The 272500-nt window shown below is 46.7% G+C and overlaps 4 protein-coding genes and 1 long non-coding RNA gene across 6 annotated transcripts in view; 3 read left to right on the top strand and 2 right to left on the bottom strand.

Annotated features, from left to right (window-relative positions):
• The first annotated feature begins 7319 nt into the window (after positions 1-7319).
• Positions 7320-29071, top strand: LOC119450123 (serine hydrolase-like protein). 2 transcript variants are annotated; one of them, XM_037713489.2, is made up of 3 exons: positions 7337-7454; positions 22406-22570; positions 24919-29071. In XM_037713489.2, the coding sequence occupies exons 2-3, from the start codon at positions 22408-22410 to the stop codon at positions 25665-25667; spliced, it is 912 nt and encodes a 303-aa protein (XP_037569417.1). In that variant the 5' UTR covers positions 7337-7454; positions 22406-22407; the 3' UTR covers positions 25668-29071. The 2 variants fall into 2 exon arrangements, with proteins under 2 accessions (XP_037569418.1, XP_037569417.1); XM_037713490.2 differs by lacking the exons at positions 22406-22570; positions 24919-29071 and adding an exon at positions 8615-11758 and having other exon boundaries at positions 7320-7454.
• Positions 29072-29219: 148 nt separating this feature from the next.
• Positions 29220-42266, bottom strand: LOC119448146 (uncharacterized). Its single transcript, XM_049666800.1, has 6 exons — positions 42113-42266; positions 34248-34348; positions 32362-32421; positions 32221-32295; positions 30805-30858; positions 29220-29706 (listed from the first exon to the last, which is right to left on the bottom strand). The coding sequence occupies exons 2-6, from the start codon at positions 34275-34277 to the stop codon at positions 29623-29625; spliced, it is 303 nt and encodes a 100-aa protein (XP_049522757.1). The 5' UTR covers positions 34278-34348; positions 42113-42266; the 3' UTR covers positions 29220-29622.
• A 7001-nt stretch (positions 42267-49267) lies between these two features.
• LOC119448145 (histone H3.1) lies at positions 49268-51284 on the top strand. Its single transcript, XM_037711609.2, has 2 exons — positions 49268-49469; positions 50884-51284. Exons 1-2 carry the CDS (start codon positions 49337-49339, stop codon positions 51159-51161), a joined length of 411 nt encoding a protein of 136 aa, XP_037567537.1. The 5' UTR covers positions 49268-49336; the 3' UTR covers positions 51162-51284.
• Positions 51285-95831: 44547 nt separating this feature from the next.
• Positions 95832-219580, top strand: LOC119448636 (peroxidase-like). Its single transcript, XM_049665645.1, is given in 18 exon segments — positions 95832-96426; positions 171577-171765; positions 174877-174965; positions 177789-177891; positions 179864-179894; positions 179896-180021; positions 180023-180083; positions 184325-184495; positions 185593-185760; positions 187637-187738; positions 191176-191298; positions 193223-193464; positions 196547-196679; positions 197727-197854; positions 200069-200271; positions 214323-214492; positions 216362-216470; positions 217166-219580. Coding segments are annotated over 18 exon segments (2301 nt in total). The 5' UTR covers positions 95832-96367; the 3' UTR covers positions 217260-219580.
• A 49843-nt stretch (positions 219581-269423) lies between these two features.
• Positions 269424-272500, bottom strand: part of LOC125945181 (uncharacterized) — an 11662-nt gene continuing 8585 nt past the window's right edge. Inside the window, exons 2-3 of the long non-coding RNA XR_007466678.1 lie at positions 271245-271442; positions 269424-269507 (exon numbers count right to left, since the gene is read on the bottom strand). This is a non-coding gene — a long non-coding RNA (uncharacterized LOC125945181). The remainder of the gene's footprint in view (positions 269508-271244; positions 271443-272500) is intronic.

Genomic DNA, 272500 nt, shown 5'->3' with positions numbered 1-272500 from the left:
GAGGAGGTTGCAGCACAATGATGGAATTGCAAGCCACTAACTCACGCACTATCAATGGTGCCAAAAACGCACGCACTATCAATTCAGAGTGCGGTACAAATTCATGATGCACGATTCCATGGCAGTAAAAAAAATACAAAAGAAAAACAAAATCAACACAACTTAATTTTTTTTTGGCATTGTTCTTCCATGCTCTTTTTTGGCCTTGACTCATCTTTTCTTTTCCACTCCTTGGTTTGCGACTTCAGCTCGATGTCGTATTCTTAAATCAAGGTTTCGTCACCGGTGACGACCCTTTGAAAGAACTCAACGTAAACGCCTTTTCGTCGCAATTTTCGCTCAGGAGTCAGCATTCTCGGCACCACATTGGCTCAAATCTTTTCTATTTCCAAAATTTCTGTCAAAATCCGGTGAACGGGCGACTTTTCCGAACTAGGTGCTTCTTATATCATTCTTACAGTCATAATGCGGTCATTAAACACAAAAGAAGGCACACGATCGATGTTTTCACCTTCGCTGTAGGTGGAGGGACGTACCGACCTTGCATCGTACTCGGGGTCTTCATTGCCTTCCCGAGTGCACTGGACTAATATAAAAACAGTTCTTTCCTTCAGGACATCCTTTCCATAGGCCTTTTGCAACGTTTACTAAATTTCTGCGCAATTTTGCCACATTTCACAATAAATTTTATATTGATCCTTTGTTCCGTGTGTGATTCGAACTCCTTTTCAACAAACACTAGATATGGTTTGCACAAAAAGTGCACGCATGAAATTCTGCCTCGTCATACAGCAGTCCGGCTCGTACTACATGTCAACCGGGTCTTTCGAGTGGAGAGAGCGAGTGCGCGAGTGGCACCGCTACACACTCTCCCACTTTCTTGCTGATTCACTGCGTGAAGTTTTCCGACAGACCTCGTAAAGAGATGTCGGTGACACACGACATGCAATCTCTCCGCTAGTATATAGACACACATGCATTAGTGAGACTGATGAAACGGCTTGTCAGAAATACGGTTAACGTTAATTTAGGCTCTACTCAAACGGCTCGTATAGAGATTTAACGAAGGCCACTGCAATTGCTCAGGCCGCCGCCATGCGGCAACAGTTCTCTCCAAGCCTGTAATGCCCTAATTCTCTTCCATCTTACGCGCACATATACACGCAGTGGCCGGCTCATTGCCCATTTGATTTAGACGGCTTGAACAAGAACTGGCAATCGCGAAAAAGGCTCTTTAATGTAAAGAAAAAGGAAAAAAAAAAGACAGAGTACGGCAAAGGTAGTCTCGAGACCAAGCGAACACTGACAGAGAACAAAGCGGGAAAAAAAATTAAATAAAAATAAGCTTCGGGAGAACGAGAACGCGAGCAGAAAAAGGGGAGGGAAAAAACTCATTCGTATCGTACTCGCGCTCCATAATTAAATTAAGCCCGAAAATTAATGGCGGTCATTTCTTCTCCGGGAGGTGCCTCGTTACACGATACTGCCGAGTGGCGGCGCTGGCAGCTCAGAAGCCGTGGTACTCGGCAGAGCGGCTCCGACAGGGAGCCAGGGGAGCAGCGGTGGCTATCATCTGTGCGTGTGTGTATATGTGTGTGATATATATATATATATATATATATATATATTATATAAATAGGGAACTGTATACTGCAGCTTCTCTGAAATGATATTTCCTATGTGTGCGTATATTTATTGCTTTTTTTTTTGTTTATCGTGTTCGTCAAACGTGTGATGAGTGAACATCCAGTCGCTGCTAAAAATCGCGTCTCGAGAGGCGGGCGCCAGTGTCCGTGAGTTTCTATTTTTTTTTCCAAGCTGTGTTTAAGCGTGGCTGGAAACGTGCTGAAGTTCCTTCGGCACTTCCGCAATAGCGGCGTGGAAGCGGCGTCGCCTCGCGCTGCCCCTTCCTTCGCCCCGCACACCTGACAGCCCTCATCTGTAAACGGGTGACTAATAACGCGGTGTCCGCGCACACTTCCTAAATTATTCTAGTTTCTGGCGATATTAGCCCCGTGTTTCGCCCGATGGAGGGCGCCGCGCCGAAAACCTACGGAAGCAGTGGGGAACACAGACGGACGTACAAAGGTCTGGAGGAGCAATGATATATATAGCTGTGAGAGCAATGCCCAGTAGGTTGGGAACGATTCGGGAACGAGGCGACTAAAGTTGCCGAAGAAAGCTATATATAATAAAGGAAAGAAAGTTAGCACCCTTAACGCGCCCACGAGCGAACGGCGCGCCAGGAGGGATGGTGCCAACATCCCGTGCTCATGACGAACAGTCCCACAAGGGCTCCCCGTCTCAGACGTGAGCGCTATCTCAATGTAGCGGTAGTTCTCTTTTTAGTGCGCGAGAGAAATGAGCCAATAGGATAATGAGTGAACCCGTGTGGGTCTTCGCCTTCCGCTTGCCACCGCGCTTGCTAGTAGCGAGTACACGAGTACACCGCCTCCAGCTGACTTCACCAGTTTCTCTTCTTGTTAGCAGAGGAAAAGAGTGCGAATATAGAGATGACCAACGCAGCCAACACCATTTCCCCTTCCTTTTCCCACTCTTTCTTGTGGTGTTTCTTCTACTACTACTATATTCGTTCTCGGCTTCCTGTAAACATTGCATGATACCTGTCTGCTGGTAAGGTAAGCGAACGTTACTTTTTTTTATCACAAATAAATGTCTCTCTCTTCTACATTACGCTAACTGATCATGTCTTCCATGATCACGTGAACTCTTTTCTAATCTTGTAGACCATGCTTTGATTGCAGAGGTCGTGAGCGTGAAAGCTGCAGAAGTATGCTTTGGGTCTGCTGCTACTCCTCCCGCAAAAGTAAATCAAAAGTCACAATTGACCATTTTTCTTTCGTTCTCTACTTCCTGTATATACGTCACACTTGACATTACGCAAACTCCTCATGACCTCGCAGATCACGTTAGCGCTGCTAATCTCGGAGGTCATAGTTTGACTGCGGAGGGCGTGACCGCGAACGCTGTAGAAGTGCTCGTTTGGACTGTTACACTTCCAAAACTACTTACTTTGCCCAAAGTAAGTAGTTTTGGGCAAGTTCAGGTTCATTTTCTGCATATATTTTTTCCGGTTCGGTTCAGGTTCAGCTCCGGAGCGAAACGACGCTCGGCGCCGACACTAGATTTTCTGGAATATTACGTAAGACATTTATTATACTACCCCCCGAGGCGCGCGCGTGCAGGCGTACTTTGATTTATTGTCGAAGACCAAAGTTCCCGGGTGCGTTGACAACGCATTTAATTCCATTTACCAGCGCCAGCAAGCCCCTTGTACCTGCGTCCACCTAATGCGTTGAGGTTGAAGGGCCATTGAAGGAGTAATAACGTAATGCAACGACACAAGCCTGTGTGACAGGCGTTGCCCTACGGAGGTTCTTGTGTACAGCCTGGACCCGAGCCCTAGCAATGCACTCATGCAGGTTTCGTTATTTCTATGACCTGAAACTTGGACTCTGTTACGTGTTTTACAGCGAAGCTGTTAGCGCGGTCAGAAGCGTTCGAAAACATTATTTAAAATAGTAATTATTAATAAATAGAAAACATTATTGAATAGTAAAAAAGTAATTTAAAATAAAAAATAAAGTAAGAAAACAAAATAGATCATTCACGAAGTTTATATTTTAATAATATATTGAAAGTGTTGAAAGTGATGTGCACGTAAATTTTGAAGCCTCTGGGTTAATTAGGTGCTGATTTAAAAATGCTAAAACTTCGTTTTTGGCCTGCCTAAAGGTGGTGTATGAAATGCTTAAAAAATTTACCAAGGACGGCAGATTTTATACTTCGACAAAAGAAGGGCCATGCTATTGGTGTCGTGTATTAAAATTTTGAAGTGCGTAGTACAATTATATGTGTTGAAAATAATTAGTGAACACTCGCTTTCCCACAATTTTCATGCGCTAGGACTGATGTTTGTTTTTCCCTTCATCTCGGAGAACTGTGCCAGGTAGGTTGTTTATGTTTTGTTGTATTATGAATCATGTTGTGCATCATGTATAATAAGTGTTAAATGTGCGTATACGTTAATCGCAGTCGTTGTCGAAGATAACTTGTTCAAGAGTTCCAGAGCGTCATACTGCCGTTATCCACAATATTTCCCAGAAGCATATAAGAGAACTATGTATATCGTACATAGTGTATACAGTTCTGCGCACATTAGGCAGCTAAAGGTAACCAAGGTTTTAAAACCGATGGAGTGCTCTAGTGGGCTGAAACGAACTCAGTGATGTTCAGGACTACGAGACCTAGTCTGCGGTATTTTTTTCGTTTTGCAAAGCCAATTAATTAGTATAACCGAATTGCCTAATCTTTAAATATTGGCTTCATCAATAAACTGCCAATATGAAAGTTTTGTAGATCACATTTAAGAAAACACCGCCCAAGCACTATGTACAGATGGTTATAACCAGCGAAGCTGAAACGTACGGCCCCGGTGTTTAGCAGTGAGTTAATCCCGACGCTGTATTGAAACGTTTCTCAATTATTGGTTACATGTTTGTGTTTCTAGTGGAACGCAAACGCCAATGGCGGGCGGATGCTGCTAACGACGACGCCGAGCTAACTCGAGATATCGAATGCATGCGACAACGGCGAGCCGAGGAAGCGGCGTTGCGGGGAGAGCAGCGTCAACGTGGCAATGGCGTGAACGCGTCCGCTAACGACGTCACTAACGGCGCTGCCAATGGAGCGCGCGCTTGGATGCGACGTAGAGAACGACTTAACTGACAGCGCAGCCAATGGAGACGTTCAGGGAGAAACATGGGACGAATGGTTTTTCGTTTCGCCTAGCCATATACAGCTTTCGCTGACTGAAGTGTTTGCAACTAAGGACCATTGATGGAGCGTCTTGTTCTTGCCGTTAAAGAAAGCCCGCGAAATACAAGAACAACCACGCGATAGCGCCTAGAGAGCCTACATGCAACGCTCCTAATAGCGCCACTATTTCAGCGCCCCCAGACGACCAATCAGGAAACGACATTGTTTGCATGCCATTTTTTGGACACTCACTCGCTTGCCACGTCGCGATCGGGAGCGCAGAGCGAGCGGCGTTGATGAAGCTGTGTCGCGCTTCGACGTGACGTAGCATAAACATATCATTCGTTCCACTTCCGTAATGAAGCCCAAAAAGGACAAGGATACAAGAAAAAAAGAAAAGAAAGCTCGATCTTGAGTCAATGACTTGTCCGCAGAACTGCTTATTCGGGAAGGAAAATGTCATTGCCATGTTCTCATATTCGTTCGCGATCACATCTTACTAGCGAGAGTTGCTGGCACGTATCTTGCGGCCACCGGAAACGCCAAGCCCGTCCCGGACAGCCGTGCAGAGACAAGCGGATTTCGTTACTTGATCGGTCGTCTGGGAGCGCTGATCATGTGGCGCTATCACGTAATTGTTTTTGTATTTCGTGGGCTTTCTTCAAAGGCAATTACAACAATCTTCACCAATGGTAGCTAGTTGCAAACACTTCAGTCAGCCATTTTTAAATGTGATCTGCAACTTTCGCATTGGCGCTTTCTTGGGGAAGCCAATATTAAAAAAAAGTGAGGTAATGAGTTATACTTATTAACTGACTTCGCAAAACGAAAAAAAAAAAAAGCCAGCACCGCTGACTACGTGGCGCGATTCTCAAATACCTATCCTCGAATACGTACCTGATCTTGAGTGACTTTGCTTGAAACTGTTTTGCTGAGGACATTGCTTTATTTTATATGCGGTTTATAGGCCACCTAACGTCTCGCATGATTATTTAACTAGGTTAGAACTTCATATGTCAAAATACAGAAAGTACAAAATATTATTGGTTGGAGACTTCAAATTACCTGGCGTTGACTGGGAAAGACTGCAGCCGTGTTCACTGTAGAACAAAGACGTAGATCTTGTCTTCGACATGATGTTTACGCACGACTTGTGTCAAGAGGTCGGTGAACCTACACGCGTATCACTTACCAATAGTTCAATCTTAGATCTGGTATTTGTTCCTCATGACTTATCCATGAATACTCTGTATCAGTCGAGCGAGGACTTTCAGATCATTACCTTGTCAGCGTTTTAATACGCATAAACCCTCTTTCCAATCCAAAAAAGTGTGAAGCACGTTGTATCCTTGGCTTCACACATGCCGATGACGCATCAGTGATTGATCATCTTGAAACTTGCATTGTTGAATTCGAAGGCAATGACGCCTGCGCACTCTGGGATCAGTTAAAAAAATGTTGCATTATTGCCTAAATAATTTTATACCTAAAAGTACAAGAAAAATTCGGAAGCAGACGCCTTGGATTACTCGCAATATCATCCATCTCAAACGCCGACTAAAAAGGCTTAAAAAAAAAAAAATCAGCGCGTACACAGACGCACCATCGATCAACTCAGAGATAGCCTCGCGCTTGCTGTTCGCCAACCAACAGATGATTACTTCAAAACAACGTTGCCAAATTTCATAAAAAACAATCCTAGTAAATTCTGGTGCCACATTAGCGAATCAAAAGCACCTATATCTGAAATAACAGTGGACAATACAACCATTAACAATCAGACTTCTATAGACGAACTGTTTCCTACCAGTTAGGTAATTCTTTATTACCTCTAAAGCTATTCATTGTTCCTCAAAATCACCTAGTTTAGACAATAATATATCAAGTTTAATCGTGTCAAATGCCTTTTTTTTTAAATCGATAAGGAAAACTGTGGTGTATAATCTATTTTCCATATTATTTAGTATTCTATCTTTTGTAGGGGCAGTGCCTGTTCTATGGATTTGTGCTTTAGGAACCCATACTGTGCTTCGGTAATTATATTGTTCTTTCTAAAGAAACAATCAAGCCTTGTATATATATAGCTCATGCGAAAACTTTAGAAAGCACCAGTAGGACAGACATGGGCCGGTCGTTTGATAGTTCGTACTTAAGGCCACCTTTATAAATCAAACAGATAAGCCATTTTTAAGTTCCAGGGAAATGCACCATTTTGTAGCATGCAATTAAGCATATGCGAAAGTGTGAATGAAAGGTTTTGAGGGCTGCGAGTTTCATTTACCCTAGTCAAAAAAAAAAAAAAAAAAAGAGTGAGTTAAGTTGGAAGTGTCATGTTGCTACGTAGATACCATGCAAACAATTTACACAGTTCAGGGCATCGTGTTGACTTTATCTTACGTTACAGTGAAGCGAAATCACGGAGAGTAAATGTGCTTTCTTCAAAACAGCGCGGGAAAAGTAGTCACGAACGCGCCCTTCGTTTGGTCCAAAAATTACTCAATAGATGGCGCCTCTCCCACAGTGTTCAAGGTTAGCACAATCCCGATTGCAGTCTGCGCACATTGGGCAGGAAAAACTCGAAGGCCGGGAACGTTCCGAAGGCCAGAGGAAACTTCAATTTGTCGGCCACAGCGTCCCTTCCTGCTGCGTTCTAGAAGTCAGTCTGAAAACGCCCAGTAAGTACGATACCTCGGTTCCACGTTTTTGTTATGTGAACGACAGCGGTGGTTCTGGGGATCGTGGTTGCGCGATGAATGAAATGATGGCTGAGCGGTTCACCGCGTGCGTCCCGTTATTAGTTTTTGCGATTCATACATGTGTTACTTCAGCTGTGTCAGCGACCAACCCTGTACTTTGCATGTCACCGTCTTTCCGAGCCACTTAGAGGTGTGGAAGTGATCCCAATGGTCCAAAAATGGGTTATACATGGGCAATACGTTCGCAATGCTTTCGTGACTGGGAGGCGTGGGCCACCTGGTGTTGGAAGCATTGGACGGATCGTATCAGACTACGCTGTCTGTTCATAGATGGCGGTGCGGAGTCCGCATCGCTACGTGGCGGCAATTTCAACTCGAGTGGCTACAGTTGAATAGTTTTGCTTATTGCACACAATCGGAAATGGTCAGACTAATAGGACGTTGAAGTGGGGATGATTGAATTATGTGCCTGCTAAGCGTGTATTTAACTAGGGTGTGCGACAAGTGCGTACCGCCGTTATAATTAGTGAAAATAATGCCGGGCAGCGTGTGCACTTGGCGGTACTTAGTGTTTTTTCCGATGTAATATCAGCTACTCGTAGCTCATTATGAATGTGATCTAAAGCTCTATAAAATGTACTGCTACGCCCCTGTTGTAACAAATCAAATTCTAGACCCTGTCTTGTGTAGAAACACTTCGGGTAAAGAAAAAGAAAATTGTGGGAGCGGGGAGGTGTTCTTACGTTTAGAGAGTTTGGACGGAATTGCCAATTTCAAAGCCGATTGAGTGAGCTACCGGCTAGTAATGCATAAATAAACGACAGGGTTCCCCTCCGATGCGTGTTTATCCATAAATTTGCCTGAGTTATACCGAGAGGAAGCCGTGCTTATAGCTTGCTTCCAGAGCCTCGAGCATTTCGAATAAGAAAGCGTCAGTTACCCTATTGAGCGGCTCGGGGATCTTGTGGAAGCAACGCATTCTTACGTTAAGCACGCGCCATCCAAAACGCGGCAGTAAGTATAGTACATAAACGGTGCAGCAATCAATTACTTAATTCGGATTTGTACGAATTTGACCTCATTGTAAGTAAAATTCCAAAATTATAGTAAAACTACAGAATGCGATGCTTCCATTGCAGGTCTCCTGCAGAACCCCTCCGTTGGAGCCGTTGTGAAAAGCTGATGGGGAAGTGAATAACTACTATAGAAACAGATACGGAAGTTGAGGACATGGATCCTGTCGAGCTACGCATAGAGGTGCCCTTTGGTTCGCTGGCCGCGAAAGCATGGGGTCCCGCTGACGGCAAACCCGTCCTGGCTTTGCACGGATGGCTAGATAGCGCTGCCACATTCGACACGTTGTGTCCCCTTTTGGATTCCTCCTTGAGGGTCGTCGCGCTCGACTTTGCGGGCCATGGTGACTCATCGCACAGACCTCCAGGTTGCCACTACAACGTCTTCGAATACGTCATCGACGTCCGCCGCGCCGTGGACTACCTGGGGTGGCATCGTTTCTGCATCGTGGGACACAGCATGGGTGGCGCGGTTGCCCTGACGTTCGCTGGCATCTTCCCGGATCGCGTCTTGTCGGTGCTTGCTCTAGACATCGTCATACCGACGCAGATCGTCGACTCGTACCTCACTTCGGTGCTCACGCATGGCATCAACAAGTTTCTAAAGCTCGAACTGCTGACAAAGAATCCATCTCCTGTGTACAGCATGGACGACTTATTAGAACGGCTCGAAAGCGCCAATCCTGGACAGCTCACTGAGAGATCCAAGAAAATTCTACTAAGCCGAGGCGCGCGAGCAGTTGAATGCGGACTTGTGCTGAAGAGGGACATACGAGCTAAAACCACCAGGACGTTCGTCCTGCCGCTAGAGACGCAAAAGGCCGTCGTGGCTCGGTACAAAGGCGACATGCTAATCTTCCGCGTCACTGACGGTCCTTCGCTTCAGCAACTCAAGGATTTAGAAGCGGATTTTATAATGTCATACAAGAAACACTGTAAAAGGTTTGAGTACATAGAATTGGAAGGCGGCCACTACGTTCATCTGAACCATCCTGAGCTTCTGGCGCCTGCAATTAACCGCTTCCTTTGCCATTCGGCAGTCCGGAAGGCACACCTGTAAAAAAAAAAAAAAAAAAAGAAAAAAAAAAGCAGCTTTCACTTTTTTTGTCGAGTTATTGTAGGCGGTGTTTCATGCATCTATTCACGCTTGGACATTAGTGGCAGCGTCGTGTGTGGCGTCACGTGGTAGACATGCGACGTATTCTATTTGGTTATCAGCTGTCATGTATGCTCAGCCGCACCGTCGAAACAACATGGGGTACAGTGCAATGTTTACTTTGGCCTTTATCCATCGAAAACTTGAGGGTTCCATAGACTTGGTAGTTGACTGGGCAGTATACATGGTCAAGTATTACACTGTCTTGGAAGGAGATTGTAGTCGAGGTTGTTTATTCTTTACATAATGATCTGTCAGGATGGTCTGTTTTTGATATTACAAGCTCTGCTATACGAACTATATAATTATACGAACTCTGCTTTTATGTCATGCATACAGTACATACATCGCAGCGAAATATTGTGTGCCGGCGATGACGGGCTACTGAAATGAGGTGTCAGTAATTCACATTGACTGAAATACTGTCATATCACTTCCAGTGGTTATACTGAAAGGCATGTTGTGCTCATAGCGACCTCTGCGAGCGCAGAGTTCATACGAGCAATGTAGTCACGAAACGAATTAAGTTTGTGCACGCAAAAGTGACAGCGTCATGAATATTTCTGCTATCTCATGACCAAACTACTCAGTATGATCATGGGAAGGTATGCTCACTCTTATGGTCACATTTAGCGGACATTCTTCGTGATGTAAGGGTCTGCGCCGGATGTCGTGTTTGAGAGTTGGGTCTCTACGCCTGCCTTTGTATTCGACTGCAGAAGCAGCTTATTACGTCTGCCCGTAGTGCAACGCATATGTCCTGCAATAGGAGCATTACTGTGCATTGATGTTTTTCGTCACAAAAATTGTATTATTCGATCAGTGTCACACGTACCTGAAAAGATTTATATTTCTCGTATTATTTTCGCGGCAAAGTGTGCGTCGGTGACATTTCTTTCGGAGAGTGATGCGCGTTATTAATCTATGCGCAATATTAAGCTGCATTTCGAGATGCGGAACATAGTGAATGTAACTACGTTACGAGAGTTCCGTCCAGAGGAAGTAGTTATTGAAAGCTGCCACGTAACGAAATCGCGAGCATCTAAAATGTCGTTCAACTTGCAACAAACTTTTCTTGTTTCTTTTTCAATGGAAACGAGATGTTAGCAGATCAGACAGCTAGGTATTTAAAAGCAGAGGCCTTAAGGATAAATCTATCTATGTTTCAAGTGTAGCACAAATACTGATGTTCGTCTTGTCTGTGATATGGTGAACTGCTGCTAAGCTAATACAATTGTCTTCCTGCGCTGCTGTGGCAAATTGCCTCAGTAGCGGTTACGATACGGCGTGTAGTCTAAAGGGTAACTTAAACACCTTTTCCTAAAGCGGAGCAACACGTTGGAGCGATGCATTTCGAAGAGTATATTGTGGAAGAAATTATGCATCTATTACCGAGGGGTAGGGTTATAATATGTACGGGATATATGGATGACCTCCACAGTGGATGCATTGCGGAAGGTTTTCGGTAAAAACGTTAAGAAGTCGATGAACGTACGCAGGAATGAGTAACACGTTTTTGGGGTCTTTGTGTAACTGTGCCTTGTCGACAGCTCAGTTGAGGGTCTAGGCGCAGGAGTGCATTTTTTTGCTTGTCTGTAGTGCTGTAGATTTAAAACATCTGTATTTGGTACATGATGGGTTGTGCCTGGGCGAGCACAACCCAAGCAAGTCTCGGGCGAGCAGATTCGCTCTATCGCTACCCATTACTCCTGCGTGGCCTGGAATCTACACTATGTTCATGAAGTAGCGTAGTTGCTTGTGGACATGTGTTTTTATGAGGACAGGTAAAGTAAAGTGCAGGCGTTTCCGGCAAGCGTGCTTAGAATCAGTAAAGATAATCCTTGTCGAATGTCACACCTGGGACCGTTCATAAGACGTTGATGAGTATCTGTCGAAGTGAGCTACTGGCAAAGATGCCCGAGAGTGACAAGAGATAGCACACTTGACGGACGGGGCGCGTTAGCAGCCTCTTCCCCATTTCATAGTAATCTGTGGCAGTTATGGAAAGACATGCGTACATGTGTGCATGTGTTTGTGTGCGCGCAGTAATTGATGCCGGGGGGGGGGGGGGGGGGGTGTCAGGGGGGGAATGCTCGCGATATGGCTGGCGTCTGTTGGCTGCTGGCTATATATTGGTATAGCTGGCTGGCTGTCTAGAGGGTGGACACACGCACAAAAAGAAACTGCGTTTGCAGAGGTGTGCTGACATGTGCACAGGCACAGCTTCGTGCCCATGTATGCCCTTAGATTGTATTTACATACTAAGCTCAACGAGTCTCCATTTCTGCACGGTTGCTGGGGTCATTAACCCACTTGAACTTGGTTACATAATCGATCGTAGATAAAGTATTGCTACGCCTCTTCGCTTTTGCTACGTTTCTTTTTGCGCCTCGCTGGTTTTCTTGCGCCAATTGAGTGTCGTATTGCGGTAATAACTGATCACGTAATCTACCGGTGAGGATGGTTATGGTGCTTCTCTGTAACCTTGCTGAGAAAACGGCAATAAATGAATATTTTGTTTGCACTCATGCGTTTGTTACTTTGTCGCTGTCACCAGGTAAATAACATTCTGGTTCTGTGGCTCTGTACTGGAGGTCTCTGTCCTCAAATTTAGTCCTCGCGGGCACCGCCTTAGTTCGTGCAAGAAAAGATTACGTGTGCTTCACCTGCATGAAGGGCTTATTGTCGACCATTCATCTAGTTCCCAGCTTGTGCGCGATGTAAACGTGTACAAGTGGGAGGAACTATTTTAATCCAGGCGAAGTTGTTATAAGCATTGCACTTCAGCGTTATCGTGACTCGCAATAGCTCGAAATGATGGCGTTTCTTAGTGCTTAAATTATCCACGGATGATCCTTTAAAAGGCGGAGTTTCAGCGCCAGTCCAGGCTTCACGTTGCGTATTTCCGTTTTTATTTTAATGCGGAACATTCTTTGCCTCATTCTAGACACTTTGCGGTAGGCGTGTGCGAATATTAGAAACTTTCGAATAGCGAATCGAATAGTGTCCTAGTCGATTCGGTCTTCTAATCGAATCGTCACTATTCGTAAGTGCGACAAATTTTTCGAATGCTTTTCGAATATTTCAAAACGTCAACTGCGTCCAATTAAACACAAAGTTGGAGCAAAATTATGGCAAATTTTGAACCCCGCGGTCATGCTATGGACATAAAACATGTTAACTTGCGTGCTGGAGCAGTCTACGTCGCTTAGGTAGCCATACTTTACAGGCTACACAGTGATAATTCGCACTCTCGGAGGAGTCCTGTACATGTGAAGAAACCACTTGTTTCCTCCTAATGCTCAATTTGTGCTTTTAGTAAACAACGCTTCACAGCGTACTGTGTAATGACAGAAACATTAAACTTTAAGAATACTAGGACGTGAGCATCGTTTTATATTAGTTGTGGTAACGGCTGATCATTATTTGAAAACTATTCGATGCGCGTCTGGCACTATTCGATTCGTATTCGATTCGGTCTCAAAAATCACTTTGCGGTTGATAGGTAGGTTCCTGTCTTGCCTCGTTTTAATAAAAAGAAAATAATGTGCGACCATTGGTGGAATAGAACCTCTGCCATCGAGCACGGCAGCCCGGTGCTCTAACCATTAGGTCACGGTCGCTATTTTTTTTCCTTCGTTGCCTGTCGCATGCACACTTCCCTCTTTCCAAAGCTAGTCATTTCTTTGAAGCATTTAATGTGGCGCGTGCGTCCTGTGCCATTTTATCGTCTTCTTTACTTGTATGGACTATAGCTATTTATGCATGGACCAAAAAAAGATCTCTATGTCAAGTAGTTACAACACACATTAGAGGTAATGTGATAAAACTTATAGGCCGTCTGTTTGACATGTTCTAGGCCTCCTAGTGTACAATCATTGCATTCTACCGGTGCTAACATATGGGGCAGAAACTTGAAGTTTAACGAAAAAGCTCGAGAACAAGTTAAAGACAGCACAAAGAGCGATGGAACGAAAAATGTTAGGCCTAACGTTAAGAGACGGGAAGAGAGTGGTGTGAATCGGAGAGCAAACAGGGATAACCGATATTCTAGTTGACATTAAGCGGGAAAAATGGAGCTGGGCAGGTCATGTAATGCGTAGGATGGATAACCGGTGGATCATTATATAGAGTTACAGAATGGATACCAAGAGAAGGGAAGCGCAGTCGAGGACGGCAGAAAACTAGGTGGGGTGATGAAGTTAGGAAATTTGCAGGCGCAAGTTGGAATCAGCTAGCGCAAGACAGGGGTAATTAGAGATCACGAGGAGATGCCTTCGTCCTGCAGTGGACATAAATATAGGCTGATGATGATGAGACCTCCTAGATGTTTATGGCAAAAACGCACATGCCTGTAACGCATAGCAGATGTCGGTCTTCGAATTAGACATTATGACCCAATTCATACGTCCCAGACACCTTTGTGGTTTACTGGGTATGCAGTAATGATGTCATGTTTTGCGGCTCAAGTGTGTGATTGGATTGAATTGAATTAAGTTTATTTGCAACAATGTTGCGGGAGATCAGAAATAAAAGCTGATCGAACAGCTTGAGAAGGCCTTGCCATCCTACACACACGTCGGCATATGATAACGGTAGTTGCAAATTCTGTGGTGTCTCTTTAACGACGTACTCTAGCTATTTAGTATGGCTATGATAACATAGTGAAGCGACGTCGCAAAGCAATAATGTATACGGATGCAGTGTATACGGATGTAGCAGGTGTAGCATCATGCACTGCATGCTTCGCATTAAGCCGGTACCAACACGAGTTAGGCCGCATGCATTGAAACTTTGTTTCATCGCTGTAAATATGTGATATTGAACTTTTGATTGAGAGAAATGTGAATATTTCATGTACGCAGTGTTTAAGGCAAGTCTGCAAAGGACAATGCTTGGCATTGTGCGAGGCTCTCAATTTTCTGTGTAGCATGGAGGACGGCTAGAATGTTGTATACGTTACTTTGGAGAATTGAGGCACTTATACTATAAAATTCGGATGTGTGTGTCTTCGCTCTTAGGGTCTTTACCTGTGCAGTTGCTCTTAGTCTACAAATGACAAAATTCAGGGCGTGGAATGGTACTGCTACAAAGTCGCACGCGGTACAAGCGGCGGCAACAATTGTTTGAGTTGACGTAAAGCACTGCAAAGGTTAACACAATTTCTCGCTTCCCTTCTCAATATTATTTCGTCTTCTCTGGACAGACAAATGATGAATGGGATAAAACCACGCCATATTATGAGGTTTAAAAAAATGAATGAATGAATGAATGAACCTTTATTTGAAGCAGTGACTTGGCAGTCGAGGTGGGAGGGTCCCTTATTCCAGGAACCCTCTGGCTTGAAAGAGCGTAAGATTGGGCGAGTTGGTATTCCATGTCTTGCACTTAATAGCGCATAAAAAGGGACGAGGCACAGATGGACGACGCGGACACAGCGCTAACTTCCAACAATCTTTTATTCTACGAAGCACTTCACACATATATAGTTAACAGATAGCAGCGCACGCAATCGCATAAGTACTGGTTCTTTAACACATGACGGCAACGTGGCATGTGTAATGAAGATGAGATCTGGCTTGGATCTTCCTCCGGGCCCGGGCGACGAGTTCGCGCTGGTCGACCAGGTCCGGCTTGGAGATCGCAGCCTCCCACGTCTCAGCGAGGAGGGTTGGGTCTGCGTCTGCTGCTATTTTTTGTGTCGTCGTGATGCTTGCTCGGGTGTGCTTGCATTGCAGTAGGAGGTGCGCCAGGGTGTCTGGCATGTTGCAGTGTGGACAGGTGTAGCTGTATAGCGTCGGGTGCAAATGATGCAGTAAGCTTCCGTGGGTGAAGGTATTGCTCTGGAGTCGCCTGTAGTCGGTGCCTTCGTTTCTCGTTAGTTTTGGATGTGGTGGAGGGTATACCCTGCGTCCAACCCGATAGTGGTGCAGTAGTGCTTGATAAGTTAGCGGTATTGTTTCCGTTTCCTCCGCTGATTTGAGTGGGTGGGACATGTCGAGAATCTCGTGCGGGGAGGCCCGGTTGACGCTTGCGCGGGCCGCGGTGTGTGCCGCTTCATTCCCCTCGAGTCCCTCGTGTCCCGGAAGCCACATGATGCAGGTGTAGGGGGGAGGAGTGTCGCCATGTTTCAGTATGTTTATCGCTTTGATGGAGATCCTGCCCTTCATGTAGTTGCGTTCCGCTGTTTGAGAGTCGGTGAAGACCACTATGGCATCCTCGCTTGTATGGGTGGCGAGTGCTATAGCGGCCGCCTCTGCTGTGTCCGCGCGTTTGGCGAGAATTGTCGCCAACGCCAGTGTCGTCCCCTGTAGTCTGTGACGCTGATGGCGAAGGCGTTTCGGCCCGGATACTTGGCTGCGTCCACGTAGCGCGCCTGCGGGTCGTTACGGTGTTTGTGTCTGATCGCGTTTACCCTGGCGAGCCGTCTGCCTCGATGGTGTTCTGGATGCATGTTCCGAGGGATCTGATGAACTTGTAGACAATCTCGGAGCTTCGACATGATCTTTTCCTTACGTTCGTCATCGAGTTCTAGGTTGGTTGCGTATCCTGTGCGTCGGAGGACTGCTTTGGCCTGTGGTTGTCAACTTGAGTCTCTCGATCTGGTTGATGAGGTGCGCTTCCGCGAGTTCTTCTCAGGAGTTGTGAACTGCCATGCGAATCACTCGGTCAGTGGAGGCGGTTGCTGGCAGTCCTAGGGCGAGCTTCGTGGCCTTTCGTATTAGAAGGTTTAGCTTTTGTTTCTCGGCTGCCTTCAGGTTGAGGTAAGGAGTTCCGTATGTAATGCGGCTGTAAAGGAGGGCTTGTACCATTCGCAAGGTGTCGTGCTCTTTCAGGCCATTGTGGCGATTTGCCACCCGTCGTATCAGATGAGTCAGCTGTGCCACGGTGTTCTGTAGCCTAGGGAGTGTGGCGGAGCCGGACCCGTCCTTGTGTATTTTGAGTCCGAGGATTCGAAGTGAGTCGACCTTCGGTATCGGGACTCCCTGAAGAAATACTTGTGGGTCCAGTGCGTCATGGCTTGGGAGCGGGCCCCGGGTGCGTGCCCCGAGTACTCATAGCTCGGGTTTATCCGGGGCACAGTAGAGGCCGCAGGTGTTCAGGTACCGTTCGATGATGTTGACCGCCTCCTCAAGACGGTCCTCCTGTTCGCCACAGTCCACAGTGTGATATTATCTGCATATAGAGCATGAAATATCCCTGGGACGGTGTCTAGGAGGCGGGGAAGTTTGAGGAGGGCCACGTTGAAGAGGAGTGGCGAGACTACCGAACCCTGCGGCGTACCCCTGTTAGGTAGGTGAAATGTTTTGCTCCGGAGATTGGCAATCCCCACCATGGCCGTACGGTTGGTGAGGAAAGCGCGCATGTAGGAGTATGTTTTGGCACCGCAGCCGATATCTTCTAGTTTACGGAGAATGGCTCCATGACTCACGTTATCGAAGGCGCCCTTTACATCTGGAGCTAGAATGGATGACTTCCTGTGTTTGCTCAAATGGTCAAGAATATCTTCCCTTAGCTGGAAGAGGACGTCCTGCGTGGAGAGCATCTGGCGGAAGCCGAACATGGTGTGCGGATAGCGATCGTTGTCCTCGAGATGTGTGGCGAGCCGCTCGTTGACCATGTGTTCAAACAGTTTCCCGGCGCAGGACGTAAGGGAGACGGGACAAAGATTTGCGATGGAGACAGGTTTGTTCGGCTTGGGTACCATGGTTGCCTCGGAGTGTTTCCAGGCTGTTGGTAGCTCGACCTTAATCCAGCAGTCGTTATAGTATACCGAAGGAGAGCCGCCAACGCCCGAGGGGGTAGCTGTCGAAGGTGCTTGTTGGTGACTCTGTCTTTGCCCGGGCCCGTATTGCGTGTTAACCTAGAGAGGGCCGCCTGTAACTCTGCCTGTGTGAAAGGCCGGTCTAGCTCTTCGTTCGGCGTTCCTTGGTACTCCCTGGCGGTGGAAAGGTTGATAGCAGTGGTTTGCGGGTTAGCTGAGCCGTGTAGCTTCGTCTGAAGTTCTTGGAGAAGCTCTGTGCCGTCATAGTTGTGGATTAGTCGGTGAATTGTATGTCTTTGTTGGGTTTTGGTGTGGGTGTCGTCGACCAGGGCTCGAAGTATATGCCAAGTCTTCTTTGTGCTGAGCGTCCCTTGAAGTTGGTCGCAGAAGGATCGCCAGTTCTGGCTCGCTAGCTGTTCAGCGTACTCCTGTGCCTGCGTGCTTAATAGGGCAATTCGGCGCTTGAGCTTGCGGTTGAGCTTTTGCCGTCGCCATGGTTTGAGAAGCGATCGCCGAGCCTCCCATAAGTGCAATAGGTGATTATCGACCGCTGGATTGTCCTCGTCTAGATGAATCGTCCTAGTGTGGCCATCATCCGCACCCACGATACCGTTTAGCCAAGCTTCAATGTCTTCAATGTCCGAAACGTCATCAAGCTCATTGCTATACGCGTTCCAGTCAGTGAGTGCGCCTTTCCTGTCTTGGGCGCGGGTCAGATTGTTCAACCTCGATTTGAATTATATGGTGATCGCTCCCTAGCGTGTCCGGGAGTCGGGTCCACGTGGCCTTTCGCACGTCTCGAGTGAACGTGAGATCAGGATAGGTGACACGCTGTTGCCCACTCGGGTGGGTTGGAGCAGGTCATTCCATAGCGTAAGGCCGTGGTGCTGTACGGCGTCGTGATCCCGTGCCCCTTTCTTGGTGGTGTTGGGGTAGCCCCAGGCCGCGTGTTGGGCGTTAAAGTCCCCTTACAACAAACCGGTTGCCGTTAACGCTCTTGCGAATGTCCCGGACGAAGTGGTCGTAGTGGAGTAGCTGCTTTCGCGGCGGGCTGTAGAGGTTGGCCAGGTGTAGGCTCTGTTGATTCTTGCGAGTCGGCAACACCTCCACTATGTTGTGTTCGATTTCAGTGTCTTCAATTTCGTGAGGCTGTGCTGTTAGTGTCTTCTTGACAAGAATTGCGGTGCGGTCAGTGTGTGCCAGTGTTGTAGCCGGGGAGCTTTATTTTCTTGGTGTTGGTTTCCTGTAACGCGATTATATCAGGATTGTTTGTTTTGAGATATTCTTGCAGTTTGGCCGAGCGGGGTCTATAGGATCTGCAATTCCAGTGCGAATGCGGAGGGTGGGAAGCGACTCGGTATGTCTACGTTTGGGAGCCGCCGTGTTGGTGGTTGTCCTCCACCTGGAGTAGGTGGTTTGGTGCTGTCGAGCTAGAATCCTCTGCGGATTCCACTCGCACTGTCTTTCGTCCTTTGCGTTTGGTTCCTAACTGCTCCGCCAGATGTTCATCAGTCACGAAATTCTTGTAAGCATAGGTCATGAAGTTGTGTTGTTGTGCCATGCAGCCATCCAATTTGACGTCGAGTGTGGTGACCGTACGGGTTAGTGGCTCTACCTTTTCCATGATTTTAGTTATCACTGTCTGTATGGTTCTGTCTGCTGATGCGAGAAGTTTCGTAGTGAGGGTTTCCTCGAAGACTTGAAGGCGTCGTTCAACAAGCTCGAGAATCTTCGCTTCATGTGCTTGCAGCTGTTCGTCTACCCGCTTCATTATTCTGGCTTCTACCTGTTTTAGTATGCTTTCTTCTACTCTCTTCGCTACTCTGTCCTCGAGTTCTGGCGTGTTGCACTCGGCTACCGGTTGTTGGTGTATCGTCCTCTGTAGATCCTGTACTTTATGTTCGAGAGTCCGTATAGTCGCTGTCTCGCCCGAACTGCTCGTGTTGCGTGAGGAATTAGAGGCGCTGCTTCCGTTCGCCACGGCGACGTAAGTGATTCGCCTAACGGAGCGAGGCCGTGACCGAGAGCGGAATGTAGAGCGCGATCTTAGGATAGAGCGAGAGCGTCTCCGACCAGGTCTTTGTTGAGGCGAGGGCCCCTGTGAGCTGTCCGAAGTGGTAACCAGCGCGGGGAAGTCTTCTGTGCTTGAGCTCCAGTGATTCTCTCGGGTGCGAGCGTTGTCAAGCTGCTGTCTACTTACTTGGTAGGGGGGCGGGTTGTTACGGAGTTTCTTCTTGCATTCCTTATCTGCCGTTTCGTGGTCTCCGCCGCAAATCTTGCACTTTGGGTGACAGTCATGTTCTTCCGTGACCCCATCGCGCCCGCATATGTAGCAGAAGTTGGCTCTCGGCTGAGGACAGATATCCTGTCGGTGTCCGATGGCGCCGCAGGTTCTGCAGTATTGGACCGATTTTTGATAGGGCTTGCATCTGTAGTCACCGCTCTGGTACGTTACGTAATAAGGGACGTGCTGTCCGTCGAAGGTGATAACCTCGTCTGTTGAAGATCCCAGCATGCGCGCGCCGAGAGCCGTGTATATTCAGTCCACTCGAAGGCTGGCAACAATCTCCGCGGGACTTTTACCCGGTTCGAGGCCGTATATCACTCCGCGCCACACATCGTCTGGGTGTCGAATGCGGGGATTTACTTGATAGACGGTTCCGCCGAGTTGTGTGGTGTTGATATGACGCAGTTGGAAGCTCGTTCCGTACTTGCCGTGCTCGCGATGATCACATTCTCTAGTTTCTGCACTTGTACACGCGGACATTATCGTAGAAGTCTTGCTGGACCAAATCACTGGATCTTCCGATGGCATGTGTCATTGAGATGAGTGTATGCTTCGAGAGGTCAAGTCTGCCTGAGGGCGGAAGACGATTTTGAAGTCGTCAGTAGGAAGGGTCGCATCCTCAGAATGCGTTGACGCTGTGGCAGTGGTTGTTGTGCTTGAGGTTTGGGGTCTGGTTTCAGGACTTCTATAGCTCTTTCCTCGGTGGAGTTATTGTCTTCTTTGGCTGATCTGCCTTTACGACCAACTTGTATCCACTCGATGTGGGCTTTACCCGTCGTTTTGCCTCTATTCGAGTCGTATGTCCACTGTGGTATGGTATCAGAGTTAGCCGCGGTCAACTCCATTCGCGCCGTTGTCGGCTCTTCTTGTAAAGCGTTTGCCATCTGTGTTTCCAGGAAAGCGTGGGCGCTTCGCCTCAGATGTTGGTTCTGCGTGATTCACTCCGACTGCGCGTGCACCGCGGGCCTGCAGGCGCGAGCCGATGGTCTCCCGCTCGTGCCACGGTCACAGAATGTTCACAACGCACGGTCAGAATGTTCAGGGTTCGATTATTCGAGTAAAGGTCTACTCACTGCGTCGTGGCTGGTGTCAAACGATCCCTTGCAACTTTAGGAATCCGAGGTTACCAAATTCGCTGAGTGTCCAAGCAATGTTCCACACAAAATAGCGAGAAAAACAGGAGCCCATAGTGAGGTATGACTGTGCTCCTCGGCCCCCTGGCGGTCTTAAAAAAAAGAAGAAAAAAGAAGAAAGCGCATCCCCATAAGCTTTTGGGTGAGCACCGGGTCTCGAGACAGTCTCAGGTAGAGGTTTTGAAATATGTTCGCAAATGGGCGTTCCAGTAGATTTGTGAGCATGCACTTTATTGTAGGTAAGTGATATTGTAGGTAAGCGACTTAGAAATTGAGTCCTGTGTCTACGAAGTTATCGCAACTGCTATCAAGAAAATTGAGAAGAGGTTTTCGCTGATGGTTTCGCTATAACTACTGCACAACAAAAGTTTACGTCTCTCGTAATCTGTGAAGTAGTTTCAGAAGTTTACGCGAAGCGTGGGCATGGGGGGGGGGGGGAGGGGGGGGGCGAGGTGATATAAATATCAGGATTGGAGTCTCTGCTAGTATGGGCTCCGAACTTACGCTGCATGCCAAAACACTGTGTTTCGAATGTTATAGTGCAAGTGTAATTTTCCTTGTGCAGGCGGCCTGCCCGGAATGCTTGCTTCAAAGTTAATAGTGCTAGTGCAGTCTATGTACTGTTCATGACTGGTGCGTAGTTATATATATAATGGCGTGTCTGCGCCTAGAGAATATAATGGGGCTGGCTCAATAGGCTACTCTGTAGATATCATGACGCGATGGTCTTAGTTGCAAGTCTCAAGTAATAAATACTAATTAATTCTTACCTGCCATATTGCATTGAACCTTGCAGTCCTTTCCTGCAGTTTTCATGACTTTAACCACGTGACTAAGGTGCATTTGACTGTTGATAATAAGATCAATAAGCTGACGACCTGAGCTTTTCCAGCTCATGTAGGAAGCTGTGCCCGTTACTATAGTAATGAGGTTCAACTCAATTTAAGTATGTTGTATTTGCGCATGTGAACGAGCTGATGTGACTTCACTTTTTTAACTTATCCATGCTGCCAAATTACTTTTTATAGAACTACTTATCGTACCACGTGACTTGTGTCGTACAAGCCGGCACCCAGAAACTCTTGGAAGACACTTCCGTCATCACCCTGTATAGCTTTCAACCACCGGGGGCGCTACGGAAGCCGCGCTACACAATCTTGTCCCTTATCACGTGCTTTTTCTCGTGGAAAATTTTTAGTAAGGTGGAGGGCTCACTTTGGCACAAGCAGTAAACGGAGGGTGATGCTACATTATAACTGTTTACCCACGCTACAGAAATCATTGCTTGTGTTCGGTTTCTGCACCCCAGAGCACCGTCACTTAGCGCACGAGCTCGTGACTCCCTCTGATTCGCACTTGATTGGATGCACGTGTGTGAACTGGTAATACAGCGTCAACCTCCGTCTTCATTGTAGGGTGCCTGTATGTCACGAAATCGCTGCAGCGTATGGCATATTGTAAATTGAAAGACCGTTTATGTTTGATTCATCGCACCCCCGCACGTCTCCGCTCGCAGGCATGCCTACCGAGTGCACGGAAACCAAGTTCACCATCCCGTATGGCAGCCTGGCTGCCAAATCGTGGGGTGACCAGGCGCGGGCCACCACCCGCGTCCTGGCACTGCACGGCTGGAGAAACAACGGCGGCACCTTCGACACCCTTATTCCGCTTCTCGCACCAGGTTTACCGTCTTTTCTTGTGCTCTTAATAGCTTTTGTCAAACGCGAAATCTGCTTATTAGCGGTAGGAACCTTTCTTTTTTTTTTCTTTTTTAGCGAACTTCCCGCACAGCCTATCGGGGCACCGTTCAGCACTGTTCATTGACTAAGCGAAGCCGGATCTAAGGCCCTCAACCTGCCGACTTCGAGATCGGCTAATTACTAAGCTGTCAAGGCGCCGATGTGCGCTGGGACAAGCTACTACCTTTAGAAATGCTCGCGCAGGTCGCGGCGCTTATTCGTACGTATGTGAAAGAACTAGCGTCCCGACAGCGCAAACGTAATGCTATAAGTGCAGTTGACCATAAATTTACCACTAAATTAAATAAATATATATACGGGAAGCAATATATAGGGCCTGCGAAGACATACAGGAGAGTATAGAAAATTAAACTGTATGTGATGGCGGTGAGGAGGCGGTTTAGCTGTTCACCTGCATTTGATGCCTCTCTCTGCTTTTGATGGAAGGGTAGAGGTAAGCAGATGACGTGTTAAGCATTTCGTGCTTAGCTACCTCCCATCTAGAGGTTTGATGGTATTCTGCTTTTCCTTGCTGCATGTGGCATTTTTGGCGAGTAGAGTTTTGAACGTGAAGTAAAGGGGCTAACCAAAGGCGGAGGAGGTAGTGTCACAGGCACATCACGGTGCGTTACGCCACTGATTTAAATGGTTCGGCGCTGTGCCTTTACTCGCACTGATAGCATGGCATCTCGAATTTCGCATAGCCTCTGTATGTAATGCAACAGCCTTAGCTTGTATAGCTTGTAAGGAAATTCACTAATCTGATTGGCTCTACGCGTATTTTTTTTTCTCTTCCAAGTAAAGGCTGAGGTGAGAAAAGGTTTATTGCGATGGTGGTTTGTATTTGCTGTTCATTTCTAGTTGGTGTTGTTGTCGAATTTACTGGGCTTAGAAATGCTCATGTGTGGGCCCCTGGCTTATTGTGAGTTAGGTGCAGCACAGACAACTGCTGGACAGGTTTAATGGTGCGAACGATGTGTCTTTTTGCGTAATAGCTCACAGAGGAAAAACAAAAACAAAAACAAAACCAGAACAAAAAACATTTGCAGCGCACACATACTTTGGAGATGATTGGCAACGTTAGTGCGATTAGAAATCTTTCTTATTATGGGTGTGTAATCGGTGATGGTAATGTTTTATATGTTATGATGGTTATTATGATTATCGTATTCCCATGCCATATTCCCATGCCATCCATGAATAACGAAACCTTATGGGCACAGCATCAGACACATCAAATGGCAATCTCGCTGCTAACCACACTGCCACGACACAGTATATCTTGCAATTACTGCACCCCAGTTGAAACTCTGTAGCTAAGCCCACTATCCTTAGTATTCTGGCTGCAGCTTCGATTTGTTGCAACGACTATCCATCAAGCGGCCGCGCTCGACGCATAGGTGTCTGTTGCCGATGGGGCACTGCCACTTTAATGTATTTAGGGCTAAATACCACCTGGTGTCGCCTTGGCACATCTATATATGGAGGATTTTTCAAGAATTGGTACATACCAATATTACATAGGCAGTGAGGAAGTTGTCTGTTTGGGCTCATGCCCAGTGACCAAGGCTGTCTACAAAGCCAGACAGCAGCCAGCAGCAAGCTGTCTATTTGAGCCCATACCCCAAGCTCCATGTTTTCTGCTCGGCAAGACAACAGCCAGCAGATACCTAGTGGTCAAAACCAGTAGACAGCTTGGGTCACTGGGTGTGTAAAAGAGGTTAGATACATACCGCAAGCTGGGTGAAGGTTCCCAAATGCCAATCGCATTAATAACAAAAACAAGGAGAGAGACTGATCTTGTTTCAGAATGCTGCGCCGTATATCAACGGTAAGAAGTACTGCAGAAGGCTGCATGCCGGAAATTTTGGTGAGATGCGGGAGAGGGTGCAGGTCCAAGGAAAGTGGAGCAAGTAAAGGTATTCCTTCATTTCGCACTTTTAAACCAAACGACCTGAATGTAAAAAAAAAAAAAAAAAAAAAAAAAACGGTTCAAGCGAAGTCTAACGCTGAAACCTTGTTAAAACAAAAGTTTAAACTACTCGTTGGACTAGGAAAACTTCCAAATATTTCCACGCAGTTCTTGCATTGATTAACGCGAAAGGTGGAAAAGGCTTCGCTGCTGCACACGCAGGTGACGTCCTAGCTATGAAGACCCGCCATAATGTCTAATCTTGCCACCTTGCTTGCGGATTTGTGAAGTATACGTTGATCATTTAAATGCACGTGCCGTACTGAAGCAACGTTGCGTTCGGCGAATCCTTTCTTTTTATGCATCTTCTCTCTCCAGAGATGTTTATCGTCGCTCTGGACCTGAGCGGTCACGGCCTGTCGTCGCACAAGCCTGCCGGCTGCAGCTACAGCTACCACGAGTACGTCATGGACGTGTGCCGCGTCGTGCAACAGCTCAAGTGGGAGCGCTTCTGCATCATGGGTCACAGCTTCGGCTGCACCGTGGGCATGATGTACGCGAGCTTCTTCCCGGACCGCGTCCAGTGCGTCGTCGCGCTGGACTTGTACGCGCCGCTGCATGTGCCGCGCGAACGCCTCACCCAGGACACCAGCAAGCTGATTAGCAGCTTCATTCACCTGGAAACCAAGCTGAACCAGCCGCCGGCTTACACCGAGGACGAGTTGCTTAAGAGGCTCGACGAAGCCACGCTGCACACTCTCAATAAGGACACTATGCGAATCCTAATGGCCAGGGACGTCGCTCGTGCCACCGGCCCCGACCAGGAAGGCAAGCTCGTCTTGCGCACGGACCAGAGGACCAAGGTCATCAGCACGGTGCTGCTGGACGCGGATTTCCAGTACACGCTCATGGAGAAGATCCGCTGTGATCTGCTGATGATAACGGCGTCCGAGATCGACGAGCGCATTATGCGCCAGAGCATGGACCGATTCTTCGCCCTTTACAAGCGCTGCTGCCCCCGCTTCAAGCACGTTGAGGTCGAGGGAAACCACTACGTACACCTCAACCATCCCGAGAGAGTGGCCCCGCTGATAAACGAATTTTTGGCGGATGTAAAGTCGGTGTAAGAAACTGTAAGGGATGGAGATATTTCAAAAATGTTTATTTTGAGACGGACAAATATTTCACGGGAGAGTTTTACAAAATTTATAATGACGTAGCTTGCTTGACCTGTTTGCGCGTGTTGGATCAGAATGATAAACCGGCAGAGATAGGGACGTGGCATAGAAGTAGCATAAAAATTAGCGCAAGTGCGAGGACAAAATTTGAGAATTAGTGAAGGCACACTTTCAAAGGAATGAACGTGTGAAGTTAATTAAAAAAACATCCTTCTGAAAAAAAAAAAGAAGTGCGCGCTTGAGTAGTGTGCTTTCAATATTCTTGTTACCTCTCTCGCAAAACTACTTCAGTATGCGCTCTTCTGCTTTATGTCCCTTATGGCGACGTTGTCCTATTTAAAGCTCTACTTAGCCATTGAAGCTTACTGAAAAGAACGGTGGCGGTATCTGACAGTACTTTTTTCCGCATTGTTTGTGGTGCGAGGGTTGTTGCGAAGTCCGATGGTCCGAGCGGCCACGAAGCGTCCATGGATGGTGCGGTGCCAGGTACCGGGAGAAAGGAGAGGCCCAGAGCCACGTCGAAGAGATGGGAAAAGAGTTTAATATACAAATTTACATGATCTGGTTTTCGTGTCCGACACATCACAGCACTCAAGCTCTCCTTTTTATCCCTTCCGTTTCCCTCTTTCACTTGACGAGGGAATGCACTTTATTTCTTCTTAGCCAATGAACACCTCCAACCAGTTCGTCATATCCCGCCCATGATGTGTCCCCGTACCACCGGGCTCCGCCTCCTATCTTGCCTGGTCGCCCCGCACACAGGCAATGGTTCACACCTTGGGAACCAAATGCTGATGTGGCCCCCACGGGAATGCTAGACACTGGCGCCTTGCAAGAGTCGCCTCTCCGTAGCGGTCAATTCGCGGAAGCCACCATTTCCAGGGAGGGCGCTGGCTGTTGTCTCGAAAGAGGCTCCAGGCTGGCGCGTCACAGTCGGCGCCGGGCCTTGTCGTAGTTCGGGCGGCGCTGGTAATTCACGGAAACGCAGCAAGAGCGACGTTGCCGTTTAGCGACGCATGGGGCCAATGACTCCTTGCAGCCTGGGGACTAATTGTTCATCCATCAGTCCCAGGTGACACTCCCCGGCCGCGAGAACCGACAAGCGTGAAGAGCACTTGATAGCTTACCGTCTGTCGATGAGGCCTCCTTTGTCCCGAAGGACCGCCAGACACAACAGGGTGTGCGCGATAGAATGTACAGAAGTGAACAAAATATTTCATTTGATAGTTGGAAGATTATGAGCTATGCATACATTCAGGGAAATTGATCTGGAAACACAAGGTCATTCATCAAATAGATCCTTGCCGTTGTTTCCCTTTTCCCTTATGAAGTATGTTATGAAAAATTAAGCTTATTTCTTTTGCATTGGCTCAAGTTTCTTCCTAATACAGCATAGTTATGTTGCACTATTCACCTCTGCAAATGCTTCGGGTCAACCAAGCCAACGGCCAAACAGTCGTTTCTTAGGTTCCTTCTGCTTGCATCTCATGAGATTCAGAAGTGACAGGATCCTTCATGAGGTGCTGAGTTGATACTTTCTTGCCGTCCAGCTGATGTTGTCTAGGCTTCTAAAGATTTACATTATATCTTTGTGAACGTCGTTCTAAGGGCTACCGCCATTTCAAAATTATGCGCTACCTCTGCTTTTATTCTAAGAGCACGCTGTTAAACAGTGCCATCGCGAGAAGTGTTTTACTAATAGGACACATTAAAACTCTACAGGAAATTCTACAGGAAATTATGAACTTAAGCCGGCTGTGTAAATTTTCTTTTGTTGTTTATACGCTTACGGCTCCAGAAAACTGCAGTGTAGCCTATTAACAAGCCGAATCTACATTGTGTACATTAGGCTACTGAGGAATGTCGCACAATGATAATATTGCGAGGATGGCGTTTCTGTACCGATCCAAGCAGTATCCTAAAATTTAAAGGTGTCTCAACAATTGCTATTGCTTAGCTTTGCTTCTTTACATTTTTGTAACCATGGATTTACATTTTCATATCTTTGTCGCTACAGCCGTATCACGCACAATATTTTCGCTCACACTCTTGAGCAAAGAATGTCGACGTGCTTTTACCTATATAGCCGGGCCACTACCCACTCGTGTTTGAGTCACGTTCCCACTGTTCGACGCACATCATAGCATTTTAGGAGTTAGAAATTGCACTCACTGCGCACTTTTTCTGTTGATTTTAGCATTTATTGTTATCCCTTAAGCGTTGCGATAATGTAGCTTGTGCGTTTCACACAGAAACATGGCTATATTTAACATGTGAATGTTTTCTTGAGCATTCTCATTTGTAATAATACTGTGTGAATATACGTGTGTGTAAGTTATTGGAAAGCACTTCAGAATTTGTATAGCAGCCTGTAAGTCACACTTTAGGTGCACATCCTTGTCTTGGGCATTTATACTTGGAAGCGAAACCGGAGTCGAATTTGCCGATCGTTCATTTCTTCACGTTCCTGAAGTGGGATGTTGAAATGCGTGCAATGGAGTCATGATTCTAAGGTTTCTGTGTCCAATAGTTGAGGCATTGTGTTTATTTATTGGAACACACCATACAAAATAACCGCGCCTTTGAAGCCAACATATCCGCAAAACGAGGATATGACTGAAAATACTCTTCAAATCAGTTTAATAACGCACCTGCCGACATGCTAGCGCTAGTGTTGTGAACTCATGTTTTTACAACGTGTGTACGTCTGGTGGACATTACAGGAAGGTGTCTTGTCTTGGGCTTTTTTTTTTATGGGACTGCATAACGCACAGTCACATTTAGCTGCTGCCTGCCGTAGGGTTTTGCTATTGCTTCTCATTTTATGCATATCGAATTGCACGTGTGTTAGCGCGCATAAATGTTTTTTTTTTTCTTGTGCTGACGCCAGGCATACTATGCAAGCAGGGCGTCATCGTTCGCTGCATTGTTATAAGGGTGTTATAATGCAGCCATTTAGCGGTGTGCTTCCCTATGGCTAAATAAAGCATAACTGCCCTTGCAACTTTTTCCCAATTCCCTTCACAGGGTAGTACGTACATGCTGGAGAAATGGTGGAGTTGTTTTACTGCATGAATGGATGAGCTGAAGAATGGCCGTAGGCATAAATGAGTAAATGCTTTTACATGTGCTAATAGAATGTGGGTGGGTCAAAGGTACGGAAGGCTGTGATTCTCCCCGGAGAGCTCGCACTCGGTGAAATGAAAATGCTATTTTCACCAAGGTGTTTGCACTTCTGTGTGAATAGTCGTTCGAACATGTTGGAGTGATATTTTGCGCTGTGTTTTATGTGGATCATTGTTACAGTTGCAAAGGTGTGTGTTTGTTTAATAAACTTTTGTTTGTCACTGCTATTATCTCAGTGTGATTAATTGCGTACGGTGCTCGTTAACTTTAGGCGATAGCCGGTAAACTCGAGGTAACTCAAAGCATTATATGGCATTTGGCGTCCTCAAGCGGTGTTTTCTGTTCCAGCTTTATTGTTAGCTAAATCCTTGAGGTAAAGGGTTGTGGCAGCTTCACGCCGGAGTCGCTGCGTCTCGCCACCGTGTTGGGCAAGAAGTACTAAAATAAGGTTGTCGGGCTCAGAGTGAGCAATAAAGCAAGAACGTGCATAAGAACCAAGATAGGTGAGTCGTCAAATTTTATTGCGCCATTATTGCGCAAGCAGTGAAGGTTCCACAATAAAACAAAAACGGACGCTGATGTCAGCTCCTTTTCAGTATATGTTTTAAAAATGCAGTGAAAAATTAAGGCTTCAGTCCCATCTGGTACGCATAACTTGACCAGAATAGTTTCCATCCATTCGTCCTGATCAGAGCAGCCTTCTGCTTGCATAAGTTAACCTATCCATCCGTTCTTGGTTGATTTAGATCAAGAAGTCTTGTGGCTGGCTGGATCCTTCTTATGCTTTTACAAAGTCCCCAAACCATGCCAGCATTCCGAGAAAGTAGTCTTCGTCTTTTGGCATGTTCTTCGGCTGGCATTTCTACGAGGAATGAGAAAATAAATGTTGACCAAGTTAAGCACATCGTCAAAGGAGTAATAGTATAGTAGTGAGATGACGTTTGCTCTCAGTAACACTTCAGCTATAAGCGTACATGCAGATGATGCCACCGTTACAATCTGACAATAATTTCTCAACACGGGAAACGTCAATCCACATGTCAGGTTTCCAGAAAGGTCGCTCTCTGTCGGGACTCGAAATATTTGCTACAAAAAACCTCAATAGCAGCACCCTATAACAAATACAGAGTTCCAGAAATTCCTTCCTTTGCCGTAATTTCAAACATACCATGTTAAATATCTGGTAGTTGGATCCCGTCTCGGGTCATATGCGCATTCAAGTTTGTGGCTATCACTGTGCGTAAGCGAATTGTAGTTCCTGTAATGTCTTTTTTTTTTTCAACCAGCGTTGACACGCTGCTTGACTATGGGCATACAAGTACGTTCCTTTTGCATATATTTACCAAAATAAAACGGGTGCAATTACCAATCAAATAAAACGGGTGCAATTAGCACAGCGTTGCCTTTTTACCTATACCGTTTGTACCTCGCATGCGCTGGGTTTGTGGCACGGTAACGCTGACAGCAACCTTATACCGGTACCTCTGTGCAAAAGTACTATATTAAGGAATATATGTAGCTGTCTAAAATTGTTAAAAGCTGCTATGAGGAATTAAATCACATTTGTCACATTTGATGAAGCTGTGCAATAAGCGTCACTGGCAGTGATGATATCCTTTAGCATGACTGTCGCTTTCCTGTAGGTTATTTCAGAAGCATCTACAAAACAACACTTGTGTGTTTGCGCGCGACAGGTTTAGCATGCGCTCGCATGCGTGTGCAATATAAATAAAAAATTCTTTATTTCTGAAGTGTCAGTGTAAGATGGTAGATAAACGGTCTCATCGAGACGGGATGGTAGCAAGAAACCGCATTGCACTACACCTCTTGGCGAAATTAAGTAGAGGAAACAGGTTACGTCTCGCCATCTTTCAGCCTTGTATCGAAAATCGCGAGTTTCTGGCTAAGCGATTACGTGAAATTTCACAATCCGAACGCCGTCTATAGATTACAAGCTTACCTGCACTTGGTCGATAATAGTGCTGATATTCACTTGGTAGTTTGTGGCCATACTCTGTAAGGTAACGGGGTGCGTATCAGGCTCGTATCAGGTTGGCGTAGGCGTCCCTTGTAAGCGAGCGAACGAGCACAGCGAAGGATGAAAGAGCAAACGCGGAGCGCAGTGGATGATGAGAGCGACAGCGAAGAGAGGGCGAGGAGGAAAGTGGAGGAGGGTATAGCGAAATGCGTGAGAAGAAAAACGTAGTGCCGCGCAAGACGGGCTCTGCGGCGGCGATGGCTACGAGATGGTGCCAGAGTAGCGCGCGTCGTCTGTTCACCGATGACGCCAATGATACCATATATGGAAACAAAGCGCTGCATGAGCGGAGGTCTGCCTGCGGCGGCTGCTGTGAATCGCGCTGCCTCTCGCTATCTCCCTATTAGCGAGGCAGGCGCACCATATTTCTCTCCGTTTGCAATGTGCCGCACGATACAGATTGTCCTCGCCAGCCTATATATCGCGAAATGAAAACACGTAAGAGCTGCGTTCAAATTTCGCATTAGAGAGTATCGTAATCGTCGGTAAATTTTTTTTGTCAGTGCTATTGTCTGAATGTAATTAATTGCGTACGATGCGTATATAGCAATAACTGTAGAAGAATAGTGATCACATTCCATAATAACAGAATATCCTCTAGAAAAATGGCAATAACGTGTTAAAAATGGCATGGTACATGGCCGAAGTTACACAAGATATCAACGTTATCTCGCGATTTGAGCAGACTGACGTTTAGCTACTTTTTCGGATGCTATCAACATCTACGTTGCCTTAACGAAGGGCTGACACACTTACAGCCTATAAACTGTTACCACGCAGTAGCAACGAAGATGTATATTGTTCGCTTCCGTGCTGCAATGACTCCAAATACATGCAGTCTTCGCCATGCTGTACTCCAGCGCGCAGTTTTGTGTGTCATTCTTGGGGCCTGTTTTTCTTTTTGTGGAATCGCAATGTGAAGGAGCTGGCTTCGGGACGGCAGTTGCTCTTTCTGCATAATGCCGTGCTGTATAGCAAATCTATTTTAAACCCCTTCATGCCGCATTCTTTTAGACAGTTTTTCTGGCTCATTAGTTCGTGGCTTTTGTGTGGACGAAGCAAGCTTCTCAGATAAGCTCTCCCATTATTCGACATGGTGAAATGTGACGCCAGCAACGAACGTCGATGTGAATATGCGGAAAGATATGAGTGTTTTTTTCACTTTCATTACTTCTTGGCACTCTTCGATGCTGTTGATGAACTCTTAACCCTCGTCAGCGTCGACATACAGTAAGCAATATGCAACCGCATCTAGTATCAGCCCCGCTCTAAATGGTAGTAAAATTACTTTGAGAGTCGCACTGCGGGGTCATATAGAAGGAAGGCGGTAAGACTTACTTTAGACGCCGTCTCCATGCCTTGAAGAAGCTTTTTGATACAGTTCGGAAACGCAGTGTAAAATTCGTCGCTTTTCTAGATGAGAAAAGCACGTTTGAATTACCTGTGAGCACTCTCAGGCATGTTTTGACTCATCCTTACTTTGAGGTCGTCCACATAGGCGTAGCAGACGCGGATGACGATGCACACTCTTTTTATTTCCTGCAAGGTAGCGTTTACAACTATATAAGGCTACGCCTCAGATGTCCCAGTGAACCTCCGAGTCATAGAGAAGGATGTTAGTTTGTAAATAAAACATGGCCATAAAACAAACGAATTACTAAGAGCCAACCATTTCGATGAAGTCGTAAGAGTGTCACCTTTTCAAACTAACAGACATCGGGAATTGTTTAGTTTTCTGGCCGCGCTGACTGCTTCTAGCATACACAGGAAGGTTCATACACATTAAGTAGAAACAAAGACAGTAACAGTAATGGTTACATACATGAAAGCGCCTGTTGCTTTACGCAATTTCATTACCTATGACGCACCCAGCACCGCAGTGGCAGTGTGAGTGTCTTGCGAATGAAATAGTATTTGAACTGGACTCTAGCTGGCGAATGGTGTCGAAGGTGCAAAAAAAGAAAAAAAAAAGAAAATTGATAGTGCCATCTCACTGAGTATTGTAAATACGTGACAACTAAAGTACATAGCACCATCCCTCAAGCTGTATCTATAGCATTGTCATCTGAGTTAGGTAAGGGATTATGAAGATCTGCACGTGAAATAGAGAAATAGAAAGGAAAGGCAGGGAGGCCAACGAGCAAGTGACTGTTTCGCAAGGACATATCGTATCTGAATGAAGGACAATGGCTAAAATGCACTACGCTTAACGATTTCGCCTAACCCGAGACTAGACTTTTACCGAAGTCTAGCAAAATACAAGAGTTCTGTCAGCGGATCAATGTGTGCTTAAGTTTGTCATTCTAACGATGAACGGGGCTATCTTGTGCTATAGCGTATAGACGTGCTTTGCAAATGATGTAATGACTTACACGAAGACGAAAACGCGCACTACTATGCAGTATAAGCTCTGACGCTTCCTGTGCAGTGGTTCATGTTTTCGTCTTCGTGTTTTATTTTTATGGTCGTTCGCAACGCACGTCTAAGATACTTACCTTTGTGTTTGGTTGCCCGGTTAGGCAAAACTGAATGACGAAAGTTTCTGAGTTAGGCACGATGTGCCACCTCTAAAATCGCTGTTGCGTATCGTCTTGCGTTTGTGTCCTGCTGAACACTGTGTGTAGTATACGACCGTAGCGCATACGCGTTCAGTATTTCGTTAAGTTTATAGCGTTTAGGAAATGGTCCTAACCCGGTAACCCGGTGCGGTGGCTCAGTGAATATATGGCGTTCTGCTGGTGAGCACGAGGTCGTGGGTTAGATTCCTGGTCGCGGCGGCCGCATGGGGTCGGAACGCAACAACAATCGTGTACCGAGATTTACGAGCGCGGTAAACAGACCCGGGCGATCAAAATTAGTCATGAAGCCTTCACTAAGGCATCCTTCTCAGTCCAGTGTGCCAGCCTGCGAGATGATAAACCCTACGATTTATTTTGGAGTGGTCTTGGATCTATCCACAGCAGTTCTACCTCAATCTCATCACACTAACTCATTCATAAAAAATAAAAAAATGACAAAAATAAGCGGCCTTCAGATATGTTTTCTTCTGCAAGCAAAACCTGCTTGGCAGGAAGCAACCAACATAAGATACACAAAACACGAAGGTCTATGATAATAACGCTTATAAGAGCGGCAGGCACATGTTACGCGCTCTACTTGACACATTTATACTTAACGAACACTAGGACAGTATAGTGTGTGCATAGAGAATTCATAATGTGCTTAGACGTTCTCCATAAATGTAATTGCTTCTAGAAGTGTCCTATATCTTCTCTGCGCTCTGTTTAAACGGCCTTGTGTTACGGAATCTTGCAATATTATAGCATGCTTCAAAGCATTTCTGCCGCGCGTCGTGTTTTTGTCACCTTAACGATGGTCGGATCGACTCCAAGCATCTTGAGCTGCTCTCTGCAAGACGCAAACAGGTCTGCGGCGAATTTCGCTGATTTCGCTAGTTGAATTGGATCTAAAAAAGATGGGAGAAGACAGTCAACTTGCACGCCGTTCCTTCGATCTTCAAATAGTTTTTCTTCTTAAACGAACAGTTCTCACCGTGCTCCTAATGACTAATGGGAATGTAATGAATTTGTTGTATAAAATTTCTTAAAGAAGTGCTCTGCATAATTTTATCGGGTGCTCGACGATTGCCTTAACACGATGAAAGAAATGATTCGTTTAACTGGATAGATGCAAATATTTTACTTTATCACACACATTTCCGGACGAATGCCATAAAAGCCAAGGACGATCATGTTTGTACTTTGAACATAAATAAGCGACATGAAGCAGTAAACGATATTTCACGCTGTGTCAAGACGCTGTTTCAAGACGCGAAGGATGCCAGTTCGGGCCGAATGGACCCACTTACGAAAATTTCTAGGCCCTAGAGCGCGCGGTCTCGACTGCTGTTTTGCCCCCTGGTGGGCTTTCTGTGGCACTTCGGGTGTCTGAAAGCTCTGGGCGTGAGGATTGCAGTGCATCTCCATTATAGGTGATTAAATGCCCCAAGGGTCCCACTTGAGTAACACTAAACAGGCCCGAGTCGCATATTCAGTGGCATATAGAAATGTGCGAAAATGAATGACACTATAGTATAGGAAGCCCTATAAAATAAACGCGCCGGCTCACAAAGGTTTACCGAATACGAAAGCTGCGAAAAGTTGGGGTTCAAATATATGACTTAAGCATGCTGCTTCAAAACAGGGGGACCGTGCGTCTACAAGTATAGAGCATATTTCTTAGCCCCTCGCGCACGCACTGCCAAGCATTTCAGCTTTCTAGTGGGGTTCGGATTTCAGAAACGCTTTGAGGGAGCGTGTTTGCAGCGGCCTTCGATCCTATGTAGCTCCAACGTTTCCTTCCGTGCGTACTTACTCAGCTTTTTTCCACACCAGTTCATAACTTGGGTCGCCTTAGAGCACTCACACTCGTGCAGGCAGAGCAACGCCGCTAGGAATATCAGGGAAAATGGAGGCATGCTGCGAGAGAACCCTAGAGTGGCAGGGAGCCACAGTGTTCGTTCATCTAAGCTGGAACTGCGAGGCAACAGCATGTGAGCGCAGACGAAAGAAGGGAGCAGCGTTCTGCATCGTACATTTGCAGTAATATACCTGGGCTGAAGCGTACTGGCCACTAGTGTTTGTTCGCGCGACAGGTGACGATGTCCTTGAGCAGTATGTCGCGCCATGAAGATTCATTAATTCTAGCGCGTATCGTTGCAGACAGAGGAACGGAATGAAGGGCTCCATGCGCAGCGTTCCATGCGCAGCCATGTGGGAGAGGCCCAGCTGCGCACACGCCGTAATTTCTTTTCCGAAACGTCATCGCTCATACAAGCGTGCATTGGCCTCGACGCATGTCCAACTCTTCACAGGAACATCATATATCAGTTGCCTTTGTTAGTACATACTTACAGTGGATGAATCGAAATGGTATATAATATTGCCTTCAGAGGAAGAAAAGAAGATCAAAGGATTGAAGCACAAACTGAGTGTGCAGGCGAGAAGGGGCGATTCGCGACGTACTTGCAGCTTTCAGTTTTCCACAGGCCAGCCAAAATAATCATGGTGGAAAACTTTAGGTAGCAGATTCATATAAGAATAGACTTTGTATAATGATAGCAGAAATATAAAGATGCAACCTGTGGTGGTCACACCCAAGTTTGCGTGCCGTTGCAATTGTAGTGCTTGGGAGTAGCGTTTGAAAGTTGGCGCTACTCAAGAACTTTCAGTTCTGCTAAAGGCATGCCAAAGTTTTTTTGTGCAACACTTTAATTTGCAACACAATAACATTGTTTTATTTCTTGGTGAACTCGGAGAAGCAACTTGATCATTTTGTTTGCTCTCCTATCGTCTCCTAATTCATTCTTTATGCCTATCGGACAGCTACTGACGTCGTATAAACTAGCCTTTCTTCGCAGCGAATAATTAGCGCACTAGACTGTGCCATAGCCACTGCATTAATGTCAGTCGTTCATTAAGTGCTCGCAGGAATGTCCGATGGCTACACTGCGCCAGTAGTTTCTTTCTCGAAAGCACCGCCAAGCTACCGAGACGCAGCCCTGGGCTGTCTTCTCCTGTCTATCAAAGCGTTATACTGACGGAAACTGGATTGTCACCGAGAGTATGTCGGGGGCACATATGAAGTCCCCTTAATTGCATCTGTCAACCAGCCCTCGGGTCCATCACAAATCCTTGCGCGTTATTTTGTGGCTTAGCGTTGTTCCGTTTACTTTCCAAAGCTACCCTGCGGCGATTGTGGTGAACAAACAGCGCCGACACTGGGAGAAACGTTTTCGTGCTGCAAGTGTTTCTCATGTCACACTTCAAGCAGGTGGTGTATTTATCCTGTGTATAGGTAGTATAGGCACCGGGTACTGACCAGATGGCGTTCCGGCTATTTCAGCTTAGAAGATCTGCTGACACCAGCCACTCGGGCTACGACAGAAAAGAGACGCCATTCTGAACAGCAACAGACGCGCGCCCGTTTCATGGCTTGCTTGAAGCTGATAAGTGAGCTTGGTTATCACGGCAACGATCCACAACAATGTTCGAACGTATGCGGCATGCACAGTTGTAACATATACGGATATATACAGTATATATAATTTGCGCAATGTGGAAACGCTTGTCTCGATATCAACGCTGGTTAGAGAGCATCGTGAAGGCGTAAGCTTTTTTGAAAGGTATGATTCCTCCGCTCGCTATAGGCTATGCGATCTGCGCTGCTGTTAGCATGGAAAGCTTGTGCGGCCGGTGCCTATAGTGGCCCCTTGATCGGTGGTCGGATAGTCGTGCGTGCAAAGAAAGGCTTCGCTAAATGCACGCGCGCCGTTCGCAGAAACCAGAAAACAGTTATTTATGCGCGCCCTATCGGTTGAGGCCCAGCGGCAAACACGGCCTGGCGAGCCACGAAGGCAAGAGTGTTGCTGCGACAACGGCTATAGCTGCGGAATTTGATATACAGCGTTGAGACGCCTTTCGAGACGCTGCCACGAGCCGAGCGCATAAGGTATCAGCCGAGGCAGACGGCGATCCGAATCGCGATCCTCATTCAGGCCAGTCGCTTAAACGTCCCCGTGATCTCGCCGTTATAAGACCTACCAGGAAATGTGGCCGTCTTTTGTGGGAATAGTGTGGACGGCAGGCGGACACTTCGCAATCGAAGTGATTAACTGCGTTCCTTCCACGTGGAACCGCTAGGTTTATAAAATAAACGAAGTAAGGTTCAATACGGAACAGCGATGGCGCTTTTTGTCGCTCTTATGAGTTTGGCCTTCTTTATGTGCATGTTGAGGGATGGGTGGCGAAAGCGCCCAGATAAGTGCGGTCAAATCTCGGTAGTCCATCGCAGAATACACCGTGGGCTGCATAAGAAAATATCGGGAAAACGCGAAAATATACACCGACCAAAAGAACTGAAAATTAATGACGTTTTGGCGACCCCATACGGGAGCCTTGTTCATAATAAAACCTATAACAGACATACAGCGCATTTAAGTACGTTTCGGTATGTGAGGCAAGCAGCGAGTATGCACCGTCGCAAGTGCCCCGTTAATGCTATTCAGCGTGTTCGCCGTAGTCTGTATGTGCGAGGATTCTAGATGCAGGCGTGACGCAAGCTTCTTCTTTTTCTTGGCCAGAATACGTGCGCTTGCCCAGTCAATATTGTGGCCTCTAGATTCCACATGTTCAGCAAGGGCACTCGAGGCTACGTGTCGTTTCCTGACATCATACTCATGCTGTTTTACACGTTTCTTTAAGTCACCTGTCTCGCCGATATACTGCAATCACACTCATCTCAGGTTATGAAGTACACCACACCGGAGAAATTTTCCTGTGGCAACTTGTCTTTTACGTTTACTAAAACGTTTCTTAGTTTGCGTGTTGGCACATGCGCAATTATGACGTCGTACCTGCGCATGATACGAGCGATGGTCTCATTTCATATGCGATGTCATTCCATATGCCATGGGCATATGGAATGACATCCATATGCCATATGCATATGGAATGACATCCAACGTCGTCTCCGTTCTACGTCGGAGACGACGTAGAACGCCTTCTTGCTGGGAGCGGCACTTTTTTCCGTACTGAGGACCGAGAAGGCGGAGAGTAGCCACAGGTTCTTAAACTTCACAGATGCTCTCAACATCACGCGTGCTTTCCTCCTGTCTTGTGCAAATGGCTTTTGCTCGAACAGACCTTTCGTGTGAATGCGTATGTACCGAGTTAAAATGCCGGTGCCGGCCTGTATGTGTGGGCTTCCTGTAGACGTTGAAAGACAGGTCAAAGTTACCACGCGTGACAAGAACATCAAGAAACGGTAGACAACCGCTTGCTTCTTGCTCGACAGTAAACTGAGCCGTCTTTTCTATGCTCTTAATACGATCAGTGAAGGCCGGTGAAAGCACCTTGTGAATTATGCAGAAGCAATTCTCTACATATCTGAGAAAAAATATTTGGAGAAGGGGTAAAAGATGCTAACGCCCGACGTTCGACATCCTCCGTGACAAGATTCGCAGCAGGAACGGAGATAGATGCATCCATAGCCGTACCATGCGTTTGAAGATAAAAATTCTGTTTGAAGACAAAGTATAGGCTCGACAAACAGAACCTAAGGAGACGGAACAGGTCTGGAACATCAAATGGAGGCCTGTCGGGCAGGAACCCGTCAGATTCTAGGGCAGTGGTGCAAACCTTTACAGCCACTGCCACTGGAACGCTTGTGACTAGTGATTTAACATCAAATCAGACCATGTCGTCATCACTAGCAGGAACAACGTATCGTACCATACTACTTCTACAGTGTTTGCGTGTCTACAATGATTGTCTTTGTCTTTATTAGTTCTTATGCCTTGTACTGTTTCCATACTCACTGATGTGACGCACCATCATCCGTTAAACTAAATTCCTACAAAACACTAATAAGACCAGTGTTAGAATGTGCAGACATAATATGGGACCCGCTTCAAAAATATTTAACTGACCAAATCGATAATATCCAGAAATTAGCAGCACGCTTCATCTACTCGGACTACTCACGATACAGTAGAGCAACTAGTCTAGTAAAAAGAGCAAGTCTTCAACCACCAAGAAACCGCTGAATAATTTCTAAACTTAAATGTGTATACCTTCTCTATCATGGGCATTATAAAATTCCTTGTTCCCGCTACTTACAAGACTCTTTTAAGCACTCGAACAGAACTAACCACTGTAATACCATCCGCCAAACTTTTGGGAGAGTAAATTGCCATAAATACTCGTTATTCCCGCAGGCAATACTTTATTGGCACAAATTACCGGGCACTGTAGTGATTTGCACGACACTTGACTCATTTGTGAAGAAACACAGAGACAATGACATTTTCTGACATGTAGTAGTTCACATTCCCGACCACTTGAGTGTTTTTTTTTCTCTCTCTTTTTTATTTTTTTCTATCTCGTTTCTTTGTAATATAAATACTACTTCTACAGTGTTTGCGTGTCTACAATGATTGGTTTTGTCTTTGTGAGTTTTTATGCTTTGTACTGTTTTCATACTCACTGATGTACCCACTCCTGCTTGGGCCCGGCAAGGGCCTGCAGTATCTGTAAATAAAATAAAGAATAAACTCGCCAGAATTGCGTACCTGGGTGCCGCTTTTTCCTACGAGTGGTGAAATAATCCGGTGTAGGAATTTCGTGTTTTTCCAATATGTATTTTCCCTGCCAGATGGGTTACTGTGAAACTGGATTTCATAAGAAAATATCCTGCAAAGCCTTGGATGGCTATTTTTATAACTAAAGAGGAGCTACGTTGAGACGACCAACACTGCCAGTTTTATTGCCCGTATCATTCGGCATGCCTACGTCGCAATGAGGTATTTAATTGATAATGTTTCGGTTGCACAGAGCACAAGGTCGAAACTCTTTCGTATTTGTCTTTTAGGTTCTTTCCCCTCTTTAACTTGTGGCGTGCAATATCAGTGATGACGACTAGCCACAATAAACAGGAGTATATTTGTGCTGAACAGAAGGTAACTTTCTGTTACAGCTTTCTGTTGCTCAATACGTGCTACATAAATGTGTTTTTGCGAGCGTGAAAGAAGCCCGGGAATACACACAAACTGGCTGTTCGAGGCACTTTGCGTGTTTTCGCGGGCTTCATTCGCGGTCGGAAAAACGCATTTATGTGGCACGTATTGCGCAACAGAAAGCTGTATCGGGATTTTTTCATGTCGCTCTACCATTTTCTCATTGACACTTTTCATCTAATTACAATATTTGATACGTTGAATAATTAATTAAGACTAATTATGTAATTAGGCGGAATGCAAGAAATTATCTGAGCATCTTCAAGCGACAGCAAACAACATTAACTTGGTTCTGTCTAGCTACGTGGCATTTACATATTTTTAAAGTTTGGCTCAATTTAAGTGAAACACCGCACCGCGTAGGTACGCGGAGCCAATGGTTGCAATCATGGCTTCTTTCTGATATTCATTTTGTATTGTATCTATCCCTTGTATCTCTGCTAATGTGCGTAGTTCCATTATCCCGTGCTCTAAGCAGATATTATCAGGTATGCTAAATGAATGAATGAATTAATTAATCAATCAATCATTCAATGAATGGTACTATATGTGACATGCCAGCGCTGCTGCTTATCGGTTTGGCTGTCTGTACGTTTCTTTTCATTTTTTTCTTTATGTCTTAACTCTGTTTTGGTGCGGCAGCTGTTCCACTACTTGTTTTGGGAACTGATCGCAGAAACTCTTCCTCAACTGCTTCGTGTATCTATTTATTTTTCGTTGAGTGCTTTTCTTTTATTATAACACGTTGGTGCAGAAAGCTATGCGGCGCTTCTAGGAGGCGCCAACGACCCCTTATATACATTTAGCAATGATGTAATAAAAAGAGCCGTGACGGGATGTTGATCACCCAAACTTCCTATCAGTGTCACTCCTGCGCACAGACCGATTTTGTTTTTTACCGTGGTAGCTCAGAGGAAGAACTTAAAAAAAATCAAGAAAAAAATACACCTGGATATCGACGTCAATGGAGGCAAAGTTGAGCCAAAGTTGTCTTTCAACTGTTTCCGGCATTTAAGGCCATTGTTGTATCGCCAAATTTTATGGCGGCTTAAGACTTGCGGACATCTGACACGTTCTTGTATGACCGATAAACCGACTGCACTTACGTTCAAACTGCATTCAAGAAACGTGAATTTGAGGCGAAGAGCGTGACAAATTGTGCGGCGTAATCTAGGTTGGCCGCTCGATGTGGCGGAACGGGAAAGGGTTGCTATCGATTGCTCGTCAAGGACCAGGCTTCATGGCTGGTTAACCTTATTATATCGTAAGACGCCCACTTGCTGTCACATAAGTTAGGCATGTAAGTTTTATAATGAGTGAATAAATGTAAATTGTGCATTTGGTTTCGTAATTTCGGTACCCTAGTGCCTATACACCCCCTGCAACGCACAAGACGTTTCGCGTACCGGTCGCACTGCGGCGGCGTACCTGGTACAGCCTACCCGTTCTTCTGGTTTCAAACGTCTTTGGGACTGTGCAAATTGGTCATTTTTATCAGCAGACTGTAGCAGTATAAATTATACATAGCTATTGCCTCGTCGTGTTTAACAAGCCATAATTGCTTCGAAATTTTGCGATATAAAGCCTAAGAAATAACACGCCAAGAAAGTCTGAGCCCACAAGCACGAATGTTTGACAAATCGGCGTACTACTCACCGTTCCTATGAAAGCTGAACAATCGCAGCTCCAAAGTTCCCTCTTGTGTTGTATTTGACGAAAGCAGCAGCAAACCACATTCCTTTCGTAAAAATTATCTTGAGTTCCTTAAGCGCCAGTTTAGTCGATAAGAAACATGTTGCGCTGAACCCATCTCACGCTCACTGTCGACGGTAATGCGTTTAGCATTGAATTGAAAGTGGCGTAGCATATATATAACCCCACTTTCACGTGGGGAAACGTTCACCAGAGAAACATGGCGTTGCCTCAAAGAAAGATGAAAGAAAAACATAAATAGACGTGCCAACAGCTGGTTCTGTCTAGAAACCTCGCTGTGCACTGCAATATGTGCTCCTGCGCACATAATTGGGAAAGAACCCGTGTGTCGACAGCTCTAATGAAAGAAAGAAAGAAACAAAGAAAGAAAGAAAGAACGCAACTAAGGTGATTTTGGAGGCTCTGAGGATAGGGGAAGGGGTTGGCACATGCATAAGCGCACCTTTTCTCTTGCTCACGGCGCCCGAGATAGACCTGGCAAGAACCGTCACTTAAACACCTGGCGATAGTTTATCATTAACTGCATCCGCTGTTATGCCAATGTGTCCTTCCACGTCTGAGCTATTCACATCATCTTGTACACTTGTTAATCTTGGTATCTGCACATGCTCAATTGTCTACGTCCCGTATAAGGGCAACGTTTCATCGACAATAAACCAGTTGGTATATAGGTTGCGCTATCTCGTCCCGTCTGGTGTGTCTTTCGTGTTATTTACTGAGATTAGTGTCACTCAGCGCAGTTCAAAATGAATTAGTCAAGCGTGCTTGAAGCTGAGCTTGAAGCAGCTCGGTGTGTACCAAGTTGTTACTACATTGAAGGTTTTAACGCGATAGCGTTAAGAGGAAGCTTTAGCTCGGGTGCTCCTATCTAAATACACGTAAAAGGAGAATTAATTTTTCTCGGCAACCACTGCACCAAATTTGACGAAGTTTGTTTCATTTAAAAGAAAAATCTAATATCTGGTGCCTGTTGGTTTCGAATTTCTGATTTAGGTTGTGTATTAAAAATTGGCAACAATCGCAAATTTTTTGTAAATGAAAGTGTCAAGTTTACAACTCTGTAACCCAGCAACGAAAAATTATTATTACGATAGCAATTATATGGACACTTCAACTGGATTTCTGCCGTCGGCGTCGCCGTCGTCGTCGCCGTCGCCGTGAGGTTCCCTATAGATAATATCTTCGCCGCGCGCCGTATACGCCCGAGCGGAAGCTTGCGGGGACGCCCGCTATCACGGAGAGCGAACGCACTCAATCTCCCACGCGCAAGCAAGGAAGCGGGAAGACAGCGCCGGAGGGAGCGGGGGGGGGGGGGGAGGGGGGAGGCGCACTTCTACTCTGCCAACAACCGCGTTCGTCTCGCCCGCACCGTCTCTTATCTCCCCACGGCTCTGACCTTTATGCGCCGTGCATTCGCCGCTCAGTTTCCGTTGAAGCGATAGACCGCACGTACCTTCGCCGCTGCGGCGTATATATGCGCTTGCTGCCAGCGTTTTGACAGTCGTTGTCTCCAGTCATTCAGTGTGATCTATTCACGTTTGTTTGTGCGCGCTCACACCACGCTTGTTCATTCAGTTAGTAATAGTCGGGCCACATTTTCCAACGCACGCTACACATGCAATGCTGCCCGGATCGGCAGTGCAGAGCTACAGGTGTGTCCCTTCGCACGCGCTGCCCACGGGAAGCGCTTCTCATCAACACCACCGTTTCACACGCGCCTTCTCGTGGTCATCGAGTCTCTCTTCATGTCGGTCTACTTACGCCGCAGCACACCTGCTTACTTAATCAGCTCATGTTTACTACAATTCATATTGCTACCAAAGCCGCTCACCTTACTTCGTGTGACATTGCTGGGTTGCTATCGCATTCATTGCTTCGCCCTTAGGGCTAAACTGTGACCTTTTTTCACAATTCTGTGCATAGCATCTAATAGTACATCTTAAATGGAGAGAGGGAGAAGAAAGCGGGAAGGCAGGGAGGTTAACCAGATGGGAAGATCCAGTTTGCTACCCTACGCTGGGGAGAGAGGGGAGAGGAGGTAAAGTGACAGCAAAGTAGAGATAAAGAAAGAAAGGAGCACACACACAAAATCACAGTCGGTCACTGTCACCGCATACCGTCACCGCACAGCAAAGTAGCACATCCAGCACTATAACCATCTGTTCAGGCTACAGACGCTTGCCCAAGTCTGTTGCCCTTAAAAACTGTAACAGTGCCTTTGTCGCCATCCGCTGCGATGGGTTGTGCTGTCGGCATTCTAAAATAAGTTCCTCGGTTAGAGGTCTTTGGTCAAAGCGTGCTACCGCGATTGCGAGCGATCGTCTCTGTAAATTGTAGCGAGGACAGTCACAGAGAAGGTGTTGAAGATTTTCCTCGGTACCACATTCATCACATGAGGCGTCGTTGGCCCATCCGTTTCGGAATGAAAAATACTTAGTAAAGGCTACCCCTAACCATATTCGACAAAGCAGGGTTGCTTCGCGACGGCAGAGTCCAGCTGGGACGCAAAGGCTTAGAGAAGATTCTAAGTTGTGCCGCCGGTTGCTTTGAAAACTTCCTGCGTTCCACAGGGAAAACGTGACACCACGGGTGAGCATTCGAAGTTTTCTAGCGGCATCTGTCCTTGATAACGGTATCGACTCTTTGTCGCCTTGAAGAGCCGACCGACCAGCGTTATCGGCGTGTTCGTTCCCTATGACGCCGCAGTGACTAGGAAGCCACTGAAATGTCACGTGGTGTCTTTTCTCAGCCAAGGAATGGTTTTGTTTTCTAATCTCGAATACCAGTTGTTCGTGTGGTCCACGCCGCAGGGCTAATAGCAAAGACTGCTGTGCTGCCTTCGAGTCACTGAATATTGACCATCTTCGAGGTTCTTGGCTGACAAGACGAAGTGCAGCGCGAAGAGCTACAAGTTCCGCAGCCGTCGATGTCGTTGAGTGACACGTCTTCAAACTGATGGTGGTGGTGGCTTTCGCTGGGAAAACCATGGCTCCAGAGGAACACTGGAGAGTTGCCGATCCATCAGTACAAATACGTACGTGGTCGGCGTACGTACCTCTCGTGCAAAAGCACCAGAGTTAGTTGTTTACGAGCAGGTGATGACAGGTCAGATTTTTTCCCGATTCGTGGTACGGTGCGGTGCACTGCGGGTTGAGCCAAACACCATGGAGAAATCGATGGCTTAGTTGCGAGGGTTAAGCCTGATGGAAGGCAGGTGTAATAATCCGAAATCGTAGTACAAAATGATGCATGTGGCCTTTCTGATGGTAGTGTTGCCAGATGATGGGAAAGCGCACGGGCAAAGTTCCTAATGCGCACTCTCAAGACCTTCACCGCAATCTGTGTTTGTATGGGTTGGTCCCGAGCGGACAAAGTTGACGTACTATACATGAATCTAAAAAATTTAGTAAAATGAAAATACAGCTTTTACAGAACCCTTGTGCACAACGTAACGAATGCACGTAAGATATAAATTGATATACCAAATTTCTCCGCTTCGAATGATCTAATGGAGGCGGTTTACAGAACCGCGACAGCTGTTCCTGATGCAGAACTATTAATTTGTAAACTTCGTGCTTTTATTTTTTTTCGAACTTTCGATTTGTAGAAAATTCTTAAAAAAAAACAAAAAAAAAACTTCTGGCCCTCAATCGAAATTCCGCTTTGAACAATCACTAGAATTTAACTTTGTCTCCAAAATACAAGACATTCATCAAAATCGGTCCAGGGGCTATCTCAGAAAAGCGTATCTGCGTTTTACATGTATTGAATACGCCACATCGTAGTTGGGACTTAGCTAAAGTTTCCTCTTAAGGACCCCTGTGTCGCAGAAAATCCGGTGTCGGCGTCCGGCGTTGGTGTCACATGAGCGAAAGGTTACGTATATAGTTAGTTATATGCATATACCACGTCTTGCTATCTGACATGCGGTATATGCGGGTTGTATTTCCGCAACATTATATCACGAAAGTTGCCCATACCTTGTCTTACATTCTTGACAAATTATTCCTCGGAATTTTGCGAATGGCAGCCCACCATCAAATTTGATGAAACAAAACACCGACAGCCCATGCCTTTTATGTTAAATCTTCTCAGACTGAAATATTAAAAGCGCGAAACAATAACAGAAACCTGAAAATTGTGCACATTTCTTGGCGCGGCTGTGCACTACCTCCGGGATCGGTCCACGCGAGAGACCGCGTTTGTACCCGAATGCTCGCCGTCGTCCACAGCCTTCGCCGCTAGCATTTCCCGGTAAACATTACGGTTACATAAGCTGTTGTTGCCGGGAAGTGTGACAAACAGTAAGAGATCTTTGAATGTGATCGCGTTCCGTTCTTAAAGGCGAAGCTTAAGTGTCCTCCAAATTTTTGAAACATGTTTACTCCATTTAGCGCTAGCATTAAACTTAAGTAATTGTCCAAGCATACTCTGAACTGGTCGTATGGCTGATGTGTTAAACAAAATCCTGCCAAGCGTTTTCTCTATGTGCCTATATTATGCTAACAGTTTGTACATGATAAATGTGCTCACTTGCCGTCGTGAACGTTCCCGCAGGCCAAATCGCTTGCTGCCAGTTGGAACTTGTTGCTGGGTGGATGTGACTCAGCCGTTGACGCTTGGTTAAGCTGTACTATAGGCTAGACTCAGGTATCAGCCGACAGCCGCTCTTGTTCTAGGCCGATTTCAGAGTATAGAGGGCTTTAGGGACATTAGAGGCATCTACACGTAAAATTTATCCAATAGCCGACGAGCAGCGCTTCGATACATCAATAGACATGTTTGTGAGTTGACTGCTGTGGCTTCGGCCAGGCAACTTCTGCCACATATATAGTATTGGCGCGCCGACCACGAACCTCTGTCAGGCTTTCGTGGCCTCAAGCGGTTGCTCTTCTCTCCGAAAGGAAAGGAAGATGATGAGTACAGAACAAATGCAGTATGAAGAGACCCTAGAATCGGAAACATGTTACTGGTTTTTGCTTCAAGCAACACACCCTTTTACCCGGACGTCTTGGCGTCGACACACATATTCCGGCGCGCGCTGTCTTCAACGAACTCATATCACTTAAAATGAACAGACATCTGCTTGCGTGGTTTGCTTGGTTTGGCACTTGTCGGTAGTGGTAGATGCCAGCGGATCGCGGTTGGCAAATGGATCCGTCTTTATGGCTGGCCAGCGCCTTCGGGGAATTCATTAAGCTGTCAGACAAGCTGAACATTTCATACAACTCCCGGCTTAGCGTAGGCATCTTCAAAGCGGTGCCTCAGAAAAATAGGTGAAATGAAATGACAATGCGTTTATTTGACAATACATGAATACATGATTGTTCTGGTCAAGCGGCGAAGCGTGACAACATGAGTCACATGACTCATGTCCCTAGCACCATGTGCCATTTGTACACAGGTAGAGGAGACTTAACCGGAAAATATACAGTAAAAGCATTGTACGGAGTAAGTTTAAACGGAAAAGACGCTTTCCTTATCGCCGCTGCTTCCTTTACGTTCGTTAAAAAATAAACAGGAGTATTCATCTTTCACCGAACTACATGAATCAATAACAGAGAAAGTTAATTGGCTTAGAAACGACTCTATATAGAGAGAGAGAGAATAAACTTTAATAAAAAGAGCACGCGAGCGTAGGTAGCTCCTCCGCTCTGCAGTGGGTGGTCCCCTCAGTCCAGGAGTCCAGCGGCCTTAGCTGCCCTTCTCGCTCGATTGACCAGGTTGAGCTGGTCCGTCGAGTCGGAGCTGGACAGCGCTGCCTCCCATTACCGTGTGGTGGGGTGTGTTATGGGTGTTAGCTGTGGTGTGTTTGCGCAAGCCCATACCATGTGGTAAAGTGTTGCACATTGATCACAGTGTGGACATTTATGGGAATACAGCCCAGGGTGTATGGCGTGGTAAAGACTCAAATGTGGACATGTGTTTGTTTGGAGTTTCCGCCATATTACGGCTTCCTCTCGCGTCAGAGCATTATGAGGTGGGGGTAGTGTTCGTGAAAGGCGATAGTGTTGTAGGATGTGAGTGTCGGTTAATGGTATGGGCTCTGGTTGGAACTGCTCGGCGCGGTCATCTCGCGGCTCCCGGTGTGCATGCGCTCGGGCGTAGGCGTGTGCCTGCTGATTGCCGCGTAAGGACTCATGCCCCGGAGTCCACACGATTATATAAATGGTTCTAGATTGATGAAATCTGGCGAAGATTATTATTGCAATACCAACTTTTAATCGGTGCGGGAGTTACCATTCTGCCACTAGTAAATACGCGCTGGTCCTTGAATTCTTTAAATAACTTTGCGCTCAGCAGTATAACCGGGTAACCAGAAATTCACCAAGGCGTATCTCTAGCAAGTTCCCGCCCACAGTGTTTTAAATGATATAGAGTACACGCCAGCTGTAATGTGAGTTACTTAATCACCAGAATTATCCGGTAGCATGTTTCGGAAAGATACAATTATGCAAGAACACGCAGTGTCTTGGCTAAACTTCTTATGAGGTTGCCTGTGGTCTTCGAATAGTGAGGACATGCTGAAAACCCATGACCTTTCAATAGAATGCTTAATAAACGTTTGTTCATCATCGTAATCATAATCAACAGCGTACTCCAGCGGTGCTTAGGGTGATGATGATATTTCTTTCTTTCAGGCTGCCTGTCTTTGCACGTGAAAAAATTATTGCACGTGAAAAAATTATTGAAAAAACTTTAACGTACACCCAATGCACAATACACGGACGTTTTTGCAATTTGCCCCCATCGAAATAAAGCCGCCGCGCCGTTGCCAGGATTTGATCCCGCGACCTCGTACTTGGCAGCGCAACGCCAAGCCACTAAGCAACCAGGGCTGGCGATTGTCACGTGGTACCAACGTATCTCATAATGCAGACGTACTGTTATCTAAGGGGTGTAGGTCGGTGCCAACACTAGAATAAAGCTCATAACATCGATATACCAGCGATGCTATCACATGACTGACTTCGTCGTGCTTTCTGACGTGGCGTATCTTTGCTGATACACGAAACGAAACCGATGTGCGCTCGCATAAACCGGAGGCAATCATAGCAGTGCGCATGCTCGAAAAATGCTATAAACGGGCGACACCGGGCTCCCTCGCTTCACTTCGTCCTGGGAACAGCAACTGTTCGCACAGCTCGTCTCGGCGCTTGTACCATCATGGCCCGCACCAAGCAGACTGCCCGCAAATCAACCGGTGGGAAGGCACCACGGAAGCAAATAGCGGTAAAAGCCATGCGGAAGTCTGCACCACCTTCTGGTGGCGTCAAGAAGCCTCATCGTTACAGGCCTGGTAAATGTTTCTGCATTCACGTAACCTTTCTTTTTTCTCTCTTATTGTGGCACATAAATCTTCTGCGCCAAACCCTATATTCACTTCCTCTAGTGAATTAAGTATTTAGTGCATCATCATAGACTTGCCGCTTATGTGCTCCTATTCAGGGCGTTAGTGGGCGAACATGGCGACTCGTCTTTGCCAGGATGTGCAGTCGAAGTCAGTTACCTTTGTTGAAACATTGGCTCCAGTCTGAAGCATAATTCATTTGCCCGATGTTGGTCATTGCATATTTCTTTGCCCCCTATGCCTAGTTCGCAATTTTTCTTACCAACAATTCTTTATTGCACTTGCATAATCGACAATCCCGTGTGTGTGTGTGTGTGTGTGTGTGCATCATTCTCTTGAATTTGCATTGCCTTGGGATGCGTCGCTTGAGTGTACTCTTGTGCAGTAGCCTACTTTCATCCTTCTCAGTTCTGCTAATCCTTAGCCTCGTTCTGTGCCTTGTTCCTATCACCTCCCCTTCGGTGCTTTCCATGTAAACGGCTTGATAGTTTCTGTGTGGCAGTCTTGTTGGCTTCTGTGCATACACTCCGGCGGCCACAGCACACACTATGGTCGTGCACGGCAGTTATTAGACAGTTTTAGTTTAGCGTAGTTACCGGAATAGCGGGATCGAAGTGCGCATGCGCAGAACGCTAACCAACCCATACCGTTTACCGTGCGCACGCTATTTCTCAGAGTTAACGTTAGCGTGGTGTACGTAGTGTACGTAAAACATGGCGGCGGTCCCGGTCGCCCGCTTCGAACTGAATTTGGCGTTGTTTTTGTAGAATTCACTTCGTTCGTAGCAAATGACTGCGTAAACGGCTTTTGCTTAGTCTCATGACGCTTCGCCGAGAGAGTGTTATGGCTAATCTTGAGGAATTTTCGAGATCGCTTCTCGTTTCGAACGCGCCTAAGCCTAACGAGAGAAATTTTTTCTGAAATGCGAGCGCCATCTGTCGCTAAACTCGGAAGATAGGCGCGACGACGGCATATGGCCTCTGAGATGGGAGGATTTCGGAGGCTATGGTAGACAGCTTGTACTGCTTGTCTGTTTCGTTGCAGATCGACGTACATGTGAAGTATACAACGCGCTCCTGGCTTCCATTGCGCTGCCTATCGCACTTTCCGGACGCACACACACATAGAATTAGGTGCCCTGTGTATGCGAAATTCAAAGCGTAATGGAATAGCGTCCCGCACGTAAACTACGCTATCACGCTATACTAAAACTCTCTTTTTGCAAAGTTCGTTTGCGGAACGGTAACGCTATTTCCCGCAACCCCGCTATTACGCTAACGCTAAACTAAAACTGTCTATTGTTCCGATGGCAGTGTTCTCCTTCATCCTGTCGCTTAGCTCTCAAACTTCATTTTTCTTGCAGGCACCGTCGCCCTTAGGGAGATCCGGCGCTACCAGAAGTCCACGGAAATGCTCATTCGCAAGCTCCCTTTCCAGAGGCTCGCCCGCGAACTCGCCCAGGATTGTCACGTTGACCTTCGTTTCCAGAGTTCGGCTTTACTTGCCATGCAGGAAGCCTGCGAAGCCTACATCGTCGGGCTCTTCGAAGACTCAAACTTGTGCGCCATTCATGCCAAGCGCGTCACAATTATGCCCAAGGACGTTCAGCTTGCTCGACGTATCCGCGGCGAACGTGCCTAGTCCTTCTGTCCATCGCCTGCAGCTCGCCACGAGCTTTGTAAATATATTCGCGCTCCACATTCATCGCATCCCGCCCATCGAATGTTTTTAACTTCATGACCAATAAAGTCGCCTTCCCACGAATCTGCTTTATCCTTTCGTGTCTCTCGAACCTACTTGCGCCATCGCCACGTTACGCCTAATTTTCCACCACATCGGCTGCAACAACCTGGCAGATCGAGGCCCACCCCTGTAACGTTCACGTTCTTACACTATAACACAGCTTTCAGTTTTTTCTTCAGCTGTTGCAAGCAACATTATTCGTTGAATAAGCTTGTTTCATTCTAGAATCTCGCGACGACTTCGTTCGTATAGTTTGCTCGAGCGTATTCGCGTCGGCTCTATGTAACCGCGTAATGTGCGGCAAACCCGTGATGCTTCGTGTCGTTGTTCCTCCAGATTTTCCGGACCGTTTGGCTTGCTGTATTAAAGGCGCCGTCTGCTTGTTCCTGATATCATCAGCCTGTTATGTCCGCTGCAGGACTAATTATGTCTCTGCGATCTCCATTTACCCGTCTTGCCCTAGCTGATTCCAGCTTGAGCCTGTAAATTCCACAATTTCATCACCATACCTACTTCCTAATAGCATCTAACGTTCAAGAGACGCGCCAGGTTAACGCTTCTGAACTCTATAGGACATTCGAAACACCCAGGAAGATCCGCTGAATCGAGAAAGTTCGCATAAAGTGCGCAGTTCAATTTCTTTGTGAGTAACGTCGGTATGCGTGGCGCATGCTCAGGATCCTCTCTGAAAAAAAAAGAAAGATTGCACAAAATTCGTACGATGACTATCTGCGCTGATGTGAAGCATTTCTGAATACTATATATGAGCTCCACTGAAGCGTAAGTGAGCGGCGCTACGAAAGCACACCTGCACATATTTAGAGAAACCACGACGAGACGCTGCGTCACTGCAACTACATTTCATATTTTTACGAGCGATTCATGAACATGGTTTGTAAGAAAGTAACCTAATGGTCACGACTCTCGATACGTAATTTGCTTTTCTAAGGTAGTTAAAGCACATGACTGCTTTCTTTGTATAGTCAGTAGTGCAGTTAATCTTATTGTTGTTACTGGAAGTTATCAGAAGGTCAGCTATTAGAATAATGTTGTTCATTAAGCCCTTAATTTTGACAAATCTCTTCACGAGTGTTCAGAAAGCACGCGCTTCGGCGGCGATTACACATTGGACCTCAACCCTTTTCGACGGCCCATTCGTTCACTCGTTGCTGCCAGTCAGGGAACGCAGTGTTACCACGAGGTGTCGACACGGCGGCGGGAAAACACGTGTCTGCTTCGCGCTTGGATGACCCAGCGGGCCGCGCGCTTAGCCGGGAATTTCTCGCTCAAGGACGCTTCGTGGCATAAAGGAATCGGCCGCGGACCAAACGTAAGGGCGGAAGAGAAAAGCGGGCGACGGCTTGTTTGCTATCACACCTAACGTCAGTTGCGCAAAGATGATCCGCCGCCTTGTTTGAAGTGAATCAAAAGCGGACACTTGACGGACGACAGCGCGTTCGCCGAGCCCCGCAGCGCGAGCGAGTGAACTGGGCGTCACAGGCGATGCGAAGCTGTGCGACCATCGGTGCGAGCACGTATACCTGGCACAAAACGACGCTCGCTAGGGCCATGCGTAGGCACGTGGAGGAGAGGCCGGGACGTCGTTTGCATTCTTTAAATCGAGGGCTCATATACAAACCCCGGCGACCGTATGCGAGTACCCTGCTGTCATAGGTGTGCTGAGCGACGCACGTGCACTGTTGGAATATAGGCCTTTCGTCATTTAGTTCATTTTTTCTTCGTGCCCCCATGAAGAGGGTGTGGCTCGCTGTAATTCCATCAGACGCTACAGAATAAAAGTGCCGTACGATCTCAGTGACCGATAAGTTGTTCCTGAAAACTAAAAGAAAAAAAAATGGAGAGGCGACCCCCTCATATGCGCTCCCAGAAGCCCGTAAAGTTATACAAAACGCTGAAAAGTAGGTCATGTAAGAGTGGCGGATATCGGCGTGCCTCCTTTAAACGTCGTCTTTCCTTATTGACAGTTGTCGATCACGTTGATGGTGCTCAATGTCGAAACACCAGGGGCTGTTACCAAGGTAAATTTACATACTGAAATTTAGTTTTTCTTTTAATTTTCGCGCTCAGCATTGCATATGGCAGACTGCAGGTACAAGGTGTATGTTAGATCGCACCACTGTACTGCGAATTTGGTTCTGAAAGAAAATAATCTTGAATGAATTCTGGGGTTTCACGTGCCAGAACCACGATTTGATTATGAGGCACGCCGTAGTGGGGGACTCAAGATGAATTTTTACCACAAGGGCATCTTTAACGTGCCCGCAATGCACAGGGCACGGACATTTTTGCATTTTGCCCCATCGAAATGCGGCCGCCGCGGCCGGGATTGGATCACGTGACCTCGTGCATAGCAAGCTTGATCAATTGTACACATTTTTTTTTTGTAAACGTGCAGTTTGATTAGCTATGTTCGATAGCGCTGAGATCCGTCTAGCGCGGAGTGAATTATAACAGGGAAGAAAGGAGCCTCGTGTGTAAATTGTTTCAGAAATGAAAGAGCACAGGTGGCTGTGGGTGTGCTCATGTGAAACAAATGAAAAAAAAAAAAAAACGATGAACAGCACTTTTCACCAAACTTATTCCCCGAAGCCTGGGCTGTGAAGGTTTCGGTGTTATCATTACTCCTGTTATTCATAAAGTACGTTGCTGAACTTACTTTGTTTGTATTGTTCACCTTCTCATGTTAACTATTATCACATTTATTACAAGGCACATCTTATCAGGACTCTAAATAGGTTGGTCAGAGGCAAAGAACAAAAAAAAAGTGTCCAAGAATTCAAATACACAAGTATCGGTCAGTATTACGAACATGCCGCGAGTCGGGGTAAATTTGTTTGCGCCAGTCTGTTTTAAGTATGTGACCGAACAGTGCGCATTCTCTCCAGTTAAATCACGAAGTACTGCATTGGCCGACGGGCGGAATACTATAAGACAGAAATGAAGACGCTAACTGGCGTAGCACTGTTACGGTGATAGTTGTCCACTTGATGTGGAATTTCAAGAACACGAGAAATTGCATCTTTGCTTGGCAAGCACGTTTGCTTTTAGAGAGATTGTAGAATTGCCCTAGGTTTAGGGCTAACTGACAGGAAGGGTCAAGGGGAACAACAGCGAAATATGTGGGGGCAAGGGACGGGACTCCTTCATTGGCGCCCATTCCTTGCGGGACGGCGCTGGCGGTTACGACGCGGCCTGGAATTAACAGTCCGCGACTCACCGGCTCTGACGAGGAAGCTCCTCGTATACAGGCCCTGCTTCTTGGCAATAGTCTTGATTGGGTGAATAACTTTGTCTTGATGATCGTTTAGTGCGCCTTCGTATTCTGTAATAATTGCGAGAGGGTTAGCGATAATAAATATTTGTACCATATAAATGGTTGAACTTGTTGCGCAAACCCACATGGTATGCATGTTGTCTGAGTAAGCCCGGAAGTGGTGGCATTTTGTATGTGGTTTTGTATGTGACATCGAGTTTTTCCTACAATTACGAGAGGGAACTCTGCCGCTACGAACGTTCAGTCACCATGGGGATGGTGGGGTCGTACGTGGATTTGTCTGATCTTCGTGCTTGGGGCTTCAGACGTTGTTGCATCCGGGATTCGCTTATTTCGCTTTATCTAGGACTAAATTGGACTCAATTTCAAAGCAATTTATACTTTTTTTATTGCAGAAGTTAAGAAGACTCTGCAAGCGCACATAATCGGTGCTGATTGCACAGTTCCGCTTGTCCATGCGTCCATGGCGTAATGGTTGAAATATCGGTCTTCTGTGCTAGAGGTCCTGTGTTCGAATGCTGCCATCGGACGATTTTATTAATGCTTGTTTGATAATTTATAACGCAGTAAATTCTTAAAAATTATCACTTTGCAATGTCACGAAGCCATATAAAGCCAGAAGGACGAAGTTTACGCAAATCCATTAACTACCCATCATTTCCATGCTGGCCGAACTGCACTGCTTGCAGCTTCCATAGACACTAGTACCACCTACAGTTCGCTCTAGTAATTGTATGAAACTCTATGGTATGTGAGGTTGTATATGGTATATAATATATACAGAGTGTGAAACTCTATGGTATATATCGAACCACGCGCCATAAGGTGGCGACGTCCCAAGCCCATTTTGCGGGAGCTGCAGTTAGGTTGCTGTACTGTTCAGCCCAATACTTCAGGCGGGCTTTACGTTCTTCTTTGTGCTGTGCTTTGGGTAGTCGCAGTATGGGTGGCGTTTGCAAGGTGAAAGAAGGAGGGGGAGTGGACGGGGGCTTTCGGGCTGCCTTCTGGGCTATATGATTCCCTTCGACTCCGGAATGATCGGGAGTCCACTCAAAGTAATGCTACGGCGGACGAGATGGCGTTGCATAGCGGCCAAAAGCTTGCTTGATTCCTGACTTATACGGAACTTACAATACCAAATGAAAAACTCGGTAAAGTAAAGTGATATAGTTTGATGACCATAGCGAAGTCACCACCGCTGTTCAGGATTGATAATTTATTGTGCTTCACAATATTACAACGAACTGATGGCGTCTTCTGTAACTTCATACATAGTCTACACCTGGTTGTGGCCTACGTATACGCCTTCCTCGTATCAAGAATATAGAAGACGTTGTCCGCTGATCGCAGTCATTGTAACACATCGAATGTATTTGTGGAGCATCTGCTCACAAGAGTGCCGGAAATTCGAGAGGCAGCGAGTGACCTTGCACAGCCGTTTGGACCCGACAGATGTATCTTTTCCGTTGTCAAGATTCTTGGTCCGTGGTCGCGCTCCAATAGGCAAAGACAGGCGTTCCCTGTACTTAAGGACTTCCTTGTGAATAGCGACCTTATGCAGTCTCTCGAGTGGCACCATGTATTGTGCACGTTCAGAATTTGCCGTTCTGTATGATCCTGTGAACTTGAACCATATTTTATTTCATTTTATTTTGTATGTGGTGTCTTTGACTCACATGGACTAATGCTAGTGACACGCTCTTATTCTGGACTGCCAAGGTGTGAAGAAACTGTTTTAACGGCTGTGGCTTGGTGTCGCGTTTAGCAAGCCATATTAATCTCTCATCGGAATTTCTCATTTCACCTTTAGCGCTAGTCGCAAAGTGACGATTCAGGCCGAACTGACACTTTGCCCTCGCATGAAGCGGGATCTCTTTTCGCATACCTGCACGTCCCTGTAGCCATGCAAGCACAAATGCAATTGGTCTGAGATATAGTATGTGAAAACAACCAACATTAATTGTGCGTACCTAGCACCCACATGCCTTAGTGATAGCCAAGACATTGGCGGAGCTTCGTCAAAATATGTTCCATTTATTTCTGAAGCGTCCCACGTCCATGTAATCTGAATCTGACACGAGAAAGTGCTGCTGAAATCGTCAGAAATGCATGAGAATAGAAAACCGCCGCTCAATACGCTGTTTTTTTATTTCGAGTGAATCTCGATCGTACTGAATCTTCCTTCGAGACCATGCGAAACACACCATGCGAAACAAGTCCTGTTTCGTGTGCCGGTTTGCACACGAAACAGGACTTGAGAGCTTCGCGCACTGCACCATGTGTATACGAACTTGATCACGCACTTCGCATGTCATACGTGCGATTCATTGGGCGTTTGCCATTCTGCACGACGCAAATTTCCGCCCAATAGAATTACGCCACGCATATCCGTTTCCTCCGTTCTTGTTTCTATGTCTTTTTGTTTCTCGTTTGCTTGCTCCGCTGCCGGCCGACGGCGACAGAACAAGACACGCGAGCAAGGCTAGCCAGAATTGATCCGCTCCGACATTCCCCGTAGGTCGGAGCGTGCGCTTTAGGCAGTACGCTGCCAATTGCAGTACCGGCGGCTCGTGCTACAGCAAGGAACAGGGTCCGTGTAGTGCACAGCGGAGCGCGCGCCCGTATGCGCCCCCCCTTGAATGTCCGGTCACTGTCGGTCGGTCGGCCGAGGGTGACCGAAAACAGGAAAAACACGTAAAACGGCCGCACGCGGCGCCGCTTTCGGTGTATCCTTTTACTTCTCTCGTACTATTTAGGAGAAGGTGGCGGTGAGCGAGGGACGTGGAAGGGCGTGATAAAACGGCGACCGAGCGGGGGTTTCCTTCGAATAACGCTCCACACAAAGGGCCCAATGGCCCGTGCGATGAAATTGCTCGGTGCCGCTGCTGCAGCAGCGCGAGCTTTTTCCGAGACCGCGCAACGCTACCGCGTCCTTCGAACGCCATCGCAGCAGCAGCCAACAGCCTCGAAATGACCCAGCAGAGCGACGGTGGCTTGGCAGCATAAGCAGAGGCGAACTTTAGATATGTTTGAGTATTTTCCCCCGTACTAAGGACCGGTATGGGTCGGCCGGACGGTGCGATTGCGACAATATCGCTCGAATGGCATCGGAGGTAGAAGCAGGGAGAAAGGACAGTAAGCGACGTTTGTCGGCGAAGCCTCGCGATGAACGCGGCGGCCCCTGCCACCTGTGCTAAGAATTGATCGTAGATAGGCTAATACTGTCCGCTTTATACGGCAAACGCTTGAGTATTTTAGATTGCTCTTTGAAAATTCACACAGCAGACACTATAGGTATGCAAGCGGGAGACTGCGAATCCGCTGGGCGGCCATTTCTTTCGAAATTGACTCTGGAGGCGCTGGGTATCAAGGGCGACCGCATCCGACGTTGCAGAATAAAGCGTCTCTCGCTACAGGGGTAATTATTCTCCAGAGACTTTTCAGGATAGGCTGCTGATGTTTAGCAGCACGATCAAAACCTTGAAGGCTGTCCGGATACGCTGTCTTAGAAGTACTAACGCAATACACATCGAGACAACGCTGATTGCAAAAGGGGGAAGGGACTAGAGAATTCGTATTAGATGGTATAAAAACCTAATCAGGACAGTGTATTGGGGGGGTGACTTCATGTTCCCAAGCTAAACTGCTACAAGCTCACATTAGTTTATTTCTTGCTACAGTGTAGTTTGAAGGAACCTCACCCTTCAATGCGATTCTTAATGGTCTAAGAGGTTCTGCTATTAGCGTTTTCAGAACGCAATGAGTATTTTCCCTTGCTCTCTACTCACTTACAGTGACTTCCATTTCCTCGATCATTTACACTTGGAGTGTACCTGTAAATTCCGAGATTTTTTTTTTCAGCAAAACTGCAGTGGCATTGTTGCAATAAACCAATCAATCTCGACTCTTTTGACATAAGCTTAATTTAGTGACATAGGGGCACTGTATTGTCGCTCGCCTCAAGAGGTGCTTGACGGTTGAAAAAACATCGTTTATATTACACACTGAAAAGTATTGCTCATTAATAGGTTACTGGTTCTTCTCTTTTAATGGTTCTTCCTACATATTTTCTTAGCATCACGGAGAGACAGAGAGAAAACTAAAGGGAATTAAAGCCAGGGAGGCTAGCAAGTGTAAGGGTAACCGGTACCGGCTGGCTACCCTGGGCTGGGGAAAGGGTGTAGCCATGGCAACCCGGAGAGGAGGAGGAGACCGCGTGCATGCTTAAGGGAATAAAAAGTTATAGACGAAACAATGAAAAAAGTAAAGTTAGCATTACTGAGAGTGCGTGACATGGTGCATGAGCACAACCAAAATTGAGGGAGACATGAGTTAGAGAACGAAAGGCAAAGCGTTTCGCCAATGGATCACACATTAAGACGACGGCCGCAGCGGTGAACGGTAGGATGCGCCAGGCTTCGTTTGGCTGGTTCGCCGTTGCTGTAGGGCTCCCTGCCCGTAGCAAGCAACGAAAAAGAAAGCGCTTAAAAGCTCGAGCGAGTCGTGCGAGTTACTTGGTCTTACCCGACTGGTAGCGAATGCTAAGGAGCGACAGCAACACTGTGCCTCGAACCAGCGACTATTCAGATGGAATGCACAAGAGCATTCCGGAGTGTCTCTTTTACCGCTCCGCTCTCTCTAGGCCAACACCTATCGGTGCATAATATGCAAAGCCGTCATAGATAAGTCCTCAAGGCCTGAAATGACACCTTGATTTAAGCGGTGTTAATTATTCGTCTTAGAGGTTAGTAAACTGACTCTCGCCATGACCTTGCCTCGGCAGCTGCCGGTCGGTGGGAAATGCGCTTAAGGAATGAGATACATATTAATGCAGCTGTTAAATAGGCCTTTCTTATCAAGCCAATGTTCTCGAGATTTCCATAGTTTTCTTCGCCACATTCATAATGGCGAGCATCCAAAAACTCTCTTGTTATCTATTGAAGCTCATTAAAGATGCACTAATTCATTTGGGTCTCATTAAAGCACGAGGAGTGCGGATTAATAGCGTAAATTTTACTTTCACAGTGGCAGCCATTGTATATGGCAAGTTCGTGAGCCGACCGTGCCCGCGTGCATGTATGTATGAAGCATGTATGTTGACAATGGTAAAAAAAAATAAAGTTAATGACTACATGACGCTAAGCCAGGGCACAGCCCGACGCAGACGCCTAACGCACCTATAGCTGCATGGACGTGGTTACCAGTGCATGCTGTCAGGTTGAGCACGTGAATAAACTGCGCAGCGGTGATGATTATAGTGCCTAACAGCCAGCTAGGGAAAAAAAATACATCTGTATATACTGTAACTGACGAAGCTTAAATAACTGCTTCAACGTTTTATTGACATGAAAATGAAAGGATAGATTTAGTCACCTATGATGTTGACGGCTAAACTCTCTTTCACGCAATAGTAATAATAATAAGAAAAATATTGTAAAATAAGAAATAACGTCTGAGGTTCTAAAGATATAGAGATGATTTAGATAAGGGAGCAAATTAAGTCCGCGCATAATTGTACACACAAAAAACAACAAACGAGGTCGAGCTGCACTGCGCACTATATACTGTGTCCCGACACATGAGTTGTAATAAGTTCCGAACGCGTACACGAGGCCGCGATGAGGTCCAGGCATGCTCCATAAAGTGAGAAAGAGAGATACTGCTCATGGGGCTGCTGCAGCGTGATGGTTTTTTAAATTTATTTTCGTCTTAAGGGCCCGAAGGCAATACATAAGAGCACGTGGTAACTATATAATGAAAACATATTAAATTACAAACGTAATACAAATATAGACCCACGCTTTGACGGGAAAGGCAGGGTGTAATACACAGAAGATCGGGTGAACGTTAATCAAAAACATAAAACAGAACACAACAAGAAACAATCTGAATATTTAGAATACTAAAACAAAGTGTAGTTTTAATATATACATCTCTATTTAGTGGTGAAAAGCAGGCGATTGCAAGTTCCGTGCCATGTCTGAGTTTCAAGGTACAGTTTATTAGTTTTAGGCGACATTTCGGGCGATCCGTGTATATGTCACAATACTGTCGGTGTAGGGTGTTCGAAAGTGGGATCGCGTCAGGAAGTAATGAACTGAGCATGGCAGAAAGGTGGCCTTTGAAATACCTTTCTGATACGGCCAATCATCTGCGGAAGCCCGTGAGGTGGACTAAGTTTCATGAATAGGAAGACTATCACCCAATCGAGTGTAGCAGGGCACTACAAAGAAAACCTAATACCGGTTTCTCAGAAAGTAAGATTTGCACTTGAAGAAAAGTTCGTCCTATATCTGGGGATCAAACCGGGGACCAACGCCTTTCCGGGGTGGTCGCTCTATGATCTGAGGCAAGCCTTTAGCGAAGCCAAATTAATCGACAACCCGAAGCAGAGGGGCACAGAATATAGCAAAGCAAGTCCGCGGAACTTCGCGGGGGTGTAATTGGATACTATGAATGTGCGAACCAAATGCGTATTCCTGCTTTAGCAAGGATTCGTACGCGATAGACGACGGACCTGTGCTTAATCTGGTCAAGATGTACGGTGCGGGCGCACACGAAGGCAATTGCTGGAATATCCGTACAAGTCACTTCGAGAGAAGAAAATGAAGCAACGATCGTATTCCTGTATCTACGTACAATCTATTCAGTAATCAAAGCACACAACCTGGTATACAGCTGATATTTACCACAGCTTGCGTAAAGTAAAATAAGGAAGCTCGATCTTCTTCACAAACTTGAGGCCACGCCTTTCTGCGGCAATGTTTGCATCCGAGACTTCCGCCATTCCAGGCGCTTCTTTGTATCCTTGTGCACATAGGTGACGACTTTCTCCGGCGCGTGCGAGTCAACCATTGTACGCGCTTTACCCGCACTGACAGTTTCACGAGCCGGAACAATCATTTACTTCCTCGTGCGCAGCGTAACCCTCGTGCTACGCCCGGCCTTTCATACGCCCCGCTTTCACGTGCTTACACGGGATGACACAGAAGTCATCCTACAGCGTGAGTTCAAAGCGCCGCACACACCTGGCGACAGCACGTGTGGAATCCGCTACAACTCAGAGCCGAGCGCCTGGCGGGCGGCGGTCGCAGCTGAAGAATTTATAACCCGGAGCTGTCCGAAGAAAGAGGTGCGTAGGAGCCGTGCGATGTTTCCTAGGGACATTCGAATTCGGCGCGTTATATTTGCGCGCACGCGCGAATTCAGGAATTATAAAGGTCGGTCCGAAGTATACAGTCAGAGTGGCACGTAGGAGACCGACTTTTGGGAGCCGTCAGGTCGACCCACCTCCTGTGATGGATGGGCGGCGAATCTACGGAGTGACTCGCACATATACGCGGGCACTCTCTTCAAGCGCGTCACGTAGTGCAGTTGCGTAGTTCAGAACGAGGTTACGGTGAATAATAATAGTAATAAAAAATAATCCAACTTAGTTGCTCCGTAGTACACGTGGAGAAACGTATTTTCGTTTACTTTAGTTTTTTTTTTTTCGCCCTACCCGCTTAAACACCACGTTTTGCACGAAACATCCCGGAACGGAGCGAGCGGTCTCGTTTATGGCATTTAGACCAATTTATACCACCTGCTGCAGCGTTTTCCTTGTAGAAAACGCCGAACCTTCCCTGTTTCACTCGAGGGCAATGTCGCTGTCGTGAGTGCGTCTAAATGTAGGCGTTCTCTGCACTTACGCGAAATTTATAACCACTGTTCGCTAAATATGCGACAGCAAACGTGCGCATGCTGGTGCCTAGACTGTTTATCGTGTCTCGCCTCTCCCGTCTTATTTCGTCGCCCCACATGCGGTGTATTAGCACTGCACGTATACGTCGCTGGTTTTGAAAACTGGGAGCGGCATCGCGCGTATTTAATCAAAATCAACGATGCACCCCAGTTTTCTCGACCTCCGTATACAAGAGCGTCACGCTTCCAATGCATTAGCATTAGGAATGTAAAAGTGAAAAAACAAACAAACAAACAAACTGTATGTTGGGAAATGTGGGAAGCCGGTCATGGGGTAGAGGTAGAGAGAGGATAGGAGAACTTAAACGAGGGTGTATATATATATATATATATATATATATATATATATATGAAGAGGTGTTTTTTCGAAATGAGTGAAATTCACTTAAACAGAATTTCAGAAAAACACAAAAAATTGTTATCGGACCAAATGCAGTCGTATCCAAGCAATTATATTACATGTTTTAGACGTCTGCTAGAGATACGTCAGAGCAACAAGTAATAAATAATTGTGCAGCATATTTGACCGATATTAGGACGTAAAGTAGGGATTTGACTCTTTTCGATATGAAGCCCTCGATTTGAAGTGGGTTTGGCCCGTAGACTTTCTTCCAAACGGCTGTCAAAAAAAAAACAAACAAAAAAAAAAACGGTCCGATATGATATCAGTAGAAAATTCATTAGAAAATTGGCAATTATGGACACTGCTTTGCCTCATGAACACTAAGAATAATATTTGGAGATATCAAATACGTATGCTTCAAAACATAGGAAGCCCCCTTTGCAATCTCTCACAGGATTTTTTTTTTTCTTGTGCAGCAATGGAGGCAGTATCACAATAAGGAATACAACTTGCAATGACACTGCCATATTGAATCGATCACAGTGTGTGGAAAGCGTTCTCCTATTGGGTAAGTGGATACGGCTCATTTTGATCCGTGCATCAGCAGGATCTGACTAATTTTTTTGATCCCAAGCACGGTATTTGCAAATTTCCTTGTGATACTTCTTCTATAAGAATTGCTGCCTAGTATTTCTTGTCATTAGAGCTCTATTTCACATAGTTTCGGTTTGCATCTGGTTCATTTCGAAAATAGCAGCTCCTCATATATATTGACACGTGTACGTATTTACCTTTCACCGGGGATCGCTTTTCACCGGCTAACAAATGTTGAACGTTATCGCTAGGCACAGGACGCCCCTGCATGTATCGGAAGTTTCTCGAACGTTATCGATGCTTCTATCCGTTGTCTTGTCACCGACGCTTATGTAATCTGATTTTATGAGCGACGCGTATTGTCTAGTACTTTCTGGAAGACACGCGGGCACCAGGGATTAATCTGGAACCTTCGATGACTCGTGTATAAAAGCCGACGCGTTTCGCCGCTGATCAGATTTCGACGATCGCCGACTGTGTTCGCCGCTATCGTTGGGCTACTAAAGCGCCTATATATAAAAAGTAGCGCCATTCTTAGATCTTGCCGCCACCGCGCTCATCCCGGCCTTTCCTCCTCGCCACCTCCTGTCGCCCCAGCCTCCTCCGCTCCCCCATTGGCCAATCCGTGTCACGTGGAAGCACGCGTTGCGCTTTTGTATATTTTTTTCGTTCCAGCGCGCTCCGACCGCCATTCTCGAGCCTGTGCGACGAAAGTGCTGTACGCACAAACAAATCAAACGTGTTAGGGACAAGAACTTCGTTGAGATGGCATGCTGCTGCGCCTTCATTTGCCGCAACCAACAAGGCAATGGGCAAACGGCTTTTTTTCATTACAACCTGGTGAGCGAAAACGCTTGCTGCACACTTGGTATTTGCGCCGTCTCGCATCGTTGCGTTGCTACTTCCAAAACGGCATTATTAAGGCCAGTTACTGAGTGACGAAGCAAAATCGCGCCTCAAACACTTCTCAGCAGGGCGAGATCGAAGTTTTCCGCGGATTTCCTCTGGTCGCGCGTTAGCTGTCGTCTGCCACGGGAGGCCCGACGTATGCGGCGCCACCGTCGATATCGCGCCTCGATCGCGCTGACCGCGCCGAGCGCGACAGCGGAACGGAGGAGGAGGGTAGTGGATGGCGCTACTTTTTATACACTATAGGGGTTTTATGTGCTACGAGTACAACTTGCTTTTGTGGGCACAGGTTTGCCCAATAAAAAGTCCGTTTCGTCGTCCACAGTTTTGCGACTGTTTTCTTCACCGTCACTACTACGTGACAATATACACATATTGCAACTGACGGTGATAAGCTCCGGACCAGCGTCAGTTGCACTTCACTCCTGGAAGAGGCAGGACGTGTATCGAGTGCATGAGCTCGTGAACAACTCCTTGCCAATGTGGTGAACGTGGTTTAAATCATGTATACGGGACTTCAAAGAAGTGCGACGTAATGCTAACGCATTTCTCTCGCGATTACCGCTAAACCTCCGCTGACGTGTTTTTAAGCGACGACACGCGTCTGGAGGTCCAGCACGTCTGAAGTACGACAGTTATCGTAATTTCTCTATTGCGATATCAACTATACGGACACTACAGGCGCGTTGGCGCCGTCGGGGGCGTCTGCAGAAACGCGAAAGGCGCGCAGTGCGTTTGGCTGCAATAACGACGAAGCCCAGTGAAATCATTCTCACGCTCCTCTCAATTGGCTCTGTAGCAAAGCCAAGGCAGCGCTCTGCCTACCTATGCTGGCATGGCCATGGTGGTGGTGGTGGTTGTAGTGGTGGTAGTGGTGGTATGGGTGTGTTGTAGCTACAGGCCAGTTAAGCCTGGCGATTGAGGCTGGCAATTGCTCCGCCTGAGCGTCTCTTTAATTTTCACTGGGTATTCACCACCTGTCGAAAAGTTCAGTGTCTCTTACAAATGTCAGAAAAAATAATTCGGCAGAGACACTTAAGACTGCTTGCGTGTAGGAATGCGAAAACATATGCCGTTTGTAGATCTCGGAAGGTCATGAACGTGCTCATTTTTATACACTCATGACGTGGCGCCACCACCTCCCCATTGTCTGCGCCTTCACGTGCCCAATGATGCACGCACTAGGCCACAGTACTTGGGAGGAAGACCACCTGGTAACACCGAGTGCTGATGGCACCCTTCTTTTGTTGCATGATCAAGCGTCATTACCTTCTCTTGATCACTCTCTCTCTCTCTCTCTCTTTAGTCAGCAACGTGGCTGCGACGTGACGTATGCAGTCACGCACGCACTAGACACACATTTTGTAAGTCAGAACCGTGGAGCAGCCCTGGCTTCAGGGAAGCATGCTCATCTCGCACCCCGGAGGCCTGGGTTCCATCCTAGAGCACTGCACGGGCTCGGGCTTACCCGAAAGCCTGGGCCCGGCCCGGCCCGTGGGCCGGGCCAGGCTCGGACTTTTTGGTGGTGTGCATGTAACGTGCATCGAGTTATCCTCGCGCATCTCGACTCTGAAAAACATGTTTTTTTTGGTCTCGGTCCGGGTTCGGGCCAGTTTTGAGCCGGGCTCGGGCCGGGCTCGGGCCTAAGGTAAAGGGGTGGCGGGCCGGGCCGGGCGGGAAACGTAGATTATTTCCGGGCCCGGGTCTCGCCATAAAACTTTTGGTCGGGCTTGGGCGGGCAGCCTAACGTAAAAACGGGCCCGGGCCGGGCCCGGGCTGATAAAATCGGCCCGTGCAGTGCAATATTCCATCCCATCCAGACCGAATGTAACAAATTTTCTTTTCAAAACCATTAATTTATTATGTTTACAGGAACCTGCCTGAGGAATGTGACGTCAATCCGAGAATATCTTGACGTGTTTTTACTCTTTGCGGCGTCGGTCATTTTAAGGCGAAAGCCTTATATGGCCCATGAAGCGAAAAATCCGGCGAGCGTCCACTGTTAGCATCCGATGGCAAGAAAACTCGCGTGACCAAGTGATGACATCACGATCCCGGCGCAGGACCTGCTGCAGCTCACACTGGGAAATCCCACGGTGAAAAGTAACGGCGTCGGACGGACGTCGTGGCCCACACCCAAAAAATCGACCTGGCCCACTCACACAATTATATTAAGTGGAATAAAGTGGATTAAGATGGGTTAAACTGGACAAAGGTGTATTGAAATGGATTGAGGTAGGTAAAAAATAGAGCAAGGTGTAATAATGAGGAGCTTTAATTTAAGGTGATAACTTAGAAAAGTCCTAATGCTTTCGCATTCAAATCACGTAAGGATATTTAACTTTTACAGCGAAGCTGTCTATGGCTAGGATCCCGGGATTTATTTCCCGTACGTCGACAGAAAACTATCGTCATCAATGGTTCATACCCCCGGAAGCACTCATACCCTCCTTAAGCAAGCAAAAAAAATAAAACAAAAAAAACTTGGAGGACGCTTAAGCTTCGCCTTTAAGAGTAGAACGCGATAGCGTTATCGGGATCCGTTCGCATCGCATCGTTCGCATATGGCAAGTAGGCTTCATTCACTGCAACACCGAACGTGGCAAAGCCAGCTTACAAAGACCAAGCTTACACCGATCCCCTTAAAGTCGGCTTCACTTTTAAACTGGAAAGGCAGTTTTTCCAGGTGCAATATAAGTGGTCTTATATTAAAATATGAGGGCCTTAGCACCTTTTTTATTTTAATAATTGTTTGCTATTGCCCCGACGCGCGTAGGCCTGGTAGAAATGTTTGAGTTTCCTCGTAGCAGAATTAGGTTTTTTCGTACAATCAAGTTACAATCCGACGCCGATTGGTAAACAATCCGACGCCGAATCCGACGCCGAATGGTCAAGTCGTACTTTACCATTTTTCTGACGGATTTCACTGTGAGAAATTCAATTTTTGTTCACCAAAACCTTGCACCACGTGGAGGGCCTGCGTGGTCGATGTGGCTGGATGATTTTTCCGCCACCCGCGATCACACGCCGGTTGCCGACGCCGGAGTTTCTGTGAGACGTGGCAATAAACGCTATCGCGTTAAAATGCAATGGCTCATAGCTGCATAAGGCAGAGGCTACAAGTACTCAGCAAAGTGAAGGGAAGAGGGCAAACATTCTTTAGAATCACGCACTCAACATACCGAACAGCATACGTTTCAATAAAGAACAAGCTGAAAACAAGCATCCGAACCCCATAATTGACGATAAGGCGCTCGTGATAGCAATGCGAAGCACGTAGCGTTCCTCGCATACGTTTCCCGGTAAAGATCGCTGTTGCGCAAGCTGCCACAGCGACGCCTAGCTTTCGACGTGAGGTGTGACGTCCCTAGCGTTTCGTATATAAGATAACCAGCATATATAGTAACTGATTTCAGTGTTGTTGCAGCACTCCTATGGGCGGAGGCGTGCTGTCAAAATTGCCATTACTCACATTCCTACCAGCACTCTAAAATAGCACTACTACCATTATTGTAAAGCCATAAAGAATTGCACACCCTCCAGCAGTTGTAGTGGTGGTTTTTAGCGACTTATCTGGACAACCACTTTCACAGGGCCGGGAGAGCGAGTTTCTTGGTTCCATCTTTCGGTCACGTTGGAGGATTTTCGCGTATTGGGACATATTAAGATTTCGCATTAAAAAGGTGTGATACTTTCTTGCGGGCTATAGTAGATCCTGCCGGAAACGCGTGATAGCAGTGAAAGCCTTATTGCACTACTTCAAGTCGAAAGGTCTCGGCAACTGTTTGTTGACTCGATGCTTACCCTCAAATGTGCGCGAAACTTTTCTCTCTCTCCTCTCTTTTTTTTCATCCCTATATCCTCTTCCCCCAGTGCAGGGTAGTGAACCAGACGTGCGTCTGGCTAACCTCCCTGCCCTTCCTATCTTCTGTTTTTTTTTCTCTCTCTCTTCTGGAAACGTGCGCACAAGCACTGGCGTTCCTCCTAAGCAGCCGTGCACAAACCACGTCACGGTGCTTTGAGTCGTCCCGTATTCTCCTTTCCTTTTTCTCTTTTTTGTTTTTGCTCTTTCATTTTGTTTTGTAAGATCTTTTTCTAATCTTTTATTTGCCTTATGCCCTTTCCCCAGCACAGGGTAGCCAGCCCGTCTGAGAACTGTCTAACCTCCCTGTCTTTCCATCTACTCTATTCCTCCTCCTCCTCCTTGAGTCGTCTGAGTGAAATGGGCAGTAAATTTCCAGCTACGAACGCCGATGTTTTCCCTTCGGTCTCATTTCGTACATCAGTCTACGTGCGACGACTACGACGCCGCTGGAGCCGCCCCTCATCCCACCAGCGTTGTGAGGCGCCTGGTAGCTACCAGGGCTCTTTCAATTGCGCAGCAGAAGTTGTCTGGTGTGTTACATTGCGCCAAACATGTCGCCCCGAGTATTTTTCAGCACTCTCCGAAGAGCTTCAGCGGAACTCAGAACAGTGCTATCGCTTTCCATGTATCGTCCTATGAGCGAAACTGCCACTTTTTTCAATAATTACCTCGGTGTTTTGGATGACACCGCTAAAAATGAGTACAGCTAATCAATATGCGCAAAACACTTAATTTAGTAGCTTGATATATCATTATTTGCTGATGTGCTTCAGTAGTTCGCGTGTTCAAGCGTTAGAGTGAGATACAAAGGAGTAAAGAAGTAAAGGCAGGGAGCTAAACTAAGGTCCCGCCCGGTTGGCTACCCTGCACGTGGGGAAGGGAAAAAAGGAAGAAGGAGAGTCACTGCGTTTCTTTTCATCAGCCTACCTCTATAAGTATTAGCAGGCCGGAAAATTGGTATAGGTGTATGGCCACAACGTGTATTTCTGTTTTGTCAAGGGCCTAGACACACGAGAGATACGCGACTGCAACAGCGCTACTGGACAAGAACTAAGAAAAAGAAGACACCACATGGCACTATATAAGCATCGCGCCCTGCACGAAACAGCCCGGAACACAGCAAGCGGTCGCGTTTATGGCACTTATACAAATAATAACCAAGTAGACGATGGGCTCACTGGAATTTGGGGATTTGAAGTGTTCAACAGTGGGTGGACAGTAAATAATGGTGGACAGTAACCTAATGCCTCAACCTAGCGGGAGCCAAGTTTTCGATAAGAGTCCGTGCCTTCCTTAGGGCCCTGAGGAGGACAAGCCCCTCATGTCTAAACATTGGCTCCAGCGGCATTCTTTCATCTACCACTGTTAATCACTTCGTGTTCTAGAAATTGTTGTACTTGTTTTTTTCTTTCTTTTCTTTTTAAGTGGGAAGTGCAATAGCGTTGAGTAGCCTGCAGGGAAAACCAGGCCCTCTCGTTCCACCTATGGTCATCATCACATGTGTGCTTGGAATACTGGCTTCGACGGGGAAGATGCATGCTTGACGCGAATATTCCAAGCATGGAATACTCGCGTCGACGGCGAAGGTGCATATCAATGTCGTCGAAGACACCGTGGGTGCTCGTGGCATCTTAAGCGTGCGCAGGGTATAAAACTTAAAATTGGCTCAGCTGATGCATACTAAGAAAAGCGAAAGAAATGGTGAATGTATTGCCTTATATAAAATGCACCTAAAGCTTGAAACGTGACATACACTTTCCTGTACACTGTCATTCCGATTCACTGATGTCATGCAGGAATGGCAATTAGTTGGACACGGCTTGAAACGAATATGAATAAGTAGTCTGATAGAAGTACAATAGTAGTCTGACTTTGTCACCCTCTCCTAATGACCATGAAAACGCGAGGAGCTCTGAATATAGCAGCATTCCGTCTATTCGACCTTCAAGTGAGAAGCGATATGGGGTTGTGTCGCTCGAAATTGGAATCAAGAGGTACTCTAGTTAAAGTGAAATGTCTTATATATACGCTGTTCTTTTTGGAGCTCGCGCAGCGGGTGCTGTAGAAAGCGATCTCCACCTCGCGGAATCATGCTGCACCTCACAGAGTGACATTGCCGTTTGCACTTTGGTGTGCCCCTGTTCGACTGAGTCACCCTTTGGTGCTGATAACGCGGGAGACGTTTGCTCTGCCTTTATCGGATAAGAGAGACCTAGCATAAGATATGTCGGTCCCTACCGAGTGGGTTCCGAAATTGCATATCGGTCCCTGCGGACTCACTACTACGTTGGGGCACCTTACATTGACACTTACGTGTCGTGACCCCAGGGTAGTACAGACATACGCCCGACTTTGAAGGAGAGGCACACACCCACGTTACCGTGGCGCTTCTACCCACTAATTTGGTCTCAAGAAACTCCACTTGCAGCCGTGGGAAAAATGCGAGTGACATAAACAATAAATTATACCTCTTTGCGTGACGTTTTTCTTGCGGCAAAGCTAACTGAGCAGACGCTGTATTCCTGTATCTTCACAAATTGGTCATTTTCAAAAATTTTGGATCGACACCCTCTAACATTGCATAATGAAGGAATGTAAAGTGGAACCGAAGTAGGCCCCGGTGTCCTTGCTGGAGCGCAATTTCATTCGCACTTGTGTATGGAATCTAAGTGCGCTTTAGTCCATTTAGTATATGCTTCACGCTATGTAGCAAATACAGGTCACTCAGTGGAGATCATGATGATCAGCGTCCTTATGAACCTGGCGCCGCACACGAGGTGTGGGTCCCGTAGGAGGGTGGCTTAGAATCTCTAAAGTTCCATATCCATGTGTGCTTGGTGCCGTAGCTTATTCTCTGGTTCAATGCTGTTTTCGGGGACTCGGTTTTCAATGTGCACTTTCATGGAATGTCCCAAGAACACGGCACGAGAATGCACCGAGAAAACTAAAGAGATCTTACGTTTGATGATTAAAGAAGCTTCTAGGACATTTGAGGAATTGCGAGGAAATCTACCCAGTCTCATGGAAACCTTGCCCAAATTTCTCTCTTATACATGCAGCAGTGAAGCTCACCGTAAAGATGACCGTTCCTTCTATGATGCTTTGTGAAATTCTTGGCATGCCATATATGGATTCATACCGTCATGAGTTTACACGATGGAAATTGACCGGATCACCTAATGTGTAAGAACCAATCAATGCTAGCTTGCGAAATGCAGTTGCCATGGATAGTCATTAAAGCGGCACAGAAAGCAAACTCTAAAAAAAATTACGCCAGTTCCACGCTTGTGAAATCTGATGAAACAGCGGAGCTGTACAAGTGTGGGATGTAACCATATGGTTCCCATAAATGCGTGTTCTACAAGCGCGGGTGTATAGCGCAGTGGTTATGACGCTTGCCTTCAGACCGTGGGCCAAGAAAGTTCATTTTGTTTTATTTGTTTCTTTATTTCGCTCGCTATCTGTCTGTCTCTCTTTCTTTTTCTCTCTGCACCTCCTCTCGCCACTCTCCGACCACCTGTGGCTGGCACTGATCAACGCTTCACACGGTTCAACCTCGGCCTTAAACAGCTCCGTTGTTAAAAAAGCACTAAAAGACACCAGCTGGTTTTCACAGAACTAAAGTTCGAAAAGTGCACAGCGTCCCTAGCGGCCATTGGTGCTTTTCATCCACTTTCTTTCGCATCGCTGATTAAAGTATACAGCTCTCCTATCACTAACTCACGGAAGCGCACTTTAAGAGACAATTGGTGCTTTTCACCCACTTTCTTTCGCGTCGCTGATGAAAGTATACTGCTTTCCTAACACTGACTCCCCGAAGCGCACTCCACACTAAAGCCCGACCATAAAGCCCATAGGGAGGACGCACTTTTGGGGTAGCTAGGGCAATTTCTACCTAAGGTTTTCACAGCTACCTGCTTATAGAGAATAGCATTGCAAAAATGTACACGCTTAGCTTGTCTCGTGGGAGTGCCAGCAGCAGCCATGCACTGGCCAGGTGTCAAGAAACTCAATGGCGCACGCTTCGACAATGTCGTCGGTTTGCCTCGCTTTGTTGCGTTTCTGCCGCTCTCTCCTTCGTCTTTTCTGGCGGCGTTCTTTTGTCCCGGTCGCGCGGTCACCTGAATCGGATGGCTTCGAGGTGGCGAGCTCGCTCGCTGCCGCTTAGCGTCAGCAGACTATTGTGGATAGGTGGGCTAGTTGATATTGAATTATTAGAAAACTTAGAGCGCAAGAAGACACTGGATGAAGAAAAAGAAAACACACCACACGCGCTAAAGTGGATAGCGTTAGTGCTCTGTAGTATCAGTTTGAGCGCTCATACTTCAGTAGACTGTCGTCTACGAGGAATGTGGATCTTATCGAACGTTTACAACCGTTAAACGCACTTTTGTGGCTACGAGTGACACACTCGTCACACACAACATGCGATGCATGAAGAAGTATGCCGATTAGGACATAATTGAAACTTGTTGACTCGAGGAAATCAGACACACACGTGCTCATTATATATATGGAGATTCCTAAAGCGAGCTTCAAAAAAAAATAAAGAATTTTATGCCAACTGATTAGTGAAAAAACCCCATTTTACAGACGTCTTAGATGCCCAAGCGGAAAAAAAAATTTACCACCATCACCAGATTCATTATTTCATTAATTTCACGTCTTCTTCTTTCATTGCAACATTCACAGAAAACGATCAATAAAGAGAGGCGCACTCAAGCTTAGGCTGGCATAATGCACGTATTCATGTCACCCGCATACCTGTGTGCGTCAGTGCTTCTAATTCCATAGGCGTCGTGGTAACACGTGAAGCTGTCAAGGGCGCAGCCGTACCCGTCTTGAATGCCGTCACAAGCAACAAACTCTGAGAATTACGCAGTCGCAGGACGTGCCGTCTCCACAGCAATTAATGAGGCTGCAAAAAAGAAAAAGAGACAGCCGTATCTCGAGAGAGATTTTGTTCGGGGTAGCTTCGCCTTCTCGACTGTGAGGTATAGTAGTTCTAGGTGAAGAACGCAACTGTCGCTCATTCCGCGTCTTCTTCTAAAAAAGTTCGAACACCATGACAGCCTTTCCATTTTCACGAGGTTTGAACCCTGCCATGGCGGTTTACCTGCTCGCCCATGCAATCACCCCTCTGTTACCTCCAAAATAAATCCGTACAAGACGCTATTGTCAGGGTCTGCGTCTATAGCTCGCTCGCTGAACTCCCCGTAGAAACTTACCAAACGGTAACCTGTGCAATAGCTTAGCTCTTTAGCATGTACTGCTCTTAGGTACGCTTACGCGCTATCACCCGAGTTTGGTGTCTATATATCGACACTGATGAGCAAAGTTTTTATTTTTTTCGCAATGTAGTGGAGCGCATGATTTCCGCGGAATATTATCAAATTATTCAATTTTCTATTCCATGGACTTCGAACTATTTTTGTTTGCGTTGACCACAAATTGACCTGCATTTGACGCACACTAAATTAAAGAAGAGCATTTCATGAGTAATAATGGTTCGTAGTCACTGCACCGGTTCCAATACAAGGAGCAGTATTAAATATATGGAGAGAGAGAGAGAGAGTCGGACAACCTAATATGTTACGGTGATCCTACAAATTTCTGCGAGATTCACAGTGGCTTCAAGCGACGGCGCTAATGGCAAACAAATATAAAGATGTTTCGCAACTTATGTGGGTAACATTCTCAGTCCTAAATTAATTGGCTCTACAAGGCACGTTGAAGCCTAGGCTGGTAAAATGTAAGAATTTCTTTCACTCGATTCCAATCTTTTCTTATGATACACTGCTCACGACCGGCCGATGCTCGCGATAGCGGAAGTAGAGCGCCGCTTCGACCACTCATGGAATGCGTAAATAAAGGAAATGGAATGAAATCGTCATATACTCCGAACCTTGTTAGTTCCGTAAATACCTGCCGCGGTTGTCTTGTTTTCAGCGTTGTAGCGTTCAGTACATGCTTATTCTCTTAGGAACAGCTTCATCTCCTGGCTCTTCGAAAATTGCTGCATACTATTCCAGAATATTGAATTCGCTATTCTCGAAATAATATACCATTAAGAGAATTGAAATATTACAAAATTTTAAATTTTAAATAGCGGGAAGGTCGTTATTTCCAACCTATTGCTATTATCGCGTACTCACTGAATAGTACAAACGTCTCCTTACACATGTTTAATTAAAAAAAAAAAGAGAAACACCGTATAGTAACTGAAGATGAACCCCTCATGTTATGTAGTGCGAACTGCAGTTTATTTACCTCCACTGTACACTGCATGCAGCCACTAGTCTGAGCCACAAATGTTAAATTTTTGTTGTCATAAGGTATAAGAGCATGATTTGGATAATAAATAATGTACCATCATTGCAGATATTGTTTCTCTAGCAGACAACTCCCTTTTATTTTTAAGATCGAAAAATGGTTTCTCTCTTTCCAACAGTGTTTGTTAATATAAGTTGGAATTCAAGGTATAATCACATTTCTTTTTATCTCTAGCTGCCTTTTTTGCTGTTGATTATGAGGTTACAAATTAGATTAAGGCAAGAATTATGTGCTTCTTTTGATTTACATTTTCAAATATCTAAAAAGGGTCGCGCCAAGCGGTAAGCTGGATACTGAACGCAAACATAGCACATTCCTTCAGCATTCATATAGGAGTTTCCCCGGTTAAGCCGCAACTAAATCTTCCTCTCAAGTGACATGGACCCAACAGAGGCTGCATTTTCCATGTAGGCTTTTGTCTGTTGTCACATGATGTCTGGTCCATGGCAGGGCTCATTAACTGGCTCACTTTTATCTCCCTGTGGTCTCGAAATCATCTAGACCATCGCGCTTTTCTTACGTACTGCGGTTTCGTACTTAGTAAACCTAACACCCGCTCGCGTACTTTTTTCCCCCCCGATTCAAGTTGATAGCAAGTCCCGTCGTCCTATCTCATGGAGACTGCATGTATAGGTGTCATTTTCTTTTCTTCTCCCTTCGAGTCAAGCCCAATTGAGGGCATCTAGTCTAATTTTCGCAATCATCTAGCTTTCCTCGGGCACGAAGCCTCAGTGCGGCAGAAAAATGTTTGCAAGGCTGCTTCGTTTTTCAATGCATGCGCGGATGACGGCGAAAAGAGTGTGTAGCAACAACTGGCAGCCAAACGACGAAAGCTTCCAAATCTCCGTAATGCATTGAGCATAAACGAATGCAATGAGGCGAAACACACCCAGCCATCTCCGGAGCGTGGCTGTACCCTTTGCAACCGGTATACGACGCGTGAGTGTATGCGAAGGAAAAGTAAATACTCTTTTGTTTCTGCGTCGCCCAGCTGCAAAGAAACGACAAAGACGACGAGTCGGTGCGGCCTGCATTCATTCATCAGGCACGGCCACTGGTCGGTGGCTACCGCTGCAGTAGTTGAACTGAAGTGTGCATTAGTCGCGGCGTTCGTTTCTTCCGAGCCTAGAAAGGCAAGGCAGCTAAGCGGAATCGAAGGTTATTCGAAACAAAGAGGCTGTTCTGCTCTGTGAACCACGCAAGCGCTTCAGTATTGAAGCAGTCACGAATCTATCTCGTCGGCAGTTTTCGACTGCTGTAATCATAGCGAATGCTCTACAGTTTAGCTACACTTTTTCCATGCTTAGAAACCACTATAGGTTGGCAATAACTCTACACAAATCCGCGTTTTCTCTTATCTCAGTACGTTTCTTTTTTATTTATTTTTTTACCAAGGCGCAGTGTTCGGGTGTGTGCGCGGAAATTCCTTTGGCGACCTTGAAGGAAGATTGGCGCGAGACAAAAGGATTGCGTTGCGTGAAACGCGGAATGAGGGCGTGCCTGGTTCCAGCGGTGGCGTTTCCTTGATGAAACGGCTTAGGCATTGCCACGCGAATGCTAAAACAAACGTCTTGTCGCGTGTGAGCCCTCGGTGTCAGTCACTGTCGATGGCGTGAGAAAGGACTCGAAACGTGAGAAACGCAGTTGTCAGAAAGCACGCAGCAACGTGTGCATTTAGCCTTGCAAACGATAAATAGATCGTGGACATAGCGGGCGCAGTAAATGAACGTATGGTGAATTTTATCGCGCTTGCCAGTCGGCCAGAATATTCGTCAAGTAATGCCTGACCTTGGACAAAGAGCACTGCATGCCTAGAGCAGTGAAATCAATGCCCCGAACTTTATATGAGGCATAACTGACAACCTCTGAGATGATAAGTTCTTAAAGTGTTAATCCTGAGACTCGTTTTACAGGGGAAATGGTTGTTTCCAATGTTGCTTACTTTTTTGCGTAGAATAATTGATAATTGTGTATGACGTAACGCGTTCTAGTTGAATAGATTATAAAAGACTATAGCTACTCTGAAGAAAGAAAGGTCATCGAAATAAGGGGGAGGGCGATCGCATTAACTTTCGTCCCTTGTGCTAAACGTTTGTAAGTTACCAACTTCGGAAGAAAACATGGCGCTGTAAGCGTTTTAATATCTATAGGTCGAGCCAGTGAGTGCCAGACGTGCATATTTTCACCTTATGCTGTGTTATTTTTATCGGTTAAAAAAAAAACTTTACTGGCTAGTAGGCGCGAGGAATTAGTTGAGAGTGTATAACCACTTAATTGTTACATCAACGTTCTATTTCTCTCTTTCTTGAAAATACTGTCTACGTGTTTATACATCTACACATCAAAGTAGGAGTGTAATGCTAAAGAAATCAGTCGGCGCAGGAGCTGTACGGTTGCGCTGCGTTTGCTCGATCCGAAGCAGAAGCCGTGGTTCGCGTCTGTTTTCCTCCTCAATCTATAAGGCGGGTGATATATATATATATATATATATATATATATATATTAAATCCTGAAGAGTCTTTAACACGGGCCTTCTTCTTGGCATTGCGTTTTGTACATCGCCTTACACCTTACGTGTGCATTTTTCTAAAATATGCAAAGATGAAAAGGACAGCGTTGGTTAGAGATGCGTTCACAAAAATAAAAAATTTTCAGAGAGATGAGCTTTTGAAGCTGCAGGCGTGTAAATGAGAAATTAGTGAGACTGCGAGAGACACGCCCAAATCAATAAGAGATTGTCTAATCTGTGAGAAGTTGTCGTCACTGTGAGTATCGGCATAGTTAAGTGAGCTCGAGATGGTATGACAGCTAAGCGTTCCTGTGAGAGGTAGAGAATGCACTGGTGAGAACGCTTGACGTGAAGGGAGACATTAGGAAATAGGGAAAGATTAGACTATCGTCAATGTGAAAGAGGTATTGAAAGCCGGATAAGGTGAGCTCGCACGCAACATTTGAAAACTACAGGGTCACAGTATAAAGCGGAATAAAATTAATGCTAACGATAAAGATGCAATAGCAATCGACGAGGAGGGTGTATACTATCCACGAGCTAAACAAAAGGGCTGACGCAACAAAACTGCGGGCAAAATAACACCACAGCTTTTGTTCGAACAGGTTTGAAAACAAGCACGCGCGGCGGCGGGGGCTTTGGTGCGCGTTGCACATAGGAGCCGGCAAAAGGGCGGAGGAGCGCATCGCCCGCGACGTCGTCGTCGTCGTCGTGTACGCGGTACTAAGTGCTTCGGCCTTTCGTAAAAAGGAAAGTCCAAAACTAAAAGAAATCGACGTTAGGGAGAGGGAGCGAGAAAGTCAAGAGGCTCTAGTGAAAAGGACGCTGTCGAGAGAAGACGAAAAGTGGGGGAGGGCGATGCCGTTGAAGGCAGGTTGGGAGGAGACGGACGAAAGGCATCCGACGCTGCCGATGTTGCTCTTCACGCGGCTGAAGAGGAGGAAGAAGACACGCAATAAAATTCGGCGTCGCTCGCTCCTCCCCTCACTCTCTCAGCCTGACGGCAGCTGCGGGGCCATTCTGAGTCCGGCGTCAAAGAGGGCGCCCTTGATGGCAAGCGAGAGAGACGTCGTTGTAGGCATTCGCAGGGGCGACGTCGGTCACGAGGAGATCGGCACGGGGTTAATGGCTCTCGGCTGCCCCATCGCAGCAGACTCTTCCTCTCGGCACATCTCATCCATTCACCTGCGCTCTTTCGCACTCAAAAACGATGCAGTATTGTTGAAGGTATACACGTTGTTCTGAACGGATCAGCTACTGCCGCTGATCAATATAGTATTTGGCTTCAAATGTATTCGCACGAGTGTCTTGTATTAATCGTATGCGTAGGACCCGAGAGCTGTCGTATTGTGCAGTTCTGTGGCGGTCGAAGAGCTCACGGGACTCTCGGCGCTTTGCATCCTTTTCGTCTCGCTGTTGACGACAACGGAAGGCGTTGTCCTGATGCATGCTGGGCGGAGCAACGCACCGCGCTGGCTGTCTTGACTGTCTAACGTCAACTCTAGCTTCTACGGCGCTGCACGTATCTAGCCAGATAGAGCGCAGTGTAGAGGCACGCACGGCGACGCAAGCGGCCGGAAACTCCGGCCCACGCGTAGTAGTACACACATGCTCGGCCCTGCTTGCAGTCAGGAGCATCTGCTCGGGCTGCATTTGGCCGTCAGAAGTGTTTCGCAACCGGTGTGCAAACAGTCCGAGGCTTTGTTGTCCTCCTACGGAAGGTCCTTCATTCGGTTAGTGGGAAGCAGTTTAGTTGCGACAAGAAACTACATGCTCCGGAAGCCTTAAAGGAACGCTGAAGGCATGCGAAGGAGAGCGGACACGGCTGTGATCGACAGCGTCGCGGCTCGAGCAAAGTAGAGTTGCGAACACACCGAAATGCTTTTCTAGCCAGAACCTTTTCCAATGTCGGCGTCTCTTCATGGTAGTATACAGTGTTATTGTTTAAAATTTGATCCTGTTTAGTAAATACGGGCTCCGGCTTCCCATTCGCGCAATACCTTTTTACTCGAAGCATCGAAAAAAGAACAACGGTAATATAAATGATGTTGTACTCACACGTGTTTCGTAGATAATATCAATGTTGAGTAGTAGCATAAATAATTTATAATGTGAGCCATTTCGCCATGTTTCATTTCGCATACAGATACATTTAATTCCATTAGCGAACCATTATACCATTATCGACTTATGACCTCCCAGGATCAGCAACCGACCTCAAAACAGCGATGATTTAGTTTGAAATCTTTGCGATTTCCATGAGATGAGGGGAATCGATGCCGCACGTCATTCGTTGCTTACGAACGTTACGAGTTGCTCGGGAATCTGGTCAGATTAGGTGTGAGACTATAGCCATCGCTTCTACAGACGCCGCCATTTTTGTCAGTGTAAAGCTTTTGGTGCAACCTTAGAACAGCCCGCTTTGTCAGAAAAATACCTTACCCGACGCTAAGACCGAACACCGCACGCGTATCGCGATTTGCACAGTGGCGGGTGCGTCATTTCCGTGGACCCCAAAACGCTGAAGATACGCTTTTGAAACTCAGTGGTGACTTTGTGTTTATGGATTGGTGGTAAGCTCATGCCAGTGTAGATTCCCCCCCCCCCCCCCCCCCAAAAAAAAAGAAAAAAAAAAGAAATAAATACTCACCCTTTCAACGGCCCGAAGTTAGCGCTAATCATGCACTAAACCGACGAGAGGTGAGTCAAACCGACTTTTCATGTTCAGAAATATATCTCACAGAGAGCTGTGACATGCGCGTGCAGAGCCCCGGAAACAAGATGCCGCAACTTCCGTTCGCGTTCAGCCGTGTGCGTTCCTGGACCGCACTTCCACGTGCCAGACCGGCACATCGTAGCATTGCCATAGATGGACGCAGGGGAAACCGATCTCCACGGCCATCCCAGGTCGAGGGCTTCCGACTGCATCTCGGTCGGGACAACCGGCCATTGCCGCCGTTTCAGCGATGAGAGAAAGAAATGGGCGGGTGGTTGAACACACCTTTCTTTTAGGTCATCGCCGCAGAGCCGCTTGGTAGGCGGAAGGTCTAAGCGACCTTTCTATGCGGAGGCGAGGAAAGGATGGGGTCCGGGGGCGCGGACGCGGCTTGCTTTGCCAGGATGCCCGCCAGTTCATTTCTGTCCCCCTCTCGTTTCTCCGTGACCCCTCGGTTCATTCGTTCGCATTTGTTGCTTTATATTTGACTTTGCTTTCCGTTTTGCCAGTTGGCTGTCTCTTTTCGCAAAGAACAAACGATCCTTGCCATCCAGCGGTCAGAACGATGTACGGCTTTGCTGTGAACCCTGTATACAGTACACCGGAAGGATTTCTCTCTTCTGTTCGCCGTCTTTCCTGGACAGATGAACAGGCACGCGAGCGCCCTTAACAAAACGACCACCCACGGCGGGTCGTCCGTCCAGTGCGATTCTTTTTTGCGTGTAAAAGTGAAAACTGCGCTTGGCCGGCAAGTCTCGAAGCACCTGCCGGTACGGAAAGATGCATGCCGAGGCGAACAACTATAAAAACACGCCTTGTTTTGGTTTCTATTGCTTTTCATACTTTTTTTTTTCGTCTGCTTACGCTCCTAGACGTTACTGCAACCGCAGGCATTGCTTCCTCAGTTTGGATAAGTTGACGGCACTCGTTACGCAAGACGTGGCTGTAGAGGGTCCATTATTTGAGTTGGTTTGCTTTTTGTTTTTATTGATGACGCGCATTTCGTGTTCTTTTTATTGAATATAAAGATAATACTGACGGCTAGACCATTTCACCCATAATAGTGAGGATAATAAAAAGAAAAAATATTGTAAGATAGAACAAACGTCACAGATTTGCTAAATATAGAGTGGAGTTAGCTAAAGAAAGTAAATGAAGACAGACTAGAACATACAGGTACAAGGGCGAGGATTTGTTGCACCATAGGCTATACTGGGTTCCGACATTACGCACATACTGAGTTCCGACCACACACTCGAAGCTGCGATGCGGTCCAAGATGGACAAGCGTATAGGTGAACAAAATACACATATAGATCACACGTGCACAGACACAGCAGTTAAAAGCGGGATTCTTTGCATAAGACGCACAAAGATGATTATGACACACCTATTGGACAAAAAGTGCGCATAAATACTAATGGGCCAAGTGGGTTGGGCGCACATAACTATAACCTATGCGGCACCTTTAGTACACGTTCAACACGGCAGTTTCTGCAAATAAATGTTCAAGTAGGTTCATCCCTTTCTGTGGCGCTTTTTTGATAGCTAAGGGCTGAGAAATCTTGCAAGGTCGGTGGGTATCAATTCCATATAGTTATGTTTTTTTTTTCTAGCTACCGTTTATGCGTAGTGCGTCTGGAGGGATCGAAGAGTGGATGGCGAATGTCCTTATTGCCGTTGTCACAGGAGCAAGCCGGAACTGACGCCTGTTTTATACGGTACAGGAAAGATATTGTGTAAGCTGTTCCAAGGCGCACTCTATGAATTAGTGTCTCGGACCGTTTCACGACGTGCAGCACTGCGTCATCGCGCACTTTTCATTGACGCCACAGTCCCAATTGGTCTAGAACTTACGCTTACTCATAATCTACGAGATTTCATAACAAATGCACTATTCTACATAAAAGCTTTGCCAGAACATACGTTCCATAGCCTCCGCTCGCTTGTATTGGCGCAAATTATATGACCGAATGTACTTAAATAACACGTCCCTGGTTAGAAAGAGGGCTATGCCAGCTTCGTTATTATTGTTATTATTACTACTACTATTGTAGTCCCATTATTATTATTACTATTGGTGAGGTCGGGGATTGCAGCACCTTCTACCACATGTAGTATGACGATTTATTATAAGACACTAACGTCTCACACAATTGAGGTCGCACCGGTAGTACACGAACGCTGATCGCGCGCACACCGAAAGACGCAAGAGCCTTTCTTCGACCTCTGCTTCACTACACTATTGTTATTGCGATCAGGATATGAACTTCTCTTTTCCAGAAATCTGAGCATCCAAGCGCACAACCTAAAACAAACACAGCAAGCACTGGCTTGACTCGCTTCCTAACTTTCTTGCGGAAACAGCCCTGATTAATCGCGGGTAGTCGTATCATACCCAGAAAACACGCATATTATCCAAGTAGTGACCTGCACCGAACGACGTTATGATTGAATCATGACTATAGCTCGGCTACAGGTTCTTTTGTTTGCTTATGTTTCTGAACCATGATTTGTTGATAAAATTATATGACCTCCTCAGATTTTCCGAGCAACGCCGGTCGCACAAACACAGGACAATACCTTAGACTGTGGTACGCGGACGAAGTAGAATCAACCACACTTAAGAAAGTACACGAACACATTGCCGAGTTGTTCTTCAATTTCAATCGTTTCTTCTTTGTTTTATTTCTCAAATCGTTTGCGACGTGCGCTTCCTCGACTCAGTGCCACGGTAGCACGCGTTTGAACGTTATAGCGACTTTATTGATTCAACGCTGAACAAATCACGACCTGTCGCACAGTGTCCTGCCTCAAACAACACCCACGCCGTGATTGCCGGGGGAGCGTTTTACCTGACAGACATGTCTACACAAGGGCCTGCGCTCACTCCACGCAGCTGGCCCCAGCGCGTACCACACTTTATTCCTTCACGCTGCTGTTGTTTTTCCCTTGTGCAACTGGACTGCGGCGCGACGTGCACGACGCTGCAGGAAGTGTCGGGACCCAGCGCTATATCAGACCATGAAAGGAGCGTAATCAAAGTGACGTCCCCCCCGCACAACTTCCTCGATCGTGGCTTTCAGCTACTGCTCCGCTCCGTAGGCACTGACTGCCGCTTTTCTTTGTGGATGTCTATAGCTTCGAGCATGATGCGCGGCCACTGCCCCACTAAAAGCAGAGGCGTTTTATGGATACCTGGTGGCCTCTGTGCCGGCGTCTGAACTTCAACAGAGAGCCTTTCCTCTTCGAGGATGTTGCAGTGCTGTAGCGTCTGACAGGCATAAGTGAACGGGTTGAATTCAATTTGCTTCTTTGTGCGATGTGGCGTCATCGGGAAATAAACGCAGATCGTCTCATTCATATAACGGTCACAACGCGGTTGACCAGAGCTCGCGCTAAGCCTTGTTTTGAGGTTCCTACAGCAGCAATAACGCTTCAATGACCCGAATCGTGAGGACGACTGCTTCTTCTTGGTGTCTAAAAAAAAAAAATAAAAAAAAGGGGGGGGGGGGAGCTGACAGATGGAGTAGCACACGTGGTATAAAGGTTATAAACAGGAATAGCGCACCTTATCCTTGTTTATAACCTTCATACCACGTCTTCTCGGTGTCTGTGCTTCAAATATATCAAGTGCTGAAACACATGTACACGAGTTAAAGCCGCTTCGGTTACAGGCACAATGGCATTGTAGTTAGCTTTTGCTGCTGGAGTTCTTCAAGTCGAACGGACTCAGCGACCGCTTGCGACGCAGCGAGGACAGTTTCAATACCTCGGAGACTGCACTGCACACCGACACTTGACTTTCTCTCGTTCACTTTTCTCGCCTTTTACCTTCCTCGAGAGTGGTGTAGTGAACGGGGATCAGTTCAATTTAACCTCGATCTCTGCCTTTTACGTATGGTTTCCTTTCTCTCTCTCTCTTTCTGCCTTTTTCTACGAGAAGATCGTGTGTGAGTTAGGAGGCAGCTTTAGCTCGGGTGCTCCTATCTAAATACGTGAGAGAAGATAAATCGTCTTTCTCAGCAAACTCTGCACCGATTTGTTGCATGTAAAAGAAAAAGTTAAAATCTAGTTACTATAGGAAGCAACTTTTTTATTTTAGGCTCTCGTTGTGAAAGATCCCTGAAATTAGCAAAATTTCAGAAACCTCATCTCTCACGTTTACAACTCTGTAACTCAGCAATGAAAAACGATGTCACAATTCAAACTGCACCTAATAATACATCTAAACCGAACAAAAATAAATTACTTTACACCACTTTGAACTATACCGCTAATTTGTGAGTAGGATTGCAAGACCATCTTAAACATTGTAATAATTTTACACAAACTGATAATTTATTATCAAAATTTTCCACCAAACATGCTCTAACAGATGTAGTTTAAAGAACAGCGATATATGCGTTTAGTGCAAGGTTACCGATGTGTAAACTTCGTGCTTACATTTATTTATCCCCTCAATTTTAGAGAACTTTGTGAAAATTTCCAAGCTCTAAATAAAATTATGCTTTTTGAAGTCACTAGAATTTAACTTTCTTTCTCAAATACCACAAATTTTATTCAAATAGATCTAGTGGTTGTCTCATGAAAGCATTTCGGCGTTTTACATGTATTTGAATAGGGAAATCAGAGTTGGCCCCCAGCAAAGCTTCTTCCTAAAGATGTGATGCGAAATTGATTTAGCGAAGAAGCTACTTGATTACATCCTCGAAGGCTTTAGTAGACAGCCAACACTTTTGCTGCAATAAAATTAACAAATACCGATAATTGCGGACTTTCGGTAGGAGTAAGACATAAGCCCACATATTAGCGCTGCGAAAACACCATAGCCGTGCTACGATAGCGCCGATAAATAAGTGAGTTCGAGGAATAAATGAATTAGAGGCGTCAAGAGAGTGACCACACAGAAGGGTGAAATTGCACTTATGTAAATCACAAATCGTGTAATCAAGACTTAAGCCTAATCCTTCTTCATTGCCCTTTACATAGAACAAGAAATTCAACCCGCAATAAATAAACAATAATTGTATTAAAATTATTATCTTTGAATGCATCAAAATGATAGCGAACTAGCGTAGCACTCGTACGTATTTCAGTATTTGTTAACTTTTTTTTTATTTAAATGTAAGCTGGAAGAAATGGTAACCAAGAGGTTAAAGAATCGCCTGTGACAGCGCCATTCAGCCGGTTCAGGTGGGTTACATTAAATGGCGGACGTTATTTGCACGACTAATCGCAATCTCCAAATAGATATTTGAAGATTAACTAAGCGTTAAAATATAAACTTTAGGGTACATGTTGCAACTGCGGGCACCAAGCCGAGGAGTAGTGGTGTCATGTCTGATCTTAAGATACGCAGCGCTCTCGAGATAACAACGCTATATCTTCAGACCGGATGACGAATTACCAAATATCTGAGTCCGCGCCACTGTTACAATGGCTTAATGTGGAATAGCGGTGTTGACCTAGAAATTGTGAAAATGTCCATCTTGACAAAAGCGACAGCGTTTTTAGAGCTTACTCTCATTCTTAGCAACTTATTTTTTTTATTGTTCCACGCAGTGCATTACCTGTGCAAGTAAGTTGTAGAAAACTATTTCTGGTGTATTTCATTACGCACATTATGGCAGTTTATAAGCATTTCAAAATGTGCAAGATGCTCACTGAATTCCTTTAAAGTAATTTGCAATTTACTGCATTTCACGTTGTACCGCGAGGGAACGGTGGATTGACAGATGATGTTCGAAAGAGGAGATATGCCTCTGTGGACTGTGGAGACACAGACGAGTAAGGCGAGGCAAGAGGCTTGCGCCGAATGTGTAGGTAGATAGCAGAACAGTAGCGGTGTTGCGACATTAACCAGCGAAGCTGAAACGTGCGTCCCCGGTGTTTATCACTGGGTTAATCCCGAGGGTTCATTAAAGTATTTCTCAATTATGAGGTTACATCCACGTTCGGCTGCGACGGAGAGAACGACGTCACTGACGGTATGCCCGCAGTCCGCCGTTGTCGCTTGCGTTCGATGTCTCGAGTTTGCTCGGCGGCTTGGCAGCATTCGCCCGCCATTGCCGCTTGCGATTCTTCGAAATTAAATTGCTTCAAAATTAAATCTGTCCGTTACGGTAAGATCATGAAGGGCTCATACCCCCCTTAAGCAATGACTCATACTCCCATAAAAGCGGTCTCCGTATTACGACAACCGAAGATAAGTGAAATGCTACGCTGGAATGATAAGTGGCAACTCAGTCAGCTGTGGAAGAAGACGACGACGACCATCGTGGGAGCAGTGGCACGAGCGCGTGCCGAGCACGAGCACGAGCGAAACCCGAGGGGCGCCAACGAGCCAGCTGCGGAAAAAGACGACGACGTTCCAGCCAATGCTGATAATGATAGTTTTCTGTACACAGGCGATTTCGCCTAGCCATATACGAATTCGCCTAGCCATATAAAGCTTCGCTTTAAAAAAAGGTACAAGTGGATGCCGCCCGGACGCGTAGGGGAGTGGACCCCTCCCTATACACATAATGCGTGGGCAACTCGCGACACTGCGAAAATATATACAAGACAAACATGCGGCCTTACAGACGCCATATAAGTATCACACAATGAAGCTGACACGAGTACGCAGTAAATTATATATAGATACTTATAGAAGAAGTAAAGAAAGAGGGTCTGTGCTCACGAAGCCATTCTTGAGCTATAGATTAGTTCGCAAGAAGTATTACCAGCCAATCATAATAGCGAACATCATGCTTACGAAGGCAATGGACCAATGAGAAATAGGTATTAGGAATGAAAAGCTTGTTAATTCGGCCGGAAATTGTTACACTAGGTCGTCTCTTCTTGAGAAGCAGCGGGAACCTCCGGAAAGCTGGAAATTGCGAGTTCAGCCGTTTCATTTTTTTTTTTCTATTTACGCTTGTTTGAAGATACCTGAGTATACCTGATTGTCATGATGCTGAGGCCTATAGACGGGTGACTCGTCATCACCTTTCGCCTCCACACCATAAATATAAAGAATCCTGAGGCCTAATTCACAAAACTATTCGTTCGTAAGTAGTCTCGGCCAATCGCCGGCCACATTCGCTAATAACATATATGTCCAAAATGGCGATTTTCTACCGTCTGCCCTTGCGAGCAGTACCATTTTTTGTGAACAAGGGCGCTGCTTTGTATACTTGCCGCACATTGGCAGGCACGATTAGAAAAAAGACGAACGAAAATGACCAACGTGCGTTCATGGTGGAAAATACCAGTGTTTTGTGTTCAAAATCTAATTTGGCGTGCACGTTGCAGGCGACCACCTTTATTTGAAAATTCAATGCATTGGGGGCAATATATTGCTCATGTTTCACTTTCACTTTCACTTCTCCACATTCTATCTATTGAAAAGTGTGTGTGTTACACGTGTTCCGACCTGAAAGTTCCAACAACAGAAAACAAGGTGAAAAGACCGAAAGAAATGTTATACCAACAATGTGGCTGCTCCCATCATGCTGGATAGATCCCGTGCCTTTTTTTTTTTTTTCGTACCATCGGCACGTTTGAATTCAGCGTTCCTGAGCAAAACCTGCTTTGTTTCTCGGCACCCCTCGCATTGACGAACCGGACACGGAAAACTATCACGCGAGGCCGGTAAAACGCTCGACGACGATCAATCACGCTGCTGACTCCTGACACAGGCCGTCAAGTCTCGTTTCGCGTTCTTTCAATCTTGTATTCTTTTTTTTTTCTTTTCTACCCTTCCTCCTTGTTCTATGCCTCGTACGCTCGCGTGCTCAGGCACCTTGCCCCGCCCTGTCGTGTCCGGCGAGCCCGCATGGCGCCAAGGTTCTGCTCGCCGTGGGCGCGTGGTTCGCTCCAGGTGTTCGCCACGTTCCTCGCAAGCCCTCGCTATAGCCTATGCTAGCCACTGGCCGGCTATTCGCGTGCGGTCCTTTCCCCTCGCGCTCTTTAACGCCTGTATCCTCAATTCTCTCACCTGCCCTCTTCATTCCCCCCCCCCTCCTCTCTCTCTACTCGTCACCATCGGCGCGTTTGTAAAGCAAACCCTTTTGCTTGAGCACATATACGTCGCCGAACGCGAATCGCTGAATGCGCACGCGATCGACGCCAGTCACATCGACTCAAATGGTCTTCGATCAGAGCAAAGCAGGGGCCTGTTGGTCGGTGAAAGTGAGGACAACGGAGTGAAAGAGGCAGGTTGATTGACGCGAAGTGGGGGCGTCGGGAGTCAAATAGACCGTCGGCGGTGCCGTCGTCGCTGGTGTTGAGCACGCGGTGTACTATTGCCGCTCCTCTATATTTTCTCGCTTGCGTGCTCCTTGAAAGGCGGAGAAAGTGTAGGAACGAAAATGGATCGTTCGAAGTGCGCGCGCGTGCCCGTCAGTGTGAACGCGAACGACGAGCACGCGATTTCAGGGCAGCAACGGAAGCAGTAAGCAAGGCTAAGAAGAAAACAAGACTAATAACAATGAGACCTCGGTGTACATTGACGGTTGCTGTAAGGGTACTCAGTTCGGTAGACTTCTCATAGAATTTCCCAGAGCGTCGTTGCAGCTATCATACAGAAATATCGCATAGAGACCAGCCTGACATACGTAATAGACTGCCGATTGCACTGAAAAAATAAGTTATAAAAACTTCGGCAGCCCTTTCACCCCGTGAAGATGGTTAACCAGCGAAGCTGAAACGTGCCACCCCGGTGTTTACTACTGGATTAATCCCGAGGGTTCATTAAAGTATTTCTTAATTATGAGGTTACACACACGTTCGGTTGTGACGGACAGAACGATGTTACTGGCGGAATGCCCGCAGTCCGCCGTTGTCGCTTGCGCTCGATGTCTCGAGTTTGCTCGGCGGCGGGGTCAGCAGCATTCGCCCGCCATTGGTGCTTGCGATCCTTCGAAATTAAATTGCTTCAATATTAAATATGTCCGTTACGTCAGACAATAAATGGCTCATACCCACTTAAGCAATAGCTCATGCACCCGTAAACGCAGCCTCCCAATTACGACGACAGAAGAGAAGTGAAATTGAATGCTGGAATGATGAGCGGCAACGCAGCCAGCTGTGGAAGACGATGACGACGACGAACGCGGGAGCAGTGGCACGAGCACGAGTCAATGACCAAACTGCGGAAAAAGACGATGCTGCTGGAGCCAATGCTGATGATGATAGTCTTCTGTATACATGAACGATTTCGCCTCGCCTCTTTCTCTTCACAACCACAATCTCTATCTAGCCATATACGATTTCGCCTATACTCGCGGACAACTTTCTGGGGCAGTAAAGGGAAAGCTACGGAGGCAAAGCGCGCACAAGTGAAATCGCTTCTGAAGGGAGTCTCGTGTTTAAACCAGGTTAGTTTAGGCTGGGAAAGAGAAAACAGAAACACCTTATTAGGAACCGCTAAATAAGACAGAACACACCACTGAGTGTAAAAGCTTGCTTAATTTGCGGCTTTTCCCTTCCGCGTCTGAGCAAACGCGAAACCATCGAACGTGGAAGCTGCGTCGATTCAGCGTCTGTTCCGAGCAACCGAAAGCACTGTCTGTCAAACGCTGCCTGACTGCTAGGCGCGGTAACACATGTGCAGCAGCCACGCGCCTGTAGCTTTCCCTTCATTGCCACAGAAAGTTGTCCGCGAGTCAGTATAATACACATTTGATGGCGACACATAAACTCCGTCACTGTCGAAATACGTCACTTTCATCGCAGTCTGGCACAGTAATGGATCACGCACTTTTCATCATCATCATCACCATCACTATCATCACCATCATCACAGCTTAAGTTATTCCAAGTCAAATGCTTCTCGAGACTCCCTTCACTTGTACTCTCTTATGCACCACCGTGCCCACCTAGTGACTGCTAATTGCTGGCTACCATTAATCCATGCAATTATCTACCATTGTTGAACATGCTTGCATTATTCTAATATCTATTTTGCCGTATAAAGTCGTGGCTGTCTGTTTTTCGGATGATCGCTTATTCACATTTTCTTCGTTTTAATCTGCCCCAACACAGACTACTTCTTTACCTTTGTTTCTGCCGTGGTATCAGCAAGTGGGCTTTGTTCTCTTATTTACTATTATCTTTTTCTATACCCCTCACCGTTACGCTGGACATTGGAGTCGTCGACTTATTAATTGCTTCCAGAATGGACAATACATCCACGCTAAGTAGATAGACGCACTGTCCCACAGATACGCTCCAGCTCTGCTAGCAGTTGACCGCGCGAACACGGGCATTATCCATTAGTTTCCATTAGTTATTAGGAAAGTCTCGCAGCTGGGCGTGTCGCATCTCCGGAAATTAAGATGGCTGCTTGAATTTCCTATAGCCGCCGTGCGTCATCTTAGTATCAGTGTATAGCTGCTGTCTACCTGTTCAATTATGAAAAGCACGAAGGTTTTCTTCTTTTCTACGCGTTCCTGCGCGCAAAAAAGTTAATTGTTTATTGAGCAGGTCACCTATACGAGTTGCCCATACAGCACTTCAGTTGAAGGAACCTCTCTACAATTCACGGCGCCTTAAAGGCCTTAAGCATCAGCAAATCATAACTGCAAGATGCTTGCATAAATTACTTCTCACGCGGCGATGCAGGAGTGGCGCAGCCTCGAAAGCTGCTGACTGAATATCCGAGCAGAGATCGCACACGGGGGCGATTAATGACGTTTTGTCTAACTGCAGGTTACCCACGGGTTATCTCATTTAGACAAATTAGGGTTCAATTACCTGTCTATTCACTAATTAGTGGATAATGCAGAGAGGGCGTAAACCAAGCAGACACCGTGTCTGATGAGTGCCAGACATAATGTTTAACGGTTGAGGCGCGAACAGACAATGCGCTTGGGCGCCTCATTCATGACGACTGCACGTTCGCGGCGGCTTTGTTTTGCCTGTGTAGAGGATGCCTTCACGCGCGCCGCCTCCCTATAGTGCTTCCTCAATAAATCACGCTCGTCTGACCTTCGACTTCGCCGCCGAATGGCCCTGCGTGACGCTAGTCCTGCATGAGCATTTTCGCCGCTCTTCTGGTATGTAGCAACCGCCTTGCTATACGCGTGGGAGATTAACGAGCGTCTGCGTTCCTGTTTAACCACACTGCAGTGCGGAACACATTTGGAATGAGCCTGACAACATTTCGCCCATCACAGCCAGTGAAGTCTTACTTAGCCTATGCTGATCAAAGCGGAGCCATAGGCACGGTCGTCCTTACCTTTTTATCTCGACGAAGCTGAATTTCTGGAGGAACTCTACCTATGTTTCCTCCATAAAACTAAAAGAAAATAGAAGGGAGGGGGATGTTTTGTACTTCAGCAGTTCTGTACCTTTCGCTCTCGTCTTTACATTATCATTTCCGATATAAGCCTCTACTCGACTCCCTTCACCGAAAGAGGGTCACGAGAAGAGAACGTTTGACAGTGAATAAACAGCGCTTCAAGACGGGACACAACGGAAGAACCACACACACACACTGGCTGACTAACAAGTGGGTGCTTATTATCTTGCTGCGCCTTTTATACAGAGAACTAAGGCGGTACCAAAAAGAATATGAAAAGAAAACACACGATGGACAAGCCGAAAAGAAGGAAAAAAAAAACTTTGCGTCTTGTTACACTGCGATAGCAAGAAAATCGATTTCTTTCTTGGATAGCTTTAGATACTGGATGCTGACGCAATGAACACTAAAGTGGTTGATCTCAGTAGCCTGTAAAATTTCCCTGGTGCATTTATCAGGGGGTCTCTGCCCTGCTTCACATTGCGAAAACACCCGCCGTGGTTGCTTAGTTATGGCGTTGGGCTGCTAAACAGGAGGTCGCGGGATCAAATCCCGGTCATGGCGGCCGCGTTTCGATGGTGGCGAAATGCAAAAACAGCCGTTTACTTAGATTTAGGTGCACGTTAAAGAAACCAAGATGGCCCAAATTATACCGGAGTCCCCTACTGTGGCGTGCCTCATAATCAGATCGTGGTTGTGGCACGTCAAATCCCCCCAAGCATAGGCGTACATCCACACTGCCGACAATGCAAGGCAAGATTTACACAGATTCCAAGTTTTTTTCAATTAGTTGTTATGCCCTCTTAGCCTATCATTGATACATCTGCCAGACTGGCCGACATATCGTTTTCCACATATCAACGGCACCGAATACACTAATTCTTGCATATAATAAAAAAAGACGGTTTTTGTGTTTGGTCACACGCCCTCATTGCGGGTGCGTGTCGGAATGGACCTTAGGGCATAAGCCAATCAACTCGCGCGGCTCAGACTAAACTACGCTAAGGACTGCAGCCTGTCCGATTATTTTAAGATTGTGTGATACCTGGTGCAGGTTAGGCAGCACTTCTTTTTACCAGTTAAGCGTGCGCCGATGTAAACGGGAGCATCGGGTTGTTGCACTTAGCTCGTATGACCAGCAGACATGCCTTTGGCCCAAAAAGAAGTAAGTTTCACGTTAATAAATCTGATTGATTCATTTTAGAGCGTTTCAGTGGGTTAAAATCAGGGTCTTCAAGCACTGACGAAAAACAGAAAGTCATCTGTACATTCGAATGGTAGTCAACATGTTTACAATCTAAGACCACCAATTAATCATTGCGTTGTCAAGACGAAATGTCTTGACAACGCAAAGCCTAAGTGGCGCTTATAGGCTCTGCATAGGCTCCTGCATAGAATCACTCTTAAGTGACCTGTACTTAGCTTACTATGACAGAAAGCTGATCACTGCTCTTAGTGGTTCAGACGTTGTCAAGACCTCGCTATGACATCGACCATCGTTATGTAGATGATCATTTGGTGCTCTTAGATTGTAAACACGTTGACTACGATTCGAATGTGCAGATGACTCTTGCGGTTTTTCGTGAGTACTTGAAGCCCTTGATTTTAACCCATAAAACACTGGAAAATGAATCAATTAGATTTCTTGACTTGAAAGTTTTTTTTTCGGCTAAAGGCATGACTGCTGGTAATAAGAGCCAAGATGTAAAAAGCCGTTGCTCCCGTCTACATTGGTGCATACTATACTTGTAAAACGAAGTGTTGTGTCGTATTGTTTTCGGAATGCAATCGACACATCTGCACACACGGCACCGGACAGCTTCTTCAGGTAAGTCTATCGCCGTTTGCCTGCAGGATATCCTGAAGACGTACTAATTTCTGGGGCGATGCGTTTACTAAGGAGCGCAATGACGCAAGGCGAAACGTTCCAACGCAAGACTGCAGGCAAAGAAAAGTGGTTGTGCTGCCTGAACTAGCTGCACCAGGTATCACAAAATCTCAAGATAATCAGGCAGGCTGCGGGCCTTAGCGTGTTTTTTTCTGGTTCGCGCAAGTTGATTGGCTTATGCCCTAAGGTCAATTTCGACACGCGCCCACAGCGAGCGTGTGTGACCAAAAAAAAAAAACCGTCTTTTTTTAATATGTGCAAGAATTAGTGTATTCGGTGCCGTTGACATGTGGAAAACGATATGTCGGCCAGTCTGGAAGATGTATCAACGATAGGCTAAGAGGGCGTAACAATGTAAAAAAACTTGCAATCTGTGAAAATCTTGCCTTGTATTGTCGGCGGTGTGGACGTACGCCTATGTTTTCGCAATGTTCACTTATAGGGGGGGGGGGGGGGGGGTGGAAGGGGGTTTGACTTGCCAGAACCACGATCTGATTATGAGGCACGCCGCAGTAGGGGACTCCGGAATAATTTGGTCCATCTTGGGTTCTTTAACGCGCACCTAAATCTACGTGAACGGGTGTTTTCGCATTTCGCCGGCCCCTCGAAATGCGGCCGCCGGAGCCGGGATTTGATCCCGCGAACTCGGTGCTTAGCAACCCACAACCACGGCGACCAAGCAACTACGGCGGGTGTTCTCGCAATGTGAAGCAGTGCATAGACACACTGATAAATGCACCAGAGCAATTTTATAGGCTATTGCGATTAACCGTTTAAGTGTTGATTGCGTCAGCATCCAGTCTCTAAAGCTGTCCAACAAATAAATCGATTTTCTTGCTACTGCATTGTAACAAGAATGGGTTTGGGCGCAATGTTTTTTTTCCCCTTCTTTTCGGTTGTTCCTTGTGCGTTTTCTTTTCATGGTGTTGTTGGCACCGCCTTAGTTCTCTGTATTCAAGGCTCAGCAAGATAATAAAGATGCAGTTATCAGTCAGCGCAGTGTGTGTGTGGGTCTGCCCTTGTGTGGCATCTTGAAGCGCTGTTTTTTTTTTTGTGTGATAATAAACCAACTAGCCCCTCAGTCAACCTCTGCAAGAACTCTTGACGAGTTAGTAAATTTGCATGATTGTGAAAAAGCGCCGCAGCGACAAAACCAAGAAAGCAAGCTTCACAGAAAACACTCTACTTCCCACCCATTTTTATTATCGTTTTTGCGGCACTGTTTTCGAGCAAGCAGTAGAACGGGCCGATGTCCTTACTCCAGCGTAGCGTCAGTTCTTTAAGAAGGGTCTCTTATATGTTTATTTTTTAGCACCGCTACGGAAATGGAGCGTAGATATTCGTTATGATTCGTAATAACGTAGGTATTCGTAATAACGAATTCGCCATTTGGTCGTTTATATAGTCGCCCTTCTGCTGCTACATAGGAATGTAAAAAGCAGACAAAAGGCTGCGACAAAGAACTATAACCAGTGACAAAGAATGCGGCAAAATAAGGACATCCGAGCGCTGTCGATATAGCAAAGTGGAAACTTAACTTAGGTATAACGTGACTGTCATCGCTGCAGCTGAGATAGATATATTGCAGCGAGGTTAAAGTAAGTTCGACATTTCGGTGTGTCGGTATAGGAACCGATTTTCAATTAAGCGTAGGTTTGTGCTGCCTGCGCAGTTAATACTGCCTGCACACTAAAAATAGATGTATTGTCTCAAATAAAGAGAGATGAGATGTGGTGAAAGGCAGGGGTTTAAGCAGACTCAAGTTTAAGGGTTTGCTACACCGCACTTAGGTACAAGTGAGAGCTTGCGGTGTTGTCTTTTTTCGCCCATGTCTGTTGCGGTACTATAAATACTGTACTATACGTTGGACTATATGTTGTACTATATGTTGGACGCTTTCATAACTTGTGAAATATGTAAAACCTAGCTAGCCTAATCTCACAACTATCATTCTATCCCAGATGACCAAAGTGGAAAATAATGCCGGAATGAAGAACGACAACGATATCAGGGCAGCGAAGGGCACTTGCTCAGTTTCTTTTAAAATGTGTTCGAGTGTGCCAGCGGAGAAGGATAGTCTATGCAGATTTTTAGCAGCGGGATGCACTTTTACCGATATAGTAAGTTCTCTTATATTCTTAAAGAAAACTTGCGCGCTTGATTTTTAAAGCGCATAGAAAAATTTATGATTAGGAAAGATTGCGCCATTTCGACATTTACTTGCGTACAAAAGTTGTCCGAGTGTCTGCCAACATATAAATAGCTAAACAAGATCTGAAAACAGATAGCGACACAGCGATGGGGAAACGGCGCCTGTGTAGGCAGCTGTCAGTCTGCACCACTTTAGTGCCGCATATTATACATGATGTGTCTCGACACACGCGCTATGCAAGAATAGTAAAGCCGGTATACACTAGTTACCCTCAGGCCACAATGGGGCTGGCTGACATCACAAAAAAACGAGCAAGTGGGAGTGATGGAGGGTGCCTTCATTTTCAGACGCGTCTTTTGTTTGCTGTAGCATATCCCCATCATAATAGACCTCCGCACTTAAACTAGCTTCAAAACCGCAAGCACCTAGGCAAGAACTTACGTTAAACGCTGTTTGTACTCGTCATCTCCGTATCACAATGCGCTGACGTGAAGAAAACGAGGAAGCAGCCAACGGCCGAGATCGTCTTCTTCTTAACTAGGGGCATCTTTTGTCTACCAGTAACCCTAGCGTAACCATTAGCGTTCAGGCCGAGTTCGGTAAATGCGGACATCGATTCGTCCCAAAAGGGCTCCAAGGCTCCAGCGACTCTCTCTCTTCTCTCGCTCAGGGGCGCGCGCAACGTCATGCCACTCTTGTCTTCTCGGCTCAACCACCCAGGGCCCGGCCGAGACAGCCGTCAAACACGCCTCTCAGTTTTCTTGCCTTTTTTTCTTCTACTTTGCTCCCGAATCAAGAAAACAAGAACGAAGAAAACACTCGCGCGCGCTTCGAGAGAGGCCCCACCGCCGAACGAGAGTGTTGCACGAAAGGGGGGACGCGGTGGGGGGTTCGCGTTGGTAGGGGGGGTACCGGGCCTGGCGCGTCTTCTCCTCTCCTTTGTTTTGGGTCACGTGGTGGGGTCCGTTATAAAACGGTCAGCGACGACCAATCCTGTCGCTCGGAGCTTGTAAGGTTCGGTGACGTGCCCGTTTCGTGGCCCAAAAGGCGTCTGCGGTTTCGGTTTCATTCTTTCTCGCGTCCCCACCGCCGGCCGCCCGCCCGTAGGCGAAACCGAAAAGACACAAGACGGGGTTGGAGTTCAGTCGGACGACGACTGCCTACACGACGAGCACCTCTGCTGCCTTTGTGCGAATCATCTTCGGCGGCCGTGATCGGGAACTTCGCGGGATCGTGACACCGAGACCTGGAGAAAGGACCCCCACATTTAAACCCCTGTGCCCAGACGTCGACAGCAGCAGTCAGTATGAGGTGGTGCGAGTTTGACTGACCGCGAGTTGCTACCGAAAAAAAAAAGAAGAACGAAAGGAAGGTGGCTTACGACGCAGGCCTCCCGCGTTTTGGTATTGAGGCGAAGTGGTGGTGCTTTTCCGGCAAGGATTGCCTCGGCGACCACACTTCTGCAGCCATGGAGTGTTTTGTGACAATGACACGACGGATTTTTCTGCTGGGTTGCCTTCTAGCAGGGTGAGTCGTTTGTTCGCGCCATATGGTCGTTGTCCGTGTGCTTTTCCTTGTTTTATGCTTGCTTATACTATTACCATTGTTTAGAATCACTTGCGAGATTCTCCAACGTATCTGCACTGTCTTACTTATTACTTTCCTTTCTGGAGTGACGCGGTTTTTATTCGCACGCTCGATGCAACGTACAGGCCGTTGCACAGACAATGATGTGCGCGAGGTGTTTGAAACATCTGATAGATTGCAGTGTATACTTCACTTTCGTCTCCTTTGTCTTGACAAGGTTCTCTATATAGGCAAATTATAATCACTTCTCGGGGGATCTGTTTCCCATTTCGCCGCCAGTGTGATCTGTATCGCTCATGCCATATTTTTTTTTCGTCATCAAATCACGCTAAGCTTTCATTCGCTTGTTCTGCATTCTTCGATTTTCGTGGGGAGAACAGGCCATGCGGAGAAGCCTGCCTTTAGTTTCCGTAGAGGTTATCCTTCGTCACTCCCATGTTACTATAAGTGGTAGAGTTGGTCGGCAGCATAGCCCTGCTGAAGCCATGAATGGTGCTGGAAGATAAGCAATGTGCCTGAGGGCATATACCCACGCTTGCATTAGCCAAACTTTAATTGTCACTGATTGGTGCTGTCCTAACATATAGCGAATAATACAGTGCATTAGTATGCAGTTCTTTAATACTGCCACTCCCCGTGCACCCTTCGATTTCTTTTGTAGGTTCTTCTTTTTTTTTCAACTACATTCTTTTTTTCATAAGCTAAATGTAAGTGTCAAGCTAAGCGAATGTTCAGCAAGAAAATGTTAAGTTTGTGCTTCTCGAAATTGTTAGCTGCATACATTTCGTTTGATCATTCACTAATTCAAGAAAACTCACAGAATGACGTACACTTCGGTACGTAGGACAAATAGGGAGCCTCTGGTTCAAATGTTCGTAGCCATCCACGCGCGTAGTTTAAAGAACGTAAGTGCTTATCAGTGATCAGATTTTTTTTTCCTGGTTTATGCAAGCAATACTATACTGTGTCTTTGGGGGTTCTAAGAAATGAAGGCAAACGTATTAAAAGCTAACGTGTTGAAAGCTTAACTGACTTGCAGAATCAGCGGGGGATGTCGCCTCGGGTGAAATGCCGCGACGGCTTGCTCCTAAGACACTACTACATTCCCTGCAAGTTCTGAAGTGAAAAACACCGCAGCAATTATGGACGTTAAACAAAAGGTTCCCACGAACGTATCCGTCGTCAAACCGAAGCTTCGCTTGGGTGGAGCTGAAAACTGCACATAAAGCGGGCTGGTTGGCTACCATTCAAAACAGAAAAAAAAAAGAAACACATTTCCTTCCGACCGGTTAACACCACAGGTTGTTCGGCGTATTTGGAGCTGGTGGAACGGCGGTGTTGCAGAAAAAGTACTGTTTAGCGCCACTTTTCTTCCGAAGGAATGCGAAGTGCTGCGGTTTTTTCGCCTGTGCAACTAAAGAATTGCCAAGAAAACGGTCAGCAGGGGCAAAAGGGCACTCGGCATTTAAGTGTAACGATGTTTGCTCAAATGTGTTATGCGAGCGTTTATTTTTTCTTTTTTTTTCTTTATCACTTTATGAACGCTCTTCGTTTTATTAAGATATTGTACTTGAGCGCACGTTTATTTTGGAGCACAATGTTTGTGGGTTGTAAGGTTATATTCAGTTCGCATTATGCACTTCATGCTTTTGTATATGAAGTGTTTGGTCTTTTACACCCCCTTGCGTACAAGAGCTGGTACATTGTAAAGGACAATGATCCGGCCTATAGTACACATGCTGATGCATTTCTTTTGTAGTGCTCAATTTTCGAGATATCTTATAAAGTTACCTAAATTGAACCCCCCCCGGCAGAATACAACGTGCAATTCTAAGGGAAATTCATTACACTAGTCATTAAATCAACGTGTGCATTCAAAGAGAGTGCACCTGTTGGTTCTCGGATGGCGTGTGTCCACCCAAATTGGAGACTGCCGAATTGGAGACTGCCGAGCCAAGCTCTGCATAACCTAATTGGAAAGCCTCTGACGCTAAAGTACTCATATTTCTTACTTAATCTGCAATGGCGTATGGATCGTCGCTTCACTAGAACGTTAACTTCGAGTAAAGGAGGATTAGAGCGGATTTATTTGGAGGTACACCGCAGAAGAACAATCTTCCGGGTCCTTCGCATATAGTCAGTGAAACGAACAAAAGAAGCCAAGTCTTTTGCTGCGAGGGCAGTGCGTGTCGTGCTTGCGTCGTTTCTAAACCGTCAATCACGCGAGGTAGCCGGAAGGAGACAACGACCCGTTCGACAGCCAACGACCGCGCGGTTAGCGGGATCCACGCGATGTGCGCGCCTTGAAACGACCTTCCTACTGGTTGAGTCTGCTGTGATAGTCAGAGACAGCGCGAAACGGAACCGTGAACGGCGTGTTGTGTTCGGGAGAATCTTATCGTACAAAACTATTGAGTTTCCGTGAAGGGGCTTGCTGTGCCGAAGCGAAAACGCCAGGACGTTAACAGGACTATACTTTCACACCGTTGCGATTGATGACGTCTATTTAGCGTACTGAGGTTACGCCAGCCACCTCGATGCGGTTATTCTATTTGGGTGCGTGTTTTTAACTCTTTCTTTCTTTCTTTCTTTCTTTCTTTCTTTCTTTCTTTCTTTCTTTCTTTCTTTCTTTCTTTCTTTCTTTCTTTCTTTCTTTCCTTCTTTCTTTCTTTCTTTCTTTCTTTCTTTCTTTCTTGTGGTTTTTCGAAGTAAATCAGTTACCTTCGGGATTACTCCTAGCATTTTTTTTTTGTAAATTTTTGTATACATAGATACTCAGACATCAGCATGAAAACGAACAATGTCGACCTTGGCACTAAGCTTAAGAAAAGAAAAGAAAAGGAAGGAATGAGGAACCCAAACGAGCACTAAAATGGGGAGTAAGGAATCGATCTGTACAACGTGTTACCATAATGCAACACGTTGTGCTGGCAATGTTATTACGCTACGTTCCCGGATATACAGTAAAAATTAATGGCCCTACTTCAGTGCCAATAAGATTGTCGAATAGTTCAACTTAATATTGTTAGATGCACAAAATTTGATGACCCGTGTGACAGAAGCTGGTAGTTAAGCTTAGAAGTCGCAGGCAAAAAGTACTTCTTAAGTGCTGGAATGAAGCAAAAGTTAAAGAAACGTGTAGCTGTAAGATTCGAAACCCATCTTTTTTCATGGCGGAATGATCGGCGTGCTCACGAGCGAAAAAGGAAATACCTGAAGAGCAGGAGCGCATTGTGAAGCCCGATGTCTAACATTTATAACAGTCACAGTGTGCAGGGCCCATGGGTATTGTTTCTGAGTCTCAAGTTACATGAGCCTCCATTCCTCTACATAAACACGCCGCCCGCGAAATAGAAATGCGCCTAACGCAAGTGCGGCGGATCTAGCACCGTAACGACTGTTACGCACAGTAGCGGCCGAGCAGTTAACGTAGTTTCCTTATTTGTATAACGCAGTTGAGGGCCTTGCGTCGCGGAGAAATAAGGGGTGGCGAATACGCTGCTTACCTTCATGAATCAGACGCAGTTTTTTATTTTTTTTTTCTGTTCACGCCGCGTCTTACGGACATATCCCGTGAAGCACCGAGCGTGACCGGCGAAAGGAAAAGGAAAATCAGAAAGAAAATAACAAACGGGGAACACCAGAGACAACGTCCATTTTGCCCTCTTCTCGAGCTATTTTTCTTTCACTCTCTGATGTTACCTACTGGAGCGTGGAGCGAAGCAAATATTCAAGGCAAGTCCGGGAACGGTTTTGTTCTGCGATACTATTGAAAGCGCTTGCTGCAGGAACAGAGGAAGGAAACTGGCACAGTACAGAGAGCGTGTGCGTAGTCGGTTGGGTAGCAATTTGTCTTCGGTCGTAGTGAAGTATCACAATGTATGTAAAGAAGCTAGGGTGCTAACGCATGTGCAGTAGACCGCAGACCGCGCGACTTGCTGATTCGGTATGGTGCATATTATCATCGCTTGGCGTATAGCTGCCACAATAGGCGCCCAAGGAGACACCGGAGAAAGCAGGGTGGCTTAACGTTTTTCGCCTTTGGTGCGAGGCAGGTGTTGTAAAGATCCTGTTTCTGCAACGTCGACTGTGCCCGATGCTCCCTAATCAGTCAAGCGGCGTAGCACATAAGTATGCATTTAGTACGCCATGTCATAACATGCACACACTTGTATACTCAGGCGTCAAGGATGCGTGAGCTCGCTTCTCATAAGGCAATCGAGGACATGCGAGTTTTTTATGTAACTGAGTCATCCGTTCGGGATATTTACGAGAACGCAAAATGCATTTAATAAAAAGCCACGTAAGCAACAGGAAACGAAGCCAAGGAACTCTCATTTCGCTCAGATGTGAAACAAGAAGTTGCCCCGAATTGTCATAGGGTAATGTAGTGATATGTATTTCCACATTCGCGGGTCTTTGAATGGTATGCGTGGAATGGGTTCGCTATATCGATTTCTGACAGCCTATATGTGTTTGCGGAGCCGGACAACGGATAGCATGCTGCGAAACATTACGCATTTTGCATGACTGACTGAATTCAGATATACGGAGAAGTGTCAAGCTTGGTGTTTGAATATACGGCAACCCTTCAATCGTGCTGAACCGAGTTTACCCACGTAGCATCTGTGTACGTTCCTGTTTGCTTCCAACTCGTTACACTAGATGTTATACGACGGTATTGTGCATTCGCCAATCGATGGTGGAACGTTGTGCTTTGGAAACACGGATAGCACTGGCAAACTTATTGCAGTTTGTGAGGTCTACTGTTACTGCTTTCGTCAGCCAACCAGAACACCATGCATAGTAAATATACGTAAAATGACGAATGCATATAATTTCTCTATATCAGACAGTTGGTCAACATACCCGCTGTTCATTTTGTTTCTTTTTATACAACGTCGTTGTATTTATCCTTACCATTAGAGTCTTACATGAGCGGGTGTAAGCACAGAAGATAATTTTTGGACAGTTAGCGGCAAGAGTATAGTGCAACTGCTACTACGGTGATTAATAAACCTCAGCACAAGAGCTGTTCCATGACGTATGCATGCATGCATACATACATACATACATACATACATACATACATACATACATACATACATACATACATACATACATACATACATACATACATACATACATACGTACGTACATACATACATACATACATACATACATACATACATACATACATACATACATACATACATACATACATACATACGTGTGTGTGTGTGTACATACACAGGAAGAAAAGAAAAAGAAAGAGCGAATTAATGCCGAAGCAAGGCCGCGGGGTATGTTTGCGAACTTTAGAGAGAGAGAAGGAGAGAGAGAGGAAAATGAGTTGCTTCAACGAGCTTGCATTTCTGCGATACGGTTGATGATGTGTGGCAAACATCTACAACTTACGTTTTGCAATATCGAAAACGTGGTGCGGAACTGGTTCATGCACTGATGAAGACAGGGTGCGGGTGAACATGTTAGACATCCAATTGATTGTAGCCGACGAATAAAGGGAGTCTGGACGCGTTATTCACTGTGCAAGCTTGGTAAATAAAGAAAAGCACGTCTTTGTCCACGGTTGGAACCCAAGACAACGTGATTTACTAATGATATGAAAATGGCCGCCCCCTTACCGAGGCAGTCACTCTGCAAGGTAGGCTAACGAGAAGGCTATCAGATGACAGTGAAATAACGGAATAATAATTAATCCGAAGCGTTCGAAGCTTGAACAATGGTAACCAAATGAGCTTAACGGAAATACGTGAGGCAGTGGTGGGTTCATGACAGATAATAATGCGATCAATGTTCTATTGTGCTGCCGAGCAAGAGATCCTTATATTATCGCAGAATACAAAAGGGATCTTTTGTAGTAGTGAGCCGCAATCAGGTGCATGTCAACATTCCATTATTCCGCGTCCGTCCTGATGATTTCGGTGCCTCAATATGGAAACGGGCGTTTTCGGTTGTTGAAAACATTTTCACATATCATAGTCCCTCGCATGAGAATGCATTAACGTATACTATAGTGCAGGCGATGTGCAGCGACGTACAAGCAAATGTACGAACAAGAAGATACAGACAAGCAACAGTAATTATTCAGGGATAACATCAGCACGTTTACCGCAAGCAGTTTTATCATTGGAATTTACCGGAATATGACAACACGCGGCTGCACTCCCTTGACCCCCTATTTCATCTTCGACTGCCGTCTATCTCGATGTATCTCGATCTCGTGTAACTCGTGTATCTCGATGCGACGCAACTTTACTGTGTCGCTTGTGGTTGTGCATCGCTTTTACGAACACCTGTTGTTTTCATATCGGCATGATGAACAGTGTGTGTCTCGTGCAGCGTTTATAATTGCGACAAGACCACAGAACGTATGCTCAACTGCTGCCCTTCTTTTGACAGTGAAAAACAGGAATTGCGTGTCGCGTTAAGTAGACTGAACGACAAGGAATTGCACGCAAGGAATTCATTACTGTTCGGGATTCTGCAAAAGACCACTAAGCCTGAAAGAAACGCTACGCTGCTAGTGATAGGGTGCATGGTTGCATCATATTGTGGAAGGAAGGATAGCTGGTGCAGTTGCACATGCGGATTAGGTGAGCGCAAGTCACGGGGGATGAAATTAGGCAAATTCCGTGGTCACAATGTTATATCACGGGCCAGCTTCCTCTGGTGTGTTCCTATTACGCCATTCTAGACGACCAAATTTACACAACGGGCTCCCTCGCGCACTGTTCAAGTAGTTGAATGGTATGAATTATTTTGCAAAAGCTTAGTTTCTTGCTTTAACGCGACGACAACAACAAAGGTAAACCCAAATAGGCATTTCTCAGATTACATCTACCATAAAAACATTCCTTTTTCTGGCGAAACTACTTGATTTTGCGCCGTGACCCTATTATGTGGAGCACCGCTAAGGTTTATCGGCGCAACCTACGCGCGCAGCTCGCTGTATGCGCACGTTACGCGTTCGACCAATGTCCAATGTGTACGCAAGACGCGTACGACGGAATCTGCACGTTGCAGGTGAAGGGCGTACGAAGCGGAAGCGTATCGGACGACGCCCACCTGCCGACCAACGTAGAGGATGGAAGCCCCAGCACCATGAGAAAGAAGAAGAAAGATACCAGGCGCATCGAAGCATCACTGTTCGCATCGCCAAGCGAAAGCCTTCCTCTATCACCAGCATCTAACTTTACGAGGGCGTCCTTTAGACATTGTAGCGACCGCGAATGGAGGGATGTACCACACGTGCTTCGCATCCCTTTTCACGCTGATCACCCGCGCGTTGAGTGTGTCGTAAGGCTGCTGAGGTATATATACAGACTGTGGTTGAAGTGCGAGTCACGTTGGCCAGATGAAAGCGCAACATGGAAGCGGAGATTCCTTATCAAACATGCAAGCAAACACACACACACACACGCACACACACACACACACACACACACACACACACACACACCACACACACACACACACACACACACCACACACACCACACGCACACACACACACACACGCACACACACACACACACACACACACACACACACACACACACACACACACACACACACACACACACACACACACACACACACACACACACACACACACACACACACACACACACACACACACACACAAGCGCGCGCGCGCACGCACACACACACTTAGTCTAGGAAACGTGGATGCTGCAACTGAAAGTCTCGAATTAAAAGATAAAAATAAAGATGTAATGAAACTGCCTCAGCACTTTACAAAGACTCTGGATTCCTAGGCGTCAACGCGAAAGCCGCATTTCAGACGTGGCGTAACCTCCTCCTTCCCTTCCTGTTACGTTGAATACCCTGCATGCTGAGGCAAAACAAATATATACATACGAATAGCTTCGCAAACAGAGAATGAGTAATCTCGAGGAAAAAAAGGAAGGGCAAAATATTTTCATGCGCGCTTTTCCAGCCCATTTGTTGACACGCGAGGGGCCCTCCATAAAGGAGCTAGATGGCCCGAGAGGCAAAAGATACAAAGAGGAAGACGTCAACCTCACCAACATGCGCGGCAAGCAGCGCACAGGCGCCCATGCGAGCGAGTTTGCGAGCTGTCATCGTTGGCGAGACACGCGAGGCACGCGAGCCACGAATGCACAGCGGTCGTCCCACAAAAGGCGGTCGGGACGGGTGTCGGACCTATTTCCGTGCCGGGTTCGCCTGCGACGGTTCCTCGCAGAGAGCCGCAGAAATTTATTGGCGAGGAAAGGCGGCAGCAGCGGAAGAGCAGATTGAGAGCAGCCGCAGCGGGCGGATGAAATTTATCCGAACAAGTATTCAGAGAGGCATGGCGAGCGGCTTATAAACCGTCGTGGCCACGATGTTTGCGCAACATGCCGGAGGAGGACGCAAAAGTGCGCGCATGCAGACACGCGGCGCACAAATCCAAGCAATGAAGGTGAGAAATAAACAGGCAAGAAACGTCCAGTCACTGCACACATGTTCAACGAGCGATCGTTCTGCCGGCGCTGGAAGATTCGCCGGGGTGTCTCAGCAGCTATGACGTTTGCTGCTCAGCACGAAGCGGGTTCAGTCCTTGGTGACGGCGGTCGCACTCCTATGGAAGCTGAATTCAATAACATCCATTTGGTCATATTTAGATACCCGAATTCGGAACCCTCCTGTACGGAGGGTTGAGCAGAGTTCAAATTCCAAATAGCAAGTCGTGATTAGAGCTCATAGAGGCAGACCTTGTGCTGCACTAAGACACTTTCTTCTGAAGGCCTGCAGCAGGAAATGGTCAAAAAATGGTCCCGGAATAAGAAAGGGGGGGGGGGGGGGGGGAGAGGGCAGGGGGGATTATGGCTAGCGTGCGGCCTCCCAGCGCTCCAAGTTCAACGTGTAACGTGCACGTCAGCCTCTGCTAGGCGTAACACAAGAATACCTTTATCCGGTTCGTCATATACTATACATGGGTTCTGGAAATTATCTTGCCAGATTTTCCCATAAAGCAGAGCAAATTCTAATCATTTCCAAAGTATCGTCTAATGAGCTCGATGTAGGTATAGAGGTGGCGTCAAGGAAGTCTAATGAAAGCTGTCCGATACCATGGCTGTTCGGCTATTCTTGCATGGCATGGCAGCGCAAGAACTATTAGATGCCGGAATGCGCGTGGAAGTTGCGAAAGACATCACCGTCTAAAGGAAGTGCTTTGTTGTGTATGCTATGTGTTGCCTCAATGAAAATTTTGTGGGCTGTGTGCTAGAATGGCAACACACATGCTTAGCACGCATACCTTAAATGCCATTTACTCTCAACGTATGTGTAGTCGACTAATAATACTTATCATCCGAAATTCTTACGCTCTCAAATTTAGGTCGTCCTGCACTCTTCCTTCAGGGCTTGCGTGTGCGCATTTCGGCGGCAAAGGTGGTAAGCAAAATAATCAACACTGATTAGTGCAATAAGCTTGCGCGGAGCCTGAAAGGCTCTCTCATTTCACGTATAGCCGCGGCCTCTCGAGTGGCGCGGTTGTTTCGCAAGCGCCAATGGATCGAAAGCGGCTTTTCTGAGACGCCTAACAACGTCGTTCGATTGCATGCCGTCCCACTATTTGCTTTTCTCATTCTTTTCCACGCGTATCCATCCGTGCTATCTCCGAGCGTCACGGCACACTATATGCGCTGGCATTGATGCATCACCGGGAGCACTGCTATCTAAACATCCAGGTAAACTACCACCCCACGCAGACTTAAATCACTTCCGCCTATATGTACCTGGGGTACACGCTCACTTAATAGTTAGGACGAGCGAGGCGCGCATCTCGCAACGCGTCGGCGCGCGCACTCCAGGTCGCGTGCTAGATGCCGCAGAAGCGGGAGAGCTTAACGCAGGGCGCTGGGAATGAAAAGGTGGTTTGCAGCCGCGTACTTTCGACATCATTGTCAGCACAGATCTGCAGTCATCAAGGGGGGGAAGCGCACCTGCAATGCAGCTACACAGATGACGGCGGAGGCGCCCGCGTTTCTCTCGACACCGTCGTGTATACGCGAGTGCTGTGTGCGGCACCGGCAAACGAACCCGGAGATGGGGGAACGTGTCAGCAATTCCTGCACCGTACGTCATTCTGTTCCTCCTCGCCACTTCTCGTCCCCTATCTAGAGCCGCCCCAGGTATTCTGCGGGCGTATTGGAAGGGACGAAAAAGAAAACGGAAATCGGCCCCTAAAAAAGAAGCCGGGCTTGACGGCTGCCTGATCCTTCGAATCTGCAATTTCGAAATCGGCCGACCAAAACGAACACCTGACTATAGATCACGATTATTTCCGCAGGCACGCTGGGAGAAAGAGAGAGAGTGAGAGAGACAGGTAGACAGAAGAACAGATGACAGAAGGGCCAGCGCACCGCCTTGCGAGCGCAGAAAAATAACGAGAAAAAAAAGGGATAGATTTTCTGGGTTGTTTGCAGCGGCAGCGAGTAGAGCTTAGGCAAGCTCCAAAGCTATATAGCGCACTCGCAACTTACTTCTTTTTTGTACGCTTCCGATTCCGGCGAGCCTCACGCTGCTAGTTGGCGCACGCATGGCGGGGAAACAACGAATGTTGGTTAAACGAGTGAGGGCGACGTTTGGGGGTTTGTTTGGTCACCGACCGTGAGTGTCGTGGTATAAAAGCTGCTGACATCGTTCCGCTATGAGCGCGCCAGCGATCACACGTGCGGGACAAAACCCCGTTCGCCTATCGCTAACAACCTGTCATTTATTCGTCAGGTACACCGGACAGTTGTTTTGCTCTCTCTCGGTGTAAGTGGCTGACAGAAAAATGCTTTCTACCGCAAACAGCGCTCGCGAAAAATTCCAGATTTGATCCACATACGCCTGACTGTATATTACGTTTGTCTCTCTCTCTCTCTTTCTCTCCCCCCCCCCCCCCGCACACACACACACTTTGTTTACGCACGCGCTGGCGCCCTGGATGCAGTATTTCTTAGGATGAAACCTAGCTGACGGAGCAGAATAATCAATCGCATGAGACGCTCGATTAGTGACCTGGAGTTCATCCAATAGCCAACAAAATCTCATCTACATTTTTGAAACTTATGCTCTATACGTATGACAACATAGAAAGACTGTGTCGCTTTGCAATAACGACCAGGAATTGAGAACACGTGCGAGATGCTGATTTGATCAAATATATTTTGCTTTTCTTGTTAACAATTAGAACTGCTTGCTTAGGCACACAGTGAGACAACTTATCATTTATTGAAAATCAGTGTCAAAGTTGGGATAGAGCTAACCATACAAGGAAGTCGCACAGAAGGCCGTCACGATTACATCGCGCACTAGATGCCCAAGGGCCTCGTAGGCGAAGCGAGAAGCAGAATAAACATTGCTGACGTAGGGCAGTCAATTGCGTATATTCAATAATTGGGAAAATGCAGCACAAATAACAGCAGGGAACGGGCGATACAGCGCACGTTTCTTGTTTTCTGCGTCAGCGTTATTATTAGCGACGTCTTTCCCGATGGTAGACAGCGATAGAACAAAACCGAAGAAACGGAAAAGTAAGCCTTGATGCCCACAAATCATAAATGCGCATAGAAAGATACAAGGGAAATAACTGGTTTGCGCGTGTAGGATAGGATTAAGTGTCAATAGCAGCAATACCCACTTTGCTGAGGGGCATACTGCGCACTAAGAACGCAGGGAAAGCAGCAATAACAGCATGGCTCACATTTTGCGCCATTTCTGAGAGTTTTCACTACTCGCTGGAGTACGTTCACAAACTTATGCCCAAAGCGAAAGCACTGGACGCAAGAAATACGATAACTCCTTAAAAATTCACATTTAACGCGCAAGTTGGAGCATACGTGAATCGACACTTTTGTGAAGTGAATAAATGTTATACGGTCGCACGATTAAATGAGATGCATATAATTCTGTTTATTCTCATTTTATGCAGCTTGTAATCTCATGAAATGCTTTAGTTCATGCGCTGCTCAGGTCACAACTTTATTCTCTTAAACAATATCGGGCTTTAATATCACGCAGTTTTAATCGCAGGCAAGAATTCTTCACTTTATTGCAATAAAATATGGTTCAAGCAACATACTCCCTCAAAAAAAAAAGAGTGCATAGTTTTCTTATCGATAAATTTGATATAATTGAATTGCATATGATATATCATTTTTGATATGCAATTGCATATATCAGATTTTGTGGGTGCAGGTCCCCCTGCGTCAGCGGGAAAAACGATTAAGAGAAAGGCAAGGAGGTTAACCAGATTGCATCATTCGGTTTGGTGCCCGGCTTCGGGGGCCGGGAAAAAGGGAGGATAAAAGATGAAGAAAAAGGGTACAAGAACGTAAGGGAGAGCATACCACATGGGCGAAATCAAAATAGGTAGCGTTTATAGTCGTTTATCCAGGTTGTTGTCCGAAGGAAGCGCACGATCTTCTGTGCTGACAATCGGTGAGGCCACTTTCGGACTTTATGCGCACGAAATGATGTTAGCTTGTAGGGCATTTCTCTATTCAAGGGATGCCAGCACTGTACTCAGTGTATCCAGTACGTACATCGCACTTTGAGCAGATGTAGTGTGTTGGTTGCTTAAGAGTACACAGATCACGTCTCTTAATGACCGTAGCACGGTTCTGAGTTGTCTATCTGCCACTTTTACCTCGTCAGCAGGTGTAGCCCATGCGAGTAGGGGCAGCAGGCTGCGATTCCGTGACAATCTCTGCGTGCGATAGTGCAGGCTATTCTTCTGAACTGTTGGCCTTGTCAGCTTCGGTCTCTGATGTGCCTTAAACTTCAGATGCATGTGGCACTAGAGGGGTAGAAAGTATTGAGGATGTAGACGTCTCCTTCACAGTAGCCGTGATCTACCTGGAAGACCGTCGGTGGTGACATTGGCGACGCCGGACACTTGATGTGGCTTCTCTGTATGTCGAATTTTCCCAAACCATTTATTTCTTTCAGGATATCGGACCAGTTCTTAATCTAAGGACAGTCTTTGGAAGGGACGTCACGAGAGCCCTGGCAGTTCGAGCACTTGAATATTGTTGCATGCCAAGTGTCTTTTGTTTGGTTCTCCGCACACCGGGCACACAACATTGGTGTTCACTTGTCCAAGCTTTAGGCACTTGTGGCCCTGGGGCGCTATAACGTAAAATGATTCCAAACTGTTTTAATTTCAAATTCCTGACGTCAAATTTACGTAGCCACCTACGCAAGCATCGGGCGGTGACCCGCAGCGTTGTCTGAACAACCCAATCAAACACTCTCCTCGTTTATAGGCGGTCACCTTTGTTCGCTTTCAAAACGAATAACATTGCCTGCACTGAAAGGTGTTTGTTATCTAATTGGCAGACGAAGAGGCGAGGAGCACGCTCTAGTGGAGAGGGTTTTGATGGGGCCGAGCCAGCACAGTGAAAATAGATAACCGCATGAAGTGGGTGGTGCTGGTTCCTCCGATTGGTCCGCTTCGCGTTACTTAGCTTGCGGTGGCTGGTCGAAAATCGCGGCGGCGTGCAACGGAAGGATAAGAATGCCGCTAAAACGGATTCTCAGCAAGGAAGAGTTGGCATAGCGATGTCGTATACGTGCCGAAAGGGCTCGATAACGTTTTACTGCCACGCAAAAAGGTTTATCATGCGCAAATAAATACATGCTCACCGGCAGGTGCGAGTAGCGAGGGCCTGAGCGATCGGTGGGCAGCCATTCTATTCTATTCTATTCTATTCTATTCTATTCTATTCCTTTCGGAACGGGGCAGTCTGTGGCTATTCAGAAAAATTTTCAGTTTTGTTCGGCATATTAATGCATATTTTTTCGCGTACACGTCACTTTCACGTGGTGAGTTTTCGCGGTTTTATGAGGTCGCGTGACAGACAGGCGAAGTGGGCGTAGCCAGAAAACATTGGACCAATAGCAGAGTGGTGAAAAGGCGTCGAATCAGGAATGATTATTTTTCTTTTGTGAGATTCAATCATGCATAATCAGTGTGTACACGTTATATCAGATGGGGAGCTATCGCGGTTTTCGTGACGTCGCGTGACAGACAGGCGAAGTTGGGAGTGGCCCGAAAATTTTTTGACCAATCGTGGAGGCTGATTGCAGAAATGGGAATCAAAACAGTTTGGAATCATTTTACGTTATAGCGCCCCTGAAGTGATTTTGGAATAAATAAGCAAACTGTGTGCCGGAAGTGGCCGACCTTGATGTATGGGGGGGGGGGGGGGGGTAGAGTCACCCTTAAATGCAACCTTGACAAATCGCGTGTTCCCGAGGCGGCCAATGTGCACGCTGTCAACACCTGCGGTAGCCTGCTTTATAGGTAAATGGGAGGGCCACGTTTTGTATATCTATGCCAATATCATAGATGACGCCTGCTGCATAACGAGGACTGTATGACGACGATGACGTGACGAAGACGGCGTGACGATGACTATATGACGACGATGACGCATACCCTTTGGCACGATGATATACCCAGCGGCACATACCCACGGAAATTGACTATCTGCACTACTCACTACATGGTCGCCGGGTTCGGCCCAACACTGTGGGCAGCACCCACGGCGCAACACTGAGAAACTAAGAAAAGCTTAAAATGACGACGGACGGAGCTGTGTTTTGCCAGAAAAGCACTTCGGATGCAAGGGGAGGCGCACAAATATTCGGGAGAATGAATAGGTTCCGACATATTGGCCACTCATGTCAGATGAAAGGAAGCTGAATGCAGTTGATAGCTTCGAACCGCAGCCTCTCGGGATATGGTAACTAGCGTGGATAAATCTAAGCCACATGGTGGTACATCAAGGAACCTGCGCCTTTGCGTGACAAATTATGCAAGAAGTCCCAATGGGTCGACGAAGAATCAAACGCTGGGGCTGTTCCAGTCCAACTTGTTAATGCTTGACCAGCAAAGTTGATTAAAATAACCAAGCGCTATGCGCTTATTCTGTACCCATTATTCGGAGTGGACAAACTTTCAAACACGTCAACGCTTGCATGTTACTGTGAGGCCGCAGACGTTTACAGCTTAGTCCATCGGTATGCATACACGCATGCCACGCGCACGCACGTATGCGCAAACACACAAGCGCAAGCGCACAGTTACGCACGTGCATTCACAAGTACACATCACGTATACACACTAAGCCGTATGTCGTCATTTAGTACCACAAGGTATCGGTTATTCCTGCCCCTTCAGAGGAGGCGCTGTCGAAGTGAGAAACGAACTCGGCGGTGTGAAGTTTTCGATTTCGTTTTGGGGGCAAAGTGTCACCGAGGTCAAAGCAATGCATTTTCCGCTAGTTTGATCCAACGACCCGCCGTCTCTTCCTGTTATTATTCTTGATTGTACCTGTCAGAACGGTCCTGTCCCCGGAACTCTGAATTGCTAACGCATCTCGAGCGGCATTTCGATTTCACTTTTTTTACCTCTGCGCAGACCTTGTTTTCCAATTACTGCCACGGGGCTTCATTTCAGAAGAAAAAAGAAAAGAAAAAGGAGGTCAGCAATTTAAACAGTACGGCTCCGATGACATTAAACAAGCTTTAGCGAAACAGTGAAATGCAAAAAAGAAAGAAAAAAAAAACTGAAAAAAAAGAGAGAGTACCTGGGCGGAAAATTGACGTGGAATGCAAAAGCGGCTGCGAGCCACCGCTTCGCTGACGCCTGTCACAAGTCCGCGGTGGCCGAACTAAAGCATTCTGAGGGCGAGCCCAATGTGCCCGCGTGGCGGATCATGCCGCGCAACTTAACAAGCTGTCGCAAGGTTACAAGCACAAAAGCTTCGCAGACCTCGGCGCCAAGCAAATACCGTGAAAACAGTTTAGCCTTACAAGCTAAGAGTCTTAACTACGGACAATTTGCCAGCTATCAGACCGTAAGTTTCATTGCTCTAGCTTAAATTGCGCTGACACTTGCGGCTTGAGAAGCGATATGCGGGTGGCATGGAGGAGAGAATAAGATCTTATGTAACAAAGCAAATTAACGCGCGGGGGTAGGGAGGAAGTTGAAAGACGTCTCCACAAAAACCCTTAGCACTTCTCTGTTTCTGCCAGCGATCTATTGTTCTCTGAAAATTTTCATTCATGTTCCACAGTCGTAATTTGAGTACTAAATTTTGTAGCGGGCAGCTGACTGTACCAATTCCGCTGCACAAATATAATTCATGCCTCAATGCCCTTATGGTTCTTGCTTCTATATTTGTTATACCTATCACACCCTGCGGCGAGCTAACATAATTAGGAATTGGGGGCGTTAGAGTGAAGCTTGGCTGCTCGGCCGCCACGTGCTACCCTATTAGCTCTAATATCGAAAATAACCGTGGTGACGCAAACAGCGACACATATAAGGCACCATCTGCAGCCAATCACTAAGCTGAGCCAAGTTAAAGCCAAAAGAAGCAGACATGTATACCGACACGCGGTACATACTTGCTTTGATGAATATACAGCTCTTCTTCATTCAGCGAAGTGCTAGCTGCACCTGGACTTGGCCTTGAATATCTTTGCCGGAAATTCTCTACTCTGAGCACCAATTTCGAATTATTCGAATGGTGAGTCTCCGACGACTATGAAATCCGGCTTTGGGCGGATGTACCGCTATGAAAGGTGTATGCCTCTACGAAGGCACTACACCGCGGATAGGGCGGAACGCTATAGGGTTAAGCCGGCGCACCAGGCGTCGCACCTTGCGCTGCAAAGACGCCCACGCGGCTCATAATTCATTCTTCAGCTCTGCAATCAGGACATTGAAGCTGCAGCCGTGAGGGCACGGGCATTAACAGCCGAATAGGAATAAAAAAAGGAAAACGAAATCTCACGACGCCCGCTGTTAAAACGATGCCGAGGGTTTCTTATTTCGATTGCCGCTCGCAGCGGTTGCGCCTCAGGAAACCGCGGAATACGCCGTAACGATCGCCAATTGTCCCGACTAACAAGAAGTGACGCGCACCGCGCGCTCACAAGCAAAATCAAAGAAGCAGCAGATTACGAAGAGAAAAAAAATGACGATTCCCTTTTTCAAAAGTCCACAGCCACGGCGCTCTATGCAAACAAGCGCCGCGGCTATCCGCCCGTTCTGTTCCGCCGGGCAGACCTCGGCAATGCCGGTCCCTCGCTAAAGGCACGTTCGCTCTCCGTGTGCTTCGTCTAGCGGTGGCCACACGGGCGAAACTGCGGCGTCGGCGGCGCGAAGTGGCTGCATTATACGCGAACTCGCCCCCCCCCCCCCCCCCTCCCTATACCCCCTACAGCAGTTGACGCGACACGCCCCGTCTCACGACAACTCTCGTCGCGCGGCAAGCTCTCACGCACTTCTGACGCGCGTTCGGATCAGCCGAAGGAGAGAGAGCTAGTGCGAGAGTGCGTTAAAGAGAGATAGCGCATAGGAATTGAGCCGCCCGCGGAGTGTAACGAACGGTGCTTTATGCCGTTTGGATTGCGGGATCGCCGAAGGAAAGCCCCCAGACGGCCGCTCCGGGCGCAGGCATCCGCAACAAAGGCGAGCGAGCTTTCTGCCTACCGCCCTCGCACTTTCGAAGGCGAAGGAGAGGTCTGTCCGATCACGCGGAGCGGTCGGATGCGGCCTGGATTGCATCTCGCCGCCGTTACCGCGCTGACCGTGTCGATCACCGAGCGGACGTGTCGGCTGGTGGCGGCTGCAGGCGTCGCAGGCGACGACCGCTGCTTAGCCGCCAATTCTTTAGCCGCCTGCACGAGCGCGTGCGTGCGTGCGCTTCTTTACCGGCTGAGCTTCCTGTCAGTCTGAATCGGTATATCAGTCGGTGTCCTTAACGTGCTGGTTACCAACGGTAATTGAGGGCGAGCAGACGTTCTTTTTTTCTTTACGTAAGAACGTTAAATGAAAGCAAAAGAAAAAAGAAAGAAAGAAGGAAAGAAAGATAGAAAGAAAGATAGAAAGAAGTGTGGCTAAGATAAATGCGATCGCACAACAGTGTCGGGGAAGGAAGCATGCGATAAAAAGACAGCAGACCACACCGATTCCGTCGGCTCTGAACTGCAGCATTCTCTCACAGTGAAGCTCACCACCTCGTGTTTGCTTGCCTGCTTTATCGTCGATTATAATTGCGCTCATCAGCTACCGGGGACTGGACAAGGATCTAGCGGTTACTGAGCCGTTGGTTGGCGGAAGGGTTGTTGTCGTATAAAAATGTACTTATTTGAAGTTAGGTTCTGAAATATTTTGAACAAAATTTCGTATTTTAATTATAATGATAAATTATGCAATATTACAAAGAAAAGCGTGCATTGGATAAGTAAGTTGTGACTTTATCTGCTTTGCAATGAATGGAACTTCCTTTGTCTCATTGTAATGCTGCTGTGAAGTTCGAAATACATACATGAACAGGCAGAAATGGACTCTCACATTTCCCATGTCTGATGAGGCAAGATTTATGTAGTTGAAGTCTATACCTTTATATGGAACCGTTTTTTTCGCAGCTGTGTGGCGAAAGACCTTTGTTACATGCATACATACACCTATCACTCAGCCCTAACTCGCATGGTGGGCTTCGTCTGCGAAACGGGGAATGTAACACCTTGGTTGAGGCCAAAGGAAGAAGAGGAGGACGACGGATCTTTTGGGTGCGGAGCGCAGAACGAAACCGGTGCTGGACTGTTTTCCTAGACTCTCATCCATCATCTGTAAATAAACACGCCTCACCCGTAACAATATATATATATATATATATATATATATATATATATATATATATATATATATACATATATCTTTTTTAGGCCGGTTCAGCATTTTACGGTTTGACTACATTTGATTCAAACAATATATATTGTTGTATCATGTTTATTTCGACGACGATATATATATATATATATATATATATATATATTTAGGGTGGTTCAGCATTGTACGGTTTGACTACATTTGATTCAAACAACATATATTGTTGGATCATGTTTATTTCTGTTTACTTTGTTTGTTATTACGGTGAAGTTGCGTTGTGGTCGGTGTAATAAGTTTGGGAACTTGTGCGCAGTCAAATAATCTGTTTATATCATTCAGTAGGACAACGTCCAAGTACATACGTGCGTATGGGATGCGTGGCATTAGATATTACCTTTAAATATAACATTTACGTATACCATATCTTAAATTCAGTGTTTGTGCAAATCAAGGTTTAAGTTGTCGGGAATAAGGAAGTTTCTGTGTTAAAGACTTCGTTGCTTTGCAGGCCATAAGAGTCGTTTTGAAGGCCCCGCCTGGGAATTAATCAAATGTAAGCACAAAGCTTCTACAACAAGCTGATGTCCCCAGCCAAAATTTTTTCTCCTCTACATTTGCAATGCTGCTGCACGGGGAATTTGGCGCTTCAAGTCAGTTCAAGTCAATTTATTTCAACATTTCTTTTGTACAAAAACAGAAGAATGCTAAGAGAAGCACAAAAAGCTGCTAAGCTGCAGATTGATGGAGTGCTTGCCCCATTACTTGGCAGAAAAAAGAGACAGAAAAAGTACATTTTAGTGAAACAAAAAAATATTTGCAGATTTCAAATGGTCACGCAAAAAAGGAAAAAAAGGAAAGAAAACGCAAAGCGCATCATATGAAATACTAAAAAATCTGCAGCTACTGCTCTGTTATAGTGTGCCACTGTATAGAATATACCATGAGCCGTAGCCCACAAGACAGCAGCCTACAGAAAACGCAAAGCACATCACAAACTAATTAGAAACCTCATTAAAGCAATAACAGTGAGTGTCTACAAGGACACTTAAAAATAAGAAATATAAAAATAAACATGAATCATGTGTGCTGCTGTGTAAACTACTTGATGTTATCGTTGCGACATCGTGCAAGAAAGGGCAGAGAAGAATGTGCATGTATGCGGAACAAAGAAAGGCATTGGAAGGGCCGCTGCTGGGGATCCATTTAAAGAGACTGAAGAATGGATAATGAGAAATGTTGCGTGGCCTTATGCCTGGCGATTTACACTATAGATGGATGACGTTCAAGTGGAACGTATACATATAAAGCACGTTTAATGTGTACGCGAACGCGCAGTCGAAACTAAGTACACTGTTTGGGAAGCATTTTCATTTCTTCCCTATAGCGTGATGTAGTACACTGTGCGAAGGCTAGAGTGTCGACTTTGATTGCGCATTCTTATGCTGGTCACTAAAACATTGCATGTGGGACTATTCAGGTTTGGCTACTCCGCCATCTACCATTCTGACATGTTTTGGTAGCGGTTTATCATGACCTTCTACCGGAGGAAACGGAAGGAGTGTTGCTAGCTCCCGGTGAACTTAGCTTAGAAAAGCTGCCGGCAATCGCTTCTCCAGAGTGCCATCGTCTTATGAAGTGTGGTGGTGTCTGTAGCCCATCACAACAAATGGCAGGTATGTTTAAGTTCCACTCGCAACAACGGACTCAGCAGCAACACTTTGCTCCATGGCACGTGATTGTACATTGGCCTAACGGAACTCAACGAGTCTCGCGAACAGTCGCCCATATTCACTGGATCCTGACTTAAAGATCTAGATGCTGCCTGGGCTACCAAAGTGTAAAGAAATGCTGTTGTAGCGGCTGTGGCTTGGTGTGGCGTTTATCAATTATATTCGTTCATAATTGGATGGATTGACAGTGTTACCTCCAACGCTTCTGGCTGTGAAGAAACAACCTCCCATCTTCTGTAGTACGGAGAGACAGGTTGCCGTGTGCCGCGCTAGAAACAATGGACAGCCTGCCACTGTCAGAGCAAAATACGCTTGGACAGCGGTCACTACAGTCGCGTGCGCTAAAGGCAGCCAGAGCGCTATTGTTCGCTTACTGTGGTCTGCGGGCCTGCGGGGCATGCTGTCATGCCACCCCAGTTTTTTGTACCGATTTCCGTTTCGATACTCCTCCTTCTCCCTTCGTGTCTCATTAGGTCCCTTTCCCCTTTCCCCCGTGCAGGGTAGCAAACCGGACTTTTTCTGATCGACATCCTTACATTTCGCCTATTGCTCTCTACCTCTACTTGGAAGACTAACGGCGAGGACGGTGTTCATCTGGGACGCAACATGTTTCGTGCCATCCATTCCACTTCGCCCTGCTAGCTCGCACACACATCTCACCATTCACACTCCAGTTATGCACCGCGGAAACTATCGTATAATACGGCATCTAGGCATTTTGATGCGTAAAGCGGGGCCGAACTCCGGTAGCATGTTTCATTGTATCATGTTGCATATCCCACCGCTCACTGCTGTTTCGACTCTCGCAGATGGCGTACTGTAATAAGTCTGAAATGCTTTTAGCTCCCGTTGTCACCGACCTTCAAGTGACCTTGAGCCAAGCCAGAGCCATTACTCGGGCACTCAAACGAGAATATCCGTGCAAGATCATCCGGGCAACCAGTCAAAAGTTAAGAAAATGAGGTCTCTGGCCCCCAACACTTTGTACAGGATCGCATTAGATACGGTAGTTACGGCCCAAACAAGTTACAAAAAATGTTGCTTACGATTTCGTCCTAATGTTTGTTCACAATATCACTCAAACTGTTACTTCTGGTACTTTTATTTGTCATTTCCAATAGCGACGTTGAGAAGACACAATGAGGGCATCACACACTTGCTTCTCATCTTTTGGCGCTGAGACATGTTTGCTTGTGCTCTTTTGAACGCCAGCGGCCCGTGAGTCGTGAGCGATCCGCGACAAGAAGAAAAAATATTGACAGACGCTGAGCGCTGCACTGTTGAAAGAAGAAAAGCGGTTGAAGATGGTGGCACAACAGGCAGCACAAAACGCCATGTGGTAGCCATGCATTTCACGCTTACATCTACTCTCGATTACAGGAGAGCCAGCATTTATTTGTTTTGAAGTTGATAGTATCCCTCCCTAAGCGATGTCACCAAGACTGCTAACTCTTCCACAGTATCGTAATACTTGACAGTAGGCAAAAATCGAATGCATCCAGCCGTGAAAGATAGTCTAGATCTGCAGTTTACTAGAGGCAAACATGTTTACTTGCCTCTGGTACTGATGCACCAGCACAATGTTTTTTTTTATTTTTTTTTTCACGTTCAAGCTCGACCAACCAATTGCTCCTGTTCATCCTGTGCTACAGCGTTTTTGTAGGAATGTCAAATATATTGAAACAAGAGCTGCGAAAAAGGAAAGATGTTCGCACTCTCGAAAGCTCTGCGGTAATACAGCGTTTTGAAAGCTACGTGCTCTTTGTGTTGCGTGAAACGACAAACAGGTCACTGGTAGTTGAACTTATAAGCACTAAAGGAGCTGGAAACGCTTGAGGAAAGTGCATACACGTCACAGCGTTTTTCGCGTGACTTTCCACAAAACGCGATGCCATCAAGCATGAACCGATTCTTGCCGGATGTCAACATCAGTCAAGCGCTGTCGAGACTCGGATCGCACAACAAGGCGTGCATTGGCGCGCACGCTAGCTATTCGCATTCTTTGAAAAAAGAAAAAAAAAGTTAGAAAATACATTTGCATGCACAAAGTGCCGACATACAATAAAAAAAATAAGTAAGAGAAGCCAAGTGAACAGAGAATTAAGACACACTCGACAGTATTTCTTTTTATCCTCTCACTTTCCTTCTCTTGAAATGCACCCACAGCGTGTCTCTCGGCTTACTTCGCGCGCTCACTGCGTTTGACGCGTCGGCTTTTCGGTACGGCTCACTGCGCAGTCGCGTGAGAAAGCAGCTGTCTGTCAACGCAGCGGCCAGCGTGTTTACGCGCCATTTATATTTTTCTTCATCCCACCACCCCGCGCCGAGCATGCGAACTTCGGGCGCCTCATTGACGGCACGCGTCAATTTTATATGCATTTCCCCAATTACATCCCGCAGTGACGTTTCGCCACGCGCGCGGGCACGCTGACACCCAGCGTATCGGGTGGCAGCCGCATAGAAACATACGGCTGGACGAAGGCGCTGCAGCATGCGACGCACGAGCCGGTGCCAGTCTCCTTCACCTCAGGCTTCTGTCCGCAGGTCTGAGTAGCAGCGCTGTTCATTCCGAAATCCAGCAAGCAAGCGCACGGAAAGTCAGCCCAGCAGCTACGCGGAACGTCTTCTAAGATATAAAGAAGAAAGATATATACATATTAGAGAGAGGAAAAAAAGGAGACCTCGCCGGACATCTGACGCGCGCGTGATCGGCCACTGGCATGACGGAACGGAGCCTACAATTAAGCCCAAGTGAGCTGGCGATGCGTGCTTTAATTTTTGCATACCGTCGCCGCGTAACGGGACGCGCGCTCATTTGGAGCACCGTGTCGGCCCTATGCATGCAGCTGTGCTTCGCCGCGGATCCCGTCGCGCTGCCTCGTCCCTTTAGCGTCGTTCACGACCGATGCCTTGACGGGCGGGTGCTCTTAGCCGTCGTCGTCGGCATCGAGATATCCGCGAGCACAGACCCGCGTACAAGCTAAATATATACGCGGGCGCGCTAGCGAATCTGGACGAACGACGAGGAGACGCGCAAGGGGACAGCTACAGGCTTCATGTATGCGCGGCGCAGAGTTTGTTGGGCGCTCGGCGTGCGTAGGGCCGCTGACAGCATGCATGCGCAGCCGATGGCCAAAAGGGAACGCACGGTGTAGCGACGTCTACTATGGCCGGGCTCGATCGAAGCTATAGCTAGAGGAGTGTGTCGCACTCAGTGTGTCACTACAGCGAGAATACCCGAGGCCGCGCGAATCTCCTTCCTTTGCGTTTTCTTCCTCCCTCCTCCCGCAACTCCCCGCATATCTTGTTTGTCTATACAACTTAGACTCATCGGAAGAACCCGTGAACCGTTTCGGTACGTGAGTGAATCATCTTATATGATTCGTAGGCAGAGTCCGCATGCAATAGCGTTCTGTCGCTAGCGCTGTCGCGGTTGCAAACACTCCGAACGCACCCCCAATAAGTCGCCAGTCACTTCGACAATACAGACCACTTGCGGATGCCGTGTATCCCTTGCTGCTTTGGCGTTTCGATTTGAATATTCAGCTGTTTATCGACCGTGTCAAGTAGTTTGTTCTCGCTGATGGTGACGCTAGCGCGGCGCGTCAACATTCCGTTCATAACCGATGCACGTTTTGCCTTAATACACAGCATTATCGGCCTAATTTTCTTTCCTTTCTTGACGTGCGGGGGCAGGCCTTAGAACATAAACATTTATTACTTCATTACGGATGCTTTCCGGCTAACCTTTGACAAAACCATGAAAAAATCCCCTCCAACGTCGCTTTATAACTTTCCATCTAGACAATGCATTCCGCCTGCGAAGCTTGCCACTACGATTGACATCGGGGACCGAGGACTATTTAACTTTGTACTGGTATTTAAAACGCTGGCAGATTTGATTTCAACTCAACGTTGGCTAGTATCCTTTAGATTGATCCGTATTGTGGTAAGTTTTTAGCGTACGCCGTCCATGTATCGACGTATCGTTTTGGTCCGAATACAAAGCGAAAGAAAGAAGGAAGGAGGCAAAGAACGAGGAAATGAAGCAAAGGAAAGAAATACACAATTCGATGCATTGTTTAAATTCCCCCCTTCTTCATTTCTCGGCAGCTGGTGCAATTTTCTGCATCGTTAGGTACTGTCAAATTTTCTCGCTGAAGCCGGTCAGAGAAGATGTGGTCCGATTTTGAGCCAATCACGGGGGAACGGTTGATGCTTTATGGCTCTAGTAAGCGTATGTTCCAGGATGTATGTACAGGAACACGCGCCCCGAGTATAACCTGCGAATGCAAGTGGTACGGCTGCAGCAAGCGTTTGGCGCAGGTTTGTTGGACGATGATTATGCTACCGCAGTATACAGCCTATACTGCTACAGCAAGTGTCACGGACTGTCCTATACGCATAGTCGTTTCCATTAGGAGCCGCCACAAATGCACAAGAACTCACACGTTAACTTCCAACAAATCAGCTGAGGTGAAGGCAAAAGGGGGCACGCTGACGTCTTCTTAATATTGCGAGCGAGGCATAACTACACTTAATTTAATTTGCATGAAACTGCAACGACACAGGTGATGTTTCCCTTATCTATTATCTGTGGCCCGCAAGTGACTCGTCAAAAAAACAAAGAGTAGTTACAGTGTTTAACGTCCTGAAACTGCCCACAGGAGTATGATGGGACGTCGTAGAGTAATTTGCGGGTTAATTAGACCGCCTAGTTTTCTTTTTCTTTTTTAATGTTTTGTCAGGAAAGAACAGCATAGTTTTGACCACTAATGGGATTTCGCGCAACCGTATCGACACTACATATGTTACACCCGTGGGTTTGACTTCAAAACAAACGCTACGCACGTTTGTCCCTTTAATGAGCGGAAGTGTAGAAATGGCAGAAACAAAGAGGCCCCTAAAGTTGCGTTGCTCTGCAATGCATGGTTCCCCCCATTCCACGCCCACCCAATTCAAAAGGCGTTGCCTTTCGCGCCAGGTGCACACGAAACCCATTGCGTAAACTGAACATTTTCTTTTTCATCGATACACCCGCGCACAATGCGTTTTTCGTGACGCCGTTCATCATTTTCTTTGGCCCGTTTAACGATGCACCCAGTGGCCATGACACGTAACGCGAGCGTCTGCTTATTGTTCTTGAGTGAAGCGGGACGTCGTTTTGACAAAGGAGGCAAGTAACTATAAACAAAAGGGCGGCGGGAGCATCCGCGCTCTGCTAGCGCAAAATTCGATCAGCCCGTTCACTGGGGTCTTGCCCTCATGGAGCCTTCTTCCTACTTTGCGCGATTGCGGACAGACGCATCAGTGGATGCTCTGCAGTGTGCGGCACTAGGTCAAGTACACAGTTCACCGGCTTGCTCTTCTAAAGCGCAGGCTCCCGGCGTTGACGCTTCGCGATAGAAGACGCGTTCAAGACGACTTTGCTCAGTGAGAAACAGCGAAAATTTTGCGCGTGTGCTGGCGAACAACAAATAAATGAAAACGCGTGCATACATCACGATTTAGGAGCAGGCTTAAGAGCATGCACCTTTAGTATGGCCTGAAACACTTATGACCAAATAGTTAACTGGTGGGATTTCACGGCCAAAAGGAGTGTGAGGTCTGTGAGAGGGCGTCCAATGGGCGAGTTCGTGTTATCAGGATATTCTGATATTTTTTATACACCCACCTGACGATAATCTGGGACTCTTCAATATGCGCCTAAATATAAGCACACCTCTTGCGTTAAGCCATCAAGAGAATGAGGCTGTGAGAACATGGACACGTCCAACCCGTGGCGTCTCCATCAGCATCAAAACACCCCAGCCGCTGAACCATTGACTTTGACCACTTCGAGTTCTTGGACGTGTATAAACAAGAAGTTTATGCATTACGTCCCTTCATAGGAATGCGGCCGTCGCAGTCAGAAATTGCACCCGCGACCTCGTGTTCATTATCATAAAGCGGTCTCCACCAAGCCACCCCGGCGGGTAAAACCTGCGGTGTTGCGCACTTGGTGAAAATGTTACTTATGGAACCTAAAATTAGCTTTGACTTCCTTAATTGATGGTGAAATATTCATTCAGTGAATGACTCTTCAATGTCCTTTCTACAGCCGGAATATTTTACATGAATGTTCCCGCTCTAGCGGTATCATAAGAAGCCAACAAACAATGACACCAAGGACAACTTAAGGGAAATTACTTGTACTTATTAATTTAATTAAACGAATAATAAATTGATGGAAAATCAAAATGGATGAAAAAACAACTGGCCGCAGGTGGGGAACGATCCCACGTCTTCGTATTATGCGTGCGATGCTCTTACCGTTCAGCTACCACGGCGCCATTTTCCCATACACTTTCGGGGTATTTATGTTTTTTTACAACTAGAACTAACCCTGGGAGTGTTAGCCAGCGCCACTATTCACAAACCTAGGTGGCGGATGTGGAACATCCTTTCTGCCGCAGGTGTCACGAGTACGTGATCTTTATGGGTGAAGGCAACTGGAAACTGGGTGATCTTAAGTATACTCGACTTAGCGTGTTCGCCACACAACAATATTAAGAACATCGAAGTTAAATCTGATCGCGAGGTTGCAGGCTGACGCGAATCTTGAATGCAGAAGATAGGGGACAACTTCCATGAATAGCCTCACCTAGATCCTTCGGTGAGGAAATGTCTGCTCGCGAAGAAGTACCTTCCTGATCACGCGAAGAGAGTCATAAACACAAGTGGCATGAATAATTAATAACCTTGTGCTGTGAGATTATTTTTAATATGTAAAACACCGGTACGTCTTTCTCTTGAGCTTGCTACAACGTAGGCGAAATTCAAGAGAATTAATGCAAAGAGAGAGACGGAAAGAATGTGTAGAATTGAGAACAACGTGCCGACACTCACAACCCAACTTCAATCTGTCAGCAGCGGCGCTTGTTTGGCTGTGTTGAAAAACATGGGGATCGTGGCTGCTTGCCAAGTAAAGAAAACGACGAGCATGGAGGGTTCGTATTTAAGTTTAGTTTCTTTACCCCGTGGATTAATCAGTGCTGAAAAAAAAAAGATATATGCGGATACCACACACTGTGGGAATCCGTTTCGTGAAGCTTTACTTGATGTTTGCGAGAAACGCTGTTCTTGTTTAACGTCCATTTACTAGTATATAGAGCAGGCTAGCAAGCTGGACGCGTTTTCGTCGGAAAAAGATTATTCAGTTGCGCATTCTGCTTCACGTTGGCATGCCTCTTTCTGTTGCATACGTGCCTTCAAACGTCAATACATTATGTCTTTTCACTATAATAGCAGCAAAGTGTATGACAATTGATGAAGTGGTTGCCTTACAAAAGCAATTATGCCATTGACGTCAATTTGAGTACATAAATCTGAGTTTGTATACCGATCTGAGGTTCTCAAGGGATGCGCTAAGCTCGCCGGAGTGCACTTCGGAGAGGCAGGCAGTCGTTTGAGCTGACCTGCCAAGTTGCCATGTGCCGGGTGTGAGCATTAATTGCAAGCGGCGTGGCCCCGTTGCACGCTAATTATACGTTACGCAACGGTCGCGAAAGCTGCCCGGAATACGCAAATCTGTTGTGATTGAACGTCAGCTCTCATATTCTTTGCAATGCATGAACAGTTGCTTTGGACCTCGGCACGTCTAGGCTGTGAAAAGCGGCCCAACCCCTCAATTATCGCTGACCTAGGTGTGATTCTTAACCTTGAGATCAACACTATACCACTGTCAGCTATAGAAAAGACATGCTTACAGACATAACTTCATTCTGTGCTATGGGCATGTACTGATATGTACGTGTAAAAAAAAAGATATAATAAAGTGATTCGGTGAGTAGCGGCGGCAATTGCTCATGGACCACATAGTGGGTTTTCTACAGTGATGTATAACATAAGGAGAGGATGATTCAAACAGAAAGCGGGAAAAAAACGAGCAAAGGTGTACAAACGTGTGAAGAAAGCGGGCAATGTGACTGCCCAGTTAGCCTGAAAATTTTGTAAGCCTTAGTATGTGAAGCAGTGAATCTAAATCTGATTGTGTGCGTTGGTACGTACCAGGATGCTTCGACTTTTTCATCGAGAACTGTCCTCAAACTTATAAAGGGTGGTAGGGAATGCAGGTAGCACATTAAACTGGGGGTGCTCTCCGAATATATACGCAACAATCTTTTCAAAGTTTAAAATCAGGGCATGGAAAATTGCAATAGATGTGCATACAAGTAACTCAAAGCGTCGACAGTTCTTTACTGAAGGTATTCGGCCGAAAGGCAAAGTGGCATTTTGTAAATGAAGCTGCAGAAATGATTACGTTCGCACAAGCCGCACAAAACATACCGTCCAGCATGTATATTCCCATCACTGGAAACCTACAGGGAAAAAAGAGAAGCATCTTAGTAATTGTATCCAAAGAACCCCAGGTGGTCCAAATTTCCAGAGTCCCCCACTACGGCGTGCCTCATAATCAGATCGTGGTTTTGGCAGGTAAAACCCCATAATTTTTTTCCATAGAATGTGTAAATTGACTTCGCTGCTATTCTGGCTCATGTCTTACTTGTGCCACCAACTATGATCAGCGGTTCTCGAAATAGCTAGGGAATACATAGGCCATCATGGCGGGCACTCTGGTACCGGTACATTCGTGTGGCGATTGTTTATGATACGGCGATTACCTGAGCCGCCGCCAATGAGGTACACCGTGACCATTTCTGGCTGCGAGATTGCAAATGTGCACTGCCTCAGAGACAATACAGTCTTGAGATTCAAAGTACAAGGAAGTCGAAATGCCATTTCAGCTCCATTTTATACTAAGTAAAATTACTCATGCGCGTGGGAACTCCTTTATGGAATTCGGGGGCAACGCGAATCACTGTGAGTTGCGTAGTTACCGATGAGGTGACACAAGATGTCATGAATTTGTTGACGAAGGATATTGCTGTAATGGCCACTCAGCTTGAAGACATGTGTAGGGAAACTGAACTACCAATGTAGACTGTAATTCACTTAAAAGAGCGGAAGTGGTGGCGTGCCTTATTTGGGTACTCGTGGTATTTAAAGTTTTTTCATGCCAGGAAGGGAAAATTACAATCGATGCGCATGCAAGTAACACAAAGCGTCGACAGTTCTTTACTGAAGGTATTCGGCCGAAAGGCAAAGTGGCATTTTTAAGCGCAGGATGCAGTCGCGTGCAGGCATGCAGCAAGCAAGATAGTTTGAACGAATCCTGTTCGGCGTATAGTGTATCTGGCGACCTTGCGAACATCTGTTCTGCAACAGAAAGATTAATCAGTTGTTCAAACGTGAGAAAAAACAGTCGTCACTGAGAAATAACAGCCTCGAAAGTTTAAGACGCTCCCAGGGGGCTTGTATCTGAACTTGCCGTGGCGCAAAGTCATTATCTTATTAGTGTTCCCCAGCACAGGCCACGTGTATACCGTTGCAAGTACAAGAACACCACACTGAGCCAATCGGCGCGCCCCATCATTTCCCACCGACGAACATGGAACAGTGTGAAGTCGTACTTGGCGTCTGGTTTATCAAATCGAAAATGGGACTCCAGGAGCCACCTTCGTAGACGACACCGAGAACACGGCGCACTTTCTGTTACCGAATAACGAGACAACTGACGCCTATTCCATACGGGGTCGCTGCCTGACGAGTGAGCGTCACTAGGAATAGTTATGAAAAGAAGCCGCCTTGCCTCGTTTAAGAAGGTAAGAAAACGTTAGCGCCACCAGCATACGTGCACACATGTAGGATGACTTGACCTGGACATTCGAGCCATATATAGGTACTCAGCCTTTCCAGGACCTAGAAAGCAAATGTGTGTGCCTGTACCCATGGTCGCGGGCCGCGCTACGCCAACCATCCTTCCGTATATATATATCTTTTCTCTTCCCACAGCCACTATAGACGGTGCGAGTTCGGCGACGGCCGTTTCCCTACGCGCATATGCCTGCGTACGGGAAGCCCGCGATTGAGGTAGTGTGAGCGCGCCGCCTCTTCGGCGGACCCAACGAGCGGCTGCAGCCGGGCGCGCGCTTTGATAGACAAGCCAGGTCAGCTGGCGGGCGGAGGCAGACATTGATCTCGCGGGCTGCCTGTCGAGCGCCAAGGCCTCGCCACGAGGGAGCAGTTCGATTAGACGACGGCTCTGGGCAATCGCCTCTGGCCGCCGCTGCCGCACGAACAGAATAAAAACGTCAAGACAACGCGAGATAACGAAGGGAGTGAGAAAGCGCGGAAAAGGAATGCTCGCCACCTTACAGCATTGCGTCCTGGACGGCTCAGCCGAGGATGACGGCCAGAGAACAAATACCTTCGCTTCGGGGGTGTACCATGGGAAACGCTCTGCTCTGGCGGTGGGCAATCACCCTTCGGGAGCCAGTTTTTGGACTTGGCTCTCTTCCTCTTTCCTTTCTTTTTTTCTTTCTTTTTTTGCGGTGCTCGATGATCTGTTCTTGGCGCTTTGGTGCCTCGCGTCTGACGTCTGCAGGGGCCCCGGATACCACGTGAGCGCGGTAGCCCTACGGAGGCACGGAGTGCACCGCCCGTGAGCTTGCGGTGCGTGGCCTTGGATGTAGGCGGAGAATTGTCTTAGATGACGGCTGACGAGTGCAAGTGCGTGGAACGAATGAAAGGCGCCACCTCTGCACGCGTGCACCCGGACGAGAGAACGTTTTTCTTGTTATCTTTGTCCAGCGCGCTTGGCCTGCCCTCATGTAGATGAGGCGCGAAAATCGCCGTGAATGTGCTATATAAACCATGACACCTGCGATCTCCCTGGTCCGCCCCTCGCGTTAGAAATAGGAAGTGCAGGTCACTTTAATTATGCTCATATATTAGCTACGAAACGATTAGTCGCCGTCTTCTGTAGGGACGGTGGAGAAGCGCGAGTTCATATCGCAAGTTAGGTGTTTAGCAGTAAATAAGGGGTCAGCCGTGAAGCATTGTTCGATAATTGTTGTTTGTTTTGGGTAAACAAGTAGGATACTGAAAGGCACTGAATTTTGTGCGCCATCAATGCCGACCACTTAGTACGCATCTCCATCCCTTCATTTTCAAAATTTCCCAAATTCTTATCTATAGGAAATCGTGCAAATTCCTCAAGTTGATTTTTTTTCTCTTGCACCAGAGCTCGTATTCACAAAATGCTTAAAAATTATGGGGTTTTACGTGCCAAAACCACGATCTGATTATGAGGCACGCCATAGTGGGGTACTCCGGAAATTTTGACCACCTGGGGTTCTTTAACGTGTACCTAAATCTAAGTACACGGCTGTTTTCGTATTTCGCCCCCATCGAAATGCGGCCGCCGTGGCCGGGATTCAATGCCGCGACCTGGTGCTTAGCAGCCCAACACCATAGCCACTAAGCAACCACGGCGGGTCACAAAATTCTGCTACGCTAGTGTTCATAAGAGCAAATTCTAGCAAACCCTGACGCCGGATAGTGGCAAAGGCAGTCGGCCAATGGCAAGAATCACTTACAAAAAACAAAATGGAGGACGCTTAAGCTTCACCTTTAAGAGTAGAACGCGATAGCTTTATCGGGACCCGTTCGCATCGCATCGTTCGTATACGGCAAGTAGGCTTCATTCACTGCAACACTGAACGTGGGAAAGCCAGCTTACAAAGACCAAGCTTACACCGTTCCCTTCAAGTCGGCTTCACTTTTAAAGTGAAATGCATTGCTGTAAAGACGTTTTTCCAGGGGCAATATACGTGTTATTATATTAAAATGTGAAGGCCCTAGCACCTTTTTTATTATTTTATTAATTGTTGGCTATTGCGCCGACGCGCGCAAGTCTGGTAGAAATGCTGGAAAAGGGGTTTGTGTTTGAGTTTCCTCGTGGCAGAATTAGGTTTTCTCGTACATTCAAATTACAATCCGACGCTGATAGGTAAACAATCCGACGGCGAATCCGACGCCGAATGGTAAAGTCGTATTTTACTATTTTTGTGACGGATTTCACTGTGAGAAATTGAATTTCTGTTCACCAAAACCTTGCACCACGTGGAGGGCCTGCGCGGTCGATGTCGTTGGATTATTTTCTCGGAGAAACAACCACTGTCACACTCTAACACTGTCGCACTCTGTTCGCGCAGCTAATCAGACCGCTAAGCACGACTGTGTTGGAACGCGAGCGATTTGGCACTTGCGTTGCGTGCTGTAATTACCGATTCACAAGGGCGCACAAACGAGCAACACGACGAGGAAGAGCAGAAAGCGCGCATACCTGCCAGCAGACTAACCGGAAGTCGTAGGTTCTTGTTCAACCAACGGACATCGTTTCCGCAGTTGACAGCACCAGATTCCCCCTGCTGACATCGTGACGACCGCTGGGGATACCGGAAAGGCGAGGGGAGGAGAATGGCATTGTGTGTGTGTGTGTGTGTGTGTGTGTTTTTCTTTTGGGGCACTCCCGCAGCGCGTAGCGCTGCAGCGTTTGTCATCGTTGACCGTGACGGCATTCTGAACTCGATGAGCGTTTACTTGAAATGTTCAAAAATATCTGAGATGGTTTAGGGGCCCTTTAAAGACACGGAAGACCATCTTCGAAGTGTTATTGGACCAGCGCACGATGTGCGATCGGTGAGAGTCGTGCGACATCGTTCGGACAGCAGCAGGCAACGAACGGTACCATCCTCTGCCAATTAAGACTTCTTTACTTCTCCCCTCGGTGGCATCGGGTGCCACACCATAAGACGCACAACAAACCAAGGGGACTGCTGCGCACACCACACACTGTGAGTGAGTACCAGTAGCGCGAGTCGGACCACACCGGCCACCATTCGTCGGTCAGAAATCGAAAAACATCGAAACCCAGCAGAAGACCCAGCTCTGACGGAACGGTTCGGCATGGCTCATTCAAGGAGAGAGAACCGGCTTCCTCACTCTGAAAGAACCGCCGCTAACTTACTGAACCACGGCTCCCTCGGTCTTCAAAAGAGCGGCCCGCTCCTGAGCGCTCAGGAGCCCGGAGAAGAGCCGGGTCAGGAGCGAGCCGGATTTTGAAGAGCGAGGGAAAAGCGGCTGTCCTGAGCGCTGAGGAGCGAGCCGGATCTTTTGAAGAGCGAAGGGAGCTGGCGAAAAGAGCGGCTGGCTCCTGAGCGCTGAGGAGCGAGCCGGATCTTTTGAAGAGCGAGGGAGCCGTGTGAAAAGAGCGGCTGGCTCCTGAGCGCTCAGGAGCGAGCCGGATCTTTTGAAGCGCGAAGGAGCCGTGGCGAAAAGAGCAGCTGGCTCCTTGAGCGCTCAGGAGCGAGCCGGATCTTTTGAAGAGCGAGGGAGCCGTGTGAAAAGAGCGGCTGGCTCCTGAGCGCTCGAGGAGCGAGCCGGATCTTTTGAAGAGCGAGGGAGCCGTGGCGAAAAGAGCGGCTGGCTCCTGAGCGCTCAGGAGCTAGCCGGATCTTTTGAGCCGCTCTTTTGAAGAGCGAGGGAGCGGTAGTTCAGTAAGTGAGCGGCAGTTCTTTCGTTCTTCAGCCGAAGGCGAGGGGGTGAAGGCGACTCTTGCGAGGAAGGGCGGGACGGCAGTTGCTTTCTCGTACCGCTAATAGATGGCACGGAAGTCGCACCCAGCAGAAGACTCGGCTCTGACGAAACGCATCGGCACGGCTCTCTGAACGCGAGAGAACCGGCTCCCGTTCTCCAAAAGAACCGCCGCTCATTTTTACTGAACGACCGCTCACTCGCTCTTTAAAAAGAGCCGCTCACAAGATCCCGCTCGCTTCTGAGTGACCCATCTCTAATCTCTACCATTTCAGGCTGGGGAGCTTCAGACAATAGCGCTGAAGGGTCACACCAGAAAGGTCACACAGAAGGTGTTAACTGAATTTGTGGTTAGTCGTTTCGCCCAGGTTGACTTTGCTACCTCACAGAACGCGGTCACTGTGTGCAAACGCGTGATGTTGCTCACGCCTGACCATGTGGGCGCAGGCATAAAGAATGCTCCCGAGTTCGGCTCGCAATTTCCGAATGACAAAAAATTATGCATATGCAACGCCCATGCTGGAATCCATGTGAGGTGAAGCGTTCGTGAAAGCAGTAAATTAAATGCTATAAACTTGCCCATTTCATTCGTGCGTCGCTGACGCAAAGGAAACTGGCGGGCGCATGTGCTCTCATGTATCCGGGCTACACAATGCAACATATCTGGCATTGGCTTGTGTTTCTTGATTTCTTATTATTTATTTCAAATGCACCTGTCATTTCCTGGCCGATCACCCGTCGTGGGTATACGTACCATAGTATGGAAATCATCATCATAATCAACATGTGGCGACCATCTGAAATAGCTAGTTGGTGTTGGTACGAGAGCAGTGCACGTGCGATGTACCACCACCAGACGCGCATCTCCTTTTTTTTTCGCTTCTTTCATTTTTTTTTTACAGAGTGAGAAGGAATTTATTAGGTGAGAACCCCACCATGCAGGCGACCGACCGACCGACCCAGGTGTGGCATGGGTGAAGAACTCTTCGCTTTAAGATTTGTTTCCTTGTGTAACCAGATATTGAAATTTAAATTGTTTATTTGCTAACCTGCACATTTACAGATGGGGGGGGGGGGGGGGGGACTGTAGAAAAAAAGCTATCCTTCCACAGCTTGACGTGTCTACAATCCCTGTTTCTGCAGGGAGGCAGCATAACATATGTGCACATACATATACATACATATACATACATACTATACCTGTATATTATAGCTGTATATTATAAGCATAATTACACGCTCATGTCTACCGTACGACCCTTCCCCTCTCGTGTAATCAGACAGAGGCATAGTTACATCCTCGCGCCTAGTATACGGCCATTCCCTTGTCGACTTTGCAACAGCACTGACAAGACAATTGTTAGTTCTGAAGCGCTGTTGGTGCCTGCGGACGCTTCACGACATAATGCAAGCCCGTAGCCGCTTGGCAGGTGCTTTTTCCTTTATTTATGCGTATATCTACAGTCACAACCGCAGCCACACTCAGCAGGCACTCGCAGGCCACAATGTTGACGTACCAGGAGAGACGTCTAACCATGCGTTAAAGTATTTGATTTTAGCAAGATGCGGGCTGCAGTCATTCTAAACTATGAAGGATACAGAGAAAGAAGAGAGAAAAAGCTGTGAGGACAACCAGACGGGCACATTCGGTTTGCTATGTCGGACTTGGGGAACGGGATTACGAGACGAAGAGAGAGAAAGAATGTAGGAGAAAGAACTTTAATTGTAGTTGCGCGCACATGTGAAGGCGCGCACCAAGTATATATACTGTATAGCTGTGGACTGCTAAGTTCGTAATAAAGGACAGTGATGGATATACTGGTCCAGAGCTATCATCATTTATTGTTTTTTATTTGTCCAGATTGTTCACGACATTTTAATCGTAGAAACGGCCAGCTTTATGAGTGGCCCCCGAGGAACTGGACAGGAAGGCTTGAGATTAGGATGAATGCCATTTTTCCAACCTATTGTTCTGTTTAGTGGTACGCGCTAACTATGCGGTCACAGGCTTTCGTTCTTCGCGCGTGAGTGGCTCATTTGAATGAATTGAAATTATGGAGTTTTACGTGACAAAACCACCATCTTATTATGAGGCACGCCGTAGTGGGGGACTCCGGATTAATTTGGACCACCTGGCGTTCTTTAACGTACACCTAAATCTAAGTACACCGGTGTTTTCGGCATTTCACCCCCATCGAAATGCGGCCGCCGTGGCCGGGATTTGATACCGCGCGACCTCGTGCTTAGCAGCCCGACACCATAACCACAAAGCAACCACGGTGGGTTAGTGGCTCATTTGTGACCAAGTTCACGACGGGGTCAGCAGTGAGCAATTAAACCCCTGCTTGACCTTGTTCGTAGCGCAAGTGCGTGGCGACAGTCAGACAAGCGCAGCTGACCTGAGCCACCAGGTTATCTATCTCTCTCCCGTAACCATACTTCTTTTATATTATTTTTGTATCGATGCATCCTGCTCTCCATCTTCCACACAGTACGCTATGCTGCGCGTGTCGTCCCAACAATTTGTTTACCAAGATCCACAACGATCTTCCGGCACACTTCACGGATGTCGTGAACTTCCACCGGCTTGTTGTACCTTAACAGATCAGGCCTTACGAAAAACAAAAGGTTCGTGTGTCGAAAGGCCACCCTGGCGAATGACTGCAGTTGCTGAGAGCAAAATTTATTGCGCTCCACGCCGACACCGGAATGGACAGCCAGCTGATGCTTCTCTCGATAACGACAGCGACGCCGAGATGAATTGGTCACGCTGGCGATCTCGTGCCAGTCTAGTCGCATTTATCAAAGTGAAGAAACGTGGGGGAGCGGGGGGGGTGGAGGGGGGGGGGGGAGCAGTGCGCCTGCACAATAGTCATTGTGTTGAAAAATTGCCCTTAAAGTTACACATTGTCATTCATGGCTCTCAAAGCAGAAACCAGCCACCTGGCGCTCGTCACGGTGAAGCCCATCCAGCGTCGTTGCATAACGTCACATAATACAACAGACCTGCCCTAGAATCGAATATTTATAACAAGGAATGGGTTTAGGACACGCGTTTCAGTTGTGTGTTGGCGTTAAAGATAAAAACATTAAAGAAGTGCAGTCATACTCTAGGCGATCCCGAGGTGTCCCGAATTTTCGGCAACGTCCAAAATCAGTTCCGTCTTACATTTTGATGTCCTTCTGCCAAGGTCTTTCAACTTACCCTTCTTTGATGGCTTTTTTTTTTTTTTTTTTAAAGAAAGTGAAAGTATATACCAAATATCCGTGTGCGTGTTTTGGATCATACGCGTTCTCGCTTTCATGTACCGGCTTTCTGAATACTCTCCGTAATGCATTACTGCCTGCAGATCGTCCCCATTATCCTCCTGGTTCTCACATTCTTTTTTTTTCTAGAGAAACTACGCTCACGTAGTCAAGAGTTTCGGCAACTTGAAGAGGTCAAAACGAGCCGAGCGCTGTGCCGACAGGCGCGCACACATCGCCGCGACCGAGCTCATATGCGACGCGTTCGAAATGATGAAAAAAAGGAAACTTAAAAGAAAGAAAAAAAAAACAGGCTCGAAAGAAAGTAAGGTACGAGGAGCGAGAATGAAAAATGATATAAAGAACAGCGTGAAGGTAAGCGCCAACGACGATGGCGTTTGGAATGTAATTGTTCAGCGGGGTTATTAGAGTGAAGGGAGACCTTGTCCCAGAAAGGAACCTCGGGTGAAAGAGCGCCGACGAAAGAACGACCCAACGCCAGTAACGCCCCAACGAAGGGGGAAAAAAACGAAAAAAAAAAGCAGCTATGCGGTGGGGGTCGGTCCTCGCACTGGAACGGAGTCCGCTGCGGCGGCACCTACGCGCCTACGCGATCAAGCGCGAGCCGCTCTCCAACCTGTTGCCAAAGCTTGACCGCCGGTCGCGCTTGCCTCCACCCCAACTTTCTCTCTCCGCGCCGCACCCCTTCACACGGCTCTCTTTCACATGCACACGCACACAAACACACACACAGATAGCTCACATCCCGTAGCTTGTGCGCTGCCGTACCGTGCCTGCGCCCGGTTGTCCGTTCGCCACGGCGACACTCCAGTGGTCAGGCTTCCGTTCTTGTTTCTCCACGCTTCCACCTCCTCGACCATAGACCGCCTTCGCCGTTGCCCCTACCCCTGACGTGTCTCAGAGGTGTCCGCCTCTCTTCGTAGAGTCCTTTCACTGACGCTTTCTGTATCGCCTTGCGGCTTTTTTGTTCTTCTTTTGGTACGGAATTTTTGCTGTTGCCTTTGTAGTTCGCTACTTACAGTCGTTTCGGTATTTTCTGGGCTAAAAGCGACACGTGTAAGGGCCCGCTTTTCGCTTTTACCTTGCTTCTTTTGCAAATTTCCTGGCCGTTCGCTGCCGGCTCGCTCGTCGACCCGCCACCTGCTCTGAGCCAAGGATTTGAGGCCGTCAAGGGCCACGCGAGAGCGTTGTTGCGCGATTTGGCCCTAAGGGAGCCGGCAGACCGTGTCGAGCGAGTTTCATCTTGCGCCGAGCAGAGAGAAAGGCCGCTTTGAGAACTTTGTCGTGTGTCGCGTCCCGCGTTACGTACTGCGTCCGGAAACGGCTAAAGGAAACGGTAATAGATTATTGCGTCTTTCTAGCGATGGTGACGAACTGCCGCAGTCCGCCACATCCGAAGTGAAAAGCCAGGCGGTGCTACTCATTTCAAATTTATAGTCGGGTGAAAGTGTTTCATAATGATATTGCGCATGAGCGAAATTGTAGATAAATGCATGCTCTGTTGCTAACAGCGCAGTGGTGTCACCGGCAGTTTGAGTACGCTGAATTCAAAAGTTTGCTTAGACTTCTGTTTTGTTCTTATCTAAGTGGCCCAAAATTGGCAAACTCTAGAAGAGTGGTAGGTTATTATGGCGGTCAAAGCATTTTTTTTATCTAAAGAAATAAATAAGGGGATTTTATGCATTTCCAACACTTTTAAAGAAATAGGAAAAATTGAGAAATGAGAAATGCATGAAATGTCGATATTCCAACTAGCCCAGCTGTCCGCTTAAAATGAGAAGATGTTGGTACCAATAGGTAGCGCCAGCAAATAATTTTCACATGGGTGACAAGGAAGTGCATTACATAATTTACATCACACAATTTCACATATAGGTTTCACAAACACTACAGATACGGCACAGATGCATGAACTGTCTAAAGACACATGACATTTTATAAATCTCATAAACACTTTACAGATGCAGTACAGATACACACACTGTCATAAGAGATAGAATTGTGTGATCAAATGACACCATGCAAATCTGTTGCATCAAGGTCACAGTCATTTCGTTTGAACTCTGCAAAGTGATGTAACAGTGACCTCAGGCTATGTAGAGGAAAGGGAGAGACAGTCGCATGGCTGCACACATGTACATTACCTCTCTGAAAGTAAAATTCGAAAGGAATAACTGTCAAACACAGTCGTCTAAAACCATACTTGCACAGTAGTGAAATTGAAAACGGCCGTTTGAGAATAGCAAATTCCTGGATTAATTGATGCTTCTAGCTGCCTTTAAGTGCAACTTTAGTGCTCCATTTAGCACAAAATAACTTCTTTGCTTTCGTTGCTAAAGCTGGAGCAATCTGTGCATGAACGGCGCGTAAGAATCGGAGAATGGCCTTGCTCGTCGCTTTCCAGTGTAGATGTTTTCAAATCAAATAAATAATAAATCGGAGAATGTAAACCATTTAAACAAATAGCATGGTACATACAGCCGCATGGACTGGAACAAGGGCCCAACTCTAGGATTTCTACGATACAGTCTTCATATTTTGTCCAACATTTGCGAGACTAATTTCCGAGCACTACAGAACATACAAAGCCCATGTACTTCGAGCATGTTTTGGCCTCCCGCTATGTTCCTCGACTGTTACAGCGACTGTCATTAAACATGAGCACCCTTTGACCAGACATATCGCTGTTGAGACGCTCAGAGTTCACATTCGACAACTTTCATGACTATCATCACACCATTGAGCCTGTTTGCCAGTGCGGAGACCACAGGTTTGATGATGTGGTATTGTTACTACTCACCATGACTCAATACCACTTGGCTGCAAGCCCGCGAATCGCCCAACATCTGCATTTTGGTGTCTCCGACAACCTCAAATGTGCCTCCCGCAGTTACTGGGATCGTTAAGAAGGCAGACCTGTCACCGCTAGCACTGAAGAAGTTAAATTATGGGGTTTTACGATTATGAGGCAGGCCGTAGTGGGGGACTCTGGAAAATTTGGATCAACTGGGGTTCTTTAACGTGCACCTGAATATAAGTACACCGTTGTTTTCGCATTTCGCCCCCATCGATAATGCGGCTGCCGTGGCCGGGATTTGATTCCGCGACCTCGTGCTCAGCAACCCAACACCATAGTCACTATAAGCAACCACGGTGGGTCACTGAAGAAGTTGTCTCTGCTTCTCTGAAACAAGTCGTATTTTGAGCGCGTACACATTCACACGGGTGGTTCCACCAGTTAGCTATACCTGAGCAGAGGCTGTGCACGCGATTCTCTGTACAGTTTAAACGTTCTCACATTATCACGTGCACAGTAGCAGAACTCGCGGCTCTTCAAGGTTCCATCAATTACGTGCTCCACATTCACCTACTTGTTGGGCCATTCTCTGCTATTAGAAGGCAGACTACAAACTTTATGTTTGACCCTGTGTCATGGTTTACACGAGCAGCTATAGCGTACGAAATAAGGCACGCTCACCACCAAGCGCTAGATAACGGACACGGTATTCTACTTCAATTGTAACCGAGCCATTGCAGAATTGGTGGCAACTGGCAGCGCAGATGAAGTTGTGAGCTCGACTCATCAACAAGATCTGCGTGTGCCTATAAGCACTTGAGAAAGAATGCTTCGCTGAAACTTCAATTACTTGTTCACCACATCACACATAGACAATGGAATTAAATTGGCTTCACCAACTCCCGCTTGTATTCTCTCGACCCTTACTTGCGACTTCGCCTGCCAACCGAATCCTCCTGTCACGAACAACTTAACTGCATCGCACGCGGTTCGGCATTGCATTCACGAATTGCCTATTCTTTTCCTAATAGGAATCGCCAGCAGTGCCACGTGCAATTTTATGGTGGTGACCAGGATAGGCAGTGGCCCCTTTTGTGCCACTGCCCATCCTTCGAGGCTCAACTATGCTCTCTGCGAGCTAGTCTCAGCCACTTGGATGACAGACTGTCCTCTCACAGAGAAAAAAATCCTAGGACCTTGACCCAGAACGGTTGCCTGTAGAAGGCCACAAAAGCCCTATTGTGCTTCTTGAATGCTACTGGACTCTACGAACGCTTGTGACTGCCAGTGAACATTCCTGTGCAAGAATGTTCACACTCACTGCCTTTTTAATATTTTATTTCCCTTTTTCTCATCCTTTTTCCTTTTCCCTTGCCTAAGTGCATGCGTATAGAGTGACCAATCGGGCAGAGTTTTGGTTATTCCTACTGCCTTTCCTTCTTCGTCTCGCTGTCTTCATGAAGCACAACTGCACGGCGGATAGTGCATAACCACCTATTATGAGCGGGCAGAGGAGTTTCAGTCGAACAGCTTTTCACACTGTGAACCACGCAGCCGGATAAGCTGGATTGCTGGAAATTTCGCTTGCGGGAGCATGTGCTACTGTCATATTTACCTCAATTTTCAAGAGTTATATTTTTATTGAGCATTCCTTTGTCATCCGGCGGCTGGAGTCTTCTGGAGCATTAAGCTTAAGTTTGTCCTCCCCGAGCGCATTTGGCATAGCATTCCGAGTTCTAGGGCACAACTACAGCAGGTGATGAGTGTCCGCTTTATGCGCAAAAGCCGCACACTCGGGACACATTCTGTGGTTTTAGTTGTCGCCCCTGCTCTTTTTTACAGTACTGTACATTCACTTTGATTACGCGTTAGTGCAGCAGATTTACTCCATATGGGACTACAAGACTTCTCCAACTATGTAGAGCTACACATGAAGCAAGCAGTTACGTACGCCTAAATGCGCTTCTAGCTCTCACTAGTTAGTTTAGTCCATGAGGTACATGAATCCAGTTTAACTGGAAAACCCGTGTATTGTTCTTGTCGCTAGAAATACCATGCATGGCTGTGCTGAAATAAGCTTGAACAGAATACTTCGTTTTTTTAGCCGTCGTGCTACAGATCATTAGGCCATAAAGGCAGTTTTGGTCTCTGCGACGATTGCGATAAGATGTCACCAGGTTGGCGCAAACAAACTGAAAGCGCCAGCCCGACATAGTCACTTGTAACTTGTAACTATAGTACTTCAGCATCAGTGTATGGGTGCAGAAGCATCGCTAGTATGGCTAATTAGTGAGTTATCATGGAAATGAAAACATCAATGGTTTATGTAGAAGATGTAGTTGATATTGGGCTTCACTTGTTTCAATATTTTTTAAAGTATTCACCTGTATTATAAACACGATGTGTTAAAAGCACTGTGGAACCAGATTTGGAGAGGTCTATGCGAAATAAATTTTGCCATCGCCCCAGTGTCTGCTATAAGAAAGAACACTCTGCTTGAGGACGGCTTCGTGAATTCGAGCATTTCGTACCTGAATAGCGGTTTCGTTAAATTTCGGGTTCATATGGTGTCAAAAGCAAAGAAAGTGACTGGCGTGCCTGAAACGCCTTATTATATTTTTCACAGTGAGCAGCCGTCTCTGCCATATTCGGTGCCAATCCTGTCCTCTTTCCGTGTGTGCCCCGAAACCACCTCTCCATCTCTTACCCCTCGCGCGAGACCATCGCTTTCCTTACTGACGGCAAAGAGGGAATCGCGTATAGCGCTTGTACATCGCCTTATATGTCTGGGGCACAGCCAGTCATAAGCCGGCGACGAAGTGAAAAAATATTGACATCCGTTGGCTGTCTGTCGGGGCGTTTGCACGAGCCTTAAACTATAGCGGGTAAGTCATTTGTGAAGCTAAGAATTACTTGTTGCATTCCTGTAAGCGCCAGCCAGTCAGGGTAAACCCGAATCGGGGTCAGGATTATGAGCTAGCCCTAACTCACTGGGTGTAGTTCGCCTCCACCCAACCAACACATTGTTGCAGCAGCCGCATTGATACCTATGTGATGAGCCATCTCTAACCATTTTCATCTAGGCTTTCTGCTCTTTCTTTAAACGTAGACATACTTTTGAGGATGCAGCCTGAGAGCCGGGGTCAGTCACGCTCTTGTGCCCTATTCATGGCAAGTGAAGCAGTTCAGAGCATCGGGGTCATACGTGTTGAATTTAGACAAACAGCAATCACGTGCGCAAGAAAGCCAGCCACCTTTGAAGGCGAGGTTCGCACTACTTGAGTTACGAAAACTGCAGCATGACAACATCATCTGTCACTGTCTTGACTGAAATCGCCGTGTCATTACCGTAAATTGATACGCTAACGTCGCAAACAAAGCAAGCTCTCGTTTCACAGTCTTGTGGAATGCGGTGGCAGATGCTGTTGTCGCCCATGAGTTTTATTTTCATCAAAGAATTGAGTGCACTTCGGTTGGCGAGAATAGTGAGGACGCTTACCAGTATTAATTCTGATATCCTTAATGTTGCCTTTAACAAGGTCCTTCAGGGAAAAAATAATGACCTGGGCCAAATTCACAAAACTTTTCGTAAGTAAAAGCTCTTTGCCGTTGGCCGACATGTCCAACAGCTGGGTTGCCAAGAATTTTCACTTACGAACATATGTAGTGTTAGAGGATTTTGTGAATATGGGCCCCGTTTATTAGGGCGGTTCAATTGAACTATATTGATGTGCATCCGCCGGATTTGGAGTTCGCATTTCGGCATAACTTGTGAGCGGTGTAGTACATAAACACAAGCACTGCATGAGAATAAAGTTGTGATCTTTGTGTTGGAAAACATGTACATTGCGTGAGATTACACATCGCATAGGATGAAAATAAACGAAATTCTATACGGCTCGTCTGTAGTTGTAAAGCATTTAATTTGCCGTTTTACTAAAGCTTCGCGTCACGTAGATTCCATTGTGTGCGTTGTACGTGCTTTCCTTTTCTCGTTTTCGTTCCCGACGGCGTGGTGGTGTAAGTTGGCATGTATATACGTAAGACATACATACCAACATACAGCCTTGCCTCCAGGTTTGGTCAATGATCTCATAAGAATGACTCTATTTTAACACTAAATATACCCAGAAAGAAAAACTGTAAGCAGTGTAAATACACTCTAAAGCGTCCAAAAATGGTTCACGGCCGTTAACAGCGCAATTAAACATAACTAAGCGTCCAAATTAAGCAACAGAAATTGCCGCGGGTTGGCCCATGCGGTATTGCTCTCATTCCGAGATGACCATGCACCTTGGGACGGTCTCCTTGACACCTGAAGGTGGCGGTTTCGTGTCGTTGTTTTCAGGAGGCGTTAGGTGCCTATGGCCCGCGCTATGCTTTCGGGCGGGTGAGGTCGTGGGACAGGCTTCAAAAGAGAATAAAAGTACAACGCTGGCTGGTTGTTGTTGTTCAAAACCTTTATTGAAATGAAAAATGAATGAGTGAACGATGAAGTTATACTATAGCTCCGTCCGTCGCCGGTGGTGGGGTTCCTTAGTCTAGAAGCCCTGTGGCCGTGCCTGCCCGCTGTGCCATCCCCCCTCCGCAGCTCTATAGCTGGTCTAGCAGGTTTCAGCTGGACAGTGTTGGCTTCCACTGTTCTAAGGTGGAGTTAGGAATGGGTGTTAGCGCATGCCCATGCGATTTGATAGAGCCAGGCGTATTCGTCTCAATATGGAGATTTGTATACGGGTGCGGAGCGGGATGCATTGCGTGTTAGAGACTGAGGTAATGGCAGGTGTTCCTCTGCAGTCTTCATCAGGCCGCAGCCTCTTCGCGGGTGAATGTTTCATGTGGGAGTGGTAGTGTGGCGGTTTGCTTCGCCACTTCAACACATAGCGTCGGGAATTGGCTTGTTTCATGTAGGTCGTGTTTCGTATTTTATTTAATGTAGTAGCGGTGTGTGTAGTTGTGTAGCGTGGTATTTAATTACCTAGCATCATACATAGTGGCATAACATTGTATTAGTTGCATATTGTCGTATATAACGAACACAGGCTTCGCTAGTGCAAGTCATTAAGAAGTAATACGACCACAACCATAGCTTCTTTCCGCTTTACACTGCACTGCGGAAGACTTCGCTTACGTTCGTAATGCAGTACATCATTTAAAACCAGGAAAAACGAAATAGATACACCTCTGTTTAACGCATGTGAGAAAGTCAAACCTGCAGCGACAAGCGAAGGAGTAACGAAAAGCAAAAAACACTAAAGCGTCGTCATTTAGGAGCCAGCGAGAGCGGCCGGTACACGCAGCTAAACGGCCATTCTCCTGCATTCCCTTGCCATTTTCTTACCAGCGGCCAGCGAGTCGTGCACGATTCGTTCCGCTGGTTTGAGACGAAAACGCCGGCTCGTGTCGGGCCGGGGAGCACCGAGCGATTGCCCGACGTGAACTTGTACGCGAAGCGTTTTGCGACTTGAGTAGCCGCGCGTGATCCCCATTTGTGTAATCCGAGCACACGGCGGCCGGTAAAGAGGGGCCGTGCTTCTCCGCCGCACAAACTCCCTCCTCTTCCTCCTCTCTGCAGTCGCTATGTGTGTGTGTGTGTGTGTGTGTCGGTCGCTGGCTGGGCGGAAGGGACAGCGACGCAGTTGTCACTCTGCGCGGCGGCTTCTTGGTTTTGCGGAGGGCTGCATGAGCACCCCCGTTACGAAAGAGTTGGTGGCCCGTTCGAGTCGGCTGGCCCCCGCCGGCGCCGGCCTTCACTCACTCTGATTCTCGCTAGGCGAGGCCGTGATGCAGTGGTGGACATTGGAACCCTTTCTTTCCTTTTTTTTTTCTTCACTCACGATCCTTGCTCGCTTCTCGTGAGCGATGAGCGAAGGATGGAAAATGAGGTATCTTCTCGAATAGTTAAGGACCTGTTACGCGCTTCACAAAGACTCTTTGAGAGATAGAAAGATTATTTTGGGCTCGAAAACGTGCTTTGCTCATCGCGGTGCTTTGCGGTAAGGAAAGACAAACGCCTTGTATATAGGCCTCGTCACTGTTGTGGTATTCAAGCTTATCTGAAAATATGAAGACACGTTTGAACAAAAGGTGCTTAGGAGGCCTGAGATACTATGATGTTTCTGCAAGATAACATGTACGAAAGTGATAGAAGTAGTCACTCGCTATGTAGGTGAGTGTGTTTTTTAGATTACATTTAGATTACTGGTTCAAAGGCTAAGGTATGAAAAACGTATGGCACGTGGCCTGTTGCTGCATTCGATTATACAGCGATGCACTCAGCGCAATACGAACGATGTTTCGCGAATTCTTGGAGAATCCCTCGCGGCTTTCTTGCTGTGACCTCACTTAAGTCTCGCCGAAATCTCGCACGCGTGATAATCACAGAGAGCGAGACGTATTATCACTTCTAAACAGACGACAACATTAGAGATTACGTGAAGGAATTTCGTCATAAACCTGGTGTCTTATCACTTTAGTGGCAGGCGAATATGAACTTATTGGCACATGAATCGAATATGAATAGTAAGTGTAGAATATCTGATCGAATATCGAATAGTTGGAGGCACACGCATATATTTACAGCAGGAATATTTATTTCGGTACATTTAGATACCACGCCTGTACTGACTAGTGCAATATCGAGAGCTAACTATCAGGAACACAGGTTCAGGAGTAAATACAAGCTCACTCATTGTCATTAAAATAACTTCAAAAGGACAAACATTCCAAGAATTAATGGCTGCTGTATGATGCTTTCAAAAAGTGCCAAATAAATGGTTGGCGATAAAACGTCAGAACTTGTTAAAGAAAGAAAAAAGCTGCTGAATGACTTATGTGCCATAGACACACGTAAGAAGGCCCGCTGAAAGGAAAGCATCATTGCTTGTAGAGTAAAAGGTAATGACTATACATGAGCTACTGCTACATGACTGCACTGTCAAAAGCACTAAATTACATACTACAAGCAAAAATCACAGGTTGTCAAGTAGTCATCCGCTGCTATACAAAAAACAAAGCTTGCATTGCCCATTTCGTCTTAGCGCTGCTTGGAAAACTTTGGCGTTATTTCACTTCTGATAATCTGTGAAACTTTGTTTAGCAGAATGTTGAACAGTGAAGAGACTTTAACAGTTCGTTATTTTGGTTAGATTTGAATATTCAAAAATACCCAATAGTGATTGTTTTCGAATACGAATAGTTAGTGTGTAATATTTTAATCCTATTCGAAACTTTTATTATTCACCCACTCCTATATTTATAACGAGAACAGTTTCTTGTCTCCAGAAGGGTACCGAACTCGAAGTCCTGTCACACTGTGGAAAGTATACAACAACCGTTGTACCTGGGTACAAAGCCTTCTTTGGCGGGCGAAATGCGAAAACACCCGTGTACTTAGATTTAGGTGCATGTTAAAGAACCCCAGGTGGTCCAAATTTCCGGAATCCCCCACTACGGTGTGCCTCATAATCATATCGTGGTTCTGGCACGTAGAAACCCATAATTTTAAAGCCTTCTTTGGCGCTAGAAAAGACGTCAGGTTGTACACCGCAAATTTTTGTTTCATCATCAGAAATTTCGATATGCGTCCAAAATACATGAATAATCTTTCGTTACGACAAAATTTTCTTAAAATCTCTCTTTTATGACACGCATAATGATAGCATTAAAAATCACTGATAACTACGCCGACATTTAGTACTATATAACTTGCGTTTTGTTCTTTTGAAACACATGCGGTCAAGCGAAGTACTATATGCTACAACCTATGTAAAAACGGGTAGTATAATATAACGCAGCATAAAGTACCCAGAAGACGTCAATAAGCCGCTATACATGTCGTCGCTCTATTAAATCACTATCCACAACGTACAATCCACGCGATCGCCGGAACCGCACGCCGCATTTGATAATGGCACTTAGGGGGTGAAAATTGCTTTCTGTCACAGTAGCGGCTACGCGAGATTACATAAAATGAGGAGCAACCAATGTTACCTGCATGCTTAATAAATTGGCGTGTTGTTACTTAACATGTGGCGCAGAGGTCATAAATACTCGAAAGAGGTCATAAATAATGCATTGACAAGCCAACTGGGAGCGAACGGTAGGAAAGAAAGCGAACAGCGTTTATGCCGCACACGAAACGCTCTATCGTTTCTCCATGATTAATGACTCTGAGCAAATGACCGTAGTTGGGTCCTGACTTGACGACAAGCGTTCATTTACCCATGTTAACTGAAATTCGCATCGCTAATGGCATTCTTTACGTGGAATTCCTTGCACATGAAAGGTAATGTACAGATGGAATAAAATAACACGCTATTAAGGTGGCACGCGACGAACGCGATTGCCTACGTGATTTCTCGACCACCTCTGGAGTGATAGGAGTGGCACGTGGTTTATTCAAAGTGCGTAAATACAGACACAATGCGTCCTGATCGTCTGGTTGCAAGGTGCATTGTACAAGTTTTGAAGATCAATTCGTTGTCAACTAGGAATTCGTAAATTGTGAAAATACTTTTTTTTTGTTTTGTTGTTCCGAAGTAGATTCTTTACGCAACGCCAGTCAGGACACTTTATTTCTTCCGCGCATTTAACGTCGTCTATTTCGGGTCTGGAAATGAGTTTTTCTTTGTGCTCGATTCTTTTTAGCGATTTTACAGCATTGTCTGTGCAAGATGGCTAAATTGCACCTGTGCAGCTGGCTTATATGGACAGCCGGGCACGACTTGCATTATAAATCACAATTATCTACAAAATGCTGTATTATCGCTGTGCTTAACATATCTACATACTTAATTCTTTAATTATACTGAGTGCCAAGCGTAAGTATCTATCATCAACATGGGCCAAATTCATGAGGGACTTCGCAGGAGGTGTTTGCCATTGACCGGCCGAATTTGCTATAATGATGTGTTGACAGTGATGTGTGTGTGTGTGTGTGTGTGGTGTGTGTGTGTGTGTGTGTGTGTGTGTGTGTGTGTGGGTTGTGTGTTGTGTGTGTGTGTTGTGTGTTGTGTGTGTGTGTGTGTGTGGTGTGTTGTGTGTGTTGTGTGTGTGTGTGTGTGTGTGTGTGTGTGTGTGTGTGGTGGTGTGTGTGTGTGTGGTGTGTGTGTGTGTGTGTGTGTGTGTGTGTGTGTGTGTGTGTGTGGTGTGTGTGTTGTGTGTGTGTGTGTCTGTGTGTGTGGTGTTGGTGTGTGTGTGTGTGTGTGTGTGTGTGTGTGTGTGTGTGTGTGTGTGTGTGTGTGTGTGTGTGTGTGTGTGTGTGTGTGTGTGTGTGTGTGTGTGTGTGTGTGTGTGTGTGTGTGTGTGTGTGTGTGTGTGTGTGTGTGTGTGTGTGTGTGTGTGTGTGTGTGTGTGTGTGTGTGTGTGTGTGTGTGTGTGTGTGTGTGTGTGTGTGTGTGTGTGTGTGTGTGTGTGTGTGTGTGTGTGTGTGTGTGTGTGTGTGTGTGTGTGTGTGTGTGTGTGTGTGTGTGTGTGTGTGTGTGTGTGTGTGTGTGTGTGTGTGTGTGTGTGTGTGTGTGTGTGTGTGTGTGTGTGTGTGTGTGTGTGTGTGTGTGTGTGTGTGTGTGTGTGTGTGTGTGTGTGTGTGTGTGTGTGTGTGTGTGTGTGTGTGTGTGTGTGTGTGTGTGTGTGTGTGTGTGTGTGTGTGTGTGTGTGTGTGTGTGTGTGTGTGTGTGTGTGTGTGTGTGTGTGTGTGTGTGTGTGTGTGTGTGTGTGTGTGTGTGTGTGTGTGTGTGTGTGTGTGTGTGTGTGTGTGTGTGTGTTGTGTGGTGTGTGTGTGTGTGTGTGTGTGTGTGTGTGTGTGTGTGCCATTCGAATATGTCGAACATCACTGTTCACCGGTGCCTTCTCTACTAACAGCTCTAGCGTAGGAACGTTTTTGTGAATACGGGGCGCGATCCGTAACGTTGGCCAAGACGTTTTCAGTCTACAAAATGTTTCCAGCGCGATTGTGCTCATAATATGCATTGTTCATATCGCTATTCTAGCCATCTATTAGTGAATCATAAAAGAAAGAAAGAAGGAAAGAAGGAAAGAAAGAAAGAAAGAAAGAAAAAGAAAAAAAAAACTCGCAGCTGTTGTCGCTATTTAAAAGTAAATTTTGGAGGTGGAGTCGAAGTGAAATTGAAATAAGTGTGGAAAGCGAACTGGTACGCAACATTGAGAACGATCTGCCAACCTGCTGTACGCCTTGTGGGGAAGGTAATCAAGCTTCCTTAGAGCTTTTTGTGACTGCATACAGCGTTATGAATATCGTTACCTAAAACAGAAAGACAGCTCTTGAAACTGATATTGGAATCCGTCTCAGAGTAATAAATTCTGTCCGACACAGTACGACCACCTTTCTGGCACTGTTTTAGTTGCATTGGGAAGGTTTCGTTATTGATCCACTCCTATCATTCAGATTTGCCGCATTCGACATAAGAAATTAAAAGGAAATGAAAAAGAAAGACGAATGGGCCATGGCTTGGAACTGTATTGTCGGACATTGTTGCATCTGCTTGAAACTGACTGACACCTGTATGTGGAGCCGAAAAGTCGAGCTTTATTTACATCTTTGCGATTTATACTGCGCTGACTATAAGTGACGAAAGCCACGCTTCATGCCGTGTACCGTTATAGGTATCTTGGGCGCTCCACCGAAAGTCCTCAAAACAGCTCCAGGAACGCGTGTGGTGCACGAACGCAACACTTGGCAGTATTTTATATGTTGCGGTTTTACATTAATGCTCAAGAGCACCAACTTTTGGGCGAGTTGGTTTTGCGGTCGATAATAACACGGTCAAGCGCGCACAAACAAGGACAGAGGGAGGTGTAGACAACACAAGCGCTTGTGTTGTCTACACCTCCCTCTGTTCTTGTTTGTGCGCGCTTGATAGTGTTATGTTTTACATTAATGCCCCTTCCTCCATTCCTTACTGATTGTTTATTAATGCTTTCTTGCTGCATCGGCCTTGAAAAATGTCTGATACCTCTTTGTGCACCAGTGAACGGACACGGAGCATTCAGACTGAAAACGACAGCCGAAAAGGTAGTCCTTCGTGAGCAAAAAAAAAAATTAATTAAAAAAAATTAGTACAACGGGACGTAAACTGGTTCAGTAGTTCGCAGTTGTCCGTCTTTTTCAGTAAGTGCACGCGTGCAAAAACAAATGAAAGCGGAATGAGAAAATATGTGGCGGGGCGGGGGGAGAATGAGCTGCTCGAACAAATAAAGGACAAGAGCGCGCTCCAAACTAGAGCGAGTAAGTAAACGAAGTGAGCGTTTCCGTTCAAGTTGTCCGTGGTCTACCTGCCTTGCAAGCGGGTGTATATACTTGGAACTTCCAGCTCCTGGTGGGCTTCCACGCCAGGAACGCGTGGCACTCCGCCGTCTACGTACCGGCACGGCAGTCACGCCTTCGTTCAAAGCCTAATACATTGACAAGTCGCTTGACCCCACCAGTGGAACTTGCACCACGGGTGCGCCAGCCACAGCACACCACCTGCTATTGACATGTCCTGACCTATCTGCCTTGCTTGAAGAATCCGCCTTGCTGGGCTACAGAGCTCAGTCGTCACACTAAACGACTGTATCCTTCCAAGAGGGAGCCCTGAACACCGCAAAGCTATATATGACAGCTTGCTGATCTACCTTATAAGGAGCGAAGCAATTAACCTAATCTAGGCACCTCACCAGAAAAACAACTCAGGTTGCCTTTTAAATACATGTACATTTTAATTTTATTTTAATAAACGTCTTTCTCTCTCTCTCTCTCCCCTGTTTGGCGTCGTAGGGAGAGCTAACGAGATCACCTACCGTGGAGCGCGTCCGAACTACGCTTTACCGCGCATGCACTACACAGGGCGAACCGATTTGTGCGTGCTTCGCAGCACATCGCACAAAAGAATGAAACGGTTGGACCGCCAAAGCAGCCCTGCTGCTCTGTTATAAACAGCCCCGTGTATTGACGTGCCTTCAACCACCGCCTGAATGCAACGCCTCAAGCCGCAGCGCAGCAAAGGGTAGCTGCATTTCCATCGCAGCTCTTGACAGCAACTCCGTCACACCTGAGTTTATCGACGCACACCGTTAAGCGCGATGATTTTTTTACCGACGAGGCGCCTCCGAAGCGGCGTACGATAATGTCGGACGTCGCGCGCTACACACGAGCCTTCAAGCGAGCTGCGCTCCCCTCTCGGCAGGCCGCGGGACGTTATGTTATTGCGTCACATTGTTCTTCGTCAGCCTTTTCATCAGAACTTGTCGCTGTCATTTATTGCTCCTTCTTTTCTTATTTTTGCACATGCGAGCAGCACTTTCTTTTTTTTTTTTTGTTTCTGTGACAGGCGGTGCGTTGAGAATAAAAGACACGGCGCTAGTTACAATAACTATCAAAAGTAAGGGCTTAGGGAAAAAAATAATAATGACCAGTTGAGTATACACTTGATGTATCAAACGTTACTGGCGTTTATAAACTTCCGGGCGTCTCACCTCGTAACAAACTCTTAAACACGCCTAATTGCGGCCTTCCTAGAAGGTGGCAGCATCTTTAGCAGAACGGAAAGCCCAGTTGGACTGAACAACATAGGGTATTATTGACAGATTTTTTTGGCTGGTGGGTTATTGTGAAACTTGGTGGAATTTAATAATACGGATTATAGAGCTCAAAGCATCCCCGATACACCTTTGCTCTTTCTCTCTGTAACTATCAACATGTGGAACTATGAATTTCTAAAAATTCAGGGAAATTAATACGCTAGAACGTGCTGCGCAGCAGGCTTAGAAACGGCCGAAATATATTTATTGTTTTGTACAAGGTGAGAAAGACAGAAAGAACTTGCGAAAAATGAATTGGTCATTACTTGAGAAAAAAAAAGGCTTCTTTCTCTTGGAAATATAGCACATTCATGCTCATTAAACGTATCTTGACCACTTGAAGCACACTTACATTGTGACTGTGTGTTTTCTCACAACCCTTCTGCTCCTTCAGCCAACATATGGCCGCGTACGGCATGTCATTGGCACTCTGAAGTGTTCGCTTTGCAATCAACTGGAGCGCGGCCTCTTCAGGCATGCAGCCGTTGTTTGAGAAGGCGTAGGCCGACAGTCAGGGCTCGAGATTCGATGCTGCGGACACTCGACTGCCTCTACAGGGCATTTCTACGCAAGCACACTCAATCAGATGCAGCCGAGAAACGATGCAGGCGAGTGACAGATTGATAAGGCAACTTACGTTTAAGTTGTCTTTCATCATTAGCCCGATCGCCAAACGTTTTAGTTTTGTGGGCACTCAATCCATTTGGTTGGTACATTGCCTTCCCTTGAGTCGTGCACGGAAGCTCTACGCGCCGACACAGAGTTCACAGTCAATCGATCAGAGTAGACTACTGGAATCTTAGTGACCCTCACCTGCCGTAAAGAACGGAGGCAAAGCATAAACAAGGCTTGTGCTTCTGTTAGCTTAACGCCCCTTTCATCCAATGCCTGAGGGGTACTGAACATAGCGGCCCCATCAGTGCTCTAGCTCCTATATTTTCCTTCCTTAACCCACTTACCCTTGCGTAGGGCAGCAAGCCGGACCTGATCCAAAACGTGATCCGATACCTGACACTTGCACAAACCCTTCCCTGCTACAAGGCTTCTTATGCACAAGCGACCGTTTCAACCCCTGTGCTCCAAAGGCAACGGAGTTATACATACTAGCACACCGAGGGCACATCACAAAGTCTTTCAGCTCGTCGCGTCGTGTTTCATGCCACGTGCTGACCAGCGAAGGCTGTACGGTCCTCTCCCTGCAAGATGTATTCAAGGACAACTCCTCGTTTAGGTGGATCTCGTAACATACGGCTCTGACAGGTTAGGCACGCTTCTTCGCTGTGCTCTTTCTCGAAAACCCAAGGATACTGACCCCTACGGATCCATCGGCCGAGTACGGGAGCCTTGATTAGGCATATAAGAAAACGTTCGGAGGTCTCTTCGAATCGAGGGCCGCGAGTGTCACCCGTATACACGCCGCAGTAACCGCCGAGCCAAAGTTACGCGACCGCGGGCGTGACCAGTTCGTCTCCTGCCGTCGGCCACGAAGAGACCGTGGGCGACCAATGTCACCCGGGGCCATGATCGTACTTTCTTCAGGCACACCTCGCTAAAGCATTCGCGCGCCGCACCACGACAGGCGGGGAACCGCGCGACGCGCGTGGCCTGTTGGACGTCCTTTTCTCTCCTCGCCGCAGCACAGCGATGGCGGCGCGGTCTCCCGTGACGTGCAGGCGCAGGTTTCGCTTCCAAAGGCGAAACGAGTGCGAAGCGCCCCAGACACGGCCGTGCGGCACGTGGGGGAGCGTCGTTGTATATACGTGCGCCCAACGTTCGACCGGCCGGTCTGCAGGCAGTGAGGTGGGGGGGATCTCCTCCTTCGTTCGTCGTCTTTGACAATGGATCTGCATACGATTGCCGGTTGCCGATGCCGCCGCCGCTGTTCTCGTTCCAGCGCAGCCGACGCGACAACAGGGTCGGCGGGAGCCTGACTGAGGTGAAGCTAGTGGCGGGGGAAAAGGAGAACTGCAAAACAGCGCGGGGGTATGGTTGCAGCAACGGCCCTTTTTTCACGTGGAGGTTGACGTTCAAGGGGAGGACGTTCTTGCGAATCAGCGCAACAAGCCCAAAGGATGAGAGAATAAATGAAAGCTGTAAGGGGGCAAGAAAGAAAGAAAGAAAGAAAGAAAGAAAGAAAGAAAGAAGCGACGAAGCTGACGGAGAGCGGGGCAACTTGTAACGAGACACGCGGAGTCGCGTGAGACATTGGGAGAAGTAGAAACAACGACCGACTGTTGGTCGCAGACATCCGTGTTCGCGGTTCGGACACGCGTCATTGGACGCGCTGCTACCCTTCCTCCCCAGCCTACTCAATTTCGTGGGCGCCGTTCCGAGCACTCCCTTTTGTAGGTAGCACCATTCAAAAGGGAGACAGAGAAAAAGACAGAAAACAGAGAAAAGAGAAAAAAAAAAATGGTGTTCGTCCCGCTTGGAGTGGCGAACCGCCGCTGATGCCGGTTGAGCGCACGTAGCCCCCCCTTCCCCCTCAGCACTCTTGCCTCGCTACCGAGGCGCCGGTAGTGCGGCGCCGTCCCTCCGTCAGTCAATTGCGAGAGCCGCCTTCACTCTCGTTTTCCAGTTCTCGCTCGTTGTTAAAGTAGCGTGAAGTCGTCGCCAGTTCCTCGTACGTACTAGCGCTCCGTCTGGCTCTTCCAGGTGCGGCGTAAAGAAGCGCCGGTCGCGGGAAAAGGAACCTCAGGGTTTGCCTGCCAGGTCACCGCGTTCAATTACTTCTGGGTTCTGCTAATTACGCAGCGCGGTCTTCTATCTTTCTTTTAAGGCTGCATAGAACAGTGTAAATCCGCCTTTTTCATTTTCCTGTGCTGCCCTCTGCCGCACGCTACCGGAAACGTTTTGGTAGGGTGCCGGGGCTTTCGCCGGTTGATTTGGGAACCTGCGACCTTGTTGAGTGCGCATCGGTTGTGCATTTCGTGGACCGCGAATAATTATTAATGGCTTCTGCGGGACAGCATGTCGTTCCTGGAAGCCATGTAGCACTCACCAACTATATATATAGGGTGAGCAGGCGTGATAGCGCTGCTTTGTTTATAGTGTGGCCTATAAAGGTACTGTGAGTGCCCTCTGCCGGCGCGGCTGCTTTGGAGTTTGTTGTCGCTGACTCCTGCACTTGCACCTCGCTTTTCTTTCAATTCTTTTTGCACATTCTTTAGACATTTTGCATAAATAAGAAGTTTTCGAGCGCGCAGCATTCCGCGTCGGATTTAGCAAAGCGGTGCGTTGTTTACATCGACATCTACAGCCACAGATCGTTGTTAACGTCAAAAATTCGGAAAAGGTGCATCGCTGATATGAAAAAAAAAATGTCAAAACGTCGAATAAGACACACATACCTGCTCATATGAGCCGCGTTATTCCAACGTGAGACGAGTCAGTATGAGCGCCTGAGCTACTCAACGGCGACTGTGATTCAGTTACAAATATCGAGCTGTTAATTTATTACTGATTCTCGCTTTTCTTTAACTTCATCAAACTTAGTTTGCGCGTGTAATAAATCACTATTAGAGAAAAATGTGCTCACATAAGCGCTCATTTAAAGGCCGTGTTGTTCTCCCGCAAAAACGCGGATGCCATCGCTGACACCGTTGGTATATAACATGAGCGAGGCGGCTGTTTATGCTGCTGTACCGAATGTACCGTCTCTTGTTTCGCGTTTGACGCAGAGATAAACAGTACATCTCAGGAATTAAGAAATGCGTGAGCATACCAACACGTACAAACCGACCCATCTACGTTGCGAATACGAGCGGCGGCCTATAGGAACGGTGACCTACAGATGTTGGCACAGCCGTTGGGCACAGCGCTGTGTCGCCGCTTGCAGATTATTGTGTACGCGCCGTGCAAAGCTAAGAGTAGTTTATTTCAAATCGCTAAGGCCAGAACTGAACTATAAAAGCAGTTTCCTTCGTCCTAACTTGCTTACTTTATAGTACAGATCCCCCGGTAGCGGGTGCACGAACTCGACGGAGCCAGGCCTAACCTTCGATGAACAGGATCAACATTGGCTCAAACTTCATGTGCACGGCTTCAGAGGGTCGAAGCCTTGCGCATTTCAACCTTTCAACTTCGTCGGCATGTTTTGACTCACTTTGAGCGCGATTATTTATATATACCAACGAAGGCGTTGCGGCTATCGCGTTATCGGTTCGACGGCCTATCGCGCGGGTTTCGGTCGAACGATGGTAGGCACCGCGATTTTATCGGTGCCGTCGAAAAGAAAGCCCGTCGCAGTACCAAAGCCAGTCTTACGCTACGCACACTTTCAGTACTGCACTGACGTCGAGCTACCAGTGGAGTTTCAACGCGGTACACGGCACGAGTTGTCAGTAGCGCGCGTCCGAGCGCTTTTTTTTTTTTTTTTTCGAGGGACGTTTCCCCGAGATGGGGCCGCACGGCCGCGCGCGCGACCCTTCCAAAAAAACCATTCGCGACTAATCCGCCAAGGCAGGGCGCATGCGCCGTCGGGCCGTGAAAAAGGCGGAAGTGCACGTTTTCATGTTATTGGTGGTACCTCAGAAGTATAGTCGTCCAGTCGTCTTTGTTGGCATGGTATTCATTTCGCGCTAGTTTAAGCTAATGTCGGGTACATCTATATCGGCCCATGAAAGGTTAGAACTATTTCCGCACCAAAATATACTCAGCTTTTTTCCACTACAGAGAGATGAAAAGACAGGCTACATTATAGCAGGCTTTCCCAAGACAGAGTTAATTATTCAGCACTACCACATTCCCCATACAACGTGTCCACAGTAACACAATAAAAGAAAAGAAAACCGAAGGAATCCAACCGCAGAAATGATCAGCTGCTTCGTAAGTGAGTAGGGAAAGCTTAGAAAAAACATGCAAAACATAAAAAAAGCTAAGGGCCGTGCAATGACGTAAAAGTAATCTCACCCCAAGGCGTTCACGCACAGGATTGTTGACTTTAGCACCTTCACATCAATGAACTTTAACCTTTCTTTATTGCGCATGGCTACAGCATATGCCATGATGTATTGTTCGTATTTTTAAATAATCAAATATTGGTTAATAAAGCAAAAGGAACGGCCACACAGCATCGTAGCTGCTTCACCGGTCTGTGTGCATGGTATTCACGACATTTGCTTCTGAGAAATCTGAAAAGTTTTCGTTTTCAAAACGGTGAGACTCAATTAGAGGCCCTGGGCAGGAGTGGTCGAATATAGTCCTCAAATCAATCCGCTATGCTCGAAAACGAATGCTCGAGTCGCTCGCAAAGACTGCGAAAGTTCTTTTATAGTTACACTGGGCCACTGTGCACTGTCCAAGATATCGTTTTATCGTTTATCAAAGATTTGTAAACCTTTATTTGTCTTTTGTTTTCCACAGTACGTTAACAGATATATTTAGCACTGACAATACAACAACAATGACGCTTACATAAGGTGACCCTAACCAACATCCTCCCATAATACTGAATTCTGCCACACGTTCCGAGCGAGGGTGGCCAGCGCGCAAAGTCGGCGTTAACTATTCGCCGCACACGCGCTGGCTAATCTGCAAAGAAAACCATCGTCACGCGTGTTAGCCTAACCACGGCTGACGCAAGTGCGCGCCACGCGCCTCCCCCAGCAATCAGGAGCAGAGCTGCTCGCACGCAATCCCTCGTGGGCGGAAAGCGAGCGCATGTAATCGCACAAAAGGTGGGCGATTGAACGACGTTAAGAGGGCCTCTACCCAAGGACAGTGTAAAGCCCACACTTTTTTTTTTTTTTCGTTCCTGCCTTCAACGCACGGCGCCGGCCCTTCTCTATCACGACGGAGACGATTGTTCTTTCAATCGAGTCTGGTGTTTACCGTTAACATGTGCGGTGCGCCGACAAAGCGCTGCATACCCATGAAGTAAGACGCCGTCAGCCACGCAGTAATGAGTCATTGTTGAAGGCAGGCCTTGCCACGCGTGAGACATGATCAGGTGACCTGATACCAGTTCATCTATCGAGGGGTAAGACGAAAGTGTGATCAGTTCACACTTTTGATTAACGCGTGATTGTGTGCTATGGTATATTGTATCTAAAGCATTCACTGCATGAAAGAATGGGGGAAAAAAGTAAAGGAACTAGTATACTTCCCTCCCAACTCTCTGAACGTTTTTTTTTTTCTTTTTTTTTTTTTAGATAGTCTTTCGAGTGGGAAAAGGGGAAAGTGACAGGCTGTTTTGGCAGATGAAGACCACCAGGATGTGAGCATTGCGAGGTAAAAGAATAAGAGAATTAGCAAACAATGTAAGAGAAGAGAATTGCAGCTGCAGGGAGAAAAAGACAAAATCACGAATGCGTGGTTCACGCAACATACAGAATATTTGTGCTTCCGCACTGCTTTTCTTATTCGTAAGTTAAATGTAATTGTTTAGACGTTAATTGCACCCAGGTGGAGACAGCGGAAGAAAAACAAGATAGAAGATGTAATGTTTGCTACGGCCTAAATGGTGCAGCACATAGTCACCGAACTTTCGCTCGGTTTGTACATCATTATATTGGAACTTTCGAAATGGTATGAAGTTTACACAAACTGGCTTGACGTTGTTCTACGTTCTTTAATGAACGACTCTATGATTATACGTTTCTTTTATGAATGAAGATATCTAAATTCTCAACTTTTCTGGAAGTGTGATGTGCTATAAACACGTCTACGCTTTGTATCTTTCTGTTTCTCTTTGTTTCTATGAGGGAAGGGCGAGGGTTAACGTATGCACTATATGACTTCTAATTAAAATAAAGAAGAGATAAAGCAGGTCTGACGAGTACTTATGACCACAGAGGAGCCCACCGCTCACATGGGCGACTCACATGGGCGACGTCAAGAATGGGTGCCAGTTTGACTCAACAATCTGGAACGGCAATGCTTAGCGTTGCGCCGCTCACGACTGTGCTGCGATAATGGGGCCAGAAAATACAGTGTTTCTTGCCCTGAGCGCGTTTAACGTCGGTGTTTTGTTGTGTCACGAAAGAGAATACCGACTACAGGGCTGACCAGAGTATACTTCGCATAAGTGTTCGCATGGTATTTCTTATCTCTCCTCATCTTTTCCTCTCCTTTGCCTTATGCAGGTTGTCCAACCATGGCTCTGCCCTCGTTAAGCTCCCTTTCTTTAATTTATCCTTCACTCTCTCTCACGGTATTCTATTTTCTATTTGGGCGTTATTCGATCTATTAATGCACTAAGTTCCGTAAATTGTACTCATGATTGCATGGGTTTCGGGAATACAGTAGCAGCGAACACTGCGCTGTATCCTGTAGCAACCTATGATAGCGTTATTGGTATAATGGCATAGAGATATGGATCATTATTGCTAAGATAAAATAAGCGTTCTTATGCAAGCAGCCGTGACGAATGAACGGTTCCTTGCCGAACACAATCATCTTACGTTTATTGTTTTGCACTGCGCTGGGAAAATATTATGGTCGTGAAACATGACGTGAAGCAGCAATGTATTTCGTAGCGCACTTTGCGGGTGGATATATTTTAAGTGAAGCTAATCTTACGATTCCTAGCAGCACACAAAAGGAGGGACCTAACATAGAAGAGTGTTACGACGTTACTCGACTTAAGGAATATACAACGATGACGCAGTAGCGCACCCAGGATCTCTGCCAGGGGAGGGCTTGACAGTTTGCCAATACCATCTAAACAGCACTAATTTCGAGTTATTCACGGGAAATTGTCAAAAAATGCGCTTTTTGCGAGTGTGCAGACGATTGCGCGTATTACATCTTAGTTGCAGTACTCAAATGCGTAAGGAAAGAAAAGGGGTTAAACAAAAGGGGGGGTTAAGTCGGCCTCAGGGGGGGGGGGGGGGGTTACAACCCCCGAATCCCCCCCCCGTCGGTGCGCCACTGCGATGACGTATCAGTCATCGGGAGAAACGAGACCATTTGTACACAAACAAACAAACAAACAAACAAACAAACAAACAAACAAACAGCCAAACGCTATATTTTAGCGGATGCAAGGAAAAAAATTCGCGCGTAAAGCTGACGAAGCAAGTACACTATATGCAGACAAGTCATGTAGAAAGTCTAGGAAGCGCAACTAAGAAACAGTCAGCACGCTTGTGAATGTAGCGCGTTCCCCAAGTCACGCCGAGCATCCTTAGACAGTCGACGCTGGTGTATAGTACTCATCAGGCGGCGATGACCGACGCTGCTGTGAAGATGGTCGACAACAGGCTACAGGAAGAAGATGGGCGTGGTGTCTATTCCAGGTGGGAGCCTGGAGTGGCCTTGGGTCAGGAACTCGACTGCCCCGCAACTCTCCCACGTGCCCTCGCGCCTGCTTCGTCGTTTTTTTTTCTCGCAGCACTGTGAAACGGCGCTCTTCTTGCCACGTCTTCGTCGTCGTTACCGCACTTCTCAACTCCGCGCACATCATCACAGAAAGACACATCCGTGATGATGTTCTGCATCATGTCGCTTGTGTTACGCGCTGCTATTAGATGATTATGAGTAGACAAGTAGTCCGAATTTACACTCCAGTGAACTTAGGATACGCGCTAAATGAAAATGACGTCATCGTGACTGGACTCCAGTTCCGCATTGGCAACGTGCTTCCGGAAGTAATTAATTGAAGCAGGTAATTACTGGAAACTTGCTAAATAGCAAACTGAATGTCAGGTTTTGTTCGGAAATGAACGTAGGCTTTTTCATGGAATCCACCAGAGAAGGCGGAAATGAGGCATCCGTCAAAGCAATACTTCCTGCATGACATATATAGGAGGTATTGGTCAAAGGCGACTAATTAAAAAAAAAAGAAACACAGCAGACTTGGGTGGCTTTGCAGAATTACCACCCAATACCCAGCGCAGCGGCTTCTTTCGAGCAGTTGCATGTTGATTTAAACGACACGTATAGGCCGTTCAATGTTTACTCTTAAAAGTAAATTGGAGACCAACTGAAGCGAATGATGAGGCGCTATAGAAAAAAAGAAACTGTGGAGAACACGTATTCACATCTGGGATACTAATTCGCCCAGCTTGTATCAAAGCAAGACCATCCCACATTCCCACGAGAGTTCACTTAGTGCTCCATGCACAAATATATACACACATACACTAAATAATAATAAAAAGAGCACACGAAAATACAAAAAGAAATTGGAAGCATATATGGCAGTCGTCAAAAAAAGGCACTTTGCTGAAGGCAACCATTACGTCCTTTGGCATCCTAGCAGTGGCATAGGAATTCATTTTAGGCACAGCATGGGTGTGAACAACGAGAAACAAGTTCCCACTTGCTGTCCCAACCGTTCGCACATATCCATCACAAATACTATACTGAGCAGACCGCAGGTGCGATCGGCATCCTTCAACGCCTCAAGCCATCGGAAAGAAGGGTGGCCGCCAATCGCGAGCTGAATACCATTTACCATGCCGTACCGCTGGCGAAATAATTTCTTCCTCTGGCAGGGTAGCTGAAACGTTGCAGCGTTTTGTTTTTTGCGTGTCATTAGCAAGATGTCTGCCAGTGTTCGCCAGGCAGCTGTAGCTGGCCGGATAGCCGTGACAGTGAACATGTTTTTTTTCTTCTGCTTGTCCAGCGTGATTGTCATTTTTGCGCTCATTGCCCGCTGGTGCCGCACAGGGCGTTCTTATCTTATGGCTTACTCGCGAACTGTCACAGGGCGTGCCCGTTCTATTAGCACGTTCAGAAGTTCCTGGATTGGAACCAAGTTTTATCTCACGTTGAGTCGAATAAAGCGGGGCAAGAATTGTTGGCCCTTGGTGACCCTGAGACTGACAAGGCCCACGCGAAAAGTGACAGTAATGCATGCTCTCCCTGAAAGGCCGCGGGGATCAAGCCTGCTGGGAGCCAGCTTTCGCTGTCGCACAATCCGTAGCGCCCCGCCACACCCTAATTGCTGCTTTCTTGAGTTCCTGAAGGGTGATCGAATTTTCGCTCCTTCGGCTAAGGACAAACGTGCTGGTCAGAGACAAACTGAATCCGTGGACTGTCTGGCGAGCAGCTCTGACAATGTAATGTAGCCCGGAGTGACTCAAGCCGACGCGCCCAAGGCACGCCCTTACGCAGTTCTGAAGCGGGAATGTGCGCTTGAAGTGTATCAAGGTGTTAGCGTACCCTTTAATGGCAGCCAGCGAATTTGCGGACAGATGATCAGAGCGCTGTGAAAGAGCCTTCATCATTTTATTTGTCAACGACACCACGGATTCTTGCAGTGGCGCCAGAAAAGGGGTGAGAGGAGTGAAACGACGAGTCCTGCCAACAATGGCTCGCGATCTTCTTGGAAATGTGAGATCGAGAGTGACCTTAGCGTGCTCTGTAAGATTGCGGAACCAAGGAAGCTGTAGCTAATGGCAGTAGCGTACCCAGGATCTCTGCCAGGGGGGGGGGGGGGGGGGGGTTGACAGTTTGCCAATATATCTAAACCGCACTAATTTCGATTTCTTCACGGGAAATTGTCAAAAAAATGCGCTTTTTGCGAGTGTGCAGACGATTTCGCGTCTTATATCTTAGTTGCAGCACTCAAATGCGTAAGGAAAGAAAAGGGGTTAAACAAAAGGGGGGGTTAAGTCGGCCTCAGGGGGGGGGGGGGGTTACAACCCCCGAATCCCCCCCCCGTTGGTGCGCCACTGGCTAATGGCACTGGGAAGACGTGGAGCGCCGTTAGAGGCTTTTATGGACGCGCACATGTGTTCAGAGTGTAAAGAGTTGTCTACTCTAAAGGAAAAGAGCTCATTGTAATTCAAGACAATATAATTACAATAGCCGGACACAGATTCGCACGTGAAGATTCGCAAAAACGAATGGCCTTGAAGAATGCTAGTACTATCATTTGTAATAAAAGCCTGAATCCTCAAAACAAGTATTGCCTTTCATTTCATATGATTTAGATAAATGCGGTTTGCGCATTGCTGTTTCACAGACACCGATCGCGGCCACTGCAATGCTTGCACTTGTGAGTACCTACTGCGAATTGGATATTTGTTAGCGCGGGCTTAATCAGTCTACTTCGCTGAAAACATACTAAAACAAACTAGAAACTGTATCGGTGAAACGTTTTTTTTATGTATGTAAACTCACTGCTCTATATAATAAAGAAAAGAAAACAAGCAGGTCACGATGATGTGTTTGACGTGGCTATTGGTGGCACGTCCACAACACAGTTGTGGTTTCGCAAAATTCAGCGTCCTCCAAAACTAAAAAAATGGCACTAACGAAGCGGTCGACGACCCAGTTGCCGCACCTGCGACATACGTCGCATGTTCGAAATCGAGATCAAATTTGCACAATGCCATAATGGCTTATTGTGACTGATGGAAGTCTCCTGACTGAAACCATGTGAACCAGGCGTATTGGAACTAGTATAGTTATTCCGACTGCCAGTGGTATTTTACGGAGTTGTCACTGATTCAATGTAACTGATATACCTTTCCACAGAATGGCGTACTTTTTTTTTACTTTATGATGGCGGCAGAGCCAAATTAAAGCTCGTTCTTTTATGGAAACCCTGACCCATGTTTTATCACTCGTAGCAGTAAAGCATAAGCGCTGCAGTGAACACAAAGAACTGAAATTAGACTCAATGCTGATGCTGTACAGTAATTTATTACCGTAAAGGAGAAACTATCACACGTAGAACCTTTTAGAATGCAGAACTCATTGCATGCTGACTCCAATACACTTGCACATCAGGGAAGCTGAGTACAACATACACTGTTGTAACTTCTCATCCGATTACTCAGCGTGATATTTACTGAAAGCTGCTAACGTAGTAGCAGCTGACAGCTGTTTCCAAATTCTAATGTTTCTTTAACAAAAGGCGTAGTGTGGTCACTTAGTTGAGATAGATTTTATTAGCTTTTGAGTGGAATCTTTCCGTAATGCAAATACGGTGCAGGAGCATCACACACCCCTTCATGCATTAACATGCTCGCAATTAAAGGCTTCCAAACCAACGCCACCATAATTTACTTTCGCTTGCCATAAAATGCGTGAATAACGGTTAGCTGGAGACGAAAGTGGAGACGAAAGTTGCCAACATTACCAAAATCATCAAATTAATCAATTGTTGACAATGCTCACGACCACCTAGGCACACCATACATCACTGATGAAACCAATCATGTGTGCGCCAGGCAGTCTTGTCCACGTTCTTAGCCACTACCTTGCCAAGAACACTAAGCATAACATTTAGGGCAGACTTTTCTTTTTTTTTCTTTTTTTCACATCGTGTTTTTATCATCCGGCTTGAGGTGAGAGGGAAGTCCTAAGTAGCGTTACAATTCCAACCGTGCAGATGTCTTGACATACAGAAGACTACACCCGGATAAGTTTGTTCTTCTTGCATGAAGGGGCGTGTGATGCTCCTGCACCGGCGGATCGATTAGATCCTCAGTTCCTCGGTGCTTTGGTACTCCTTACAATATATATGACAGATCGGCTGAAAGGGGGTGTATGTTGTATGGCACCAATAGTTCAAGAACTCGTAATCATACCGTTAGTATATAGGGGTTCTTCAATTCGTTCATCGAGAGCCCTGAATAAAACTGAGCATAATTTTTACTAAAACTCATTCATAAATCATCAGCAAGACAGAGAGATAGAGATAAACGGGATGGGTTTGGCAGGGAGGTTAACCGGACAAGGTTCTGGTTCGCAAGCATCAGCTAGCGAATGACTGATTGCTAAAAACTTCAAGCATCAGCAAGATGTATTTAGCAATGAGGCAGTCGCTAGCTTAAAGCTCAGGTAACCTTTCTGCCCAAACACATTGCATGTCAAGCAGTACAACATTTCCAACATGTTAAAAAAAGAGAAAAACTAGGCAAAGTGATTTCTCAGCGCTTACGTCTAAACCATGCCATCATTTGACCCGATCGTGCAGACAGAGCTGCTTGTGAGAATCATTGTGGACCAATCCGCTTTTCAAACACGGATATTGTTAAGACCGTTCCTCCGCCATGCATTTCCACTATGACCAGCTGATCCGGACAGCTGAAATTTAACCTACTGCTGTTACGGGCACCTATTTTGGAACTGAGGCGGTACGGGTGATGTGATGTGTTACTGAAAAAAGAATTGCCCCTCGGGCAGATAATTTAGACGATTCTATAATAAACAGTTAATCCAATGAAGGAGTTACGTATAGGCTACCTATACGACATGACATGTGGCTTTGAACAGAGGGCACCATAAGCTAACGCGCGTGCGCACGCTTTTTCAGGCGTTTCTGCACAGGGATACTAGCGCAACTGCGTTTAAGCCGATAACCGCATTTCCGCCCGTTCTCCTTCACCGAAGACAAGCGACTCGGAAGATTGTCAGCATTGTTTCGGAACAGGTTTTTTGGCAGGAATGCGATCGAAGGGAGTGGTGTCGGCGGGTTCGATAATGCCTTTGTGATTTGGTCCCTACTTTGTTGCACTTTCTTTTTTTCGGCGCATTTTCGCACACTTCGATCAGCCAAGTGAAACTGAAGCTGTCGTGCTCAGCGGCGCCTGTAACTGCACATGCGGGGCTAGACAGTGAGCTGACCAGCAGCCTTGGTAGATACTTGCTTTGTGTCTTCATAAACAAAGGGAAAACAAAAGCTGTACAAAATACAGTGAAAACCGCTTCTCGCTGGTGGTCTTAGCGATAGGAAGTGGTGAGGAAGGACGCAGAAACAAGTCACGAATCTAGTGTGTGCGTTTGATGCTGAAGGAAGGGGGAGGAAAGAGAAGAAATCCAGGAATGACAAAATAATAAGCACTGAGACAGGATGAGGCTAGGCCGCACAACCGGCAATTTGCGCAAGCTTCTAGGTATCAATTCGACCGAAATGCCAAGAAAGTGTGCCGTTGCATATACTATCCGCAAACGTTAGACCTTGACAACAATTTGCGCGGTCAGCGTCAATGTTGCGTTTGCGAAAGTATCACGCGGAAGCTGCGCGTAGCACCTATAGCAGAAGACTGGTGGACTGATGCTTGTGACCGTAATACGGACTTGTTGAAAGCTTGGGAAGGATACGAAACCAAGTAAAAATTCAAACAGGTTTTCGCGCTAGCGCAGATGCGGTTCCTTTGCACAGGGGCCGTGGAAATGAAAGCGAAGGAGAATGAAATTGTAGGGAAAGTGTAGATGGATGGCGACGTTAATGTGATTAGCATTGAAGCAATGTACCGATACTGCGTAGCACCACTGCCGAAACGCGTCATCTAGTGGCACTGCATGCCAAGAATTCCTCGTGTGGCGCTTGTGTGTGAATGTTGTCACGTTGTTGTGACGCTGAAGAACGTAGTAGCAAAACTGTGGATCATGAAACTAACTTTTCTTATTGGGCGAACTTGTGTCCAAAAGAGCCAGCGGTGCTCGAAACACAACGACAGCGGCGAGCACAGTTGGCGACCATCGAAATCTGGTAGGCGGATCAAGCGCGTCGGCTTTTATACATAACTCGTCGAATGTTCCAGCGTAATCGTTGGTGGAGGCGTGCCTTCCAGGACGTACTACGCAATTCGTGTCGCGCATACAACCTCATTACATAAAGTTCGGCGAGTACATACTACACAACAGATAGAATCAACGACAGAATTATATTAGGTTCCAAACCATGCAGGCGCGTCTTGCGCTCAGTGATAACGTTGAGTTGTTAGCGGGTGAAATGCAGTCCCTGGAAAAAGGATGAGTACACGTTTCAATGTACTATATTCAGAGAAGATTGTCTTAATAGAGGGGTTTTTTTTCTTTTCCTTTTATTTGTGACAATACGGTTTTTATTTATATAAGAAGGGTATGAGGGCAGCGAAGGTGGCGTTCTTGCAGAAGAGTTCCTAGGTGAGGTGAACATACTTTGCCGCTAATAACGTGAGCTTCAGAAGACTAATGAACAAAAATTTATTAATTAGCATTTTTATTAGTGCCTTAGGGGCAGTTGTATAGGGCTAACTTGAAGGCTGCCACATTTTAATACACCATCATTTTCTAAGGATCTCGAAAATCGCACCTCATTTGAGATGTTTATCATCCAATTTTAACGGTTAATCCAGGCGATATCAAAACCGAGCGCCACGGGAGCGCAGGAAAGGTGGCCCCGATTTTACATCAGACCGGCACGCCCGGCGACGACAAACGCGAGGAAGATTTAAACTGAACTTCTGGGGGCAGTCTGATTAGAGTTACTGTATATGGTCCCCTTGGGGAGCAGAGTTGCGCATCTGATTGAACGCGCCGCTCGCGCCTCTATTCGCCAAATCTGGTCACATGCGCGAAAAGCATCCTTTTGAGGGGAAAGCCAACTTCACGGCTGCGCCTGCACCATAGAGTTTCTATGGCCTGCACTGCCGCCCGCCGCGCCACCATCGTCGGGAGCTACGGTGCGCTGCCAACCGCTGCGACACCTGGCCTTCGCGGAAGGAAGGAGCAAGCACAAGCTGAGCCACGCTGTGTCCGCCATTCAAGAGGAGTGGCTTTTCTGCTTAACACGAATGCGTCGGCGGGCAAGATGGCGGACCTATGCGCAACTCTGCTCCCGTAGGGAGCATATACAGAAACTCTACTACTGATAAGGCATGCTTTGCCTGGCAAGCACGTGCCTCTGTGTGTCGTGTCAGGATTTGCCGCGGCATGCTATCACTCAAACTTCTCCCCACACTTATTTACGGGGCATTGCCGTTTGACCCACAGCGGGGCGTGCTCGGTCTCGATACTGCCTGGATTTGGCCTTCAATTTCGATGTTGAGTATCTGAAATTACGTGAAATTTATGGATATCTAGAAAATTGGAATGGCATTAATTGTGACACCCTAAGAAGTTTTCCATGTAAGCAACTGCCCTCCAGTAAACAATAAAAGAAAGTTACTTTACCACATTTTTGTTCCTTAGTCTTTTCAGAGTGACTTAAGCAACGGCAAAGTATTTCTGCCTCGCGGTAGAGCTCGTATGCTCAGACATGGGTCTCACGGCCATAGCCTCTTTATATATATATATATATATATATATATATATATATATATATATATAATACATGTTGTCTAAAAAATAAAATAAAAAGTCACCCTGTATATATGACGTGGGTTTTGGACCGCCCACAATCGCAGAAGCTTTAAAGTATTATTTTTGTCCTTGAAGAACTTATCCAGTGACCCAAGTTGTTCGGATGGTTGGTTTTCAACCCTCTTCACTCAGCACAGCAGCCCGATACGCTACGCATTAGACCATGAACTATATACCCTGTGACCCAGGATGGTGTAATACTGTGAGATACACAGATTGGCAGCCCCAGAAAGTGGATGAAGTACGCAAATAATGCTAATTGCATTAAAAAAAAAAGGCTGTGAATTTGGCCCTGGATCTTTCCAAGCTCCAAGTAACCGTGGGCGGTACTTGTTCGCTCACGGTTGATCACAGTTCATGTAACCATCTTGTCCAGGCTGGCATTAGTGTCATATTACATTCATTTTCAGTAAAGTACATGTTTACATCATTCTCGTTGCCACCGGAATCCAGGTCAACACCTGGTTCTGCAGTGTGGGAGCTTAGAGAAGCCTATACAAGTGTTCAAGACTCTAGTCATCGGTACTCAGCAGTCGATGCAGCCGTTGTATTCAACGCCATAAATATATTGCCCACAGTAGTTTTAGGTCGCTTACCAACATAATTTAAATTTGTTCTACCGAAATATACCAAAGCTACTCCCTTGCGTATCTTCTCTCTTCTGGCGGTCTCCTTCACTCAGTGCACTTTTTTATTTATAGTTTTTCTGTGACCTCTTTTATTTTTGCAGGGGGCATCCGTTCTGGCGCTCCTGGTGCAGTCACCAGCAAACTAGTTCCTCTGTCCATTCTATGGTCATGTTATGTTTGCAAACCTGCTGACAATAGTAAAACGTGGATATTCGAAAATACTGGATATTAATTTATCGAGTCAAATGCGAAAACAAGAATAGTAGGGCTGCAATCCCTATTCCACATCTTAAATATTTGCGCACACCAAATGCAATATACGAGTATCTTGCCAGAGTAGCAACCAAGCAAGAATATTAACAATACGAAGTGCTTCAAGACTGCACTGCACTTCACTGCACTGCAAAAAAAAAAAAAAAAAAAAACGGCCCGAAAAAGGCAGGTGACTCGTCCACTCCCACTGTCAATTTTAAAACCTTCAGCAGAATTCTTCAGTGAAAAGGCCATGAACTTTCCTCTATCGCTTCATAGGCCTCGAAGTTCTCTCTCTTTAAATAACGACATTTCGCCTCCCCAATGACTCCAGATGAAGCTGCCTTAATGTAAGCGAATTCCGCGGATAATTGCTGTCTCTGTACTATGTTCACATAAAATTCTCGGACCATTCATCTTAGGCGTGCCTAGAAGAGAAGCTACGATGCTATGGGTCAGGAGAGAGCTTAATAGGTCAGCCGGAAAACTACTGGTGTGAAGGAAGTCAACACTGAAAAGCAGAATCCTAATTCCTTATGCGATGATAGAACAAATCAGAATGGGCACGTGGCATCAGCCAGCTTTTCGTAACGTTTGCATGTGAACTGGGAGTTGCCGAGTCTTACTTGACGTGAGAAAATCTTACTGTATTGCATACAGATAGGCGTTTCTTTTACGAGCGTCTATTCGTTCCTAAAAACATATGACGCATAGTGCCAATTGCAGCACATGTGGCACAGGAGAAACATTAAAGTACCGATTGTGTGACGGCCCATCATGCGAAGAACGGAGGCTTGACCTTCGGACCACTTTATGAAAATTACACGTCAGTCCTTTTGCATAAAAAAAGTACACGAGGTCGTGCCATCGTGCGCCTGCCATGTATGTACAAACCTACAAAAGCGCTACCGCTATTCCTGATATGCATCAGCCTATGTGACCGCTTGTGACGAACTGAACGATAAACGCTTCAGTGTGTGTGTGCGTGTGAGCTCCGAACGTTTTTTTTTTTGTCTCCTTCTACTCCTCTTTCAGTCCCATTTCACCCTTTCTAATTTAACGGTAGCCAACCGGGTCCAGTCTGGCTAACTTCGCTCCGATTTCCTTATCATTCCTGTGAAAATGGAAAGGCAGAGAGGCACTTATCAACATCGAAAACAGAAATATAGGTGAATGCAGCAGCGCAAAATGCAGTCCATCAACGACATGGAAGGCTTGATGTAATGGTTCAGCGGTAACCTGCTAGGTGGAGAGGTAATTAAGTGGAAAATGAGACATCCACCCGATAGCCACGATCGGGTGGATGTCTCATTTTCCATTTAATGACCTGGAAGGTTGTGGTATAGAAATTTGTCACCATGCGTCGATACGTGCCTCAGTGGTTTCAGGCCTACTACACAAACGCATTTTCCTAAGTTGATAAGCCTGCACTTCTAGAAGCGAAATTACAGCCCAAGAAATTACTTTTAATGCAGGCGTCAAAAAACTTGACAGCTTCTCGACGCCTGCAGCGACCTTATTTTCTAAGCACTTAGGAAAACGGAAGAGCTTGTTCAATGACGCAATCTGAAGAGTGTTCAACACATCACTCAAACATATAGCCGACATTTAAACGTCAGCAGTTGATGAGCATGCGGTAAGCAGAGCACCACGATTATCTTGCGCAGGTTAGCCGTAATGAAGACACCACGTGATAGGTCAATTGGCACCAAAATAAAGCTATAGGAGGACGACGGATGACCTCTGACAAGCAACACTTTTCATCTCAAGAACGAAACTATAACTTAAGCCTTGACATTTCCCAAACTTGATCAAAAGCTAAAACTAACATATTTTACGATTTAATTCTTTTTTAAAGTTCTTCCGAGAAGCTGTCGAACCCAGAGATGTGACGAAACTACTACTTAGCCCATTTTTCTGAATTATCTTTTTTTTTCTTATTTCACCCAACTTGAGATCAGGATATAAAATGAGGCCATGGAGGCCATGCTGCGCCCATGTGTGGTCTTTCTTTGTTATGTCGTTTAGCGCTCGTCTAAAATTTCCGCATATCGACGCGAGAAGAAAGCGGGTGACACAGGGATCGAAATTACTACGTACTGGCTTTTCTTCGCCAAAACGTTTCGACTGCGTGAAAATTTCGAGCCTTAATGAGTGGTTTTGCTTCTCGAAAACAGCCATGCATGGGAAAAAGAGATATTTTATATTTGCTAGATTTTCTTTTTCTTTTTTCGGCGACTTGGAATGTTACCCCTTGAGTCATGATGCCTGCATATGAACACGCCACTATATAGTCATTTCATTATTCTGGTCAGTGACGACAGGCAAAAAGAAAGAGTACGAACAAAATGCATAAAAGGAGCCGAATTGAAGTGAACTGGGGTCGAATTCTCGAATCTTTTGTTCGTAAGGGCTCATTTTTTTGCGATTGGCTGGTCGCCCTCGCAAATAATATGCCCCTCATAAGCATCGGCTGACATTTTCTCTTACAAACAATTGTAGCTTATGGGCTTTTCGTAAATACCAGCTGTGCTTTCTAAAAAAACAAAAAAAGAACGAAGACGTTGTCAAGCTACTGCGCATAAAAAAATATCAGGCACGCTTCTTTCAAAAGCGTTACCTCAACACATTACGAAATATCTGACGTGCTGCTTTCCATCTTGCAATGTATACCGTCAACTACTGTGAAAAAGTGTTTGTGTTTCTTCCATTATTGTAATGTCTTAGGCTAATCAATAACTTGCACATCTACTTTCAAATGAAGATTTCGCTCGTTTGCATGAAAACCTGGAGCATCAATTGAAAATTGAAAATTTTCAATACATGTCCTAGAAAATTTGACGTCACTAGAAAATTTGAAATCGGCTATTTGAAATTATGAGGATGGGCCAACCAATATTTGTACTTCTGCTTAGAAATTTCATTACGTGGAGTGGACTAGTATGTTTCCAACCAACCAATTGACCAAGGGCACCTGATGAATTGTGAGTGAAGAGATAAAAAGTATTTATCCAGGACGATGATGTGAAACACACGCAAATTGTGATTTTATATTCTTACGTCTCAGAGCGGATAGTAATCCTACAGAAGGGACGAACATAGGGACAAAAGACGCAGACAAGACGATGAATACAAATTCTCCTTGATGATGATTGTCTGTGTGATGCAGTGACGCTTACTTACTTTGGGGATTCGCGGTTCCTCTTAATCTGATTCAATCGCTTCGTTTTCTTATTCTTTCTTTTTGTGTTCGCCGGCAAAATCACGTGCGCCTTTCTTACTCACTCCGTGACGTAGTAAACGAAGACAGTTGATGGACCGCGCCTAGGTTGTACCCTTATTCGACTTGTCCAATTTCTTCTATGTATAGCGCACACAAAGAGTAGCCACAAAGAAAGAATGGCATACGTAAAAAAACAGCGTGCTGTGCAGCGCCCCCATAATTTAATTAAATAAATTATGGCGTTCTACGTGCCAAAACCCCGATCTGATTATGAGGCATGCCGTAGTGGGGGACTCCGGAAATTTCGACCACCTGGGGTTCTTTAACGTGCACCTAAATCTAAGTACACGGGTGTTTTCGCAATTCACCCCCATCGAAATGAGGCCGCCGTGGCCGGGATTCGATCCCGTGACCTCGTGCTCAGAAGCCCAACACCTGCTCAGCAGCCCAACACCTGCACAGCAGGCGTTCTTGTGTGTGCTGTACGCGGAAGATCATGCATCACTGACTCACTACAAAGCCACGACCCATGCAAGCTTTATCCGAGTTGGTTTGTGCTCTTTGCTCCTAACGTGATATGAACAAGCTAGCTTATAACGTCACATCCTCTTGTACGCCTGTTAATCAAGAGCGGGTCTGATGTATAAAAACAGGGCCACAGGGAAAACTGAGAAAAAAGTATTTGAATAAGCAAATCGTGCATGACGCGGAACATACTGGAGCTACAAGATGCGGTCACTTCACATTCCTTAAAAGCTTCGGCCTGCCATGTCTGAAACAACGATTTGGATGCCATTGTCAAATCCTTTGTGGAGCTTAACAGAATACAGAACGCACCTGAAACGCAACGGCACACTATTGTTTTGAGTAAACGGCGACCAACAAATGCATAGCCATCCACACGAGGTCAAAGACGAGTAAAATAGCAATGCAGTCGGAAAGGCTTCAAAACGCAGTGGAACATTAATTTAAATAGATGGCTATAGATCATCACCTACATGCAGATTATCTGTAGTGCACAAAAAGTATTTTCAGACAGCCCAAATAAGCATTCACGCGTAGATTGCACGCGAAATCAGCATACGTATACCCGGGATCTGGATGACATGTTTATCATTATGGACACCACTGCCGTGTCATTAGTTGCGACTACAACGCCTGGAACGAAGAAATGCTTTAAGGGTTAACGACTTGTAAGGTATGAGTCGCTGCGGGCTTTGTGTCTTCGGGTCGCGTACTGGCCTAATGGTCTGGCACCATGCATTCATTAGAGTGAGAAACACATCAGCGACATTATTGAGGTTGCCGCCGAGCCCGTACAACGTGTCTAGTAGCACATCTCGTGCAATAAACGATTGCAATGTACAAACACGAAGAAATAAATCTCCATGCATTCTTTAGCGTGTTCTGTACAACCATATTTTGATGATTTAGCAGCAGCCCCTTCGTTATAACCTCGTAGTCACTGCGGTCGTACCGCCTCTCCTGAGAGATTTTGTTACATGCAGGCGTTTGCGCTTACTATATGAACAGTGGTCTCGGTGGTCATTACGGGCATTGGTGACAGGGTCATGAGGTGCTGCGTTCCCAGCGGCGTTTATAAGCCTTAATTGCATTTCAACGCACTAGCATTGCACTTAATTGCACTAGCGTGAAAGTGACCCTAGCTTTTAGTAATTTAGATGCTAATCATACAACGCTGCTGTTTAGCAGCTGTGTTTTCTTGAACAGCACCGGAGAGTGGGCTTGGTTACTTCTCGCATTCTGTGCTCGTCGGAAATTCCCGCCTATTGACATTTCAATACACGTTAGCGAAACACAGGTGGGAAAAAGCGAAACAAATCCACCGCCCCCACGTGCTTGAACATGCTCCTAAAACTTCTATTTCAGCCGGAGTACCTGGGTCGTTCGTGACTTTTTATTTGTATGTATACTTACCGTAACCATAGTGAACATTTCCGGTAACACGCCGTCAGTCAGCTTTTCCTGCTCAGCAGTCGCCGCTCAGCTAAAATCGGAGGCTAAGTGAAATTTTAAGACTGAACTCTCGTGTAAGTGAAATGTTAGGACTGTTAGGACTCTCGGGTGAGCTCTTTTTTTTTTTTCTGCGCTTTTCAAAGGCGCCTTGCTCATTGTGTAGTGCAACTCCTTTGGTGTAACTGCACTGGTTTAAGCAACAGCAAATTTATCATTCTTCTGGCTGTTGTCATATATATATATATATATATATATATATATATATATATATATATATGCCTCTGTTTCAACGCAACTGTGTGGTCTCAACCTGGCATTCTCGACAATGTCCAATGTTGTTTCCCATCATTATGCTCCTTAAGGAATATGTATTCACGAGATCCTTGTATTTCTTTCTGACAGATTTCTCTTGCTCCGGTGTCCACACGAAGCTGCTGGCATCGACGTGTTTGGTGGTGACGGGAATTTCATCGGCGGCCATGTGACGTTGACGTCATCAGACTGCGCACTTCTACTACACAGGCACTACGTGCACGGCGTCGGACGGACGCCGGCGGTCCAGTTTAAGGATTTTTTCGAAGCTTTCAAGACGTGAGTAGCTCCGGTTGCTCGTCGCTCCTTACCCCTTTTATTCTTGCATATTTTGAAAGTTCTTCAAGTGTTCAAGACAGCAATGCTATGCAATGCGTGGGTTTTGTTGAAGGACCTCGTGACTGTTGTGCCGGTAAAGGAATATCAAGTATAGATCGGCCTCATCACAATTAGACGGAAAAGTGGCAGAAAAATAAGCATGGCCTTTTCCTATTCACTTTCGGCCAAGCGCGTTCGCTGGCCCTAATTCTAGTCTGAGTAAAACAATGTGAATAAACAGCGGGTACACCCAAGACTCGGAGAAACGCCGATACAGCAGCGCCTACGTCCCGTAAAGTGTTAAAAAATTAAATTATGGGGTTTTACGTGCCAAAACCACGATCTGATTATGAGGCACGCCTCCGGAAATTTAGACCACCTGGGGTTCTTTAACGTGCACCTAAATCTAAGTACACGGGTGTTTTCGATTTAGGTGCACGTTAAGTGTGTGCTTATTATGTTGTTCCACAGTTGTGCAATGCTGGTTTTGTGAAGGCTTTTACGGTGAAGAAGGCTACCAATTTATTGCGAACTATCTCTCACTTTACCGACAGTTACCACACAATAATGTAGGAGTATTTATCAGTTTTTCTGAGTGCTATAGTATATTAATGTGAATTGACATCAGAGCACATAGCATTATTTAAGAAGTGAACAACAGTATTCTAATAGAGTGCATCAAAAGTTCGCCGGGCTAATTTTGCGTTTGCCACGTAGCGAGCTCGCTGCCTTTTATCAAAGTTGGGAAAATGGCTAGTGAATTCACGCCATTGGAAATAGATAATGCTTCTGTTTCTAAGTACAGTCTTCTACAGTCATGCCTAGAGCATGAAAGTCATCCGCCAAGAAGAGAGTTGGTGCCATGTACTCAAACACCCAGTGCCTTGCTTTCGCATATTTTGCTGTTGGGCAATAGCTGCCAAACTTTCGTCAAATTGGGGACATTTGCTCCTTGCTCACGTCACCTTTACAGCAATGTTTAGTTCTTCACTGAGGGTTCCCAGCACGATGAGGAAGAATTCAGTCACATTGACTTAGAACCGCACTGTGAGATATTACGAAACGGCTAACTTCAAGAAAGGTCAAGAATTGAAGGTGCTCGTCTGGTTTGTGTCACGTTGCTGTTTGCGTCTTCATGAGTTGGTAATGTTTGACAGAGAGCATGGTTTAAAACCACTCTGAGGGATCAATTAACCACTAGAGACGCATCATTAGCATTCGTTAGCCGAAAATTGCCACACGAGCCGTATCATTCAATGCAGCTGGCGCTTACATTGCATACAAAGATGCATGTGCAGCGATGACCAACCATTTTGTGGCAGCGCGTGCGCTGAAGCAAAATGTGTTTTGTCAGCTGGCTCCGGTATATTTTGCAAATGTCATTCGGAGTTTAACTCGCGTGATTCACAGTGTGGGTACGGGAAGCGATACAGGGTAGCTAACTTCGATTAAATAAAGAAACGTCAAAGGCCACTTTCTCCATTTACGTGATATAAGCCGCCTACGTGAAGCGCGTTCGGCCGAAACCGACGGTCCAGCCAGTTCAGCAGTAGTTATCGTTCATTATTGTTTGTTATTTTACACTTCAAGCAGCAGACGTTTACAGAGTATGCACTGTTTGAGTACTGATAACTCTGACTTCCGATTACAGGGTTATATGTAGTAACAAATCACGAAAAACATCACCTAAGATTGCGCCTTGTCGTCCCCCTACAGACCCACGTGGGTGCTGAAAGCATCAATAAAAAGTACGCAGAAGTTCTCCCCCCCCCCCCCCCCCCCCGTTTCGTTGCAAGTCTGCAACGGTTAACAATCAAGACTTGGGTATTGCGTAATTTGTAGTCCGATGAAAGACCCATCAGGTGACCATTGTTTTCGACCTTGAAAGGTCCAAACAAAGGAAACAATGCCTGCATTCAATAATGCGTAAACATGTGGGTGTGAAAAACAACGGTGTGAGAAGCGAGGAGCAGTGGGTTTGTTGTATCCCCCTTACTAAAACCGTGTAACGGTTCCGGAAACCAGTACCAAGCAGGAAACGAACTTTTAAAGCCGTAGTCACGTAAGTATGGTTCAGGATAAGTCAGTTCATTGGCTATCCTGTTGTTGACTCTTGTGACACCGCTCACTTGTGAGCCTCTGATTGGTGCATGTATCTAACAAATATACATTGGAATCGCGAGTTTTTCAAACCGGCGGTAACCTTTCTTTATTTTCTCTAACAATAATCAGTGCATTAAAGGCAAACAACATTTTTGCTTCGAGCATACGAAAGTGACGAAAGCTTGCTGAAGGTAAGAAAAAAAACTCAGAGTGAGTACAAGACGTTCACATTTTTTTGCGTGCGAATCAAGGCAGCCTTCTAGATCAATCACATTGGTTGCACATTTCGGCTCTTGATCAATCAGTGTGGCCTTTGAAAGCTCGTCAATGTTGTGGAAAGAGGTGGAAACAGGCGTGACGAAAGGAACTTGTAGGCTGAGACATGAGTCACTAGGCGCTGCTGTTTTGACGCGCATTGAAAGGACCCGCACCGAAAATGTCCTGGCATCAAAGATGGACCCATAGTTGTATATGTAATGAGGCACTACTATCTCAGTGGTACCTCGTGCATAAGTCGGATAGTCACCAAAAGGGACTGATCGACAGCTCTACGCAATCGCTCTACGATGCAGCTCTACGAAATGAGCTTCTGATTGTCTCACAGCAATGCGCTGGCTTTTACACTGCCTCGCGCCTATACGTAGGGAAACAGAACACAAGGTTGAAAGTACTCTCTGGTAATGGCTGGAATTGGCCGAGTAGCGATTTGCAGCCGTCGTGCAAATAGCCTGCTAAGCGACTGATGTAGAGCACTGCAGGACACCATTAAGGATGACATTTTAAGAAGCAAAAGCAAACAAAGAACTTTTGGAAGTGCAACTCTGCAACTGACCGCTGCTCTAGCCGTTCACGTCCGTTTTTTTTTCTTTTCTTCTTTTTCTCTAATTATTTTCTTATTTTCCTTTGCTTAGGCAAAGAGAGTTTATTGCGGAACACGGCTTCGTACCCCAATGTTTTTTAACTTCGCAGGTCGTTCGTGAGCGCAGGTCCACACGAACAGGTCTGCATCAAGTACTCGGACATCAACAATGCGGTGCGAGAGGCCAAGTCAAGGCTAAGTGAGCGAGATCTCGTATTTTTTTTTCTTCCAAGCGAACGACGCCTTGACTTCAACGCTTATTCCCCACTTACTCCTTTTCTATTTTCTTTCCTTTTCTTTTCCTTTTCGTTCCTTCCTTGGCCCAAGCATGTTGCGCTGAACTTTACGTTTAGCACTTCTTTTCCGCAGTCGCCCGCCTTCCGGGGCTTTAACCTTTTGTGCGCGAGTGCGAGTCAATAACTCTTTAGGTCCTCAAGGAGTCTGACTCGATGTCAAGTTGACGTCAATGACGGGGTCGCACCGCAGAGCAAAGAAAAAAAAAAAGGTGCAAGTGCAGCGGTTGCCCGTGGTTTATTTTACACGGCTATTGTGTCTGTTCTATTGTGTCTCACGTGCTTAGAAAGTGACAGTTCAATTTACAAAAGGAACCGCACCTAAAGACAAACTCTAAATAGGCAACCTTGGGCTTAGCCTACATTTGCGAGCGCGAATGGCAGGCAGGCGTGCAAGACAGAATATGCGCAACAGAAGCTGTCTTCCCCCTGCGCATTCGTGTCAGAGGTAATGCGTTAGTTTTGTGGCGACTGCTGACGTCAGCCGCGATAGAAGGCAATCTCAGCAACGACGCGGCTAGAGGAGGAAGACGAGGATTGGTTTAGCCGTGGCTGAAGTGTGCTGGGTGGGGCTTCATAACTATGACTTGACCACAGTTTAGATCTTAAAGCTGACGCTGTCTCTTAGCACTAAAGTATGTTTGGTGTTTAGTAGATTTATAAGTTGGCAGTAGTGGGGCAAAATGTAATGAATTAAGAGCAAGAAGACCTCTTATCGCGCAGAAAAAACACCAAAGTTTCAAAGAAGGCTGGATAGAACAAATAACGACGAAATAAGTGCGAATAACGGTGCACATGTATATTGCTGCGAGAAGGATTTCGAGGCGAGGGATTGCAGAAAATTGAATTGAAACCTGGGATTCACAGTTGCTGCAGTCGGGAGCTTCGTGGGCTGCCAATATAGTGTCCTCCTCGTTTAGAGGCTGCAGCTCGAGACTACTAGGTAGCGCTCCAGTCTCTCATACTTTTTAACCGCATCAGTTATTAGGAACCTTCGGTTCCGCATGTACCTCGTATGTTCTTGGCCTGAGCTTACAGGTTTTTAGGAGGGGATCTTTTCAGAACTTACGTAAGAAAGATATGGCAGTTACGTGAGCTTGGTCGCTGCAGCACCATTACTTCATCAGACGGCCCCGAATTAAAGCCATAGGTATGACGAAGCCGCAATAATTTGTCTATATTTCTCAGACTCTTTCACGAACGTTATGGTACATACTTGACAAACTTCGATCCAGTATGTATACAAAGTAAAGTTATTTCGTAAAGTTATCATAACGAGCGAGTGCTTCGAAATATCGCACATCTAGGGTTTTTGCTGTTCGCTTTGTATCGCGAACAGGTGCACCGCGTGCTTTCGTGGAGGCGTGACGTTGGAGGGTGGAGTGCGAACGACATCGCCGTACTACGTGCCGAACCTGGAAGTGGCTTCTCAGAACACTCAATCTAAAGCAGCAACTAATTAGCACGTCCATTAGATTGAGGAGATGGCCACTCGTTCCCCCCTTCGACTGCGTAATGAGCTTAACGAGGGCGCTGTTTGTTCCGATGCACGAATTAGTCTAAAGAATATGTTAAAATTGAATTACCTGCAATAACGATGAATATGAAGCTTATAATTTAAAAAGCCCGTTTGCATAAATATTTGAATAATTATTGCTATTTTTCGAAGATGACGTGACATTTAACCACAAGGTCAAGGAATGCAACTGCAAAATTATTGTTCCCGCCGCTACGGCATTTATTCCCTTTTTAGATAACTTGCGCTCGAAGGTCGTGTATAGTGCATTTTCTTTTATCGGCAACAGCAACGCTACGGATGAAGGGCTGTTAGCTTCGCTTATACATTGAGGAGCGCTATTACAGAATACTTGTCTGTCTCTGGTATTGAGAGAAACGCACTGTACTCATGCCGCCCTTCCTTGCTGGATAATGTACGTCATTGTCTTGGCGGCAGTCGTTACAAAGAATGCTTTGTCAAAAAGAAAACATAAGAAAAGCACTCTCTGCGCGCAAGACGGTGATCTGTTCGAGCCAATTGCTATATTTAGTGGTCGTTCGCAGTTTTGTTACATTCGATTTGCTTTCTTTATCCTACAAGTTTCCGGGTGTTCCTGACCATTGTAGCGTTAAAAGGAACAGATGATTTGTCCTCGGAAGTGGGAAATAAAAATAAAAGCGTGGCCTTGCGAGTTAGACTATGTGCGCTAAATGACGTCACTTCCATTCCAGCCTGGCTGTTCTTGTTTTTACTTATCCACGTGTGCGTACAAGGAAAAAAGTGTGACTTGTTTCCTCTAGTAGGGGTTGCTAGGGGACCTAGTTATTGCATACGTAGTCTAACTCTGTAAATTCAATTTTATTCAAATAAAGTGAAGACAAGGACTTAATTTATTTGGCAGAAGAAGACGGTGGGAATAAATGAATGTAATATAAAGCATTGAGCATTGTGACACATGTAACAGAACAAATGAATCAAGCAGGCGAATACTGTGGTGCTTGTCACAATGTCAGTTCCCGATGATGCACCGCCTAAGTCGATACGTCTTGCCGAACACTTGATTTAAGTGGGCAAACAATTTGCTGCATTTTTAATAGTTGTACACGCACGGAACAAGTTAGAAATCTTTGTGTTAGGGAATATTATTTACATAATTCGAACAGCTGCGAGCGCTTGCGACAGCATAGGATGCGCTGGTATTAAATGTACAATTGTTTCTTATACTTTTCAGATTATATACACCCATATGCGGCTAATGACCCCCTGCCAGAGCCTAAGGACATTGCGCCTACAGCCGAACTTACACTGCTTGTCACCAAGATCTTGGCAACACAGTAAGTTACTTATTGCCATTAAAACATCGGAAACTGCAAACCGTATTACACTGCTGGAGCTCAGTTTTTTCCAGACTTGGTCTTTCGAAGACGAGGAAGCGTTTGCTCTGTACTCGTGTTCACGTGCAATACCTCACGGAGTCCTCTCAAATATACTGAGTTCAAGAAAGTAGCTGGGGTAAAGGTTATAAGCATCCTAATCTGCTTAATTGTCAGCCTATTTCGCACCCGCCGGGGTGGCTCAGTCAGCTAAGGCGTTGCGCTGCTGAGCACGTTGCGCTGCTGATCGCGGGATCGAGTCCCGGCCGTGGCGGCCGCATTTCGATGGAGGCGAAATGCAAAAACGCCCGTGTGCTTGCGTTGTAGTGCCGTCGAAAGAAGAAGAAGCCTATTTCGCAACACCTGGGGCGCTCTATGTAAAATGATTCCAAACTGCTTTGATTCCAAACTCCTGACGTCAAATTTACGTAACCACGGACGCAAGCATCGGGCGGTGACCCGCAGCGTTGTCTGAACCCAATCAAACACTCTCCTCCTTTATAGGAGGTCACCTTTGTTCGCTTGCAAAACCGATAACATTGTCTACACTCAGCGGTTTTTCTTATATAATTGGCTGACAAGAGGTGAGGAGCACGCTCTAGTGGAGAGGGTTTCGATGGAGCCGAGCCAGCGCAGTGAAAATAGATAACCGCATGACGAGGGTGGTGCCGGCTTCTCTGATTGGTCCGCTTCACTTTACTTAGCTTGCAAAAATTGAAAAAATTTCAGTTTTGTTCGGCATATTAATGCTTTTTTTTCGCGTACACGTCACTTTGACGTGGCGAGTTTTCGCGGTTTTGTGAGGTCACGTGACAGACAAGCGAAGTGGGCGTAGCCAGAAAACATTGGACCAATAGCAGAGGGCTAATGGTGAAAAGGCGTCGAATCAGGAATGATTATTTTTCTTTTGTGTGGTTTAATCATGCATAATCAGTGTGTACACGTTATATCAGATGGGGAGCTATCGCGGTTTTCGTGACGCCGCATGACAGACAGGCGAAGTTGGGAGTGGCCCGAAAATGTTTTGATCAATCGTGGAGGCTGATTGCAGAAATTGGAATCAAAACAGTTTGGAATCATTTTACGTTATAGCGCCCCTGCAACCATGTTTGCGTACATATGATAGCTCCGCAGCAGTGCCAGGGAATACAGAACAATTACCTCCGATTTCAGTCATTGATATCTGTAGTCAGTGAATATTGGTCGCATAGTGTGCCCGTCCAACAAAGTAACTTGGTTTCCCCACATAACATCTTTAATTACAAGAGCTTGTCATTCTTTTTCGCTTGTGTGGGTGTTTTCATTGACCCAATGGGTTTTACGTCCTGAAGCAACAGTAAGATTTAAGAAATGCCGTAGCCTCAAGGGCTCAGAATGATTTTAACCGTTTCAACGTTGAGTACACGAGCGTCATTGCATTACATCTTCACTGCAATGCAGCTGCTATGGCTGGGAATCGAACCTATGACCTTGTGCTCAGCAGACGAATGCCATAGCCACTGTGGCTGGTGTTTTCTTGCGCCTCGGCATCAGTAACCTTCAGCGCTTCATTGACGAATAATTACGGCAGTGGGCGTTTTTCAACAACTCAATGAATGCGTACTTAGCACAGATGCTGCGTGTTGCACCCTCTCAGAAAGAGTGCTCATGAGTTATGACTGCGTGCATCGTGCCACTAGGATACACGGCAAAGCTTTCATTAAAGTTTTACATCCATCCATCCATTGGTGATCATATGATAGTGTCGTCTTTCATACTTCTTTTGTCGTGCCTTTACGGTCGGTGTATTGTTTGCTAGGTTCTTCCCAAATTCTGTACCTAATTGCAAGCGCGCAGCGCTCAGATATTAGTCGGGATCCGGTATTTCTGTTGAAATGCAGCAAATAAACGAACATTACTGTCATTCAAAGAGTGTCTGCCGATGCTGCCGCAGGTTCCGCATGACACACGACGAGATTATGAACTGGCCTGCCACTGATCGACACGTCAAAAACGGAGCTCTACGACCTGTGCCCGGCCCACGTGAAGCCCGTGCCGTGCACTGTGGAGCGCTACCGAAGCATGGATGGACGCTGCAACAACATCAAACATCCCGTCCTGGGGAGTCACCAACACTCCCTTCGTGCGCTTTCTGCCGCCCCTTTACAGCGACGGTGAGCCAGCCACTCCCGCGACCTCCCTCTCAATCTTGTTCGAGACGCGTGTAAAGGAGACCACCCAAGCTGCAGATAACCGCTGTGGCTCCTCTGTGGCTTCCGACATTATACCACAACGCAAAATGTATAGACGTTAGCGGTTTGTCACGGCGTTTTATTGCGATAGCAATTATATGGACACTCCAAAGCAGATTTCTGCCGTCGGCGTCGCCGTCGCCGTCGCCGTGAGGTTCCGTATGACGTCAATGGAGATGAAATCGTCGCCGCGCGCCGAACGCTGTATGTGCGAGTGAAAGGGTGCGAGGGACGCGCGCTTTCACGGGGACTGAACCCACGGCGGAGAACGAACGCGCGTTCTGCGCCGTGCTCCCTTAAGGGCTACAGAAGTATAGGCGTCTCTTTCCTCCTTTACAATCAGCATTTTATGTAGAGCAAACGCGCCTTCTTCCGACGCGCGAAAAGCCGTGGGGGGTGGGGGGGGGGAGGGAAGGGAGGCGACGTTTAGCTGCGGCACCAAGTGCCTATTTATATAAAAACGTTGTGAGGCGAGAAGGTGGTAAAGACTTCCGACGCTATAGACGAGAGTGTCCCGTTCTGATGTGGTCGAAAACCTCCGAGCCCCAGAGGCTCCGGCAACAGACACCAACGCCGCACGCGTTTGTGCGAACGCGGGCAAAACGCCGACGGCGTCGACAACAGTTCTGCGTGTTGCCGGTACTGCTGCATGTCCAAGTTTATACAGCTGATAAAGCTACTATCATTACTCCGCATAGCTCTCTACAAATTTGCTACCGCAATTGATGCTTTGCCTTTCGGGTGAAACTGCGACAACATTTATTGAAACTATTTCCTTCGGTATACTGCTGGCATTTTTTTAAATTGTTAGATCGAACACAATTTTTGTAAAGAGTCTCCTGCAACAGATAACGTTGTTCGGCCTGTTGTTGTTCAAATGCAATTACTGTGACAAGTTCTCCTCCCCTCTTGATTATTGTCATCAGGGGTTGACCAGGCTTGAGTAATCCTGGCTCCCTATGAGTTGGGTCACGAGGCCCGCGTCAACAAGGTACGCAAATAGTGTATCTAGTATTCGCCTGGTCAGATGCACTTAGGCAATAGACGAAAATTACCTGCAATGAAAAATCGAAATGTCCTGGTACCAAAATAAAAAGATTCACAAATTAACAATGGAGAGTTTTAGAATAGGGGCCCCAAAACTTTGGGGCCCCAAAGAGCTTTGCGGGTGTTACCATTAGGACATGCAGGAGTGAAGAGTTTTAGAATAGGGCTTTGCGTTTGCGAATAGGATCTTGCGCTTGCAGCGCCACTACGGTGTCAAAGAGAAATTATTACAAATATTAAGATAAACTATACCATTTTATGATAAGAAGAGTAATTTTGACTTTCGCGCTTTTGCGTTTAATTAACATTTTAGAGGTTATTCTAATAACAGCAAGCGATTTGTAGCGCCTAATTTTGAGTAACCAACTTTACGTGCCTTCAGGAGCCAGCTAATCCATGTTAGGCCTACGAGCCATGAAATTGACAATCGAATTCGGAATCAACGGCGTCTAATGAATCAAGCTTCATTACACACGTTAGTTGAGAGAAAGCGATAAACGCAGTCACTTCTCCTAGCTTACGAACTTCACGCGTTACCACGAATCGAGCCTAGTTTGGTGCTCGGTGAGAGCCGTCGCTTCGATGGGCGCCGCCATGTTTGTTGACGCAAAGCTTTTGGGGCCGCTATTGGGGCTCCCGCTAAATCGGTGAAATAGCGTGCCCGACGCAAAACCCAAACGCAGTTCGCGTCTCGCGCATGCGCAGTGGCGTCGACGCTATTTCTTTGGGGCCCCAAAACGTTTGGGGCCCCTATTCTAAAAATCTCTATTTTTAGTTATTTATAATTGTCAAATTGAAGTCGAGCAGTGGCGAAGTAATGTTTTTTCAGCGAAGTTGCTAAGGGCTGACTCTTCGATGGTCGCGTCCGGCAATAGAAAAAAATTACTCCATCTCCCGCTAAAGGGAACCATGTGTGGATGCGAAGCAGCGGGGAGATGGTTAGCTTGAGCGGGAGATGGTTTCGTGGCAGCGGCCCGAGCGCTCATCGCGGCGCTGCACAGGAGAGAGAATGAGGCGCGCGCGCTCCGTCATTTTCATACCGCGGAACTACCGTGGCGCCCCCAGCGGAGTCTGCAGCTGTCGCACCACCTATCGTGCGCGCCGCTCCGAATTCCTAGAGAAGAGAAAGGGGGAGCATAGGAGAGGAGAGGGGGAGAGCACGCGCATGCGCTGTAGGGGTGTGGCACGCGGGCGCCGCTCCGTACAGGATTCCTAGAGGAGAGAAAGAGGGGGGAGCCTAGGAGAGGAGAGAGGGGGGAGGGGACACGCATGAACTGTACGGGCGTGGGAGGCGGGAGGGACGGACAGAGCCGCCGGCAAGAAATGGCATTTAAAAAACTCTCATTGGCCGTATGCTGTATGTGCGAGTGAAAGCACGCGAGGGCGAGGGACGCGCGCTTTCACGGGGAGCGAACGCACGGGGGAGAGCAAACGCGACTTCCCAGTGGAAGGGGAGTGGTGGGCGAGGAGGGCATCGAGGCACCCTGGACTGTGCGTGTGCGTGCCCGCTCTCCCACTGCGGCGCATGCGCGCAGCCCTGCCGGCCTCTGCCGCCGTCTCTCCCTGGGCTCTCGCACAGCGTTGCATGTAGGCTCTCTACTCGCGCCCGCCTCTCCCTTAACAGTGTCGACAACGGCGTTTAGCCGTTCGTCACGTAGCTCCCTCCCCTTCTTCCACTTTTCCTACTTTCTATCCCTCTTTCCCCGCCCCTCAGATGCTGAGCCGTGCTCCCTATAAGGGCTGCAGAAACATGCATCTTTTCCCTTTTCCTCAACCTCTACTCTTACGTAGCCAGCGTTTTGACAGCGGTTGTGTGTGTCACACAAACAACGCGCACAACTGTTGTCGACGGCGGCGGCGTTTTGCCCACGTTCGCTCCGAACGTGCGCGGCGTTGGTGACGTGTTTCTGAAGAATGTGCCAACGTTTGCCGTACACCCTTTAGAGGTGTACCGTAACGAGCATAAGACCATGGTCCTTATGGTCACTAAATAAATGAAAACCACCGGATAATATATATTGATCATTCTTTAATAGTTCAAATAATCAATCATCACATCTTCATAGTCATAATTGGAAATACAAAATTCCCACCATAGTACAGCTTCGCTGGTATTCCGTCTCCACCCCAGTGGAAGGGCTGAAATATTTTTATAGCGCTCCTAACTAGTACCACTTCCGAGATATCCAGCCGTATAAAGTGTGCTACTGAACACACCTGACATTCCAGCTAACAGTTTCTCAAAACCTGCGGCAAGTAGTTCGGGATTTTATTAGTCGCAATGCCAGTGCATTTTTTAGGATATTTTGTCGACGGATATCTCAAAAGAGGCGCTAGCCTTGTGATTTATTTGAAGCTCACGTGACTTCACTACTGGAAGTTTTCAATTTCGCAATTTGAATATGTGCCCTAACGTGGGTAATTGGAAAATTAATTAGATTGTTTAATTAGCGAGCTGGGCATTGCGATTTCTCGTACAAGTAACATCCGTCGATTCCGGTAATCAACTTGAACATGCTGAATTGTGCTATATGCGAATTGCAATTAAAAAAATCTTCCTCATATATTTTCTTCTTGTGTTTGTCAGTGACACCGTACGCAGTGAGCCATGGTTATCCCAGAGCTTTAAACAAATGGGTTGTACATAGCTCTACGATTAGAAAAAATCTGACAAATAAAAATAAGCACGACGCGCTTTTACGGCAATTGTTCAGGAAACACCACATACACAAGCTGAGCCACCTGTAGGATGTGAAATATGTGTATGAGAGTTCGCAGGATTTCAGATGCATTGAACCACTCATGTGCACGGTAGTGTACGCTCCACATTAGGTGAACCATTATGTGAAGGACCCACTGTTTAGCTGTATTAACCTATCCAGATTGCACAGTCTCGTCTAACAGAAAATATCTCAGGGAAATACCTCCCCCTGCAACCTCACAAGGGCGGAGGAAGTTTCTCTGAGAAGGATAGTGACTTTCTGAAAAAGTCTATAAACAACTTTTCTTATGAAGCGCCATGTTGTTATATCTCAGAAGGCACTCTGTAATGCCACGGCTTATATTCCAAATTTCTGATGCAAATGATTTAGCGTCCATGCTTATGCTTGGCGCAGGTGTACAGGGACCTCGCCAGGCGGCAGATGGTGGGCAACTGCCCAAGGCTCGCGCCATCAGCAGCTTCATCCACCGAGATTTCGACCATCCAAACAGGCAGCTATCGATCCTCGTCATGTCTTGGGGGCAGTTCATCGACCACGACCTCACACTTGCAGCGCCGCCACGAGGTGAGGGCTCGCAATCAGCGCGATCTTGTGATGGCAAAAAAGACGGGTCCGAAAAGATTTGGCTTTTTTTTTTTGCTTTGTTCGCATACAATGTACAAATGAGTGAAACGAAAACGTTTAAGTTTGTCTCGTATTTGACGCTGCTAAGGTTCCTTCGCAGCAATTTTGTTTCAGTTTTGAGTCAGGCGTCAGCGAAATCTTACTATCGTTCCAGCCGAGCTTTGTTACCGTAAAGTGCGACAAAGCTTGTCTTTGGGACGATATTTAAGGACATGGAAAATGTCAAGGCAGCAAGTGCTTCAAAAAGCAGTTGCTGCCCTGACTGAAGACAAGTCGCGTTGTCGAAACGTTGGCTTCACCGACATTCCTTGTTCTACCACAGTGAAACGCTAGATTTAGTGATGTAGATATTCTAGGGTATCTTGTGTTATTTCTGCTTTGACAATTACGGGCCAAAATACATTGGCTCATGCAGAAGCATTCGGCGGCAAGCACACAGCACTCAAGTTAGATAAAACACAGCCACACCAAATCATAGTAAACTGCATGCGCAAATCATCATTCCGATAGTGGATGAAGTTGAACGATGCGATGAAAATGTTTTCTTCCATACAAACAAATGCAGTGCCAAGTTTTCTTCAAATAGTCTTAGCGTGAAGCTCTATTACGCCTACATGAGTGTGTTCTGTGTTCCTGGTTTGTCTGATCTGTCAGTGGCGGATTTCATATTTAATGGCGCACCCCCTTTCAACTCTACTGAATAGTGCGGGAGAAGAGCTCGGGAGGTATATAAGGAAGAGGAGAATTCCAGGAACGGGTGAACAGAGGCCCTAAAATTAAGTTTCCTTTCGCTCTAGAACGGTTTGAGCCTCTCACTCTCCTTGTTTTTGTAAATAGCCTCTTCACAAAAGCAAGTGTTGGCTCCACACATCATACTGTCGGCTGCAACGTAATTTTCGGACAAAAGTGCCTTACGATACCCTCTGACATATTTCGTATACCCTACCCACTTATTCAGGCATGAAATTTACTGAGCAAAATAATTCACAAACAACTTTTCGCTAAAGTCTAATTTGTCTGATGTTTCTTCGATGCAGACGAGAGGGACCTGGACTTCGAGTGCTGCAACGTCCCAGAGAAGTACCAGCACCCGCTTTGTATGACCATCGAGGTGCCTCGAGATGACCCTTTCTATGGTCAGTACGGCAGAGACTGCATTGAGTTCAAGAGGTCCCTAGCTGGTCAACGTCCGGGTTGCGCTCTAGGTATGTGTGCTGCTACTTACATCTATAACAGCGCATGTGTTCCCAGAATGTGGTTTTAAATCCTGTGTCCCTCTCTCCTGAACTGTCGCCCCCCCCCCCGCCCCTCCAACTGTTGGCAACGTTTACAGGAGCACTGAAGTATAAATATTCTATATTTCTCATATGTTCTCGAAGTGTAACGCTAACTAGTAGGATATAGAGGTAGCTCAAGTGAAACTCATCACCGAGTTATTGTTTTGCGCCCTAATGCAACGCTATCATAATAATTACAGCATCACGTTGACAGTCTTAAAACGCGACTTAACCAGGATTATGAATTGGAGTAAATGGAGTGGTAGAAATTGCTCAACAAAGCTGAAATCATCCAATCACGAGGCAGAATAGCAAATGTATAACATCACCAAATACTCCACTGAAATAAGAAGACGATAAAACGAATGTACACAGGCGCAAGTTAACATGTTTCGCTAAGTCTCTTCCTCCTGTGAAATTTGGTTTTACATATGATACTTAAATTGTTATGCATGCTATGTCACAAGGTGCCAGACTAGTGATACTGAAATTTGTGAATCATGAACATTCGCTGCAAACATACTTCATGGTAAAATATGTACGAGCACTCTCATATATTTTATACAGCTGCACTGAGCTTATGTTCAAATCTGCGCTCTAGCCTGGCAAATAACTTAATTAAGCAAGTACGGGACATGAAGTAATACTTTCTTGTTCATTAGTGATTTTTAGTGCATTCGTGGTGCTAGTATAAAAAAGAACCTTCCAAAAACTTTTTGCTTGTACACCTTTCATGCCTACTTACCAATGCACAAAAACATGCTTTTTCGCACAACAACTGATGTGTACAGGAAAGCAAACTTGTCAGAGTGTTTGGAGCCTCAAGCGAGCGAAAAACAGTCTATTCCGCCCAACTTCTGCGCACCCCGAATGGTTTGAGTATATGCGGCAGCTTTGTATTTTTGCATTTGAGGGCGTGCTTTACTTCACATTTTTGTCCCGTATGATCATCTGGACGGAGTTATAAACTGGCAGCATACTATCGCTCTCGAAGCGGACCCACTCGCTATATCGGAAACACTGTGGACTTAGTCACCAATCAGATGGTGAGAGAGGTACAATCAGATTGCACGCCCAATAGACATAATGTAGTGAATTGTCAAATGTGCGCGACAACCACTGACTGCGCTAGAATATATAGGACGACGTATATATAGACAGAGGAAGAAGTTGAGTGGTCTGACTCAGCGATCGACCGCGCTCGCAGTTATCATTGTCACTTAAACGTTGCTTTGTTCCCTGGATATGACTTTCTAAAAAAAACTTGCATTTTTCCAATCCCATTCATCATTTCAATCTCTAATTACGCATCTACACCATAACCAACGCGTGAGAATATGTTGTAATAACAGCAGTGGCATCCATCCACAAAAACAAAAGTATGATAGCGGGCCCGAGTTTGGCAGTAAGTTAACTGGTCCCTGAGATACACACGATGCTTTTGATGCCACAGAGAGCTGGCGACGCTTTCCAGCAAACTAACCGTGTGTGAACGCGCATGCTTTATTAGCACTGGAAGACTGCTTCTTGCCATTTTCATATTTCTGTTCTCTTATTCAATTCAAGAGTTGCTTCAAACATAGTGTTCGTGTATCGCACGTTGATGGACCTTACGTACAGACGTGTTACGCTTAGTGCTTTTGTATCTCTTAATTCAAGTTTTTGTGGCGGTCACTGTATTTGTTACGGTGCCACAAATAGTCTAATCGCAAAAATGAGTTCACATGTTAGGCCTCACAGCCTGTAAGGCACCAATAAAATTAGATACTACTGCAGTTTAATAGTACCGTCTCTTTATTTATAGGTCCACGGTCTCACATCAACATCTTAACTCATTCCATCGATGCGAACTTCATATATGGATCAACAGACGCTCTTGCCAAGAAACTAAGATCCTTCCATCGAGGTGAGTTTCGACTTAAACATTCGAACTCTCTCTTGTAAATGTTGTCTTGCCCAACCAACTCTTTAATTCAATAGCTATGTGTATACGTGGGTGTCTCACTTTGTCCCGTTTTTATGCGCTGCAAGGTATTCAGCATTATGCGGGTCATTCAAGGACACTCGGCATTGTGAGTTATCATGGAAAACAGCTGAGAGGAAGGGAGAGACATATGGAGGCGAAAAATATTGGTCAGGAGGAGGAGGAGCAGCGCAGCGCCGGAGAGGAGGCGTGCGCAGGGGATTAATGTCAGCGTTACATAACAATACCGCCATGTTTATAAAAAAAGATGGGAGGAGGCGCGCTTAGGAAATTATGTCATCCAGAGCAGCGCACCAATCTGTCGCTTGGAAGGCGATGGCAGAAGAATGGGAAGCTCTTCGTCGTGCTAAGACAAAGGCTTCATTTAATGTCTTGTGAGCTCTGGATTATTGAATGATCGAACCCACCAAATGCTATTACTTTAAATCTGTCGGAATAATAATAGAAGTTCATGAATGGTCTTACTATCCGAAGTAAACTTTACCTGTGACAAACTTACGAGGGCTTTATCGCTTACAAACTAAAAGAAAACGCAGGGCTAGTTATTGCGTTCCAGTAATCAAACGTATATGTTTTCATGAACATTAAATGTTCTAAACGACGACACACTAGGATTTCTCCCTCTACCAGAAGAGATATTAGTGCTTCATAAGCAAAATGACCGTTAATAGAGCAGTATCGCGGGACGTGTTTCTTCACTGTATCATCAGGGCCGGTGTAATGTGTGGGTTCTTGGTGTCTCACAGGAGACCAACCACCGCGGGTTCGAGCTTAGCGAGCCACAGGGCTGCGTCAGCCGTCGCCTCCAGCACCGCTCGCGCGCGAGCTCAGAGGCCGCAAGGGGCTACCGAGCGACGCACGCAAAAACACAGTAAAGCCCTGAGTTGACGGAAACCATTTACTGAAACCGTCGGCACCAGCACTGCACAAACGCCCGCGCGGCGGGGAGCCAAAGGGGTCCCGCACCAGGGCGAAAATACAATAACAGGCGCCTATATAGCACGTCGCGGCGAGAGCACCGGCTCAAGCTGGGACACGCCGCTAGGGAAAGTCCCGGCGGCTATGCTACTTGCTCTGGCGATAACCAATGGGTCAACTCGCGAGAGCACGGGCAATATCCTTCGGCTTAGGCTTTCGGCAAGTGCGGCTCGGCGGGGTACGACCTCGCGCGAGCACTAATGGCACCGCTCGTCGGCTTAGCGTCGGAAAAAAAAAAAGGATCAGCGCAAAGTACGCGCTCCCCGCGCGGGCAAAGGCACCGTGCGCGAGCTCCAGTCCTAGTCACAAAGGTGTCGGCGGACGAGAGGAAAGCATGTACGTACCGTACGTGCGCTGGTCCCGGAGAGAAGACACAGCCACGCTCCGCCGCTAGCAGCCGAAACGCGGCCGCGTGACGTCAGCGCCCCGCCCTCACCACAAACCGCCGCGTGCGCAGCGCCACCGCGGGAACCGGTTAGGCGGCGCGGGCGGGGAATAAGGCGAGCGGGTAACTGAAAGCGAGGGATGGCAGAGCCCGCGCAATGGCGCCGGCGCCTCCCTCAATCCCCACAAATGTAAGGATTGCTTTCGCTTGATGCTATTCCTTTCTTGTCGTCAACCATTCACGACCCATCTGAGTACCGCTCGGACTATGTACGAACCGGAAACAGAAATAGCAGTAGAATGCAATCGTTACATAATCCTGGCTCAGGAAACGCTGAACAACTGAAAGGTTAGCGCTATTATTAAACATATAGTAAAGAATTTTGGGCGACTGTACGGAACTAATAAAATACCTCTGAGGGATGGACCGGCTAGTTTGTGGCTCCATAGAGGACTCTTGGCGGTACGTGTTGGGTTTTAATATTTTGAATAAGAGCACCAAAAGCACGCATGCGCTGCCTTATCGAAATGCAGGCGCGCATGTTCTGCTGGCAACGACATGCGGCGCCTTTGTTTTCTCGGCTGTGCCTCTGTTTGTGAACCTCAAATATAAAAACTGTATTAGAATAAGGAATGTCCGTCTGTGGTTTGGCAACATATACTAAATAAACCTAGCGCTGCCACCCTTTCTACCATAAGCTATGGCAGGTCAAGCATGCTTATTTTTGTGTGCTATTCGCCAACCGATCTGGAGCCAAACGGCTACTGCCAAGGATCGCACATGTCTGCCTTTTAGGGCTGTTCAACCACCCGAGGGATGTAGGACTGGGTACATAAATTTCGAAACGATGAAGATATTTGCCATGAGAAAACCAACCTTAGAGGTCATGATACACGGGATAGGACTTTTCGCTTCGCGTACTGGGGTATCCATAACACTCGTCGCTCGAAAGCTAGAGAGATGGATGTGGAAGTGCCCATCGCTATCCTTAAATCTGAAGTGCCAATATTTCACACGAACCTTGCAAAAGCGGCGTAAAAGCTGTATTAGGAGCTTAAGCGGCTACTTTTATATTGGCGCTTACCAGGTTTCGGCATTGCAGTCAGACAGGCGTGGTGCACAGATCACGCGGTGCCAGTCATGTCTGTCCAAGATATCAACTGCTGCTCGGCTCGAAAACGGGCTGAAATTTTATGCAAAGCCCGCACGCTCTTCCTTTCTACGAAGCCTTGTCACCAGCTAGGAAGGCCAGTCAAGGTCACACACAAGAATTCCTTCGTGTAAAACGCACTGCCTGCAACGTCACCAATTCCATCAATGTAAACCATAAAATGTAAACTCCCAATATTGCTACTGTAAGTGCACCGATAAAAAAAAAAATATGTAGGCGGGCCTGATGACGTAAACGTTGCACGATACCACGGCAGAGGTATGGGAGGAGACAGGGAAGAATGTTACTTGCGGACGACGCTAGTCGAGGCAGGCAAGGAGGGATAGTGTCTATGTTGGCAGTGAAGCCCGCCTCTTGGCAGCATAGCAATGTGATATTTCAATCTTTCCTATCTCCTGCAATAACGAACCATTCGAAAATTGTTACGGTAAAACGCCCATTAGACGTTGCCTTAAACTTTCAGTAGATAACCAAAACTTACATCGGGGCCTAGTGAGGGGCCTTATAAGATGATAAAATGTGTATTTAAAATTGACACTAATCCAGCTTTTACACTAAAAAAAGCAGTTCGCGAACCAATTTTGCGCCACATAGCTTCAAGCGAGGTGATAGATTCGTAAGGTCAATCATTCTTGAATGCTCTTGCGTGAAATGCCTAACTCAGCATGTTTGAGGCAACAGCCTTTTCTGTTTCAGAGGTATGCTCGCGTTGTTTTTATGTATATCAGTAAAGTAGGAAATACATGCAGAAAGAACAGTTCTCTTCCATTTCTGCGATTTTGCTTGTTTTGATGAAAACTATGTGCATTGATGTCTGCAATTAAGGACAACTGAGGGTCTGGGATCGATTCCGCGATCTGGGACTGAAGCCGATGCTGCCGCCGGAGTCCGAGAACCCAGAACGAGACTGCATCGCCCGCCCCCGGCATCTTTTCTGCTTTCTTGCTGGTAAGGCATCAGTTTCCTATACAGTTTCAGAGGTAATACTGGATGAAAAAGCACGTATCTTAGACCTAGTGACTGCTCTCAGTATCACTGGATGCTTTATCGAATCACATATTATACACCGGTAAGTCTACTACATAGCCGTGAGATTATCGCCCGGTACTACATTCATAAAGTCGTAATATCTGCCAGGCGTCTTCCAATCATGTCATACAGGGCCAAGAAAATTATTTGCGATACTGTAACTGTGCCTGCTTGTCCTATGCCAAATTTTCTTCTCACTGATTTTATGCTGCGTCCATATTTTACGGCTTCCTAAGTCTTTCCCACGTTATAATTTCGAATATCTCTTACTTTCTTCTTGTTGGTCAGTTTCGACAGTTCAACGAATTCTATCTGATCTACAATAAACCTCTTTATGTGGCTTTCATAGATTACCAAAGGCATTTGATTCAGTAGAGATACAAGCAGTCATAGAGGCATTGCGTAATTAAGAAACACAGGAGGTACACGTGAAAATCTTGGGAAATATCTAACAAAGATTCCACAGCTACATTGGTTTTCCACACGAAAAGTATAAAGTTACTTATCAAGAAAGGGGTCGGGCAAGGAGACACAATCTTTCCAATGCTATTCAGTGCACGCTTCGGAGTATTGAAGCTCTGAGACCGGGAAGGCTTAGGAGTGGGGATCAACGGCCAGTGTCTCAGCAACCTGCGATTTCCAGGTGACATGGTCCTATTCAGCAACAATGGGGACGAATTAGAAAAAATGATTGAGGACCTTAACCGAGAAAGTGTAAGAGAAGGGTTGAAGATTAATATGCAGGAAACAAAGATAATGTTGAACAGCCTGGCAAGGAAACAAGCATTAAGGATTGCCAGTCAGCCTCTAGAGTCTGTAAAGGAGTACGTTTATCTAGGTCAATTACTCAAAGGGGGCCCTGATCATGAGAAGTAAATTTGCAGATCAATAAAAATTGGTTGTAGTGCATACAGCAGGCATTGCCAAATCCTGATTGAGAGCTTACCACTGTCGTTGAAAACAAAAGTGTACAATCATTGCATTCTACCGGTGCAGAAAATGGATATGGGGCAGAAATTGGAGGTTAGCAAAGAAGTTCGAGAACAAGTTAAGGACCGCACAAAGAGTGATGGAACGAAAAATGTCTGGACTAACGTTAAGAGACAGGAAGAGAGCGGTGTGGATCAGAGAGCAAACGGGGATGGCCGATTTTCTAATCGACATTAAGAAAAAGAATGGAGCTGGGCAGGCCATGTAATGCATAGGATGAATAACCGGTGGACCATTAGAGTTACAGAAAGGGTACATGGTGAAGGAAAATGCAGTCGAGGACAGCAGAAAACTAGGTGGGGTGACGAAGTTAGGAAATTCGCAGGCGCAAGTTGGAATCAGCTAGCGCAAGACAGGGGTAATTGGATATCACAAAGAGAGAGGCCTTGGTCCTGCAGTGGACAAAATATAGGCTGATGAGGATCATAATGAACTGTGTCTGCTTATGTACTGTATAACACCGTCATACACATGAGCCTAATATTGTTCCTATGCAAGTAGCAACGAGCGAAATCTTTCCCTCAAAAGCCCATCTGCCTCTTTCCTGTTCCCCTGATAGTCAGGCCACATTTCGTGTAGCCTGGCTACGCAGCTATTATTGTCACGTATAACGTTTTAATGCGGTCGTTATTAAAACGCTCGTATGCGTAGTCCTAAAAGCCTGTCTTCGCTTCTTTACTTTAGGTGTAGCTTAAAAGCACAACGTGCTGTCCCGCTCCTTCGGTGTCCGGCTCCTAAATAACGTATAGATGTTGCGCAACACCATATGGTTCACCTTAGAAGCGGGTAGTGATAGTGGCTCACTCTCTGCGCTGTTGTTTCAAAGTGTTCTACTTCGTCTCCTCGATCGCAGGCGACGAGCGAGTCAACGAGCAGATCCACCTGACAGTGCTGCACACATTCTACCTGCGAGACCACAACCGGATGGCCGACGAGTTGGCACGTCTGAACCCGCACTGGGACGACGACCGAATCTACCACGAGACGCGGCACATCATGGCCGCCGCCGTCCAGTTCATCACCTACAACGAATTTCTTCCCATGGTCGTCGGCGAGGAACTTATGGTCCGATACAACCTCACGCTACTAAAGGAGGTGAGCTGCCCTGTGCTGGAATCCCAATGCAGCGGGGCGAGGTTCTTACATTGCGGAGGTTGGCGCTGAAATGTTTCAAAAGACAGGGATAACCTAAATGCATGTCAGTTTGGGGAAACTTCAGGCAGGCCGACGCTGACACACAGATTCTCGTTGCTCGATTTCATTCCTCAGGCAACAGGTTGACATGGTAACATTGTTGGGCGAGGGTCGCCCTCGGACCAACAACGAAAGGATAAGAGAGGGGGAGAAAAAGCGAGAGAGGATAGGCGGGGAGGTTAACCAGAGGCGAGTTTCCGGTTTGCTACCCTGCACTGGAGTGCTCGGAGGAGAATGACGTTGTGATGAGAATGTTATTCCAGCTTTAATCAAGGATCATGTTGAGCTGATGACCGCTTAGCAAGAGAGTTCTTTTTTTCTTTTTTTCGTTGCGGTAGAGGTGGAAAATAAATACCGCTACAACTTTACTTCAGGGTGTTTACTCTTTGAGGTGGAACGGAAATTGATTCCGTAATTTTGTGCTCCATATCTCCATCGTTTGTGCTCCAATATGTCCATCGTTTTTGGCAAAATTCAGCGCATGTGTTGGGAATACGAGTCTAGAATAAATTGGTTGATATAGGCGAAATTCTAGCAATAGCCCAATATGTATAGTTACCTTGTTTTGCAATACATTAGTCTTTGTAAATTATAACTAAGCTATTTTTATTCAATATGCACCCACCAACACTGCTATATTGTTACTGCGTTTTGATTTGGGCTTTCAAATTTTATTTTTTCGCATATTAACCTGCTGACATAAATTATATTTATGTTCCATATACTTCGTGCAGGTGATATTGTCACTAGATAGAGACGATTCACTGGCAGACACACTAGCCAAAAATGGGCATCAGAAGAACGGCAATGCCTTTGGGGAGAACTTGTGCCCGGGAGACAACGCAACATTCAGGTAGCAACGATAGAAGTGAGCACTGTCGGCGATCTTCATGAATGTAATTCACGAAGGCTGCTACTTATGCTTTCATCATCGTACATTCTAAAGCAGTCAGCGAATGTTGCGGTGGTTCGATGACGGCTTTTGCGACGCACGTAGTGCAATAGCATATGACCAGGATGGGCGAACCTCTCTCAAAGTGACGACTTTCACGAATGTGGTTCAGTGAGATATATGGAAATTGATGGTGGCGACATCCGTTAGGATAATAGCTACAGAAGAACGCTTCGGCAGGAACCATTCGTCGGTGTATATGTGTGAGTGAGTGAAATAACTTTATTTAGATCCAGAGAAGACGCAGGGGAGACCCCGTGTCACCTGGCTAGTCCCACGTAGGGACCGCCAAGCCGAGCTTGACGGCCCGATCGCGGGCACTCTGGATAGCCAGGGTTTGCTCGTTGAGTTCGGAGCTGCCCAAAAGCCCAGCCCACCTATCCTCGCTGAAGGCGGAGCCGATGGCTTCACACTCCTACAACACATGGTTAAATGTTGCCGTTAGTCCACAGGCAGGGCGGTCCGCACTGGGATACCTTTCAGGGTATGTTGCGTGAAGAACCGCAAGGTTAGGATACGCACGAGCTTGTAAATGTCGAAGGGTCACCGCCCGCGCCCTGCATAAGGCAGGGTGCGGGCGGGGGAATACCCGTCTTGACAGATAGTAATGCTTGGTGATCTCATTATACGTGAGCAATGGTTCCCCGCGGGCTAGGGTAACTGCGGAGGCGGCGTGGTCTGTGAGTCCTCACGCGGCCTCGTGCGCGCTCTCGTTAGGGTTAGAGGGAGAGCCCTCAGTCGACCCCATGTGAGCGGGAAACCAAATGAGAGATTACGGAGAGATACTTTTCAAGCTTTGGATAATGCGAAGGGCCTGAGGGGAGACCATCCTGGTTTGGTAGGCCTTAATGGCCGCCTTGGAATCACTATATATTGTCTTTCTGCGACTATCGAGCACAGCCAACGCGATTGCAACCTGTTCGGCTACCAAGGGCTTCGATGTGCGTACTGTAGCACAGGAGATGATCCTACAATTAGAGTTGACGATGGAGACGGCGAACGCCTCTTGTTGGACATATGCCGCGGCATCCACGAAGCTTGCCTCAGTGTGGTTGTTACGGACATGTTCCAGTAGAGCTCTACCCCTGGCCCGACGTCCGCCGACGTTGTGTGCAGGCTGCATATTGCGGGGAATGGGAGCGATGTGCAGTTGAAATCTGATGTCGCTGGGAATCCGTAAGGCGTCGGGGCACTGGTCGACAGGGTAGAGGCCCATCTCGTCAAGTATCTTGCGGCCCGCCGGGGTGCCGGATAGCCTGAGCAGCTGTGAACGCTCTTGTGCCTCTATTATTTCTTCGAGCATGTTGTGCACTCCGAGCTTTAACAGGTTTTCGGTGTGAGTGCTTACAGGTAAGCCGAGGGCGAGCTTGAAGACCTTTCTGATGAGGGAATTTAACTTGTTTCTCTCTGCAACATTCCAATTATATGCATGTGTATATGTGTGCCAGTGTATTTTCTGCCAGAGCAAGGCAGTACTGTGTGCCGAGACGCTCACTCACAGCTGTGCTCAGCAAGTTAGAAGGCCAACCTTTCTCGGAAGAGATAATCTTACAACAATGAAGGGACACGATATTTCAGCACGAGACCATGAAAGCACTATTCTGCTTTTTTGCGATCCTCCACACTTATTAAACGCCTGCAGTACTTCCTAATTATTTCCTTCCAGCTCCTTCTTTTTTCTTTCTAATCCCTTTTTCTCTAACCCAATGTAGGGCCGAAAAAACGGAAATTTGCATCTGGTTAACCTTCCAGCCTTTCCTCTTTCTCGATATCCTTCTCTTCACAAACGTTCTGGTACAGTGAGTTCGCCTCGCGCGAGAGCGAGACCATGATAGTTGTTATAGTTTGATAAAAAGATTGATGCAAAACACGTTTTATGGTCACTCTTGCGCAAACATGCTGCTGTAAACAAATTCCCCCGCTGTTGTCAAAAACGTATCTTGTCTTGACAGCGTGAAGGCAGCCGGTAGCACATCCCTTCTATAGTGCGAAACAGTGGTAAGTATACTGAAGTTTTTGTTCTCATTGCAGGGTTATTGGCATGGCTATGATCCCGATGTCAACTTGGCGCTCTCCAACTCCTTCCAATCAGCTGCGTTCAGGTTCGGACATACGTTCATCCAGGGTATGGTCAGGCGCTACAACAAGTACCACGAATTCATCGGTAAGGATTGTACGTGCTGTTTGTGCTTGTGCTTTGCTTGAGTGCTGGGTAAATGGCCAGCTGGAAATATCCCTTTCTTCACCTTGAGAAGCAAGCCAATACTCAATTTTCTGACGGCACATTTCAGTTTTTATTGTTTTCGCTCTTCGTTATTGACTTGTACGTCGTTGCGCTGTCGTAATAGCCGGTATCAGCAAATTGGTGCCTCGGATAGGAAAATGTGAAAGAAATGTGTCTTCATACAACAATAGTGCCCCCGCATTGTTATTGGTTCATTGGACCATTCTATTTTTCGGTGACTTCTAGTTTAATTCTTAATTTTCCAACGTGTGTCACCATGTCAGAGTAAGCGACAGAGCGTTTGAAGATCGCACATGTAAGCAAAACACGTGGAAGAAGCGGCAAACAAATTTTGAAACAATCAATGCTCTTCGTGACAAATAATTTGTACTGCTAGCAAACATCCGCATTGAGAGCCCAGACCAAACTAATGCTAAAGGCAATTCAGGGTGTAACGACCTCTTTTTTAAGAAGCGAACTGGAAGATAAAAGAAAACAACTAGTATTTTTATGTTCCCATTATTTTCCCTTTATTAAGGCAAAAATACTATGCGAAATATTGTCAAACCACTGAAACAGAGAGAGATAGAGAGAATGTGTGTGTGTGTGTGTGTGTGTGTGTGTGTGTGTGTGTGTGTGTGTGTGTGTGTGTGTGTGTGTGTGTGTGTGTGTGTGTGCGTGCGTGTGGTGTGTGCGTGTGTGCGCGCGTGCGTGTGTGTGTGTGTGTGTGTGTGTGTGTGTGTGTGTGTGTGTGTGTGTGTGTGTGTGTGTGCGTGTGTGTGTGTGTGTGTGTATGTGTGTGCTGTACAACAAGCTTAATTACTCAGCCGTTTCCAGTCATAGCAAGCACTGGAATGTTAACGTGTACCTAAACAGAACTGTAGAAAGCATTTTTTCCCAGTGCGTTCACAGCTTTTGTGAACGCTGCGCCATGGCCCTTTTTGTCAAAGCCGCAAAAAGCTAAGATGATACCTGATGGCTCTGCAGGAGAGGATTTTCTGCGCAACCTACTACGGCAGCCTTTCATCGTCTATCAGCCCGGCAAGCTCGACGAATTGGCCGGAGGTCTTATAAACACACCGGCCCAAACCTACGATCCATTCGTCACGCAAGAGGTATGTCTTCCTTATTCACGCCCTGACTGCTACATTTTTCATGTTGAGTGAGTGAGTGAAATAACTTTTATTACAGAAACAATTATCATACCGATGTCGCAAAGCAGTTGTGTATGTTGTGCTGAAGTACTGATGTAAGTTGTCCCGTTTTTGATGTCGTGAAGTGGGAAGGAACAAGATTTCGTGCGCAATTTATTTTTCACCTATTCAACAAAACTATTCTTACGATATAACTGCTCGTAAGAACAGATACTAGCGGATCGTGGTTTTAGATTTATAGTTAGTGAAGCCGGCCGGCCAAAGGCAAGGTGGAGGAGGAGGAGGAAGAGGAAAAGAAAGAAAGGAAGATAGGGAGTTTAACCAGACACGTGTCCGGTTTGCTACCCTATGCGGCAGAAGGAAGTTAACGGATGAAGAGAAAGAAAAGAGAGGGAGGAAAGAAGGCACTATGACAATGCGAAGAAGTGCAGTTGTCCCTCACATTCCGCCTACAATGGGTTACTGGGGCAAGTCGATTTCATGGCAAACAGCCCTTACGAACAAACATCTTTGCCAATTCGACCTCTGGCGCAGTAGCTGCATCACGAGTTGTGAACTGTTCGCCCGAACTCATCCATAAGTGTTTTCGTATCGTAATGGCTTTATTTTTTTGCAACCTGACACTTTTTCTTTCGCACGTTATGCGATAAAAATGCGAAGCACCAACATTTCTTCACGTAGATTTAAATAATACAAGGAACGCAATTCTATTTACAATTTACCTCGTATTTCTTTTTATTTGTTTTCTACGACGCATTATTCGCAATACAGTCATTAAACTATTATATTTAACCTTCTAAAGTTGCTACAGCCTTGTGCGGTGTGTTATTGACTATGAGGACATAGAGTGAACCCGCCCTTTCCGAAGCGCAGTCTTTGAATCGTAGGTAGAATACTGCGACAGAGAGCTGTGCATACTACAGGATGCCGTGGTGGCCGCCGTGCACTCGATTTGAGCATTCACTTTAGTATTTTCTGTGTTTTTAGTTTTTAGTAGTTCCTGCACAAGAAACTTTGTCTAATACTTCATATTTACTTGTGAAAGTGAAAAAAAAAATGGTTTCTTTGTATATACAAAGAACTCGATTTTCTGTTGCTTCATTAGCATTGACATGTGCTTCTCTCACTCTGTGCATATGTTTCTCGTTGAATCACCATAAGTCAGTCAAGGATTGTAATAGTCATGTGAAATGACTGTGCGCAGACCAAACAAAAATGTTATGTCATTTTGGCGTTGATGAGAGTCACAGTGAACGTTTGGCACGCTGTATTCGAGCAATCAATAGTTTTCACTCGTTGCTTTTAACGCAGCTCGTAATGCAAGCCGCGAGAGTGGACATTTAAGCACGTAAAGTGCCATGATTGTGATAAGAAAGCTCTGAAAAGAAGGCTGTACGATTTTCAACGACCTAGATCTTTCTGTGACAGTCCCCTGAAGGCTACTGACAAATGGTGAATAATGGTGCAACAATTGTATATATAGGTACAACCCACTGTCGTACAGAAACTTCAGCAAGGTGATGTAGTGAATGTTCACCTAAATCCAAGTACTGAATTCAACATGCCGGGTGTTGCGGAGGCCAAATTATCCGAATTAGGGCTCCTGAACCTCTCTGATGCCTGGGCTAGTCTACGCAATGTGCTACACGTATAATGTTTACTGTGGCAGCTCCTCCGCATTCAATTCCTTAATAACAGAGACTGATGAACAATAGAAAATGAAGATGACGAAAATGAAGATGGTCGTTGGTATTTACTGTCTTTTTAATGCTTTCATAATCTGACCCATTCTAGCAGCCACAAGCGGTAAATCAGCTTGGTAAAGAAATATGGCTGTAGATAGATAAATTTAGCTAGGGTTCAGTTGGAGAGGTTGGAAACCCGCGCCTCCTGCTACACCATTTCACTACTCTAGGAGCTAAGATCCTATGAGCCACAAACATTACTAAAAAATACTGATTAACATACAAATACGGCTCTTGTTATGACCGTTTCTCTAAGCAGTGCCAGAAGAGCCACGCAGACTGTATGGCACTAACCTGAAATCTCATTCTCCCTGTGTCGAGTACGAATGTAGCATTTCATTTGAACACAGTCCAGTCAGTCCACGCGAAGCGCACTTTGATGACTCACTCCTATTTACTTTGTCTGATTTCTATAATCCACTTGTTTCAGGTAACCAACCATCTCTTCCAAAACCCCGAGGAGCCGTTCGGCAAGGACCTTATTGCCATCAACCTACAGCGGGCCCGGGAGCACGGCGTGCCAGGGTACAACTCGTTCCGAGAGTGGTGCGGACTGCCACGTGCACATACGTTCGCCGACTTCGAGCCGTGGCTTAACAACGGCACGGCCTTCCGCTATTCGCAGATCTACAAGTAAGCGAAAGACGATAAACTTCCATTTATTTTTTACGCTGTCTTACCATTGATGTCTCGAGGAGGTTGGCTTACTACATAAAATTTAAGGAGCCTGGAGATTACCGCGGTCCATGAGCAAAGTGTGGCCGTCAAGCCTTTAGAAATCTGAACCTCGTTCTCGATACCTCAACAGCTGTAAAGCCAACATTTTCATTCATAGGCGGGATGTGAAGCAAGAACCCATACTCAGGTACTAGACTTTCGTGCGAGTTACAGGGGGGAAAAGTCGAAAAGAATATACGAGCATCGGCCACATGGGCGCGCAACCAATGCCTACTGCAAATTAAAGGTGCAGTAGGAATAAATAAACGGACGTAAACAGACAAAAACCCAAAGGATAGAAGACGTAAATAAAAGCAATGCGATATAGTTTACTATGTGCACCAGAACGTCTGCAACGAGAGAAAGAGCAGAATGGCACACACGGTTCATCAAATTGACCATGCCCGTTACAAGATAATGCTGTGCCTTAATAATAATTCAGGCTTCCGAACATGAAGTCTAATAACGAACCACTTGCAATTAGCAAAGCCCTACGCTCAGGCGTCACAACACAGTCTGCTGATTTTATATATTTATCTACAAGCGCAACCAGGCTCACCTGTTCACCAGCAAAAGAATGGCAGTGGAGGTGCCAAGATTTCCCACATTTCTGCAAGAGACATATTTGGCGCAGAAAGAGATGCTCAGGCGGAGAAATTGCCGGCAAGGTTTAGCAGGCTCGTTACCTGTCAAGGTTTAGCAGGCTCGTTACCCACAACCCTGCCTGTAGCAAGGTCACCACCACCACCATAGCACAACGCTAATAAATGTCTTGATTTCGATACTAGTTACAGAAAAGAACAACACGAAAGCTGCATAATAAGTAGTTCATATGACCTCAAACGAAGGCCACCCGCACCCATATGTTTATCGGTATGGTATGCGATCACGCTCCACATGGTTGCCCAAGTGTGGTTCTATTGCCGCGCATAGGCTTAATATCAGCTCTCTCGGTAGCCGGTACCGTCTAAGGTGCTGGTCGACAATGTCGTCAAGCACCAACTGATGACAAAACGCGCGCTCCCTTGGCATAGGATCCCTGTCGAGGGCACGCCGAGCTATATGAAAGCAGCCTTGAAAGAAAAATGCAGAAAGAAGCCGTGGCTACAGGCACGCCCAATATTATGAATGGAAACTTTACTACGTAACATCCGCACATGCAAGTTTCGCTGCCTATGACACTTTGACGTCGTATACTTTGATGTCGTGACACTTTTCATCGCTTCTTCTTAGCTTCTCCTCAGCTGATAAAACACGATGATGCCTCGCATCAAGCCAAGCGTCCATTTTGCAGGTTAAGGTGAGCGTATTCCGACAAAATCAAAATACACAAACGCGCGTACACTTTGATCTCGGAGACCAATAATAAATCATAGGTTGATGACGTCAGGTCCTCGAGCCCCTAACTATACGGCGTCTGTCATAGCCAAAGAAGCCGCGAGTTTACCCACACAGAGAGGCAGCCCTCCAGCAAATGCTACACGAGGATCAAAATGGTAAGAAAACCGAATGATCAAAATGGAGGCATCACCGTTTTGCAGTGGAATTGTCGGGGCTTCACTCGCAAGAGGGCGACGCTGCTGCAGTACACTGCCAAACAAGACACACCACCGGATGTAATAGCCTTACAGGAAACAGGGAAATCACCTAGAATCACCGGATATCACACTCGTGCGACAGCAGAAGCACGTACGGCTACACTTACGAGCAAACACCTCACTGCAATAGACCACACTTATGGGGACACGGTAATCGATCAGGTTTTCATAGAAAGAGTGCCACAGCGCAGGGGAAACACAAGTGTTTTTATACTTAATATATGCAGTTCGCTGAAGGAAACTCTGGGACCCCTAGACAACTAGGTACAGCAAGCGATGCAGTTATCTGGACAAAACAGCCTCCTCATATTAGGCGACTTCAACGCGGCGCACGAGGCGTGGGGGTACGTCAGACATACCAAAAAGGGGGCGACCTTTTATAACGTCATACAACACCACCGACTTACGATAGTGACGGATCCGACACATCCAACGAGAGTAAGGCAACGGCACGGCCCGTGACACCTGTCCCGATCTTGTGCTCGCTTCCAGACTTCGGAACGTCGAGTGAGAAAACACTAACGAGACGCTAGGGAGCGACCACTTCATACTCGACATCTCGGTACACGTGCAAAACTTCCCAACAAGAAAGATACGTTCCACCAAAATCACGGACTGGGAAAACTTCCGGAGCGAAAGAGAAACTCAAGAAGCCCAAGCGATAACCGATATAGAGGCCTGGGTTAGAGAACTGCAGGAATCGGTAGCCAAACACTCCAAGGAGGTTGCACTCACCACAGACAATCCGGCAGTGGATCTGCGCCTCTTACACATGTGGGAAGCGCGCCACACTTTGCTTAGAAGATGGCGAAGGCAGCGGCACAACCGTAAGCTAAAAATACGCATCGCGAAACGAACGGACGAGGCAGAACGCTACGCAGAGCAACTTGCACGACAGAACTGGGACCAGTTCTGTAACTCCCTCCAAGGAACGCTGGGCACTGCCAAGACGTGGAACATATTCAGACATCTCCTAGATCCGACCCAGAGCAAGAGAGAAAGCAAGCACATGATGAGCCGAGTACTACACAATTTCGGAGGCACAGACGGTCAGCTATTGTGTGCCTTACAAAGTAGATATATTGGCCAGCCGATACTCGGTGGAAAGCCAGTGGCTGACTACGCCGGACTGCAAAACAGCGAGTTCGACCGGGACATAACGCGTTCCGAGCTGACACGAGCGATCGCAAGACTCACTTGAAACACCACTCTTGGCAAGGACGGAATCATGTGCACCAACAAGTTGCTACGTAACCTGGACGATGCAACCGTGCTGGCAATACTGGAACTCTTAAAAGTGCACTGGCGCAGAGGGACCTTACCCCCGGAATTCAAGTATGCGGAGATTACGCTTATACCAAATCCAGGAAAAACGGCCTGCCTGGAGAACCTAAGACCCATTTCGCTTACGTCTTGCCTCGGTAAATTATTCGGCAACTGATGCCGAACACGTTGTTTGGTTTTCGGCCCAACTTTTCAACGCAAGACGTGCTTCTGCAGCTCAAAGAGGAAGTACTGACTGCAGCAACGCCATGCTGCCCAAAAGCAATCCTCGCACTTTGCCTAAAGGGAGCCTTTGACAACGTGGGGCACGAAGCCATACTAGCCAATTTCAGTGACGCGAATTGCGGCCGACGAACGTACAGCTACATGAGGGCTTTTCTCACAGATCGCACCGCCACAATAGGGCTGGGAAATGTGAAGTCACAGCGAATAGACACACCTAACAGAGGAGCGCTACAAGGAGCAGTGCTGTCGCCGACACTTTTCAATGTGGCCATGCTGAAACTACCAGCCCTACTCGAGAAAATACCGGGGATCCGACGTGCCTTGTACGCAGACAACATCACAATATGGGCGGTTGGAGGGTCCATAGGAGAACAACAAGAGGCATTACAGGAGGCAGTAGACGTCGTAGCAAGCTACGCGGAGACATGCAGACTGCAATGCGCGCCGGAGAATGTGGAGCTCCGCATAATTGAGAAGCGCTCACGAGGACGATCAACAGCCCGGCACCAACCATCCACCTGCGAATAGGTCCTACAGAAATTACCAAGGTAGACAGACTTCGGATCCTCGGCTTACATTTAGAATAGGAGGGGGGTGGAGGATACGCCATACAGAAGCTACAACACACAACCACGGAGATCTTGGGCATGATTCAACGAATTACCAGCAGGAAGAGGGGACTCAAGGAACAGGCTCTGATTGTGAGCCGCATTGCGTACTCGGCACCACATTTAAATTTCAGTAACACGGAGGTGGAGGCACTCGACCGGCTGATACGCAAGGCATATAAGCAAGCGCTCAGACTCCCACCCGGAACGGATACTTTTCGCCTCGAGGATTCAGGGGTGTAAAACAACGCACGGGAAATCATAGAGGCCTACATGGTAAGCCAGAAGGAAAAACTACTACGCGCAATAGCGGGACGCTGCGTCTTGGAGCGTCTTGGATATTCCGTACGGAAGACCAGCGCACTGACCAAAATCCCAACACGAATACAAGAAACAATGCACCTCTCACAGATTCCCAGGAACATGCACTCAAACTTCCACATCGGACGGAGACAAGCCCGAGCGCAGGCTCGGGCTTGTCTCCGCTCGCGAGAAAGTATGGAAACCACCCCAATGTCTTGTACGTAGATGCGGCCAGCACCGTAATAAGCACTGCATTCGTCACCAGCGTAGTCGACAATCACGGGACCGAAATAAATGCGTCGTCGGTTTCCAGAGTGAGTGCTGCGGAGGCAGAGGAACTAGCGATATATAGCGTTAGCCATCACGACGAGACCGCACTGGGATTGCGTCATAGTTCTGACGGACTCTCAGACGGCATGCAGAAATTATTGCAGGGCCAAAATTTCCAGGGCCGCACATCGCATTCTGAATGGAGCGCACCAGCTGCCACCATACATACAAATCGTGTGGACTCCGGGGCATGAGTCCTTACGCGGCAATCAGCAGGCACACGCCTACGCCCGAGCGCATGCATACCGGGAGCCGCGAGATGACCGCGCCGCGTAGTTCCAACCAGAGCCCATACCATTAACCTACACTCACATTCTACAACACTATCGCCTTTCACGAAGAACACTACTCGCACCGCATAATGCTCTGACGCGAGAGGAAGCCGTAATATGGCGAAAACTCCAAACACATATCCACGCCATACACCCCACGCTGTATTCCTATAAATGTCCACACTGCGATCAATGTGCAACGCTTTACCGCATAGTATGGGCTTGGGCAAACACACCACAGCTCACATCCATAACACACCCTACCACACGGCAATGGGAGGCAGTGCTGTCCAGCTCCGACTCGATGGACCAGCTCAACCTGGTCAACTGAGCGAGAAGGGCAGCTAAGGCCGCTGGACTCCTGGACTGAGGGCACCACGTATTACAGAGCGGAGGAGCTACCTGCGTTCGCGTGCTCTTTTGATTAAAGTTTCTTCTCTCTCTCTCTCATAGCCCAAGTGGTGCTTCATAGAAGTCAGGGCTAGTCAGTCAACATCATCACAATTAACAGCGCCAACTTTTTCATACGTTTACCAGCTTCATAAGAACACACGTTCAAGTGCGCCTCAGAATACTATATGTGCTCAGAAGCATTACGTGCTTCTTGTACACCGTGCAAGAAGCACATAATGGTTCAACATTCTAGCAGGTTTCGGATCAAATTGGTTCAAGTCGTCGACCTTGCTACAATGACGCACTTTGTTCGGAGACGTCACTTGCACATATAGTACTAGGAAAAGGTGGGGGTGGCGGCGACAGACACAGTTCTGTAAACATGCAAATGCGGCCTCGCAGTACGAAGCGAACTGTGGCTCAAGAGCAACAGTGCGTTAAAATTCTGGATGAATTTTGAATTTTGTAAAACTTCATCAGTGTATATTTAGGTCGACTGCAGGACGAAGGCCCAGCGATTTCTATTTACCCCTAACCTGCGCTAGCTGATTCTACGCGGTGCCTGCAAATTTCCTAATTTCATCACCACACCTAATGTACTGTCGTCCTCAACAGAGCTTCCTTTCCCCTAGCACCAACTTTGTATTTCTAACGGACAACTGATTATCTGCCCTACGAATTACGGGGCCAGCGCAGCAAAAAGTTTTCCTCTTAATGTCAACTACCGCTACCCCCGTTTGCCTAATGTTAGGCCTAATATTTTTCGTTCCATCCTTTGTGTGAGCGGTCCTTAACTTGTTCTGAAACTTCTTTGTTAACGTCCAAGTTTCTGCCCCATATGTTAGTATACTGGTAGAATGCAATGATTTTACCCTTCTCTTTTCAACGACAGCGGTGGAGCTCCCGGTTATGATTTGGTAATGCAAGCCGTATGCGCATCAACCCTTTTCGTTCTTCAGTAAATTTCTTTCTTATGATCAGGGTCCCCTGTGAGTAATTTACCTGGATAAAGGTATTCCTACACACATTATAGAGACCTGACTGCCGATCATAAATTTTTGTTCGCTTGACAGGTTATTCAACATTACCATTGCCTTCTGCACATAGACCTTCAACCTAATTTTACACTTTCTCGTTTAAGGTCCACGATAAATTGTTGCAATGAGTCCCCAGCGTTGCTGAACAGGACAATGTCGTCGGCAACCTGAATGTTGTTCTTGACATATTAGCCCTCGATTGTCACTCCTGATCCTTCCCATTATAACAGCTCGAACATTTCTTCTATACATGTAGTGAATATCATTGGAGAGATTGTGTCTCCTTGCCTGTCCACTTTCTTGATAACTATTTTTCCACTTTTCTTGCGGATCATTAAGACATTTGAAGCCGGGACTATCGCTGAGGCAGAGTCGAAGCGATTCTGGTGAGTTGCGGATGCGTACGCTGTGGTTGAACGTATAAGTTTGGCAGTACTACATAAATTAAATAATTTTTTCAACTGTCAGCCGAGTGCTGCCAACCCCACGGCTTTGATGTGAAGTTAGTTCAGTCCTTTAGTACAATCCATACGATATGCCCTTACACCGCTAATTACAAACAAATGTCGTAGCTTGGTCCAAACGCACTGAATGAAGTGATCGAATTGTGCGTCGCCGGGAGAGCACACAAGACAGCATAATTCGAGCGACGAAAATGCTGATCTTGCTGATATGACGCGTTTTATTGAACGTGCTTAGCGTCGCGCATGCTTCACCTTGTTCACTTCACGGTACACATCGATGCTTCTATGTCTGGATTTGAGTCTATGTTTCCGGGACATTCAGAGATAGATTCCAAGAACGAGACTGAACACACGAGTAACGCCTTGCTGCAAGCGCTCTTACAACAGCAGACCACGCAGTACAAGCAGCAGCAACGGATTCTCGAAGCAGTTTGCGGCTATCTAAAAGCCGAGACACCACACAGAGAAGAGATTAAGCATGATAGTTTCGATGGGGCGTCCAATTCACCCAACAAGTGGTTCATATTTTATGAATACGCATGTACGCAAAACCAGTGGACGTCATCGGACATAAACGTGTGTAAGATGCGCCGATTTTTATCGGGCAATGCCAGAAAAGGGTATGACATGCGAATCGCAAGCCAATGCTGTGATCCATGGCACAAATGGAAATATAGCTTTCTTTGCGCTTTTGAGCAAAATCCGATTCACATATGGGACGAGGAGATCGCTTTCAGGCACAGGAAAGGGACACTTCTGGATTATTTTTTCGAGAAGAGACGATTACTCTACATTGTCGACCCTAGTCTTCCGGGCCCTGCAATCCTGCCGTTGATAATTCAATGCATGATTAACGAATCGCACAGAGAGGTTCGTGTACAGTGTACAACATCCATGGATGACTTACTAGCTTGCCTTAAGTATGTGTCTTACGATTGTCTGATTGGTAGTCCCCTCAAAAGGCGTAATACGTTATGACTGAGCACTAGCGCACATGGCGAAACGGTAGAACATTTGAATACCGAGTCTGATCATTGTGAAAACATGGAAGATGTATACCTTTTGAAATGCAACCTTTCATATGTTAAAATGATGGCAAATGGAAAAAGTGTGGACTCCCTAGTAGATACTGGAGCATCCGTAAGCCTGGTAAATCAGGAACTTGTCCAAGCGAGCAAGGTGAATGAAGGAATAATAGTTAGTGTTCAAAGCTATGATGGAAAAACTAGAAGGTTGTAACACTGGACGGAAGTGGAAGTCGTATTTGGTGGGCATCTCCTGAAAGTAGAAGCCCTCCTCATGCAAGGTATTTCGTGTTTATTTTATCTAGACCTGATATGAAGCGATTGAAGATGAGTATTTCTTGGAGAGACGAAGTGACCATGGAGGGATCAGTTGAGCCTAATTTGCATGGAGTTACAAATTCACATCGAAGAGTTACTGAGGTACTGGCAAATATTCCTGAACTTATTTGTGTTGAGACGTACCCGCCAGCAGCAGATTCACTTGATGTACCTTTTAAGCTTCGTGACATCCCAGTAGTGCGTAAAAAGCAGTACAGTCTCTCCCATGAGAAAATTTTCTGGCTAAAGCCAAATCCAGCAAATTTTAAATGCCGGTATTATAAGGCCTTCAACTTCCACATTTGCGTCAACAATGACTATAGTACCGAAAGACGATGGCTCATTTCGCCTTTGCACAGACTGCTGGTAAATAAACGGGAAAACTCATTTGTTTGCTTTTCCCATGCCCCGAATATAAAATATCATCAATAAAACTGGAGGATCAAATTTTTTCTCTCGGGTTGACCTTTGTAAAGGATTCTGGCAGGTGCCACTACTAGAAGACCACAAAGAGTGCACTGCTTTTGTAACGCCTTTCGATGTGTAAGTGTACGACGGCTTACCATTCGGTTGGAAGAATTCTGGACCTTGGCTTCAGAAAATTATGAATGACATTCTCGATGAGTTCCTGGAAAAGTTTTGTAGCGTGTACATTGACGACATCATCGTATACTCACGTACAAGAGAATAACATGAAAAACACCTTTCGGGCGTGTTAGAAGTCCTCAGCAAGTCACATCTAAAAATTAAGAAGAGTGATTTTTTTCAAACGCATGTTGTCCTTCTGGGGAAATTTTCTGACGGTAAAACTAAAACAACGAAAGAAGAATCTGCACAAAGGATGAAGAAGCTCGTCAAGCCATACGACCTTCACTCACTCCTTGTTTTCCTTGGACTCGCCCGTCATTTCCGTAATAAGGATTACGCTGCAAAGACGTAATGCCTCACTAAGCTGACGCAAAAGGATGTGCCCTTTGGGCGGAGTGAAGAGTGCGAGAAGGCGTACCAGTACCTTGTTGAAGCTTTATGGTCAGATCCTGTACTTGTGCTACATGACTTGAACAAGCCTTTGGAACTGTGCATTGACGCTTCACAGCACGGTACAGGAGCCGTTCTATATCAACGAGACACTAAGGAGCAGCAAGGATGGCAACTCAAAGTGATTGGATATTATTCGTCCATTTTCTCAAAAGCTGAAGAACATTATACGACCACAGAAAAAGAGGCTAGCTGTTGTGATGGCAGTCCGATATTTTAGAAGCTACATAGAGGGTCGCCACTTTCAGCTTTTCATTGACGACCGAGCTTAACCTACCTGTTTGGATTTACCCAACCTAAGGGCAGGGTGGCACGTTGGGTCAGTGAAATACAACAGTTCACTTTCGATGTAAGCCATCGACCCGGTGATAAGCTCCCTGACGCAGATGCTCTTTCCCGGCTCCACATCACAGAAGTGAGCACGTCTGCTCATGGACACGTTTACAATTTGTAGGAAGGCACCGAAGACTTGACGTGCGGTAATGGCAAGTTCTGCATGTCAGGAAGCTTGGCGCCGAAGGTTTTGAAGCTGTACCATGACAGTCCAGAGTAAGGAGGGCACGATGGATTCTGGAAAAATTATTGGAAGACAAAAAAATCGATTTACACGGAAAATTATGAAAGAAGATGTAAACTACGTGTAACCCTGTCACAAGTGCCAGATTATCAAGGCCAAGTATCGTATAAGAGGGAATTAAATGGTCATAGCTAAGCATTCCCAAGTACTATTTGAAGTAATTAATCTAGATTTTGCCGAAATCATAAAGCGGGGCGAGAGAATCAGTAAGACTCCAGCATTCCTTGTTACCATAAATGGATGCACACGCATAGCAGCTGCAAAGCCAGGAAAGGAAGATGCCAGTTCTGTTCTGACGTTACTGGATCAAAATATGTTCAAGGACACCAAGGTGGTAGTGTCCGACAACGGGCCAGCTTTCCGCAGTAAGAAACTCCAGGAATGGGCCCGCGAAAGTGGAATTACCTTAAGATTTGCCGCACCCTACCACCCTGGAGGAAACGGCTTAGCTGAGAGGCTCATTCGGGACTTGAAGACATCGCAATATATCCTGACTTCCGTGGTGGATGGAAGTGTGCCTTGGAAGCGGCAGTCAGGCACCATAACCTTTCTCATACCGTGAGATTAGGATGCATGCCTAACTTTGCTGCATCAATCAAATCCACTTGGCTACCGGTGGACTACGACCTCGGAATCGCTGGAAAAGTAGAACTTTTCGAAAGCGAGAGGCTGTACATCACACGGTGAACACACTCGGCGAACTTTTTTCGGTGATGCTTCATGTGGAAAGCAATATATCGGGCAAACTGGGCGTCGCCTCAATGATCGGGCTCCGCGAACACTGAAATAACGTAAAAAATGGCACCAGTGCGTTCTGGGCGATTCATTGTCGCGACCATGGCTGCAAACCTATCGAGGACGATTGCACGATTGTGTCCCGTGGCAGGACGCAGCTCATCCGTGAAATAACTGAAGCGCAGATGATTGCAAAATTGGGTGATAAGTGTGTTAGTTTCCCTTCACTGGCTCTCACAGAAAAAGAACTAAGTTTCTTGGAGGCGGTATCACTTGACTCATAACTATGTTACACGAATGCGCAATCATTTTTTATTCATGTAAGCGCATGCGCAGTCTATACTGCTTCACATATATAAACCGATTCAGTGGCACAATAAATTTAGTTAAATGTTTGCGCTTGTGTGTGTTCTTCTTCTCTCACGTCGGTGTCTTTTTGTTGCGCAATGATACCTGAGTAAAGGATTACCAACTCGCCCGGAATGCTGCTCGCATAGTTGCGGCTGAGGAAGGCCCCCATAATTTCTTTAAACTGAGTGGTCTACACCCTAATGCAATTAATGACCATTTAAGTAGGTGCGTTGGGGATTAGAGAAAAAGTGAGATATGTCTTAGTCAACAGCCACAATCAGATCGAAAAATTTCGGCGTGGCCAATTCTGCGTAAAAAATATTTTGTGCAAGCAGTGCCCAGCCGTAACCTATGAATGAAGGTTTATATGCTTCTATCAAAAAGTAATAGAATATTGAATTCACTAAGCAGGTAAGTATAAGGCAGATCGGAACTCTTGAAATTTTGGTCATACCACATATTTCTACATATTTGGAATGATGTTTGTTTTAGAGTGCAGCGCAGTCCACCTTCCTTGTATCGGGAGAGAAATCATATCATCTCTGCTATGTACGTACTTGTCGTGTTGCTGCATCGGCTGCAGTGTTGCCTGGAACATTACTTTGTCCCAGTACCCACTGAAATGCTAGTTCGTGCTGCGTTTAGTTTGCCTTTGTGAGCTCTTGGAGGGTCTCATAAATTATAATAGCAATAATTGTTTTATTTTCGCGAGGTAAACCGATGTGAGTGCCAACTGTAAGTCGCTGAAAACTACCCATTTTTGCTCCTCTCGTACGGAAGTTATAAATGTTATCGCCCATAGGACTAAGAGTATTACGTAATTCATACACAGTCACCCAGTGGACAGGGGAACCAACCTTCGATAATCTTCAATTCCATCGAAACAAAGGCATCTGTTTTCAAAATCAGAGACGCACATTGCGGTCGTGTCCCGAATAAATGCATGGACCCGACCATGCGGTACATAACCTCTAAATTTAACACCCGGGTTTAGGCCTGGGGCTATGTTCCACATTATCGCCAGGGCAATGTGGCCCTAAAAAAATAAAAGAAATGAAGCGTTGTACGCTAATAAACATAACTGCCGACTTTTTCGCAATAGTGCCGCTTCTAGAGCGATCAAGATTGACAGAAAGAAATTATTTGGCACGCCATTCCCGTTGGCATTTTTAAACATTCAAGGAGTCGCGCGTCACCACAGCGCCACCTGCTGACGCATTTTCACACCAACCGCACGAACGGCCGCGGCGAAACTGGCACAACGACGTTACGTTTCCTGTGCCGTTAACAGAGGGCGCCGCGACATCGTTCGAGCGATGAGAGAAAACACCGACTTTCTGGAATGCGAACACCATATGGACAGGAAAAGCGTAGAGGCCATTTGAATTACGGGTGTTTAAGTTATTCAATGTTTTCGTGGGGATGCAGAGTATGCAGACAAAGATGACTGGGCCGCGCACTTGCTCTATATACTCAATACTGCGAGTGCGACAACACAAAAGCCGCAACACTAAAAGCTGTAAGCAGGACACGAAGTTTGCGTTTTGTCGCAAACATTTCGTCATTGTATCAGTCTTTCACCACAAACGTTTACTGCAGCGTCAGGGCTCGACTAATCGCTATAGCGCTTAAGCAAATAACACTTCCAGCATCTCATTAAAGCATGTTTCTCTCTCTAAACGGATAAACAATATTTATTATTATTATTATTATTATTATTATTATTATTATTATTATTATTATTATTATTATTATTATTATTATTATTATTATTATTATTATTATTGAATAATATAAATATAGTAAACAAGACAAAGATAAATAGTGAAACAGACTTTGCTAAACCAAGCAGTATTAGAACGTAGAGTCAGTTGCATGAGCTGTAAACGAAATCATTAACCAAGGTAGAACTACCGATATGTGGTGAATTGAACTGTGGTTTTTGTAACACCACTCATGAGCCCTTGAAGGGTTAACTAATTTACGATGAAACGTCCTTAACTAATCTTCCTAAGTAACCCTACTGATAAACTTGTTTGCAGAGAACGTCCCCAACCGAAAGTATCTCTTGAGGGAGTTATATGGTGTTGATGGGCACTAAAGAGTCTTGATCATTTCTGTCCACAATTCGATTCACAAGATAGGCGTGTGCCGCTGATGTGTCACTAACCAACTAAGCGATGCCTGAACAATTTGTTCTATCGCAATACGGTGTAGAGAACCTTTATGTTATACTTACATTTCTCCCCGTTTCGCACAAATGTTTGATTGCTTAATATGCTAGCTGGGGCAGCGTAGCTTTTCGCGAGCGAACGGCGCCAATTTGTTTCTACAATTCGTTTCGTCCAAGTGCAATGGTCACCACAAAGGAGAAGGAAACACTATGCGAAAGGTTTGGTCTGGATAATCAAGCTATGAGAGGCGCCAATTAGTGTGGGACTAAGGATTAATAACGACCACCTGTTCGACGTGCACGACTATTCTCGCATTCCTCCTCCATCGGAATGAAGCAGCCGCGGTAGAGATTCGAACCCGCGACATCGTGCTCAGCAGCAGAACCACTGCGGCGGGTATTGTAGTCTCAGTGAAGTTACTGTAGGGCAGGTTGAAGATTGGAGCTTCTGCTTACGATTGATTTGCTCTGTTTGCAATTTGTACTTCCTTCCTTTCACCTATCTCACGCCTGTGGTTTACCCTACCGTCACGATGACGCTGTTTGATCATCCCAGACAAAAGTGAACATATTGCAATCACAACGCATAACAAACCGACGATTGCAGGACAGAATCCTTGCAACTAGTCCAATCTTCAGTTCGTATAAGGTCAATATCCACCGTTACAAATGGTTCAGAGACAGTCCCTGGGGTCCGTTCTAGCGCGCCTTCACAATAAACCAATGTCAGTTGAAACGATTCTCACATGTCGTCGACAGAAGCATTGCAGCTGAAGGTGACGAAGGGACTACTTAGGTTTTTAAAAGAAACAGGCTTGGACAAGCGGCTGTGACAGTGATGTGACGTACCACGCAAGAGTGACGGACTGTGACTGACGATGTGTGTGCTGTGCTATGTGCTCTCTCTCTCTCTTCCCCATCTTTCATTCCCCCTCATCCCGCTCCCATGTGTAGGGTAGCAAACCGGTTGTGCTGAACTGGTTAACCTCCCTGCCTTTCCTTCTCAACTTTTTCCTTCCTTCCTTAGGTTAAAGCAAGAAAGAAAATTATGATGCGTGTTACGCTACTCTTGCATTCATGAAGACGGTGCTGGTGCAAACCAGCAAGGGCACGCGAAACTGTCACGATACGCCATGGTGGTGAAATTTTCCAGTTATAAAGGGCTAGTGTTTACAGCGTCCTTACAATATTCAGCATAAGTATACCTCTAAAAGAAACAAATCGCTCCATACGCAGGCACCCCGATGATGTGGATCTGTGGAGCGGTGGCATCTCCGAGAGGGTCTTGCCGGGAGCCATGATTGGTCCCACCTTCGCGTGCATCATCGCGAGGCAGTTCTCGAACCTGCGGAGAGGCGACCGCTTTTGGTTTGAAAACCCGGGCCTGCCGTCGTCTTTTACACCAGGTGAGTGACACCGACCGTTTCCAGGAAGAATAGATAAGGAGAGCTGCTACCTCTCACGAAATAAAGATTAGGGGTTTTAAGACACGCTCCTGCTCGTGAACGCGTGCACCAACTTCGTCAATCACGCATACAAGCGGTGACTCTTTGAGTATTCCTCGTACCATTGTTCCTGCAATCGTATAAAGTACATATAAAATAAAATACGAGATAGCCCTGTGGCCGGTTTTACGAAAGAGCGAGCTGGTGATCTCCGATAGTGGCGTGCGTAAATTGCAACAAGAAGGAAACATTATCTATAGTGTTCTGATGGCTCATATTGCTTGGCGTTCTTCAACTCGACATGACGTTGTGAGTTCGGTTCTGAGCAGAGAAAGCAGAGGCGCATGTTTAATGAGATTTCAGTGCATGCTAAAGAAAACTAGATGCTATAAATTAGTAGGGATTTCAAGCTTTTCGTGATACGTGATACGTTAGGCTCACTGCGCGTGCGCCACCTCACCATGGTATCCCATTTGGCATGCCGAGAATTCAACGTTTTCGCGTACCATCATCGCTGACCGCGCTACAGCGCAGTATTAAATTAATGGTGCCGTGAAGAATTAGACATTTAGAGCATTCCGCATCGCCAACACTAATGCTGCAGCGCCATCTGCTAGGTTGAAATCATATCACTTTTCCGGATCAGTACCGTCTCCCTACAGGCCTAGCAGCCACAAAAGAATCAGATGGTCTCAATAACTACTGACGCTAACTCTCTGTCTTCAGCCTGAGATAAGACTAAGTGATGGCTGATTCCACCATTTATTTCTTGCTGCCATGGCGGACAGCAAGTAGCAAGAGCGAATTAGTAGCGAAGCGGACGGCGTTCGGGAATCCGTCACTCACGTCAGCGTTCGACGTGAAAACGAGGCAATCGTAGCGGCAATGAGCAATCGTGGTCGGCACTTGCGAAAGAGGCGGAATACTAGTCCGTCTATCTGGCGCAGCTTGTTATCTCTTCTTCTGAAAAGAACACAGGTTTCCTAATAACCACATGTAAAATTTATTAGGCTAACAGCCAGCAGGTCTTTCTGTAAAGGTGTCAGCGAATCAGTCGTATTTTTGACACAGTCGCGAGAGTGCTCCTACAGAATTAACACTTTGCTTTGCCTGGTACGCGCTCGACACAGACCACACGGCTTTATTTGAAGCACCATGTTACACAACTCACCGGACGTTTGAACATAAGAGAGCAAACAAACTAACCCTTTCTGGTCTCATTCCCAATGCACTACAGCTGACTTGATGTTTCAAAGGGAAATTATCAAATGGTATGATGTTTACCATTATTTCTGAGCTCCTCAACTCGCGGAGTTTCGTTGCTTGCTTGCTTGCTTGCTTGCTTGCTTGCTTGCTTGCTTGCTTGCTTGCTTGCTTGCTTGCTTGCTTGCTTAATTCTTGAACCTTGGCGCTTACCTGCGACGGGGGATTGGCTATGAAGCCGGCGTTTAAACAGGCCAGGAAATAAAGAATGTATAAAAAGAAGGCATAGTAAGACAAGGTCGAAATTTCAGGCACCGTTCGTCTTTCTTCCTTTCTCTCTTTCTTTCTTGCTTTCTTTCCCACTTTTACTTTCGATAATTTTCTTTTGTTGATATTTCCCACTGCGCCACGACCTTCTATGCGAATCTATGACGATGCAGCTCAAGTGCAAATTTGTTCATATATACCTTTAGCCGGGGTGAATATACTAATAGCGTGTAGAAACATTATTTATATTGATGATGACAATACTCCACGAAAATATTAACTTGTTATAGGTGTTATAAAGCAGTATACATAGACCGAATGCTTCAGTGCACTGACTATTTCTTCTTTTCTTGCTTACAGAGCAACTCCACGAGATCCGCAAAGCCACGCAGTCCAAGATTATTTGCGAGAACGGCGATGATATCCCCACAATCCAGCTGTGGGTCATGAGGCTGCCGCATCCAATTTAGTAAGCTCCGATTTTTATTTGTTGCTGCTTTATCCGTGAAAGCGTTATATTAAATGAACAAGGCCCGTCAGCTGGATAGAGAGACAAATATAAAGCTAGAGTAAGCATGCCAATTCGTTGCTGCATTCAGTACGTTGCGGCAGAAGGCGTCAATACAATCAAACGTTACGGATGACCTGATTTTACATGACGAGACGAGAACCTAAACTTCATTTATCAGTTCTCAGCGTTATAAGCACAGGAAAATGTCCTCAATGCTTTTATCTCAATGCTTTTATCAAGCTTTGTGAACGTTTCTGGAATCAAACGAACTGTAATTCTAAAAATGAAGCTTGCTGTACGTGATTACTGGCGGCTTCGTGATAGAAAAAGTTTTCTAAACAATATAATGCTGCCGTCGTGACATTTCCGGTCAGTTTGCCATGTCTTGCTAGCTCAACATTTAACAAACGGTAAGTTATAAGCAGAGAAGCAGTGTTAAAGGTAGAGTTTGCGCAATTATTATTATTATTTTGGTCCCGTTACGCCTATTTTACAAAGAATGGAATAGGAGAAGTTTTTGTATTGAAGCTGATGGCACGCTGGCCTAATATAGGCAAGCGGGACGTGGACTACAAAGCACGCGCTGGCAAAACTGGCTAAAAACGAACATAAGAGCAAATGCCACAACATCTTGCGTCATACTCTCGTTCCAGCAATCCAAGGTTCCGATGCGAGGATATACCGGGCATCGATCTGCGTTACTGGCAAGAGGACCCTGTGCACGGTGGATTTTCGTTCAAGAAGTAGTGTCCCGGATGTGGTTGTGCCGATATTTCTTTCGTGTTTTTTTTTTGTGCCCGTTGGCCTTGAAGGGGCCCAGTGAAGTGCGTGTGACGCCGCCCATGGATACGTTGCCACCCGTTTGCTTTCTCCCCTGACGGATATACACTGAGAAGATGCCAAGTGTGACTCGCCTTCGTGATTGCCCTCTGCATGGTGCGCGCGAGCTGTCGTTGTTGAAGCTGCGTTGGCGACGAATGGATACAGCTACGACACACTCGTCGACGGGTTTAAAGCGGCCGCCTAGAAGTGACCAACGACTACTTCTGGATCTTCCACCTCCCAGGCTTTTTTTTTTTTTATTCTGGGCAGTTCCACTTGTGCTTTTACCGAATTTGCAGATTTATTTTTTGGTGCCGACGTTTTCTTCCCCAATCGTCTGGCAACATTGGAATGTGGTCTCCGGAAGCGCGGTTAAAGAAAGAAACAGCATCTGGCAACATTTAATACAACTAAAAGGTTCGTCGTAATTGCCCCCAAATTGATCCAGGGACGATCAGATTGGTACGTTGAGCAAAACGCTAACAATCTGCGCCGCACGTGTCGCTAATATCATGGTGTGCGGCCGTGTTACGGAAGCTTAGTTACTTTATTATGCCAAATAATGCTGGTGATGAATGATGCGCCATCTTATAGTAAGAGAGTAAATAGCTCTATCGGGTCAGAGTTTTTACTAACTGTATATAGTAATAAGACCACTGTGGTCATGTACAGCATGATTATCAAACTGCAAAAAAAAAAGCACGAATGACGCAGATAAACCCTGATGACGGATTGAGCACTGCTCCAATACTTAATCCATTAGAAATAAATTAGGACGGCAGTAAGCAGGCTCTAATAACGCAACGAGCCTAGATATGTATTTAGATTCAGTTTTGTACATTACCTCAGTTTACATAGCTGAACTGAAAGAATTTGCGCGCCAGAAGTTTAGAGGTGGCCAGAACACAGTTTCTTTTCTTTATCTATTTCTTTTCACTCAGAACGGGTACTAAAATGTTTAAATAACTCCAAAGGCCCCGTCGTAGTTCAGCAATTCCGCCGGGCGCTTTTTCTTCGTTTCACGCTGTTTCTATAGACAGTTGCTTTTCTCCTTATCAAATTGATGCACTCACGAACCTTCCCTCTCAGCCGGTGCTAACCGAGCTTGGATGAAACGTTCGTGGTAATACTATGACTGCTTCGGGGCCTAGGTAACACTATTTTGTGCCTCTAACACCTTCATTTTTCTTTCGGCGTCTTTTTAGGCTTGCTACTAACACAACATATCTCACAGAGATAAAACCAGATGTCATCATCAAACTCACGCCAGATCGTTCTATTAAACGGCTCTTCATGTATATTTAAGTTTTACTTTGTCACGCTTCGACAAGCTCGAGAATTCGCTTTGTTAATTAATGAGTTGTTCCGCATGCGCTGAATTCTCGGTGATGTCCTCATAGAATGGCATAAATGTTGCCTTTGAAGAAGAGGTTAAATTCCTCATTTTACTCATCAGAGTCAAATGCAGTACGCTGTGCTTTGGCGAGCATTGGCAATTTTCACTGAGCAAGAAAAGCTTGCTTCGTATGGTATGGTTACTTCTTCAGAGGTTGCAATGAAAGGAATGAGTCAGTGAGTGCGTTTATAGAGAGCTTGGGGCCAAGTTTCTGGAAACCTGTCTTCGTAATTCGTGTGCAAAAATAGCACAAAATAGAACGACAAAGATAATTAGCGTAGTAAACAGTCCGTACATCTACAAATGGACAGTGAGTAAGCCACCAAAATAGGTATGCTATGTAGGAATTTGAAAGCTTGCAACCAAAATCACCATTTAGTAACTACTTGATCTGGTGGCTGCCAATTGGATAATTTTTTTTGGTTGCCCTCACAGATATCGTTGATCTTTTGCGCATCAATGGCTTTGTAGGCGATCAATCCTTACGACAGACTGTGATCTGTGTGGAGTTTAAAGTCCGTCGTCTAGTGAACGCCAAAGTTGCGAGCACCGAGCTCTTAAAAGTTTGGTCGTCGGGAAGCGAGATGTGTTTTGCCAAATGCGACAGCGTCGGACGGTAACCGAGAAAATCGCGAAATGTTATCACGCGCACAGCGGTATACTTGTAGATCACTTTTGTAATAAATATTTTCCTACCTGTACAAGCAGCGAACCTTGCGGTTGATTCTGTTTTCGAGAAAGAACAAGACGTGCAGACATGAATCTGGGCACTTTGTTCTAAGGTTGTGCAATCATTTGTCTAAACATTCCAAGCGCATATGAGAGGCTTGGAACCAATACGAGCGTCGCTAACGATTGTCATATGAGCATAAAAAACGCTTAACCTTGCACTCGGCCGTGCAACGCTTGAAACAGCGAAGCTGGGCTATCGTAGCCCAGCATTTTTTGGAAGTGCGCGCGAATTTTAATCTTATCTCATGACGATGATAATTTCTTTTCGCGCGCCTCGGACTTACGACCGTCACTGCGCGTTGCATAGCGCAGCTTGCAACACCGACACCGTGTTCCAATGCTGGCACCGCGTTCCAGGAGACCCGCTCCGTGAATGCGTCTCTCTCTCTCTCTCGCTCTCATAGCGCGCAAGACCTCTTCACCTCGCAGGGCATGAGCGTACGAACGCACCAGCTGGGGACGAAGCCGACTACTCTCGAACGCAATCATATGGTTCGCATAAATGCGTAGTGTTTACGACGCTCGCTTTGGGACCGGGGGTACCCGCGCTCGAATCCCGCCGCGGTAACAAAGTTTCTTTTCTTTTCTTTCTTGAGACGCACCACAAATTACGGCTCGCTTAAACAGCTTCGCTGTTCAAATAAAAAAATGAGAAGCTTCAGAGAGTAATTTCTCACAGAAGCGATCAGAAACACGTGCTCAGTTGAAATCATCCCACTGCTTAGGCAAACTAATTAATCTTAGTGGCGTCATTAGGGAGCTCTAGGGAGCCTACATGCAACAACAACGGCGTTGCCTGTAGGCTCCCTAGGGAGCTCTAGGGCATGCGCACCCAAAGTTCGGGGACGCAAACCGACGGGCGTTTGAAAGAACGCACAAATGAATACAGAAAACGCAACAGCAATGCAAGAGAACGCAAGCAGAGCCGCGGGGCTTCGGGTACGGAAAGACGCTTGGGTAAGCTATTTCAAAAACTCCCAGTTCTTTCTGTAACCTTTATTCGTGGAGGAAGAAAAAAGTTGTCGCAGTTTCACCTGAAAGGCGAAACATCAATTGCGATAGCAAATTGGTAGAGAGCTAAACGGAGTAATGATATTAGCTTTATCAGCTGTATAAACTTGGACATGCAGCAGCACCGGCAACACGCAGAACTGTTGTCGACGCCGTCGGCGTTTTGCCCGCGTTCGCTCAAAATCCGTGCAGCGTTGGTGACTGTTGCCGGAGCCTCTGATATAAATAGGCACTTGGTGCCGCAGCTAAACGTCGCCTCCCTACCTTCCCCCCAAAAAGACTAGGAGAGACCATGAAATCAGGTAGCAAGCTTCGACAAGCCAAACTCTTCTTTCGGAACACAGGTGCGCGTTGACTCTCGAGAAATAGGCCCTCCGGGGCATTTTTTGTAGCGAGAGCTACACTGGCTGCATTCTCGCCGTTTTGATGTGGCCGGTGGCCGCACGCCTCGAGAGAGAGAGAGAGAGAGAGAAATCACCTTATTGTGTGATAAAAAAATACATCGACGTCCTCAGTCCAGGGCGTCGCTTGCGGCGTGCCTCAGCGCTAGGCTGATGAAGCGTCGTAAGTACGAAGCGGCCAGGCGAGTGGATTGAGGTGAGGATAGCGCCCAAAACGTGTTCAAGTCACTGGACGACAACCTCTTATCCTCCCGCCTCACTGACCATCGGGCCGTCTTTCTGGCAATTGAGAATCAACAAGATGAAGACTTTCAAAATAAATGTGTTACACTTTAAAAATGTGTAGTGTTTAATGTAACCATAACTTAACGAGAGGTAACAACCAAACCTAAACACTCAGACGCACGAAGCTAAACGCTAAAGATGTAACCGTAGGGAGAACCAAGCGAAACAGTAAGATTAACCGTACCTCTCGCTACGCACACCCAGGCATAACTGAGTCAAGCCACAGCCAATTTTTATGACTAGGGTTCAATACCGTCCCTATGACGTTTCGCCTTAGTCTTTTTCCTTCCTCCATGCTGTTTTTTTTTTTATCTAGCGGCAGTGAATGCAATGATAATCGAGGTAGTCCAGCTTCACAGCGTTGGCAACAGCCTACGAAACCAGCATTATAGAAGCTTCTGCATACTGCATATAATCTGCAAAATTTATTCTACAAGCCCGTAGCAACTTTTCAAAATTGTCGACCTTTGGAACTGGTTTACCAATTTCTGAAATTTATATCTCGTACGACACGAAGGGTAACAAGCGATTAGCTACGCCGGCTGCAAAGCATTCCTTTTCCCGTGGCCACTGGGAGAGCCAAGTTCCGCACGAAACGGCGCCCGCATTTCATTGGTCAAGTAACGAGTTTCCTGCGCAGCCCCACTTGTAGGCGATATCTCAATCCCACACAGAAAGACAGGCTACGTACTGGATGTTCTTGACAGCTTTCAAACAAAAGAAAAGAGTAACGTAAAAAATATAAAGATAAAGTAACAGAAGGACGAAGCCTTTCGGCGAACGACGGCTCATTGTTGTGCTATGATGTGGCGCGAAATACGCCCATGAAAGCGAGGAGGTGGAGAGGTGCATGTGTGTTGATGAAGGGAGGCTGCAGTCCCCGGTGGGCCGTTTGTATGCGAGAAAAAAAGCCAGCCGCGCCCCGCTGAACCACGAGTCATAAAGCGCATACATGATGAGGCCCACGAACGCGGTTAGCTGCAAGCCACGATGCGGTCCGAGCTCGGCCACAGAGGCGGTTCCGTTGTTAAATGAACCGCGAAGGGCTTCTGTCTACGCGATTCCCTCGACAACGCTGTAGCTGCGGGTAAAAAATGACGCACAATCGTGCTGCGAAAGCGCTCAAGCACGCACTCTCGGACGTGGCCTGTGGACATTGCCGTTATACGGTGCATCTTGGAACTTTATGATGTTTCGGTTTTCCGCTCGCGTTGAGTACGTAAGTTTGCAAATCGAGTGAGGTTTAAAGAGGAAAGAAATGGCTCGTTTATAAGCTGAAAGGTAAGTTGGCGTGCCGAAGTGACACATGACGTGGCCGTGTTGGGGGACATGTATCCTACGTTTGTTCATACATGTACAAAGACAGAAGTAAATTAAAGTGAATCAGAGCTATACTTACGAAAGAGAAAAAAACAACAACATATTTATACGAAATGGTCTGTGCTGCATTATGAATAGCAAACGAGCGCGGAAGACATGGATGATGAGAAAAGGCAGGATACATACAAGCATTTCACCATGCCTTTAGCGCTGGTTTACTATCCCCAATGTCGTAACAGCTAGCCCAGGCTCATATCTTAGCCGTATGCTACATTCCCTATAGACTTTGTCAGCTTACACAAAGCTAGGTTTCCTTGAAAACTGTCCGCCTGCGTTTGGTTTGTGGTCTGACGTGGCCATTTTAATACATTGCACAATTTTAGCGGTCAGCTTATCGCCATTATACATATGTATGCTGATAAGATCGTCTCTGTTACGTCATCGCCACTAAACGATCTTTTTTTTTTTTTTTTTTTTTTTACGAACGCTCTGTCCGCACTGACGACTGTCGACTGACGACTGACAGAGTCACTGCAAGGTCGATCGTCACTGTTTCACGTTACGGCTCAGAGTGCGATGAGTTTGTGTTATCAAGTTGAGGGCGTTGGCATGTGCAGCCAGCGACAAAAAGAAAAAGAAAATACCAAATACGGCCCTATAGTTTTGTTATAGTGCACGGTATAACATGACAAAGCGTATTCAACAAATAAATCCACTCTTTACATGCACTAGCGCCAGTAGATAGCATCAGAAAAGTTAACTTTTGAGGTCAGGTATTGTGCGGTGTTCAGGTGTGCCCCAGCATCATATCGGGGCAGCACGCAGCAGGGTGTATTTAATGCTATGGTAAGAGATAAGGTGAAAGTACGGAAGAGCGGACGCATTTCGCACAGACGTATAGCAAGGAGTTATGCCATACTAAGTGTAGAATAACTCGTGATGAGGAATTGTTCAGCGCGTCCGAAATACGTTCTCCAGAATATGCTATTCATTCGAAATGCGCGCTGAACACATGGCACTCTGTGGTACGTCGCGGTCACCATTCAGCGCAAAATATGTAGGCGCCAACGAAGGGACACTCGTACACGCGTGAAGTATACCAGAAAAGTGCTCCCAAAGGTCCTCGCTTGAAAGCCGCCAGAACAGGGAATTTATTCTGAACCGATAACTTACTGCAGCGGTTGCACGTTTGTTTGGCGTCAGCATGAAACATCATGTTAATTTGCCATTCGGTTAACCCATTCTGCAAATAATTACACGGCGTGAAAATAAATGTGGCTTTAATATACGGCTGTTTTTCTTATCTTTTTTTGTCATCATTTTAGATAAAATATGCCCAAAGAATTTTGTTTTTCTTTCGTCACGCAAGTACGCCCTGCGGCACAATTCTTATGTAAAATGCTTCTTTCCGGTATGAAATCCAGGAGCGACCGGTACAACGGACCATGTGTCCAACAACCCGGCTTACGGCACTCGATTACAACATAGTTCCGCCATTCGGCGTGTACTGAAAGAGCTATCCTTGAAATGCGACCCATGAGAAGGAAGTTTAGGTGTGATTCCGAAATGATCGAGTATACCGCTCTATAGCTTTGTCATTTACCATTACCTCGGTCATCATATAGCACCCACGTGCATATGCAAGCGCACGCAATGTAGAGTACCTATATCCGGCCATACGGCCACGACCCGTGCTAGACGTTGCTAAAGTGCTAGTTTCGGTGTACAGCCTTAACAGGTGCGTACGTAGAAGGTGCTAATGCACTTCCACGCTCACAGGCAAACGACGAAGATCTTTCTTCGATCTCGAAAAATTTAGCGCAGCTCTCTAGCGGGAAATGCGTTTCAAGCGTGGTGCGCGACAGACCGGCCGTCACCTTATCTCGCCAGCGAGTACAGGGCAAGACGTTGCGCAAAGCCGCCTTGTACGTTTTTTAAATACGCTGCTCGTAAAACTAAGTGCCACTTGCTTCCGGGGAAGAGTGGCACCGGCGGATACCTTCCGACACTTTTCGTGCGCAGTAAATCAGGAACACCAGCAAATTGTCGCAAGTAGCGTCAAGCCTTCTCCACAGTCTTCACCAAAGGAAAGGCGACAAGCTTCCCAGTTGAAGCACCAGCCTGGAAAAATATTTACTGCTCACAAAACCCACGTACACACGCAACCACACGCGCACGCTTGTACGATTCAGACAATGGTGCACGCACGCATGCATGCACGTACGCACACGGTACGCGCGCGCTCAATTATGGAAGGAGTTCTTGACGTTTATCTATTTGTGCGCGTTTCTAAATTCTGGAGAATATTTGCAAAAAAGAAAAAAAAAACGAGGCGGATCGGGGACTGGTAAGGCACCTCTTGCCGGAAGAGATACTACAGTATCTTACCACTTCTATGAGTACCTCTAGTATGGGGCTTGAAGGTAAACTCACAAGAAGATTTATAAACCTGGGCTGTTCTATGTGGTCTCGGTGTCATTCTAGGCGGCCATGACACGAGTCCGGTAACTCCGTCTCGCTACGGCATATCTCAAGGTACCTAAACCACCGTAAATAGTTACGTATTTCGTGCGTGTGTAACTGAGGAAGACCAAGCAGTATTGCTTTCACAGAGGCGAAGGGAGAATATGTGAGAAAAACGAAAGCATGTTGCCGTTGATGCACTCTTATTGGCTGCGGTGCTCTGTCAAGGATCTCAACGGCGGCCGCTTGTGAGGAGATCGACGTTTGCGAGGCTGTAAGATCGTTAGGAAGATTTGTCAGCTATTTCCTGCGATAAACTTGCAGGATATTATCTAGAAAGAGGAAGATATCACAGCTCTGTCTTCTTTTTTTTTAGCTCATAGCTGCAAGTTCTGCGTGTATACAAATGCTTGGCCAGTACTACAGACACAAGAAAGGGACAAACAAGGACAAGCGCTTGTCCTTGTTTGTCCCTTTCTTGTGTCTGTACTTGTCCTTGTTTGTCCCTTTCTTGTGTCTGTATTAGAGCACTGCACGGGCTCGGGCTTACCCGAAAGCTCGGGCCGGGTAGAGGAGTTTTTTCACGGGCTCGGGCCGGGCTCGGGCACGGCGTGTGCTTTTTGACCCGGGCCCGGGCCGGGCTCGGGTTTTTTGACGCGGGCCCGGGCCGGGCTCGGGCTTTCTGCGACTTATTCTCGGGCTTCTCAACTCTGAAAAACATGTATTTTTCGGTCTGGGGCCGGGTTCGGACCGGTTTCGAGTCGGGCTCGGGCCGGGCTCGGGCTTAAGGTAAAGGGGTGGCGGGCCGGGCCGGGCGGGTAACGTATATGATTTCCGGGCCCGGGCCCGGGCCGGGCTCGGGTCTCGCCATAAAAGTTTTGATCGGGCTCGGGCGGGCCGCCCAATGTAAAAACGGGCCCGGTAGGTTTTCATTCTTTCCTTGATAGAGTTGACTGCAACACTGCAACGTGCGAGATTTAGCTGAAAAACAAATGGAAGTGAAAAAGAACAGAACACTTTTAGTTTAAACTCAGTTGAACGCAAGTCGCCAACTTGAGTAGCAAACCCGGTGAACTGCTTCCTGAAAACTCGCAGAAATAAAACAGTGAGTCTAAACACAAAGAAAGAATGTTGAATTCACTATTTTCAATAGCTGAGTGTTATACAGGAAGGAAGCAACGGAATTTGAATGGACTTGTCGCCGAATATATTCAGATGTTATTAGAAAGGCGCCTAGATTAAGCTGCTATTAAAAATTGATTAAAAGGTCGATAAATGTGTCCCACGTACGCAGTCTATTCTGCCCGCACTGGACGTCCCGTCCTGCCTCACAGAGCAAAGTTCCAATAAGCACCACTCTTATTGTTTTGTCTCTCACTTGTATCTGCCATGGCGTAAGAGAAAGACTCGACTCCCGAGAAGTCAGAACCACTAGCAAGCCACCGATTATCGCGCTCACTGTGCCCAAAGGGAACCTATCACCACCGTCCTTCTAGCTGGATCTCCTTGAGAATGCGTTATATGCATGCACTGCACGAAAACAAAAAAAACACAACAAGAGAATCGACAAAAACACCAATCGGTCCTGGAGCGCAATTGCGCCGAAACTTTCCACGGCAGAAACAGATTGTCTCACGATACGACACCCAAGTGCGGCCAGCTTGCGAAGCATGCAGCAGTAGCAGCGACCATTCTGGTCGCCGTCGCTCTGGCTGTGTACGGCCGGACATTCTCAATCACCAGAACAATCAGGGCTACTTAGCGACCTTAACGCCGACGCCGTCTAAAGGTGCGAGGGAAATAGCCTTACATGCTTCCAGCGTTTTCTTTTGACATTCTTTTTCTGCTTTAAGCGATAGTTATGACAGGCGAGAAATACTTTCTACGGTTTTATTGCTCACGCTAAAAGTTCGCGCTGTAGCCTCGCGTGATCAATAGCATATGCAATCGTCGATCCGGGCGCTCGTTTTATTCCCGCAGTAATTAATTGAAACTGGGGTAGCTCTCTCCATCTGTACGAAAACGCGTTTATTATGGTTTGACCGCAGGAGGCGGGTTGAGGCTGACCTTCACACCAATTGCCTTTCTGTATATATTTTTTTGTTTTTTGTTTTGGCGGTGCTAGATGTGGTCCTGGATTTATCGTATACGTGCCGAAGTCATAAACACCCCTAATATAACTCTAATAGCCTTTCCATAGCACAAACACAGCGGCGACGTTATTTTATCGCATCTGTAATCTGCAAGGCATGACTGTCATATCGTCGACATTATACGTCGGTTGAAAATCGGGACCATGGAATCAACAGATATGTTTACGATTTCTCATGCATTTCTTTCTTCACACAGAAGACCTCTCTCCAAGGTGCCTTTGGCTCCTTAGTCTCCCCTTTAAGCTCATTGCTTCGTGGTGGCGCTATCATTTCTGTTGGCTCATGCGATGTTGATTTCACAATTGTCATATCTTTCCAGAGTACCTTGTTAAAAGTAGCAGTCATCATTACATAGTTGTTAAAGTCATCTTCATTTACTTTTATTCAAGTGACAGAAACGACCGCTTTTTTTACAGAGTTTTCTCCTTGTGTATTCTTTTTATCTTTCAGTCGCCGAATACTATGCAGGTTTTATTTACCATGCAATGGTGCATGGTACCAAATAATAATCATAGTCAAATTCACTCTATTTCAACATTCAGCCCTAAAAATTACAACAATGATGAGGAGTATAGGCGAAAAGTCACAGATGGCTTGACCCAGAGGCCTACATCCCGTTTAAAACACACAGGCAGAGAATGCAGCAAATGACAGCGGCCGGTTACAGTGTATACTCACAAATTAAGTTTCTGTAGAAGATACTTTGGGCACATACAGTATCTACAATACAAAATGTAATGGGGAAGAAAAGGTCGCCCAAGAAGACGAAAAGCATGAGTTAAACAACTCCGTGATAAATTTTCTTTTAACAAATTACAAATTGTTTAGTATACTTAATAACATGTATTTCATCATTTGTTGGCGCAAGGTGGTCCTTGAGAAGATAATTTTCCAGTTTCCTTTGGTGCATGTGTTATGCATATTTGTTCGTGTAGTTAAATTTGCAAGCTGTGGATAAATGAGTCTTTATGTTTAACGCCTACAATGTAACGGTCGATAAGAATGGATCTATATAAATAAAACAGGTAGCAATCTTAGGTCATCAAGAATAGGCTTATTGTGGGAGTCATGCGGGAGATTTACGATTATTTGCACTGCTTTCTTCTACAATCTATGAATTGTTGTTACATTGGCGATGATGGTAGTGCACCATATCAGGTGACAGTACAATAAAGTAGAAAATAAGATATAGTTATAAATTAGCAGGTGTATGTGTGACGGGAGAAGAAACCACAGCCTCGATATAACTCGATCCACTGTCCATGAAAATTTAGAACAGACCTCCTTAACATGCTCATTCCAATACATGCTTTCATAGAACTCGAAGACTCCTAACGACAGGCACAACTGCCAAGGGTAAGCCAAGGGTAAGGTTAATGTCAAGAAAAACACCGCCCAAGCACTCCGTACAGATGGTTAATCAGCGAAGCTGAAACGTGTGGCCCCGGTGTTTAGCAGTGGGTTAATCCCGACGCTGTATTGAAGCGTTTCTCAATTATTGCTTGCATGTTTGTGTTTCGAGTGAAACGCAAGCGCCAATGGCGGGCGGATGCTGCTAACCACGACGCCGAGCTAACTGGAGATATCGAACGCATGCGACAACGGCGAGCTGAGGAGCCGGCGTTGCGGGCAGACCAGGTACGACGCAGAGAACGACGTCACTAACGGCACTGCCAATGGCGCGCGCGGCCAGGTGCGACGTAGATAACGACGTAACTGACGGCGCAGCCAATGGAGACGTTTAGCGAAACATGGTAGGAACGGTTTTTCGTTTCGCCTAGCCATATACTGCTTTCGCTGTAAAACAGTTTTGTTTTTGGCGCGAAATATCACAGCTTTTGTTTTCGCAACGTTTATGGCCCGTGAGCTTGCTGAACTCCACCTATCTGGCTGCGCAAGTGCATCATTAGTTCGATTTATATGTGTCGGCAGGTGAGAATCTGAGAAAAATAAACTCGTATCATCAGCATATATGACAAATTTTGTATTTCTCACAATACAAACTAGGTCGTTGAAATATACGTTAAAGAGCAAAGGTCCGACAATGCTACCCTGACTAACGCCATTACTGAGTTTAAGAAATGAAGATTTAAAAATTTTTTAGTCACACTTGTTGCATGTGGTAACGTGGATAACTACTTAAAGTATAAAAATGTCCTCTAAAGCTATAATGACAAAATTTGTGAAGTGTGCTATGACTGATATAATCAAAGGAGGCTTTAGAATAATCAATAAGCACTCCAAGCACGGAAAGGCGACTATCAAAGGAGTCTAGAATAAGTTTCTTTCTTCAATAAAAGTGCACTCTCAGTGGAACGTTCTTTAGTGAAACCAAACTGGAATGGTGGAATAAGGTTATGCTTTGCCAAAAAAGAGGTCATTCACGTGTTTATTAGTTTTTCTATACCTTTAGAGAAGACAGGGAGAATCTATATTTGTCTGTAATTTGACATATTTCTGTCACCACCTATGCAGATAAGATGCACTTTGGCAACTTGTAAACGTTGAAGAAAATTTCCGGATAAGGAATCGGGGCAGCAGTTTAGATGCCTGTTAAGATTTTTCCTGTTTAACTTTGGTGCATACGCAGTGTTATTGCCGAATATATTTGCGAAATAATGGTCCTTGCTAGGCCGCAGAAGGTTTTTTCTTTTGCTTCGATTCTTCTTGAAAGCCGGAGGTTTACTGCATAATTTAACAGGAGAACAATGATGTCGATAACATGCTTGACTGGCTCTGCATGTAAGTTGTCCGTGCCACAACATTTACTAGATTTTAATGAAAGGAAACTGGAGCTAATTTCAGCCGTAGTTGTGGGAAAAAGAAACGTCGATTTAGCGTTATATGCAGGCAGAAAGTTTGTATAATTTTTGTCATGCGTGGTTCTTCCCACGAAAACAAAACAAAAAATGGTTAGAAGCGTTTGTCAGTTCTTCATCGACCAAAGTTTTTCCATTTACTGAAATTTCTGTTGGGCTGGCATCTGAATCGGGGCAGCAGTTTAGAAGCCTGTTAAGATTTTTCCTGTTGAGCTCTGGTGCATGCGCAGTGTCATTGCCGAATATATTTGCGAAATAATGGTCCTTGCTAGGGCGCAGAAGGTTGTTTCTTTTGCTTCGATTCTTCCTCGAAAGTCGCGAGGTCATGCGCGTTTGTAGTCTTCAGGAAACCGTTCAAATTAGACATTTTTCTTGCGGATAGCTTTTAAGCAGTCATTCGCCACCCACGGCCTTGCGTGGACGTTTTTTGCTTTTGTAAGAAAACATTCGTCGTATACTATTTTAAACTAGTCACTAAAAATGCTGCATACAGACAAATTCGCATCATCGCTGCGGAGAAGGCTTGGCCAACTTTGTTTTAACAACGCTCTAGCAAAATGGTCCACTATCATCTTGCTTATATCGCTAAATGTAAAACGATTTCTTTTAGAAGTCCTAAAATTATTTATTTTTAAATAAATCAATGTACATATCACCGCCTAGCATTAATTTGCAACTATTTTCATGAACCCATCCCAAAAATGTATCCAAGGACAAAAGAAAGGCGGAGACGTTCCCGGTAGGTGGCCGGTACACAGTACAGAAAATGCAGAAATCGCTTTTCACGGTCAATAGTTCATAATCATCGTTTATCTCAGAAAAAGCATGATTGTATTTTGCTTGTGATAGCATTACTAACTACTAACATGATACCACCGCCTCTTTTATTTTAACTGTTTAAGAAATGGGAAGTGTAGCTTGAAATTTTAATCGCTTCTTCTTCGTCTCGATACCGAAGTTTCAGTTATCAGATAGCGTGGAAGCAAAACTCAAGTTTATCAAAGTGTGCACTGAATTTGTCTTCCTTATTGCTGGAAGATTGGGCGTTAATATAAAGACAAGAAATACACTGTTTTTTTTTTTTCTATTTAACATAGATAAGTTGAGCACGCGGGTCGTTAAGGGCCCTCTTTCCATCGTGAAGTAATACGGAAAGAACTATCGTGCATGTAATTCGATCCATGCACAAGTCGTTTACAGAAGTGATATGAACCACAGCAGAGGTCTCAGTCTTTCGGGAAAATGTCCTCCCTCCCTCCCTTGGAGCACGCGAAACGCCAGTTCTTTTCCTTCTTCTTTGTGATTATCATATCTAGAATTTTTTTCAGCTGCGGGCAAAGCTGTTCATTTACGGAAATTGGAGATGTCTCCTGTCGGTCAATGTCAGCAGCGGACAAGTGAAATTTCCGTGCCTTGTTAAGAACAGCGTGATTTTTGGTACAAGAGCGAAACTGAACAGTGGGCTAGGCAGGTCTTTTCCGGGGAATGGACGCGATGGCACATGTCAACATCATTCGCCGTAATAGGTTCATGTATGACTTTCATATTTTTTTTTTTCAAGGATTTTCGACAGACTTTCATTCGGGACAAGAGCGATATTTTTTTTTCCTTCTATATGTTTGCCTCGAGAATACTGCTCGAGGACTGCTCGAGAATACTGTTCTTTTCATTTCCCGTAACTTGCGTCTTCAGTTCACCGAATTCATTTAAGAGCGTTTGATTTGTGATTTCAGTTGTGTGTTTTCTTTTTCAAGACGCATGCAATGCGAAATCATCTTTTCAAACATTTTGTTGAAAAACTCAAGAATGGTTGACAAATGTTGGTGCTCTTTACCCAGTTCCCTTTCTGGAACATGGCGCATGTCGCGTAGATGCTGCCAAATTCCATTGAATAACTCCGCTATGTCTGCGGGCGCCATGCTAGCACGCAGTATAAGCATACTCCGGCAGCAGCAGCAATTGCTAAACTTTTACATCACAAACTCACCATTTTGTTGCTGAAAATGTTTGTTTGAAGCAACATGCTTCAAGGGTGATGGGATGCAGACAGTATCATCAAATCGTATCTTCTTCTGAAATGACACAGGCAGCTCAATGAAAGAAAAGATGCTACATATTTTTAATTTTTTTTTTAGTTTGAATGCCCAGGGCCTATAAAGTGAGCTGTTGTCAGAAACTTATTCCTCATTAGAAAATGGTTAGACTGTACACCCCGAATAGACAGCTGTACAACTGCGCCTGAATGACAAACACAGTTGACCCTGTAGGCTACCTGAGATTTCAGAAATGCTGCCGGATTTAAAGACGTACAAACCGAAGGGACAATAAGAACAAGAATATTTGAGAGCCTTCGACTTTTGTTCACGCTGCATAACTACTCTGTACTGACATGTTTAATCTTGTTATTCATGTCTGCGTAGCATATTTCGTTCGTGCCACACATATGTCATGGAATGGAGGTTGTGTGGTAATTTAAACACGGGCACCTGATACACAATGTTAGTTAAAAAATTAAATTATGGGGATTTACGTGCCAAAACCACGATCTGATTATGAGGCACGCCGTAGTGGGGGACTGCGGAAATTTGGACCACGTGGGGTTCTTTAACGTGCATCTAAGTCTAAGTACACGGGTGCTTTCGCATTTCGGCCCCATCGAAATGCGGCCGCCGTGGCCGGGATTCAATCCCGTGACCTCGTGCTCATCAGCCCAACACCGTAGCCACTGAGCGCACTATGTTAGTTCCCCGTGCTATACAGGAAATGTTTCTGTAGACCTAACATTTTACTATTTATTTGTTTTACTTGCATTTCTGAAGCTTGTCTGCTTTCACATCACTGCGAGAATCAGGAAATCAGGAAATGCACACATTCGTGGCGACATTTCATTGCTAGAGTGTAAGTTGTCATTATCATCATCATCCACAACAACAACAACAACAACGACGACGACGACGACAACAACGACAACAACAACAACAACAAAAGTACATTCTCGGGCTAGTATTCTTCCGACGGTCTCCTTCCAAACAACTGCGACGCTAAGGCCGAACGAAATCGGCTCTGTCTTGACGACCACGAACGATCAAGATCAAAACAAAGGCGTCTGTATACGCGTGAACCGGCGTCAAAACTTTCGGGCGGCTTTTCGATTGGATCAGATGTCGTGTCCCCTTCCGCCCTCCTCAACGGTTCACTGACGTTCTGACGTTTCTATACGCCGACGAGTCATGCTTTGCAGTCGAACGAACGAACTTTCGCTCAAACAAACAGACAGACAAACAAACAAACAAATAGGTGAGGGAGGAGAAGGGAGAGAACCCCTTCAAATCCGGCACGCGTGAACGCGGAAGAGTGACCGACCGCCCGCGAAGGCGAAGTCATTCTCGCTGAAGTGGGGAGAGGACAGACAATACGGGACAAGGCACCACGCCCGTTGCGTGATCGCACGGCTGCCAGCATCATAACTCACGTCTCCGTCAGGCATTATCAGAATTCTGAGCGAGTTCTTCCTGCAGAGTCCGGTCGCCCTTACGCATTTTCTTCCAGCTCCGTCCTCCCTTTCTATCCGTCTCTCCTTTGTGACCTGCCTTTGGCGCACGATTGTTCTTGCGTAAGAGCCAGGCGTGTTCCCTCCGTGTTCATGCAGGGGAATAGAGAGAAAGAACGAGGTATATAGCTGAGGTTGTGAGAAGCCTGGGCGGATTAACGCGCGAAACGGCCCTGCTTTTTGCTCCAGTGGCGAAAACGGTGGCGCCAAGAAAGCCGTTAGACAATGACCGAGTATTCGGAAGGTGCGGTCGCGGCGTGCGGTTGCAAACAGAACAAGGGCGGCTCCAGTTTTCCAAAGCATAAAGTGCTCCAAATGAAATGCAGGCTTACCCGGATGCCGCATTTGGTCGCTTATATGTCTGTTAATAACGGTGACGCTGGTCGCATTCCAAGTAGCTTCCTGCTGGGAGGAGGCGTTTCATTGTGATTTCTAGTGTTAAGCAGTCTTTTACGTACTGCCCCTGTGAAAAATAGCATCGCCATGTGCGTAACTCCTTTCAGAGCTCTTGGAGTCGGAGTATAATGGTGGTTGGATCATGACGACGCGTCGCACTCATTGTTGTTGCATGAAAGGACAAGCGAGTTTCACCAGAAGTAGGTGACTAAGTCATTGTACTGAACACGAAGGGAGTCTTCATGAACATTCTTGCGTGAGACATATGCTAGCCCCACGTGGAGGACGGCCTCCGTGGAGGACGGTTTCAGTGGAAGGCATTACACAAGCTCTAGTTCGTTCAAGACAAACTGCAAAGCCTGTAATGAGCGACGCAATATATTCAGTCGTTTGCCTGTACAAAATCATTATCATGACTTATGCTCTCCTGGATGGAGTGAAGATTCAAGAAAGGCGCCATATTGCACAGGAGTGTTGCGAATGAATCCGCGAGCGATTTTGGTATCATGACAAAAAGCGATCTCATGACAAAAACTCAATTCACCCAGTACATTTACGGCTTCGCATATATCTAGGCATCAAGTTAGGAATAGTACCAACAAAATTGACAACAGGATAGTGAACTGCTTGAAATTGTATTTTGATAACAGTGTCAAAGAAAAAAAAAAGAACACATCAGTTCCTGTCCCCTTCATCGTCGTTTCTCAGCACTATACAAAGGGCCCATCCCAAGTTATAGCTAAACATGATCGAAATAGTTAAGATGTTTTGATTAAAGAAGCGATTATTTTTGACTCCACTACTTAGCTTTCTGGTTTCGATTGAAAATACAAGTAAAACGTGTCATACGTTCTCGTTCACTGCTCGTAAGCTTTATATAATAGAGTCCCTGCACAGCTTGCAGATTTTGTCCTCTTTGTTTTGACGCCAGCCAGTAATTGTATACACTGACCAGTCGTTGACTGCCAGCTGTAAGCGCCCGCCCACACTTGTTAACGATCTGGCCCTTACGCCTGTTGAGCCATTGTCCTCAAAGAGACACAAAAACTAGTAGTAACTGCCTTCCGACAAAACGTTTGTCGGCGCAGAGGTGCGCAGTTTCATGTATTTGTAATTCATAACTTGAAAATGAAACAAAACAGCTCGGCACCAAGTAATCCTCGGCAAATGAATAAAGGAGTCCGAGCGGACAAGAGCAACTACTGCACAACGACCTTTCCGCTGTGTTTTGAGCCCCGTGATACAACTAGTTACATAACCTCATGGTGGAGCAGGGAGTGATACATCGTGCCCTCCATGCCTTGAGCGTTAGCCACGAGAAACGCCCCCACCCTCTCCCGCAGGGCATGACAAAAGGAACGCGTAGGTACGTGCTTCGCCACGTGAGAGAAAAAGCCGCGGGGACACTAGATGACGGCGTCGGCTACACAGCAGGTCACCTCTGACCGCACAGCGACCCGTCGCCGTCTTGCTTTCTCCGCTGCCGTTGGATAGACATCGCTCCAATTGCGCGGGCGCCCGCGCAGCGCGTTAGTTGTCCCCACGCAGCAGACCAGAATGCGTAGGCTGCGCCGGGTGAGAGGCTTTGCTGGCTGCCCATTGTTGAGTGGCGCGTGAGAAGTGGCGGGCCCGACAGACACATTAACCCCACGCGGCCATGCAGGCAGAAGCACCTTGGCGAGGGTACAGTTTATTGGCAGCGCGACATCTCAGCGAGACCATCGTTGCGTGGACGATGGTTTCGAAGTGTACATGGATGCACCCTTAGCGATAATGAGTTAACCTGTGTCTTCACAGTATCATCAGTTTAATCTACTGTAACTACGTACGAACGAGACGACATAGTGTTCAGGCCACGGGTCTTCGACAGGCGAGGTTTCAAGACATTGTGTTTCCTGAAGGTCCTGGAAAAGAGTTCCACGTCTGTTGATTACCTATTTCCGAAGTGATCAAGGTTTGGTGAAAAACAGGTAAAATGTGTTCAGACGGAATAACTAATGGTCGAACACGTTAGACTTACGCCGCCTGCTGCAACACTACTACTACCACCACCACCTTGCGTTCAAAAGACGGTTTACGCATGTTCTCCAAGCGGGTTTGCAGTGACTCTTTACATGACCCAAGTACGAACTAGATGGCCCAAAGCTTGCTTTTGTGATAGTGAATCACGAGCTGTTGCTCGTAATGTCCTACTGGTGTCCTGCTCCCTGCACTCGCCATTGAATTTAGACCCGTCTCGCTGTCTTAGATGTGAAAGGCTCGCCAATTAAGCAGAGTTTTAGACTTAATCCAAGTGCTGGACTCATCAGAATGCTCGAGAAAGCTCTCAAGATAGATATAGAGTGGCATTTCTACAATTACATGGGGTATGAATACTATAGGCCATCATTACTCGAAAATTAGCGGCACCACGGGAATAAGAATAATGGAATTTGGTGTTGGAGAGGTTCTGCGCGATGAAAGAATACTTTGAAATTTTCTTTCATAATTTATATCGTGTTAAGACATCCTCTTCCCGAGTTTCTTGTTTTGTCTGACCTGCGCGAGGCAGTTGCTATATATTACTTCGTATACTCACTTTGCCCGAGCTCACTAATAATGCTATGGAAGACTATCCTATTATAGCAGTTTTCCTCATAAATCTAAAATCATTACTACCTGCAACGCAACACGCTGCGAATCAGTTCAGGAGGCAGCTCGCAATCTCAGAGGCTCCTTTAACTTTTTAGCACAGAATATTTGACAAGTGCTTAACACGTGAAATGAATAGAGCACTTCTGAAGAAATACTGCATCTAGCGATGTTCTGCTTGAACGTTCTATCTTAAGAGGCTTACCAAGAGTGACGCATGATATTTTGCTGCTGTGTCCCTAATAGCACAATACAACCTCACAAGTGGAATACTTTCACGCATACGTCGTTCCCAAGGACGCACTACGTCTGGAGCAGCAAATAGGTGAATCGAATTGAAACGGCTTCATTGCCTTTCCCTTCGAAAGTAAACTATGTGATTTATTGCCTTGATGTATCAGTGTCAGTGTTATTCATTGCCTTTCCCTTCGAAAGTAAACTCTGTGCTTTATTGCCTTGATGTATCAGTGTCAGTGTTACACAGCGGAATGCATTCAAATATACATGCCACTAGATACGAAGTGGTTCATTTGGAAAAGGAAAGGTTGGCGCTATCTTCTGCAGCCCTTGAGGGAGCACGGCTCAGCGCCAAATTGTACACCGGAACATCCGCGCACCCTTCTCACACTACACCCCCTCTCCTCGTGCAAACCAACAAACACACACAGAAAAACGAATGAAATGGAGAGGCAGGCCACACAAGTTCGAATAAAGTTATTACATTCTATAAATGTGTGTACAAGTGGTCATGCTTGCCTTAATCCCATGCCTTGATGCACATCTGCTGGCAGGGCACTAGGCCAGTCGCAATTTGGGGGCGTTTTTATTTTTCGTGTATTTAGTTTTCTTTCTTTTCTCTTAGAGACGGTAACAAAAAAATAAGCCGAGTAATCGCACTGCCTCACGGTTAACGGCAGTAAATATTGCACATAAGTAGAGGACAAGCCTTTGTCTCAAGAATAAAGCAGAAATGCTGCGTTGACGAGTTGTACGCTTGAAAATCAATCTAGCTCTATACTTGTCAATTTCGGGTAGCCGAACCCTTCTCAACTTTACGGAACACTGTCATTTTGTCATTCGTCCTTGTACTATATACAGTGCATGCTTCGCCACCCTTTCTGATTACAAAAGACAAAATAACTTAACGACGGTTTACCGATTATCTCCATCTGAAGCGGGTTCTACGACGCCACAGATTTAAAGTAGCTTTGTATACCTGTCGGCCACACCTGCGAAAGACACGTCGCGGCCAGCGTATCCCACCTAGTGGGTCTGCTATCAGCCTTGCCGTGCAGTCGCAAAGATAACGCCACTTGTTGGCGTCGTAATCAAATTAGGTCAGAAACTGAACAGCAAGGAAGCACAAAAAGATGACGCACCAACGCAAAGACTGTCGGCGTGCACAAACGTTGCTCAACCACTGTTGTTTTTTGCTAAGCTGCCATACGAGTTGTCACTTTGAAAGCGATATCACCCGCTCGGTCAGCTGTTACGCCCTAGAGACCGTACCAAGTCATGCAGTTGAGTTGGCGCGAAAAAAATTCCTCGCCGCCAGCGCAGCCTGTGATTTAACGACGGGTGATTAGTATTCGAAACGAGCTTGTGGTAGAGCATTCAATACACACGCAAAATGTCTGTCTTGCTCGACAGAGGCGGGCACTCGCCGAGTAGCAGTTATCTGAAACTTCGCAGGAAATGGTACGAGGAAGAAAAATAAAATAAAAATGCAATGTCGGCGCATTGACGATGGTAAGCTTCGTCCCGGTAGTAGAATCGCCTTCGGCCTGCAGACAACGTGACCTTGCGGACCCGTCGTATCCAGAAGAGGGCGTTGTCTTATTTCTTCTTTCGACGAATAAGAACGTCAAGATTGGACAAAATAGAAAAAGAAAGAGAGAAGCAATACGGCAACATAAGTATTCACTGTGAAAGAGTGCTTCTCTTACTGCACCCCTGTAGGTAGGCCACTCAAGCGTAGATACCTGAAGTGGCGCGCCGCCAGGAACTTTATTAAAAACTGTGTCGCGACACAAGCACAGGGGTAATAGGACGATGAGGGGGAATGGTGGCCAAGGGTGGGGGGAATTCCCTGCTGCCGCGTCATGAGCCATGAGCACTGGACAACACCAGGTTGTCTTCCCAAGAAATGGCCAATTCCAGTGCTGCTTAGCTTCAGCAATGGAACAAGAACGGCTGTATCGAGCACTGCATGGCCAATGAGGAGGAGAGGTGCGATTGGCCTTGTCCCTTCTGCCACCATATGCTAGAAGCAAATGGATGGCACCGTATGAAATCACCAGATTATAATAGAGAGGTAGACGAAAGAAAGGCAGGGGGGTTAACCAGAAAAGAAATCCCGTTTGCCACCCTGCACAGGGGAAGGGGGAATAACAGGTAGAGACATAAGATAGAAATAGACACCGAGTGTATAGGCACACGATCCAAACCGTTCACGATCCCAACACAGGATCCAATCAAAAACAACGAATTCTAAATCCATTAGTGCAGGTATATTTCATCTAAGAACTGCATTCATATGTCTCTTCGCCCTCTTCGGCGGTGGCTGAGGATGACGGCATTCCAAAATGAATTTCTGTGGCAATGATCTGTCATCACGAGACATCATCTTCAAAAAAACCTTCGCTTTGAAAACGACACTTATAGCAGTCATCACAAGTAGCATTGTCGGTAGTTCCAATAGTAAAGGCAAAAGAGCACGTAAATGCTCTTCCTAGTCATGCCCGGCGAAGGAGAGTAGCCTCGCGTCGGCATTTCAGGTGGGATGCTAGTCGGACCGAGGAGTCCAGGTGGTTGCGATCGGTGTTTTTCATACCTGCAACGAAAGTCAGAAGGATAAATAAAATATTTCTTGGATATCTTAGGTAAACCAGCAAATAGTATTTGAGGCATACTGGAAACATCATTAGAAACTTAGCAAAATACATCTGGTTCTAAATTACACATGTACCATTATGTATGACTATTGTGTGGGCTTCCAAAAGAAGCCGGCAGTATTGTTAAATAAAATAATAAGAAATAAGATTATCGGAGGTCGTGGGTTCGTCTACCACCGGCGAGAAGTTATCTTTTCGCCCACGTTCACTTATCCCTGTCCTCGTTATTTTCTACATTTCCATTTCAACCATAGCTATAATAACCCCGATTCCTCCCTTGGCTTCTTTCCTGTTTGCTTTATGTTGTCGTAAATCCATCTAATGTTTTTATGTCTTGTGTTCCGCAGTGGTAAATACCCATTCTGGAGGGCTGGCCATGAATGGGATCATGCCCAGTGGGCCAAGGATAAGTTAGAGAAAACATAAGAAATATAGGAAAATCAAAGAAGCCTTTGAATATCATGTGCTATTATATTAATAGCCCTGTGTTCTTAAAACATGCCTTGGAGCCAACAGTGTCTGTACAGTATTTATGTAGTGATGTATTGTCTGGTTACGTAGAAAAGAGATACGCTCACTAGTACTACTCCGCGCATCATGATTCCATACTATATAAACCTCGGGTGGTGAAAATTAACCCGGAGTCCCCCACTACGGCGTGTCTCATAATGAAATCATAGTTCTGGCACGTAACGCCCCAGATTCTATTTTTTTATTTAATAAAAACGCGTTCACCAATGCATAGATCCGTCAACATACTCTTAGTCATGCACGAAAGTCATGCGAGGTTTGCATAGGAAGCGTGCGAACACACGACCCTATTGCGACCGCAATTTCGCAGATATAAAATTATGGGCTTGGGCAGGCGCTCAAAAAAAAAAAAAGAAAAAGATCTGTGGACTACATTGTGTTGGCGAACGTTGCCTGAACAGGCTGTGGGCTACAATCACCTGGGGCGCACTTGGTACTCACAGAATGAAAATAATTTAATGCCTGAAGGACAACATAGAGAAAACATAAGAAATATAGGAAAATCAAAGAAGCCGTTGAATATCATGTGCTATTATATTAATAGCCCTGTGTTCTTAAAACATGCCTTGGAGCCAACAGTGTGTGTACAGTATTTATGTGGTGATGTATTGTCTGGTTACGTAGAAAAGAGATACGCTCACTAGTACTACTTCGCGCATCATGATTCCATACTATATAAACCTCGGGTGGTGAAAATTAACCCGGAGTCCCCCACTACGGCGTGTCTCATAATGAAATCATAGTTCTGGCACGTAACGCCCCAGTCTTAGTGCGCCTCTTCGATTGGAGCATATATCGATGCGGATGAAAAAGATACGAACTGTTCAGGAAGAATACTCTCCAACAATACCAGTTCAGATGAGCGTAAGACATTGGGATAAAAAAAAATGGCGTGGCGAAGGCTTTTCAGAGGCATTCGTTGCAAATGCAACGTTAATTGCTTTGCGTGTGTACTAACTGTGAAATGTGGCAAGTTTTGTCGCCGCAAGGATGGCTCGAGATAAAGAAGAGGGACGAAATTGATACAACCCTATAAAATGATGTACAGGCAAAGAAGAAATATTTAAGAAAAATAATGTCATGGGCGTAGACATTCAAGGAGCTAGCATGAGTTGAAGTAATTTACTGTCCGCAGCTGCTTCTTTTCTTCCTTTTTTTTTTTCCTGTTGTTCGCTTTGACAGGTAGGTCTTTCCAGCACTAAGGAGCCATTGAAATGTGAGGTTAGGCACAATTTTAGCAGCCACATAGGGCCTCAGCAGTCAGGGCGCACGAAAGTGAACAGTGACAGTGTCATCACCACCATATCTAGGCCCAAGCCCAGAATTAACCACAACCTCCCGCTATTGCATTTACTTGCACTCCCGGAAGTGGCAAACGTAAAGTTTGTGGTTAGTGCCGATCCATGCATATCAACGTACCCCTGCATTGCGTCACCGGGATATCGGCACTGGTACCACCGTTTGGTACTTTCTCCGCCAGCTGGGTCACTTGTCCAGGTAGCACCCACTGTGGCGTCATCGAAATCATTCGCGCCTGCAATGCCTAAAAGAAGAATACATGACTGGGTTTTTTTTTTTTACTGAATTTTTCTGCATCTATACTGTACCATTCACGGGCTTCGCTGATATTTCTTTGTTTAATAATCTGCACGACATACCAACTATATTACAAACACTTCAGCCGCTGTAGCTCTGTAATTATTTCTTTCTGCTGCTTAGCCCAATGTCACGGTTTCATTTCTAGACTACTGTGGCCGCATTACAATGGAAACGGCGACCGAGAATTCTTGTGTAGCGAGATCTGCGTGTAGTAAGTAAAGAATTCCAGGTGGTTAGAATTAGGCCGTAATTATTCACTACCACGTCTCTCCCAGAGAATGTGTTTCCTTGGGACAGCAAAAGCGGTGAGTGAGTGAGTGAGTGAGTGAGTGAGTGAGTGAGTGAGTGAGTGAGTGAGTGAGTGAGTGAGTGAGTGAGTGAGTGAGTGAGTGAGTGAGTGAGTGAGTGAGTGAGTGAGTGAGTGAGTGAGTGAGTGAGTGAGTGAGTGAGTGAGTGAGTGAGTGAGTGAGTGAGTGAGTGAGTGAGTGAGTGAGTGAGTGAGTGAGTGAGTGAGTGAGTGAGTGAGTGAGTGAGTGAGTGAGTGAGTGAGTGAGTGAGTGAGTGAGTGAGTGAGTGAGTGAGTGAGTGAGTGAGTGAGTGAGTGAGTGAGTAGACAGCCAGCCAGGGTCAGTCTATCTCTCGGCAATAGTTGCACACTGTGCCAAGCACTTGTGATGCTTGCGCATTAATTTGATGTTTTCGAGGGTGCACTTGTTAGTGTTGGTCAAGCGCGCAGCTGTGCTCTTAATGCGGGCGCCGTTTCAACATTCCCTCTACACCGAGTATCATGCGACGGCAGCAGCCAGACCAAACTCCCCATTTCTACTAGAGCCACCTCACATTTTTTTTCTTTTTTTTTTCTTAAGCAAAGTAGACTTAAACATATACAATGACGGGTGCGCTGACTACATAACAGAAATACGATCTCGAAAAAAAAAATCAGGATTGAGGTACACATGGTATAAACTTTGCTAGAATGACAGTACACCTACTCCATTCGTGTAAGCTATTCTAATGCTGGAGAATGTAACAGATGGCTACGTCGGCAACCTTCTACTGCCACCGGATTATTCACCTGCAGGTTCCGCATAGGTCGCGAAAGTCACAGGTGTTTCAACTACCCTCCGGCGCTAGCAAAACAAATATGCCGGCCATAGGCGCTACGGAAACAAGACGGGCTCAAGGACAATATTTTCCAAGTTTTCAAACTTTGCGTTGGAATGTTTCATCCAATAGAGGCACCTGCCATATTACCCCACTTACCTCCCTTTCTCCTGGGCGGCACAAAAAAATATTTCATTTTAGTGCCGCCTCAAGTGGATGGAATCGCGTCAGTGGAATAACAGAGATTATATGCAATGCGTCCTAAGTATTTCGCGCAGACAATTCCTCAATGCACACAACAAATTCCTGGTGTTCGGCTTGTTAAATTTTTGCACTTTCATCGCGGGCACATTATACGTAAGCTTAGCGGGGGTGTCATGCCAGTAATTTGTCCAGCAACGCAATGGAGCGTCGGTCGCGCTGCTTGCGTAAGATATAAATGAAACAATTTAAAGCCCCTGCGCTCAGCACCTCTATTTGCCGACATTCGCCTAAGATTAGAAGTAATTTATGGTGCAACACAGCACAAATGACTGCCTACGGCGCGGTCCATTAAAAAAACACCTGAATAAATAGGGCACTGCAGATTACAGCATCACGCTCACAGGCTCGGCGAAATGCCAGTGCAGTGTCCTTCGAATTCCTACACTACAAAAAGAAAGAAAAAGGGGGTAATATTTCCTGCCCGTTACAAACCGTCCATGAACATTGCAGAAAGAGAAAGAAAATATATACATTCAGGTCAAAGCGTGCAGGACTTATTTTACTTTCTTGCAAAATGTGTTAAAAAATGAGCGAGGAAAAAAAAAACTTTTTTTTTGTGCGTACAAGCAATAGAATAAAGAGTTATGATCAGGCCTATTGCAAGCGGATCTGCCAGAGACGGTCAGTTTTGCAATGCTGCCAAACAGAGCGTCCTTTTTGTTTCTACATAGGACAATGACCTTTCCTGTTAATTCCTTACTCAGAGAACGCCTATCACGTCACTTCAGTTCCAAAATAATTATAGATACGTCAGAATGTTGGTATGCTCAAATTCAAAATTACTTCTATTTATTCTTAACATGAACGAACTTTGTTCTTGCTTTCAATAAGCTATAGCGCTCTGCCAGTGCGCTTCCGTTATCCAACTTCAAGCAGTTGCAGGCAGTGCGAACACATCATAGGAGTCCTCGGAATGAGCGGAAAATTGGAAAAAAACAAATCTATGCATCCGTTCTGGAAAAAAAGAAAGGAAGAAAACGAAGTAGAAGAAGTACAAAAATACTGCTTCGAAAACCAGATGGGGCGCAGGCTAACCGGGAGCTCCCCTTCCAAAGGTTTTTCGCCACTAAGCTCGGTTAGTTGTGCAACGACGAATTGGTTAGCATATAGTCTGGCTAAGGAACACTCGCCAGAGAATAACGGTCGGTTGTTAACTGCAGATACGTCCGTGCATTCGAAATCTAATTAGCTAATGTCATCTGTGGCCTCCGGATCGCTGTTCGTACTATTCTACCCGTTGTAACCACAGGTACTTCCGCTAATAGCAACGTAGGTTTGAGCAGAATCAACAGTATTAGAAGCAGACTTCGTGGAGACACTGAACGGAGGCCACGGGAGTTAGCAACCCCCGGCAACGACAAGGCCTACGCAGCACGTCGAGAATGATAAAAAGAGCGGGAACGTAATTGATGCTGTCTCGCCGAAAGCCTTCGACTGTACGCGGTAAATTTCCACGAAGAGGTGCGGTAAGGGTGAACGCGCAGCTACACACAGCTGTGTGCAAATAAGGACTCATGGGCGGTGGCCTGTGCTCGTTACTGCGTTTCACAAGAAACGGTGACTGCTTTCGCGCAATTGCAGGAATGCGTCGCTTACGTAAAAGCTATTCGGGATAGGCCGGGTTCGTAACTGGCTGTTTCTTGTTATATTTGTAGAACACACTAGCATGGTGCCGAAGACGGCTACTGCTCCTAAACATCAGCGGCGCTCCACTACATACCGTCTAAAAAATATTACAGATAATTTATAAATAATCAATTTGCATTCAAATAAGCAAGGTTATAAATAGAAAAGGTTGTGTTGGACGCTCCGCATTAAAATTGACGGTACGCAAAATTCCAAGAAAGAAAAACTATGGTACCGTAACCTATACTGTACCTGAAGTTTCTATTTCGACCAAGTCCTCGCATGAATTAGAAAAATATGAACAAAAGGTATCTGTTTTTCTGCTCTTTATATATTTCCACCCCGAACCACATGGTCACGGAGACATTTTTTTCTGGGACAAAATTTATTAATTCATGCACTTTAATGATTCTGATATTTTTCTCTTTCTTTCGTAGTGACTGAAGCCCGCTATTGCGCAGGGCTGTGGTGCTGCGAAGTTATATGTATTGCTAAAACATTCACGTTTCGTTGTCCGGCTTTCCCGGCAAAGCATTCTTTTTCAAGGTGACGAGAAATCAAGGAAAGCGCAACACATTTTTTTATTTATATTTGCGTTCTCTTTAGTACACCTTGATGCTGAGGAGTGATGATCCTTTACATTTATTGTACTCGTCCTAACAAGAACAATAAAAATTCCCATTTTTTTAATACAGGGTAGCAACATTATGCTGCTCTTCATGCTTACTTTTAAGCATGGTAATAATAGACCAACATCCGCACACAGGAAAGAATTGACACCAGTAGTATCGCGCTAATGAGATATGCTTTATAGCACGCGATTTGAGACAGAAAGATAGGAATAATAAGGGAAAGGCAGGGATGTTAACCAGCCTGGAGTCCGATTGGCTACCAAGCATTGGGGAAGTTCTAATTTTTTTAATGAACTATGATGTCGACATTGCAATAAGAGTTCAAGTTTCTCGGAGAAAATCAAAATATAAAAAATTATGTTTTTCGTTGCTACAAGTGCGATCAGAATCGGGCCAATATATTTTGCTTCCCAAGTACTGACTAAGCAGCATTGGGCTCGGTCAGTACTTGGGAAGCAAAATATATCGGCCCGATTCTGATCGCACTTGCAGCAACGAAAAACATCGCGATCGCGGTGCGGCACACGGTGATTATTTCTGTTTTCTCAACTTGCACGTTTTGCATCGTTCGATCGGTTATCTCTCGCACTTAAAGGCACGGATGGGCGAGCGAAATAAGAGCATTCCCGTTGCAACACTTTCGTCATTGTCCGGTGCTTTTATTTCAAAACATGTGCTCGCGCGCCATTCCAGGTTTATTGTGTTCATTTGCGAACTTAAGGAGGATATCATCTAATGACTGTAAAAGTAAGAGATATAGGCGCTGGCATTTACTGCTTGGCCGGCATCACTTTCTTCCCTTGATGAGATGTTTCGAAACATTCCTTAACAGATGATCGCCGCTCCCGACGACGTTCACGAAGCCGCCGTAAAGTAATGCATGTAGGCACGTGCACAAGGGAACCGAACCGGGACGCTGCAAGCGCGCTGCCTATAGGGTGCGGTCTGGTGGTTGCATTAGCATTTAGCGGCGTGCGGGAGAAGAGGCTATATCTACGGCACTGTTTGCGATGAATAGCACAGCTATGCGCACCCTTTCACGCTCCGGCAGCGAACAAGGTGAAGGCGAAGCAAGAGACGCGTTTTTTTTTATTTACTTTTTTACTCTTCTTCATTTTTATATACGCGCCGATTCTAGTTCACGCCCCACAAAAACACCACCCTTGTTGCTTGACCACTTATGATTCGTGAGGCTAACGCCTGCATCTGACGTGTAACAGCGTATCCGCAACTCGTATTGTTCAGCGCGCGTAACGTACGTGTCCTGTTTGTCGACACGAACCTGAAGGTCATCCAGTCGGTAAGCACGTATAATCGCAGTGTTTGAACACTACCGATATCGTGGCAGTGATGCAAGCGTCTTGTTTGCATCATTGAGCATCATTGAGATTGGAGCAAGGTCTCTGCAACTCGTAGTCGCAATCTCTAGACGTTGTTCTCGGTTGTATTCTTCCTCTTCGTAGGAAATGACGTGCGCCACATGCAATCTCTTGGGGTGAAAATGCGTGATCACGAGAATATTACCGAAGATAAGCCTGTAGCGTTGTTCAGCCCAATTACACGCTATAGGGATATAGGCGCTATAGATGCGAGTAGAGCGCACACTACAGGTCATGCACAGTCTCGTTGGAAAGGTCTTCCTTGCATGGGAAACGTTTTTTCGTCGGGGGCCTTTAAGGACGTCGGGCTCAGCGCCTTAAATTTTAAAGAGCGAACACGCTTGCTGCCTATACTGCTATGCATAAGTGCATAAAGAGCGATGATAAACTTTTCAAATACCGTGTGCATGCTGAATGGTCTGCAAATATATTGTGGCGTTTTTTTTTTAAGTTTTTTTTTTTTCCATTGAAAAAACTGCCTTTCGCTTCCCATTTCCATTTGTGTGACAAGTGCCTCCGAAATTCACCTTAATTACTTTGCCATAGAAGTCGCTTCAGAACCCTTGGTATCGCGTGGTAGCACATATATGTCCACAGTGAACGAACAACCAGTTGTTACATTGTAAATTCATTCTGTTTTGCCAAACTTGTCCAACTTGCAGTCGTTCTACAACCAATTGTAGTTGGTTCAGCAAGGGTTCTGCTACAGAATCCCGCGAATAACCTTCCCACTTGCAGCGTGGATTAGGACCTTCTGACGAAAGAATGCTCTACAGGATATGTTACCGTAATCCACGGTATAACTAAACTTGATTAATATTGTCACGAGGAAAGCAGCATATATACAGGGTGTCCCAGCTATCACGCAGCACGATTTTAAAAAAGAGGAACGGCGCTACGCGAAGCAATACTAGTGCGTATTGTTTCCAGTACAGTGGAGTATCGGCCAGTAATTTTTTCGTTACTGAGATTTAATTAGCTAATTGTAAATAATTATCTAACTTGAGAGGCACTGTCCTAAATATCAAACTGTCAATGAGAAAATTGTAGAGGAACATGAAAAACTCCCGATACAGCTTTCTGTTGCTCAGTACGTGCTACATAAAAGTGTTTTTCCGAGCATGAAAGAAGCCTGCGAATACACGCAAAGTGCCTCGAGTGACCAGTCGCGCGGCCATATATATATATATATATATATATATGGATTGAATGGACTGAATATATGCATCTTATATATGAATATATGGACTGAATGCTCCTGCTTCTTATATCTGAAGACTTGCGACCGCATCTCTGTTGCCCACAGCATCGGAACGCTTCTGTTATAGTCCCAAAGACTCGCCACTCTGATTGAGAGACTCGAGTGACGATAGCACACCAGAGGATATTGTGCTGAGATCGCTCGCCCTTGCCTATACTGTGAATTACTACAGTCTCACCTCTGCTAGATATTGTGGACTGCGATATTTTGCAACAATGGAGCAAACAAAATTCGCACCTGTTTACAGCCAGCATCGGGGCGAGCAGCGGAGTCGCACTGAGGCACTGCCATATATATACGACATGCGCGATTCGGGGGACGAGTATGGCAACTGACGCGAAACATTCTGTGCCGTCATCGAACTCTCGCAGGACGTCTTGTCGATGACGACAACGGTCATCGTCAGCGTGACGGACGGACGGGGACGGACAAAGCTAACCCAAGTTCGTGCCCATAACAGCTGCCACATCAAAATAGAAGTACCAGTCGGTTACTGCCCCGCTCGGTCTGTCGCTGCTGTCCTTCGACTCACTCGACGCGTATACTCGCATATCGAAGCTAAACGAGTCGTCAACTAATCCGCGACGAAATTTGTAACGGTGTTCGTTTTCAAAAGAGCGCTACAGGGGCGGTGCCTTTACCGACCAACCACAACAATCGACAACACAGTAGAGTCACGGCCGATCCAAGGCATTTTTCACGCGTCAACGGCCTCTCGGGGTGGGCTCCTGGTGTCGTATCTCGTAAAGATTCCTTTCCTGCGTTTCTCTTCAACTTTTATCATCTGTAGCCCGGAGTGGCCGATTCCCGAGATAGTGAGCGCGTGAATTTGTGCGAGCCGACAAGTATGAAGGCAAAGATTGTTGAAAATAAGAAGGCATCTGTGCGAACTACGTCACCCTGATCGTATACAACGCCAGCCGCAGCTTCGACAAGGCTTAACAAGGCTTTTGTGAGAGGCGAAGTGCGGTGGTCCGGTCTTCATAGAATGCGATCGGCGCAGGCTTGCGCCACTCGCGCCACGCCGCATTTCGCGTTTTACGCACTCCGCGGGGCGCCTTATCATGAGATCGGCATTGGGGCCACCCTCGATCGCGGCTTCGTCCGTTCGGCGCGACTCGCCATTTGCGCCGTTTTCTCTCACAACTCGAGCGTGCGCGCTCGTGCGCGTGGCTCCGGGGCGTCCGAGAAGGGGACCTCGCCTCGGGCAACCCACGACCGGACCGCCGCCGCCACCGCTGTCCACCGGCATCGAAACGGGTGAGGACTCCTGCCGTGTGGCCGGCAAAACGGCCGGACGCCGGCAAAAAAGCAGCGGCTTAACCCCCCCTCCTCTCCCTCGCGCTCATTAGGAGCAAGGCCGTAAGGCCCGCTTTTTTTGCACGCGTTCCGAACTGCAGGACGACAATTACAGGCGCGCGCGCGCGCGCGCGCGCAGGTTACATACTGCACTGCGCGCTGCTTTATTAAGCTAGCAGAGGGCGAGGCGCGAGTGGCCACATTTGCATATACTGTAGGGAACGCGAGTGGAAGGAGGGCAGGGAGAGATAGAGAACAGAGCCGGCACGTGTACTGCCATAGATAGCATCTCCGCGAAGCACTGTATAGCCGCCTGCTCCCCGGCGAGGTGATAACAAGGTGAGCGGACATTTTCCGCGCTCGATCAGTCGTGTTTCGTGGGGAGATATAGTTAACTGGTGACAGCAGGCTTTCCTTTTTTTTTTAGTGACCTTATGTAGCAGGAAGTGATACGGGTCGCGAGCATTCGCGTCGTGGGAGGTATATGCCAGTGATCTAGGCTCAAGACAATTGATGCAAACTTCTTTTTTTTTTCCTTTTTTTAAGTTAGCATGTGTTCCTACGTATGCAGAGCAAGAAAACAAAGCAAAGGTAGGGAAATTAGCCGCCAAGACTCCATCCTTTCGGCCTGAAAGGTTCCCTTAATTGGCCTCGAGATCCACCACCGGGGAGGTCCGCACTGCCGTCGGCTTGACGTTCCACGTTCACGTAACAACGGCTCGCCGTCTCCCCCGCCATCGCAGCAAGCACGAAATGATTCTGAGTCAACAAACTGTGTTACAGCGTTAGTCTTTTCTTGTCGCCATTAATTAAGGCTTCCTTGTCTGTTTGCAGGTTTCTACGACGCTATAGTGGCAGGAGGAATTTGCCTGCGAACGTGTCCAACATGATGGCTTGCTGTTGTGTGCTGGCTGATGGCGTTAATTGGCCGTCCTAGAGCAACACAACAGCAAAAAGAGAGTCGTGTTGTTGACCTCTGGGTTAGCTATTACCACCTGGGACTCTTTAATGCGCCCGCGATGTGCGCTACGTGAGTGTTCTTGCATTCATTCCCCATAGGAATGTAATGGACCCTCTTAACCTAAGCGATCTCTCCCAGCCGGTAAACATTCCCTCCAACGCTGCACACGTAATCTTATTTCCCCGTGTTTCCACTCCCATACCTGTAACCTTAATACCATGGAGGAATGTTATTGAACAGGGTTTGGGCTTGGGTAGGCCCCGGCCACTGCGGGCACCTGTAAGTGGAAGGGCTTCTTGAAGGGTGAAGCCACCTGCCCCAAAAGTAAGACCCTGAAAGAAGACTTAGATGTATACCAACTATTTCGAATTTGCCCAGGCAAAAGCTATATCTTGCAGCCCTAGTTCCAGGGTTCTGCCCTCCTCAATGAACGACCTGCTCACTTCAGCACGTCGATTCAAGATGAGTTTCACAGCAGAACCTTACTGAAATTCTTTCATAAGGGGTCGCACTTATTTTTATTATGGTTCTTTCACCTATTTTTCATCTTTCTATTCCCTCCCCCTCTTCCGTTCTGCAGGCTGGCCAACCGGACGTCTTTCAGTTTAACTTCCCTACCCTCCTCTCTTCATATACTCTCTCGCTGTAACATTTTAAAGTATAGTTCCTCAAATTAAAGGCAAAGAAAAAAAATCAGCACGAACACTTTAGACTGCTTAAGTGTGGGAATGCCAAAGCATTATACCGTTTGTAGACCTTGGAACGTCACGAACGCGCTCATTTTATACACTCATGACATGGAGCCACTTCCTCCCCATTGGCTGCGCCGTCACGTGCCCAATGATGCACGCGCTAGGCCACACGTTTAGTCAGCCAGACAGCTGCGACGTGACGTGTGCAATGACGCATGCACTAGGCACATCTTTAGTGAGCCAGAACCGCGGAGTCGCCATCGCGTCGGCGAAGCGTACTCGTTTTGCACCTCGGAGGCCCGTGTTCAATCCCCACCCAGACCGAAATGTAACAAATTTTCTTTTCAAAGCCCTTAATTCACCAAACACGATGCACTGACGAATGCCCATGGTACGGGGACACGCCAACGCTACCGCACATAACGTGGATATGCGCAAACAGACCGACACATATAAACTCAGCACAACTAAAAACACAAGATTTTAACAGGCAGTGGGAGGCACGGCTTGCTGACGAGGATTAGGACAGCCAACTGGCTCTCCTGGACCAAGCCCAGCGAGCCGCTAGCGCCAGTGGAGCCCTGGACTAGGGGCCCCAACCACGGGGCCTCAAATTTTGTTTTATTCATTAAAGTTTCTCTCTCTCTCTCTCTCTCTTACAGGAACCTCCCTGAGAAATTTGACGTCAATCCGAGCATTATTATACGTGTCTTTAGTCTCTGATCCGTCTGCCAAATTTAGTACCATCTTTCGGTCACACCGGCTACGACGAATTTTCGCGTAATGGGGCATATAATTAAAAGGAAAAAAAAGCTCTCACTGCTGCTTCAAGGAAATTAATTGTCTTAAGCACTGACGATTAACGACCATTCCACATGGTATTAGCATATAGTCCACCTTCAACAAGAGCCGCAGGTTAATCGAACTGCGCTGATTCATTAACAGAGTATTGCGAGGGCAAACACTTGAGCTTGTTGGTATGCCATAATTTACTGCACATTGCATGCGGAAAGTACAGGATGAAGGCATGGGGTACGACACACCCCGCTGAGAGTCGTCCCTTCTGCTTTTGTCCTGCAGTTACCACGCTATGGAAAACACACAAAGTCTCCGCACCATTCACGATAGGATGATCGCGGGCTATGGGCAAGCAAACGGTTGCGTAAAAGCTTGCGGATGTCATCCGATCTACGTCCGCAATGTCAGCTAATCAAGAGCACGTGATGCAGACACTGCTTCCGCAGCGGCGGTACATGTGATGTGGCAGTGAGCCACATTAATAGCTGCGCATATCAAAAACTGAGCAAACAGAGATAAAATTAAGCATAGGCAGATGAAACACGGCAAACTGTCCACAGCGGTCTGTGACGTCAGCGTACATGCGTCGCAGTAGACACGCTTACGCGAAGATGCGCTACGGTATTTCCTCAGGGAAAGCGCCGTATGTTTGGTGACCGTCGAATGATACAAATGTCAACTTTTGTCAAGCACAGGCTCGGCTTCGAGCATGCGCTGACACCTGAAAACACCTTCCTTGCCCACGAATATTCAAGTAGGTTGGTGACAATGTCAAACCGTTTGGCTGACCCCGCCAAATGCTCTCTTGATATGCCCTCTGGATACGTGGCATAGGCCGTACACGTAACGGGGTTATCTTTGATAGATCAACATAGTTTAATAAATTTCGGGTGACTATCGTCATCGTCATCCTTTCTGACAGCCTGTATAGCTGTCATTGCGCCAGAACCCTTGCGATGGTGGTTAACAGCGTATCTTGAATACTCGTTCACATCACCGACATGCAAAGTGTTCCAAATCTCAGACAATAATACGTATGCTGCTTTGATGACACCTAATGAAATTGACTGGACGCGGGTCGGTATATTTCGCTGTTTATTTAATTGTTATTTGAGAATATCGTTCATTTATTCATTGATAAAAACGTTCTTGTCCACTAATCACGCTCTTACTTCGCAGGCACTTCTTGCACTGAAGTGGTTTTGGAATGAATGAGTAAGCTACATGTCTGAAAGGACTGACCTTGACAAATGCGGGTATTGAATCACCCTTAAAGGGGCGTTGAACCACCGCTGGGGCTTGGTGAAAAAATACATTCCGCGGATAGCATATGCTTGTGTGAACATCTCAGCCAAATATGGCACTCGTACGTGGTGCGTGGGGCTCACAAGCGGAGCGCGAAGTCACCCTTTTCTCAAACAACCTATTTTCAACTGAGGTCTTCTCCTCAACTGTGTCGGGACTGCCGGCGGCTGCTCCTTGACGTCAGCGGGCAGATTCCCACAGAGCGCTACCATTCAGCGAAGGTTGACATCAATCAAGAAGCTGGGTTTGGATCCGTACGCTTCTTCCTGCTGTTAGTGCGTGTCGATTGGTGCAGTTTACTAAACAGGTTGAAGTAGGCGAAAATCCGCATTTCGAATTTCGATAAGAATTACGTACTTTCTGAAGAAGCCGACTCTCGTCTGCTCACGCTCGGACGCCCCCGCTCACGTAGGAATGAAACTTTAGGCCGCAATGCTTATCGATGTAGTAGCTCTCATGTATCGTTAATTTTTATTACTTTTACCTCTCAACTAGCATCGAACCACTCGAAATTTGAAGTCAGACCACAGGTACGCTTGCCAGTGCGCGCTTACTCTTGGCCTCTCCTGACTAGACGTATTGGCAAACATCACTGCATAGTAACGTATTGATTGCGCGTCAAAATGCGCCATTGGGATGTGGCTACTATCCGTTGGTAAAGCTGGTGCAGGACGGAGCCGTTCCGCACCACGCAGCACGGTCAGACTGGAGTACATGAGCCCGAGCGCGCACTCCAGCCCAGCTCGCGGCGGCCGCGAGGTGCCGCGACGAGCTCATTTGCTGTAAAGCCTGTTCAGGGGCTTTAATTCGCTGAGCTCGCTGCGGCTCGTGGAGGACAACAGCGTGCTCTGATTGGTCTCGGTGGGAGACATGGCTCCAGGCACGAGGCGAGCCGGCCCCAACGCCAGAATCTGGTTGGAACAGGTCGTCTGCTTCCTGAGTTGCACACCATCGAGGTGCGTCGCCATCTCGCCATCATGGTCGAAGCTCGTAACGCTGAGAATCCTTTCAACGCAAGTCCAGAGGGTGGCAACCATCGCTTAAAGGGGCCCTGAAACACTTTTAACAGCTAAGCTGTTTAAGCCAGCCGTAAAACGTGCGCGTTTCACGAAAAGCCAGCCGCGCCGTAGCCATGGCAACCAGCGACGCCGCAGCTGCATGTCAATGCGTTGCCTAGCAACCACCTCGCGAAGCGTCGCGCGCTGTGCTCGGGAGAGAGAAAGAGAAAATGAGAGTGAGAGAGATAGAGAAACAAATTGTAGCACCACCAGGCAACGCGCAGAGGTGCTGCCGACACCCTCCGCGCTTCTCCGTTTCCCCGCATTAGCGCCGAACGCTCACGGTGTCCGTGACTGCAGGAGGCGTATCTGGCGGAGGCTCGGCCCAGCTCCCACCAGCTGCGCGCTACTGCGCATGCGCCGTGACGTCATCCCGGTGTTTCGTCTGCTGCGCGCCGCCCGTACACTCTGCATAGCTTTCGCCCCACTTCCCCTACGTGTGCTCGGACTGCAAGATCTTCGCGAGGCGTTCCACTATGTCACGGTCTACGAGGAAATGCTTATACACTTCGTATAACTTAGCATCGCTTGGCATTACTTCGTATAACTTAACATCCCTTCGTATAGCCATGACCAGCTAGGAACCGATCAGCTCCGCTGTGTCTTCTTTAGCCTTGCGCCACTAGTGCAAGCTACCCCGATTTTTTTAACATAGTGAGAAAACGCTATCGATCTGTCGTAGAGGCTGCTGTGAATAAGTGATCCAAATATTATTTCACTGCAAAACGCAGAGAATTTACAATTTCGTGTCAAGCACAGCTAAACATCGCTTGCCCTCGCTTTCGAAATGCCGTCACATCGAAAGCAGCTGGCCGACCAACGCTATTGGCTGGTTTCGTGATCGCGAGAGCATTCTCAGTAATGCATAATTTCTCATTTTAAGTTAAATAAATGAAAAATGCACACGTACGCTATCTCAAAAAGACAGAAAAATTATTTCACCTTTGCACTGCGCGCAGCTGCGTCCGCTGCACGTGGTCGGAGGTGACAGCGGCGTGTTGTGTTGCGTAGCGCCACGGGGTGCCACGACGAGCCCTTTTGCCGCCGTGACACTCACCTTTTGGACGGGGCTTTGCTCTCTTGGCTTCCCCGCTGTGTAGGTTCTAGCGCGCTCGCGGAGGAGAGAGAAAACCCGGTATCGGTGCGATAACTGCACTAATGGATGAAGGATTCGAAACATTTTTGCGGCATGAGATTCGCGGGACGACGCCCTTTAAAAGTAACGCCATTGCTTTAAATGGCGCGGATATATATAGTCCGCCGTTTTCAGCGTGTCTGGCAGCGGCCGGCGAAGTTGGATACGTCCTGCCGGTCATCGCCAGTATCGTTGAAAATTGGTCCGCTGTGTAGTTCAGGGGGCCAATTTGACTTCGTGCAAGACTGGAGCTCTTTGGCCATATCTGACCCTTGCACCATTAAAAACCACATATTATTACTTCGTGCAAGACAAAGTTCTGCAAGAGTTCAGGGTTTTCTTGCACTTGCTAATCAGGAAGTGCGGGCATCGTGTGAGCTCTCGGTAGCAGATGGCATGGCACCGGGCTAGTTGAATAATGGTGCGCGGACATAATAAATATCCCGTTTTGGGCGCAACAGTTCCCATAGTTGGCTTAAGATTGTGAGGTGCAAGTTCGATGCTTGAATGATTGGGAGGTCAGGTTAGTATAAGTCTTATGGAGCGTCAAATTGCTATTGATGTATTTGTTTACCTTAGAACGCCTTCTCTCACAAACAATAAAAAAAGAAAATACAGCATCCACGCCCGCCATTTCTTTCTTTTTTCTCACGAGGTAGTACCATCACGATAGCGATTATTGTGATAATGAATAGAATACCCTTCCTTTTACTTCGTGCACATTTGTCGAAAAAGTTCGCGACAGGCCTGAACTTAGTTGATGGGAGGTTCTGCCAAATTGCAGAAGCATGTCCGCACAGGAGCCAAACTTTAAGCACAGCTCACTTGAAAGCAAAACGTTTATCGAACCAAAAGGAGCAGCAGTCACTCAAGAAAGCAGCCGTATAACGATGAGGCGAGAACAGGAGACGCTACGACATGCCCCGCAGAACGCACGCGAAGTCACAAGAGGAGGCGCTACGGCACAATACGCAAAACGCGCGAAATGCGTCGAGGAGACAGCAAGGCTTGCACTTTTCTATTAATTTTAGAAATAAGCGTGTAGCACTCAGCTCTTGAACTTTCTAAACTAACGCTGCACTCTGCTACGCTCGGTACCACAACGGAACTAGTGCAGAAATTTCAGCCAAATCGAACAGACCTTGTATTGGCTGTATGGCGTCGAATTTCCGCCGGCGTAGCGTAACTGCGCCGCGCGTGGCGCGCAGTTACGATCGGCGGCTTTAGTCCAATGCTTTAGTTGATGTGCACGCTGCCGACGTACTCGCACGAGCGCACATAAAGGCGACGTTTCGTTCGATACTCAGACATTGTACGATCACCGTAGCGATAAGTGCGAAAGGAAGTGTGCTACTCGCGCCAATCGGCGCGAGAAAACACGGCCGCGCGTATCTATCTAGTACACTGTTGCACAGCTAAGAAATGATCCACCTCTCGAGACCTCCGTCAGCTCAACCGTAAGTTGAGGGATACCCTCCGAGTTTGGCGCATCGCTGACGCCAAAATCAGAAGTAGCGGCGTGTACGTGAACAACCAAAATCAAATTTTAACTGCACGCCCCGCTCCGCCGTAGCCTTCGCAGTGCAAGGCATTGACGGAGTGGGAGCACCGCGAAGAGTATCAAATGCGATCTTTGACTGCCAATAACTCCGTTTTATTGCGATAGCAATTATATGGACACTCAAAAGCAGATTTCTGCCGTCGGCGTCGCCGTCGCCGTCGCCGTGAGGTTCCGTATGACGTCAATGGAGATAAAATCGTCGCCGCGCGCCGCCGAACGCTGTATGCGCGAGTGAAAGGGCGCGAGGGGCACGCGCTTTCACGGGGAGTGAACGCACGGCGGAGAACAAACGCGCCTTCTGCGCCGTGTTCGCTTAAGGGCTGCAGAAGTAGGCGTCTCTTTCCTCCTTTACAATCACCATATATGTAGAGCAAACGCGCCTAATTCCGACACGCGAGGGGCCGTGGGGGAGGGGCGGGAAGGGGAGGAAAGGGAGGCGACGTTTAGCTGCGGCACCAAGTGCCTATTTATATCAGAGGTACCGGCAACAGTCACCAACGCCGCACGCATTTTGAGCGAACGCGGGCAAAACGCCGACGGCGTCGACAACAGTTCTGCGTGTTGCTGGTGCTGCTGCATGTCCAAGTTTATACAGCTGATAAAGCTAATATCATTTATTCCGTATAGCTGTCTACAAATTTGCTATCGCAATTGATGCTTCGCCTTTCAGGTGAAACTGCGACAACTTTTTTGTTGAACGCATTGAAGTTATTTTTGCTACAAAGTATTTCTCAAACAGTCTATTTTAACATCAAATATATTTATCGACTTCGATAAAAAGTGTTTCACGGCCCCTTTAAACATAGCATTGACACAGAGGGTGTCGCCAAGCCTGCCGAGAATTCGCGACCTACTGCCACTAATCTGACATGCACTACACCCGCTAATCGGTGCCAGTTACAGATCAAGAAGTCATATCCGTTGTACGGTCACTAATAGACGTTGTCCGTGTGCTTTTAAACAAGTGGCGAAATATTGGCTCTCCAACTACAAGCTGACCTCGACTACAGTACCCAGACCGGCTTTTAACGCTGGGTACGTGACAACAGATATCACAAACACTGAATTCATGCACTACAAAGTTTGAATTGATGTACACAACACACGACTTACAGCCGATATAGAGTACGCACCAAACGTTATGTCCCAACGCAAGTCTTCACCCCAATGATCATAATAGTAAAGAGACCCAGGTCTGCGCGGTACACGCAGCACAGTCACAGCGTAAGCTGGTGGAGCGGCTCAAGAGTAGCTCCAATTTGGGCATCACGCACAAGCAGGGTCTTCGCGCCAGTCTGTTCGCCTCGTTTTCACGAGAACGATCTGAATTGTCCGCCCAGCGTCGAAGGCGAGCTGAGGCTTGTAATGCTCTCTGCACAGCAGTCTGCTGAGCCCGATCAAGCCTTACAACTGCAACTTACATGTTGGGTGCGCCGCGTTTGCAGGCCCCTTAACTAGATGGCGCCACCATACTGGCGGAGGCTCGGCAGCTCGGGAGCAAGTTGTTTGCGTGCCTCGTCTGAATCGCATATCGTCGTCTGTGCCTGAGGACACTGCGTTTGTAGGCATCTTACCTAGATGGTGCCACCATACTGGCGTAGGCTCGAGTCGTCTCCCCCTGCGTGCTCAGGAGTGTTTTAAGGCATTAAGGATAGATGCACGCATCTATCCGCTGCCCGTTAGCAAGCGTGGCTCAGTGGTAGAATATCCGGCTCCCACGCTGCGGGCGCGGGTTCGATCCCGGCGGGAATCGGGTACTTTTTTCGCGTTTCCGGTGATAGCGGTTACGCAGCGGGAGCCCCCGGCGGCGGCATCATCTCGAGCCGAAACAGCTATTGGAATGAGCCCATAACAGCTTACGCTGTAAAATGATATATTGACGTCTCTTCGAGCAACCCGTTCTGCCCTTCCCCAGTGGGGGAGGCAGACCTGCATCATCTGCCTTATGGACAAGTCAGGGGCTACAAACCATTCCTGCTGGCCACCGGACTTGGACTGAATTTAGGGACCCCCCGTCCACCCTTTCTTTAACTTAACGCGGAAAACAAGACTGCAAATCATGTGTAGCAAATTTTGATACCGAAAGACAAACTATAATAATAAAATATAAGTCAGTAGACTAAGTCAGCTCACAATTGAATTCATGTACTCGATACACCGAGTGCAGTGCTGGTATTCCTTGAGCCCAGGAATGCTCAAGCTAATATCATTTTATGTAAAAAATGTCTCAGTTTCGCCCTGAGGGCGAAGCAATGAATGCGATAGCAACACAGCAATGTCATACGAAGTAAGGTGAGCGGCTTTGGTAGCAATATGAATTGTAGTAAACATGAGCTGATTAAGTAAGCAGGTGTGCTGCGGCGTAAGTAGACCGACATGAAGAGAGACTCGATGACCACGAGAAGGCGCGTCTGAAACGGTGGTGTTGATGAGAAGCGCTGCCCGTGGGCAGCGCGTGCGAAGGGACACACCTGTAGCGCTGCACTGCCGATCCGGGCAGCATTGCATGTGTAGCGCGCGTTGGAAAATGTGGCCCGACTATTACTAACTGTGGTGTGAGTGCGCACAAACAAACATGAATAGATCACACTGAATGACTGCAGACAACGACTGTCAAAACGCTGGCAGCAAGCGCATATATACGCCGCAGCAGCGGGCGAAGGTACGTGCGGTCTATCGCTTCAACGGAAACTGAGCGGCGAATGCACAGCGCATAAAGGTCAGAGCCGTGTGGAGATAAGAGACGGTGCGAGCGAGCGACGAGAGCGGTTGTTGGCAGAGTAGAAATGCGCTCCCCCCGCTCCCTCCGGCGCTCGCTTCCCGCTTCCTTGCTTGCGCGTGGAAGATTGAGTGCGTTCGCTCTCCGTGACAGCGTGCGTCCCCGCACGCTTCCGCTCGGGCATACGGCGCGTGGCGAAGATTTTATCTATACGGAACCTCACGGCGACGGCGACGCCGACGGCAGAAATCCGGTGGAAGTGTCCATATAATTGCTATCGCAATAAAACACCATCTTGTTGATCGCGTCGAACAAATGTCTGTGCTTGTGGCTATGTTTAGAATAACGGCGAGTTGGGCAAGTTGATTAAGGTTCATGATAAGCAGCAGCGCAAAGGTCAAGGTCGAGGCGAGACAACAAACCCGACGCTGAATTTTTCAATAAACTTCCATTTGCCATCAGCACCGTGTTCCTTTGCGCTGTCGCTTATCAGGAATCAATACTGTGTTTTTGATTTCGAGCCTGTGTTGAGCACACCTTGATGGTGTGGTGCTCTCTCGCTCTCTTTACTTTTTATTCGCCAATTCTGCATGCAGGCGCCGCAAACCGAATACTGCCGTATGAATACACACCCTGCCTTGCCTTTTATTAATGTGAAAACATTGTACAGGTGTGTGCCATGAGGCAGAAAAGCAGGCGTTGTTGTCCGCAACGAGTGGTACCAAAAATCAATGTGACATCATCAACGTCTTCTACGACGTCAGTAGTAATACAGGAGATAGTAAATAGTATAAAAACTTTAATTAGTCGTAAGTATGGGTAATTAGTGCGAAGTAAAGTGAAATAAAGTGTATTAAAGTGAATTAAGGTGAATTAGAAGGAAGTAAAGTGAATTAAAGTTAGAGCTAGTTAGAGTAAGGTGACTTAAGCTGGAGTAAAGTGAATAAGGTGAAGTGAATGAAGGTGAATTGAAGTGGATTAAGGTGGATAAAGTGGAATAAGATGGATCAAAGAGGATTAGGGTGGATTAAGATTGGTAAAAATTTGAGCAGTTTGATTAAGGTGGATAAGGTAAAATGGTGAAGGACACGTGATGATGTATGACTTCACCTCTCATGGACGTAACCAATTAACTAGAGAAGTCAAAATGCTTCCGCATAGAAATCAGTTAAGCATACTTAAGAGACTCAATATTTACTTTCTCGCTATTTCTTCGCATTTACAGCGTTTCTAAAATCGCTGGTCCAATGGTTTACACTTCGAACCAGTTTGCACAATGTTTGGGCTACTGTGATTAGTTCGTCAGTCCATCCCAGAAGAACTTAAGGAAAGAACTGAAGAATTCTCTGGCAAAATCTGCGTGTGCGCTGCTACATGTCCTGGCCGTTTTATTTCGTGCAGGGCGGTATTTCTATCGGCTGTCTGCAGTGAGCAATGCGCATTCATTCTTTAGAACACCATAGTGAAACTCGTTTCATTTTAGACAGATGTTCGCTTTCACTTTGGTCCTCGTCATAATGTGTACCACATGCATTTAATGAATATATTTCCATTTCGGGACAACACTCCCTTCTGTGATGGGGAATCTGGATCTAAGTCACACCAAGCCTCAATCCGTGACAAATGGCTTCACAACAGGGTGAATTTGGGGCTCGCAAAATGCCCCTGTCTTGAAGGTTTGGAGCCCATGGATGCATTAACTGTCACAATAATTATTGCACTCGTTGACAATACATCGTTATGCCACCACTATGCTTGAAAGCACTTATTCGATCTCGCTTACTCACGGTAGAGCCTTTTGTCGTTGCGGTTCCGCGTGTCATTTCTTTTGCACGCATCTGTCCGTACGAGCAGCAACCAATAAATCATCGCCGGGTGACACCTACGGCGGTCAACGAGTCGTTTCAAGGCCTTGCAGAGTCTGTGTGTGGAAATTGCATTACAGCGTAGCCTCAAGCTGCAGCCTCATTTGAGGCGACAAAATACGCCTCCTTCATTTGGAAGCGGCGCCAGCTGCCGGCATGGGGACAAACGAGGCAGTAGTCGACCGACAAACGCAGCGCCTGCACGACAAATTGGTCTGCTTGACGCTCAAGCACGCACTTCACGAACGTACACGCGGTCCCGTTGACGTGACCATGGTTCTGACGCTTGTCTTTTTTGTCGAACCGGCCGAGGAATGACGCACAGTCGGGCTCAGCATTGTTAATTATTTGACAAGGACAAACGGTAGGGCGGGCGAGACAGCGGCGATTCATGTGGGTCAACTCATTCGTATATCGGTCTCCTGGGCCACCACTCCTGGCCTGCGGGACCGCGGCAGTGCTATAGAGCGGGCCGCGGTTGCTCGGAGAGACAAAGGAAAAGGGGGAGAGGTGAAATTATTGCGGTCGTAAACCGCACTCGCCCTTACCACGCGTGCAGGAACGGTGGGAGTACACGAGCAGTCCAATGGTAATCAGCGCGCCTAGTGCGCGCGAAGTGCGCGCCCTGCGAATGCGAGCGCATACGCATGCACGCTGACACTGTCCCGGTGGGAAACTTACCTTAGCGCTTTTGTTTGTGTAATAAACACGTAGGCACGAAGCGAGACAGTGGGTGCTCCCGTGCGGGGTGCTTTTCGTTTGGTTGTGCGGTTGGTTTCCGTTCCTCGCGGTGTAATCGACTCGACGCGGTAGAGGAATGTTTTAACGATGGGAAAGCTGCTATATCAACGGGTACTGCGACGTGTTGGATGGCTTTTTAAACTTGAGTGTACACTTTCCCCGCCCTCCTGTCTACTTGGTTCGCATCAAACGAAGCCCGCATGTTTGCAAGCATGCGCAAATTTTATAATAGTATATAAAAATTTTTAAAAATACCTAGGGACGTGATGGCATCCACGGTTAAAATATAGTGCATTTTTTTACTATCTAATTGTTATTTACTATCGGACACTACCTAGGGGAAAGCCTTTTGTTTATTCCTGCGGTAGGCAGTTTTTCGCATCAAAGCTAAAGCCGGTATTCTGACGACACGCGTTCGTAGACAGATGCACCAGTGTAACAAGATATGACTTCCATACCCACACGAGATAAGCACCTGCAAATAACAAGAAAATTGACTGCAACTGTCATCACATGCAAGAATATTTGGTGTTGCCAGCTGCGGCAACAGAATTTTCAAGCTGAGAGAGACCATTGGCGCTATGCAGGATGCCTCGAACTTGGCGGGGGGGGGGGGGGGGGGGGGAGAAGGGGGTGCTACTTGAGCTTCATTTGAGTTTACGCTACGGCAGTTTCTAAACGCAGATAGAGTGCAACCCGCGAACGTAGCGGTTAATGCAGTCACTTGAAAAAGTCACGTATGCAATGCCTGAGAGGACCCTGCACCGGCTTCTTGCTTGTGCAGGCTGGAAGAACAACGCGTTTCGACGCGAACGCACTGCTCAGCCATGCGTAGCATACCGGTGTGACTGTCACAGTAGTTATTGTGCACGCTGACTGGAGGCTTCCTGCCGCCGCGGTTTTATGGTAGATTGTTTTGTTTTCGAAACATCTTTAATTTCACTATGATGTGTCCTGGTCAAAGCTAATTGCCATGTCGGAGAATCATATCGTTTTAATAAACAACATCGTCAGATAATATTAGCCTTGAGATAATATTAGCCTAATTTGGCCTTGAGGGAAGTCGCATGATCAGTCCAGTAATGCCGTATTTCTTCCCATTGAAATGGACCCGTTGTAAATGTACACTTTCGGGACAGAAAAAAAAATGCGAATATGCGGCATAATCGTAAAATTTTCAAAACAATACATCATAATACAAACAACATACAAAACACAATACTAAATAATACAAACATAATACATCCGTCAACGGAATGTTTCCTTTTCCTTTTTATTGCCAAAGTAAAAAAGAGATGTTGGCGCGTATACGACACCATACAGTACTAGTTTCATAAGAAGTGTTGTACGCATACACTCCTGCATACTTATGCATTCTAATGCGAACACAGTACAAGAGAGCAGCGGGCAGCGTTGGCAGCGTGTCTCAACCAGAGCGGCTCAGGCAATCTCGAGCTCGCGCTTCCCGGATGACTGGCGATGTGGCTGCAGCGCCGGGCATTCGTCTTCACTACAATCACCCCCCATCGAAAAAGGAGCCATCCTGGCGACTCATGGTGAACATAGAATCAAGGGGTCGTAATACGGCTTCAGGCGTTGTACGTGGACGGTTTCACGACCACGACAGCGTTGATCCGTAGGTGCCGTGACAGGCTCGACAATATAGTTCACAGGCGATGTCTGCGCTACAACACGGTAGGGTCCTTGATATTTTGACACAAGCTTGGATGAGAGGCCAGCAGGAACGGCAGGAACCCAAAGCCACACAAGGGAGTCCGGAAGAAAGTGACAATGCGGGTGATCATCGTCATGTCGAGATTTTTGTTGCCATTGGTCGACGGCTGTAAAGGAACGGGCGAGTTGACGGCATTCCTCGGCGCGGCGGGCAACTTCAGAGATGGGTGTACATTCGGATGAATCGGGTCTGTACGGAAGAATGGTGTCGAGGGTAGTCGAAGGTTCGCGGCCGTACAAGAGGAAGAATGGGGAAAAGTTTGTGGTCGCCTGTGGTGCAGTGTTGTAGGCGAACGTGATGAATGGCAGAATGAGGTCCCAATCAGTGTGATCAGAGGCGACGTATTTGGAGAGCATGTCGCCAAGGGTGCGGTTAAATCTTTCCGTCAGACCGTTAGTTTGAGGATGGTAGGCGGTGGTGGTGCGATGAACGATGCGACATTCAGTAAGGAGCGCGTTTACGACTTCGGAGAGGAACACACGTCCTCTATCGCTCAAAAGTTCGCGAGGTGCACCGTGACGGAGAATAAAGTTTTTCAGTAGGAAGGATGCGATATCACGAGCTGTGGCAGCAGGCAGAGCGGCTGTTTCTGCGTATCGCGTCAAGTGGTCGATGGCGACGACTATCCAGCGGTTTCCGGATGCCGTGCTCGGAAGGGGTCCATACAGGTCAATCCCAATGCGATCGAAGGGCCTGGCAGGACACGGGATTGGCTGTAGTGGACCAGATACATGCTGAGAAGGAACCTTGCGGCGTTGGCACTGAGGGCACGACCGAATGTACTTGCACACAAAGGTGTACATGCCACGCCAATAAAACCTGGAGCGAAGCCGGGTGTACGTCTTGAAGACACCCGCATGTGCACACTGCGGGTCAGTGTGGAAGGCAGAACATATTTCACCACGAAGATGTCGCGGTATGACGAGCAACCACTTGCGGACGTCGGAGACGTAATTCCGGCGATAGAGAAGTCCATCCCGCATTTCGAAGTGCGAAGCTTGACGGCGCAAAGCTCGAGAAGGTGGAGGAACAGTCGACGGGTTAGAAAGGAAGCGGATAAGAGCACTAATCCAGGCATCCTTGCGTTGCTCCGAAGCCATGTCGCAGCCTACTGGGAACGAAAGTACGTGGTCAACGGCAGAGAGGCAGGCATCGCTTACGGTTGACACGGGCGAACGGGAAAGCGCGTCGGCGTCGGTGTGGCGGCGGCCAGACCTGTAGACAACGCGCACGTCGAAATCTTGCAACCGCAAAGCCCAGCGAGCTAATCGACCTGAGGGGTCCTTCAATGTGGACAGCCAACAAAGTGCATGGTGGTCTGTAATTACGTCAAAGGGGCGGCCATAGAGGTAGGGTCGAAATTTACCAAGTGCCCAGATTATGGCCAAACATTCTTTCTCCGTAACGGAATAATTTGTCTCTGCTTTGGTGAGGGTGCGGCTTGCGTATGCAACTACGTACTCGTCGAACCCAGATTTGCGCTGCGCGAGCACAGCGCCGAGCCCAACACCGCTGGCGTCAGTGTGTACTTCGATCGGAGCACTCGGGTCGAAGTGACGCAGTATAGGCGGCGATGTTAATAGACGACGCAACTCTTGGAAGGCATCGTCACAGGCAGGGGACCAGGCGTTATTGTTCAAGTCGCTCCGTAGAAGCTGATTCAAGGGAGCGGTGATGGACGCAAAATTCCGAATGAAGCGGCGAAAGTAAGAGCAGAGGCCAAGGAAGCTGCGAAGTTCTCGTACGGAGGAAGGTTTGGGAAAATCAGCAACTGCACGGAGCTTGGCGGCGTCAGGAAGAATACCGTGTTTAGATACGACATGGCCAAGGATGGTGAGCTGACTTGCGCCAAAGTGGCATTTCTTCAGGTTGAGCTGAAGGCCGGCGGCAGTTAGGCAATGTAACACTTCCTCCAGCCGACAGAGATGGGTGGGAAAATCGGGCGAAAAAATAACCACATCATCTAAGTAGCACAGGCACGTTTTCCACTTGAGACCACGCAACAGGTTGTCCATCATACGCTCAAATGTGGCTGGGGCGTTGCAAAGCCCGAAAGGCATGACACGGAATTCATATAGGCCATCTAGTGTTACAAAGGCCGTTTTAGGTTGGTCTTCGGGTGCCATGGGGACTTGCCAATAGCCGCTACGTAAGTCGATAGAAGAGAAGAACTCCGCGCCTTGGAGACAGTCAAGGGCGTCGTCAATTCTCGGAAGAGGGTAAACATCTTTACGAGTTATTTTGTTAAGACGACGGTAATCGATACAGAATCGAATCGATCCGTCCTTCTTCTTAACAAGAACAACGGGAGATGCCCAGGGGCTATCCGAAGGCTGAACGACGCCGCGCTTCAGCATGTCAGCTACTTGGTCATCGATGACACGGCGCTCTGTCGCGGATACACGATAGGGTCTTTGTCGCAGTGGCGCACTAGTACCCGTGTCGATGCGATGACAAACAGTTGACGTGCGGCCCAAGGGAACATGCTGGCAGTCGAAAGACGAACGGAACTTGTCGAGAAGGCGTAGAAGCTGGGCGCGTTGGGAAACAGTCAATGTGTCGGCGATGGAGCTATGGAGAACATCGGGCGAAGTCGGCTCCTGCGCGGGGTTACAGGTCATTCCGGCAACCTCATGAGTGGCGGTGGAACCAGTTGGCATGTCAATGATGGCAGCAGGGTCGACACACTGGACGCGGCCAACGCATTCCCCACGAAGCAAAGTGAGAGGACAGGACAATTGGTTGGAGATGAGCAGTCTGCTGATGCCGGCATGAACGTCCAAAACAGCGAAAGGCAGCGGGGAACATTTGCGACGAGCGAAAATGGCGGATGGCGTAAAAAGTGCGCTGGCATCAGCAACAAGGTTGCATGACACTGTGGTTAGGGCAGAAGAGTGCGGTGGAATGGTAACGTCTTCGGCAACAAAAACTTTATCGTCAGGTTCACGAGCGTCAAGGAGCGGGGCGTCGCACAGCGTTTGAAATTCCACCTCAGCACGAGAACAGTCGATGACGGCCTTATTAGCGGAAAGGAAGTCCCAGCCCAAAATAAGATCATGGGAACAAGAACACAGCACCAAAAATTCGACGATGTAGAGGAGGCCGTTGATCACAACACGAGCAGTACACGCAGCTGCAGGCGTGATGCGGTCTGCGCTGGCAGTACGAAGGGATACGTTTGACAGTGGCGTCGTAACTTTCCTGAGCGAGCGGCAAAGTGTGGCACTAATAACCGAAACTGCGGCACCAGTGTCAACGAGGGCGAGTGCAGCGACGCCGTCCACATATACATCAATAATATTGGTCGGAGAAGGGAGAGGCCTTGGTCTGCTCGTGGGTGACGCAGTTCTCGCCTCTGGAACTGCGGCGATTAGTTTTCCCGTTCCGGCGTAGAAGGACGACGACGCATCGGTGAAAGCGAGCGACGTCGGGGCGATGGCGAACGGCGGTCAACAAGAGGGCGGTGGTCCGAGTAAGAAGACATCTGGCCAGGGTTCTGAGGCACGGAGGACGACGGGTATGGTGAACCGTATGGTTCGGTGTCGAAGCTACGGCGGTAGGATGTAGGGCGGCGACGGCAAAATCGTGCAATGTGGCCAGGTAGACCACATGCAAAACATATTGGGCGGTTGTCAGGAGTGCGCCATTGTCCACTGCTTTGTGGGTACCGCGGCTGAACGAAGTGAGGGGCTGGACGCAGTGGCACGGCTGATGGGAATGGCGCAAAGGTCTGAGGTGGTGGCCGTGCGAGAGCCTCGGCATAGCTAAGAGGTGCAGTCACCTCGGGAAAAGCAACGGGAGTCGGCACCGGTGGAGTCTCGCGGGCAGAAGGGAGAGCTGCGCAAACTTGCTCTTGGATGACCTGGCGAAGGTTGGCCGGCAAAGACGAGGGTGGTGACGTGGCTGAGGACAGCAGCGAAAGCTGGCGAGCGACCTCAGCACGGACGAACTCTTTAATTTGGCAAAGCAGGGAGTCCATGTCAGGAGCCACGGCCACGCTCGCGAGGCTTTCATCGGACACAGGTGGGCGCCGTGTGAGAAGACGCTGCCTGCATAGCTCGTCGAAACTCTGGCAAAGCTCAATGACCTGAGAAACTGTGTCAGGGCTTTTTGACAGCAGCATATGAAAGGCATCGTCGGAAATGCCCTTCATGATGTGACGTACCTTGTCCCCCTCCGCCATCGTCGGGTTGACACGCCGGCAGAGGTCGACGATGTCCTCTATGTAGCTGGTGAACGTTTCACCAGTTTGCTGGGATCGGCTGCGCAGGCGTTGTTCAGCGCGAAGCTTGCGCACGCCAGGGTGGCCGAAAACGTCTGCAATGCTGGTTTTGAAGCGAGCCCATGTGCGGAGATCGGCTTCGTGGTTTCGAAACCACAGCTTGGCGACGCCCGACAGGTAGAACATCGCGTTGTTGAGCTTCTGGGTGTCGTCCCATTTGTTAGTGTTGCTGGCGCGTTCATACGATTCCAGCCAATCTTCAACGTCTTTCTCATCGGTGCCGCAGAAGATGTCAGGATCCCGCTGACGCTGGGCACCGGCACATACGATGGCTGGAGTAGCCGGTGGGGATGTCGGGCTGGGGTCGTCAGGCATGACGGACGGCAGAGTTCGGGTGCGTAATTCCAGGTTGGGGGAAACCGCAGCACCTCCACCAGAATCTAATGCGAACACAGTACAAGAGAGCAGCGGGCAGCGTTGGCAGCGTGTCTCAACCAGAGCGGCTCAGGCAATCTCGAGCTCGCGCTTCCCGGATGACTGGCGATGTGGCTGCAGCGCCGGGCATTCGTCTTCACTACAGCATATACGTCGTAGTTCGTGCAGAAAAAAAATATTAACAATCCGGAAGGAATTTCGATGCAGGAACCGAAAAGAGAAGCTAAGAAAATATGTTCGCGGCTGAACCTTACACATCTAAGGAAAAGCATAGATAAGAGCTGCAAGATTCATCTTGAAATGTTTCTCACAATTAAGACTTACAAAGTGGATGCCCCACATAGGGTCATTATGTCTGAGCACTACACATTGCAGAAGGCAATTGTCCTGTTCTTACAGAAACAACTGGAACATTTACCAGTTGCTCATTAAGAACTACAACGAGGTGCTACGCTTCAGTAACTCGCATCCAGTGAAAAATCTTAAAAGTTTTTCTATCGACATTACTGAGCTATATTACAGTTTACCTCCCAATGGTTTGTTAAGCCGTGTGGAACGCTCTATAGACAAATTTCAGAGGGTATCTTTTCAAACTTAGTCCGGTATTTCAAATGGGCAGTGTATGGAGCTGCTCCAGTTCTATCTGAAATCCACCTTATTCAAATAGGAAGACAGATACCTTCTACAAAAAAAAGGCTTCTGCATAGGTTCTTGCATAGCACCCGTCCTGAGCAATCAATTTTTATCACAGCTTGACAAGTCGCTAGACGCTGATCTTCGATGTCCAAAGGCGGGTAAACGTTTCCGATTCGTTGACAATTTTTTTGCTTCTTTTAGAGTGCGACCCACCAGATTTTAGCCAAGAATCCGCAAAAGTTCTTGCTCTTGCTAAGGATTGCGAGTCACTCATGAACTTCTCAGTGAAGAGAGCATCCAAACAAAGCCACGTATGTTGAGGCTTTAACCCCGAGCAAACAAACCTCTTCTCCCGTTCAAATAAGCCCATTCGAAGCTAATAAGAAGGGAAATCGCCAATCTTTGCCTCAGGAATGGCCTGGAAAAATCTTGCCCGTAGTTTCTTCACTTCAGCGAACTCCACGTCATTGAGAAGCAGGTTACCTGAGGCACCTGGTAGTGTCCGTAGCGCAGAAGCTCCTTAGGAATATCAGGGCATCCGGCTCCCCCGTGCGTCCCACCTCCCTAGAGATGGAGAAAGAGAAAACGAAAATTCACTGTTTCCCGTACATGCATAAACTGTCGCACAACATGAAGAAGATAGCCCAAAGAGCTGATGTTAGGGCGGTGTTTTCCGCACCGAATAAACTTGCTATACAGCATGCAAAATGACTAACCTAAACGGAAAAGAAAAGAAAACATGTATCAAGAAACACCAAAACAATATTGTGAAATGTAATGAAGGCTTAGTTTATCAAATACCTCTAACATATGACCGTTTTTATTTCGGACAAACAGGTAGTTGCATCAACGACCGGCTTCGCGAGCAAGCTAACAACGTTAATAATAAGACGCGAGGATGGCTGGCACTTCATTGTGATGATTGCAGTTGCAGACCAAAGGTTGAGAATTGCACGGTCATTGCAAAATACAATAATGAAATAGCGTATCTGAAAGGCACTTGAGTGTTTACGTTCTTTTTTTTTTTTTTGTAGTCCTGCCCTTGCTGTCATGCGCAATGTTGCTTACGTAAAGGTACAAATTAGGTCATGTTATTCTCGGCAATAAAATTTTGATAGTTTCCGTTCCCTGTGTCCAACCATGTTGCTTCTTTTGTCTGTGTATTTACACGCATTGCTACACGTTCATAATGAAAAACCAACAAGCCCAAGTGGAAACTGTATTGACAATGTATCGCCAGCTTTCTTTAGCGCTCTGTTCACCATATCTGCGTAGACTCCACAGTGACATTTCCGAAGGCAAACGCACTACCACACCCAGGCAGGGTCAAAACAAAAGCCGCGGATCTCGCAGCGTCTATTCAGAATATTATTGTTGCGCACTAAACCCGCTACGCCTGTAGTAGCACCAGGTACATCGAGAGTGGCGGCTGCGGTCATTTGATGGACGTAGAACTCATTATGCTAGGTTACTCATAGCTGACGGTGATATGCGTTCGATATCTATCCAGTGAAGCCGACACGCTAAGGTCAGCAGTTTCCTAAGTAGCTGGGTACTATACAGAGGACGTAAATTGCAGTTGTGTCATTGCTGAACGCTCGCAAAGGCAAACGTGTCTTTTATGGCAATCCTTTATGACACTGTAGGTGATGTAAATGCTTGTGCAGGGCTATGTAACCTTGCCTAGGACGTCCCACGGACGTTGTCCACTCAAGATCAACGCGGGTGGACATGACTTTTTACGTATACGCAGCACAACCAATCAATGCGGCGTAAGACATATGTTGTCCTTGGTTGGTGGCGTGGGCAGAGCAAAGTCATCGCCCCGTTCTCATACGAGGTCAGACGAAGCTGTATGCATTATTAATTCTGCACGAGTGATTACGACATCGGCTTTATTCGACTGTCCTTATCCCGGAATCAAAAGTACCTGCAGTTGGAAGCGTTGCTGTGATAAGTTTTGGGGATAATTCACTCAAGAAACGTTGGGTGGAGAGATGTGCATTTTCGGGGAGCCAGCAAATAGCGGGGTAAGCCTAAATTGTGTCATGTCATACAATACCGAACGCCGCTACAAAAACATTATTAATACAAGTGCAATCCAGTTATAGAAAAACGTTCAAAACAGGCAAGAAGTGGGGCATCTATTTTTATACGTTTTTTTTTTTCCTTTTATCTACAGCAGTGCAGTTACGAACCCGCTTCAGTATAACCTTTTTCCTACACCCAGAGGTTTAGTACGACGACTTCGAAAGAAGGAAATGCTCATTCGCGCAACTGGCGACGTAACGGGAGTCACACCTCGTTATAGGCAGCAGCCTTGCCCTCCATACGAACAACGTCTTTGTCCTCAGATTCTCATTCTGCTCTCGTTCCGCGTCCTTCCGTCACCGTGACCGTCGACGCTTTCAGACTGTTCTCTTCTTTTCTTTTGTCCAGCTGTCTCCCGAAACGTCTCAGTTACTACAGCAGACACGTGGACGATCTTCAAGAGCGGCTCTGAAAAAAAAAAAAAATAACACTAAAAGTTTCGGCCGCTTTTTGTACAAGTCCTGCGTAAGCGTCCCACAGCGGCCAGTCTTTCAGTTGCCCGACTCGAATGGCGGGCTGGGCGGCCGCCTCACTTTTTACGCACTCGTTCGGGCCGACCTTGTTGGACGCGATTTCCACCCAAGGCGGCAGCAGTCCACGAAACAAAAAAGAAAAGAAAAGAAAACGCAGAGAAAGGAAAGAAAGGAGCGCGCAGTAAGAAAGCGAAGCAGCAACCGTGCAAGCCCGGCCAGGACAGGGCCCGCCACCGTGTCCTTGTGGCTTCGCACTCCGCCCTGCGCGGAACGCACCGCGGGCGCTGTTCGCAGCTGTTTCCGTCGGCCGCACGCATTCTATTGCGCGCGTGCGACGAGCAGAATTTCGTTCCCAGGCGAAGAAAAAAAGCGCGGCGCGGTTGGCTGCGCCGACGACGGCTTTTAGCGGGCCGCCTCATATATGGGTAATGCAGATATCTCCATAAGGGCTCCGTACTTGCGTTGCCGATGAAAGAACGCTGCCCTTCTCGTTACAAAAGGGGTCTGCTCGTAAAGAGGCAACAAAAGCGGAGTACGAAACGTGATCGCGAGGTCACGTGCGTCTCGTTAACATTTTAATTAGTGATTGTGATTGTTGGCATGAAGGTGCGCGCGCTACACACGCTGGATGTCGAGCAGCAGTGGCGTGCGGCCTTGGTACTAATAACGTAACGGTGTTTCCCGCTTTGGAGACGACGCCCCGCACTCGCCTCGAAGCTCGCGCAGACTTGCTCACGCTTGACCATGTCCATCCGCCGCTGCTTTTGTGGCACATGGCTATGCTTCATCTTTTATTCACTGCTAGCGTATAGACAAGCTACGAGTGCGTGGAAAGGCAGTTCCTGCTGTACACTGTAAACGAAAATACCCCCACATCGGAATTATAGCAAGGTGATGTGCCCTATATACTCCCATCCTTGAATATTCACTCCGACGTATGGGAGGAATAGAACGGCATTCCCTCGTTTCACTCCGCTCACTACCTGTGGGAGG

The sequence above is a fragment of the Dermacentor silvarum genome, chromosome 4 (assembly GCF_013339745.2).
Source record: "Dermacentor silvarum isolate Dsil-2018 chromosome 4, BIME_Dsil_1.4, whole genome shotgun sequence".
Lineage (NCBI taxonomy): Eukaryota > Metazoa > Arthropoda > Arachnida > Ixodida > Ixodidae > Dermacentor > Dermacentor silvarum.
The sequence above is the reverse complement of the archived record's forward strand: the minus strand, read 5'-3'. Positions and strand labels throughout refer to the sequence as shown.

Bases quoted from the DNA above. Each gene is read 5' to 3' on its own strand.
- LOC119448146 (XM_049666800.1), bottom strand. From the start codon at position 34,277: ATGCTTGGAGTCGATCCGACCATCGTTAAG. The intron at 32,422-34,247 runs GTGACAAAAACA...GCTACCTTGCAG, and splicing joins TCGATCCGACCATCGTTAAG to GAAATAAAAAGAGTGTGCAT. The intron at 29,707-30,804 runs GTAAGCTTGTAA...CATTCCTCGTAG, and splicing joins CTATTATCGACCAAGTGCAG to AAATGCCAGCCGAAGAACAT.
- LOC119450123 (XM_037713489.2), top strand. From the start codon at position 22,408: ATGCCTACCGAGTGCACGGAAACCAAGTTCACCATCCCGTATGGCAGC. The intron at 22,571-24,918 runs GTTTACCGTCTT...TTCTCTCTCCAG, and splicing joins TATTCCGCTTCTCGCACCAG to AGATGTTTATCGTCGCTCTG.
- LOC119448145 (XM_037711609.2), top strand. From the start codon at position 49,337: ATGGCCCGCACCAAGCAGACTGCCCGCAAATCAACCGGTGGGAAGGCA. The intron at 49,470-50,883 runs GTAAATGTTTCT...TTTTTCTTGCAG, and splicing joins GCCTCATCGTTACAGGCCTG to GCACCGTCGCCCTTAGGGAG.